This window comes from Podarcis pityusensis, assembly GCF_964106645.2.
Source record: "Podarcis pityusensis genome assembly, chromosome: 10".
Taxonomy (NCBI): Eukaryota; Metazoa; Chordata; class Lepidosauria; order Squamata; family Lacertidae; genus Podarcis; species Podarcis pityusensis.
Window position 1 is genome coordinate 20,153,260 of NC_138035.1, and position 270,576 is coordinate 20,423,835.

Below are 270,576 nucleotides of genomic sequence, written 5' to 3' on the forward strand. Positions count from 1 at the left end.
GGGTTAGGTCAGATGAGGGCCAGCTGTTAGGATTCTTCCTCCGTGTTTGCAGTCATGAGATTGTTGTCTATCACGTGACGGTGTATGTTTTCATTCCACAGAGTGGGAAGTGACGGAGACAGGATGTTTTGAACTACTGTGTTCTGGAATGTAGGACTATTGTCCTTTGTTTCTTTCTCTTTGCTGTCTGATGAGAAAGAGGAAGGAGCTAAGGCAGAATGCTCCAAGTGTATTATATGTAAATAAAGATTAGCCAAGATACTGAGCTATTGAGTTTGGTTACGTGAATCGCCAATACTCTGCAGGATCCCTAAGTGCGCTGATGCTTATTGGGATCAGTCGCTGTGATGTTTGGGCTGAAGAAAGCTTTTGAAGCTCCTGAACAATCGACCAGGAGGGAGAGAACATGCCAGTCGGGCATGTGTCTCAGCCAGGGTCCTACACAAGTGTAGGACAATCCTAACCCCGCCGGCTGCTATTGGAGAAGACGGAGAGGGGATTTGATAGCATACTTTAAACACCTGAGGGTCTGTTGCATAGGAAAAGACTTGTTATCTGCTGCCTCAAAGGGCAGGGTTACATTCTAAAGGGGTTAGGAACCAGGGAAGAAATGGTAGATTTTACTTGAACTTTAGGATACTTTTCTCAAGAGCAGTTCAACAACAAAACTGATTTGCCTAAAGGGTTGGTAGGCTCTCTTCTCACTAGAGCAAAGGCTGGGAAGCCACTTGCCAGTGATTCTCTAGTTCTGAATGTCCTGTACAGGCTGTGACCATTTTGCGCACGTACAATTGACACACAACCACTGATGCGTGGGTCCTTTTGGAATTGGAGGGGGGTGGAATGGGGGCAGAACAGGGGCATAACGCTGTGTGACGGACAGGCTTATGCATGCTCCACTGGCATGCATGGCGGCCAAGAATGGAACCCCCATGCAAAATGGTCACTTCCTGTATTGAGCAGTGGGTTGGGCTACAAAGACGCCTTCCACCTCCATTATGCTGGGACAGAAAGGTCTCAGATACATGTAGAGTTGCCAGCTTTTTCACCAGCTGCTGATCCTGTGCAGTGTCATGTCAACACGGACAAGGACTAACAGGCAATGTGATCGCCACATTACCAAATTCTGCAGGTCAAGCTGCACAGACTGGGGGTGTTGCAGATTTTATTTTCTGCATCCCTAGACAGGGAACATCTCTCTAAAACGATGGATGTCTAAGAAAACATCTGCTGAGCTGTTGGTTGCATTCCTTGCCCTTCCCAGAGCCACAATGGAGGCTGGCGCTGATGGAATGTCACTGCAACACTGAATTGAGTAACTGCCAAGAACATTATGACGGCCGCTGCTATGATGACACCTGTCACTGCCAATATGTTATTGCTACACCACCACCAATTCACCGCCAGACTGTTTGCTAGGTCATCGACGCAGAAACACTGTGGTGGCTGTTAATAGCTTCCTTCTCACATTGCAAGGGTGTCTGCTGTACTCTCTCAGATCTTGACAATGCACACAAATATATTGCTGGGAAGAGGCAAAACTGTGATGTCTCTTAAAGCTCTAGGAAGCCCCACCTTTCCGGCTGTTGGCACTGTTGTCTTTAGAAAGCAGTTGAATGTTGAATGTTCACAGTGCAAACACAGAGAAGTAAAGTACCACTGCTAAGCCATCAGGGTAGGAAGAAAGATGGCTTGTTACAAGTCAGCTTGAATGAGCTGCTTTGAGAGTGGAGAGGGATCTTGCATCTTTAAGTGTTTGGAGGAAGAGTTGGTATATGGCAGGCAAAGCTTGTTGTGCAAGAGATAATGATAAAAGAGACAGAAATCCCACCCTCCTTTGCACCTAGTATCAGGGGTGGAGGAGTGCTGAGGGGGCAGTCGTGGGCAGGTGGAGCACCAAATATCCGCCACTGGCGGCTTGCTCCGTCCATGTGGGCAGCTCACTCTGCCCCCTGCTGCAGGGCGTGCGTGCCACCCGTGCACCTGAGCAGCTATCCCGCGCCTGGGAGGGCAACCTCCACACCCCATCCCCTTGGGAGTGCGCCTGCCCTGCGCAGCGCGGGCATATGCTCTGCCGCTGCCTAGTGTACCGTGGTACCTCGGGTTAAGTACTTAATTCGTTCCGGAGGTCTGTTCTTAACCTGAAACTGTTCTTAACCTGAAGCACCACTTTAGCTAATGGGGCCTCCTGCTGCCACCGCGCCCCCGGAGCACGATTTCTGTTCTCATCCTGAAGCAAAGTTCTTAACCCGAGGTACTATTTCTGGGTTGGTGGAGTCTGTAACCTGAAGCGTATGTAACCTGAAGCATATGTAACCCGAGGTACCACTACTGTAAATCCACTCCAATGCATCATTATTGTTTATTACATGTCTATACCACCCTTCATCCAGGATCACAGGGCAGTCTGAAAGATAAAAACACAAAAATACATAACATAGCAACAAACAAAAACAATACCCCACGCCAACAGTATTATTATTATTATGAAGGCTCATAAAGAGGTCAAAGTTCATTAAGTAGAGCTGACATTTTTTGTTTTTGTTTTTCTGAGCCCTGCTCTTGAGCTTGTAAGGGCAGTTCGATCAGCAGACATGAGCAGGGAATAATGTTTCTCCTCCATGCCGCAAAAATCACTTGCTTATTTCCCACAAAGCGAACTTATGTTCCAGGCAGGCTGGTTTCTTTTTTTTCTGATCAGTTGGCAACTTAATGTTCTGGGATTGTTTAATTGTATCACTTTCTAGTAGAGGATGCTTTAAATAGGAAGTAGGGGGAGGAGGTTGGCGGGCTTCTAACAACTCCCCTCTTCCCCCAGTAGTTGTGTGCCCAAAACTGGCTGTGAGAATGACTCAGAAGCAGCGCTTTGCATGGCTATGCAATGTGACTGCTGGATGATCTCTCTCTCTCTCTCTCTCTCTCTCTCATCTCTCTGGCAAGAGCCACGCAGCCTCTTGTGACTTCCTCCTGATGCCGCTGATGCCCTGCTTCGTTCATATTCATAGCACAGAGGTGGGGGACCAGAACAGACCACAGAACTGCAGCTCTTCTCCCTCATCACAGGCATGTTTTGAAGAGGAGCTGAGATGCCACTGGCAGAGGAGGAGGAGGAATTCGATTCAGCACCCATTTAAAGGCGGATTTATCAAACTCACACTTTCTGAAACAATTCGCATGAACGAAACACACACACCCTTCAAGATTTGCACGTATCTGAATCTTGCAATGCAGTTCTCCAACCAACCAATGTCCCCGTCCCCCCCCCCCAAAATATGCATATATTGGGGAAAAGTGTGCATAAGAATGAAGGTAGCTGTGAAAATAACATGCAGGGGTATATGGGGAAATTGCAAAAAAATGTGGGCATTAGTCTATACTGCATATTAAAATTGTGCAGGATGGGTCTATAGGCTGATTCCATATAGACGACTGCTTCTTTTATTTCTTTCACCACTGCACATTTGAACTGCTGCTAATAAGCCCTTGCTTTAAGCAAGCATGCCTTCGAAATCTCACAGTTCCAGGAAACTCTATAGAGGTTGGACGCAGCATCTCCAAAGGGGTCACTACTGTTAACTATATATGCAGTGGGATTTTTGTGTGCCTGCACACACAGTAGAGATGCCTGGAAGCAGCTGAGAACCCTTTTGGCCTGGCCCTTTCCCGCTGTCTTGCACAAGAATCAGAAGATGCAGTTTCCCTCTTTCCATGAGACAATTCAGTTTCTGTGAACTGCAAACGCACCCGAGTTATTTTTAAAGGTGCGTCAGCTTCTACGTCTGCATCAGCAAGAGAGAGGCATCAATGGCAGTTACAGCAGCAGCATTGGCTCCGGGGAGGGCTTGAGCTGGCAAAGATCCCAGGCTGCTTCCAGTGTGGACTAAAATATGGGAGGCAATTGGGGGGGGGGGAGTCACATAAATTTATGTAGGGCTAGGGCTGGAAGGACTATAAAGGTCTCTGATCCAAGCCTAGGCACCGTGGCAAGAAAATGAGGGGGGCGCATCTGACCAGTGGCTTTCACCACTCACTAAGGGGTGCAAATTAAGAGTGGCAAAATCTCAGTTTTGCTTGGTGGAAGAGCAGTAAGGGAGGGGAGGATCCAGTGGCTTGTGCTTTGAGTTGATGTCTGTGATACTGATCAGTATCATAGAATCACAGAATTGTAGAGTTAGAATGGACCCCAAGGGTCATCTAGTCCAAGCCCCCGCAGTGCAGGAATCTCAGCCAAAGCATCCATGACAGATGGCCATCTAATCTCTGCTTAAAAACATCCAATGAAGGAGAGTCCACAACCTCCCAAGGGAGACCGTTCCACTGTTGAACAGCTCTTACTGTCAGAAAGTTTTTCCTGATATTTAGTCATCTCCTTTCTTGTAACTTGAAGTCATTGTTTCAAGTCCTACCCTCCAGACCAGGAGAAAACAAGCTTGTTCCGTCTTCTGTATTTGAAGATGGCTATCCTATCTCCTCCCAGTCTCCTCTTCTCCAGGATAAACATACCTTGCTTATTCAACCTCTCCTCATAAGGCTTGGTTTCCAGACCCTTGATCATCTTGGTTGTCCTCCTCTGCACACGTTCCAACTTGTCAGCATCCTTCTTAAATTGTGGTGCCCAGAAATGGACACAGTACTCCAGGTGTGGTCTGACCAAGGCGGAATAGAGCAGTACTATGGGTTCCCTTGATATGGACACTATACAGTTTAATGCCTATCTCTTTAAGCAAATCTATTTTGTATAGTCATATCATTCCTCAAGGGTTGAGGATTGATACAAAGTGCACGTAAGCAGTTCTTTTGTATTGAGTCACAGAGCTGGTCCACCTACCTCAGTACTGCCTACATTGATTGGCTGTGGCCCTCCAGGGATTCAGGTAGAAGGTATTATAAGCCCTACCTGGAGATGCCAGGAATTGAACCTGGGATCTTTTGCATGCTAAGCACGTGCTCTTTATAGCAGATACAGTAAAAAGGGAAATAGCTTGCTCTTCTCAAAGCACAATAATAATTCAACTATAAAACCCAACTAATAACGCAACCCAGTCATAAATCTTTAAAGCTTATCTAGATGTGATATTCATAACGTTCCCCAAGCTGAAGGTCAATTGAGATGTTAACATGTCAGAGCAGATATAGCAGACGGGGAAACGACTTGCACGTCTGGACACATATTCATAACTCAACCTAGCAGAGGACATGACTTTCTGTGTTATGGTAAAGGGGACAACGGGCATGGGGTGTGGATGTCAGCCTTCCCACAGGTCTCATAGTGCTAGGGGCTTCTTGCGGGGTCTGCCTGTATACATTGTGACAGCTTGACATGAGCAAAGAATAGCCAACAGATAATGCTAAGGGCTTGGGCCATTTTCCTCCCTGTCCAGACTTGACTTTTAAAAGAGGATTGACCCAATTCATGTTGGATAAGGCAATCAATGGGTCCTGGGAATCACCAGTGGGGAGAGTGCTGTTGCACTCAGGTCCTGCTCATGGGCTTCACCCAGGCATCTGGTTGGCCTGCTCCAGCAGAGCTGCTGTTTGCGCAACTTTTTCCATGGCGATGAATGGTTTGCATATGTTCTGTTTCCTTCTGTTTCATTGCTTTGTGCATCTAATGTACCTTCCCACTTGCACTTATGCATAGTCAGGCTCACAGCCTGAAATGAACTCCAGAGCATATGGATCTGACTGTGAACGAGAATGGCGAGCTGCTGACTCAGATGAGCACAGTGTGTCTCTTCCCTACTGTCACCTCTGAATGGTGCAACATTCAGGTCAGCCCTCTAGTTACTTCCTGGTGACTCCTCTCCCCATTTATTTATTTTTAATCTACGTGAAGTGGCTCACGTTCCTCCATATGCTGGCTGCCAAGAGCCCAACCTTCACAATCATCATTGTAGCTCAGACCTGGAGCTGCTGCTGCAGTTATCAGTGTCATGCAGACCCATGGGAACATGGCTCAGGCTGTGGGAGTCATAGTCTGCAGGCAATGTTAAGTCATGGGAGACCTCATGTGACCTCTTCACCATCAGCGCTATTGTAGAAAGAGCTGAAAATAAGATGCAGATGACAGGCCAGTTGGAAAGTGTTTTCTGGCAGGGTGAGCTTAGTGCCAATAAGAATCTGTGGGTGAACTCCAACGTGGCACTAAGTCTCTCATTCCACCAGTGCCATGGAATGTTCTTTTTACACAATGGAATGTTCTCCCCCATCTCCCCTCTCCCATGTGCCCCCTAAATCTGTTTGAGGGGTTCCTCTGACCCTCTGGAGAAGATTTGTGTAGCTTCTTAAGTTCCCCATGCTGCAGTGTGTGAGAGCCATGGAGAGCCAGTGTGGTGTAATGGTTAAGAGTGGTAGACTCGTAATCTGGGGAACCGGGTTCGCGTCTCCGCTCCTCCACATGCAGCTGCTGGGTGACCTTGGGCCAGTCACACTTCTCTGAAGTCTCTCAGCCCCACTCACCTCACAGAGTGTTTGTTGTGGGGGAAGAAGGGAAAGGAGAATGTTAGCCGCTTTGAGACTCCTTCAGGTAGTGATAAAGTGGGATATCAAATCCAAACTCTTCTTCTTCTGCAGTATAGTATCAGAAGACAATGGGAGATACAATCCCATTTTTCACTCAGCGTCGCCTTGCTGGAAGTAGCCTAAGAAGCCAGAGAGTGAAAGTTGAGGTGAAATAAAGAACAGGCATAGTGGGTGGAGGAATATTTTAAAATCATCCCCTGTGGGGATGAAAACTGAAACTGAATCTTACATTGTCATCCATGAGAGATATATGATTGTACTAAATTCACACAGGCATTTGTGGAAATCCCTGCGTTGTGAGCAGACAGGTGCGTAGGTTGCAGTGGTGAAGCCACATGCAGAAGATTTGCTATCCTTTGTTGAAAGGTTACTTGTGTTCTCGTAGACTTATCTGACTGGCTCGTTTTCAAAAAAATATATATATATATATATCATCAACGTTATGATTCCTAATCTCCTAATCTTCATGGGAAGCAATTGCATTATTAGGGGGCAACCATAATACACACCTCACCCCATCTTGTCAAGGTTGTAAGTTCTTGTTCCTGCAACATAAGCAATTTCTTGGCTCTCCTCAGCTCCAGCTTGGTTAGGGTTTTGTTGTGCCTAGACTAGAACACAATAATCAGGGCAGCCACTTACAAAGTGTTGTAATGTGCTCCCAGTTCTCAATTCCCAGCTGGGGCTAGGCAATAGCCACATTTGACACCTGCTGAAGCTTCTAGGTCGCAGTTGACTGCAAGCACATATATGTAAAACAAAACGTAGTTGGCTAGTTTCTAGGATATGAAGACTGAACCTGACAAAATACTTGTAGCTAAGTGGAGCTGTTGGCAATTATTCCTGGCCATGCTCACAGATTCAAATTAGCACAACCTACCCACTGGCATGGGACGTGGGTGGCGCTGTGGGTTGAACCACAGAGCCTAGGACTTGCTGATCAGAAGGTTGGCAGTTCGAATCCCCGCGACGGGGTGAGCTCCCGTTGTTCGGTCCCAGCTCCTGCCAACCTAGCAGTCTGAAAGCATGTCAAAGTGCAAGTAGATAAATAGGTACCGCTCCGACGGGAAGGTAAACGGCGTTTCTGTGCACTGCTCTGGTTTGCCAGAAGTGGCTTAGTCATGCTGGCCACATGACCCGGAAGCTGTACGCTGGCTCCCTTGGCCAATAAAGCAAGTTGAGCGCCGCAACCCCAGAGTTGGTCACGACTGGACCTAATGGTCAGGGGTCCCTTTACCTTTTACCCACTGGCATGTAAGTCCCACTGAAAATAGTAGAAATTTGCCTAGTCCAAGAGCCATGTGTCAAGAGCCATGTGTGAACTGCACTGCAGTCCACACAGTTCTTAACCCTGGCCTTTGACACCCAATATATACGTGATCCCTTTGGACTGTTTTTAAAACAGTTGTATCCTGCCCTTGAAACCTCATGGTGAAGGGCAGGTGAGAAATTGAATTAATAATAATTAAATAATGAAAATGGCAACAATGAATCAGAGAGCCAGATTAGCTGCAGGTAACTTAAGGGTTACTGAAATGAATGGTGAAAACTACTTGTAACTACCTTGTCCCATTGATTTCAATGGAACTTAAGTGCATCTGTCCCTGTTCTGAATTGGGACCATGACATTTCACCTACATGAGTGTACATTGGTGTGGTGGGGGGGACTGTGTCCACCATCACTGGAAGGTAGTTAAGGCTGCAGCCCTTATACACACTTACTTGGAAGTTTAATACAGCGTGGTTTTCTTCTGAGTGGACATATATAGGATCGCACTGTAAACTGTCTATAGATGCTCTGCAATGCTTGTGACTAATTGGCAGATAGATTTCAGGTTGTGCAACACATTACGTTAATCAAGTGCATTATGGAGCTTCAGGGAATGATAATAACGAAGCTGCCCATAGAATTATTTGTAAAGAGCTCCTTCATGTTTACCCTCACAATTTCCCTGAAACTGAGGGACTCCCATTGACTGGATTCATCCGCTGGTGACTTGAAAGGGAGGCGCAGCTGGTACATAAATGTTTGGCAATGTGTTAACATTAAGAGAAGAACTGCATTCAAAGGAAAGCAAAGGCAAACAAATGCAAACAAAGCTCGCTGTGAAAGGATACCTGGACCGTCTTTCTAAAGAAACCAATGCACATGCCATGTGGATTTTCATATTCAGACCACAGGGCACAAGCCACTAGGTAGCTGTCAAACACAATTCAGCTGAATGGAAACTGTGTAAGAGCACAAGCCCTCCTATGATCTTCCCCTCCAGTACAGGGGAATGAGCAGCTGAGGTGCATAAATAAGAGGAGGGCTCCGTCACATCCTCTGCCTCTGCAGAGTTTAATGAATCCTTTGATTTTTCTCTTCGCTCTCACTGAAGAGATTGGGTGGGTGGGCTTTGGGGGAGACGACTCCATCCAGAGTTCTAGATTTTATTTTAAGGGCATTTTCACAGGTGTATCCACAATCCGATGGATCATGTCCATGTGTTAAAAGACTCCTTTTAGAGGGTTTGGTAAATGCCAAGCCTACGGCTGAAAAAAGGTATTATTCTGGACGGGAATCCAATCTGTTCAGTGTGCTGAGAGATCACTTGCAAATAATGATGCACTTTTCACAACTGGAGCTGGTCTACGGTCCTGGTAATCATTTTAATTGTATGGCTGTGTCCGTCATGATAACTCATGGGGCGGGGGCGGGGAGTGAGAGGACATTTTTCAAGAACACCCTTCCACACGCTGCTTCCAGCAGGGTGATCAGCATTGTCCAAACTGAGAGAGAGAGACCACCACCTTTTGGGCACAGAAATCCTGGTGCCACCGAAGATTTGTTACTCAAAGTAAGCCCCCCAGCCCATGTGCATTCAATAGTATTGGGGAAGGAGGGGGGACAGGACACGGCGGAGGCAAAGAAGACAGATTTGCACAAGTGACATATCTCAATATAATTTCTAAAACTCTATTAATTGAACAGATAAAATACATCTTGTCTATTTCTGTTACAAAATATTAGCCATTTGGAGTCTTTGCTAGATGTGAGCACACCGCTGTTCCCAAAGGAAGCTTCTCTTGTACAGCAGGAAACAGGTACAGACAGACGGACAGACAGGTGCTCTCGAATAGCCTACACACACAGGTAAGTAACATTTGTTTTCTTGCTCGGAGAACAGAAAGAAAGATTCGGTGGGATGTGCCAAGTGACAACTGAGTGGAGAGGAAAGGAACAAAAACAGAGAGATCTTTAAAGCTTCTGAACCATGGAGCAGTGAAGAGACAATGGGCTTAGCAGCCACTAGAGTGTAACAGACATCACTCAAAAACTACTACCAACAGTTCTAGGCTCTAGTCTGGCCTCGTTGGTGGGTTCACAGGAGATGGAATATACTATGTAGGCATGGCAGAGCAACATGTTGAAAATCCTCTCCTACCCCACAAACTGCTACTTCTATTTTTATTTTAAAGGCAGAATCTTCCTGGCAGGCATCAAATCCAGAGATCGAAGGGACACTGATTGTTTCAAATATCCCCTAAATTCCCAAGAAGTGCTGCTTCAAAGCCAACCGTATTATGTGATGGTTATAAGAAGGTTAGGCTACAAAAGAACACACCTGTCCCTATAATAACATTGCTGTGGAGTGGAAGCTGTTAGTGCCATTAGTGACTAATACTGCTTTCTTTGAGGAGAAAAAACTATGATGTTTCTGTTCCAGTTTGAAGCCTAAACGCACACACATATATCTTTAGGAGCTGAAAAGAGGTGGTGGTGGTGGGAAACAAGGTGAAAATGCATTTTTAAAATATGTCCTACAAGATACTACAGTGTAATAGACAGAAAGTAATGGCTCAAATCATGATTTATTTTACATTTCAAATAGGGGAGGAAAAAGTAATTGAGCCTTTGCCCTACATTGATTCTCCAGACACTATCGGCAGCTTCGCTGATTAAACAATATCACATGGAGAAGCTGGGGAGGAATTGCCTATCCAAGACGCTGGAGGTCCTTCTACATTTGTGACTAATACTGAGCCAGATGGATCACTCACTCACATATCCACTGCAATAATCCTAGAAGCCTATCTACACTGCAGACTTTACCTATCAAGGCCCTTCCCAGAGACCCAGAAATGGTGCCCCTTACACACACACACACACACACACACACACACACACTTTATAGACTAACAGTGCCCAGGAAGAGGAATTTAATGTTAAATCAGGTTAACTCTGTAGTGTAGAACTGACATCCTTTACGTTAAAAGTTATGCAAAAGGCGCTTGTTATTGCAACTCTTCTCCAGCTCTCATTACTTAATAGGCATTCCTTATTTCAGGTGTTGTAGCTCTTCAATGGGGATGGGGAACTTGCAACTCTCCAGTTCTGGCTGGACTCCAACTCCCATGAGCCCCAATGGTGAAGGACGAAGGGAGTTGTAATCTAATAACATCTGGAGGCCTGGAAGTTTTCCATCCCTGCTCTATAGAAGCCTTTGCTAACTTTGTATGTTTTGGACTACAACTCCCATCAGCTCCAGCAAGCATAACTGTACTGACCGATGTAGTAGTACAAAACATCTGAAGTATATTAGGTTGGTTGGTGAAGGCTGTAGAACATCCTTCTTTTGGGCTTTGCTGGCTGGCTGTTGGGAGTTGTAGTCCAGAAAATCTGGAGCGCACCGGGTTCTTGAAGGCTGTTCTAGAGTGTCCTTCATTTTGGAAATGCTTATCAACCTACTGTAGCTGATTCCTAAATTAAGGCTACTTAATTGGGATGGAAGTGTTCAAGAGTGACTTGTACACAAAGATCATAATCCAGAAATATATGAACTTACATCCTGCTGAAATTAGTGTGTGTATAACCTTGTGCTGCGTTATGGCCTAAGAATATGATGAGATGATCTGACAGGTCTTTAATTTATAGAATGCATGACCATCTTCTAGCCTTAGTGGGTGATTATTCCATGCTTACCTCCGTAGTGTTGCATGGATGCAAACCATCCCAGCTTGACTATTTCTCTAGACAACTGCTGTTTGCTTCTCTTTTTAAAATACAGGATAAACCAAAGGCAGCGGCAGCTGTCAGCAATGTGGCATGGCTTGCAGACTTTCTTCAAGCAAAGCTCCCTGCTTAAACTTGTGACCACAAAAGATCCCTGCTGTTCTCACCACTGGAAAAAATGCCATCGCCTAAGTCTGTGAATTGCTTTGGGCAACATCGTCACACATAGCAAGTGGCACATCAGGTTCCGAAATCCACCACTCATTTAATATGTTTTAAACTCCCATCTCCCTAACTGCACACAACACTAGAGATTAGACGGACTGCAGTTGTGTATCTGGGAGGGCATTGGTGTGAACATTTTCTAATAGCTAACCAACCAGGCAATTGTGGCCTTTTAAACACAGACTTTAATTAACATGGACTTCCAATTAAATACTTGTGTGTCGTCCTCAAGAAACTCCCAGTATAAGTATGGGACTACTAGACCTCAATTTTGAAGGTGATGGGATATGCCTGATTCTCTTTTTCAGTACTGTATCTCATGACTTTCCTAAACCACACACTTCCATATGACACAGCCCTGAAACATGAAGGTGTGGCCACAGTAATCTAGAAACTCAGGCAAAGGCAGTCTTTTTGAGCCTGAACCCCTCCAGATATTGCTGGACTCCCACTCCCATCAACATGTCCAATTGCCAGGGATCATGGGAGTTGTGATACACAAAATCTGGAGGGTACCAGGTTATGGAAGGCTGACCTGGGGTGTACACTGAGCGTAACTGGAAACAATGTGTCTTTGGTTTCACCCGGGGTAAATTAAGATGGGCTAGCTTCGAGAATTGCTCAGCCAAACCCCAAAACACATACTTGCCTATATTATGGCTGCCATTTTCTCTAATGGCCATGACTAATATCTGCCTAGGCTAGCCTCCCCCAACCTGGTGCCCCCCCCCCCATTTTGGATTGTAATTTTGGATTACCACTTCCATTGGCTGTGGGCATCATGGCCAATGATCAGGAATTATGGGAGATATAGTCAAATATCTAGAGGACATGAGGTTGGGGAAGGCTAAGTTAGGTTGACCCAGATATGCTCAAGATTTAAGAATGGCCTGTAAAATATGCATATACAACTAAACACAGTTGGTTATAACAGAAAGTATCTGGCAACCATTTAGAATAAGTAGAGATAGGCATTCCACATGGTTACTCATTATGGTTCTTTGGTTCACAAGCACTGATATTCTGCCTTCAGTGCTCCAAATTGGAGTGATTTAGTATCCAAGCATTTCACATAGAAAATAACTCCAAACAACTGCACAGAAATCAAGGCCCAACCCTTGTAAACAGAGGCAACATTTTCTGGTTCAATAACTTGAGCTACACATGGTGTTGAGCTCATAGTAGGCTTATACACTCATTCTTCATGGGTTTAACTTGACTCAGGACCCCAAGCCCTAGAACATACTTGAAATTTGTGAAATAATAATACTAGCAATTAGGGACCGAGAATAATTTCAGGAAGGAGGGGAGATTGGATAATAGCATCCTCCCTGCTCAGAAATCCCCTAGCCGTTATGAACTACAATCTCCCGTTTGAATTTTGCTTTGGCTGGTCATCTCTGGTTCCAGCCTGTACTTTCCCCCACACTTATCAAACTTGGGGGTGGGAGAGAAACGGGGGTGGGGAGACATCAGCCAAGACTAAAACCAAAGTCTGTTTCCAACATGCCCTTAGTACAGGGTTACCAGACGTCCCAGGTTCCCGGGGACAGTCCCCAGATTTGCAAATTTGTCCCTGGGAAACATGGCAGTGGCAGCCTCAGCAGCCTGGAGCCAGCCTGGTAGCGCAGTTGGCTCTGGCTGGCTTCAGGAGCTGCTCGCTGCTGCTGCCGCTGCCACTGCTGAAGGGGAACCAATGATGTCCGGCGGTACAGATCTCCTGCCCCCTTCCCCCTTTGTTTTGACAGATCGGGGGAGGCTCAGGAGTCACAGGTGGGTGTTGCCCAGGAGGGGTGCAAGGAACATGGTTTCTCTGCCAGGCAAGGTGCAAAACCCTTCTTTTGCACCGTGTGAAACAGAAATGTGCAGTTTATTTTAAAAAAACTGGGCAACAGCCGTCCGCCCGTGACTCCTGAGCCTGCCCCAATCAGTCAAAACAAAGGAGGAAAGGGGCAGGAGATTGGGGGAGGCTCAGGAGTCATGGGCTTGTGGAATGCTCTTGCCCAGTTTTTAAAAAACTGCACGTTTACGTTTCACAGTGTGCAAAAGAAGGTTTTTGCACCTTTATACAATATGCATGTGTGCTTGGGCCCAGGGTCTTTTGCCTCACCATCCCCACTACTGACTCCCTGTTGCTACTCAGCTTAAAAAAAAAAAAAAAAAAAAGGGGGCCCCGGATTCATTGAAAAAAATCTGGTAACCATGCCTTTGTACTTAATTGCAGTTAGCCAGAAACTTTCTTTTTATAAATAATATTGGCTGCTCTTTTCCTTCCTCCTCCCTGCTCCCAGCAAGTTGTATGTTTAGGGAACTGTGTGGGTGTGTGGAATAAGAATAAAATGCCAGAGAGGGCTGCTGGTGAATGGATTTGTTTCTGACCTTTAGAGAATTCATACTCTGGACCCTGCCCCCCAAGGGCCACTGGGAGGCTGCACACACACCTTACCTCCCAGGAAGAACGACATGGCAAAGGAGAGACCAAACTGGTCCCATCCATCATCCCTGGAAGGAGCAGCTGCTCCCAATGCTTACTTCCCCCTCCCCTCCCCATGTGTTTTGCCTTTTCCATCTTGTATTGGGGACTGCCATCTTTTAATAAATGGACAGTGCTTAGGAAATCTTAGATACCTTAAACCTGTTAAATCACCACCACCCCCAAAGGCTCAGGAATACCCACTATTTGCTCACAGGGCCAATCAAGCAATCAAAGCGCAGCAAGCTGGGATTGGGGAGAATGAGGCAGGATAGCTCAGTCGATAGAGCACAAGACTCTTAATCTCAGGGTTGTGGGTTCAAGTCCCACATTGGGTGAAAGATTCCTGGGTTTGACTGGATAACCACCATGGCTCCTTCCAATTCTACAATTCAATTATTCTATCTCTATCTCTATTTGGCAATAGAAGAAAGAAAGAAAGAAAGAAAGAAAGAAAGAAAGAAAGAAAGAGTTGATTCCAGTCAGTGCAGTCAGCACTGAGCTAGGTGTGACAAGAGTCTGATTCAGTATAAGGTAGTTTCTTATGTTCCTATGATCTGATACTTTAATACAGTCATTCTCAATCTCCAGGACTTTTCAAGTTAGAAATTAAACAGAATAGAGGAAGGGGAGAGATTGACATCTGAGGCAGTACGTCCTATGAAGCATATCTTCACATCATCCCAAATCTATTATTAATTACCCTGATCTCTCTCTCTTCTCGGAACTTCATAGACTGCCATAAATATTTCATCCAAAAAACAATTATTTCATCAAATACTTCAAGGTATCTGTAGTCAATTTGTGTTAAATGTCAAGTGAAATTTAATTTATTTATCTAAACACACCGATCCACCATGCTTTAACTAAGGAACTGTGCAGAAACGTACATGCCTTCCAAGGCTGCAACAAATGCCAAAAGAGAAACTGACAGTGACTCCTAGATGCTCTGAACAGAGAGCCAGGTTAAAGGTTTGGGCCCAAACATTTCAATCATTGCCCCTCTTGGCAAAAAGCTTTCCATTAAGGGGGAAGAGGTTGAATTGCACATTACACTGTATATTGCCTCCATTTCTTTTCCCTCTCCCCTTAAAGGTTACCAGTACTGTGGGAGGGGAGCTTCTTAGGTGTGTATTAGCTCAGCTTTAATTCTTAATTTTGCAACTTCATGTCTCCTGTCTCAGAGGCCACACCTGGGCTACACAAATTTTCCGTGCTGTAGTAACAGGACACGGGTGACAACAGGGCCAAAGCAGTCATACTAAACAGGGACAGCTCTCCCATTAGGCAACCTGAGAGTGGCAGTCTGATTTTGGGTTCCATAAAAATAGGAATGGATCCCTCTGTCAGTTGATTCTTGCAGTTTCTCATTTTCCCAATCCTAAAATCAATTCTCTGCATTTCTGGAGCAATTTGCAATGTATGCATTCTTTATGCATACAGTATATGCAATTTCGTACCCATGACTTGGCTAGAGAACCGCATTACAAAATTCAGATATGTGTGAAGTTTGAAGGATGGCTGTGTTCCTGTTCCTGGATTGCTTCAGAAAGTTTGAATTTGGTAGGCTTGCCTTTAGATGCAAGCTGAATCGAATTTCTCCCACACCTCTAGCAGAAAATCTTTAGTTACTTAATTTATTACTGCTGAATTCTCATTGCCAGAGAAGGAGAGGGGTGCTGGTGGGATTTTCTGCCTCAGATACCAAAATAACTTGACTTGACTTTGGCATTAGGCACCTCAGGCAGCAACTGATCTTGGGCTGGTCTGACTTGAAAACGAAAACTTAACAAAGCACAACCAAGAAAGATGCCTTGGTTCAGAGAAAGTGGGCAGGAAGGAAAATCCTTCTCTCCCTCTCATAATACTACAACCTTGGCTCATCCAATGAAGCTGAAAGGTGCGAGATTCAGGACAGACTAAAGGAAAAACTCCTTCACACAGTACATAACTGAACAATGGAACTGCTACCACAAGAAGTTGTGATGTCCACCAACTTGGACAGCTTTAGAGGATTAGACAAATCCACAGAGGATAAGGCTACTAATCATGGTGACTATACACTAGCTCCAGTATCAGAGGCAGTAGGCCTCTAAACACCAGTTGCTTGAGAACATGACCAAAAGAGTGCTGTGGTAGCCATGTTCTGGAAGTTTCCATGGGCATTTGTTTGGCCACTGAGGAAACAGAATGCTGGTCTAGGTGGACCTTTGGTCTGAGCCAGCAGGGATCTTACGTAGGGATTTTAAAGACACACGCACACACAGAAAGAATATGAATGCAGTTGAAACTAAATTTAGCATCATTCAGCGATAGCATTTGATCTAAGTCAGTGGTGGGGAACCTTTTCCATCCTGAGGGATGCATTCCCTTCTGGCCAACCTCCTAGATGCCAGTGGTAGTTGGGGCCCGAGGCAAAAGCTGATGCAGCAACCCATGTAAATCTAACTTTTCTATGATAGGCCTGTTTCTATCCGCATCTATACCATATATCTGGGCAAGCAAGAGGCATTGTTAAAAGTTCAGGGACAGATTCCAGCAAGGTAGACACACATAAGGAGGCTGTGAAAAAGGGCCAAGGCTGAGGTGGGGGTGTAGCCTGGAAGAGGCCTGAAAGCCTGTGTCCATCCCACACACCATGTGCTGGATGTGTTAAAGAACCACCACTGGGCCATAAAACCGAGTATAGAAGGCATTGCCTTATTTCTCGGGCCCTCCTCATGTGAATAAGCCCCATAATGCCCAAAGCAGCAAGTGTGCTGTAAGCAACCACTTGACGTAACATCACACTGTAGCTCTAACTTGATGGTGCTACATGGGTGCCTCTCCGCTGCCACAGGGCTCCGGCCTTGCCATCAAAACTGCTGACTCTTGTGTTTCTGCCGCACATAAGAAGTGAAAACCCAAAGCTCTCTTTCTTTCTCTCTCTCACACACATACACACAGTCTTTAAAAATAAATAAATAAGAGACTTAGAACTTGTTCTGCCCTATTTCCAAATCCTAAAGTTGATCTTCTTAAGCCTCACAGGGAAATACGAGTGAGCAAGAGCAAAGCCCTTAAGCTAATTAATACTACTTCCCCCCTCCCCATCTTTGCGCGCGGGGAGATATTTTTTCTAAAAATACAGCCATAGCCCATTTTAATACCATCTTTCTGCACGTCAGCATCTCTGGAAACAGCGAGGAGCTGAGCTCTGCTTTCATCTCCCCCCTCTGGGACTCCCCACCCACCTTGCCATATTTTGGGGCGGAGGGAGAGAGATGAGGACAGAACGAAGAAGGGACCGACCTGGTGTTAATGAGTTTGTGCTTACATGGCTGGCTACAGTGAGACAGTATCAGAGCCTGCTCTGAAAGGTGGGATACAAATAATTAGCAATAAACAAACCCTTAATTCACTACAATATGACTTGTTTACATGTTCATAAAAGCAAAACAAAAGAGGCTTTGGATAATGAGTTGCTCCTTGCCTCTCCTCCGTACCATTTCGGCAAACAGGATTTCCTTTCATCTTCTTGGAAACACTAAGGCAGGTTAAGGTCAGAAGTTCGATGCGAGCACACAGAAATGTCCAAAGCATGACTCAACATGTATGATGTGTTTCCCTGCCTGCGTGAACATCTATTGCTGATTCAGGATAACGTATGAGATAGAGGGAGGCCAAAGGAAACATGAAAGCGGAGAGGAGAACCTGGAATCTGCTCTAAAACAGGGACACTCATGGCATGGCAGGGGGATGGATGCAGCTGCTACCCTGCTTCTCCCGTGCCTTCTTTGCCCTCCTTTCCTGGGGGTGTCATACGAAGCCCAACGTCACTTGAGGTTCTGTAAATTGTTTGTGCACCAAAGATAGATTCTGTGTGAAGGAAGCACAAACGTTAGTGGACAGCCTATAAAGGGGGGCTGTGGTGGGGATTTCTGAGGGGTGGGGATAGCCTTCCTTTTGCCAAATTAACCCTGTTCTGTTTCATGAGATACCTCGCTGACCTCCTACAGGCTGCGAAGCGGGACATAAATACAATAAATAACTAAACACACACGCAGTTTTTAAAAAATGTGCAGAAGGCTCAGCCTATCAAGATGATCAATCTGAGAAAGTGGCCATTTCAGGAAGATTTCGAGATCTATTCTCTGCCTTCACCCAAAACCTCTCCAGAGCTGCCCAGGTCTTCCTTTAGTGAGCAGGGTCCATACGCATCAAACCATAAAGGTGTGTATTTACAAGTGGTGCATTTCTGATGGCGTCCAGCAAAGTTTTCTGAGTACGATGCAGAAGGGTGTTTTTTTTTAATCTCCAAAGTGAGGCCATCTTTGTGTTCAGCTGTAGCCTGAGGTGGGTGGGGAACAACAGTCTCCAAATTCCACTTTCCCTTCCCCTCTCTCTCTCTCTCTCTCTCTGGCTTTCCTCTTCAAACCAGCTTGCTGTGAGAGAACAAGACAGCCCCAAAAGGCAATGAGAAGAAAGTGTGATGAGTGGCACAAGTTTTCAGCTCCAGTTTAGCAAGCTGCAGTGGTGGCGGCGGCAGCAGCCGCAGCGGTTCCTCGGCCCCAACAAGGTGGACTATCAAAGTCAGTGCTCTCCCCATAAGGGAACACAAGTCAATTTTGGTCAGAAACCTGGGAATGATCTGGGAATGGTGAGAAAACAAAGAAGCTGAAGAGGTAAGGAAAGAGAGACAGGAAATGGAATGGAAAACAAAGAGCAAAGAAAGCCAAGTAACGCCTGTCAGAAACAGTGGCAGAACAGCGCCATGTTTGTTGGAAGGGAGGTAAATGTACATGGCTGAATGGATGGAAGGCTGGTCAGGAAACATCTTCAGAAACTCTCAGGCAGTTTCCACAGGTTGGCCCTTCACAAACAGAATCAATCATTCCAGGAGATACGATAACCAACTTTAGTCCCATAACGGCGTGTTTGTTGCACAACCTGTCGTTTACTTATCCTTCATTATTATCATTTGCTTTTCTCGCATGCCTTTCCCCGACCCCCTCTCTGGTTTTTTTTTTTCAGTTTTACTAAAAAATAAATCACAAACTAGATTTTTCTTTGAAGACCGAAAAAGGGTCCCATGGTTAAGTCTGTGCTGTTTGGCTAGTGCTGGTGGAGCTGCTACACTAGACTGCGTGAGCCGCTGGAATACCGGCGCCTCTGAAGCAAGGAGCTGGGGGGACAGGTCTGGTGCGGGTGGTTGTAGGGCGGCGGCGGCGGCGGAAGCGGGGGCTGATGGATGATTTTCACTGGGGTCCCTTGGAGCCCGCTGCCTAGACCGCGCAAGGGGGTGGAGCTGCAGGAATCAGAGGACACGTAGCGTGTCAGAGTCTGGTTGAGGGCCGGCTCCATGCGAGCGAGGCACGGCTTGTCCAAGACTATAACTTTGACAATCTGCTGGCACTGTACAAGTGTCCCTGCCGAGGCAGGGTAAGAGGGCACCAATGCTGTCTCCAGCCTCTCCCGTGGCATGTTAGGATGCGTGCTGGGCTGCATTCCACTCTCGAGCCCCGGGATAGAGTTGTGCTGGTACGTTTGAAGCCTGTTGTGAATTGACACCTAGTTTAGAAACAGTCAAAGAAGCATTAAATGTTACAAGACTTCTTCCCATCTCCTGCTAATGGGCTGCCCTTTACCCGACCACCCTCCATCAATGGACCTTCCTCCCCCATAAACCACAGCCCTGAATCTCCTCCTCCCCCAACGTGGTCCTCCTTCCACCCCTCTTTCCCACCTCCCCACAAGCACAGCCCCTGAAAAGTTCCTTCTAGAAAATAAAGATCCCCATTACAGCAAAGGCGGTGATGCTGTTTCCACATACAGCACAACCTCAACTATCCAGATTGAGCAAATGCAATCAAATTGTGGCACTTTGAGCAGGTCAGGGAGAGATTTTAACTTTACAAAATGAAGGCTGCTAATGGCCTGGCCCCAACTGCCTCTTATTCCAGGAAGAACAGCCTTATTGCTTAGGTTATTCTTTTTGTCAATTACACCCCCTTTTCCCTTTTTTCCTGTTGTTATGGTACTTAAGAGAAAGAAAGCAATTGGAGGTAAGGACTCTCTTATTTTTGCTTTGTAGTTATAAAGTTCCCTCTTTGACTGAGCTCTGTTCCGCAAGCAGAGTTCCTGCGAAACCCTGAATCATCATGCAATCCATGGGCCAACGAGGCAGAAAGAGGGGAGGATAATTGAGGTTGCACATCTTTGCAAGGAGGAAAAAAAATGAGATTTGCTGATGCTCAGAGAAAGACTTGAGCTCTTCCCAGCTCCTGTCTTTCCAAGCAGGAAGGTGCACACATGACTCACTAATCTGTTTACAAAAGGAGAAAATTAAAAAAAGGAACAGGGACGAGAGAGAAAAAAAGCAGAAATCTGACATATTTCAGCAAATTTGCAGCTCGCTCTGATCCACTCGATGGTTTGCAAGTGAAAGGAAATGGTTTTACACACGCCAAAAAGGAAAAGGAAAAAAGTACCCATCTAGCTTGTACAATGGTTAAAAAAAGAAAAGAAAAGAAATCTGATGGAATGGCAGCAGATCAGGTAGTCTCAGAGAAAATGGAGATGCTCACTTCTGCAGAGGAGGAAGAACAGGGAGAGGGGAGGAAGAAGGGCTTGAAGTGTCTTTGAAGAGAAAGCCCACAGGGTTTCCCAACATTAGATTGAAAGCAGGAACTAGGCTGGAATTGGGCTCCCTATGGAAAGGGCTATTTATGGTACAAGGGGGAGAACTCCTGGAATAAAGAGTTTCAGAAGGACACAGCTCCCCAGGAGAGGAGGAGGAAACTAGGAATGGGAAGAGAAGGGTCTCTTCCATGATGGACAGATCTGGGGCCCTGTCTGCCTGATTCTGGAATCACCTGAAGGAACATATATTTGTAAACTGTCTCCTTGGAATTTTGCATCCCTGAACTGAAAACCCTTCATGGAGAAATGTTTGCAGGCCCAACAGCTGTATATGAGGCCGTGGAGATGCCCGTCCCTCCTCCCCAGCAGCAGGAATGTCATCAGGGTAATGAAATAGGGTTTATGAAACCAGCATGAACTGGGTCTAAGGAATTGTGCCTGTGGCAGCTGGGTTTTTCCCAGGTGGTGGAACAGAAAGCTGGGGCATGGGTGTAAAATGGCCTCTGTGGAAAGAGGCCTAATCCGCAAGAAAGAGGAATTGGAGCTGGAAATGGAGGCTGATTGAGGAAATGCTTGTAACACTTGCAGGGAGATGGAGCTATCTGCCTGGTGAAAGAGGCTTGGGAAAGGACAAAGCTGGGGCAAACGAAATATTCTGGATATCTCTCCCAGATGACAGCTTTCTTGGTGAGCTGAGATCCACAGGAAGACTCCTACAACAGAGTTCTTGCTCCCAAATAAGGACAGGCAAGAAAGTTCCTCCAACAACCCTCCCCAAATTTGGAAATGATTGGCCTAAGCTTTCAACCTAAGAAGAGTCCCAGTGAATATGGGAAATGTTTGGTCTATGCTTTCAATATATGAAGCCTGTGACGAGGGCCCAGTGTCTAGGGCAGAAGAAGCTATGAGGGAAAGGTCATAGCAGTGAGTTTTAGCGGGGGGGGGGGGTCCTGCGATGGCGGTGGCCTGCCAGCAGAGTTCACCTCAGCTGTGTCTCTGATTTCTCTTGAAAGTGTGTTGGGTGGGGATGAGGAAGGAGCAGGTTAGTCTCCAGAGTTCGGGCGCTCGCTCCATGAAGGATGTGTTAACAGTTACTGAAACGGCTTGAAAAAAAATGCTTTGAAGTTTAATCTGGATTTGAAAGTTGTATTACCCGTCCTAGCAGTAACTTTTTATTGTATCTCTGGAAATTGGTAAAATTGTCAGTCTGGCAGGGGAGGCATTGATTAAAACCTGAGAAAAGAAACAACAGAGAATGTAAGAAGAGCTGAACTGAGGGAGAATTACTTACCTCAGCTGCTGTGTGTTCTACTTACCTCCACTGTGCTGTCCGGAACCTTCTCTCCCAAATCTCTTTTGGCTTTGAAAATAAAAGAGACCCCCTTCCTCAGTGATGAAATGCAATATTTATTTACTTATTTATTAACAATGTTTGCATGTTGCCCAATAACATAAAGTTCTCTGGGTGGTTTACCATTAATAAGCATAAAAACAATTTAAAATTAATGAAACAAATCAAAAGTAGCATAAATACAGCAAGGAAATAAAAACTCTAACCCCACAATTAAAGTACAGATTTTAGAACTGAGAGGTCCAGACTGCACAAGTTTTTTAGAAGGTCTGGATGAACAAAAGGCTCTTCTCCTGACACCAAAAAGAGCACAAAGATGGCATCAGGCGAATGAGTTGCTTAGGTCAGCAGTTTCTAAACCCAAAACATTCTTGAACACTGTTCAATATCCTATACATTCTGCATCTGTCTGTCCTTCCTCTCCCAGCTAGCTACTGAGTGGAAGGATGGGTACCAAAACTGAAATCTCATTCTGGAAAAATACTCCCACACTGTTGAAATGTCTTCACATTTTTTGCCCCACGCTGATCTGCTTAGTTTCATCCAAGCTTGTGGCACCACAAGAAGGACCAGAAGAGGCATTTATCCCTATAGCTCTCATACAACAAACATTTTCACTTCTTTGCTCCTTCCTGAACAAGAGTCACATAACTCACTTTGGCCATTTCAGCATAATGAAACCAGAAGTTAGACTTGTGTGACTAGCCTGTCCCTGCCATTAGGCACAAAGAGATAGCCACCTCAGGCAGCAAGTTTGGTGTGTCATGAAAATTGTTTAGTTGTTTAATGTCTTATTATTTTAATTTTAGTCATAGGGGAAGACACACGTTGGATTTTCTTATTTGCTATTCCAGCTCAGGTAGAAAAACATATTGGGCCACCCAGTTGAGTATCTCAGAGACTGTGCTTATACAATCTATTGCTGGGCCAACTCCAGTTCAATGTATACAGTTCTTTCCAATCAACATATATCAGCATGAAGTCTATAGCTGCAGAGTTTCCAGACTAACAGGCAGCTAAAAGATCTTCCAGGTCAGATTTCGGATTTGGAGAACTACTGACTAGGGAGAAACGTATAGCAAGAGAAATAATGAGAGTGTGACCTCATGGAATGTATTATTTGGAAAATACCATAACTTTTTTTTTTAAAGCAAACAACTTTAGCATGCTTCAAGGATCCATTCTGGAGGTTCAAAGAGACTTGAAGACATTTTGTCCTTCCTATTCCTGTATGCCAAGTCTCAGAGGATTAGCTAAGCTTCAGGGTAGGAAGTGAAGAAGAACCCAGAAAAGCAGACTAACCTGTTGGAGATCCTTGCTTGGACTGTATTTCCATCTGAGCTCCATTGGACTTTAAGGAAAGGTTCTTTGTCCCATGTTGCTTCTCCAGCTCCCCTGAGATACACGGAAAGAACATTTTTTTAAAGAGAGAATGGAGACAGAACTAAAAAGTAGAGCAGAAAGAGAGAAAGACAGGAAGATATGGAAGTGGAAGCAACAGGAGACAAGCAGAGAAATAATGGTTAGAGAAAGTGTATTCATGCATGCAAACGCACACACAACGGATGTGTCTATTCTGTGCTTTAAAAATATTAAACATTTTAGCCCTGGAATCTACATCCTGTGCCAAGGAAACAGAAATTCTAGAACCAGTAAAAATTATGCACAATGAACATATTCAAAAACATTTATTTGGCCTGAATGGAATGGCAAGGCAATGAATCTCTGCATCCTGGAGTTCTCAGCTATTCATTTGTGTAGCACTATCCATTTATTCATTCCTACAGCTTGTAATCAGCTCCTCTGTGAATAGCTGAAGCCAGATTTGGGCATTCCTTAACTATCTGTTTGGGATAGGGGGAAACACTATAGGAAGCTGGCTATGGAGCAGTTCTTTGGGAGAGAAGAATCTGGTAGGAAGTATCAATCAGTGCTAGTACACAGGGGAACATTGCAGGATTTTGTGCATCCAGGCAAGACAGATAGTTGATTATCAGGCAAATTTGGAATGCACTTTATAGAGCTGTGGTTCTACTCCCACACCCACCCTACAGACTTCTTGAAAATTACTTCAGGACTCAGTGGACCACTTAATGTTGTTGTTGTCGTTGTTGTTGTTCCACAAATCAAAGCACATGAACAGCTCATGTTTAAAAACCCTTAGTATCTCTTTAGTGTGGTAGATGTGTCTGTTTTATGGATAAAGTTATGCTGGAGTTGTCAGTTTTATCAAGGCCAAGTGCATATATTCTCAACTGTTCTGCACCCTTCTCATGGCTCATCCTAAGGATGAGTGAATCTTTTCCCCAGACTTAGGTTCCATTTTCCACATTTCCACACCAGTTTTGGGGGCGGGGGAGAGAATTACATCCTCATGAAAAGTCATCAGCAGTTTAGCATGAATGTATGCATTTTGTATGCAATTTTGCCCAATAAACCATTTTTGCAAAGCAATCTTTCCTTATATAATGTGTTTTGTATGGCATTTTCACTAATATATGCATTTTAGAAACCCTTTACCCTAATGTGTGCATTTATGTCCACATTATGTGGCTTATTGTACTCACATATCAGCATCACTCACTTTCTAATAAAATCCTCCCACCCCAAGAAGATACAGCCAGCCCTCCACCCTCATCCAGCTCCACAACCAAGGGTGCCATTTTGAGTAAGGGGCCATGATAGTTTACACCATCTCTGGTTATTCATGAGGAACATTTTATCTCTGGCAAACTTGCCACTTCTAATGCTGAGAAATTAGTGCTGCAAAAAATTAAGTGTGGCTTGCCCTAGATGCACATGCCAAAGGCATGAATCTCATTACTTGCAAAGAATGATGTCTGATGATCCAGTATTGATAACATTTTTATAATTGTTTTGTAGCATAAATATTTTAAAATCACAGAAATATTCTGAAATACACCAGCTTTTGCATTTCCATTTAATATTGAATAGCTTCATTTTTATTTAATATTGACTAAATTCGTTTTTATTTAAATTTGCACATATTCAAGAGAGGACCATTAAACCTTGTTGGGACTCCTGCCCCCTCCCCCCTCCTGAAATGTGAAATGGCACCCCTGCTAACAAGAGACACAAAAATACACAAGACACGGACATATGTACATACAGACAGAATGACTGCATGGAGTCTGGGCCACGCTGGGAGCCTTACATTCAATTCGAATCTGTTCTAGCTCCATCACCTCTGCTATTGACTCTTTTAGGTCTTCCACAAATTTCTGCATTTCCTCGGCTCCCAGAGCACAGAAATGAAGTACCTGTTTCTTCTCTGAGCCTGAAAGGGGAGTCACCAAGGTGATGCCGTGTGGGTAATCTACAAAAAAAGGAGAAGAGGGGACATAAAACTAGTGTTGTGGGTTCTATACATTAAAAAGGCTGAAGCAATCTGAGAAGAGACCATAGCTCAGTGGGAAAGCAGATGAGAAAGCCCCCATTCCTGGCATCTCCAGTGAAGAGGATCATGTGACAGGAGCCGGGGAAGGCCTCTCTGACGAAGATCCTTGCCAAGTCAGAGTAGACAGTCCTGTGTCAGAGTAGACAGTCCTTAGTTAGACGGACAAGCAGCCTGACCTACTTATTAAGGCAGCTTTCTACATAATCCTACTAATGAGACCAATTAGTATAATAATAAACACAGCTAAACGCTGCCAGGTTTGTTCCTGCTAAACAAGAGGATTGGTTGGTCTGGAATAAAAATCTGGACCCAGCTGGTTTATGGATGAGGGCGTTGGGGTTCTAAGGCTGCAATCCTATACCATCCCTCTCAAGTCAACCAGGTTTACTTCAGAGTAGACTGCACTATAAGTCTGCAATAGGCCACCTCTTGAAACTGCACTTCTTTGTTTTGAATGCATATGAAATATTGCCTCAGTTTGTTCATGTTGATTTTTCCAAGTAACTCACACAAATAAGCAGCTGTGCAAATTGAAATAGCACACTTTTGGAGGGGGGGGGGTTCTGCAGTGGTGCATATGAACAAGTGCTCACATCAATGGTAGCAAGGGCCCAGGATGGAAAGAGGATATGCATTTCCATGTGTACCAAAAAGGAGCATCCATCTGAGCACCATAATGCAGGTGGTGATATGGATTTCTGCATGGAACAACCTGCCCAAGTATTTCCAAGTATGAACAAACACCTAGTCAAAAATGATTGTGTACAAGATTTCAGTGCATACTTTCACTAATGCGTATGACTCAAACAAGAGAAGGCATGGGAGCTTAGTTTGATGCTGGGTCTACACTGAGAAAACCAATTGACTGACATGACTTAGTGTTTGTCAAATTGCAGAAATCCAGTTCAAAATGATCACAGATCATTTTTGCATTGGTGGGTGCCATTTGATGACAAAACCCAGGTAATTTGGAAACCACAAAAGTCTGGGAGAAATTGAGAGGCAGAGAGAATGTTGTGAGTAACCTGCAACAAGAGACATTTATCAGTTTGGTATGACATAGCACAGTGTGTTTCTATAGATTAAGTTAAATGTTAGGAGGATACATTCTCAAAGGCAGCATACATGAGTCTCTTTTTGCCAGCTATATATTTAAAACAAAGAAGTGCAGTTACATTTGCATCACTCAAGGGGCTTACAACAGTTAAAAACATTAAGGCACTATGCTCCAATACTTGCTTAAGAGCACAACTAGGCTTGCTATGTCAACTGATAATATATCATTTCTATGTGGGGTTCCTAAAAGGTGTTTGCACCCTGTTCAAGCTTTATACAAAAAACACTGTATTGGATTAAATTATCCTGGATAGCCTTGGAGTGGCTTGATGATGTGTTACCTTGTTAACATACAAATATTGTATGTTCCAACTATTAAACTTTCATTGGTGTCCAAGGTACCAGCTTATTGATTTTGGTAGAGTTTTCCTTAAAATAAACCTCAGCAAGATTACGTTGGTAATATTTGGTGGGAAGCCTATGAAACATAAATGTCACATAGATGGAAACATTCCAGAGCAATTTAAAGTTTTGAAATACCTAGCAATTTGGTTTTCAGCCAACGAAACTAGCCATATAGATATAAGAAACACCAGGACTTTTGTGTGTGACAGTACTCACTTGTACACAGTATCGGCACTGCTTACTTTCCTGCCAATGCCAGCCATTTTGTGCTGGCACCCATAATACTTTTATAGGAGTACTGGTACCTCATTTTAAAAATATAAAATAGCACCAAGGTCAAAGCAGCAGGATCCTTTCAAGCCATACTCTACTCCTCTGCAATGCACAATGGGAAAATCCTTTCCCCAGCTTTAAAAGCTTGTGGGTTTTTTTACATCTAAGGTGCCTGCACAAATACTGCATGGTGCCAAAATATAGAGGTTATGGGTAACAGGTGGAAGCTGAAATTGTTGCTTCAAACCACTCTCTCACTAAGCAGCAGGCTACGCATCTTTCCAGCACAAGGCATCACACTACTACCGCTGTATAAAAATTCACACTATAAATCTTGTCCTCCAGTGTCATCTGGCGAGTGACCAAAACTGTGACAAACTTACATTCATTCTCAAAGAGATGGAACTGCATTCCTAACAGGCCGACTGACTTGCAAAATGTGTACGTTGAAGAGCTTTTCTTCTTGGGGCAAAGCTTGAGAATCTGTTTGAGGACAGAGAAATGAAGAGGGTTTTTCAGATGCAACAGCAAAGGCCTTCTCTGAGTAAAACATAGTTGAATACTACCCCCAAGATTTGTTCCTTCACAGTGACCTCATGGAAGAACACTTGGGAGTTACTCTCAGCTACAACATTTGTCCTCTGTGGTCATAATTCCAGGACACTTACAGAAAACCTGCTTACTGGGCATTCCTTCCGATACATTTGCACAGATGATGGCTGGCTGTTTAATGAGAATCCATTCTAATTTGTTTTTGGAGACGTATTTTTTTCACCACTTTCCTTATCGCATAAATCCTGATCTTTCGGGGAATCGACTGCAATTACACCACCCAAATTATCCAGCATGTGATTGAATCCCACTCGAAACTAGAGTCAGTCTGGAAAGAACCCCGGGTTTAATTTCTTTGCGTGCAGAAAGGTGAACAATGAATTGCCCATGAAAGTGTCTTGTAAGGGGATACATTATTCATTCCCTAATCCTTTGATAAAATCCACACTAGAAGAACATGCGAGAGACTGTTTCAAGCTTTAAGTGGTTGCAGCGACAACACCTATCTTTGAAGGGGCTGGATCAGGACAGAAGGTAGCAAGGGGTTAAAGCCCCCTTATTCCTCCATCATGATCACATTCTGGATCATGCCCCCTGTACCTGCTATTTACTTGTTTGAAGCATGCCTTGCAATTACTAACTGCATCAAGTCCAGTTTGGCTCAAATAAACGGCACCGTTTTAAAAAATCTGATAACTGTCACCAGAATGTACAGCATAGGAAATTTAGTGAGAAATATGCTTTGGTGTTTCTTTTTCTACTCTCCAGGGAGTCCTGTCAAATCAACCGTGTCAGATTCACAGAGATTTTAACTTATTAGTTTCACTGAGCTCCTGTGAAACAAAGTAGAATGGATTAAGATGGAGATGTGTTTTTATTCTGCGGTGACTTTTCCTTTCACTATGCAGGGGAACATGAAACTGGATTCTCTTGAGTGTGCATCCACAAAGTTATTGTTTGCACTTTGCAAAAGTGTACAAATGCAGAGAGTCCATACCTGCCCCTTTATTTCCATGAATAATTGGCAATTGGCTTGGCAGGTAGCTGAAAGTATACTAAGTGCACACATGGAGCATACAACTTCAGCTCCATGCCCACATCACTGGCTCTTAACTCAGTTTTGGGAAAGTTGCTTGTTTTCAGCAGCACAGCTCAGCTGGTTACAGCGTGGTGCTGATAATGCCAAGGTTGCAGGTTCGATCCCCATATGGGAGAACTGCATATTTCCTGTATTGCAGGGGGTTGGACTAGATGATCCTCAAAGTCCCTTCCAACTCTGCAATTCTTTTATTGTATGAGTTCTTTCTCCCATATGAACCTGTCCGCTCAATAAGATCATCTTCAAAGCCTCTGTTCCTGCCCCACTCACTGTCTGATGTGTATTGGGAGGCTGTGGTCTCTCAGTCATGCACCTAGACTATGGGGCTCCTTCCTGAAGAACATTCGCTTAGAGATGGAACTTATATAGCAAGCTAACTCTGCTAATTCATCTTAGAAAGTGTCAAATCCATTGCTGTTTTAAGGCTGTATTTCATTTTGTTGTCTTATCTCTGCTGGTGCTGTAATTGTAATCTTTGAGTCATGGTGGGGCATAGTACAAGGTGGCATTAAAGACTGATTTTTATATCTATCTATCTGCACAAATACATACATACATATACATACATACATACATACATACATACATACAGCAACAACAACAACACATTTGTTGCAGTGTTTGGAAGGCAGGTAAGTGATTTCATGACCGAATGCTTCCTTGAGCAAAAGAACAACCAGCAGAACAAACCTCATACCCACGGAAAACCAGCATATCACAGATAAAAAGGTATCTAAACACCTTCTCCCTGATTGCTACCTTTCTACATAGAAGGGACTTTTATAAGTAAGAGAGAATGCAACACCTCACATCAAATCCAACCTGGACGTCCTAGGGGAGTCGCGTGTCCTGTGCTTTTCCTGAACACTGGCTCTAAGTCCCTTTGCGATGCTGTGATTCTCAAGGCCAAAGGCCACTCACCACCAGCAAATCATTGAAGAGGAAGACCTCCCTCTGGTGAGCAGCTTGCTTCTGTACTTTGTTCACGTCCGTCACTTCGTAAAGTCGGCTGCAGCAAACTAACCGGCGATGTGGCACTGAGAGGACCTGGAAGACAGAGACGGAGTGGAAACAGTCCCCTTCCTTATCCACCAACCCCAAAGCATTGCACGTTAAATGACTTCAAGCAAGCTTTTGCAATGGCTTTGCCCCACCACCACCTGCAGCCTGTTCTCATCAGGACATTTTCTGCTCCATAATGGCACTGAATGTACCAGAGCAGCCTATCACAATTATGGCAGGCAGAGTTCGTTCATTTCAGGACTTTCCCTGATCTGCAATATCTCGCTGCACCTGATGGAATTGGAAGACCTTGGTGCTTACATGAGCACAAAAATATAATAGGGCCTGTGATGCAAAGTCTACTAAGTGTGGTCCTTTTCTTGGAGGGAGAAAGGAAAGCAAGTTTTTAACCCCCCATGACAGCAGAGAAGCAAATAGAAACTGAAATGGCAATGTTGATTGTTATGGATCACAAGTGGAATCAGCAACAAAGTGTTTCAGGGTTCATCTTTCCTCATTAAAGGAGCATTTTCTGTCCTGAGTTCCTCCCAGCCATTTTCTCCCAGCAGGCCATTCGACTCTCCACTGCTAGGTTTCCCATTTTTCTCTTCCGCAAGACTCACAATGTCCTATGATTACTGAGCACACATGGTCCTCTGCGGACTGTTTAGAAGTTTGTTCATTTTAAAATGTATTTTTCTGCTTCTGGAAACCTCAGAGTCCTTCCAAGCATACTGCTACTTTCCTGTTTCTGTTTCTCAGTGGCCCCATTTTGGCTCCAGTCTTATTGGCACTCACCACTTGAGTTCACTATTAGAGGGAGTGATTTATACAGGGCTGTCACTGCAGATGGCACTTTGCAGAATAACATAAGCAAAAAAGGACAGGCCTCTGCTTCAAGGAGTTTATGGTCTAAATTGTGATGAAAGGAAAACAAAAGAGTGAGGACAGGGAGAGGAGAGAGACAGGAAAAGGGGGGGCATAATGTATATGTAAAATGCAGTTACATGTGCTGAAGCTTAATTTCAGTAAGGGCGAGGAGGACTAACTAACTAATTACCGCTCATGGCTTAGAAATCAGAGGGAGAACAGCTGGATCATCACAGGAATATCTACACAGTGATTCTCCCAGGAAGGGGGAGACAAATCTGTCCATTTCAGCTTCTCTCGATTTCTCAATTTTTTTCCAGTTTTAAGCTCGGTTCTCCCTATTTCCTCATTAGCCTGATTTTTTTTTAAGGGGGGGGGAAAGTCCTCACAAACATTTATCAGCATTTTAATGTGTGTTTCTTCTAACTGATAAATTTCTGTATGCATTTGGCCTAGTATGAAACAATCATCCCTAAAACAATGCAACTTCATATGTTATTTTTACTAATATATGCATATTTACATACATTTCCCCCCCCCCCCAAACATTCACATTTCTTTACAAATTATTCAGGTTGGAGAACCACACTGCAAAATTTTGAGAAGTGCAATTAACAAAAGATGTTGGTTTGTGCATTGTTTTGGGAAGTGTGATTTAGGTGGGCTCTTGTTAAAATTAAAAGTGAACTGAATACCCCACACCTACTAAAAGGCCCTTTGCAGAACCCACCACCCTGTACTCCAGGCACATGTGGTCTCTGTACACACAGATGGGCCCTGAGACACCTTCAGCCTTTTGTGCCTTCCTATGGAATTGGCTTCCAGGTTACAAGGCAGGCAGGGTCTGCAAAAACGATTGCTGCCCGGAAAATCAGGCAGACGTACTCAAGACCATTTTCAAGGGCAAACAAAATAAATAACGATGCGAAAAAATAATAATTATAAATGAGATCAGAGAACACTGCAGAGAAAGAAAAGAGGAGATGGGCACATTAAAGGAAAATGTAAGTCAGAATGAGAAGGCTAATCATATACCGTATTTTTCGCTCTATAAGACGCACCAGACCACAAGACGCACCTAGTTTTTGGAGGAGGAAAACAAGAAAAAAAAAATTCTGAATCTCAGAAGCCAGAACAGCAAGAGGGATCTCTGTGCAGTGAAAGCAGCAATCCCTCTTGCTGTTTTAGCTTCTGGGATAGCTGCACAGCCTGCATTCGCTCCATAAGACGCACACACATTTCCCCTTACTTTTTAGGAGGGGAAAAGTGAGTCTTATAGAGCAAAAAATACGGTAATTCAGTGGCAGAATATCACATGCTTCGAATGCAGAAGGGCCCTAGTTCAGCCCCTGACATCTCTAGTTAAAAAGCTCACAAGCAGAATGTGATGGGGAAGACTTCATCCTGAGATTCTGTATGAAGAGGCCTTGCCAGTTCAGTGCGAAGCAGGGGTTTGTATCTCTGGCCCTCCAGACGTGGTTTAGACTCTATCTGCCACCATCCTTGACATGCTGGCTAGGACTGATGGGAGCTGATCGAGTCTAACAGGTTCCCCATTCCCGAGAAGGACAATACTGGGCCAACAGGACTTACCTGGCACAAGGCAGCCTCATAAGGAAAAAGTAACCATGGAGCAAACACGATTGCAAGGGATAACAACAGCAACAACAGTAACGCAGATTGCCTTTGTGATGGGCAAAAGGCTCACCGTTTTCATTCCAACAATGGATTTTTCTACTTTGGTGACATAGGTTACATGGTCCTCATTTGATTTGAGCTCTCTCTGTTGGATCCTCTCGTAAATTCCCACCACTAAGTCCCGGGGAATGTCAGCTCCATCATCCACTCCTGTGAAGCATAAACAATGAGAACAGAGATAAAATATGAACCTGAGTTACAGGGGGGTGTACTTTTTCAGAGGCTTGAGAAAGAGAAGATAGAGTCATGGTTGGCTGTGATAAATGCACATGGTCATATATTTCTGTCCCAGTAAGGGCTCTGGCCAAAGAAGAATCGCCTCTGCAAACCTGCTGGACCAGAGATTATGGGGAGGTGCAATAACTATAAATTTGTAAGATTGCATTTTTTTTTTTCAATTTCATGACCAGCTAGTGAGCAATTTCAAATGTACATATATTTACAAGATCAACAATGCAAATAGGCTCTTCTCCCTCTCACGGAGAGGTGGCAGTGCTACTTTCCTCCCTTCGGGTACATATATTTTAGTTATTTTGGTGTTATGTGCATCTACCTCTGGCTTGAATTCTACTTCACGCTGGGATTATGGCTCATCCAAGCAATGCCCTCACCTCTGAGGTTCCGAATAAAGTCCTCCAGCATCATTTTCCTGTCAGGTTTGATGTTAGGGCTGTACATATCCGTGTTGAGAAGGATGATAGCAAAGGCCAGGATGAAGATGGTGTCTGGGTTATGGAATTGCTGGACTACGTCAGGGTTACACATGCAGTACCGCTGGCTGCAGGTGGGGGAGACAAAGTCAACACACATGAATGGAAATCAAATGCCACTAATACATAAATTTAAATGTCTGGGGATCCTCAGATTACTTACAGTCTGACTATCAATGATGACACCAAAGTTTATTTTATTCCATAAAATCTATACACCACTTGACTGTTTCAAAAAAATGCTTCAAAGTGGTTGGGCCTACAATCCCAGAGCTATAACTCAGAATAAAAGAACAAGCCAATCACTTTAGGTAGATTCAAAAGACCAGGAAGCATGTTAGATTTCACATACACAGCTTGCAGTGCATCAGTTGGTTCTACAAGCACACAAACGGAAAAGTCTGTTTCCCAAGAATAACTGATCCATGACAGAAATGGGAATCTGGGTAAAAAGACTTTGGCAATCCCACCCGCCATTGCACCCAATGTGTTTTGAATATATGTGATTTTGGCTTTAGGCATGATCCCTGGAACATAACCCCTGCGTATGTTGAGGGCTTATTGTATTTGAATATGTGCAGAAACTTCCCTGCAACAAAACTGTGTGCTTGTGGAAATCTTCTCAGACGGGTCTGAGTTCTGCATGCCTCAGTAGCACTGCCGAGAGTACCACATGCCTCAGAAGTGTAGCACTAGAAACAGGGCTGTTAGTGCTGTAGCCCCAGCCCTCTGGAATCAATTACCAAATGAAATTAGACAGGCACCTGCTGAAGATGTTTTTGTTTAAGAAGGTTTTCCCTGACATGTGACCTCCCCATCATTTATGAAATACTAATTGTAAATTTGTAGGAATGGCTTACATCTGGTGAGCCTGTCAATGCTGTCTGACTGATTTGTGGGGCAGCATAACACCAACCATAGCCACAAAACTGGGAAGGAGCAGCACCCTTCATGAGATCTTGGGACCCTACACCTCGCATGGCCCAGCGGAATCTCACTACAGGAACCTTTAAAACCTATTCATAGGTTTACTCTTCCTTGGGTGAGGGGAAACTCCTGGCTACTCCTCAGACAGTTGACCTCCAACATTGGAAGCAGCTGCCTGTCAATCTCTACCACATCAGTGCGGCTCTTACCTGAAGGCTTCAATCAACCTCTCCACCTTCTGGGCCTCTCCCTGCACCCGGATGTGGGCTTGAAATTTCCGCAAAGCTTCATCAAGCTCCATGCCAGAGAAGTCCATCTCATCTACTACACAGCTAAAGGAAGGAGAAAACAAACAGCATTACTACAAGCATCTCTGCATAACAGCCTCCTTGGAGATGTACGATGGAAAAACAGGCCTATCATAACAACATGGAAGATTTCAGCAGGAATCCCATTATTCCTTCCTAAAAAAATCAAGATGTGACTACACCCCATCTTGCTTCTGTATCTTGCTCTCTTTTGGCTGACATCCGAGCTCACTCGGAAAAAGCCTTGGGTCTACTGAAGATACATTTCAGTTATATTTTTATCCCACCCTTCCTCTCTAAGTAGGGCAGGGCAGTATGAATGGCTCATCCCACAAACCCCTCCTCAACACCACTGTGAAGTAGATAGATTGAGAAAGTGGGAGTGGTCCAAGGTCACCCAGTGAGCTTCATGGCTGAGTGGGGATTTGAATCCCAGGGTATTAGGTCCTAGTCCCAACATTCTAACTGAATGCTAGTATTCATCTAGCCTTCTCCAGTCTTGTGTCCTCTGGGAATTTTGGCCTGTGGTTTCCATAACACCTGAACACTGTCCATGCTAGCTGGAGCCGCTGGAAGCTTTAGCCCAACAACATTTGGAAGGCACCAAGTTGGGGAAGGCTGGTCCACAATGGCTGGCAGTGGCTCTGCAGGGTTCTAGACAAGAGATTTCCTCAACCCTACCTGGAGATGGCAGGGATTGAACCCTGGGTTTTTTGCATGCGAAATGTGTGTTCTGCTACTGAGTTATAGCCCTATCCTAAATGGGAGTGGGCAAATGGGGAGAGAGCATTTCAGGTCAGCCTCAAGGTGACGTGCCTTGAACAGTCCGTGAGTGTTGTACAGATACTAAAGTGTTGCCGTATGTGTGGACTCAAATTTGGGTGGAAATAACCCCCTAAACCAGCAGTGGGGAGCCTGAGGTCCATGGGCAGAATACAGCCCTCTCTCCCTGCCCCTCAAGACTCCCCAGGACAAACACAACCCTCCCCCCAAAGCAGACCCCGTCTGTACTCTGTACTCCATGCCCTCCTTGATAATGTCTCTTGTTTGCCTATATGAATGGCAGAGAGGTGTAGGGGTATGCATATCTGCAGATATCTCTAACTTGCAAAGCTGAAATCCATTGCTCCACCTACCCTTGCCTCTGGTCCTGCCCAACACTGGCACACAGCCCCCGAGGTGTCCCATGAGGAAATGCAGCCCCTGGACTGAAAAGGGTCCAAATACTTGGTCTAAACTAAGTCTCTGAAGAAGAAGAAAACTATAATCTGTCTCCAGTTGCAGAGACCTGGGTTTGGTTTTTTCCTGTGCCAGAGGAACTGTTGATACCACACTCAAGTATAAAGGGAAGAAAAATCAATGTGACTATTCCCCCAAGACAGTCTTTATTTTTTCCCTTCAAGGGGCAGATCAGAGGATGCTTGCAGAAGGAGAAAGAGCACTAAAGAGCTATCCCTCTTCCTCTCCCGTCCCTCCTCCTCTCTGTTTGTTATTTTTATTTTACTAACACATACACTTCTTCTTCCCATGGGGTCACATCAAGGCTTCTTGCTGCTAAATGCTTAGCTTTGATAACTGCAGAAAATTTCCTAGTTAATCAATACCAGGTTCACCACTGCAGTCACCCCTGGAGACTTTAAAATTTGGAGGAAATAAAGAAAAAGAAATAAATACTTGAAGTGCATTGCGCTTCCTTGCACGAAGACACCATTAAAGACTGAAGCCTACTCAACAGAATGGGGACTATAGATCCCATCTTCTCCATCAAGGGAACATCTAAGGCTGCATTCTCCATGCCAGGGCATGGTTAACGACTGCAACCTAAAGACTTATGAGTTCTTAGCAGTTCTCTGTAATTTTGCCTGGAATGGCACCAGTGTTACTGTACCGTTATGAGTTTGGGGTGTTAAACTGGGTGCCAAACCCCTCTAATCCCTGGATCCAGCAAGTGTTAGAATTTAATCAAGGCTTCTAATTCTTGGAATAGCTAGGCTAGCCTCCTGGTGAGGTGATAAGACTGGGTGATGGGCTATTAAGGGAAACAAAGGAAAAGGGCTCTGTGTGAGACTGCAAATGGTTGGGGCATCTCCCTCAACTCACAGATAGTTCAAAGGACAAAGCCTTAGTGTAGGGTTGGGGTAGCAGCGATGTCACCCAGAAGGAAAGCAGTAAGAAGTGATCTACTTGCAGATCTCTGGGTAATTTTTGTAGTAGACCAGAAAGACTCCCAATTGTTTAACAATTCCAACAAACAAAAAAGGCGACTCTTATGACAAAACTAGGGCACTGAATTGAAAAAAGAAAGAAATAAGCTTGGGGAGAAAGCAGGAGATGGTTTGTGGGTGGCAAGGACTGTGAGCTCAGGTCTGCTGCTGAAAACAAATTCCTGGTGTTCAAGGATATGTTCCTTAATTCAAAGTCTATGTTTGGCCCCTAGGCCCTTATGGATCTGGGTAATGGGTCTTGGGGGTACAAGCAAAAAACAAAGCAGATCCTGTAACCTTTAAGCCTCTGCACAGCCCTGGTTTAAAATATATATTGGCTAGTTGAGTTTGATGGTGGGGGTGTGCATCAGCGTCTCCTAGCTACTTCTTCTTTTTGCCAGCAATATGATAATTCATAACAAATGCAAGACCAAGAGGGAGGTGGAGAAGACAAGGGGGCTTGTCACATTGGTGTTTACTGTGAATTTGAGGCTGATTTCTGGGCATTGTTTACATGACACTACCCTCAACCAGAACCCATCCCATGTGTGATTTCCTAAAGTAACCAGCACAAAAATGGATACATAAAAATTCAAGGCCTCAATACCTTAAGGACCTCCCCTCGCAATCCTGTGTTTGTCATCCAAGGCCCTTCTCTATGTCCTGCCTTCCCCAGAGATTCGGAAGGTGACAACACAACAACAGGCCTTTTCTGTGGTGGCTCCCTCTGTGGAATTCTCTCCCCAGAGAGGCTCGCCTGCTGCCATCATTACATGTCTATAGGCACCAGGTGAAAACATTCCTTTTTACCTAGCCTATCAGCCATTAAATAATCTATGGCCTGTTAAATTGGTATGTGCTAATGTTGTTGTCATTGTTGTTTCATTATGCTCTGTATTATGTTTTTATTATTATGCTGCGTAAATGATGTTCTTAATGTACACTGCCCTGGGCCCTTTGGATAAAGGGCAGTTAAATAAATAAATAAATAAATAAATAAATAAATAAAACAAGCAAGCAAGAAAGAAAGGTAGCTAGCTGCCAAAATATAGTACAACACGGGGCTTGGCTCTTTTATACATATCATATGTATAATATACATATTATTTCATATCTAATTTTGCTTGTAATTAGTTGGGCTTTAAAAATAATAATAATAATACACAAGTGGTTCAGACATAAACAGCTGCTTGATACAAGAGGTGGTTCAAAAGCAAGCAAAGATTGATTGGGCTGGAACTGCTTAATTACAGGTATAAATCCCCTTAAAACAAGATTCCTCTTCCTTCATTTCTAGCCACACTGTTGAAGCTGCACAATATAGACAGGATTATCCCAAAGGTGCTCTCTTTAATAACCTTTAGGGATGTTTCAAGCATTATTATTCTGAAGGGAGGAAAAAATAGAGCACTGAGTCATAGAGAGAATGCATTTTAACGTGAGTATTGGTTATGTATGTAACAAACAAATAGGTATAGCTATGCAAAATAAAGACGGTGTGTGTGTTTTGCAGCAAGTGATCAGATTTTAGCATGGAGCTTTTATAAATGTATAGACAAAAAGCTACGCACAAGCTTGAAATCCATCAGATGCTACTGTTTGGCTGATTGTTACTAAAGACTCTCCTGGAATAGTCTCTTCTACTTTTCCAAACATCCCTTTAATGCGGAGGCAGGTTTACATGGACGGCACATAATAAACCTAAGTATCACTGAACGCCAGTAGAGCTTTAAAACATGGAGGGGGGGGGGAGACACAATTCTATTGTGCTTGAATCCAGAGCCCCTGAGATCACTTTCATCACAATTTCAACCACTGTAATTTCTTGTTGGTCCTTCTGCCCACAAGTAGCATCGCCAGAAGAAACCTCAGTGTCTTGCCAGTGCATATTCTGCCACAAGGCACCTAGGACAGGACTCATCGCAGCACTGGAGGCTCACAGTGCAAGGGTTTGGGAAAGGCAGGAAGCAGCTGTACCGTTGTGGGCCGGGGATGTGCTCAGCCAAGCGCAGTGACCTATTTTCCAAGCTTTTTCCGCTCAGGTGACAATGCAGCGGGAGCCAGCTTCCCACTAAAAGCGTCTGCAAAATGAACTCGCAGCCCACACTCAAGAAGGGAACAGAGGAGAGGCAGCCAGGTGGAAACTCTTAAAACCACAAGACACAAAGATATTAATAAGTAACAGCCCTCTTCCCTCCCTGAAATAAACAACTTCAGGGCAAGCTAGGGGAAGGGGAACTTGCCTCATGTTGCTCAGGCAACAACCCTGTTCACCAATGGTTCCCACAGTGGGGTCACAAACAACTCAGTGGCTGCCCCCTCTTTACACCAATCTACCTTCCCTAATGCACCTTGCTCCCCTAGGAAGAATGGGTATATGCAATGTGGGGAAATGTGGGTAGGAAGACCGGATGCAAAAGAGCATAGTGTTTGAATTGTTGGGATGTGAATAGATGCTAGGAGAGGAAATATTTATGAGATATTATCTTTCCTTCCTCACGTTTGTGAGTGTAGCTGAGTGACATCCATTTGCAGCTTAAAGGGAAGCTTAGCTAAGCTTGTTTTAGTCTTTTAGTTTAAGTAATCCAAGCAGAATGCGGGTGGTGCTGTGGGTTAAACCACTGAGCCTAGGACTTGCTGATCAGAAGGTCGGCGGTTCGAATCCCCACGACGGGGTGAGCTCCCGTTGCTCGGTCCCTGCTCCTGCTAACCTAGCAGTTCGAAAGCACGTCAAAGTGCAAGTAGATAAATAGGTACCGCTCCGGCGGGAAGGTAAACGGCGTTTCCGTGCGCTGCTCTGGTTCGCCAGAAGCGGCTTAGTCATGCTGGCCACATGACCCGAAGCTGTACGCCGGCTCCCTCGGCCAGTAAAGCGAGATGAGCGCCGCAACCCCAGAGTCGGTCACGACTGGACCTAATGGTCTGGGGTCCCTTTACCTTTACCTTTAATCCAAGCAGAGGTGGAGCTAGCTGTTCCGGCACCCGGAGCGGCGCACATAGTGTGCACTCGGGGGCGGGGCTAGCCAAGCGCGGGGCGAGCATCCCAGGGGGGTGCCACACCCACTGCACCCCCTCCTTCCTTCTCCAGTGAATCCAAGATGCTTTAAGGAAGACTGGATTTTCCTGGTATTTCCCCCTTCTCTCCCCCTTAAAACAGCAATCACACAAAGAGTCCTATAAAAGGTAAAAATAACATTTACTCACTCAGAATACTTGTTGAAGAGTAACAGATGTAGCAACTTTGGTCAGGCAGGCTTAAAATGATAAAACCTGGCCACCAAGCCACTGGCCCAATTACTCATGCCAGGCTCCTCCAAAACGCCGAGACCTCCAGGTCCTTCAACATTTGCCAGATGAAATTGTGTTTTAAGTGAATATAAGGGAACGCTTAGGTGAACACTGAACGTAAGAAGAACCCTGTTGGGTCAGCCTAAATGTCCACCCACTCTAGTGTTCTACCTCTTTCCTGGAGTGGTCAACCAGAAGCCCCCAAAAAGCCCCCATGAAGGGTTTGAAGGCAACAGCCTTCTCCTGCTCTTGTTCCCCATCACCAAACTGAATAGGTGGGCATGGCCAACCCAAAGATATCTCTGCACAAGTGACAAAATCAGTAAAGACCATCAAGTGGTACCTACAGAGGGAAAACAGCTATTGCACACACTTGACAAATAGATCCATTTGGATGAAAGGAATATAGGAAGCTGCCTTATACCGAGTCATGCCAATCGTCCGTCCAGCTTAGTATTGTCTTCAGTAAGGACTCATCCACACTTTTCCTTGTCACTAGTTTTTGCTCTGCTGCTTTCCCCTTGAGAAACCTGCTCTTTAGTGCTAAACTGGAATGAAAAGCAATATGTGGGAAACCCCATAGCCGTTGTTTCCATTTCAACACCAAACCAGGGGGAAGCAGCAGAGCAAGCAGAGGTGTGGATAAGCCTCAAGTGACATTCCCTAGGAATAACAGAGATTGAAACTGGGACCTTCTGCATGCAAAGCAGATGTTCTACCTCTGAACTATGGATCTTCTGTATGTTTAACAGCAGTCCCACATGCAGAAACTGAACAGTCCCCAGCATAGGGAAAAGCCTTGCCTCCTTAATGTCTGCCTGCCAGGCTGATGCTAAAGGCACAGGGGAAGAAACAAAGGCTGGCAACCAGTCATTCAACCACAGAGGCTGCTGGTTTCATAGAGGAGATGAACTGAGAAATGTATTGCTGTTTCATTGTGATGGCGATGACCACGCGAAGCCAAGGGCATTTCCTTCCTACACAGATGTACTGAATTCCCTCCATGCTTTGGGGGAAGTGGGAAGTTGTTCCTTGCACCTGTCAAGATTATTTATGAATTCGTTTCCAAACTGTCTACCCCACATTTGTAACCCGCAGGGCTGCAACAGCAGCTTATGGTTAAATACACACAAAAAGACGAAAACCCATACAAAAGGCAAGACACGCAGAGCCCAATGAAAACAATGAAACCACCAGGACAAGCAAGAGAAATCTAGCGAAGGCACAACAAATGCCTTCCTGAACTGGAAAGGCTCAACCATCTTTCTGGAACAAGTGAGGACATTTTGGATTTAGAAGGTTTCAGCAATGTATTTGGATGGCATGCGTATCTGTGGTATGATAAGGTCAAAGCACATAAAGCATTTAAAAATCACATTGTCAGGAAAGCATTGTTTAATGTCTGGATAAGATACAAGGACTTATTGGAAAATAAAACCCCAAGGTGGCTGTCACCGATGGAAGCAAAAGCTCTGAAAAAGCTCAATATGGAGGCCAAATGGCCGAAATATTGGGAAATTTTGGAACAAGACGGAGATAGATTGAAATTGCAGAGTTTTGAGAAATTAAAAAACAAAGTGCGAGACTGGCTTCATTACTATCAGATAATGGAGGCATATAATTTGGATAAGAAAATTGGCTTCCAGGTGGAAAAATCAAAATTAGAAACAGAACTATTAGAACCCAAAACTAAGATTTTGTCAAAGATGTATAACTTGCTGTTGAAATGGAATACTCAGGATGAAACGGTGAAATCTGCTATGATTAAATGGGCACAAGATGTTGGACATAACATAATGATGGCTGACTGGGAACAGTTATGGACCACAGGTATGAAGTTTACGGCATGTAATGCCTTAAGAGAGAATATTATGAAAATGATATACAGGTGGTACATGACCCCAGTCAAGCTTGCAAAAATTTATCATTTGCCCGATAACAAATGTTGGAAATGTAAAGAAACTGAAGGTACATTCTTTCACCTTTGGTGGACGTGCCCAAGGATTAAGGCTTTCTGGGAAATGATATATAATGAACTGAAAAAGGTATTTAAATATACCTTCCTGAAGAAACCAGAGGCCTTTCTCCTAGGCATAGTCGGCCAATTGGTGCCAAAGAAGGATAGAACTTTTTTTATGTATGCCACAACAGCAGCAAGAATACTCATCGCAAAGTATTGGAAGACACAAGATTTACCCACTCTAGAAGAATGGCAGATGAAGCTGATGGACTATATGGAATTGGCAGAAATGACTGGCAGAATCCGAGACCAGGGAGAAGAGTTGGTGGAAGAAGATTTGAAGAAGTTTAAAGATTATCTACAGAAATATTGTAAAATTAATGAATGTTAGAACGATGTAGGATAGAAATTAAGTGGTTTCCAGCTGTAATGCTTTAAGGGAATATGAAAAATGGGTTGTTAAGAGATAAAAATCTAAAGTTACTATTTTAAGACTAAAGATTAGGATAAATAAAGAGGGTAAGGATTTGCTGAACCAACAAACTGAACTGGAATACAAAAAAGGGAGGTATGAGGAGGTCCGGGAAACAAGCTAAGGAAAAATAAGTAATAGAAAATCTGAGTGTTTTTAATCATTTTTATTTTGTATTTTTTTTTCTTTTTCATTTTTTATTGTAATATTTTAAAAATATCTTATAAAAAAAAAAGAGGAGTTTCGTAGAGAGACTGCTGAGAAAGCCCTGGATTTGCCAGCCAGTCACCAAATTGCCCTTTGTTGAAGGGCTAAAGCTCACCAGCACGTTTTACATGTCAGATTCAGTTCCTGGCATCTCTGGGTAGGTCTGGGGAAACCCCCTATCCCAGAAAGCTGCTGCCAGTCAGTAAAGGGAACACTGAGCTAGATGAGGAAACAGCAAATGAGCTTCTTCTTCATGCTGCACACAGTCAAACTATGGAACTCACTCCTTCAGGAGGAGGTGATGGCTTCTAACCTGGAGGGCTTTAAAAGAAAATTAGACCAATTCATGGAGGAGAGGGCAATTGACGGCTCCTGCCTCTGATGGCTACGCTTTGCCATAACAGTTGGAGGCAGCAATGCTTCTGAATACCACTTGCTAGAAACTGCAGAAGGGGAGAGTGTTCAAGAAGAAGAAGAGGAGGAAGAGGAGGAGTTTGGACTTGATATCCCACTTTTCACTCCCCTTAAGGAGTCTCAAAGCGGCTAACAATCTCCTTCTCCCTTCCTCCTCCACAACAAACACTCTGTGAGGTGAGTGGGGCTGAGAGACTTCAAAGAAGTGTGACTGACCCAAGGTCACCCAGTAGCTGCATGTGGAGGAGCGGAGACGCAAACCTGGTTCACCAGATTACAAGTCCACCGCTCTTAACCACTACACCACACTGGCTCTCAAATCCTGCTTGCTGGCTTCCCATAGGCATTTGGTTGGTCACTGTGAGAACAGGATGCTGGACTGGATGAGCCACTGGCCTGGTCCGGCAGTCTCTTCTGATGTTCCTCTGCTACTTGCTACATTTTGACTATTATATATTTCTGGGAGAACTGAAAGCATTTCCTGTCATTGTGACCTTTGAGAAAGAACATAACACACCTGCTCATTCATCGAACCCCCTTCAAGGCTCGTCCTGAACAAACGACTACGCATTGCACAAAAGAGGCAGGATGGCACGTCCGTTTCCTGAAAGTCTGATCGGCTGCTTTCTGCCAATTTCTCAGTGGAAACAATGGAATTGCAAACTCTGGACAGTAAGGAGACCAGTTCGCCCTCCAGGAAAATAGATCAGAGCATACTGCCCCCAATGTAACAAACAACCTGCTCCCATTCACCAGAATGCCTCTTGCATTCAGAAAAATAACACTCGCTTTGGAAACAAATTGAAGACGACAGTTGTGCCTGACCTTCCCAGAATCCTTCGACTTGCACAACAAACAGCCCACCCCCAGTGATGCTGCCAGCTCCATTCATGGAACGAGCCATCCACTGCTTACCCAGCGGAGCTTATGAATGAACGGGGAGGGTATGACATTCTTGAGACAAAACATAAGGAACAAAAGGTGAACGGAATCAGGGCAAGATAGATGGACAAGAACAAAACAGTGGCATAGAAGGATGCTCAGGAGGGCGGAGGAAAGCAAATGGATAGAGATAATGACAGTGGGACAGGCATAACGGAGCTGATCTCTCAACCACGCTTAAGAAATTGAGAGTGGGCTGTGCAGGTCACTGTCGCTCCCCTCCTTCCTTCCCCTTTGGCCATGTATTCCCCCTCCTTTCTCAGTGTTTCGCCATTACAACTGCACAGATACTAGCCATACTTAATGCTAACCAGGTTCCCCATTGTGACAATAAGGACTGAAGGGTTTGCACACACTGATTAAGAAACATCTTAGCTGCATTCACCATGGCGAGCATCACTGCAGATGTAATGCTTAAGCCATAGTTTAGGCAAATCAGGGAAGGGTGGAGGGAGGAATATACACCAGTGAAGGGAGGAGGGCAGAGGATGTTGTGTGCTTCCTTGTTGTCTGTTGTCCACTTTCTTAGCAATAGGAAGCACTCATAATTTTTGGCAATATGGGGGGAAGAGGATAATAACAGGAAGATGCCTTATATCAGATCCATTTGATTATTAGTCCATCTAGCCCAGTTCAGACTGCTGTCCCTGGTCTCATGCAGAGGGTTTTCCCTCTTTCCAGGGAGGTGCCAGAACTTGGGTCCTTCTGCATGTAAAGCATGTGATTGGCTACTGAGCTATTGCCCCTCCCTTGCAAGTTAGCCAATCGAATCTTATTAGTGCAGTTCCCTGTGCAGGTTTCTAGCAAGCTATTCACACCCAAAAGTCATTTGAAACCTCTTTACTATATTAGAACATCGGAGATAAGCCAGGGGCTTATTATGACCGTTGGGAGGTCAGTCTTCTCAGGGGCACACGATGGAGAGTTTCACAGCTTCTCTAAAAGGGATTCTATCATTCACTCATTTGATTTGATTAATCTAGCAGGGCTGCACTAGCTGGATCAATTCTTCCAGTACACATTTCAGGCGATGTTCATACAAGACTGAAGCTAGACAGGCACAGGAAGATGATGCAATTACAAATAATTTCAAACTGGGGAGTGCAGGGGAAGAACCGTGGTGGATTTGGAACTGTGTGCATTTGCAATGAGAAACCGGCACTATCACATTATCACATGCAGCTGGAGTAACTACAGGCTCAAACAGCCAGTTTCTTTGGGTTTACTGTGCAAAAGAGAAACCAAAGCCTTCCAGCAGTGCTGGTGGATAGCTTGCATGGAAAGCAGTTCTGTTGGATGACTGGAGATAAGCATCTCAACAGACACATATGAAAGGCCTTCTTTTTCTGTGAGTTATGATTAATTTTTGATCATAATAGAGGCTCTTTCTGGGAGTAAGTGCAGCCCTTACTTTGGCTACTGGAGCAGGGGAAATGTGTGTATGTGAAACCATATAGTGTTGCTCTTAAGGAAGCCTGTCCATCGACAGTGAATGCATCGAGAAGAAAGGGCTCATGTTATGACATGCAGGGTAGATGGGATGGGGATGTTTGAAGCATGCCATGTGCTGTGTACTTTCTTCATTGCAGCTCTCTCACAGTTCTTAATGGGGATAAATTCATTCAATCTGGGGGTTTCCCCCTATGTGAACCTACCTACTGTATTTTTCGCCCTATAGGACGCACTTTTTCCCCTCCAAAAATGAAGGGGAAATCTGGGTGCGTCCTATGGGGCGAATGCAGGCTTTCGCTGAAGCTTGGAGAGCGAGAGGGGTCGGTGCGCACCGACCCCTCTCGCTCTCCAGGCTTCAGGAAGACATCCGCAGCCTAGGCAGCCCTGCGGGAGTTCCCACAGGGCTGTCTAGGCTGCGGATAGTAGCCTGCTTCCCGGAGCGCCGGGCGCGCTGAAAGCAGAGCTCCCAGCGCTTCGGGAACACATCCGCAGCCTAGGCAGCCCTGCGGGAGGTCCCGCAGGGATGTCTAGGCTGCGGATAGCAGCCTGCTTCCCGGAGCGTCGGGCGCCCTGAAAGCAGAGCGCCCGGCACTTCGGGAACACATCCGCAGCCTAGGCAGCCCTGTCTGGGCTGCAGATAGCAGCCTGCTTCCCGGAGCGTCGGGCGCCCTGAAAGCAGAGCGCCCGGTGCTTCGGGAACACATCCGCAACCTAGGTAGCCCTGCGGGAGGTCCCGCAGGGATGTCTGGGCTGCAGATAGCAGCCTGCTTCCCGGAGCGTCGGGCGCCCTGAAAGCAGAGCGCCTGGCTCTTCGGGAACACATCCGCAGCCTAGGCAGCCCTGCGGGAGGTCCCGCAGGGATGTCTAGGCTGCGGATAGCAGCCTGCCGCCCGGCAGGCGGGGCGCCCTGAAGCAGAGCACCCCGCGCGCCGGACAGACATCCGCAGCGTGGGGAGCCCTGCAGGAGTTCCCCGCAGGGCTCCCCACGCTGCGGATAGCAGCCTGCCGCCCGGTGGGCGGGGCGCCCTGAAGCAGAGCGCTCCTCGCGCCGGGCAGACATCGGCCAGCCCCACAAGCTCGGGGGACAGCAGGGAGGCGCAGCACCGCCATCCCGCTGTTCCGCGACCTGGTTCGGTTTCCCCGACCTGCTTTTGGGGGGGAAATAAAGGGGGGGGAAATTCCTTTATTTCCCCCCCAAAAAACTAGGTGCATCCTATGGGACGGAGCGTCCTATGGGACGAAAAATACGGTAATTCATACTTCCTGCACCAGTAAGTGCATCAAAACACAGCTAAGCTTTCAAAATTCACACTTTTCTGGATTTTGTGATGCACTTCTCAAACCAAATGAATATATTAATGAAAATAATATACAAAACCTGATTGTATCAGAGGGGAATTGTTCGCAGAAATGCATATATAGGCCAAATTGTATACAAAAATGAATATACCAGAGAAACACACACAATAATGCATATGGATTTTTTTGTGTATTTTTGGAAGGGAAAAAAATTCGCTATCTGATGTAGAAACAGGGTGAACTGAACTTAAGGTTGCAAAGATGAGAAACTGGAAGAAACCAAAATGGACAGATTCACCCATCTCAAGTTATTGCACGCTCTCTAGCCACCTCTCCCCACACAGGACCAAACAAGCAAAAAGAGAGGGGAGAAGTGAAAAAGAAGACAAGAAAGCAGCCGAGAGCTTTGGAATTCCTGGTCCTGGGGAAGCAGTGAGGTCTCCTGATCAGCAAATTGTAAGCTGCTTTGGATCTATTTCCATTCATTTGAAGTCTGCACCCAATCCCAACTCTCAGGCAGGTCTGAGCAGTGGAGGAAGCAAAGCTGAGGCAGGCGGCCTTATTGACTGACTGGTTTCTAGAGTGCCTGTATATTAATGAGGCACTGCACAAAAGCCAAAAAAGGAAAACACAGGAGCAGCCTTTGCGGTTACCATCTAGAAAATCACACACACACACACACACACACACACACACACACACACACATTGGGTGGGGGGAAGGAAGAGGAGGAAGAGCAGTTTGACACTGCCAGGACAAATAGGGTTGTTAAGTGGCATTTACAGCCCACTGGCATAAAAGTGATATTCTCCTTCCTGGCGTTCTCGCTGGGATGCAACAGGAGCAATCATCAGAACGTACTGAGTGCCCATCTGGTCTATCACCCTCTTCTCACTGTGGCAAACCAGATGCCTATGGGAAGCCTGCAAGTACTAGGCCCTGAGTGCAACAGCGCTCTACCCACTTGTCATTCCCAATGACTGGCATTCAGTGACTTTTGCTCCTCTAGCTAGTGGCTAGGCCAAAGTGTCCTTCCTCTCACTTCTGCAGTCACAGGACAACTGACAGTTTAACTGCCATTCCAGCTTTGAGGGGAGAATTAAGATTTACTGCAGATGCTTGTTCTCTGGATGACGGCTGAGGCCAGTAACCAATAACCTCTGTTGGTAGGGGTGCGACCTGCCAGTGGCTCTGGGTCCTCTAGCCTGTGACTGAAGTGACCTTTCCCTTGCTTCCTCAGACACACAGCTATCCCTCTCCCTATTGCTTCTGCCCTAGTTACTTTTAATTGTGGTGCTTGTCACAAGAACATTGGAGGGAGCATGAGCCCTTGATTATGTCCAGATCGAGATGCATGCAGCATATTAAAAAACAAAGGGGGATCAATATTCATTTCACTGGTTGCAAGGAATTAAGCCTGGTGGCTGTTTGACAGGAAGAAGTGGACCTTTAAATTAGGACGCCTGTGCCTGCCTGGGAAACGCATGTATGCTGCCTTGGGGGTCCCATGATGGAAGAAAAGTGGGATATAAATGTATGTACTGTACATAAATGGGAAAAATAGTTCCCAGAGGAGAAGTAATTTAAGTTGGCACTGTAAATACGTTCTAGATAATCCCAAATCAGAGAAGGCCTGACCTGCATACAAAAGACATACTGGGCCGTATTCAATTAAATTTTACTCAGTGTAGACCCACTGAAAGTAATGGTGGTCCATTGCTTTCAGTGGGTCTACAATGAGTAAAACTTAGTCAAGTTCATTTATGTCCATGGGTTTACGCTGAGTAAAACCTAGCTGAATGGCACCCACTGTAATGTCATCACAGAGCAAGGCCTTTAAAACAGAACAGGAAAAGTGTGCACAAAGGGGTCTGGGAAGGGAGCAAGATAACAAGGGTGCTTGAGGAAAATTCACAACGCTCTGAGCCCACCTCCAAACCTGAACTAGCAGACATACCAGCCAATCAAACACTGGCTGAAGCTTCCTGCTTGCCACCACCGCCTCCTCCACTTGCCCGTTCCTCTCCTCTTCTGCACTACTTCTGGCTATGGGATGTGTCCTTGGCTTTCCCCAGGCTAAGTCAATGGAGGACAGGATTGCAGGGTTGGAGCAGGTTGCAGCAGGGAGAGAGCAATGGAGCTAGCAAAGAGTGGCAAGGCTGAATGTCTTCAGCAAGCGTTTGATATGCTGGTATGTCTGACAGCTCATGTTTGAAGACAGGCTCCAAGCTGTCTTTACATCTCACATCTTTAGATATTTTAGCCCCAGTGATGCATGTCCAAGTAGCCTCAATCTGGTGTTTTGAGCTGCAACTGCCCTAGGCTCATTGCTTCAATTCTTTGTGCGACTGCCGTCACTGCGGATGATGTCACTGGCCTTGCTTGGGTCATGCTATTTATTAGTGCTGAGTCAACGTAAAGAAGGTGGGCAATGGGGCAGGAATTTCCCCAAGTCTCTAACTGATTTGGGAGTGTAAGTGTCATTAGATATTTGCAGAAGGATAATCCAGGTCCCTTGATTCCCAGCCTAAGCATTTCTCCCCTCCTCAAGTTGTTCCCATTTGTTAACGTATTATAAACCAGAATACAAACAAATCAGGCAGCCAGATTTTCCCTTCCTTAATGCTGTGGGCTTCTCTGACTGATTTCAGTGGGATTGTTCCCAATGCTCCCCAGATGCAAACAAGAAGCACATGCATATTTATTTCAAATAAAGAATAATAGGAAGAGAGCAGCAATTGGGGGCAGGGACAGGGGGAATAGCTGCCAGTAGAAGGAGTCGTGGATGATGGGTGAGTAAAAGAATGGGGTCTGGAAAGGCCACTTACTCTAGAACATCCCGGTTGAACTGTTTCTTGCTGTTCCCCAGGAACTCCCCGATCATCTGCCGGCTGAGCCCCTTGCGCTGCAACAGGAAATGCGCCACTCCAATCGGTGTGTCTGGTATGAAGCCCCGAGATATAAGGAACTGGATCCCCTTGTCTGGATTTCTGGGAAGTAGAGGGAGTCAAGAGTCAACTTGCTATTCCCTTCAGTACTTAAGAGCACAGCAATCTCAAGCACACTTCTTGTATCATATCAGAGCACAAGAAGAGCCCTGCTGGGTCAGACAAAAAGGCTCATCTAGTTCAGCATCCTCTTCTTGCAGAGACCAACCTGTAGGGAGCCAGCAAGTAGGAACTGAGTGCAACAGGAATCTACTACCCATTTGTGATTCCAAGCAACTGGTATTCAGTAGCGTTGCTGCATCATACAATGGAGGTAGAACATAAGACATCATAGCTAGCAATTCCACAGCACTTATATAGGCTCCCCGTGTAATTCAGAATCCTGATCGCGCAAGTTTCTAAATGCATGCAGGGGGGAGGTAAGGATGGGTAACAGAGAAGGGACAAGAAGCAGAGGCAAAATTAGCGCATCCCCACTCTACCTTCACACAATTCAAATGGCATGAGGGCTTTAATGCCTGAATAGGGCTATTATGTAACTTAGATTGCAGGCTGTGTGTTGTTGTTTTTAAAAAAACTGCAAATCACCTTAAAGTTCCTTAGCAGAAAGGTGGAATATATATGCAGTAAGACACACAAATGGCAGTTACATAAGTTCCTTTCTGTGGTGTCAACTTTTATTTTACTTTTTACTTTGCAGATCTAACAAAAGGGAATTTTAAAAAATACAAATATTGCCAGCTGACCCTAATAATATGATTATTCTATCAATCCTCGTTTAAATGCACAGATTAAGATACATAGTCCATATGTCCAAATAAGTATCTAAACAAGATCAATGATTCCCACATAGAAAGGGCAGTGAAATCTTCAAGCCACTGAGTACTAGCTGGTGGGTGTTTGTCTTTCCGGCCTTGCTCACAGAATCCACTTTTGTTGTCTGTTCTTCTGTTAGGCCACATTTGCACCATACATTTAAAGCACTATGATACCATTTTAAATAGCCATGGCTTCCCCCAAAGAATTCTGGGAGCTGTAGTTTGTTAGGGGAGCAGAAATTTGCTAGGAGGTTCCCTATTCCCTACCCAGAGCTACAAGGCCCTGAGTGGTTTAACAATCAATCCCTCTTCAGGGGGCACTCTGGCAACAGTAGCTCTGGGAGGGAAACAGCACTCCTGGAATTATTTGGGAGAAGCCATGAATGTAGAAATTAGCATCATGGTGCTTTAAATGTATGGTGCAAATGTGGCCTTATTCGTGGGCCCACCCCAGATATATAAAGGTGTCAAACTGACAGCCATTAAAAAAAAAAATAGCAGCCATTTTGGGTGCCACAGTCTCTCTTGCTGCACTGTAGATCTGAAAAATCACTTTTGGGGGGGCTGTGATCTCTCACGGCACCCAAAGTGGGCATTTTGGGATGCTGTGTTGTGCTCTCATCACAAAAAAACTCACCCCTATTTATCAGTGTGAGAGTGAGGCGCAGGTCACGTACCTAGCTTGGAAACGTGTCCCAGAAGATGCACATCCTGGGTCTGAAAAAGTTGGACAGTATGTAAATTTAATCTGTCATCTGACTGATTCTGTTTGAAGTGTTGGGACTCTCTAAAAGGGTTCAAATCTTTCAGTGAGACTCCAGCGCAGAGGCCATCTTTTCCAGAGGATTGAGGGGGCTGATGCGACGTTGCACAACATCCTGACATCACGCATGCGTGTTGTGTGTCAGGACATTGCACATGGGGGCCCTCTGAGCATTGAGTTCATTGTTATTTAAAGCTGAATTTGCTCCTTACGCCATTTACTTAGCATGCAGGTGTAAAATAGCCGCATGGAATAAGTGCTATGTAGGTTACCACATCAGGGACACAGGTGGCGCTGTGGGTTAAACCACAGAGCCTAGGACTTGCTGATCAGAAGGTCAGAGGTTCGAATCCCTGCAACGGGGTGAGCTCCCGTTGCTTGGTCCCTGCTCCTGCCAACCTAGCAGTTCGAAAGCACGTCAGAGTGCAAGTAGATAAATAGGTACCGCTTCAGCGGGAAGGTAAACGGCGTTTCCGTGTGCTGCTCTGGTTCGCCAGAAGCGGCTTAGTCATGCTGGCCACATGACCTGGAAGCTGTACGCCGGCTCCCTCGGCCAATAAAGCGAGATGAGCGCCGCAACCCCAGAGTCGGTCACGACTGGACCTAATGGTCAGGGGTCCCTTTACCTAGGTTACCACACAGTAACATTGCCCTAAAACACTTTCAGTGCTCTACACAATGTGATTTACACCACAGCCTGTGTTGTTTATGGGTTGAGCTGGCAATATTTCCTCCTGTTTTCCTGAGGAGCTAAGCAAGTTTGGCTGGGTGCTGCGGGATTCCTACAGCTCTCCTGGCTTTCCCTTCCACCTACGGAAATGGCCGCCTACACAAACACTGCTATTATAGCAACACTGCATAATGAGGCTTTCTCCATTCCAGGAATTCCACCCACTCGCTCTGGAATGTGTTGCCGCTTGAAGTGCAGAGTCACAAATGCATTCAATCAATTTGCGGGAGGCTGTCACAATTCAGAATATTACTCAATAATTGCTCACGGGGGAGTTGCATGATTGAAGACATGGAGAACAAGGCCATGCAGAAGACCTCTTGGGCCACATAGACCCAATTTTGTATTGGGCAGCAGTTATATAACACTGTAGGTAAGCCACTGGTGTTATTAAATCCTGTCAGGAAGGTTTATGTAACCAAGCATCCCGGCATTTATTAGTGGTAGCAATAACAGTTGTTGTTCTGCGGGGAGCATTTTCTGTAACTGAAGGCTCATATACACAGCCAAATGGTGAAATGGAACAGCATCAAAGCCATTTGGCAACCAGAAATCATTATTTTTTTATCATCACTGAGGGTGTTGCACAAGAGGTAATTAATTCCATTGGGGGAAAGCAGGGCAAAAAGCAGATTGAGAATGTGGTCCAAAATGAGGTACGTGTGCATATGGAGAGGAGGTGTGGAATAGCACCAGCCCTCAGCACTTACCACAAACTGTTATTTGCTTGAGTGTAGGCCATTTGGATTTTAAAGAGGGCCAATTTTTTGTTTATGTTGTTCTTCAGTTTGAGGCGGAAGGGATGCAGTATTCTGGCTGGCTTCATTCTGGTAACATGGGTGCTAGGCAATGAGCAAATATAATAATCTTGCACCAAGCCCCCAATGGATCAGTGCATCTGGCTGCTAACCAGGCTAGTGGTTCGAGCCCAACCAGGAATGTCTGTGGGCAGGATTCCTGCACTGCAGGGGGTTGGACTAAATGACACTCGGGGTCCCTTCCTACTGTACAATTCTATGATTCTAAGTATGTCCATAGGTGCAGCAAGAATAAGGCTAGAACAGATTGCATATCCAGTAGGAACATAGCAAGTTGCTTTATATTGAGTCATGTAGTTCAGTATTATCTGCATGGACTGGCAACAACTCTGCAGTGTTTCTTCTAGTCCTGCCTACAGATGCCAGCAATTAAGGCCTTCTGCACACATAGTAGACGGTATGCCACTGAGCTGAAACCACAGTACAGCGGTACCTCGGGTTACATATGCTTCGGGTTATAGACGCTTCAGGTTACAGACTCCACTAACCCAGAAATAGTACCTCGGGTTAAGAACTTTGTTCAGGATGAGAACAGAAATCATGCAGCAGCAGCACGGCAGCAGTGGGAGGCCCCATTGGCTAAAGTGGTGCTTCAGGTTAAGAACAGTTTCAGGTTAAGAACGGACCTCCGGTACGAATTAAGTACTTAACCCGAGGTACCACTGTACAGGAGATAGGTAGATAGTTGGGTAGGCTATATAGGTCAGCAACATCTCCACTCCTAGGGCATGTCTGTAGCCACACAGACTAGCTTTCTACCCAGGGCTAGCTGCTTCTCTGGTCTTTCTAACGTCTGTTCTTGGGAACCACTTAGGATTCTGCCACCTCCCTCCTTATTCATTCATGGGGAAGAATAACAGCAGCTATCTGCTTGGCCCCAGACTTACCACAGGCTTGGGCTGGACATGGTAAGTCTACAGAAGTCAACTGTGCCCGTGCTCACGCCGGTTCTTCTGCTCTCCTCCACCTCCCTTTCCCTGCCTTAACTCAGCCTCACTTGAAGGAAACAGGAAACAGCAGGTCTGGTTGCAGGTTCCACTGCCCAGGGAGCTGGCATTCCAAGTGGACCAGATGTGGGTGTGTGGCCCAAAGCAGGCAGGGGTTGGGTTCCAGTGGCGGCAAAACCAGAGGCTGGTTAAAGGCAGGCAGAGGTCCAGATCAGGAAAAGAGACAGAACTAGGCAATCCTTATGCTAGAGAAGAACTGTTCAAGTGGAGTAGACAGCTCTGAGGCCAGAACACTATAGTGCCTGGCCAGCTGACTGAATGCTAAAGCAAATTAGTAGCGCAGCTTAGGTGGCGCTCTTGACACCCAAAGCTTGGGCCAGACATATGTGCAGTATGGAGTTCTTAGAGCCAAGCTGTGATTTCTCAGAAAAGGTTTTTTTCTAATAAAATTTCTGAGTATGTGTTTTGGTTCCCCTCTGAAAAAAGAGAGGACCACATTGCAGAATAGTCTCCAAGTATTCTCCGTCTCCCTTGCCCCCACACAGTGCCCAGGATCAATGCAAAGTCTGGAGTATTGTGTGGGATGCAAAATGATGGTGAGGTTGCTGACATCATAGCCGCTAAGAAAGAAGCCATGCCACTGCCACTGCTGAGAGGTTGCTGTATCGGTTGGAGAAAGCCCCACCTTTGCTTTGAATTTTGCTTTCGGTGAAATGTTTGTGACATACCTAATGCAACTGTGTCCATGCCAATTACCTTCCAGAAATGTCATCAACTCAAGTGGCAATACAGCCTTTCTTCTAACAGTCTTCACAGCAAGCCAAAACACAGAACAAATAAAGTAGTCGGAATGTCCCTTTTGATTGGAAAGGAAGGTGCCCTGCGGTCACCCAGGTAAACAGCAAAGCCAAAAACAACACATTTTCTTTCTGCTGTGCATCTCAGAGCTGCTCCCCATGTAATGATTTCAAGTCAAAGGAAATACTCCAGCAATTCTCTCCCATAAATTTAGAATTACGAGTGGAGGTTCAGAGAGCTGTTTTAGGTACACTAAACAACTTGGGCAGAAAACCGACCTACATAGAGGATAGAAAAATCTGAAGGGCAAAACTAGCAAAATGTTTCTCTGAAATCTGCTGTCAGCATAATTCCAACTACGCGTGACTGGTGGCTGGTGTAACCTAAGATATGAATTTGGCCTTTTTGGACACAATCAAAGAAACCAAAGCAATTATAATAAACAACCCGTTATTATCATGGTTAGTGTGTACAAATACTTATAATGGGCACAACCCAGCCAAAGATAAGCACTTTTTTCAGTCAATCTGCTAACCATGAGCTCCATTATCTTTTGTTCTTGAAAAAAGAAGCTTAGGAGCATTAAACTTTGATCTGATTGCATTCAGAGCTTTGCAAATTTTGGCTGACCTTGGCTGCCAGCCAATATATGACCCATTAACTGAAGCAACCATTGAGGTCCTCCTCCAGACATCCTGCCTTCAGGTGTCAAATGGGTAAATACCAGAGACAAAGCCTTGGGGGTGGCTCCCTGAATCTCCCCCTAAGAAATCCATTTGACACTTGCTTCTCAGTTCGTTTCAAGGCAAGTAAAAACTGTTTCACTCGAAAGAGCTATTATTCACATAGCAAATGATTCTGAGAGTATGCTGACAACACTAAGGCAGCCCTCCTGCAATTTGATTTACGGCAGCCACAGGGCAAAGGTTATTATTCATATGAAGCCGCCCGAAGTTTGGTAGAATGTGCTTAGTTTTTTTAAAAAAAATATGAGAGCCAGTATGGGTGCAATTGATAGAACATCAGTCCTGGATCCAATTCTCCACTCAGCCATGAGGCACATGGGTTAGCCCAGGGTGAGTCATGGTTTCTAACCCTAAGTATTGTGAGGCTAAAATGGGGTAAAACCCTGTATATGCTGCCTTGAGCTCCCTGGGAGAAGGGTGGGATAAAAATAAAAAAATGCAAAAAAAATGCATGTATTTCAAGTTCTACATTCATATTCATGTTTGAGTTAATAAAATGAGCAGTCCCAGAGATACGCCATCTGCTATTACCATCCAACAAATGGAATAATAACCAACTGTTAAAGTGCATGACGAAGCTATAGAAGGGCAAATTACAATATTCCCCCAAGGATTACTGAGGTTCAGAGAATCATGCTGAGAGCCAATAGAAGAGGCCCAAAGTGCCTCTTCAAAAACCGAGTCCAACATGTAATGTTTTTGACCTCCCCTGACTCCAGTTTCCCGGCTGCTGTGCCTGGTTCCCTCCCCCCCCCCACCCCCAATACCTACAGCTATTTTTCACAGCACAGTTGCCTTAGCTGAGCGAAAGCAGGAGAGAGGGATAGGGGAGAGAAAGATATTAACTTGCTGCTGCCTGGTATATAATTATACCAAGCCCGCCAAAAGAAAAATGGCAGCCAAAATGCTCACGTCAAAAGGGGCAAATCTCTGTGGAGAGGGCATGAAAACTGAGGTAATTTTTAAATTCTTTTTTAAAATCCACAGATGATAACTGGGATGTTTATGTCTCATTCCCACACAGCCCTATTTAGATAGCAGCCAGAGAACTCTCTCAAGTGCTGTGGACACTAAGCACTTGGGAGTCCTTTCTTCCCCCCTCTGCGACAGAGCTTCAGTGCAACTGCCTGACCCACAATAAAACAGGGTCTGCATTTCTTAGGTGGCCGAACCCTTAAACATGAAAGCAATGTGACTTGAAGAAGACATTTTTCCCCAACAGCCTTTGTTGTCGCAAATTGAGGAAAGCCACGGGAGATTAAAAGATTTATTATTATTAGCCACTTACATGTTAAAGAGGTTTAGCCCAATGCGGTAGAGCCGTTTCCTCATGGTGTCCGTGGAAAGAGTAGGAGATTTGCAGCTGGCCGGGTTTTCACAGTGATACCGCGGGAGACTCAAAATCATGGCCTGCAGGGCTTCCTTTGAAGACAACTCTGAGGCAGACTTGGCCGAGGTGGAGGTGCTGCTGCTGCTCAGCTGCTCTGAATTGTCCACATTTTCTGCCTCCGAGCCCTTGTTCTGCCCAGCTTCGTGGCTGGAGCCGAACTCCAGCTTCTGCACCATCATTTGTTCTTGGTCTGCTTCCCCTCCCGCCAAGCCGTTGGTGTTGACGTTCCCCTCACTTGCCGTATGACTATTCTGAAGGATTCCGGAGTCAGGCTGCCCCTCGGAGACAGCTTGAGGCTCTTGGTTCTCTTTCCCAGCTTCCTCTGGGATTTCTTCTATTTTGGCAGCTTGAGAAACCCCCGCCTGGGTGTTGTTGGCAAGGCAGTTTGCCATAGACACCGAGGTAGATGAGGAGACGGAGAAGTTCTTGTTGTCAATCTGGACGGTGACGTCCCGGAAGGCCATCATGAGGGTGCTGCTGCTCTTTGGCAACGTATCTGGCAGCAGCCCTTCCTCCTTCTCTTGATCCTTCAGTTCGGCTTCCAAGTCTTGGTTTGGCTGCATCGCGCTGAATGTCTCCCTTATCTGGTAGGAGCTGCCATCTTGAAGGGAACACATCGTCTTCAGGCTCCATGTGCTGAGGGCGTCATCTATAGACTTGGCCAAAGACTGGACTTGCTCGGTGAATGAGTCCTCCAGCTCAGTCAGGGCCCCGCTTATGGTAGCTGGCAAAGACGGAGACCTCACCAAGGGGATGCCAACAAAGTTATAGCCTTCCACAAGGGCCTTCTCAGCAGAAAAACTTTCAGAGTTCTGGACTCGGACTTTCCTCAGTGAAATCCGCCGGGGCATGCGACTCTCCAGGAGCGAGTTCCGTATCTTCTCAAAGTTTTTGCTGAGCTGGTACTGGCGGAAGGCAGTCTGGATGGTGCAGGCTGCCCTCCGAGAGACCAGGTGGCCTCCATATTTGTGCTCTAGCATTTCGATCTGAAACAGAAAAGCAGCATTTTTTAAAATTGATTTCTGAACCAGTTTCCACTACTTAAATTTACAAATTGATTGCTCTCTAAGTATGCTCTCGAGAATTCAATACTGCATTTGTGAGTCTCCTTTCCCTGCTGTGTGCACTGAGGGGCTCTGGAAACGATTTACTTGGCTCACAAAGGAATGGTTTCCTTTTCTTGCCGGGCCCATATCCAGTTCTACCTAGGGGGTGGATGAGATGATGCATCTCCCCCAATCTAAGCCATTATGTCAAGGGGGGCCAGGGTCCGTAGCTCCTCCCACACATCTGGGACAGTGGCTTCACCTCTGCTGTCTCAGCATAGGTACGCAGGAGCAGAATGCCCAAATGTTGCTGCATATCAGCGATATTTGGATGTTTCATCCCCAGCTGTACATATGGGGCCAGTAGAAATGGGACTGAAGTCCCTTGTGGGCAGGGCACACTCCCTCCCCCCCCCCCATGTACTAGGCAGAGTATCATCCAATCTAGCCTTATGTATTTGCATACTCTGGGATTCCAGCTGTGCTGCTTAAAAATATTTATTATATGTATTTCTTAGAACAAACAATCCAAGCATATACACGAAGAATTAGAAACCTCTGGTCCACAGAGCAATCTTGGCCCATTTTAATTTTATATAGTTTAATTACCTTTTACCTATTATCATTTCTATATTTTTAACTCTCTGTGTTTTATTTACGTTTGTTTTAATTTTTGTGAGCTGCCTTGAGTCCTGGTTCTGGGTGGAAGGTGGGACATCATCACCATTAAAAATAACTCTTATGCTCCTCAGCAAGATAGGGCCATCTACGGACCAAAAACCTCCCTCCACTTCTAAATATTTTGCTCTTTTACTTATAATAATCAGCAATGTAAGATCCATAAACAAGGAAGAAAAAGATAGTGGTGATGTGTGTCCTGCAATGGCACCCCAAAAAGAACTGAAGATCTGGTTTAAGAGGTTAGAAATATCACCAGGGATAAATATCAAGAGGAGTGAGAATATACAAACACCCTGGATGGGCTAGTTATTGATGAATGCCCAGGAAAAAAACGCTGAATTAGTCAAGGAAACCATGGCCAAACTGGGCATTGTGCTCTGGCACATTCTGAGCCTGAAAGCTCTGCCCGGTTTGTCTGAAGAATTTTTGTACCAATAGTGTCCTTCTTGCTACCTCACTGATAAAAGCTTAACAAGAGGACCACCGGAGTGTGCTTTCAGTCCACACCATATACATCATCCCAGATTCGGTCCCCATGAATGATCATCAGGTGACAATGGCAGCGGTGGTGCTAATGCAGGTGATGGATGGAAGTGGTGAAGAAAGTCGAAAGGATGGACACTAATTATCCCCGTAGAGATTTACTGAGACCGTGGTTGGCTTCGTTCTTCTTTTGCCTGATAAAGTACTTTGTTCTTCTTCAGAGTTCTGGAGGAAACGGGGGTTTGTAAGATTTCAATTAATAAAATGAATGAATTGGAGAGGGAGCGCCAAGTGATGGAAATCACCTTTGCATTGATAAGCAGACTACCATATGGGAACCCAACTGATCATGCTGCCACAGGAACACCAGCCGCTCTCTGACCTTACTAATGATGCCATTACTTAGAATAAGGTTGATGCCATCTGAATAAGGTTGAGCATCACACTGCATGATTCTCAAGAAACGTCCACCCCAGTTATTTCTCTCCTGCACAAGTATGTACACAATTCCCTCTACTTCCAATGCTCAGGTTATGAATGCTGTTGCATATGTAGCCAAATGGCACTACCCTTGCAGGAGAGAGGTATCAACAGGCTTGGAGGAACCCTGAGGTTTTGCAGAAGTGCACATTTTCTTCCATCTTCCCCTGCCTTGTCTATCAGCAATTACTAGAAACAGGGGCAGCAAAGGACGTGTATGTGAAAGCAAGCTTCCACAGGTGCAGCTGATACAAGTATATGTGCACATATTGATGTGCATGTCTGTACATCACAGTGCTTAACTAGGGCCCACTGAACTGGCTGGACTCTTCTGCTGATGCACATGGCCATATGGGAACACAGTTGAGCACAATTAGCTGCACGTGAAGGCAGTCAGAATTAGGGCCAGAATTCTGAGTGGCGTAGAGTTGCGCCACTTCCCCCAAATTATTTTTGGATGTTTTAAGGGATGGATTTTGTCAATAAGTCAGAATCAGTTTGGGCTGAAGGTCTTTCTTTGAATAATTAAAGCATCTCTTTTTCCATTTCCCAAGTTTTAAGAGTGATTAGGAGGACTAAACTCTTTCTGCCCACTGGGCACTACTCTAATGAATAAAACATTATTGCAACCCCATTTTATCCAGCATATGAGATGGACAGTAGAAGCAAATGATTTAGGATGAATTCAGATGGCCTGGTTGACATGTTTACAATGATGTTGGAATGCTGCACAGGTCATATGAACCCTTCAGCACACGTCTGGGTTGCACTCTCTCATGTCCTGATCAAAGTGCAACTTGCTGAGTCACAATGCGGCAACATGTGCTGGAGACTCCACATGGAAGATTCAGCAATAGAATTGGGGGAAATGGTTAAGTGTACTAGCATTGAATTATTTACATTTAAGGCCAAAATCATGACCAATCATTGTCCACTATAACAGACACATGGTATAAACGCAGCAGACAATATCCATAAACTAGATTGTATCTTAGGCTTGTTACGCAGAAACTGAGAGACTCGGAGATATCAAATATCTCCGGGTTGCCTGGAGAGCCATGTTTTAGACATTTAAAAAAGGGGGGGATTGCCCAGGATATTAATTGATCTTATACCTTTTTGTATTTTTATTTTGTCTTTTTGTATTTTTATTTTGCTTTTTTCCTTTTTTTTTTTTTTGGTATGATAATTGCTGTTGTTTCTGATGTTTCTGATCTGTTTTACATTTGTTTTATGGTTCTCTTTTGTAGGCTGTCTTGAAAATCTAGATTATTTGAATAAAAAGAAGAAAACAGCACCCCATATTAAAGCCTTGGCTCACACTAAGCCCTGAGATTCCCATGAGGAAATAAGCACATTTAAATAAAGCATATACATTTAAAAAAGAAAGATATATAAAATAATACTTGTGCAGTGAAGTGTCTCTCCTGTGGTCCTATTTGCTGCAAATAGCACTGTTGGAGACAAACAGCAGCGCCAGGGTGCAATTTTGCTTAGTAAATAATATGGGACAAAGGGTTAGACTCTCACCACGTACTGCAGTGCTGATGTGGATCTGAACCCCAATAGCAGCTTTTGCTAAGGATGAAAGCCTACTTATAAGCACACTTTTAAGTAATGTGTAGCTTGGAACCCTGAATGTATGGCCTAGTTGTTACAAAGCTGAATAAAGTATACCTTGCTATTAATAAAGCTGAAAATGTCATGGTGGCCACAATAGTAGGAACCATCAGCTATGTGGTTGACCACTTGAGGTTTCTGATGAATCAACAGCTTCTCTAGGAGTTTGTGTGTAGGAGTGAATAGATGGGAACCACTCAACCTCTCTCATTTGAAATTTTGAAATTTAATTGCTAGCCTGAAATAAAAGGAAAATTGGTCTCCCTTATACTACCCTGCAAAAATAGGCTGTGTTAACATGGTACAGTGACTGTGTGACTAGATTAAATAGGGCAAGTGACCTGCTTGCATCGTATAGCTTTCCAACATCTTTTCCCAGCAGAACATACAGTATTTTGTGCAGAGTGCCATATCTGCCATCTGGGGCAGGAAGGAACTCACTACATGATGGGCTCAAGAGATGAGAAGCTGGCATCATAGGGGTGACAATCCCCATGGTAGGTGTAACATGTAGACCAGCTGCCATCAGCCCCTTGAGAAGTACTTCTTGGGCATCACCTTGGACAAAGATGTGTCTGAATGCTCTCTTATGTACAAAAAATTCTAATTGGCTAAAAACTAGCACACCATTGTTGTCATGTGGGTTTGCTTGGGCTAGAAAGAAGAGAGGTCCAGACTTCTATCATTCCCTTACTCGCCTTTCTTTCTGAACGAAAAAAACCCCAAATGTTGTAACCTTTCCTCACAGGGGAGTTGTGTGTGCGCTTTAAGTACTTAAATTAAAATACGCTAATCTGTGGCTCGATTAACCAGGCAGCTTTTAGTTAGACTTGTCTAACCAATTAATTGATTAAACGTTGTCACGTTAACATTTGGGGGAAGCTGTTTAGAATTCTGTGCCAAAGATCCCCATCACGGATACATGGTTTTCTGGAACTGGAAACTGTGCCAGGCCAAGAAATCCCTGCTGTCTGGAGTGGAGCTCAAATGACACACACGCAATCACAGCTACGGCCAACACTTTAAAAAAGTATTGCTGCACCAATCCCTGTCTATATCTGTCTTCTTGCTTCTCCCTGCTGCGTGGCAAGGCAAACCTTGACTGGAAGCCTTGATTTGGGGGAAAGGGCCATAGGGAAGTACGTATGTACATACATACATACATAATTTCATTTGTATGCTGCTTTTCCACAATTCAAACTAGTTTACAATGTGAACTAATGCATAACTACAACATAACAAAAGTGGTCATAAACAACAAACAAAACATTAAAAAATACGCAACCCAACTGAACTTCCACATAAATCTAAATTAGGTACTAAAAAACAACAGCAGCAACACCCCTCCCTTCGAAAACAATAGCAACCAAACGCCAAACAGCCCAGTCCATTAACATTTCCATTTAAAACAGAGGAACTGAAACACTCTGAACTTGGGCTGGACTATACAATTCCACCTCCAGCTTCTTGTTCCCTTGATAAGAATTAAATAAATGGCAGGAGCACAAACTTTCCTAAGCAATGCTCCCTTTCCCCAATATTACATGAAGGTGGCATTGAACTGAAGTCACTGAGGCAGGGGGGGACATTGTTTTAATAATGGAGGCAGCCCTAAATGGCTTCACTGAATGCCTAAGCCCTTGCTGCAAAAGTAGCAGGAGATTTCTATCTGCCTTGCATGCAGAAAGTCCCAGGTTCAGTCCCCAGCATCTGCAGGCAGGACTGGGAGAGGCTCTTACCTGCAACCCTGAAGACCTGCTACCAGTGTAGGCAGTGCTGAGCTGGAGGGACCAATGGTCTGACTCAGTGTAAGGCAACTTGGATGTTTTCCTGTGTGAGCCATGAGGGTGAAACAGGTTTGAAAGTGGTTTAAGTGCATGACACAGACATGACAGTGATGGAGAACCTGCTTTATAGGCAGAAGGTCCCAGGTTCAAATTCTCAGCACCTCCAGGTAGGCCTGGGGAAGTTTCCTGTCTGGGAACCCTGGAAATCCACTGCCGGTCCGTGGGGACAATGCTGAGCTTGATGGCCCAAAGGTCTGGCTCATCATCATTGGGGATATGCGGGCAGATATTTCTACTTCTGCACCTCAGTGCAAAAAATAAAGACTTGTGGAAACTTGTGCAAAATGAAGTTATGCATAGGACCTAATGCACAAGAGGTTTGGCACCTAGGTTCAGCAGGTATCTGACCTAACTGGTTGTTAAGACCAGGCGATACAATGAGATACCACCTTCTCAGAAACACTGTTAGCTACCAAAAGAAGTTCAATGTTCTGTTGCTGATATTTATGGCCTTAAACAACTTTGGACCAGCAGACCACCTCCCCGGGTAGGGACCTAACCAAGATCTTCTAAGGGGACCCTGCTGGTTGCTCCACACCCAGCAGATTTTCACCTACAGAAGTGGGCCTTCTTGGTGATGGCACCCAATCTCTGGAATACCCTCCCTTGGGCAATCTGGGAGGCAGGAATGATCTTTTAAGCTCTTAAAAACACATATCCCTACCCAAGCCTTTCTGGACTTTGGCTCTTAATTTTTAACTCTGTTCAGTTTTATCTGTGCTAGTCTCTCCCCCCACCCCAAATAGAGATTTTTATTAAATTAAGTCAGCCTTCACTAACCTGGTAGTGTTGTCCTGATGTTTTGGACTAAAACTCCCATCAACCTCAACCAACACTATGCTTGGTGGGGCTGGTGGAAGTTGTAGTCCAAAACATCTGGAAGGCACCAGGTTGATGAAGGCTGCGTTAATCGGTAAAGTTTTCTAAAACAATAAATAAATAATAGAATAGAATAGAATAGAATAGAATAGAATAGAATAGAATAGATAAAATAAAATAAAATAAAATAAAATAAAATAAAATAGAATGAATGAATAAACTATAGCTGGCTTATTTTTCAATAAGCTAGACTGCAGATGTCATGCACGCTTACCAGAGAGTAAGCTCCACTGAACACAGGGGGACTTATTTCCATGCACATGATTGTGCTGTTAATCTCCATTTTTCAGAGGCTGCCTGCTCACTGGAACAGAGTTCTGCTACTGCTTTAGCTTTCATTCTTGATCGCAGGCTGTAGATTTAATTTGTTCATCTCTAGATTCATTAAATACCAATTGTACTGCATTTCCCAAGATTTTTTTGTGGGTTTGTTTGATTTCACCTATATCCTTTATTTTTAAAAAAAGTTCTCCATGCAATATCTTTCCAATTATACTTGGTTGCTTCATTTTGCCTTTCTCAAGGGAGGTGGTGGGAACATTTGAACTTCTCCAGTTTTCAAACTTTTTCTGGGGGGTTTAACTAGTAAGAAAATAAAAATTTTCAAAGTTTGTTTTGTTGGACCAAGGTTTGCCAACATAGAAAAAGCTGCAGTCTCTTCTTCTCAAGAAATAAATTCGTGGCTGATTCCTGACATCTAGGTTTCAACTTGGGTCAAGGTGACACCTCCACACCTAAAATGTAAGAAGCATTGCCCTACCCTTCTTAAGAAAGCTGCTTCCATTTGAATTCCAAGGGGGAATTTTGGCTTTTTGCGGGTGCTAGATAATTACTGGTGTCATCAGCTTTGGGTCAAATTTTTGGATGTGAAGGTAGTTTTTTTTACTATTGGTGAGCTTTACACTTCCTTAAATGTTGGTGCATGTTAATTGCTGGTTTGTTGTATTGTTCTGTTGTAGCAATAAGTATACTTTTTATTATGCATTGTTATTATTCTAGTACATTTGGACTTCTTTTTTGTATATACATTTGCTGTGAATATAGATGCATTTGTGGAAATTGCAGTTTATAAATAAAATGACTGACTATGAGCAGTTTTATGAAGCAGCTGACGGGCTAGAATGCAAGTTGGTCAGGCGAACAGATGTAGTTGACTGGAAGACTCCTGTACCTTCAATAATTGTGTGGTTTTTGGGGGGGTGGAGCTTATTGCTTTTGTGTCACAGTGTTGCAAGAGTGAGGAAAAAACTTTGCATGCCAAATTCAGCACAGGGCCAGCCTTGGTATAAGGCAAGTGAGGCAGCTGCCTCAGGTGGTGCATGCAAGCTGGTCTGTGCATGGGGTAAGTGGCCGCCCCAGTCATTCTTCCTGATATACCTGTTGGAGGATGAAGCTGCGAGTGGCACACAGCCTGTCCTATGCCTTCGTGGAGGACACTGACCCATGTCCAATATTCAGGTAAGTTTGACTTGCCAGCCCAGCTGGCTTTTGCACAAAGAATGGGAGAGGGTGCCATCTTGTCCTTTGCTTCAGGCAGCACAGTATCTTGAGCTTGCCCTCGTTCTGTCCAGTTAGAATTTTTATCTCTACATCTCTATTTCCATTGCAGTTATCTGCAGAAGGCATAGAAATGCAAATTACAGGGGGTTGGGCTAGATGACCCTCAGGGTCCCTCCCAACTACATGATCCTACAAACCTTTCTGTTCAGCTGAGACTGGCTGGCGGTGAAGGAGATTCCTCTCTTCTCCTCTGAGCCAGTAGGCCAGCCAAGGCTCAAGAAATCATGGAGATGCCATTCCCCACTTAAGCTCAGCCTCCCCTTTGGCTACTCGCCCTTTAGCTACTGTCAGGGGCTCTTACTCACACAGATGGGGCATTATAGCTCCACTCAGCTGGTGACAGGAGGGAATGGGGATGCTAAGATAAGAGGGTGTATCTGATGGCAGCTGTGTAGCCCAGAACAGATAAAATGCAAACAAACCGTCAGTCACTGGAGCAATGCGACCGCATGTGCAGTCCCCTCTTTACCCCCTTTGTTAGGAAATTCAACATCTTTCAGGGGAGTGCTTTTAAAAGAAATCTCCTTTCGCACACTTCTCCCAGAAACACACTGTATGTGGGTAATGCTGCTTTGGCTACAAAAGGTGAATGAATGTCCCCATTTTGCTTCCAAACAAGTTGGCAAAGAGCTACTGGTTTTTCTCTTAGACGTATCAATTAGCCAGTCAGGATTTTCTGGCACAACCAGCAAGCCTTCAGGCAACAGGTACAGTAAACTAGTACTAGCCAGTAAACTTTGGATTCTGCCATGTTCTATCCTATTCCATCAGATTCTGCTAGGTTCGACCCCAACTTGCCTGGCTCCTCAATATGCTGCTCTGACCCATTGGTTCTACTACTGGTCGGACTCTGTAGGATGTGGAACCGCCACCTCCTGACCAGGATTTCTTAAAAGATTAAAAGCTGGAAATCCCAATTCAGTCTTGCATCTTTGGAACTTTGGCATGACACCAATGCATAACTGGAAAATCATTTTCCCAGTATACAGCTGGATTCACATTGTGGATCCCTTTCTCAGCATTAGCCCTCAGCCATCTCCAACCTGGTGCCCTACAGATATTTTGGACTACAACTCCCATCCCATAATGCTGGCTAGGGCTGATGGGTATTGTAGTTCAAAAACACCTGGAGGGCACCAGGTTGCAGAAGGCTGCAGTACAGGTTTCAGTGTAGAAGTTTAGAAATGTAATGAACTTGGACTTTGGATGGAGAAATGGATGCTCAGAAGGAGCCAAAACATTTATCTGGGTGAACAACAACAGTGACAATGAAGAAGTAAACACAACAATCCTCGGTGCATCTATTCAGTCCGTAGGGACTTGCTCCCAGCCAGGTAGATGTGTGATAGATGCAGCCAAAAACATGTATAAACGCACAATGAGATCAGAAGCTAGGCCTGGCACCCAGAAATGCAGTGAAGAACCAGCTCCTGATGCATTTCAGCTGCATCGGTTTCCCTGCATGGAGGTGCAATAACTGGACACGTTTCAGCCCCTTGCATTTTGTCAACCCATCTATGCTGCTGCTAAAGGCACAGGAAGGAGCCTATCCACGTTTTTTTTTTAAAAAGACCAACACGCAAAACATATCTAGGAGCTCATCTGCAGTGCAGTTGTGATATTCTGTTAATTAACTATCAGGTGTCAGGTCTCTGCTAGACCCAGGCACATAACACAGTCATCTAACAAACACCAACCCAGATCTACATGTTTTCTTTTCCCTGGGCTTTGAACCCCCTGTGATAACTGCAGTGTATACAGCAGACCTTGGATGGCTGACTTTAAAAAGTGGGGAGCAGTGATGAATATACATTGCAGTTCTTCTGCTCCAGACACCTTTCACTGTGGGGGACAAAGTAAGGTATGCAAAGCCTCAATCCTTGATCTATCTGTCAGATGAGTAAGAGGACCAGTTTTGAATTGTGGGGTGCAGCTTGTATAGCACTGCTTGGTGAAGGGTCTGTGGGGTGAATGATGTATCCCTGGGTACCGTGAGCCAAAAGTAACAGGCACTGAGAGCTGGTCTATGTGTTGGTTTCGTGACAGAAATCTGCGCCCTTTAGGCAAATTTCTTGTCCTCTGGCTGAACTGTGCAAAATCCTGTATCGGGAACATTGAAGAGCAATGTAGAAAGTCAGCCTATTTTCCAATCTAGCCCTGGACTAGCTCTGGCTAGCAGCAGCTTTCCAGAATCTCAGGCAGAAAGAAAATGGGTGTGGGCATCTTTCACAATGTCTGCTACCTGCTCCTTTTAAATGGAAATGCCAGGGACTGAAGCCAGGGACTCCCTGCATGCAACACGCGTGCTCTGCCTCTGAGTCACGGTCGTTTCCCACATCTGTTATGCCCGTTCCCCCCACAACCCACGTCAATGGCGGTGGTCTGCGGGGCAGTGGTGATGCACATGGAAACTAAGCTAGAGAGTGGATCAATGGCCCCCAGCCCGCCCCGGCCCCGTCTCCCACGGCATGAGGAGAAGCTGGTGTACCTGTTTATTCTTTAAGTCAAGGGAGAGCTCATAATCGGAGGCGGCGGCATGGGAACATGTGGCTGCCCCTTTGCTGCGCTGGCCTCTCACGGGGGAACCCGTATGGTGGAGGCTGGCCTTCTGCACCAAAAGGGAGCACCCCGCAGCCTGATCCGCCTGCTCTTCCTGCAGCTCCGCATGCCGGGCTTTTAACTTCAAGGTGTCGGACCTGCCTTCCTGTCTGCTGGCCTCCTTCGGGTCCTCCGCGTCACACCCGGGTTTCTTGCTGGCTGAACCGCAGGGATCGTCACTGTGAACAAAACGCAACGTTTCTCTTTTGTTTATTTGGTTTTTTTGTTTTTGTTTTGCTTTTTTGCATCCCCTTTTCATGTTCATTCCCTAGCCTTCAGTAGCTAATCGGCTTTGCAAACAACCGCAGAGCATCGTCGCTGTGGTTGGGCAGAAGCACGGAAGCTCCTGGGCTCCGGTTAAAAAGCTGGCGCTGAGTAGGCCCTTGCACTACTACGAGGAGCGTGGCAGGGGCAGGGGAAACCATCGCTCTTTCCTCTCCTCCGCTGTGTTACACACCAAGGCCGTTGAGGCAGTATAAAGTGAGGGGAGGCCTACACCATCTGTGGCTCACCAAGCCAACACACACACAATGTATGGTAACCCACTGGGGTCATGACTTCCCCCAATTGCTGCTTCCCTGAGACTGCAAAAAAATGGGAGCCTTGTTGAGCTCCTGAGAGGCCAAAATGCTTAGCAGGTGGCCTACATTGGGTGTGTTCATGAGGCAGACATAGGCCAATCCTTTTCAACCAAGGCATAAAAACAAAACTTATACGTTACAGGGTATGCCTCAGGTATGTGCAGTGTAACAGCCAAATTGTGAGATGAAAGAGCCCTGACCAAATCCGAGCCATACAACTCTCTGGTGCTGTAAGCACCCTTATATAACATGTGGCCTAAGGGAGAAGGACTTTTATCAGAATGTAATGATAACAGCATGAACGGAATACTTTGTAGGTCTAACTCTCGAAATGTGTGGTGTTGTGTAAGACTTATCTGTGTGTTTTTCGTTTAGGCAGACTATGAGGCAATGTATTCTTTTTGGTGCTTGTTTTATATTTGTACTCATAGCTTTATGTACACGTTTTTTTAAGTGGTAAGGAGGTAGAAGTGTGGTGAAAGCAGTTTGACAGATCAATAGAAAAAGAAAACCACCACTGTTAAAATTACTGCAGAACTTACTGCCAATCGGGGGAAATAGCCGAATTATGATAAGTTGCTGGTTCCCTATTTGTTCTTTTTATTGCCTGAAGCCCTAGCCTGAGAATGTTTACTCAGAAGTAAGACCCATTGTGTTCAGTGAGACTCCAAGGAAAATGTGTGTTTTCTTTCCCTACAGACCTATGGAGATGAGATCCTGAATTCACATCTAGACTCCTCTCATCCTCAGGCACAAAACAAAAACAGAACAGAAATTATATCACTAACAGTAACACATAGTCAATGATCCAACAGACACTTGCACACACAAAAAGAAATTCAGTGTGCCCACCCTATAATTTTCACCAACACACTGACTTCTGAAACACATCAAAACCAAAACCTTCCTTTTAACTTTACACAGTTTAAGAAGTGGTTAGTGGTTTGGCAAGAGAAGAATAGTTGCTACCATGAAAATGAAAGGGGGCAGAAACTGGTACAAGAATGCATTTTGACGGGCACTCTTTGGAATATCAAACTTTAAAACCTCTTTTGCCTCACAATAGCTGTAAGCCCGAACACTTCCTATTAACTTGCTCCCAACTTCCTGCTGATTTGCAGAGCATGCTCCAAACTTCGCCCACATTTTCAGTGAATCCATAATACAAATTTTTGTGACATTACAATAATTTCCATGGCAACACGCTGTGATGTCATGAAGACAAGAATATTAATGCATTGCAGGATTATGCAAGGACAGCTCTCCCAGGGAGAGAAAGAAAAAGAAAGCTTTTACTAATTCTCATTTCCATAGCAGCAAGATGAAGATGGAGCTGAAACAAGCAAAGGAGCTTTAGCACTAGGGGGAAAATACATGCAACAACCCACATTACACTGGCTTTGCTAAGAATCAACATCCCCTCAGAGACACATTGCACCGTTCCCTGGCCCTTACGCAGATAACCAGGAGAAGAGGAAGAAAGGAATATTGTGGGTGCAGAAAGGGATGATCAGAAAGATGATCAAGGCATGGGAACAACTCCCCTACAAGGAAAGGTTACACTGTTTGGGTTGGGGGTTTTTTAATTTAGAAAAACAAGAGAGTAAGGGAAATAAAATAGCAATCATAGTTTATAAAATTATGCATAGACAGAGGGGAGTTTTTCTTCCTCTCTCATGAACACTTGAAGGTCAGGTCATCTAATGAAACTGAATGTTGGAAGGTTCAGGACAGATAAAAGAAAGTACTTCTACAGTGCATAGTTAAATATAGAATTCACCTCCACAGGGCATGGTGATGGCTTTAGAATGAGATTAGACAAATTCATGGACCATATGGCTACTAGTCATTATAGCTATATGCTGCCTCCAGTATCAAAGACAGCTTGCAGCTCACACTAGGGATCAGTTGCTAGGGTTCATGAGTGGGAGAGTTCCACTGTCCCTTTATGGGCTTCCTGTAGGCATCTGGTTGATTAGTGTGCGAGACAGGATCCAGGACTCAACGCTAGCATTTGGTCTGATCCAGCAGAGGCCTTTTTATGTTATTATGTGCCTTTAATAGTTACATGGGAAAGTGAATTTTGGCAGATGAATCTTGTCATTTGGAGACTTAAAAGAAGTTGTGCCTGTTGGAATTCCTTCTTTAATACAGCCAATGGCATATCAGACGGCCCTGTGCCCCTTTGGATCTGGTCACCCTAAGCCAGGCCAGCACAACCTCTGAAGGGATACCAGATCTTTAGGCCTTCACCCTCTGAGGTTCCTCCTGAGGCAGAAGGGGCAGCAGGCCCCTGAACTAGTCCGGTACTCCAGCACGTTGAATTGCTTCTAAAAGTGCAGGTGTGCTAGGCTAGCTGTCTTGCGGCCTGCCTGTGGTAACTATTGCACATGTAACTTGTGAATGAAGAACCAAGCAGTTCTATAAATAAGCAGTGCACAGAAGCAGTGCATTGTTCTGATCACATTGCTGCCAACTTGCTTGATGGAGAAGCTGGTAGAGAATGGGGAAGAACTTTTAAAATGGTCCCTGCGTGTTGCATAATGTCCTTCCTTTTCCCTTCTTTTTCTTTCTGATCTTTTATTTTTAGATTAAGATTGTATTCAAAAATGAATACAGGAGAATTTAAAAAAAAATAAAAACCACCTCACTCGTTATTCAGAACAATGGATGTAAGACAACAATTTCCATTCCAATCTGTGTTCATCCATTTCGCTGCTGTTTATATATGAAGCCACTGGGAGAGATCATCAGGGGGTTTGGGCTGGGTGTTCATCAGTATGCGGATGATACAGATTGAGGCTGAATTCTGACAAGACAGAAGTACTGTTCTGGGGAAACAAGGGGCAGATATGGAGAACTCCCTGGTCCTGAATGGGGTAACTGTGCCCCTGAAGGACCATGTGTGCAACCTGGGAGTCCTTTTGGACTCATAACTGTCCATGGAGGTGCAAGTCAATTCTATGTCCAGGGCAGCTGTCTACCAGCTCCATCTGGTATGCAGGTTGAGACCCTACCTGCTCGCGGACTGTCTCGCCAGAGTGGTGCATGCTCTAGTTATCTCCTGCTTCGACTACTGCAATGCGCTCTACATGGGCCTACCTTTGAAGGTGACCCGAAAACTGCAACTAATCCAGAATGTGGCAGCTAGACTCGTGACTGGGAGTGGCCGCCGAGACCACATAACACCGGTCCTGAAAGACATACATTGGCTCCCAGTACCTTTCTGAGCACAATTCACAAATGATGGTCCTGCAAGGTACCTTCGGATTGAAAAGCAGGTTACAAATATAATAATAATTGATTATAAGTTCAACGATGTGCTTGACAATCTCTCTATTTTTGCAGTTTCAAAAAGCCAGCAGGAACAGAATGTTTATTGTACCACCATACATGGCTGCTTACATGGGTTTGGCTGTCCAAGTTGTACAGAAGCATCAAAACAACTTCAAGCTCCCACTATGTCTTAAGCTTCCTGGCCTAGCCATTACAGAGGGAGCGAGGAGATGGGGGGGGGGGGCAAACCCTGTAACAACACAGAAAGGGAAACCTATTCCACAAGTTGTGGATCCCCAGAAGCCCTTCCCACCCTTCCTGTTCTCTCCCATGAGCTCAAAGCCAAATAGAAATGTTAGTCTGGCCTCTTGCACCTTCAACACTTGGACAACATTCAGAGTTTCAGCAGGTGGTGCTTTTTCCTGACACGGAGGGATGTTGAAGAAGGCAGATTCACTTGTTCAGCTTCTGCTTGTCCTCCAGCTTTGAAAGTCAATGGTACCCTACCAGAAAAACTTGGCAAATGTATCTGAATTGTGTTTTTTAGAGAAGATGCAGGAAGTTCTGCAGAAAACTAAGCTCCTTAAGCAGCCTCTGTCCTGAGAACAGAAGATGGTATCTGAAGGAGGGGGAAAACCTTTCCTGTTAGCTCCCTAGGAGAATCAGAGTTCCAACCCCCCAGTTTCTTTTCTGACAAAGGCAAAGAGAAAGTAGAGAGGTGGCACCATAGGAGTCTAGCTCTCTTTTGAGTAGAGTCTGGAGTGCACTAACAGATTTCAGTAAATTGTAAGTTTAGCTATGACCCAATTCTCCAGTGCATCACCTGTTTAATCTTCAAACCACAGAGATTTCCATTGTACTCCAGTTTTATAAATAAAAAATCCGCCTCCCAACCTGTCACTGCCACTTATACAGCCCTTGTTGTTGTTTAGTCATTTAGTTGTGTCCGACTCTTCATGACCCCATGGACCAGAGCACGCCAGGCACTCCTGTCTTCCACTGCCTCCCGCAGTTTGGTCAAACTCGTGTTGGTAGCTTCGAGAACACTGTCCAACCATCTCATCCTCTGTCGTCCCCTTCTCCTTGTGCCTTCCATCTTTCCCAACATCAGGGTCTTTTCCAAGGAGTCTTCTCTTCTCATGAAATATTGGAGCCCTACTGCTACCTATTTGGGGGCTTCTATTTATTGATATAGTACAGACATGGGGTAGCTTTTTTCAGCCAGAAGGTCACATTTCCTCTTGGCTACCCCTATGACAGGACACTTGCCAGCAGCGGATGTGGTCAGAACAAGACTGAGCAAAGTGGGCATTGGCAACCCACATTCTCTCCCCACCAGCACCACCATACACACATGCATCAGCACACACACATATACTGCTTTTCAGAATTTAATCTAGACCATATTCTAGAGCAGGCTGTTGAGCCTTGCTGCAAATCTTGCTCCTACAGCTAAAAATTCCTTGTTTCACTCCAGGATCTGAAATAAAATGGTGCCCCTTGCAAGCCTCTTCAGCTCTGTTGGGCTATAGTGGCTGTTGGTAGGAAAGAGTTCAAAACAGACAGAAGCAGACTCAAATGTATATGTTCTCTCATTAGGAGGACCTAGGTTCTGTCTTTGAGGCATATGAAAGTGTGCAATTTCCCATGCTAAGCAACCCCAGTTTGCTGTGCCCTTTAACAAACAGCAAGCCTCTCCCATTCCAATTTCCAAACTGTTTGTGCATGTCCGGCAAGGGATTTTACAAGGGTCACAACTCGGTCAGAGCGAAACCAAACAGTGCCGCAACACTGCGAGGCATTTTGCAGTGTGAGTTATTTCCGTGCTAAATTTAAAATTCCTAATCCCCTACTGTTTCAAGCTGCCTGTATGGTCAGAGAATGGTTGCAAAGCGTATTTTTAGAACAGGAATTGTAAGGAGAGTTTCCCTTGCCTTTGTGTGTTGTATAAAGGAAAGGATGTCAGACCCGTTTTTATTCAGAATTTTCTAAAAGCCGCACATGCAAAACAGAAAACCAAAAAAAGAAAAAACCCCAACCCTTTCTTATCCTCAGGCAAGACACAAATTCATGACATGTCAGCTTAGTACATAAAAGGGGCCAGAGCTCGGTAGCTCGGTGTATGCTTTGCATGCAGAAGATCCCAAGCCACAGAGTGAATCTGTTTGGCATTTTCCTTAAGGGCTGTGCACTCATTCGCCCTCAACATGCACACTGTATGTACTGAGAAAGCGCAGCACACCTCCTAGCCCCAACCCTAGCATCCGTGTGCTATCTGGCCCTGCCCTCCAATAGCCGGGAGGGCAGCCTACAGCTCTACATTATTTTTCTATGAAGAAAAATTCTAGAAAAAATGGTGCTGGAACTCACCATGAACTCTTGTTCTCTTATATAATGGCAATGGCACCCACCTGAGAGGTGATGGAGCCAGGGGTGCCAACTTGAATAATATAATATAATATAATATAATATAATATAATATAATACAATACAGTGGTACCTCAGGTTACATACGCTTCAAGATACATACGCTTTAGGTTACAGACTCTGCTAACCCAGAAATAGTGCTTCAGGTTAAGAACTTTGCTTCAGGATAAGAACAGAAATCGTGCTCCAGCGGCTAAAGTGGTGCTTCAGGTTAAGAACAGTTTCAGGTTAAGAACAGACCTCCAGAACGAATTAAGTACTTAACCCGAGGTACCACTGTATAATAATTATAATATAATATAATATGATATGATATAGTATAATATAATAATATTATATTATTATATTATATTTTATTATATTATACTATACTATACTATACTTGAATTAAAAATAAAATAAAACATAATCAATCATATGTTGCAGTGCACACACACCATTTGAATGGCAATTCCCAACAACTAGGGGGAGTCAGCCCCCTCAAATATTTTATTGGGGAGGCCAAAGGGACCTCAGCCCCTAGGAGTTGGCTCCCATGGCCAGAAGTGAGTTTCTGGCAGGGGGGAAAAGCCCTGGTCACATGCATGGGAAACTTCCAGCCCAGCTGCCCCAAAGCAGCCCACTAGGCCTTACATCTGGCCCTCAGTTCCTTCTAGGCCACACCCTGAGTGTTTTCACTGAAACATGTTCTTGAACTCTGATGGGCCTCTTGCTTGTCTGGAGAGAGAAAAGAGAGGGGAGTGTGAGAGTGTGCAGAAACAACTAGCCCATACCACGAAGGTAAAATGTGCATTTATTGCTCTGCCCACTTTTGTCTCTGGCTCCGCCCCTCAGTGGCATGTGACCCTTGGAAAGTTGCCTGAAAGAGAATTTGGCCCTTGAATGGGAAAAAGCCCTTCTCCTTATTGCTCTCTCATATCATCTATGCTTTGGGGAGGAGACTTATCTTTCACTACTAACTTTGCAAGGCAAAGGTTCCCCCCTCCCCCCCGCTTTTGTGAAAATTATTTAATTACACTTTTCCTCCCAGCAGTTCAAGGTGACATAATTGATTCTCTCACGCACCCATTTAATCCTCAAGTCATGAAAGGGGTTCCTTCAGAACAGGCAACAGGTATTTAGATTAGGGCTGTGTCAATTTTTCTCTGGCTTCAAGATTCTCCTTAAAAGTGAATCACTGAAACACCAAATAATTGCTATTATCATGAATGATTACTAATAGCCATAAATAATTGCTGACTGCCTCCAGATTCAGACACAATCGAGGGTAATTTTTCAAGGAAGAAATTATTTTTGCCAGTGTTTATCTGTTAAGAGAGAGAGAGCTATCTCCATTAGATTAAAAATATGGCCTACAGTGAGATGTTGCGGCTGAAATATTTATTTCAAAGAGTTTATTCATCAACAGCTCCGTGGAAAAAGCAAGACAATGAATTGGCTGAAAGCGTTGAATCAATTGGCAGCGCCATTAAAAACCCACAGCACCTATTTAACAAACAGACAACATTTATTCAAATACAAAATTGTTACCTCGTTTAAAATAAATTTAATTAGGCAGCATCATTTACACATTGTCAAAAAAAGTCGTTAGGGTTTATATGAAACAGATGTAGTCAATTTGGTGTTGGGAATGCAATAGTGACTTTTTTATATTATTTTGCTGATAGCATTCCAAATTTATAAGAGGCCTGCCGGATCAGACCAACAGCTCATTGACTCTGCATTCAAATAGTGGGCAAGCCAGATGTTTCTCTGCTGCTTGCTCTTCCCATACCCACCCCATCTGCAGCAGAAACATTCTAGTAAGAGAGGTGCCATTTCAGAGCTAAACTCGTCATGATGTGAAATGCTATTTGCATTTAGTGTGCATGTTTTTTAGAAGCGCAAGTAGCGACTCCTGGGGGCAGGGGGCTGATAATATGGAATCACAGCAGGCAAGGAGAGAGAGGCAATAAACCTCATCACAGTTCTGATTAAAATCACGTCTCCAGAGATGCTGTTTGCATTCAGAGGAAAGTTCCTATTGGCCTGGATCACACATAACATTTATGGTCCAACAGCTGAATTATAGGAAGAACTTCTTATAAACATTAGGAAGAACTTCCTGACAGTAAGAGCTGTTCGACAGTGGAATTTGCTGCCAAGGAGTGTGGTGGAGTCTCCTTCTTTGGAGGTCTTTAAGCAGAGGCTTGACAACCATATGTCAGGAGTGCTCTGATGGTGTTTCCTGCTTGGCAGGGGGTTGGACTCGATGGCCCTTGTGGTCTCTTCCAACTCTATGATTCTATGATTCTAATTTGTTTTACTGCCGACAAACCATTATCTGAAGTCATGGTTTGTTGTTGGCTCCTGAATTTTGGTTTGTTTTAACTGTGGCTTGGAATCACATGTGTACCCAGCACCCTTACTTTACCATGGTTTGTTTCACCACCTCTTCCCAAACTCACCAAACTCCGAAGGAATGAGACCAGCACAAATGCAGCAACGCAAAACAAACTTTGAAGGAATAAGCCATAGTTAGTTAGTTTGTTTGTTTGTTTGTTTGTTTGTTTGTTTGTTTGTTTGTTTTGAAAATGTGTATATTAAATGAAAATACACATTTAACATCACATTGAGGTTGACACTAAGTTATCATGATTAGTAGCCTATGAAAAAAATCTGCCCTCCATTGATTTGTCTAATCCCCCCTTAAACCATCTAAGGAAGTAGCCATCAACACAACTTGTAGCAGCTATAGTTATGTGTTGTGTGAGTTCATTTGTCTCTCCTGAATTTATTGCTCCTCAATTTCATTGTTTGATCCACAGTAGTTCTGGTACAATGGTGAGAGAGGGGGAACAGTTTCTCTCCATCCGCTCTGTCCACACCACTCATAATCTTACAAACATCGTGTTTCCCCTAAGTTATCTTCTGCCCTCATAATAAAAGTGTGCCAGCCACTTTATCATTTCCATTGCCTGTTTCTGCATTTTAGGCACCAATGTTCATTTGCCCCATCTGCTTTGTAGTCTTTAAACAGTTACCAATCCAGAAGAGAGCCTGCCTTCTTGACCTCATGTCTACTACCTGGTCTTACTCTAAAAACTGAAGAGGCAAAAAGCTGCCGTCAGGGTTGCTCATGAGAATCTTTTAATAAAAAAATCTTAAAAACCAAGAGCTCCAGAAAGCTTCAGCCACAGGCCTTTGCTGACTCTCTTGTTGTTCTCTATGGAACCGAGAACTCCAGCCAGAAGCCATCAACTCTGCTATTGTGTACACGATTTCTTAATCTGGGATGCAAAAGGTGGATCACAAGTCCCTGATCTTGTAGCTTTCCCTCCAAATCGCTTCAAATAAAACTTAGTTGAAATGTTGGTAAGTGTGGAGTGACTGTTGCATAAATAAATATTTTAAAACTTCCTGCTTCCATCTGTTGGGTGCATTCCATGCTTTCTCTGCAAATGTCTGCAGCTAATTTTCAGTGAGGGTGCGCTGGAACGTTCCAGTGCCAGCAACTACCTTCCATAGAGGCCAGTGGATATTTAAATGCATAGATGTGCAAATTTATGCAAACATTTTATGCTCAGGCCTGGCTTTAGCACCTGGCAATTGGCAGGGTCCACTGGCACTTACACCTGCTCTGGACTCTTGGCCGCAGGCCTGGCTGGCAGCAGCACACAGCTATTCAATCCCCATCAGCGCTCCATTCTCCATTCCGTGTAGACAGCACTGAGCTAGATGGACCCATGGTCTGAGTCAGTGTAAGACAGCTTTCTATGTCTGTATTTTAAGTTTCCATCATACACACAATGTCGGGTAACTCGAGAGCATTTCTGGAAATTAAAATGGCTGCCTACCTGCCACTGCCACCACCAGGATCCACAAAAAAAGGTGGGATCTATCAGAGTGCACTCTGCTGAGGATCTCCTTAATATCTGGAGCCATCCTGTTTTGGAGTGCACTGTTTAGGCAGATCACAGGATTCATTGTTTATCAGTACAGAACGTGGATGCTCTCAGTGAAGAATTGAATTCTCTTTTCAGAATGGAGTACATACCAGCCTGCCAATTAATAATAATAATAATAATAATAGTTTATTTCTTTTACCCTGCCCTGACTGGGATGCCCCAGTCACTCGGGCAGTTTCCAACAAAAATACAGGGGAAAACAACGACCACAACAACAAACATTAAAAGGTTCCCGAAACAGGGCTGCCTTCAGATGTCTACAAAAAATTCTATAGTCTCTTTGACATCGGCTGGAAGGGCATTCCACAGGGCAGGTGCAACTACCAAAAAGGCCTTCTGCCTGCTTCCCTGTAGTTTCACTTCTCTCAGTGAGGGAACTGAACAATGGGGGTGGAGATGCTCCTTCAGGTATACAGAGCTGAGGCCGTTTAGGGCTTTAAAGGGCAACAACAGTGTTACATAGTCCTGGTGGCCACTCCCAGTCACCAGTCTAGGAGCCGCATTCTGGATTAATCGTAGTTTCCGAGTCAACTTCAAAAGTAGCCCCAAGTAGAGTGCATGGCAGTAGTCCAAGCGGGAGATAACCAGAGCATGCGCCACTCTGGTGAGACAGTGTCCAGGAAGGTAGGGTCTCAGCCGGCGTACCAGATGGAGTGGGCAGGCAGCCGCCCTGGACACAGAGTTGTCCTGCGCCTCAATGGACAGCTGGAATCAGGATGCTTATCTTGCATGGTATCTAGACACACACACACATCAATGAGGTTTGAAAGCACCAGGGGCAACACAGAGGAAGTGGATGGAAAGAAGAGTGTTTCCTTCACTGCAAAGTTTAATTACGTTCCCTTTAACCCTAGACTTCTCTTGCCTTTGCATTATTTGGTAAACATGACCTTTTAGAGATGGAAGAAACAGATGGCAGCCTGAATTAGTGTTAACCGCCTGCTCGGCGCCCTGGGAAAGAAAAACTTGGCCTCTCAGCAGCAGTCTTTCTGCCACTTCGACTCATCTCTCTCAGCTACTTGTCCCCGAGGCAGACCTGAACATCACCAATTTTGCTGACAAAAGCCTGCTGGCGCAGCCAAGCATAAAAAAGAATCCCACAGTTACAATGAGCTGAGCTGAGGGTTGTGAGGCAGCAAGGCCTGAATGAGGAAGGAAATATATTCCATCCGACAAAAGGATATTCTTACATATAAAGCACATCACATGACCACGAAGGTCCCTTTATTTACCGTTTGCAATGCAAACAGACATCAGCTTCATTCTTGTTCTCCTTCACAGAGGCCAATAGGGTTTGTTATTGCTGTTCCCATTTTACAGACGGGAGAACTGAGGCTGAGAAACTACAATTTAAGTTACCTTAAGACTCTCCTCCTACACTGAACACAGCACAATAATAATAAAAGTGAAAATACTATCCCAGGGAGGCTCACTTGGTGTTGACATATTATTGGAGCCAGACAAAGACATTTCTTTCCTCAGAGCCGTTTGAGTGCTGTTTTATTTTTTGCAGCAGTTGGCTATCTATGGTAGTTACACTTGTTTTGTTAGAGCAGGCATAGGCAAACTCGGCCCTCCATATGTTTTGGGACTACAACTCTCATCATCCCTGACCACTGGTCCTGTTAGCTAAGGATGATGGGAGTTGTAGTCCCAAAACATCTGGAGGGCCGAGTTTGCCTATGCCTGTGTTAGAGGATTGGGGGGGGGGCTGTTTCTATGGTTTGATTGTCTTGTATTATGCTTCACTCTTATTTTTGTTTTTCATAGGTTATGTTGTGTATTTTACTATTATTTACAATTTGCTGTGGAACGCAGTGAATAAAGCAACATAGCAATAGTAAGTAGCAGCACCCGCTAGGCCTTAGCTATGATTTTGTATGTTGCCATTCCCCAAATTCCAACGGGGGGGGGGGAGAGAAACCAATTTAAAATACAGGTTAAAATGCAATTTTAAATGCAGCCTCATTTTAAAAGCAGCCCATAGATCAAAACTGTAAGGGGAGGGAAAAACATAAGGGTCAGACTGAGTCCAAACCAAAGGCAAGGCGGAACAGCTCTGTCTTGCAGGCCCTGCAGAAAGATGTCAAGTCCCGCAGAGCCCTAGTCTCTTGTGACAGAGCATTCCACCAAGTCGGGGCCAGTACTGAAAAAGCCCTGGCCCTAGTTGAGACCAATCTAACCACCTTGTGACTTGGGATCTCCAAAACGTTGTCATTTGTGGACCTTAAGGTCCTCTGCGGGGAATACCAGGAAAGTATGTGCATGGGTCCTAGGCCACATAGGGCTTTAAAAGTCAAAACCAGCACCTTAAACCTGACCCTGTACTCCACCGGGAGCCAGTGCAGTTGGTAAAGCACTGGATGAATGTGATCCAGCGGCAAGGACCCTGCACTGAAGAGCAGGTTTCCCTGGGAAAGGAGCAGGGCAAGGAGGTAGCTGCTTGGACCTGTGCTTTCTAGGCAAGGGGCAAGCGGAAGAGTGGATGAGCACAGAGTAGACAACGGCCCTGACCTGGCCCAGTTCCTGCAACTCAGTCTCCACAGAAATCAGCAGCTGCATAGCACATTATTACACTATTCAGGCATGCACTCGAGGGCCATTTTGCACATTATGAAGAGGTCAACTCAGTGCTCACTCAACAAGTAGCTACAGCTACCTGGCAAGTGTAGTCCTGGTATACTATGAGTACTTCCAAACATAACATTTGTTCCATTCACAATTTACATCTTTAGGTCTACACTAAAAAGCAACTTGGATTTCACCTAAAAAAAAAAAAGTACTTGGGAAGAGGTTTTGCATGTATATCTAAAATTATAATAAACTAATGAGACAAGTATGTCCTTGCAAATATAAGTATCACTCTGGTACTCTCAGAAGAGAACCATGATTGGCTGCAGCTCCCTGCTAGGTGCACACTCTGTTTCAAACCCAGGTTTGTCTCTGTGGAATGTGTGAACTGGTCCTGAAGCCGAGGCAGGCTGATGTTTTAAAGTTATGAACACCTCTGTGTCATAGGAGGAAGAAATGCCTCTTTAAGATGCTGCTTGCCATCTGTAGAGCTTTTACTTTTCTCCAAAACCAATTTAGAATCTGCTGACCAATTAATTGGGTGAACTTTTTTTTTTAGTCTATCAAAATGTCTTTAATTGGTTTAACCTAATTGATTAATCTACGGCAGCCCTGCTTTTGATTTCCTCTCTTGCCGTAAAGGTTTGGTGATTTTATATGGTTACCGGTGTTGTGCTATTACATATGTGGCTTATATCAGCAGCAGAGAACCTTTTTCATGCCAAGGTGCCCACATTCCCATGTGGGCAACATGCCAAGGGTGGGTGGGGCCAGAGGCAAAAAGAATGCCAAGCAAAAAAGGAAAAATGTACCTTTGCACAGTGGGCTAGTTTTTCTTAACACTCAAATACCCCTTTGCTATCCTCCATCCACACAACGAAGAGGCATTGACATGAAGCTCTGACAGGCATTATCACAGAATTCCATTCCTGGGAGGCAAGAACGTAAGAACACAATAAGAGCCTGCTGGATCAGGCAAATAGCCCATCTAGTCCAATGGTCTCACAGCGGCCACCCTATGGAAACCCACAAGTGAGACCCAAGAAGAAGGAGGAGGAGGAGGAGAGTTTGGATTTGATATCCTGCTTTATCAATACCCGAAGGAGTCTCAAAGCGGCTAACATTCTCCTTTCCCTTCCTCCCTGTTATGTACTGAGTTGAATAGGATCCAAAATGCAGCAGTCTGATTGGTCCTAGAACAATAGGATCCAAAATGCAGCAGTCTGAGTGGTCCTAGAACAATGCAGCAGTATGACTGGTCCGCAGGAGCCACCCAATCCAGCTCCAGGTGGAAGTGAATCCACAACCTGATTGGCTTACAGGAGAATCCCGGAATTAGCCAATCACATGCAGCCTATTGTGAAAATAATGTATATAAAGCAGATATTGTGGGGGAACTTCCATTCCTCCTCACCACTATGAGCTGAATAAAGAACATGAAATCCATTCTCAACTCTGAGTATATTTCACTCCCCCACAACAAACACTCTGTGAGGTGAGTGGGGCTGAGAGACTTCAAAGAAGTGTGACAAGCCCAAGGACCAGCAGCTGCATGTGGAGGAGCGGAGACGTGAACCCGGTTCACCAGATTACGAGTCAATCGCTCTTAACCACTACACCACACTACACCAAGCACAAGAAAACTCTCATTTCCTGTGGTTTCCAGAAACTGGTATTCAGAAGCATTACTACCACTGACTGTGGAGACAGGGCATAGGCATCACGGCTGGTAGCCTCTGATAGCCCTCTCCTCCATGAGAACACTCAAGGTGAGTATGAAGTAAGCCTGTTGAAAGTGTGGCCTAAGAAGAGTCCAAGGGGCCAGACAGATGAGGCTGGAGGGCTTTGGTTGGGGGCAGGCCTGATGTTCTCCACCCTTGAGTTATATGTCTCAACAGCATTCTTTCCTGGAGAGAAAAGAGTTGTGACCAGCCAGTAACCCATGCAAACAGAAATCAAGGCATTGCAGTAATAACAGTATACCTTTCAATACTGTTGAAACGGTATGGTGTATATATGCTCAAACCTTAAACAAAGGAACAAGGGAAAGGGTGAAGCAGGCTAAACACAAAACCACAAATTTGTTTTCTCTGTGTTTATCAGCCTGAGGCTCTCAACATGAGTTGCCCATAAAACACAAACAATGTATGATCAGAACGAATCTTCCAGGATCCGAAGTGCAATGATCCTTAATGCATTCTGACTTCTTCCTTTGAAACTTGTTTCCTTTCTGCTTCCTTTCTCTTCAGGAGGAAGGAACTCGAGAGAGAGAGAGCTCAACTTCTGAAAATGTATGACATAACTGGAGTCTGCCTGTTTTCCCCTCCTCGAAGCCCGCTTAAGAACGCCTCGCTTTGTTCACAAAACCCTCTCAAGTCACCTGAGGGCAGCCACAGAATCCGTCAGCAGCCAGGATGAAAATAGCTGCAGCTACTACAGGGATGAGTTTGCAAGGAACCAAAGCTTCGGAAGGAGAGAGCCAATAAATCCCAGCTCATGCTGTCCAGGGTACTACCCAACACGCACAAACAGCAGTCTTTACTTGTAAGTAAGAAAAAGATCTTTATTCAGGCAAGAAACAGTACAAGTTCGGTAGCAGACTCAGGAGGCACAATTCAGGAGTTCAAGAAAAGAGCAAGAAATTCCGGACTGGATGGAAGCAACAAAGATGTCCCAACAAGTTTCCCTGTCCCTTCCACCAAGCTTTTAAAGATGAGGCATGGTGAAGGTAGCCGAAGGGTACTTTGGTGAGTTAGCAATTTCCCCTGAATGCGAAGACAGGCTCTGGCTGATTGTGCAGACTAGACCAATAATGGGTCCAACGGTCAAGAAGCCATTCTCTGCATATGCTGGAGATGGAAGTGAGGAGCAAGGAGGGCTCATCCACCTTGGAAGGTAGCTCATCTAGGAGAAGGAAAACTCTGGTCCTAAACCTCCACTGCCTTGCAGGATATCTTCTGGAGAAAAAAAGGCTAAGGAGTAAACCCTACCCAAATCCAGAGTGGAGTCCCTAAGAAGGTTGGACAACGCCTTGTACGCCTTCTTCCAGCAACTCCTGTAGCCAAGCTGGTGCTAAACGCATTGCTCTGGTTTCCTTTGGACCACGTGAGTGAGACCCAGTCTTGTTGTCTGGGCAGCTCAGGACCTCCATACACACTGCCCAGGCTTACACCCCAAGGAGGTCACTTTGGTGCTGCTAATGCAGCAGTTTTATTGCACCCCTGGAAGCAGACTCCATTGTCTCTCGAGCAGACGGATGCCAACAGAAATGGTTGTAAACCACTGCAATATATTTTTATGATACACCAGCATATGAGTATGTTTATAAATCAATAAATAGGCAAACTACAGTTCCCGGGATTCTTCGGGGAAAGCCAAGGCTGTTTAAAGTGGCATAGGAGTAGTTTAAATGAACGATATGGGTGTAGCCATTGTCAAGATAAAGATAACGAACCTGAATGGTTATTTTTAGTCTAAGCTCACTAACACCTGTCTTTTTCAGAATCTTTTTAGAAGCTGCATCTTGTGATCAAATACCCACATCCAACATTTGGATCAAATGGTAACTCAGCAGATGATTTGGCACCTTTTCCCACCCTCAGCCCTCCATCTCCTTTTGTAATAGTAATAGATCACACACTGATCTATTGGATAAAAGAGACGAGAAAAATAAACTGCTCTAAGTGGTATTATAACCATTATTAATAATCTTAGAAGCATCTGGATGTGTCTGGTCTTTGGCTTAAGGGGTGCTCTGACAATACCAGACATCAAGGGGAAAGCCACATTAATTTTTGCAGAACAACTGCTGCTCACATCATAAAAACTGAAGGTACTTCTCTGGGTCATGAACTCCAGTGGAGCCAACTGGCACAGCTATCTGACGCTGACCTCAAGGGCAAACTGATGATTGCCATTTCTCTTCTTTTTTTTAGATCAGTGCCAAAGGAAGAGGGATCCCACCAGAGAAATTCAGTTTCAAAATGAACTGCAAAGAGCCTTTTGCACTAGTATTTCCCTGCCGCCTCCATGGGTTAACAAAGTTGATAGCCGCTGGCAGTACTGTGTACTAATAAAGACAGGTGGACACACCAGGAAAATGCAAGGTATTGGGAAGCTAGTGAACCAATTCTGCATGAGAAAATTTGAAAGCTGGAATTTTCATTCCATCAGTAATTGGAATGAAAAGGGGGGGGGGACCTTATTCAAAGTGGTGGGTGTGGTCTCACTGGCAATTGACCACAGGTTTCCCATAGCAAGCACCACCAGAAGTGTGTGTAAGTCTTATGCTGCATACACAACATATATTTAAGGCACATGGCTTCTCCCAAAGAATCCTGAGAACTGTGGCTTACTCCTCACAGAGCTACAATTCCTAGCACCTTTAACAGACTGCAGTTCCATGGATTCTTGGGAGGAAGCGATGTGCTAATAATGCACCAGGCATAGGCTCATGTACTGCAGGAGTCATGGTATGATAAGGTGTGGCACTTGGCTTTGACTGACAAAGTTACACAAAGCTGTAGAGTGATGCATGGATTGGTATGTATTTATGTTCTTTATACATTCTCCTTTTTTAATATAATTTTTATTAACATGCCAATCATATCACATCAATTCCAAATCACATTAGTTCCAAATTATACAGTCAAATTTTTTAAAATTTTATTGGGGGTACCCATACTTCAAGCTCCGAAAGGGGTCCAAACATCACTCTTGCTGCTGCTTTAATTAAACAGTTCTTTCCAGTTCTGTCCAGATAGTCTCTTTGTTATTTTCTCATCTTCTTGTTATTATCATATATTCCTTTCTTTGTGATCTCTGATAATCTTCACAAGCAGGTTGAAAACAAACATTCGTTCTTTATACATTCTCACCTGGAGAAACCTAGACCCCACTGAACTCATGGAATTTTTTGGCTTCGTTATTCAACTTAACAGGCTGCTATTATTTTAGACCTTATACACGTCATGACTGCATTTTGATTTGTCACTGGCTGCCGATACGTATTATTTGTTGTTTGCATTGTTTCCTATTATTCTTAAGAGGCGTTATATTATGTTGTTGCTTCCTTTTTTCCTGTGGCTCCTTTGTACCGTGTGTCTCATTTCATGTGCAGCCTTGGCTGACTCCATGACTCTACCACGCTCTTGAAATATCAAATCAAACCCTTCACCAGCTCCTCCATCCACAACCTTGTGCTCTTACGTTAGAAGTGTTTACCAATTCAAAGTTACAACGGGGGAGGCAGCAGCCTGACCAGACTGTAGAGAGAACTGGTCCAGGACAAGACCCAAGAAAATCGATTATATTATGTTCTTCACTGCTAATTGGTGCTGAGGCTGCAGGCAGCCTCCTGGTTGCCGTGATGAGTAATCCAGTGGGCACTTTAGGAATGAGTGCACAGCTGTTTGATGCCTAAACTGTATTGAGTTGGAATTTAATTGCTCCATAATCACGAAGTAAACACTTGCCAGTTGCATTGATCATGTTTCAAGTCTGATCTAAGCAGCACTTTATACACGAGAAAATTAAACTTCAAAAGGAAGCTAACGCATGCAAAACCCATGGGCAGGGAGCCCCCCTGCCTCCCTTCTTTTTACAGTAATTAAAAATCCACCTCTGCTGGATTTCAATTTCTGGAACCTTTTCCAGGTGCAGCTTGAAACCATTCACCAAAGCTGTCGTTTCCCATATCCAGAACTGTGTGAGCCCCCAATTCTGCATCAATGCAACATAACCTCCATCATTACATGGGTCTGTGCTATACAAAAGGTGCATCTATTATCCACTCATTTTCTAGAGATGCTGGGGAGAGAGGACCTCAGAGGCTGTGTGGTGCAATGGCTAGAAGATTGAACTTTGACTGGGGAGACCCTGGCTCAAATCTGTGCTCAATCAAATCTCTTGGGTCACTTACCACCTCTCATTTTAGTCTACTTCATGGGGTCGTCGTCAAGAGCAGCAGGAGGAGAACCATGTGCTCAGTGTCTTTAAAGGAAGGGTGGGACAGAATTGTAAGAAATGATCCCTCAAATAGGACAAATTTAGCAATTCAGAGAAAAGTTGGCAAGACATCACCTCAAAGACCAACCTGGGAGATGCTGAATCACAACAGCTCTAGGCCGACGTCTGAACTTAGTAAAGGAAAGCTGAACTATGGAACTCCCTGCCAGAAGGAAATTTAGCAATATTGAAAGAGGGATTAGATACCCACAGAAAATTATGTCAGCAATTGCCTTGTGATTATGCCAAACTCCACCTCCACTTGTCTCCACTTGACTAACTCTGTTCCTCAGAAATTGTCGGCCATCTTTCAGAGTAGAAATCTCTGCTACAGATGATACTTTAAGAAGCAACTGGGGAAAGATTATACAGATAGTGTTTCCCATAGGACAAGGGAACAACAGTATTGGATCTATAATATCTATTGATGTTGCTATTAAGAATAATTTCTATACGAGTTTGCTCTAAGGCAGTACATACCAAAATAATGTGCAGGAATAATAATAATAATAATAATAATAATAATAATAATAATGTATAGTACTGTTTTGGGGCATTGCCTTGAACAGCAGCATTGTGGTTTATTTATCTGGTGGTACTAGTGTAAAATACCACAGAATCGTTGGTTATAAATACTTAATATATGTATATTTTGTATAAGGTAAAAAGGTAAAGGACCCCTGGATGGTTAAGTCCAATCAAAGGTGACTATAGGAGGTGGTGCTCATCTCGTGTCAAGGTGAGGGAGCTGGTGTTTGTTTGCAGATAGCTTTCTGGGTCATGTGGCCAGCATGACTAAACTGCTTCTTGTGTGATGGGACACCATGATGGAAGCCACAGTGTGTGGAAACGTTGTTTACCTTCCTGCCACAGCAGTACCTATTTATCTACTTGCACTGGTATGTTTTCAAACTGCTAGGTTGGCAGGAGCTGGGAGAGACCAACAGGAGTTCACCCCATCGCGTGGATTCGAACTGCCAACCTTCTGATTGGCAAGCCCAAGAGGCTCAGTGGTTTAGACCAAAGCGCCACCCGTGTTCCCTATATGTAGTTTATGTATATTTAGTATATGGTACAGCATGAGACTCTTAATCTCAGGGTTGTGGGTTCGAGCCCCACATTCGACAAAAGATTGCAGGGGCTGGACTAGATGACCCTCATGGTCCCTTCCAACTCTACAATTCCATGATTCTATGATTACTGGAGATCAGAGGTGAGGAATCTTTTTCAGGACTGCAATCTCTTGTGGGCAAATTTCTTGGGACCACATGTCAATAGTCAGCAGCACCAGAGTCAGAAGGGAGCAGAGCAATGGATGTGATTCTTACCTTGTACAGGAGGATATATTCCAGCCACCCAACAGTCAGGGGTTTCCACACACATACACCACACATTCTTCTCTCCACCCGGGCAAACAAGAAACATTGTCATAATTCCGGGACACAGCCTAAGCTGCCCCAAGCATTGATGAAGACTGTCGAGTAGGAGCAGTGAGGGATGTGGCCTGGACAGAGGACCTAGCTTGGAGGAGGACCAGATAGAGATGGCTGGAGGGCCATCTTCAGACTAAGTCTGAGGTTCTCCAACCCTGCGGGGGATAGATTGAACCTCGCAATTTGTCTCCTTTATTGATGCAAGGAGTTATGTCTGAAGAGACATCAGGACTTTGTTATCCATTTGCGAGTGAAGTGCCTTTCAAACCAGAACCGTGTTGATGGTTACTATTATGTGCAAAATGGTAGCACCCATTAAATTTCATTCAGGTAGGCTTAATGCTAAGGGACGCGGGTGGCGCTGTGGGTTAAATCACAGAGCCTTCTGATGAAGGTTGGCTGCTTGAATCCCCGCGACAGGGTGAGCTCCCGTTGCTCGGTCCCTGCTCCTGCCAACCTAGCAGTTCAAAAGCATATCGAAGTGCAAGTAGATAAATAGGTATAGCTCCAGCGGGAAGGTAAACGGCGTTTCCGTGCACTGCTCTGGTTCACCAGAATTGGCTTAGTCATGCTGGCCACATGACCCGGAAGCTGTACGCCGGCTCCCTTGGCCAATAAAGCAAGATGAGTGCCGCAACCCCAGAGTCGGCCATGACTGGACCTAATGGTCAGGGGTCCCTTTACCTAGGCTTAATGCTACATCTCGATTCCTGAAAGACTGGGAAAGGAGTGCCTTTCTGGAATAGTTTCATCTGGCATGTGAATAGTAAACTCATTCTCTGAAAGTGGATCCTTATGTGGCCTAGAAACAGCACCATCTTTTGCACAAGAAGGAGATATTAGCATGCCTAGAAGAACCTCCAAAATTTGTACAAGTACAAAAAAACTTTAGGGAGGGGGTGGAGGAAGAAAACCAGTCCAATGAGGGCTGAGCACCCTCAGTGACCACAGAATGCTGGCTGATGGAGGGGGAAATGGAAAACAAGGAGGGGAGAAGGATGGAGGGCATGGCTGGCTGGGACCCTGAATAGAAGCACGCCACACTGCAATAAGTTGTTCTGTAGATTGTTGTGTAAACCACTTTTGTGGCTGTGTATGGTGAAAAGCAGTCTTTCATATATCAGAGATAAACAAACTGGAAGCAATGTATTCCTCTTGGCCAGGCATCCCCAAACTCAGCCCTCCAGATGTTTTGGGACTACAACTCCTATCATCCCTAGCTAACAGGACCAGTGGTCAGGGATGATAGGAATTGTAGTTCCAAAACAGCTAGAGGGCCGAGTTTGGGGGTGCCTGCTCTTGACTCACCCACACATGGATCTTCAAAAGGACCGTAGAGTTAATTGGCTGCATGAGTCCCCTTCAGCATCTTCTGCTTCACGTACATTGGAATGCTTTCCTCCACTGAAGGCAGAGTGTAGAGTTTCTGCGCTGTCATTCCATTCATCTCCACAGGGGAACCCCGGCCAGCTTCCTGTGATGGACGTTGACCCCCCCCCCCCCCAGAGCATCGCATGTGCCGTTCCATCACATTGTGCTTTCTTGCGCAAAAGCAAATGTGTGGGATGCCGTCGTGTCAGAGGCGGAGGGTTTGCCAGGACCATTTTAAAGGTCATTGTTCTGGAATGCTAAATTCCACTGGAGTGAGACTTGGAGGAATGGTGAGGCAATTACTGGCCTATTCAAATCCCCAGAATGCAGGCCTGTCGCTAGCAGATAAAAGCTGGCAGGGAAACAAGGCGCTTGTTCTTGAAATTGTGGGGTTGTGTCTATATTCAGCAGCGCAAGTAAAGAACGGGGCACGCCAGTGACACAGCCTTTGTCCAGTCTTCCTAACTTGTTAATTGGGATCGGTTTGCCATGGGTCTGTCGAAAATGATGTTTGGCTCAGGGTTGTCATAAACACAGGGTGGCCACGGCTGGTATTCAGCCTATTCTGCTGCCTCAGTTTTTAGATGATGCATGCTATTGTTTTCTAATTATTCTATTCATACAACTGTAATTGTTCATTTTATGTTCTGTAACTCTCCCTGGTATCTATGGGTGGGGTACAAATATTTTCAGTAAATAAATAATTGCAGAATAGAAAATTATTTAAATTGAAGTACTCATTTCTAATTTTGCGTCTATATATATAAATGAGAACATGTTACTTTTATGCAAATCTGTATCCCCTTTCACCATCATTTTAAGTGAACTGCAAGTGGCCAGAATGCTGGAGCTCCCACTGCCTTGTCTCGCCCCCTCTCTGCCAATGCCCAATAGGAAGGTGCAAGTGGCCATGATTCTACAGCAATGTAGCCCTACCCACAGTGCTCCACTGGCTGTTACTTAACGTGACGGCTGCCTCTTATGGAGATTCAGAGACAGACTACCCCTGTCCATGTAGGTTCAAATTCAATGGTGGCTAATAGCTATCCTGCATTCCATCAGTGTTATAAATGATTGCCATTTCAAAAGGAAATGAAAGTAACTTAGTAAGGCTCCTTTCATTCTCCCTCCTTAACCTGGTTTTCCATTTTAATTTGTCTTAATTAGTTATTTTTTTTACCACTTCATAGTGCAACGGGAATCCCCAAGCCATTTGCAAATCCCAACAAACGCCCAAATCTTATTTTTGATCCCCAACCTGCCAGTCAGCATTTTGTACCCACTAAGCATGTTCAGTCATCATCAGACAGGGTTTTCATTTGAGGGTGGTGTTCCTTCCTCAGGTGTTGTTTTTGTTGTTTTCCAAAAAAAACCACCACCACCAACCCATCATATCTAAAATAAGCCTAAAATCTGAGGTTCAGTACAGAAAATTATATGGCGTGGAACATATATAAAATTTTACTAGATATAACCCATTATAATGACATTTTTACTAGTTTTTATTCTGTTTAATGATGCTTTCACTGATTCCCTCCAAAGCACCATAACACATTCACCAATTATCAATTTAATATTATTGTACTTCTGTAAGCCATGGGGTTCCCTCCACACCTGCTGATACCTAGTTCTTATGCAGGGATGGTGCCATTATAGCTGAATAAAGATCAGTACTCAAGAGAATGAATTTGCTATTAGCAAGTAGGACGTGGCCTCTTCCAGCTCTATGATTCTATGTATTCCTTCCTTCCCCAAAGGAGCTAAGGGCAGCATAAATGGTTCCCTGTTTCATCCTCTCAACAATTTGGTGAAGTAAATTAGACTGAAAGACAACAAATGCCCCATGGATACACACTGAGCCTTGTGGCAGAGCAGGAATTGAACCTGTGTCTCCCAGGTCTGAACCTGGCTCTGCAATCTAGCCCAGTGTTTCCAAGGTGTTGGAAGGTCCCTATCATTCTCAGCCAGCTTAGTCTATGATCAGGGATGATGGGAGTTGTAGTCCAACAACATCTGGAGACCCAAGGTGAAAGACACTGGTCTAACCACCACACTAAACTTGGTCACATTTTGTTGTACCAGTAATACCACATGCCAAGTTAGTAGCCCAGAATAAAATGCAGTGCAGTTGGTTGAAAGTGAATCTGAAACTAAGTTTCACATACAAAATGCATAACATTTTCCAGATTTGAAATGTCAAGTTTTGAATTTAAAATATATATCTAATATATATCTAAGCTTCACTTGTTAAATGTCATTTTAGAGAACATTTGAGGTGAAAACATATCTATTCAAGGATTCCATAAAAGTAGAAATCCAACACACAAACACACACACACACACACACACACACACACACACAGTTCACTAAGTTAAACATCCAGAAACTGAATTGTGCATTCTTGAAATTCCATTTTCAGCTTCAGAGACTTGGCTATGAAGATTTAAAGCATGGTGGGATTGAATTTCACCACATCTTTAGGCAGGGAGATGTTTCTGTTCCTTCTTCCTAATCTAGAATTAGGGCTGAGCTGAATTTTCCAACAGTCTTTATTATGACCAATCAAAAGGCAGTGGGGGCAAAGTGAAGACATTTCAGAAAAGGACAGCGTGTGTGTAGATGTTTGCATGAAAAGAAAAAAAGACATTCCAGGAACTGGTGTTTGTCTGTTTGCGTTTACCTTATGAACACAACAAGGCAGCTGAAGGAGATCCCCCACTCCACATTCATGCACACTTAAAAAAACAGGTTTAGAATGCCCTGATTGGACTCGCAATGGGGCAGAGCTCTTTGAAGAAAAGGATTCCAAGCTCAGCAGTCACACGGCCATACTAAGAAGTGTTGCCAAGTCAAAAGTCTGTCTTCAAAGAGAGGGCTACTCAGCTGACACCCTGCTTCTGGTTTCCTATAGGCATCTGGTTGGCCGCACTGAGGACAGGATACGGGACTAAATGGAGCCTTTGGTCTGATCCAGCAGACCAGCTCTTCTTATGATCTCACCAAGCCCCACACTGCTACGAGGGCCACACTACTATGAGCACAAAGGGGGTGCTTTAAACCTGTTTTAAAGGAAGGGGAATCCTATGGCCACTTCATAAGCAGACACACATACTGACCCCTCAAAATTTTCCCCTAAGTTCTCAGTGCCTGCATTCTTTCCAGGAAACACAAGTTTTCTTGGGAAATGAGTGCAAGGTTCAGTACAGTGCTATCCTGAACAGATGGTATATCTACACTACACATATATCTTAGTTTCAAGAGTGTTCAGCCGTCATGGGTTCCTTCAAAGAATCCACTGAAGTGCTGAGCATTCTCTGCTAGACATTCCATTCTACGGAACTGCATTTCCCAGATTTCCTTGAAGAAGAGAAATGTCTAACAAACCTATTAAGTCTGTGGACTATAAGTATGCCCAGAGACAAAGGCTGCATACGCACCATACATTTAAAGCAAATTACACACACACCCCGGAATCCTGGAAACTGCAGTTTACTCCTCCACAGAGCTACAATTCCCAGCAACCTTAACAAACCAAAGGTACCAGGATATTTGGGGGACGGGCGGACACGTACTGCTCTTTAAATGCATGGTGTGTATGCAGCCTTAACAGGGCATTTGACAATCACTTTTGCAGAGGAAAACACCACCCTTCCCCTCCCTGCTGTTCCTTAGTGTTGATAAGCATCTTGCAGCTTCTGCAAGCCATGGTGTCGGGGGGGGGCAGGTTTGCTCCAACCACACTTTCTGCAGTAGAGGAGGAGGCGGAGCCAAGCAGCCCGCCCACTCTGCTGCTGAGGCCCCCAGGTCCCTTGAAGAGACAAGAGTCACTTCTCCGTTTATACTCCTTATTAGTCCCTATTCTATTTAATCGGCTTAGACTGATGAAGCGAGGCAGCGGCAGGGATCAGCCGGGCTGTTTAATTAAAGGATTGCGGCTCAGCCCTGCAGTTTGGGGGTTTGTGTAAATGAGCTGCAAGTACATTATTTAATCCATCGCACGGAGACGAGACGAGGCATTAATGAAGAAAACTCTAATTAAAACTAGACGGCTGGCAGTTATTAGCAGCATCACTTCTGACAGGCTTTCTCATTTACACTAAAAAAATTAAATAAAAAAAATAAAACTGCCTGTTCAGGAAAAGAAAAAGGGAAACAGGGAAGAATTCACTCTGTGTTATGTAATTTAAGATGCAGTAGCAATAGGCGAGCAGAGCAGGGCGGGGCAGAGAGAGCAGGCCTCTAAATCAGGGCTTAGCCTCATCAGGAAAGCCAGTTAGACTCCTCTAGAAATATGGCTGCCTCAGCATGAGTTCTGTTGAGCTAATAACTAAAGATCTGATTGGCCCCAAGTGAGCCGATTTAGCTGACTGCTTATTCAGGATGCCAGGCTAGCTCATTTAAGTCCTGATTGGTCTCGCTTGCTCACCATATTTTCTAAGGTCCCCATAATTTTTAATATATAAAAAAATAAAAAAATGTCCAGTAGCACCTTAGAGACCAACTAAGTTTGTTCTTGGTATAAGCTTTCGTGTGCATGCACACTTCTTCAGATACACTGAAACAGAAGTCACCAGACCCTTATATGTAGCGGGAGGGTAGGGTGTGTTTTTTTCTCAGGAGGGTAGTAGGAGAAGAGATAATTTTTAGTTATTCTAGAAGCAGAGACAGGTCATGGAAAGATGGACCTATTGCAAAAGGATTGCTGTAATCAGGTGATAAAACAAGGACCATTGTGCCTGTTCCACAAGAAGGGCCAGACCTACTGTTGGGTAGATGCTGGGTGGGGTGATGTGGGCAGCCGTGGTGAGGTGTCCATATAGGCTAATGCCACTATACATGAGACTTTGAGTGAAAGAAACAGTTTGCACACTGCAAAAAAAAAAAGCCTCACTGCATTTACCATAAAATTAAAGAGCATTTTGCATCGCAAGAACAGGTTCCATTCTGGTAGGAGAGTTCTGCAGAACTGTGCAAGTTCTAGAGACATAGGCAGACAGAAAAGGAGATTGTGTGCTCCTAGGCAGCACATGTGCGAGATTAAGATAAAAATGCAAGTGTGCAATCCAATTCTCTGTGTTTGCCATAAAATCTCAGCCAGAGAGCTATGTTTCTCCTTATGTTTCTCCGTAATCTGGGGAACCGGGTTCGCGTCTCTGCTCCTCCACATGCAGCTGCTGGGTGACCTTGGGCTAGTCACACTTCTCTGAAGTCTCTCAGCCTCACTCACCTCACAGAGTGTTTGTTGTGGGGGAGGAAGGGAAAGGAGAATGTTAGCCGCTTTGAGACTCCTTAAAGGGAGTGAAAGGCGGGATATCAAATCCAAACTCTTCTTCTTCTTCTTCTTCTTCTTCTTCTTGGACATAGCAGGAATTAGTTACGCACAACTTTTCTCTATTATAGCATCTCAGCTTGTTAGCAGCCATCAAAGTGCTGAGTTGGGAGTTTCTGCAGTTGCCTGGTATAATAACTTCACCACATCCCCAGCGAGAGCGCCTCGATGCAAACTACTTTGGGGAGGACGGGCATGATTACAAGTTACAAGATATATTGTAATTAATTCCCCTACATTCCCTCAATTCCATGGTAAATGCAACTTTGCTATCGCAGCGTTCGCTCTCAAGGGGAAAGTGCATCAGTTACAAGATCACTTGTTGTCAGTGCTTTCTCAAGAGCTCCACCCCTCCCTCCCTGAATATTCATTCCATCCCTGGAGAGATCTGCAAATGGGAGGGCAACTGCATCAGTGCAGCAAATAAGATAAACCCAGTGTCTTGAGAATATTGGCTTGAGAATATTGGTTTTAAACTGCTTCTTTCTGCCTAACCAGGAACCTGTGTGTTGCACTAGCTTGTAGTTTCAAACGCCACTGGTGGGATTGCGATGGAACCGGAGTAAGTGGTAATTCAACTTATTTGAATTACCTAACCTCTGGTGCTTTCAAGACATAACACATTGAATACTACAATTGCTGTTTCAGGGGAGAATTTTTTTTCATGCTTCCACATGGTATCATTATTGTTTCATCGCTATTCCAGAACATTTGGGCCATCAACCCATTTTTCCCCACATCTATCAGAAAAAAATCTAGCGAGTTCTGCAATATTTCTGTAGTGTGGAAGGTGTTTTGCACAATTTTCTGCAAAACAAGGGAGGGCAAATCAGGGCCAGTAAAGGGAGTGACCTGGAGAGAGGCTGTGTAGCTGGAGGAAGAATGTGGCCGGGGGAGAATCCTGAGCGACAAACAGAGAGGGCTGGGGGAATGAGCTCAAGATAATCAAATGCTTGACTAATAGGTAATACTACCAATACAGAGCTAGTTGGCAGGAGCGGGGACAGATTCTCAGTCAAATTCTTTAAAAATGCAGTGCAATTGGAATAACAGTGGTTCTCACTGTTCAAGTCTGTTCAGGTGAACATCTGGAGCTTTTTCACAGTATTCTAAAATTTAAATGGGCATTGATAATAATCCACATCAGGAATCATTATTTTGTTTCCAAACCCGGCTAAGTGCCAGTTCAGTTAAGTGAGCCAACTAGGCATGCAAATAGAAGGTGAATGCACCATAGCAAGTGAATTAATGTGACTGTCTTGTAAATAAATAATTAAATAAGATTATCATATATATATAGACAAGCTTTTCATCTGCATGCTTAAACAGAGGAACCAATGAAGGCAGGAAGCTTGGTCGCAGGAAGCAAACGTGGAGAGGACTGGTCTTAAGCTTTCTTGCCTTGCTTCTAGCACCTTCTCCCCACATCCAGTGAACTACCACCATTTATTTTGCGGCCCCCTCTGGACCTGCAGGCCTCCTAATTTGCTCCCACCCCACCACCAACTGCTACTAGAAGCATCCTTAGCTAAAAGCTCTTTGGAAACCTTTTTTGGCTCAAGGGCAGGGCTGTGTGTGTGTGTGTGAGAGAGAGAGAGAGAGAGAGAGAGCACATGTGTATGTATGTGCTGTATAAAGGTTTCACAAAACCCAGGCTTCCCCACTCCCAACTGTCACCACCTGTTCAGGTTGTTTTGGAAGTGGTGATGCTTCTGTTCTTCACTTGCATTGTCATGAAGCCCATCCGGAGCGAGGCATTCAACAGCAAATTATGCTTCCTGCTCTCACTCTGATTTGACTTCGCATGTGTAAGGAATATTAAGGAAATGGCACTGGGCAGCAGCAAGGAGTATGAACACCACCAATGTCAAATAGGGTGCATACTTCACATATTTGTTGAGGAAGGTGGGGGCCTTTTGGAGCATTTTGCCTCAACACTGAATAACACCCCCCCCACACACACACTTCTCTCTATTGTCATTCCTTCTATTCTGTCCCTTCTGCCTTGAGCCTCCCCCAACCTGCAGAAACTCCCAACAACTCTCAACACCATGGCCAATGCTTAGGGATGATCGGAGTTGTAGTCCAAAACATCTGGAGGGCACCAGGTTGGGGAAGGCTCCTCCAATGTAAGAGAACCTCGCAACTGGGGCTGGGAAGGGAAAGTTTATCCAATTTCATGCTTGTGCAAAAAAGAGAGGACCCCCTGTCGGCCACTTCTCGGTGCAGCTAATCCCAGCGGTTTGGTTGTGAATGAAATGAAGCCTGCATATTTTGTGTGCAGGTGAAAGCAGGAAAGGTAAGGCCGGAGGAAGAACACAGGAGCAAGCAGGGTATGAATCGACAAAGTTTCCCACCTTGGAGATGAGTCTGCCGATGAAGACTTCTGCTCAGCGTCAGCTGCGGGGCAGCAGAACTGGTGTAAAACAGTCTCATTCCTGTAACAGAAGACAAACAGGGGCTGGTAAGAGTTCGGCTCACTCACTGGCAAGCTAAGGGGGTCATGTCCTCTGGTCCACATCCACTCCTGGCCACTGATTCCCACTGCTGGTGTCGGTCCTTTAAGAGATAAAGGAAAACTTGGATTATTAAAAAATGAAACTCCTGCACCATGTCAAGTGATCAGCAGCCTAACCCTGAAAGCCAATCCAGACAGTCCACAGAGGACATGGAACAGTCGTCGCAGGACCACACCATCTCAGATATACACGGGATGTGTGCGTGTGGCATTTCATGCTTGGATTCTCCTCTTTGTTAAGATCCTTCCAGAAAATCAAGGAGAATGCTTAGCCAGAAGGCTCCTTGATGTTCTACCTTCATATTATAGGAGAGGTGGGGGAGATGCATGGCAAAACACGCAAACCGCCCCCCCTCCCAATATAAATATCTAAATTGGAAAAGTCATGGGCAGGACTGTACCAGGTGTCTTGCTGAGCATCTTGTTCAAAACTCACACATAAAATCCATGTGGTTGGAAGCAACACATTAAACAAATTAATCCAGTTCCTTCCTCATACTGGGCTGAAGATGGACAAGTCTGCTGTCCATGAAATATGCCTGTCTTCCCCAACTTACTAGCCTCCAAACATTTTGGACTACAACTCCCATCAGCCCCAGACAGAATAGCCAACGATCATGGAAGATGGGAGCGATCCAAGCATGCCTGGACAACAGCAGTTGGGGAAGGCTGGTACACACATAAAGGTATGTGTATGTTATTTTTAATATCACTCTAAAAATTATTATAAAAAAGAAAGTGAACTACATGGATTTACATTGTTCCCGTATTTGTTATTCCAAAACAAAACCATTATTTTTACATAATCAATTCTGCTGTCTTCCTTCCCTCTGCTGAACAATATTGGTAAACTTTGTTCTAGAAACCACATTCTGAAGCACCAGCTCATTAAAGATGAGGGCACTTTATCCTTCCAGTTGCTAGCAATTGCCATGTTAATGAATCTCACAAAACCTCACAGTCAGAATCATCAAATGACCAATGCAGTTGAGCCGATGAAACAATCTGCTGGAATGCCGCAGCCCATCATCTCACCCACAATTTTATTAATATTTCTAACCAATAGGCCGCAATAATTTGGGGCTCTCCAAAAACAGATCTGCAACAAAAATGCTCCTGCATTAACAAGATTAAATTTCCAACAGCAAGTATTATTACAGTTCAAGATCCCTTTCAGCTTATATATTATGCAGACTTATGCCCCACCTTTCAAATACTTTATAAGAATGGCTTAAAATAAAATATTAAAAATACCATAAAGTCACTTATAAGCTAAAAAGAGCCAGTCTATAACAGCAGCACCCAAATAAAAGATATCAACAAAGTTAAAAACATTCAAAGTTTGGTAAAATAAAAAAGGACTTTGCCTGGATTCAGAAAGGCATCAGAGGCAAGTTTCCCTGAGGAGAACAGTCCTAAGCCAAGGTGCCACCACTGAGAAGACCCTGAGGTGCTGCACCTCAGATGGTCTGGAACCTGGGAGAAGGCACTGGGGAAGGAATGTGCAGTTTCTTGCCAAGGATTATGGGATTTGTAGTCCTAGTTCCAGACAATAAAAAGCTGTTCTGCTGAGGACTAGGAGTGTCCACTTCTCCCACTACCCCACCATTGCCAGAAGCTAGATTTTTGGGGCAAGAGCCAATAGCAAAGGATGGGTGAAGTTAGATGGATCTTGTAGAGTCTGCAAGCAATTAGTGCCTTGATTCCACTTACAAGAATTCAAGCAGGAGTGCTCAGTTATGCCCTGCTCAAATTCTCTGGACATCTCTAGTTCCATGCTCTCTACCACAAGCTACGGAAGTGGACATGACAGCTGTCTTGCGTAACTATGCAGGGTTTAAAATCACACACGGACAGGAGGCTCCTTGCTTCGGCCCTTCGCCTGCCTTCACAGAGTGCTGTAAACAGGGTGAAAGTGAGGTGCTGGGCACGGTGGGGCTTAGCAGCGTGCCCTGATCAAGACTGTGTTTTTGCACAGGGCACAAGGTTAATCTAAACAAGGGTCCAGATGTTTCTTCCATTTCAATATGAAGTCTGAAATAAGCTGCAGGCTAGTCTTAACTTTTTGCTGTCACACAAATTTCCCAACTCCGTTTTAGGTATTTTTTAACATTCCCAACGTAAGGATGAATTTTGTGCAGCAAAAAAGCTCACATATTTCTTTGTTATCAGTGCTAATTTTGATCAAAGTTATTCGCTTTATGACCCTGCGTAGTCCAAAGAGCAATCCTATAAAAGAGGTGGCCGTGTCATACAATGCCATAGAAGAAGCTTTGGCACAAATTCCAGGCACTGTCCAGCCTTCACCAACATGGTATTCTCCAGATGTTTTGGATGACAACTCCCATATTTATGCAGACTGTGCTGTCTGGGGCAGATGGGAACTGTAGTCCAAAACATTTGGAGGACATCAGGTTGGCAGACAGTGTTGTATCCTGTCTGGCTCTGCACAATCCCATGCTTTTGTCCCAGAATTCTCTGCTAAACCATATTAAAAAAACCAACACCCCAGAGGTGCATCCATCAGGTTGTGTGGTCCTGTACCTTGGGATGCCTTTAGCTGCTCCAGCAGTCTGCACAACAGAAGATGGATCTCTGCATGCTAGGCTGGATCTAACTGTTAATCCCTCTTGTTTATTGGAGATATAAAAGCAGCCCCTTGTAAGCAATTTTGCAAGTTCTGCTTGGCTGGCTCATATCTAAACTGTAACTTTCCTTCAGTAACTGCCATTGACTCACTCGCTCTCACCATGCTCGCCCCAGGCTGTATCGGGACCCACAACTGCAAGGGAGAGCAGGTTTTGCCATTTGTCACCACTCCCCTGTGTTAACCAGCTCTCCCCATATTATTATGGCTCAGTTTTAAGAGCTCAGTCACCTGAATGGCCTGTACCTGCCAACAAGCTGGGCCTGTGCGCTTGGAAAGAAAGCAGCACAGCCTCCCCTGACCTCCTGAGAGTGACTCATGCCACAACGATGCTCAGATTTTGCAGCACGACCCTGTGACTCTACTGCTTACTTTTGGACATCAGCATTATGTAATCCCCCAACCACTCCGCCCGCACTGTGAGGGGTAGCCAGAAGTCTCCATGTGTAGGGTTCTCAGCTGCTTTGTCAATCCCCTCTGGTTCTGCACTTTCCCTGGGACTGATGCCACTAAGGCAGATGAAATAATGGGAAAGTGAACACTTGGAAAGAGGATTAAAAGCACACAAGTGGAGGGTGACTGTGTCCTTTCCTTCGCCAGAAGCCAACATAATCATTATTTTGCTAACTGAGTCGGATTGCTTTAAGCACCTGCAGAGATGGCTGAAGAATCACAGAATCTTGGATTCTTGCATTTATGACTCTGGGAGCCAGGTCATTCCATTGTCTCAAGGCTGCTGATCTCCAAGGGTTTGCAACCATTCCAGGGGGGAGAGTTACCTTGGTAGACCATGTGGCCTTCCTCTGAGGCACAATGGTGAGGGTGGAGATATAACTATCCTGCAAGACTGAATGTGCTGGGTTTCCCATACAACCATGAAGGCTTACCAAGAGAACCGCAGTTAACTGCGAAGAGATCCTCAACAGCACAAAGACGAAGAGTAGGAAGGCAATTTATATAATCTTCCTTTTCTTGGCTTTGGAAATGATTAAAAAATGATATAAATATTAAACCCTGAAAGAGTCGCACAAGAAGGCTCTGTATAATTCCTGACACAAACTGCCCTGCAGATTTGCACAGACAGATGGCTAAAGATGGAACTATAAAAAGTCTGAGAAATGGGAGCACAGATTTAGCAGGTGGGAAGAGGGGAGGCAAGATTATAATTTCCCACTTCTCCATGTTTTTTTCCCATTTGCTGGGAGGAGGGTGGAGCAAAACCTCAAGGGAACATTGAGAGCTATGCTATTCCTCTCCCTACACCAAACGCCTGACAGCTGCAATTAGGCTCCAGAGTCCAATCTGTCAGACCCCTTCTTACCCTAAAATGCTACATGTATTAGTTTTCCAAATAATTTTTAATATTTGTCTTTGATTCACAGAACAAACTGATTGTATGAAACTGACTTCCATCTAGCTCAGTAGTGTCTACGTGTTTTTATTTCAGTTTGGTTTTTATACATTTCTACTGCTTTTATCAACTGCCTGCTAATGTTCTAACTGCTTGTGTTCAATTTTAAGGGGGTGTAATGTGGCTTTAATGGGGTGATTATTTTATCATCATTATCATCGCATTTTGTGATGTGTTGCCCACAAACTGGTAGCAGCTTTCCAGGGCTCCAGGAAGGAGATGGCACATTTTGCATTCACAGCATGTCCTCTTTGGCCCCAAGCTGAAAAGCACCATTGCACAGGGACAAGACTTTCTGATAAACAAGGCATGCAAATTAATCACACATTATTATGACATACACACTCACACACGACCAGACACATATTGCAATGGCCTAGATGTGTACATGTTCACACATGAAATACACCATTTTCCTTCCATATGGAAGCTCTCCATCTTGCGTTGGAAATGTCATTTGTGTGCTGGCACACTCATTCATTTATGTTGGATTCCGCCCCTGAAGCAAAACAATACTGGAAACCTATTGCAAAATCAATGAATGAAATAATAGGTTTTAAGGTCCAGCTTTGACCCTGCTTTGTTTGACAACTTATAAAAGAAAACATCACTTCTATTACTGTGGCAGCCAAGGGTGATTTACCCCAAATACTGGAAAGCAGAACCAGAGACTTGTTAACAACCTTGAAGGTCAACTAGTTCAACTCCCAGTTCAGTGCAGATCTGCAGTCAGTGGAGGTTGGTCCATTAAGCCAAATGGAGGACTGCCCAACCAACCTCACTCTGCTCAAAGCCAAACCATCACCTGCTTGCCTTCTGACTTGCATCCAGTCAAGGAAGAAGGGAAATGGGACAAAACTACAATTAGTACGCTCTGTCTTTCTTCTGGTTCCACCTGCTGTTGGCCTCCTTGCCTTCCTCCCTACCAGTCCTAAAGGGCACCAACCATCACTCTCTATCATGCAAGATACAAAAGCAGCATCTCTGATAGACGGGAGGCGTTTAGATATCTGAAGATTGCTGTGATGTCACCCTGCAATCTCCTCTTCTCTAAGCTAAGCATACCCAGGTCTGTTAACTATTCCTCAAAGGACTTGGTTCCCAGGCTCCTCACCTTCCTCGGGACATCTTACAGTTGATCAATGAACTTCTTAAAATCTGACACCCATAACTGGTCAAGGTGTTCCTGAGGTGGCGGGGAAAATGTAGAAAGAGAGTGGAGCTATTTCTATTAGCAGTTAAGCGGCTAAGAAAAGCACAATTGTGTCAAAAATAACAAGCTGTGTTGGTGAAAAAGACAGCAGGCAGTAACAGGAAACTTTTCTTGGAAAAGAAAACTGGATGTAACTTTGATTAAAAGTAATTAGCTGTAGTGTACTATAAATAGTGTGGGGGCAAATAGTGTGGAATCTCAAACTTGTCACTTTTTATAAGTTACAGGCATATAAGAAGCTTGATTTATACCAGGTCAAGCTATTTGTCTGTGTCGGCTAGAACGTCCTGCTTTGGCTGGCAATGTCTTTTCAGATTCTCAAGCAAAGATCTTTCAGAGCATCTGCAACCTCGTCCTTTTAACTGGAGATGCCAGGAATTGAATTGACAACATTCCGCATGCAAAACATGTCTGCCCGGCCTCTGAGCTATGCAGGCAAGCATCAGTAGCAGGGCTAGCCCATCAGGAACTAAGTGGCTCAGGCAGCAGATGGAGAGGGTGGCAAACTGTGCACTCCTCATTCGCCACCAACAGGGCCAGTCAGCCACCCAACCACTGCTGCAAATCCACCAGCTGGAGAACTGTCCAGTCAAGACTGTTGCTGCTGCTGCCTCTCCTCCCTTCTGCTTGCCTGGCCCCTTGCAGTAGTGGTGCAGATGTCCCTGCCTTTGCTCTCAGGAACGGGTCCTTCCTCAGAGTGAAGCGCTGTGGCAGGTGCCACCCAGAGAGTGCCTGAGCTACCAAAATACTCTCGGGCACTTTAAAATACAAGTTGAATTCCTTTGCTTGGATTTTTAAAGTGCTGCAAAGCAGCAGTAGCACAGGCATTCTCTGGGCCCCCCTGCCCACAATGCCTCGCTTCGAGGAAGGAGCCGTTCTGCAGCCTGAAAGCTCCAAGCACCCACTCCTCTGCTGCAGCCAGGAGGGTGGGAGAGAGGAAGAATGCGGAGCAAGTGAGCAGTGCAGGGAGGAAGCCAAAGCAGAGGCAGCAAAGGAGGAAAATGAAGAAGGAGGTGGCGGCAGAAAGGAAGATGTGACAGCCCTAGGGAGCAGGAGGCGGTAATGGAAGGCAGCCCAATGTCAGTGGCCCAAATCAGTAGCAATTCCTTGGGAGCGAGAAGCACACAGGCAAAAATAATTCAGAATCCCACAGGAATTCGTTTCACTTTCTCCATAATTCCTTCAGATGTTTTGCGTGGATCCTTCATTTTCCGCTTTAAATGGAAGTTGGTGAAAACTCTTCCCGTAACCAAGAGAACAGTCCGCTGGATTGAAGCATCACTCAGGAAAGCCTTTTCTCTTGGCATGTTGCATATGAAGAGATCAAAGTTTGGAACCCAGCACCTATTTTAGCACCTGCTTTAATCACCATTAATCCACCTGGCACAAGTACAACTCATGTGAACGCCTTCTTGGTTAAGCAACAGCTATTTTCCATTCACTATCATTAACACTAAATCGGTTTCTTGGGAGCAGTCCCAGCAGAACAGCTGTGCAGAGATACTGTGTCCTAATGAATAATGAGGATGCCCAAATAGGCTTGGGATGAGTCCCAGAGCATCTACACCACAGACCGAGGTTCACAGTCAGGACTGCTCTGAAATCCAGGTTTGCCACTTAGAGGCTCAAACCACTCCAACCAGTTGAGGCAAGTGCCAACTGTGACCTCCTCCTCTTGGCAGAGACAGCCTAGTCACCAGCATCTGTGATCTCCCAGCCTTCATATTAGACTACTGTGACATGCTGTATGTGAGGCTGCCTTTGGAGACTGTTCAAAACACAACTGCTAGGCTGCTGACTTGAATCATCTCTCTCCAGCACACGGGCAGCTCTCTGGTGCTTATACCACACTGGCTCCCTGACACTTTCCAGCACAATTTAAAGTGTCGATGCTTCCTTTAAAGCCCTGAATGGCTTGGGAGCTGTGTACCGTATCCAACACGAGACTGCCTGCACACTGAGGTCATCACTAGCAGCCCTCCTCAGGATGCCTCCACTATGGGAAGCAGGTGGTGGCAAGGGAAAGGGTGGAACCCTGTTACGTACACGATGAAGCAGATTTATTTGTTGTTGTTCCAGATCGAAGGATCTGAACTAAAAGGTCCAAATGACAAGAAGGGGTTGTTGTTGTTTTACTAAACATTACAAAGGATTGCCTGTTAGTATAAGCTGTTCCAACAGTGGAACAGACTGCCTTGGAAGGTGGTGGACTCCCCTTCATTGGAGGTTTTTAAGCTGAGGCTGCATGACCACCTAGAAGGGATGCTGTAACTGTGGATTTCCTGCATCAGCAGCATTTTGGGCCTGATGCCCCTTCGAGGTCCCTTCCTGCTCTGTGATATGATGTGCTTTGAAAACTCCCAAAGCCCACCCCAAAGCTGCAAGTATGATGGCACCTTCAATAATGTCTGGTGCAAGGTGGTCCCAGGAACCGCATGTAGCCTGAGGCCTTTTTTGATGGCCCTCAGCAACATTTGACACAGCTGCGCTTTGGGAAGGAGCCATGATGGCTCTGACAGGGTCCTAGAGTCCTGCTGCTTCCTTTCCAAAACCAAGTTAGCGCTTTCCCAGCTTTGGGAAGGATGTGGGAGGGCTCTAGGACCCTGCCAGAGCCTTGACCTTCTTCCCAAAGCCCAGTGCCTCATTTATCTGGCTCTGGGAAGGCAGTGCAGGGGCTGGAGAGGGTGTCAAATTTTGGCCTCACACACCCCGCCCCCAACTGTGTGACAAGGCTGTGTGCGCCCCATGCGTTCTGAGTCAAAGTGTTCTTGTGTCCCACTTGTTCTGGGAGGGTGGACTGCCCTGGTCTAGTGGGTAACAAGACAGCTGTGTTGCTCAGTTAACATGCATCAATAATTTGAAGTCACAGGGAAGCATTGCAGCTGCCTTCCCAAATATATGCAGGTGTTTGCAAGCAGGCTGTAAATTGGGGCTGGAGATGCACCTGCGTTACCTGCCAGGTGTGGTTGGGACCGCCAGCTCCCATCAGTCAGGGAGGATGGGAAGTTGGAGTCCAGCAGCAGATGGAGAGGGCCACAGTTTCCTCAGCCCTGCTGTAAACACAAGCCTGTGCAGATTCATTGTGAGGCCCTGGGCAAGTCTTAGTCTCAGACCCCAATCCATCAAACGAAAATGAAATAGTGTGACCTATTTCACAAAGCTGCTGTGAGAGCACTCACTATAAAGAGAGTAAGATTGCGGGCGGGTGGGGGTTGGACTGCTTTAGGTTTCTCTCACAGGCAAAACTTATGAATGTAGGGCACCATCATGTAAATTGATGAAAATATAAATTTGCACATGTATGGCTATTAATATTTCATTTTATTGTTGCTGTTAAATTTATTACCCGCCATTCACCAGCAGGTCCCTGGATGGGTTGCAACAATTTAAAATTCAGCATTAACAACAGTTGGAATATATTACAGTCAGAGGAATGGGGTGGGTCCTAAAAACACACATCTTGGGTGTCAAAAGCCTGGATAAAGAGTTACAGCTTCAGTATTCACTACAAGCTGTATAATGAAGGTGCCAGATGCAAATATGTGGAAAGGGAGTTACACAACACAGGAGCCACCACAAATAATGCCATCTCCGGGGGCACACCAAACTACTGAGGATGGTGCAGCTATCAAAGAGCCCCCCTCTGCAGATCTTAACACCTGAGATGGTCTGCAGGGAAGACAGCAGTCTCTCAGCCTAAGGGTTTTAAACATGGCCATGAGCACCTTGATTTGGGACTGGAAATGAACTGGCAAGCTATGCAGCTGTTTTGGAACAGGGGTTATATGAGTTCTTATCTGGCCACCACATTTTGGACCAGTCGAAGTTTCTGAGTCATCTTCAAGGGCAGCCCCAAGTAGAACAAATTGCAATAATCCAATCTGGACATTACCATCCAAAGGGGGTTATAGCTCATGAAGCAGCCATAGCTGGAAACAGATACGGCTAGCCATTGAGATCACCTGGGCCTCAAGGGACAATGTTGAATCCAAGAGTACATCTAAGCGACAAACCTGCTCCTTCAAGGGAAGTGCAACCCCAATCCAGAACAAGCCATCTTCTCACCTCCTGGGCTCAAGAACTGGGAACACATACCACCTCTATCTTTTCAGGACTGAGTTTTAATTTGTTGGCCACATCCAGCCCAAATACCTGTCTAGCACCTCAGCCATCTCTCCTGTTTCCCATGGAACAAAGAAATATAGATGAGTGTTGTTTGCATGTTGGGGATACTTCACTTCAATCTCCTGATGACAGCATCTAGCAGTTTCATATGGATGGGGGACACCATGGTATTGGACAGTAAAGGTAAAAGTAAAGGACCCCTGGATGGTTAAGTCCAGTCAAAGGTGACTATGGAGTTGTGGTGCTCATCTCGCTTTCAGGCTGAGGGAGTTGGCTTTTGTCCACAGACAGCTCTCCAGGTCATGTGGCTAGAATGACTAAACCACTTCTGGTGCAACAGAACACCGTGACAGAAGCCAGAGCGCACGGTAATGCCGTCTACCTTCCCGCCACAGCAGTATCTATTTATCTACTTGCACTGGTATGCCCCCACATAACTACAGGTTCTGTAAGTCTACAAGGTCCCCCCCAACCTGGGTATTATGCTTCTTCTGCATCTAGGGTGGCCAGATTTAGAAAAGGGCCAGGAGGCTCCTGCATTTTTAACAGTTGTGCAAGAGAAAAAATTCCAGCAGGTGTTGCATGCAAATGACACCTGCTGAAATTCCCTTACCTACACAACTATTAAAGGTGAGGGAGCCCTGGCCTATTTTTGCACCCACCTACCCACTCAAATCCCATCTTTCACTGAAAAGCACAGGGCAGCTTAGGTGGAGCTACAAGTGCTCTCCCATCCATGTATCAATCTGTTCAATAATAGCATGGCTATAGCAGTATGTTCGGCTTTCAGACCCTCACTGGGCTCAAATGTAAAACTGAGCTGCTGGTTGTTTTTTAAGGTTGGGAATCAAGCAATCTGGAGGAAGTGCTGCCAGTTGATTTCTTTGTATTAAGCTGTTGTTAAAGGAGTGAGAGAACAGCAGGTTGTGTATTCTGGTCAACTGGCAACCCCTAACAAAATTCAATTACAACACCTGCTTTTGGAGTGATTCACATATCAAGAAAAATCTAGACGCAGGACATTTTGCAAGGTGCAAATTATCCTGCCAATACCTTGTAATCTTTCTGCAGGAAAAATATTACATCAAACTTCTAAAATGCTGAGTCACGCACGCATACCAACCCAGGTCGCATAGAAAGATTTATTATCTTAATCGCAAACTTTGGAATTGTTCCATTTCTGCAAAGCTGGAAAGGAATCGGCCCTTTAAATCTTGTCCTTCCTTTCATATTAAAATGGGCATCAAAATTCATGTGTTATCCAAAAGGGTTTTCTACAGTTTTCATATTCTGTCTTATACCAAGTCACACTACTGGATTATCAAGCAATTTAGTCTACTCTGGCTCGTATCAGCTCTCCTGGATCCTAGGAGGAAGTCTCAGTCTTGCTACCCAAGACTGTCTACACCAGCCTTTCTCAATCTTGGGTCCCTAGATGTGGTTGGGCTACAACTCCCATCATTCCTAGCCAGCATGACCAATGGTCAGGGTCACATAATATTCACAAACTGGTTGGATGCCATGAAATAAGTGGCAAACTACACATTTCATTGAACCTCTGGTTTCATTTTGTATGTTTTATTTGCAAATAGCAGCTGTAGGAGGCTCCAGTCAGGACTGTGGTGAGGTAGGACTCTCCCTAGTCCTCACTCCCTCACCAACCTTTGAGTGCTTTTATATGGCTAGAATGCGTTTACGCCTCTTGCTTGCTTGGAAAGAAATGGCGGTATGTGCCAGTACATACAGACCGCTTTGTTGTAAACTGCTTTGAGGGTTTTTTACCATCAAGCGGTGTCTTACCTTTGTGAAATAAATAAATATTAAAAGTGCAGAAAGGATTGCCATCTTCTGCATCCAGCCACTCTAAGCCATTCCCAAGACTTAATTACCTGCTTCCCTGATGTACAGAGATGGGATGAATACATCTGGAACTGAACCCAGGTTGATTCACAAAGGGCAGAATCTAGTTACAGTCTCTTCTCCTTCTCAGGCCCCACAGAACAAAGCAGCAGATCTTGTGGGAGCAGATCTTAGCAGACTGCATGCTCACCAATGTATGTTCTTCTGCTCAAACAAGCAAAAGCTTTAATTACAAAGGAAATTAGTAACAGCGAAATGCTCATTTTTAATTATGCTGATGAACGTTCTCTAAATCCTCTCCAGTTCTTCTGGTCTTAATTATAGTTTGTCATACTGATACCTTTGAATATGGATTCATCCCAAAGAGATTTTATTTTTTTAAAGTCTCACTCTTTGTGCCCATGTGCTGTGTTAGTGGAGTTTAAAAATGAAAAATAAGCAGCAAAATAAAACATCACTTCCTTTTTGCCCTTCTAACATGCATGATGAACCCTCATGAAAGCTCTAAGATTTTATCTGTGAAATTGGTAGCCCTTTCCTTACTCTTGGGATTGTGAGGTCCCGGTGGAATTTTAAAGATTAAATTACTCAGTCTTGAATAAGAACATCCTTGGATGAGACATAGAAAATGTGCCTCCATTCATTTACACACATTTGTCTGTAATGGTTTCTCATTTTAATTTGCTTCATTTATTTCTCCTGTTACTTCCATGCTCATCACCCACTTTTCTGGGTAACTTTTTAATTCCTTTAACAAAACAAAACAAAAATCCAAAACAGCGAGAGAGGTAAAAGCGGCGGCAGCCAAGGGAAGTGGTGAAAGGAAGAGGACAGACAGACAATCCAAAGATATTCTAAAGATTACCATAATCAAATTTCAGCCTCTGCAATGGCAGACTTGCAAGGTGAAAGGCAAAGCAATATAAATCAGAGCTCTTTTCAGAGATAATCTGGGACTCCATAAACATGCAAATCCCCTGCGTCTTAAGATGGAAAAGGCACAATTTCAACTATACCAAGGGCTCTGATTGCCATCTCATTTGTGTGCCACTTTGGACCTCTGCTGGGCTTGATGGAGTCATTCTCGATACATAATGGGAGTGAGAGGAGAAGTTGCCTTTGATTGGCAGCTGGCATTTCCACAACTGCAAGATAGCATGGCAGCAGGGCAGCATGGGAATTTATGATCAAGTGCCAATCTGGAGGTCACTAGGAAGTCAATGGGGAGGTGCCATCCCTACATAGGAAATTGCAGGGCAATGGCAGCAGTCATGAATCACTCCGTTCTGCTGCATTTCAACTTCCTTTCTCCTGAGGGCAAAGCAGAAGCGGAGTTGGCTGGCGGAGGAGATAAAATACTGGGGCTGCAGGAACTGGGCCTTGTAGGATTCCTCAAGTGCCAACCTGTTTCCCCTGTTTTGCTTTGTGAGGTGGTCAAAACACTATAGGCAAGATGTGTGAAGGCCTGCTGCTAGTGGCATGTTGGAGGAGGACTTGGGAGACCAGGTTTCAATTTGCCATGAAGTCCCTTGGGCCAGTCACTGCCCAATCCTACTTCAGAGGGTTGTTGTGTGAGGATTCTGTGAGGAGTGGTGAACCACGTACACCACCTTGAGCTCCTTGGAGAGAAAAAAAAGTGGGATAGAAATGTAATAATACTAGTCAAAGGCATAATGGGCTGGAAAAAGCTCAAGCATCCAGCCAAAGAAAAAGGATTGCACACCAATGATGTGTCAAATGAAATGGATGAGGTCAAAGAATTGCTTGCTTGCACACACACATCCCAACACACAAGCGCCTGAGAATGGCCAGGTGACACTAAGTGTTGTTACGCTCCAAAAAAGAAAAAGGTAACTTTTGGTCACATCCCAGTTGCACCATGTGTCTAGGGGGGAAGGTCTGTAACAGGCTGTGACAGGTTTTCATTAGTGGCACTGTTTTGTCTCACTGCAGATGAAATGGAGCTTGCTTAATTATGCTTAATGTGCCATGGAGATTAAACACTCCTTCTTCAAGGTAGTGGTGGGTGAATGAATTTCTATCTACCCTGGTCAACCAGGCTTCTGGCTGTTGCCTTATCAGGGAGGTGCAAGCTGCGTGGGAATGTTAAGGTTTTCCATCCATCCTGGGTTTTTGCTCTTTAGGGTGGCTTTGTACCTATCTATCTGAACAGCAAGAGCACTGGGGAATTAAACAACCGGCCATGTGTCCTACATTACAGAGACAGCCATCTATTTGAAGGGATATAAAAGGACAGAGTGAAAGAGTTTCTACTTGAAGGGCTGTGCAGTCCAAATCTGGTTTAAAGGTGATTTAAACCATCAGAAGGGAGAGCAGACAAGAATCTTAATGTAGCCCATCAACAGCTAGAACCTGGACAGCAAAATGAGCAAGTAGACAGGTCACCGTTTCCCCCACTAGAGGAAATGTATTCCTATTTAAATTATAGAAATGATTTCTACATTTGCATCTTTGCATACAAATTAGACTATGCAAATATTGCACAAATCTGCGCCCACTTTTGCCCTCTTTGGAGTGATGTATTTCTGTTTTGGTGATGCGCAAGTGGACATGCTTACTGATATTCAGTTAATTTATTTTTAATCCCCGATGGAATAGGAAAGAGCAGCTCCACTGAAATCTGGGGAGGGTTGTTTTTTTCTTAATTAGACTTGCAGGCAGAAGAAGCTCTAAAAGACTCACAGGTTCGAGGTGAGACGGCAACCTCATTATACAGGTCCAGATAAACATCTCAGAGATGTTCTTATAAAACTGCTTGGCAGTACTTTAAAAACACTGATGCAACAGAAGCCTATTTTGATAATTGGTCAGACCTTAATACCATCAGATTTAATCACCCGAGTCTTTTTTTAAACAATGCGTAGGTTGCAGAAAGAAATGACTTCTACATTGCCATAGAAAAGGGTAGTTTCCAATGGGGTTTCCCTTTCAAATTGATTAAGGGTTTCCCCTCAAGACTGAGACTGCCCAGGAAGAAGAGGGTGCAAAGAAGGGCTGGCAAGGGATGTAGCCTGGAAAGACTTTCAAGGGCCAGACAGGGAGGCTTAGAGGGCCACATTTGTCACCCAGGACTGAGGCTCCCCATCCCTGATCTCCAGGGTCTTGGGTGAAGGTCTTTTCAAGCCATGCCACCAGAGGTCTGATTAATGGAAGATGCCAGAGTCAGAACCTAGAGCCCTTCTGCATCTCCAAGTCTTCTCCTAGACAAAAGGTGTTTCAGTGATGCAAGTACCACACCAAAACTGAGCTCCCGGAGCTTAAGAGTGTCTGGGCATGTCCAGAGTGGCTTTTCTTTCACACCAAATGCCTAGGCTTTAAGAAAGGAATGAGAAAGCCCCAATGCCTCATATTACAAAATTAACCGCTATCTCTCCCCAACATCAGCACAAGGAAACTTAGTTTTCTCCTTCAGTGGAACTGGCTTGATATTTCTGGAATAATTAATAGAAGTAATTTTATGCTTTATTAATAGCCCAACTACACAGCTGGATGAAGCATCCCATTGATGTTACTATGGGCAGTATGTAATGAATTCTGCAGTATTTCTCCAATAAATTACTCCGCGCTTTGGGTATATTATTCACCCACCTCTGTTTAATTGGGGAATGTCATGGCCTGTTTTAGTAATTCAGAGCTGCACTATAAATTTATAAAAGCTGGGTCAGATATTTCTAAAAAGAAAGGATTTCATTAGACTAGAGAACCCATGCAGAGATACTCATGTATAAAAGGGGGTACTGGCAAAACAAACAGAGCATGAGCATAATACCACTGCGGATATACATTCGTGCCTACAGATATATTAAACCCTTCCACTTTCGCTGAGCAGTGGTAAGCTACCTGAGTTTGACTTCTAAGTGGCTGCCCTACGCAGCTGGTAGGTTATGTTGGGTTTGATGGGCTCCAAGCTGTGAAGACTATAAACTGATGCTACAGTCCTGCACTTGCTCATCCCACAAGTCCTGGTGCCCAGGCTCTTTGTAGCAGGAGCCTGGGCCAAAGAGGGCTGCTGGATGAAAAGCAGGCTTCAATGGAATTAGGAAGCATGGTGAGAATTGGAGCGAGGGTACAAGCACCTTCAAATTCTTCCAAGAAGACTCATGGCAAACACCGGCTGCTCACAGCATGCTTGATTTTGCTTGCAGGCAGTCCCCTCTGCTGCCAGGTACCCTACCCTGAAGCAGCAACAAACTCTTGATAGGGAAACAACAGAGGGCTCCTTCCAAGACAGGAGCGGCTTGCAGGGTTTCTCCTCCTTCCCCTGACTGTAAAGTGAAGATGCTGCTGTTGCACTGGCGCTATCACCATCTAGCCTCTTTTTCTACCGAGTATTACGGCATTTAACTACAACCCCAGTGATCCATAGCAAAAAGGTGCTGTCTTCATTTTACACACAGTTTGGAGAAGAAGGCATCATCAGGACCACAGAAACATGACTCAGCAGTCAGGCCATTGGTCCATCTGGCTGGAAGTGGCTCTCCAGGGTTTCAGATGGTGGTATCTCCAAGTCCTACATGGAGATGTGGGGGACTGAATCTGTGACCTTCTGCATGCAAAACAGCTGCTCTAGCGCTGAACTACTGGCCTTCCTCCAAGCTGGCTTCTCCCATCTTCAAGGGAACTGCCTCTAGCTCATCAGGGACCCCAAAGTAAGCTTTTTCACTTGGGCATGGGTAAGCAGACAGCAAAGAGAACCAGACTCTTTGAAAGCTGCTTTTTAAATGCTCAAAACATACCGCTTGGAGGTTTTCGAGCACACTAATGGAATGCTCAAAGGGCCCAAATCATTTTCCGGGCGAACATAAGGTTGCTCACCCATCTCTGAAGCGAATGGCCTGGTGCACTGCAGCGTATCGGGGACAGCAGCCATCCACTTAGCTGGTGACACCAGCAGAGGGGAGGGGAGAGTTATGCCCATGGGGAGCCACTCCACACCTTGTGCTTTGTGCGTAGATGGGGCAGGACTGTAGCCTGAAGCTTTTGAATCTTGCCTTTAAGTGGCAAAGCACACACTCTTGTTTATTCATGAATGCAACTGCATGTGGAGGATTAAGTGAAGCACTTCACAAGCTTTGAATTTGAGCCAAGTTAATTTTCCACATATGGGAGAGCTCGCTGCTGAGATTCCAACAAGTGGGAAAGGGATCATTCTCGTCTGTGCAGTTCATTCCAATACGCTGATCCCTTCACAGTAAACAGAGCTGTGCATTTTCTGATGTTCGATGCAAACATAGAAGGTAGTTATTTAATGGCGGGCGGGCGGGGAAATCAGTTTGCTGAGAATATATTTTTAAAGGAAAGTTTCTAGCCTGTATGTCTCTGAGGATTTAGTTGTTCTTATATATAGGATTTCTATCCCCAGTTAATAAGTCGCATGTAGTAGCTTAGGGGGGAAATCATTTGAAAGAATGCAGAGGAAAGGAAGAACAAACACCATCATTAAAATCATAAAACAGCATAAACATCTAAAACGAACCACGGGAGATTAAAACATTATTCCAGTCACATTTTAAACCCAATCATTTTTTAAAAAATAATATTTATTAATAATTTCAGAATTACAGAAAAAATAAAAAACAAAAAACAACACTACAATACATAAAAAGAAGAAAAAACGCAAAACATAAAAACCAATACAACAATACAACAATAAAAAAGAAATTAAAAAAAAGAAAAAAAGACACAAATCCCATATTGCATATCTTTAACTTCCATTTGCTTGTTTCGTTGACCTCCTCACACCTCCCTTTTTGTATTCTAGTTTAGTTAGTTATTTCAGCAAATTCTTTCCATCTTTCTCAATTTTTATTAAATAATTTATCTTAACAATTTAACCTATTAATTAACTCGACAGATCCTTTCCATCTTTCCCCATATTCTGTTATTCAAATTACCTTAATTTGTTTAACCTTATCTTACCATAAAATACCTTAAAACTTGAAACTTAATACTCAGTTATACATAACCCCTGATATCATTTCTGCTAGAGTCATATAGTTTCATTCCAACATTTTCCCTAATATTCATTAATTTTAGGCTAATTCCCTAAATAAAAAGTTTTCTTTATAAATTTTCTTCCAATCTTCATCCAACGTTTCTTCTTCCTGGTCTCGGGTCGTGTCAGTCCTTACTGTCCATTCCATCTAGTCCATCAACCTGGAAGCCTTATGTCCGAGGCCCTTAAGTCTCTTCCATGTCCCTTCTGCAGATCTTCTTCTTCTTGTTTATACTTGCACTTTTCCTTGCCTTTTGTTGGTCTCTTTCTTAATTTCTTTCCTTTCTCGTTGAGGAGTAGGTCTCTGGGGGGTTCCAACCCAAAGTTATCTCCGTCTCCCTTCATCAAATCAGCCCATTCCCCACAGTCCCACTCCCCACAATCATCAATATAATCCAAAAAATATTTACGAGCATATTTCGAAGTCTCTCCAAAGTTAAAAGCCTCCTCAGCTCCAGACCCCCCCTGGCCCACTCCAACTTCAATCTTCAAAAACAGCGGCTTATGCTCCTGTAGGGCCTTGGGCCTCTCCATTTGTATTATTTGAGGTGCAACCGCAGCCTCCTCCATTATCTTCTGCACTTGCCCAATCAATACAGGTTCCTGAGTTGGACCCTGGATGGTTTCTGTATCACTATTCACTAATTGTCCACAGTTATTGGCCACAACAGTCATCAAATCCATTTTCTCATTCATCAAATCCATCTTCTCATGCATCTGTTCCAACAAAGCACTTGTCTTGCATAAAGCAAGCACCAAAACTTCCTTCCAGCTCATACTTAGTCAAGGTCAAAAGGACTAATCCCACAATCTTAATCTCACAGCTGTGGAGTCCTCAAGTAGACTGCAGCAACAATTTAGCAAGCTCCCTCTAGAGGAGACAATTTCTATTTGTATCCATCTTTTTAAGGCAAGTCCAACAAAGGAAAATTACTTTCATTTTTTCAGATATTTTGTTTCTTTAGAATGCAAAAGGCAACATTGGAATCAGCTTATTTCTCTTCTTTAGCTATCTGTCAAAGTATTCCATTCACAGTCAATGAACCTCTCCAACAATTTCTGTCTCTGACACCCCGTTCCCAGGTTAGAGACGGTGGAAACTTATCTTTCTTCACTCCCTCTCCTGCAGGCGTTACACAAAGTCCCCCCCCCTTTTCTCCTGCTTCCAAGGGGGTTTCAGTAGTTGTAAATGAAGGAAATTTAGGCTTTTTTAACGACTTCCCAGGCTTTAGCTTACAAGGTTTTTGCTTCAGTCTATATACAAAAAGCGGAAGGCGGACTTCCTGTTTTGAACCTTCCCGCTTCGATGTCAAATTAAGATATTTCTTGATCCAATTTTCTGTTTCTACTCACGGGTACTTGTTTTAGATCCAATTGTCCACAGGAAAAAGTCAGCGCTCTCCGGCGATGGCTGTGCGGCTTCACTCCGTGAAAGTAGCAGTCAGTTCGCAGCACCGCGCCGCTCACCCCACTTCACTCTGGAATCCCAACAAGGGATTCCCCGTGAGTAGGGGGGCGCTCCTGGTGCCCTGCCGAACCCCACGTTCCCAGGCTTCCTCTGCCTGGGATTTCTAGCGGGTCCCCACCTTCGCCGCGGCGGGAAGACCCAGTTTCCACGGAGCCAGTTCCTCCGGTCGGAGGAACTCCGCCATTCGCCGATGGTGCTAACCCGGAAGTCCACATTTTAAACCCAATCATACCCATAAGTGCTCAGTTCCCCAGTGATTTGACTCAACTTTCCAGTTGCATTTCAAACCCATCCATATCCATAAGTTCTGAGCCACAGTGTTTTATCAGTCATCCCAACTTCACTAAAATAATGTAATTGTTCTTATTCTGAAAACTTGTTGATCCAGTAGTCAAAAGTGGACACCATGCGATGCAGCTAGAAATGACTCACCAGAGCGTCTTCATTACCACTTTACATCAACCCACTACTGCTATGGAAACCCATGTTTCCAGAGAGGAATCACATTAAATGAACTAAACTACCAGAACTCTTAAAAAAAAAAAAAAATTATTCCCCCACATTCCTGGCAGCAAGACAGCCAACATGTCATGCAATAGAGTGTTTGACTTAGACCAGGGAGAGCCAGATTAAATCCCTCCTCAGCTAAGGCACTAACCTGAATCAGGTTCTCTCTCTTGCTTGTCCATTCCAGTTAAGAAGCTACAATGTCAATTTGGGAAAGTGCCCCATCAACTTTAGCCAGCCTTCAGCCAGACCCCACCTGCTTGCCTCCTGACTCCAGCAGGTGGCCCTGACTCTCAGCTTCCTCCTCCTTAGCCTCAGTTTTGCCCTCGTAAAACTCAGCAAGGACAGAAGTCAAATGAGTTGGCTCTGTCTGACATTGCCTATGGCTCCAGCTACTGCTGAGACTTCCAGCCCAACCAGTTCCAATGGGCATCAGGCAACAAGGCGGGGGGAAATGCCACAAATGCCACCTTGGGTAAAAGGCAGGACACAAGTGGAAATATATATAACAAAAATTTGACTGGTACTAACTGTAAGAGCACACTGCAAGTTTACTCTTAACCCTTGCCAGAATTGTTTTATCTATACACATCTCTTCACTGCTTGCCGCATCCTCTCTGTGTGGCCATCTCAGGTAGGCTTCACTCCTCCTGGCTTTCTCTATTTGCTTACCCAGCTTTCTGACTCTTGCCCTTAATTCCCATTGGATGAGCTTCTCCAGCAACTACATATTGCTTTTACTTCCTATGGCCCAGTTGAAGACTTTTAGAGAATTACTATCTGGACATTTGCCTTAAGGATATAACCCCTTCATTCATCCTGTTCTAAAACTTAAACAGAAGCCAGCAAGTTTTTAAAAAATGAGAAAATAGGGAGGTACTGATAGAGGATTGGACAAATTCATGGAGGATAAGCCTATCAGTGGTTACTAGCCACAATGGCTATGGACTGCTTCCATGGTCAGAGGCAGTAATGCTTCTGAATACCAGTTGCTGGAAACTGCAGGAGGAAAGAATAATAGAACTGTAGAATTGCAGAGTTGAAGTCCTCTTGTGCTCAGGTCCTGCTTGCAGGTTCCCCATAGGCATCTGGTTGGCCACTGTGAGAACAGGATGCTGGACTACATGGGCCTTTGGCCTGATCCAGCAGGCTCTTCTTGTGTTCTTGTGACTCGCTTCTGTTTCATCTCAAGAGAGTGAGATGTAAAGAACCTACGACGAGTGTCCTATATAGGCAATAATTGGTGGAATTCACTATTCACTAAAACAGTTTCCCTCAACCTGGTGCCTTCTACATTTTGGACTGCAGCTCTAATCGGGCCCCACCCAGGCAGGCAGCCTCCCTGCTGGCTGGAGCTGGCTGGGTGCAGTACAAAATAGTTGGAAGTGCACAAGGTTGGGGGAAGGTTGCACTGGAAGCTCGCAAAAGAATAATTACCACTAGTAAATAATATCTTCAATGCGCGCCAAGCCTTTCGGGGATATAGCAGGGTAAAAATTCAAAGAAACTAATAACTCTCCTATTAAAAGAAGAAGTATTTGTTAACCAACTGCTAATATTAGTAGACTGAAAGACCAATCTGAGAATGTTAAAGTGATCCAGAAAAGAGCTGCTTAATGGCGGTGGGGGGACAGGACACTCAAAGTTTAATTAATTGTTAATCCACTATTAATAGTTAATTGGCTGGAAAAGTTAATAAGTTGAGAATCCTATTAGTGACACAGAAAAGAAGACGTTACATGCAAAGGGAACTAAACAACTGGACTTAATTGTTCAATTCTTCTCTTGGAAGAATAAAAAAGGAACATAATCAGCTGGTGAGAAGTTTGCCATAATTTTTGTCCAATTCAGTCCTAAAGACTATCATTCACGCCTTCTTAACTTCGAGGTTAGATAATACACAGTCTAATTGGGTGACTCTAGATGAGTGTCCTCGAATGCACTGGCCTGCCTTCCAATGGATGTAGCCACAGAGAGCTTATTACATCACTGCTCCAGCATCCGCAATGGCTTCTTAGTATCTTACAGGCAAAATTCAATGTTCTGGACTTGACATAGAAAGCCCTTTGTGGCTTCAGTCTTATGCTGTCCTCAACTGTCCAAAACAGGCATGCACTAAAATTATGTACCTATGCAATCTGAAGTAATATGCCATTATATGGCATTTGATCAGAAATACCACTTTCAATCCATTGGCCACAGCTCTGTTGCACAATTACTGCTTTATTGCACTAGTCTGGGCTGCACTTTTAGTCATGAGCATTGCCTTCTGGCCCTAATGCCCTCAGCTGCTGGTGCACCATTTTCGTATTGCATTAGAACGCACTGCAGAAAGGAGGGTGAGAAACTTCATAGTAGCCTGCAGTGTACGTTTCCCTTTGAGGAATACTGTATTTTTCGCTCTATAAGACGCACCCGACCATAAGACGCACCTAGTTTTAGAGGAGGAGAAGAAACAAAAAAAATATTCTCTCCCTCTCTGCTCAGCACCTCTCCAGCAAAGCGGGAGGAGAAACAGAAGGGGCTCCGTTTCTCCTCCCGCTTCGCTGAAGGGGCACTGCGCAGCTTTCCCTCTCTACGCAGCGCCCCTTCAGCGAAGCGGCAGGAGAAACAGAGCCCATTCCATTTCTCCTCCCACTTCACTGAAGGGGTGCTGCGCAGAGAGGGAAAGCTGCGTAGCACCTCTCTAGCGAAGCGAAGCCAGGAGAGCAAGAGGGATCGGTGCGCACCGATCCCTCTTGCTCTCCTGCCTTCAACAAAAGCTGCGCAGCCTGCATTCGCTCCATAAGACGCACACACATTTCCCCTTACTTTTTAGGAGGGAAAAAGTGTGTCTTATAGAGCAAAAAATACAGTACTTGGCTGCAGCAAACCCCTCAAAGTCACAACCAGCTTATACATGCATGGCATTGGATTTTAACCTCAATGCTGTTAACCTCAATGAGCCCTCGGAAAGTGGAGAGGGGCCAGACACCCCAACAAATCGATAAAGGATGGTGATTAAATAGATTCCCACCTGCCTGCATGTAATCTATCTGCAGCAGAGATGGCATGAGTAGAAAGAACAAGGAACAAGAACTGAATATTGGATATGGTAGAAAAGAAAGCCAGGCTTATCACGGCGTACCTCAAACAGGCAACAAAATCATACCTTTAGCCAAGCGATTGCCACGAATAGTACAGCAAATCAGGGTGCTGAGTAGGGGGGGGGGAGAAAAATAACATAGTCCCAAGAAGGGCTCCAGCAGGAACAGGTAATAGTATCACTAGAGCCTCAGACACAGGCAGCAGGAACGCCAGAGAATGCTTTTCACCACACTAAAGAGCACGGAGGAAGAAAACGTTGCCTCACATAATTGATTCCCATCTGTAGTTCTGCAAGGCAGCTCACAGCTAAATGCCAGCAACAGGGTAACCTACGGACTGGAGTCTTTAGTCTAATAGCTGCAACATACAGAAAGGCTCTACATGCTTTTAGAGCAAATGCCTAGTTGCTATGCAAAACGGTTATGCATGTACCAGGTCAACTAACATGTTTCCCTCCTTTTGTGTACAGACTGCACCAGACCTTAGCTTTTGGCACAGGGATAATGTCTCAGCACTCATATGGAATTGCCGGAGTCCCAACAAACAAGGAAATGCTATTTCTGCCTTTGCACTCCGCTTGCAAAGAAAGACACCTCTGCAATAGGACCAAACAGGAACATGACATCATTTCCCTTCCCATGGGGCAGCTAATGCCATCTATCCCATGTGAACAACTGCTTTCACACTAGGGGGGAAAGTGTCGAGAGCCGGGTTGTTGAAGCAACAAAGAAAAAAGGAAGGTTGAAACAAAGCCCTTTACATTTCTCGCCAGTGTGCCGTTTAAGGGTTGTAGCATGGCCAGCACCCACGAAGGCACGCAGGAATGCTTCACAAAAGCATGCAGAGCAACCTTGAATGTGCGCACTAGGCAGGAGGCATAATGACTGGCAACCAAAACACCAATTTCCAGCTAATACCACTCCTTTATTCCTTTAAAATAATGAATATCAAATATGGATCTATATAACTGATCTGATGTACGGAATGTTCTTGAGACCATATGAAACCATAAATCATCCTGCAAGGACCTTTGGCCCTTCAGATCAAGCCATTGGCCAGGCTTACTAGGGCTGCTGGGAATTATAGTTCAGTACATTCGGGGGGGGGCAAAGGTTCCACCACATGCACCTTAATTTCCAAGATCCTAGCAGATTCTAGTGTGAACAACAGCCCACGAAAGAGCTAGGCAGTTATGAGCAAGCTTGATTCTCACTATCTAAGACTTGCAACTCCTGCCAACCTAGCAGTTCGAAAGCATGTCAACGTGCATGTAGATAAATAGGTACCGCTCCGGTGGGAAGGTAAACGGCGTTTCCATGCACTGCTCTGGTTCACCAGAAGCAGGTTAGTCATGCTGGCCACATGACCCGGAAGCTGTACACCAGCTCCCTCGGCCAATAAAGCGAGATGAGCGCCGCAACCCCAGAGTCGGTCACGACTGGACCTAATGGTCAGGGGTCCCTTTACCTTTAAGACTTGCGAAGGGTCTGGGGGAAGGACCCTTTCCCGTCTGAGAGCTGTCCTGCCTTTTGAGAAACCTTCTGAGAGCTACTTCCTAGGTGGTGGACAGGGACAGTGGCAAAAACTCGTGGAGCAATTGGTGTAAATTTTACCTTTGTACAGTATGGGCTAGTAACTACACACACAGAGAGAGAGACCCCTCTCTGCCCTTCAACTAGACAAGCAAGATGCTTTATCAGGATGCAAGGATACATTCCAGCCAAGCAGAAATATTTAGGCCCAGTGAGTGGGTGTTGCCTGGAGGGAGGAGGTGTGGCCTTGGGAGAGTTCCGAGGGTCAGGCAGAGAGACTTTGAGGGCTGCATTTGGCCCCTGGGTCTGAAGTTCCCCACCAGTGAAGTACAGCTTCTGGGCAACAGGGCTTCCCAGAGAGCAACTCTTTTAACTTTCCCCCATGTAGGAAAGAGGTGGGGAACCAGTAGCCCTCCGGGAGTTGTTGACTCTGACTCTCATCAGCCCCAACCAGTATGGCCAATGTTCAGAGTTGAATGGTCCCTGTAATCCAACATTGTATAGAGGGCTGCAGGTCCCCCATCTCTGCTGTGAATGAATGGCTGAGACTCATACCTATGGGAAATAGCGAAGAGTAAAACTTTCCTTCTACAGCCAACAATGGATGGCCCAACTTGCAATGAATTCTACATGCTTTCCTTCTAGACTAGCAGCTGGCCAACCCTAATGGTGATGGACACTTTACACTGGAACGTAAGTAGCTGCCTTATACCAAGCCAGGCCATGGGTCTATTTAGTTCAGCTTCAGCTATACTGGTTGGCAGTGGCTCTCCTCTTAGAGATGCACACAAAAGCCTGAGCTCTGCACTATGGAGTTATGGCTGAACTTCCCATAGCAGAGAAAAAATCAACACAACTGAGTTCCATTCTCACAAATCTTCGTGTAAAATTAAAGCAATCCAAAGACCAGGCTGCATTCTCTTGCTGCTCTTTTATTCCACCAAATCTAGCCCCATAAGCATTCTGCATTCACAAATCTATCTGCACATCTGTTTTCCGACAAAACAATTCTCACCATGGCCTCAAAAATGGCTTGGAAGAAGTTAAAATGGGTGGTAGGTTGCTAATAGGCTTTCTTTTTTCAATAACTTGCACACACAAAAAATGCTTTGGAGAAAGTTTCTCTTTTCCTAAGAATTGCCAATGGAGGAGAAAATGACAAGACTGCCTAGATCTGCAAAGAAGAATGCTTTTCTGATATCCACAACAAGCAGGTCAACTTCATCTCTCCCTTCATACCCAGGAGAAGGGTAAGCATGCTGTGTCCAGGGCAGCTGTTTACCAGCTCCACCTGGTACACAGGCTGAGACCCTACCTGCCCGCAGACTGCCTCGCCAGTGCATGCTCTGGTTATCTCCCGCTTGGACTACTGCAATGCACTCTACATGGGGCTACCTTTGAAGGTGACCTGGAAACTACAACTAATCCAGAATGCGGCAGCTAGACTGGTGACTGGGAGTGGCCGCCGAGACCACATAACACCGGTCTTGAAAGACCTACATTGGCTCCCAGTACGTTTCCGAGCACAATTCAAAGTGTTGGTGCTGACCTTTAAAGCCCTAAACGGCCTTGGTCCAGTATACCTGAAGGAGCGTCTCCACCCCCACCGTTCTACCCGGACACTGAGGTCCAGCTCCGAGGGCCTTCTGGCGGTTCCCTCACTGCAAGAAGGCAAGTTACAAGGAACCAGGCAGAGGGCCTTCTCGGTAGTGGCACCCGCCCTGTGGAACACCCTCCCACCAGATGTCAAAGAGAACAACAACTACCAGACTTTTAGAAGACATCTGAAGGCAGCCCTGTTTAGGGAAGCTTTTAATGTTTGATGTATAATGGTATTTTAATATTTTGTTGGAAGCTGCCCAGAGTGGCTGGGGAAGCCTAGCCAGATGGGCGGGGTATAAATAATAAATTATTATTATTATTATTATTATTATTATTATTATTATTATTATTATTGCAGGATTAGCAATCTGGCAGTACTACCTGTGTGCCCACCCTGCCCCTACCTCGCTGCCACCCTGACCCCACCTTGTCCCAATAAACAACAGTGATCCTGCAGCTTAGAGGCCAGCTTTGTGGCACCACAATGCCACGCCGGTCACTCCTGCTCATACCTATTTACATGTTTATTAACCCTCTGCCACTGACTGAACTAACCCAAACTACTATCTAGCAACCAAGCTACAGTACCTCAGAATGAATTCCTTGCATGCCTATAGATGTCCTACGAAAGGAGTGAGATTGCCTTGTATAGGAGGACTGATGCCATTTCTAGAGGGAAGTTATCACAGAGCAGTTTTTGTTTAGATCAACAGGCCTCCTTTCCCCCTTTGTGAAAGGCTGAATTAAATACACATTAAGATGTATGCACTATTTATTAGTTCTGGATAGCCTGCATTTATTATGCTGCCTCCGTGGTATAATTGTGGCTGGCAGGAAGAAAATATATATGGGCGGCTGGGGAACTGAAAAGCGATTTTATGCACATCTGCGCAGACAGGCCAGCCTTGGTAAGCAGCTGTGGGACCATGGCGCTGGAGGTGGGTGATGGGTATGGGAGAGAGTGATAGCTCTGCACACAAGGCTAGGACTAGAAAGTTATTTGCTGCCTTAAAGTGTGTTAAACTTGGCCCAAATATATCAGTAACGAATTTCCCAATTCACTTTCTTTTGGGCACTCCCTTCCAAACTTTTGGAAGTCTTTGGCACGTGTCAGAAGTTCAGTGGGTGGGTGGGGGGGTCTGTCTCACCTCAACTGAAAAGGAGTTGCATAAAATACCAACACACAGCTCTTAGTGAATATGAGTGGGGGATCAATATCAGTGACTCTCCCAAAGACCTCTGTGATCAGGCAGGGATATGGGGGATCAGGCAGGTATCCTGAGGTATCCTGAGCCCAGGTTGTAAAGGGTTTTGTAAATGAACACAAGAACCACCAAAATGCTGGAGAGGGTGCACCTCCACAGGCACATACCTCCACATGTGGTGGGAGTGTCCCAAAATCCAACTATTCTGGACAACAGCCATACGAGAAATATGTAAAATAACTAAGCAAGTATTAGATATCACCCCAGAATTGGCCCTACTAAACATCTTCCAAGACAACAATGCCCATTTACACCACAAAGAACTCATAACCCACCTACTTTCAGCAGCCAGAAACACCATAACCAGACACTGGAGAGACCTGTGAGGAGTAAGCATGGACCAATGGTACCAAATAGTATGGGAAACAGCCCTACTAGAAAAATTAACTAATAAACTGAAACTGACACAGGGACAAACAGAAGAAGACACCTTCACCCCGGTATGGCTCCCCTTTATCACATACACAGCCCAACAGGACAATGACAATAATCTACCAACAGCATACAAATCAATATGGCTAACCTGATCCAAAACACCCACCCACCTCACTCACACACGAAAACAAAGATCACCACAGCCAATCACACCCTAGGCCAACCCCAACCTCTCTCACCACCAAAGGAACACAAGTAACGCTGACACCAAACTCTACATACATTAAGCATAATAGAAACATCGCCACCCAACCCCAACCCCATCCATCTTCCCTCCCCCCTCCCCCTTTCTTTTTCCTTTCTTTCTTTTTTTTTTCTTCTCCCCCTAATGCCTCAACAAATGAAATGGATTTGTAAAAATGTTACATGGAAAAAAAACACGAGGCATTACACTTACTTCTGTAAAACAAGAAAATCCTTAATAAAAATATTTTTAAAAAAACACCCAAAAAAAAGAACCATGAACCTGACCGAGGAGCCTATGTTGTGAGGCACCTTAAGATGCCTGCATAACAGCAGCATATAAATGTTTCAATAAATAAATAATATAAGAGCAGAGTCAACACAAAAGCTAAAGTGTCTGGGGAGGGATTTCTGCAATCAAGGCGCCACCACAAAGAAGGCCCTGACTGCCCATCTTCCTTCCCAAGGTAGCAGAGCCCAGAGCCCAGCCTCAAATGATGATCTCAGCAGATAGGCAGGTTCACAGATGAAAAGGCAGTACTTCAGATATTGAAAGGCCCGACCAGAATGAAACGTTTTGAGAAAGGCAAGACCTCTGGCAGCCTCATAACCATTAGAATAATCTCATGAGAGGGGAGCGCCGCCACCAGAATGACTTCTATAGAAGAAGGGGTTTTTGTTTTCCTTCAGAGGTCTCCCATCCAACCACTGACCAGGCCTGATTCTCTCAGCTGATGAAATTTGACATGAGCATAGCCCAAGGAGTCATAAGCGGCATTCCATTACACACTGTTAGACACACACTGTTTCATCTGTGTGGCTGTGATAAAGACCTGACACAGCCTGTTTGCTTTAGCACCATCCTGAAAATCATACCCTATCATTTAAGTATCTTCGCTGCTGGAAACAGACAGCTGCAGGCAACAAGGGAACAATCATACTCGATGAGTTATTGTATTAGATGGTCAAGAAATCTTCAGTGAAATGAAGATTTGGGATGACAACTTGCTTTTGTGGGTTTCCCTCCCCAACACACACACACTGAATAAAAACTGAGAAGGAAGCTTAGCCTTTGCAATTATTTACAACTTTTAAATGATAATTGAAGTTCAAATAAATAGCACACAGGGAACAATCAGCCTAATCCTCTCCCAGGTGCACATGTCAAGAATATTTTCAAAATGAGAGCCTCCATCTAGAACAGCACATAGGAAGTTCTAAAGTCACATTCACACCCTACATAGAAAGCACTCTTACGCCATGTTTAACAGTCACTGCTTCCCCCAAAGAATTCTGGGGACTGTGATTTGCTGAAGGGGCTAAGAGTTATTAAAATGCCCCTTAGATAGCTACAATTTCCAGAACCCAGTGTTCTATCCTATGCTATTCATATGAAAGATACTTTAAATTGGACCAGAGTTAGCCACCCAGAATGATATGGAGGTCTATTTAAGACTTGGGTCACATTCGCACAATACATTTGAAACATATTATTTAATGCACCTTTAAAGCAAACGGCTTCACCTAAAGAATCTTGGGAACTGTAGTTTATCAAGGGGGTTGGGAATAATAGCTCTGTTGGGGACAAACTACAGTTCCCAGGATTCTTTGGGGGAAGCCTTGTGTTTCAAAGGCATGGTGTTAATGTGACCTTAGTCTGGGATTGCCTGTTTGAGACTTGCTTCTGTGAGTTTCTAGCTGGAGGTCTTAGTGGAGCTGTCCAGGGTGCTACCTGCATCCCAAATCTCTCCCTTTGTTTTGACTTGCCTTGCTTCACGCTTGGTCTGCCTTGTTTTACCCTGATCTGCCTTGCCGTGCTTGACTTCACCAGACCCTGCTTTGTTGGACCTTGAACTCCTTCACACACACACATACTTGGACCAGAACTCTCAGGGCTGGAAGGGGGGCACTGATGTCAAAGACAGCCCATCAAGGGGCACTTTGCCACTTATGAAACCATGTGTTCCTTTACATCATAAAAGACTGTGGAAGGACAGAGCCACCAGGACACTTAAGGATATTATTGTGCTGTTCTGAGAGCAAAGCAAGACCCGCCTTCAAGTAGTACAGCATGGAAAATATATTCAAATTCCCGCAGAAATTGCTTTCAGATGTTGAGTTGGAATCTCCTTTCGTATAACTTAAAGACATTGGTTCGAATCCTACCTTCTGGAACAGGAGGAAGCAAGCTTGCTCCATCTTCCATGTGACAACTCTTGAAGATGGCTATCATATTTCCTCTCAGTTTCCTCTTTTCCAGGCTAAACACACCCAGTTTCCTCAATTGTTCCTCATAAGGCTTGGTTTCCAGACCCTTAATCATCTTGGTCGCCCTCCTCTACACACGATCCAGCTTGTCAATATCCTCCTTAAATTCAGGTGCCCGGTGCTGGACAGGTGTGACCTGGCAGCCCTTTACACTGGAAAATTGCAGCAGGATAGGCAAGCTCTCCCTGTATGCAGAATGTGGAAGGGAGTTGCTCATAAGTACTTATAGCAACAGGGACAGAGGATGGAGAGAGAATTGTGCCTTTTTACATATTTTCTCATGCAGGGCACATCCAAACCAAAGGAGGAGAAATTCTGCTTTAGGCAAGAAAGCAGCTATAAAATGTACACTTAGCAGCCTGAGGCATCCAAAGAATAGGATAAACCTCCAATACTATTCATTTTTCAGCCATGGCATCACTTATAAAGGAGGACAGGCAGCACTCAGGAACACAGAAATGGGAATGTACAGTGAATTCTATAATGCAAGAATAATCTTCTCCATAGATGTGCACAGGATTGCACTGTAAGTTATAATCAGAATGTGAAGCTTGCCTTTCCGTCAAGTAACCGCAAAGATCCAAAACTTGGCAGGGGGAGACGGAGGCAAGCTATTTGCTGGGGAGAGTTTCCCCACCCCTTACCCTCTTCCAGGGCCACTTATGCTAAGAAGATGGCTATGGAGGAGCAACATAGGAACATAGGAAACTGTCTTCTATTGAGTCAGGCCATTGGTCTATCTAGCTCAGTAAAATCTACACACTGCCTGGCAGCAGCACTTCAGGATTAATACCAATAGCTGTTTCCTTTATAAATACATTTAATCCCTTTTAAAGCCATCTACATTTGTGGGGGGAGGGACACCGGTGGCGCTGTGGGTTAAACCACAGAGCCTAGGACTTGCCGATCAGAAGGTCAGCGGTTTGAATCCCCACTACGGGGTGAGCTCCCGTTGCTCGGTCCCTGCTTCTGCCAACCTAGCAGTTCGAAAGCACATCAAAGTGCAAGTAGATAAATAGTTACTGCCCCAGCGGGAAGGTAAACGGTGTTTCCGTGCGCTGCTCTGGTTTGCCAGAAGCGGCTTTGTCATGCTGGCCACATGACCTAGAAGCTGTACGTCGGCTCCCTCGGCCAATAAAGCGAGATGAGCGCCACAACCCCAGAGTCGGTCATGACTGGACCTAATGGTCAGGGGTCCCTTTACCTTTACCTTTACATTTGTGGGTAGGGCTTAGGCATATCACAAACAGGCAGCACAGATCCACCAACCAAAAATTGGGGGCAGGGGGTAGAAAAGTGGAAAAACAGAAAGAAGGAACCATGAGAGGTGTCAACTATACAAGAGGTCCATGCTGGGAGGAGACATAAAGGGCAAATCCTGAGCTGTGGAGAAGTGAAATGCACCCACCAAGATGATGGAAAGGATGCCTAGTAACTAAGGTAAGGCACCAGGTATGCAGTCCTAGAAGGACCGAACCCCTCCTGAGCAGCCTCACCTGAGCCTGCAAAGAGCCTTACGTGCTGAATCTGGAAGAGCGACTTCATAACCTTGCAGAGTCTTAGCTCTTTTTTGTAAAGTTTCTGTGGCTTTGGGATGCATCTCAATTAGAAGAGAGCTTGCATTCCAAAGCACCAGACCCCTGACTTCCATGAATATGAAAAACAACTAAAATGTAAGAAGCAAACAAACATCACAAGTAGTTTTGCAGCTCCTGACAAGGCACCTATCTGATAACTGGAAAGTGATCCATCTTGATGTTTGTGTCCCAAATATCCTGCAGTGACTCCTGTTTTAATTAACCCAGCCTTCGGAGGGAGAAAACTGAGTACCATCGGCCTTCTATTTAACACCCTTCGTGAATAAAATTGCTAATGGATATTGCCGGCACCAGACTGATTACTGGATCCCACATGAATTCATCAGCATAAATCATTCTGCAAAAACTCATTTGTCTTAACAAGTTCTTGCATCAATGTTCTCTTTATTATCTCATTTCTGGAAGGTCTGCAGGCGGCTTGCAGACCTTCAAGCTTCTAATGCAGAGGGCAGAGTGAAGAGGATTCATTAAGCATTCAAAACAAGGGACTCTAACGATGACCAAGCCTCATATTATAGAGCATTAAAATGAAAGGGGAAGACACTCTTATGGAGACCAGTTTTACAGCCCGTTATCAAAATACGAAAAAGCAGCAAATGACTCAGCTGGAGCAATTTCAGGGCCTAGCAGGGGACCCACTGAAGGTGCTGGAGGAAACTGGACACAGCTTTCAAACAACCTGGTGGAAGAGTTCTCCTGGACTTAAATGGCTGAGAATATGACTCAGCTCAGTTGGCTCAGAATATGGCTCAGAATAACCCAAGCTATTGGGGAATTGCTCCACTTTTCCCCAAGCCAATTCAATTTTGCAGTCCATCCAATTTCAAGTTTACTGCAGTACCTTTTGGGGAAATGAAATTTATTGGGGCACTTTGCATCTGGTGCACTGTGTGGCACCACACCAGGCACCAAAGGCAGGGGCAGAGAAGGAGAGAAGAGACCCTGCCTGCCTGCCTTTCCTCCCTCCCACTTTCTAACTCTGTTGCTGTAGCAGTAGCACCAAGAGAGTGAGTGTGGAGGAGGAAGAGAGATGTGGAATTTCTAACGATCCTGATGAATGGGTTGCGCTTGTACTCTGTTCTGAAGGCCATGTGGAGGGGAAGCATGGGATTCTCCTCTAGCTCAGATTAAAATCCAAACCGGGGAAGAATTTAGGGGTTGTAAATTTAATGAGGCCCTGAGAAAAGTAACATAATGTGGCTAATCTCCTCTGTCTGTTCCAGAGGCATTCTGGGAAAATTAAGATGGCTTTGGCTGCATGGTGCCAGGTGGCCCTACTGCTGCTTGATGTGCAGAGCCCGTCATTCACCCTTCCACACCCTGATAGTGCTTGAGGGGCTGCTAACCCCCAGCCCCACACTGGGCAAGAGTGCAAGTATAATATGTTACCTACAGATAATTGGACTGGGAAGATCAGGATTCAAATCCCTGCTGAGTGTATCACCATAACCTAACCCAAACTACTTCACAGGGTTATTGTGTAGATAAACCCATGTATTCTGGCAAGCAATCCAGACAGGTAATTTGATTATGTCTTTGTGCTTTTTTAATGTTGATTTTTTTCACCACATTTGTTGTTGTTGTTTAGTCGTTTTGTCGTGTCCGACTCTTCGTGACCCCATGGACCAGAGCACGCCAGGCACTTCTGTCTTCCACTGCCTCCCGCAGTTGGGTCAAACTCATGCTGGTAGCTTCGAGAACACTATCCAACCATCTCGTCCTCTGTCGTCCCCTTCTCCTTGTGCCCTCAATCTTTCCCAACATCAGGGTCTTTTCCAAGGAGCCTTCTCTTCTCATGAGGTGGCCAAAGTATTGGAGTCTCAGCTTCAGGATCTGTCCTTCCAGCGAGCACTCAGGGCTGATTTCCTTCAGAATGGATAGGTTTGATCTTCTTGCAGTCCATGGGACTCTCAAGAGTCTCCTTTAGGTAATTTTATTATGTCTACTTGTTGTAAAGTCTGATTTGTTTGTTTGTTTGTTTATTACAAGGCTATCTTCCGAGGATCTCAAGGTGGTGTACATGGTTCTCCTTCTCACCATTTCATCCCCATAACAAACCTGTGAGGTAGGTTAGGTTAAGAGATGTTGCCTGGCCCAAGCTCACCCAGTGAGTTTCATGGCTGAGTGGGGATTCGAACCCTGCTATCCCAGGACCTAGTCCAACATTCCAACCATTACGCCACACTGGCTCTTGTATTTGCACTTTCTTATGAATATTTCATATTATTTCATGTCACCTGCTTGGGGGAAGTGTTGGCGTTTTTATGAAGCTGTATATATACATCTTGTTAAATAAAAGAAAATAAAAATATCCTACCCTGAACTATATCCAGGCAGAAGAAACAGAAATGTGTGCAATGTCACCAGCCCACTTTGCAGTGCTGGAGTGACTGTTCTCCTTCATTGTCGATACAAAAATAAATAAATACATCACACAGTAATGAATTGGGTAATCAGCTTCCCATGAGTGACATTAGAACAAAAGGCTCTCTCTCATCTCTCATTTGCACCTGTTTACACAAAGTCAGGCTCTGGTGGTTTGTGCCACTTTGGTCCTTTTAGCTTCAAGCTTGAAAGGAAAAAAGAAAGTTTATCATGTCGGTTCCGTTCAAAAAGTAAACCTCCATCCCCTAATCCCTCACCACCTTCTGTTTGGTTATGCCTGATTTACGCTTCTGGTGAACTTGATAGATGAATCTGCAGCCAATTAGCCTGGGGGCTTTTGACAAACAACAGAAATGGCAATCCATCGTTGCAATTAACACTCTCGTTTGCTTGCTTAACCAATAGTTGGCCAACCTGGGGCACGGAATACCACAAGTTGCACGGGCAGCAGGAACATGTGTTGTGGCTGGTGGAAGAACAAGACGCACACATCCCATAGGCCTTCCATTTCTAGACTTTGCTGCCTACTTCCTGGCTCAGCAGATTAGATTCATAGCGCAGTACAAGGCAGTAGACCGGATTACTCCATTCCAGGCTGCAGGTAGATTCACTGGCATAGGAACTGGTGCTGCCCACTGTGCCACCTCAGCTTACTGATGTCTTACTGCACACATAGATCAGACCTGAGAAAGGCGACACTTTCGAGAGGTACTAGCAGTGAAGTAGTCATTATGGGCTTACGTCAAGGGTTGGAAACCTATAGCCCTCCAGAGGTTGTTGAGCTACAACTCCCTTTATAATTGGCTATGCAGCCTGGTGCTGATGGGAGTTGGAATCCAATGACATTGAGAAGGCTAAAGGTCCCTTATTCCTGGGCTTGATAAACCAATGGTCTGAGTCTACATCATTTAGCTTGGTGTGTGCATATGATGTTCAGGTGCAAAGCTGCAAACAGGGACAGTCCAAGACACTTTGCTGCTCCGGGCAAAGGACAACATGGCACCCCCTCACCATCCCGCATAGAGAAGTGGACTGGACTGGCAGAGGACTCTCATTTCAAAACTGGCAACAGGATTGTGTCTTCCACTATGCCTGAGGCAGCAGGCTGGTTTGGGGGGGACAGGGACAGGCCATGTGACCTATACAGCTCTGCCTTCCAATAGAGGAACAGCTGGGAGGTTCAGAAGGGACAGACTCTGCCCATCAGAAATTGCCATTTGAAGTGGCCATCTCACTCTGTCTAACACTAGGGCCAGCCCTGGTTGAAAACCCTTTATAGCAAAATCAATATTTCCCTTATTCCTTTCATTCCTGTTTGGTATCAGGTTTCATACTATGCTACTATTTTAGTTACTAGTAATATAATACATATTCTTCAATATGGTGTGTTGATTTAGGCTTGGTTTAAAAACCAGCGTCTTGAATCTCTTCAAGGCACATTGGCTGCTGCGTAATTTGCCTGAGGCCTGAAAAAGCAAAGACCGGCTCTTTAGCTCTTGCTCCTTGAGATTTTGGGAAATGTCCAGAGTACAGCCTGAGAATCTCCTGGCTCAAGTTGGGTGGACAGGCAACATGAGTAGTGGTTCTGAGTAACATCCAAACCCACCAAGGAAGTGCTGACTTGGTCTTGGGTCAGGATTCCGTGGCAGCAGCACCTACCCATTGAGATCATCGTCAGAGGCCCTACTGAGTGTCCCACACTCCCTCAGCCATTGTTGGAACCAGAGAGAGATAGAGAGAGATTTCAGTGGCTGTGCCCAGTCTTTGAAATAATCTCCTGAGGAAAACTCATCTCAGCCCCTCTTTTAGGACCTTCTGTAGTAAATTGCCTAGTTGGTGGACTGGGACCTGGACTGGGACCTGGAAGACCCGGGTTCAAATTCCTACTCAGCCATGAAGTTCATTGGGTCAGTTACTTTCTTTCAAGATAGAGGGTTGTGGTGGGAATTAAATGGAGAAGAAGGGCAGTAACCACGTGCGCCACTTTGAACTTCTTAGGGAAAAGGTAGGATATAAATGTAATAATATTAAGGATATTTTAAAATGTGGAATTTATACATTTTGGCTGATTTTTAATTGTAATATTTCATTTCCCAATGTTTAGGAGATATTTTGCTTAACAGTTTACTATTTTTTACCATGTGGAATTTTCCTTGTATTTTCATACCTTTTTTTTTTTTTTTTTTTATCCATAATGCTTATTTTGAACCCAAAGAGGATGCTCTGTTTAATTGCTACTTTCTGACTGTGGTGTTGAAACTCCAGATATAAAAACCCCTGTATTGATATGGATTTGCTTATTTATTTATTTATTTATTTATGAACTGTTTCCCATGACACATCCCGAAAGCGATTTACAATTCTTCACCAGAGTTTAAAAACTAATTCAATTCTGTGTCGCCAGAACCGTTCTGCAATGACTCTCTCAACATTTCATTCACAGAGCAAGTCAACACAATCCTTTGTAGTGGAGGATCTGGTATATTATTCTCTAGAAATTCCATTAGCAGGTATTGTTAACTTGCATTAACTGAAAACCATCACCAAGCTGAACTGATTGAGAACAGACTGTGCCGCTGAAAGGGAATAACACCACGTAGCTCCCTGGATAAACAGAGCATTAAAGCAGCCAGGTCAGTACCTGGTAATCATCCTACACTCATCATTTTGATGGACAGGACAAAATTGAGATGTCACATTTCTAGATTCATACCAAGTTCCCCTTGATATGAGTTCATAAATATGAAGCTAAACAGCGCCTTCTATGGCATTTGGGAATCTTTTTTTTTTTTACATAATTCATATGAATTTTTAGAAGAGGGAGATGAATAACACTGGGGTGGTGCCAGGTTCTGCATGAACAAAGACCTGCCCTTCTTCCAGCTCTGCCAAATGTACCGCTGCCCTACAACAAATCAAAAAACCGAATCTGCAGGGGTCTTCTGCTAATGCTTCCAAATCATGTTCATGCAGTTCTGTATGGTCATTTTGCCATTTCCTAAGTGCATGGTGTTGACTTAATCTCATAACTCGGCTCTTCCTGTGCCCTGTCCTGTTCCTTTTGCCTTATACAGAGTCAGATCATTGGGTCCATCTAGCTCAGTATTGTCTACACTCTCTGATGGCAGCTTTCCAGAGTTTTCAGGCATCTCCCAGCCCTACATGAAGATGCTGGGGATTGGACGTGGGTTCTTCTGCCCCACCACTAATCTATAGCTCTTCCCCATCAGGGTAACTTTCTTTACAAGGGGAGGAAGAGATGAGCTTGCAGCATTGCACCCATGCACCAATTCAGTGTTTACACACACACACACACACACAACCTCTGTGCCAGTAGTGCTAGAAGGGGATAAGTCTGTGTAAATAGAAGGTGAAGCAAGCCATGAAAATAGAAGTCTATAAAAGTAAAGCTATACCTGAACTGGCAGTGATTAATCAAGAAAGTCATCTTGAGTTTGTGGTAGACATCTAACTGAAACCTCTGCATGCAGCGTCGGAGAGAAACAGAAATGCCATGCTATTATTAGGAAAAGGACTGAAAATAAAACTGCAGCGTTGTAATCCCTTTTATGTAAGTATTTGGTGCAGTTGCATTCGGGATAGTGTGTACGGTTCTGTACACTGCATCTCAAAAAGGATGTTGTAGAACTGGTGGGTCTGTCAATGTCTGCTTCTCTCAGTTTCTCTTTTTAAAACAAAGACTTCATGAAAATTTATCAGCATTTTAGTCCAAAATTTCTCCGAATATGAACATGCTTTTTATGCAATTTTGCATGACATACACATCTCTGCAAAGCTATTTTCCCTGATTTAATGTGTTTTTGTGTGCTATTCTAATTAATATATGCATTTCAATGCACACTAATGGCCTAGTATATGCATATGATGTTTCATAAGCATCATCACCCAACTGAAATGCTTGTTGTTCAGGCAATTCCATCAGTTCACCTCCAGCCATCACTGGTTCTGTTGTTCTACAGAACCCCTCCAGAACACCCGCGTTCCAGTCTCCTTGTCTATTCATCTGTCACCCATTTGCCCTTAAAAAAAGAAAGAAAGAAAATCTATATACACCATCTCTCAGCACCTCTCATTTCAAGCCTGCAGTACAACTTCACTAATGCAGCAATGATACATTCTGGGAAGACAGATGCTGAGCCTTAATGGACTTTGGCATATTTTTGCAATCTACCAAAATATTGGCAAGTTTCTGCAACATACCTTATGTTGTTATGACTTCAGCAAAAACTAATAATAAATTTGACCTGACTTGCAACATACCGTAATTCCCTCCAGGGAACAGACTGAAATCACTTCCGTCAGTTCTGTTCAAGGTCAATCTAGACCTTTACATGAAGCCTGTGAAACTGAAGGCATAGTCTGTGAGTAGATGGGGTATAAACCATAATTCCTCCCACTGATGTCGGGTTATGCAGCTGCGTGAACATATGGAAGCTGCTTTATACTGAGTTCAGACCATTGGGCTACACTGTCTGGCAGCTCTCCCTGCCCTAACTGGAGCTGCCTGGGATTGAATCTGCACACAAAGCAGATGTTCTGCAACTGGGTCTGCAGAGGAGATGGAAAAAATTGTTCATACACAAGGGCACTGCTTACGGAGTACAGGAGACACCCACATTTCAGGCTTACTTAATTTAATCAATTACATTTATATATATGTGGTTCCCCATCTATGGAATGCTCTCCCCAGGAAAACACACCTGGTGCCATCACTGTCAGTTTTTAGAGGTCAAGCTAAGACATTTTTGTTTACTCAAGGTTTTATGGTATTGCCAGACAAGCATTTCAGGAATTCTGAATTGCACTTCGTTTCAATTTTGGCTTTTTGACTTATTTTATCTGTTTGCATTTATTTTGTTGCTAAGTCACTTTGTGACATTTTGTATAACAAGTGCAACAATTAACAACAACAATACGCAAAGCCCACAAAACATGTACATATTAACCCCTGCTTATTTTACACTCACAATAACACATCATCATCAGGCACAGGGCTGGAGGTGGCAGGAGAAGAGGAATACTAAAATGAGGGTTGACTTAAAAGCTGAGAGATCCTCATTTATGTAGACCCTAGTCTGAAGATGAAGAGTGAAGACTGGATTGGTCTCTGCTAGGTGCTTGCAGGTATCAGGTTGCAGCTAGGATTCTGGAATGAAGCAACAGTGGCTTATCTCCATTTTTGGAAACAAAAATACCTAGGTGTAACCCAGTTCTGAGTCACGCCTTAAGGAAAACACACTGGTTCCTGGTTAGGCACAAAGCAAATACAAAGAAAAACATAGCAGTCTTTATATTAGAAAATCCAATGTTTGATTTTCATGGTGAATAGGCAAAATTGTAGCAAAATTGTGTAGTCTTATCCTGGCAGTTAAGGGTGTATGCACCCTTCAAAATACAAAGTTACTTTTCAGGTGGTAGAGGTAGAAAACCATGTGAAACTCTCCAAGGCATATTAAAACAAGGACAGGCGTATTGGTTTGTAAGAGGCAGGAATTGGAAGGGTGGGGCTGTCCGATATTCACAGTTGGACATTACCTTTACATTGCAAAATAGTGCACAAACTCTTAGGTTTTCCAGAGTTCCCACAATTCCTGCTTCTGGCTGGTGAGGAATTCTGGAGAACTTGAAAGCTTGCAAAAAAATTGGCAACATTTTTTTTTGCAAAAAAAGAAAAAATCCTAACAGCTATTGCCCTACTGTGAATTTTGATGTGTGTTTTTCCTCCAATGGCAGAAAGAAAGAAAGAAAGAAAGAAAGAAAGAAAGAAAGAAAGAAAGAAGTCAAGGGTCTATGACACTGACTGCCCATCCCAACACCCACATTTGTTCATACTTCTCAGTAGAGAACTACTACTAGAACATCAGAAAAGTTCAACCAAATCAGATGAAGGGCCTACAGTTCAGCATCTTTTTCCCAAGTGACCAGACACAAGGAAGATGTCTAGCCATCACAGTGACTAGTAGCCTGGAGCGTACAATGTCCCCAATGCAGCTGCATATTCAGACATGTTGATCAGTTAAGGGACTGCCCTGCTGAAAAGAGGTTAGCAATGCAGATATAAAGAGAACTTGAAGGGAACTTTGGCTTCAGTGTGCAAAGAAGTATACTTATCTGAGTTGCAAATGGTTTTTTTCTGCCATCATCTTCTCACGGAGCAAGACTCTCAGCTGGGAGGTAAATGCTGCATATATAACTTAATGAAGCTTACAGGCCGAGTTGGGTTTTTGCCTCATCAAGAATGTGGGAGAAGTAATAGAGTTTTGACCCTACAAATTAGCGTTTATTGCTAATCAGGACAAGGGAACAAAGCATTTTGCAGCATCAGGCTGTATGTCAAACAGGAGAGGTGAAGCAATTGACTTATTACCAGAAATAAAAGCTGCAATCCTGAGTCAATTAAGCCATGCACTTCCACCAAACAAAGCCTTGCCTTGACAGGGGGAACACAAACAAAGCCTGGATTTTAACGTATGCTCATGACCTCACATTTGTATATCCTTTGAACCCCAGTTAACCTGAGCCCAACCTCACCATGGTCAACCCTGAAATCTGTAGCTGAGCCATGCAAAAGGAAGATGGGACAACATCAGGAATGCCTCTGAGCATGTGCAAAGTGTATTTCCCTTGCCATTAAATCAGGTGTGGTGAACCTTTGGCCCTTCAAATGTTGCTGAACTGTAACTCCTATCAGCTCTAGCAAGTACAGTCAATGGCTAGGGATGATGGGCACCGCGGTTACGCAACATCTAAAGAACCAAAGGTTCTCCACAACTGCATTAAATGAGCCACAGTCTACCTGCAAGCAGCCGGCAGTTCGTTCCTCAAACTGCCTCTAAGGAATGCTCTATGATTATATATGTGGAATCCTTCTGATGAAGGTTCTGGAAAATGCAGGTGGCAGCTGTTAGAAGGGGCACAGTTCCAGCTGCATATTCTATTTTCTGCTTCACTGAATACTGCCCGCTATCCCTGTGAAAAGAAACACAGAAATGCCCCTACCTGCTTTCACCATATGGGAATGGGGCAGTGACTACAGGGGTGCATTTTGGCTCAGATGCAAATTTAAACATTTGAATAAAAACTTTACTATTTTAAAAATAATAATAATAAAGGTAAAGGGACCCCTGACCATTAGGTCCAGTCGTGACCAACTCTGAGGTTGCGGTGCTCATCTCACTTTATTCGCCGAGGGAGCCGGCGTACAGCTTCCGGGTCATGTGGCCAGCATGACAAAGCCGCTTCTGGCGAACCAGAGCAGCGCACGGAAACGCTGTTTACCTTCCTGCTGGGGCAGTACCTATTTATCTACTTGCACTTTGACGTGCTTTTGAACTGCTAGGTTGGCAGGAGCAGGGACTGAACAACGGGAGCTCACCCTGTCGCAGGGATTCGAACCGCCAACCTTCTGATCGGCAAGTCCTAGGCTCTGTGGTTTAACCCATGGCGCCACCCACGTCCCTTCAATAATAATAATAAAGCAGGTCTAATTGTTCATCACTCATTATACTGGTGCATTTGCAGTGCAGAAAGTTGCATTATAGTGAGTCAGACCATTGGGTCCATTTGGCTCAGTATTTCCTACGCTGGCTGGTAGTGGCTGTCCAGGGTTTGAGACAAGGGTTTTTCCCAGCCCTACCTGGAGATGCTGGGGACTGAACCTGGGACCTTCTGCATGCCGAGCAAATGCTCTCTCAGTGAGCTACAGAACTCCCCCAGTTGCTGCTCCTGCTCCCTTTCCTCCTCATTGCTGTCACTTGCTTGCCTGCCAGGAAGAGAGTCACTAAGCAAGCAGGGAGCTGATTCTCCTTTGTCTACTGCTCCACCAATGTTTGGGCCAAAATGAGAGGCGGGTGGAGAAGAAGGTTGCAATAGTGAAGAAGAGGAGCAGATCCAGGGGCAGGAGCAGTGAGGGGGCCCCTGACACATGCCCAACCAAGCCGACAAGATGGTTAACCAGCTGTGCTCCGGTTAAAGTACAGGTGAAAAGCCGAACTCAACACATGGGTGCATCACCATGAAGGAAGAAGAAAAGGAAATGTGTTATCACATTTTCCCGGCCTCACGGAGGCAATAACACTTCATTTATACAACACTGCTGAAAGAGAGATAGAGAAAGAGAAGACAAGACATGAAATAAATAACCTGAGATGGGAATCTAAAGAAGGGATTAGCGACCACTTCTGGCAAAATAATATAGGTAAGGCTTGATCTTGAGAGGTCATTAACAGTGGACTTTGTTTCCTGCTCTTGCAGCACTTGTCATGCCCACAGAACCACCTTATCTTTTCTAAATGCAAATAAACCACTTTGCTGGGCTTTAAAGCATCCTATTATGTGAGAAACGCAATGGGTGGATTCGCCATCTTTTGGGGCTAAACACACATTAAGTACAAACGCACGTAAGAGACCCCCAATGCCTTTTTAAAAACTGGGGTTTTGTTAAAGTTGTTCCTTTCTCTCAGCCAGGTTTGCTACCATTTTCAGAATCCAAGCAGCATAGTGGCTAAACTATTGGGACTGTAGAGAGCTGGTTTCAAATTGCCTCTCAGCCATGAAGCATGTTGGATAACATTAGGACAGATTCTTCCCCGCTCTCAGCCTGACATACCCCGTAGGATAGTTGTGGTAATAAAATTTGGGGCAAGATAGGATGTAATTATGTGTCTCATCTAGAGCTTTTAAAAGTGTAAACAAAGAACTGGACACTCCTGCCCCCAATTACATTAGCACTGATGAGGGAAACAGAAATTCCACATAGAGGGATGAATTTCCACAAAAGCGGGAGATTCTTCGCTTTTGGTGAGTGTGGAACTCAGGCTGTGTGGTAACACAGTAAAAAAGAATGAAAAACATTTTGCAGTCATGGCCATTTCATTAAATTTAACTGGTTTTAATTAAAAAGTTAGCTTACATTTGGATCCTCCATATTTTCTTGTCATTTTGCAACATGCAGTTAATGAAGTTCTCAAACACAGCGCCAGTTCCAGCTGCTCAGTTTGAGATGCTTATTCGTTCAGGCCACACCACCACCTTTCAGATGAAAGGCTAAAAAGCCAGAGGGACGAGCCTTCGCCTGGCCCCTAAACATATATCAAGATGAAACCAGGCATGCTGCCCTGGGGAGAGAATTCAGAAAGTGAGGGACCACCACTGAAAAAGGCCCTGTCACAAAGCAGGCGCCCAAAGCATCACATTCAGCAGAACCATAGCTAGCGGTTATACAACATGGCCTCCTCTTTGGGTTCATGTTTGTCTCATCAGCCTTCCTTTGTGCTAGCTCTACCGCCGCTGGTGCCATTTTGCCAGAGTGACAAGAGCCGTCTTTGTCAACCATTTGGCCGAAACTGCAATACGTACTTGAGAAGCACAAGGATTGAATGCCCGCAATCCCAAGCCACCTCTTTCACAGCAAATCCAAAGAAGAAGAAGAAGAAGAAGAGGAGGAGGAGGAGGAGGAGGAGGAGGAGGAGGAGGAGGAGTAGTTTGGATTTGATATCCCGCTTTATCACTACTCTAAGGAGTCTCAAAGTGGCTAACATTCTCCTTTCCCTTCCTCCCCACAACAAACACTCTGTGAGGTGAGTGGGGCTGAGAGAGTTCAAAGAAGTGTGACTGGCCCAAGGTCACCCAGCAGCTGCATGTGGAGGAGCGCGGAAGCGAACCCGGTTCACCAGATTACGAGACTACCGCTCTTAACCACTACACCACACTGGCCACACTACACCACAAAGCATCTGTTGTACAGGCCTGTCACGTTTCTACTGTGTCCCTTACGCACACTGTCTTAGCAGCAGCTCTTGACCTTGTTAGCCTTCTAGCCAGGAAATAAAACTGTGGAGCCCTTGAATACAAGCAGGTCTTATGGACAGATGGACCTCGGGCAACCTTGTTAAAACCCCTGTTAGACATCCACTGGTTGAATTACCACCACCCCTCAATAAAAACAAATGTCAGACAGCATTCTTCAGTGATGACCAAGCATAGGAAAGTTTTGCAGTGCGCAGTGGCAGCACGTACACTGCGGGCGCCTGTGGTGGTTGTGGCTGTGCACCCCCCGGGGATGGTGCATGAACCTGGGGTGGGGTGGGGGGCAGAGGGTGAATGGATTTACCATTTGTGTGGGAAACCTGATACATGACAAACACAGAAATGATACATCCATGTTAAATGGAGGAAATATCTGAGGTGACCTACTGACGAGGACAGTACTGTGAAAAATATGCCAAGAACCCTACTGAGTCCACTAAATTTGCCCTGTTGAAGCAGCCTCTTCCTCATTAGCTGTAAATTACCCCAAAATCCTCCAGTACACCCCGGTCTATCTTTTGCCTACCATGGTTGGAAGGAGAGTGGGACACACTTATGGACCTTTTCTTTCTTTTTTGCCTCAGATGCCATAATAACTAAACAAGCCTTGGGTGCTATGTGCCATTTTCTGCTCCACCTCATGCATCAAAATGTTGTACATTGGCTTTGGTCCAGTTGGTGGACCTTGGGGCACTTGCACGCGCGCACTCTCTCTCTCTCTCCCTCTATATATATATGATTGATCTTGCCATTCAGAGTCAGCCCACTCCAGAGCAGGCCTCTTAGCCAGCTTCCTCCCAACTTTGTTTCTTTTCCTGAAGGTCAGAATTTCGCTATACATTCTTCCTGCTTAGCAGGCAAACCCTCTAGTTCAGGAATGGGGAGCTGCCATCCTACCTGCCTGCCTTGACCCTGCAAAGGGGTCCAAACTGGTCCACAAGTCCATTTTCCCAAAGCCATACCCACCTATCAGCTGACAGCAGTGGATTAAATGCACTGGCAAAGCAGACCCTGCAAAGAGCAGGACCGAACTCTCCACTCATCAGCTGTGTGGGAAAGTTCTCCTCTGTACTGCTTCACCAGAATGTTTCCTGTCTCCCACCCATCAGTCACTTGCTATATTCATGCTGTCGGATGACTGACAGGTGGGTGGCTCTGCTCCTGTCCGTGGGGTGAGAGGAGATAAAGATCTGGCCCACCAAGTCATAGAAGGTTTCCCACCTCTGCAGTAGTTATTTATCAAGCATTAAAGTTGTGCTAGGTGCCGTGTAGTAAAGGCAAGTCCCTGTCTCCAGCTTACTAACCTATCATACATTATTATTTCCTCCTTCTTCCTATTCTTCTCTGGCTGCAGCGCAACTAAAGATAACACAAGAGATGCAATTTTGTAACAAATCAAATAATTCCCCCCCCCCATCTGTTGCATTGAGAACATTTCTTTCTGCTTTCTCTAATGGTCTTTCCTCCCCGAGGGGAAAATAAAAGAAGGATTCTTATCAGAGATAAAGAGGAAGAAATAAACCATAACTGAATGCTGAAAAGACGAGAGAGAAAATAATAAGAAGCAAATTCACAGTGAGAGACAGAGCTAGATGAAATCCCAGGCAAATCCAGGAGAAGGAATAATCTAGCAGACAAAGCAAAGTAAACGAGAAGCAGTGTGGGGAGGGGGCGGATTGGATGGGCAAGGAGACAGTGGGCTGTGTTCTCTCACACCTTGAAAAGCTAAAACCAATGAGGGATCAGGAAACTATTCCAGCCAGCCAAAGTAGCATCTCCAAGTAGCTATTCCAAAGTAATATCTCCAAGATGTATTCTTATTCTCAACCACCAGACAGAAGGCAAGAACTCTGCCTAGCAGTAAAGAAAAAATCTCTTCATGTCACATATCTGTGGCTAAATCTGACCATGAGCACATTTTAATTCTTGACGTGGCGTTCTAGTGAGCATTTGCAATCACTACACTATGACTGCGTGGGCAGTCTGTTTCTATGCTGCATAAACAGAGGATTAACAGTTTACACAGTATAGTATTACAAAGCATTTGTGTTGTTAGAGAACACATGCAACAACAAGCTGATCCCCTTCTCCAAAACACAACTTCAGGCAATTATGGTACCTGATAACTTAGGCAGCTTTGTAAACTTAAACTGCAGTGAACTGAGGTTTGCCACAAAGCGTATACCTAGCAAGGAGCTTGATCCAGTACAACCTCTCTAATGATGCACCTGTGAGAGACACGTGGTTTCAAACATGTGTTTCTCACATTCACAGTTTTCACTTTTCAGCTGTACCCCTCAGATTTTTCCCTGGCAGGACTAGAACCAGGAAACCACAGATCTGTGCACTTATTGTCCTTTGTGTTGAGCCACTCGGGCTACACTGGTTTGAATGTCCATTGGGTCTCCAGTTCTAGTGGTGCCAGTCGTCAAAGCTGGCTTTGGCTGTCCCTGACCTGGAAGGACTAAAAGCACTTCCAGGTCAGGTTATGACTTTGCCTGGGCAACAAGTCTCTACTGTGCCTGACCCCTACCTTCTGACTTCTGGACAATGACTCCTTGTTCCTGACTTTTGGCTCCCTACAGCCCAGCACTGACACAGACAAATAATAAAGTACATGAGAATTGGACCAGCAATGCTAGGAACTGCTTGCCAATAGTATGTTCCTGGATAAATACTTCCGGTTAATCATAAACAGGGTTGTGTCTATCCTGCAATGTCACTAATGCACTAGGCAAGACACAAATATCCAGCACAGAATTCAAGATGCAGGGAATTTCCACTTTTAAAGAGGGATCATGATAGTCTTGGAAGGGTTTGGGTATGCCTAGTGAGGAAGAGTTGGAGGGTAAAATGAATGCTAGAAATGTTTTTTCCAGCTGAAAGGCGAATAGGGGTATCTGTTCCCTGCTTAATGTACTTGTTCAAGTCTAAAAAAAACAGAATAAACAATGTCAATGTATTTAAATAAATGCTAATTTGCATAATTTAAGCTTGATAAATTAGCCAATCTAATTGAATTTAGATTAGGTTTGGAAAGGACTGTAACTCAGAAAGTTGCACAAATCAAACTCTGATGCCCCTAGTTAAAATTATTTCATACAGAAGGTTCAGAGAGGTTCCTGCTCAGATTCTTATGTATTTATTATAGGATTTCAGCAGAAGTGTTCCAGGGTGGATTATAACAATATGGTCATATATTTAAAACAAATAAAATAAGAATTTAAATAAGAAAGCAATACAATCTGTAAGCAGTTGTGTCAGGCTTGTTATCTTCAGTTCTGACTATCTCTAGCCAGTCTTTATAAAGTGAATGGCATATGCAACTTCTGGCTACTATTATATCATCCCATCATCACCAGCTAAGGCGACCGTGCCTCCTTCTCCCTAATGGTTTCAGGAAAAGGAAAAGCAATTTTTCATTAAAGTTTTTGTTCAATTAATAAACCAAAGAAAATTTACAAACCAAAGAAAACTCACGTACAATCAATTAAGAAGCAAAGAATAAATCAGATATCAATTCAAATCAGTATTTTAAAAAACGCTGTGCTTATTAAAAAAAAACCCAAAAGAATAGTGTGGCACCTTAAAGATTAACTACAACAAAAACATAATTAGTTATTTCTATATTGCCCTTCACAAAAAATGGTGACAGTGTGGTTTAGAAATGTAAGATAATATAAAAACATAGCAAACAAAAACATTAAAATAATTATCTTAAGTTACATAATTGACATCATAAAAGTTAACTCATCAGCCACTAAAAGTCTAAGTCTTCCAGAATGCATTTGTGAAATCATGGGTTAAACAACTCGTTGTGTTTCCAAAATGGTGACTTTGCCAATGAATTATCCAATAGGAAACAAAAAGCCTACTGTATCTCAGGATATCTAAACAAACAATTTTCTAATATACTCTAATTTAGCTCATTTTCCCCTGCATAGATCCCACACTTTCTTTTTAAGCTAAGCTGGTGAATTTGGATCCTTCCCCAGTTTATGAGCAGCACTCAGTTTAGCATCTGGACGGAATGAGCTGAATTAGCCATCACAAAACGACACATCTCCCTGCCTTGTCTCACATCGTGATTTCATGTCACATGCTGTTTCTATTTGATGTTAAGAGGAATTTTAAAAAGAGACTGAGAAATAGCAGCAGATGTGGCGCTTACATCACATTTAGCCCTAATAATAGTTTGCATTATCACCACCCATTAATAAGTCAGCCAGAACCACCATTAGACAATACGTGGTCATAATCCTAATTTGTCCTCAATACATTTTTTTCTGACAAACCCAAAGAATCAGATCAGATTTTTGTTTCACAGCATTTAAAGCATTAATTGACTGTCCCTCTGCTTCAAGTGGAAGACTTGCTAGCACAGGATGAATTCTGCTTGTCATAAATCTATTAGGTGAGATAACTGATCAGTACCAAATTTCATGTATGTCAGGGGGTGTTTAGTTCAAATAAACTGAAGGGCCAAAGTCTTCACTCAAAGTATGTCAAGGGGTAAAGCCCATACTTTTTCCTAAAAAGTACCTTTTACCTGAAACTCACCACATTGCCAGGATGCCCCCCCTCCAAGGTAAGATATGTTTGTCCCCTACCTATTTTTTCATATATACCATATTTTTCTGTGTATAAGACAATGCTTTTTGCTTTAAAAAAATTGGCAAAAATTGGGTGTCGTCTTATACACGGATAGTGAATGCAGAGGGGAGACATGTGATTAATGGTAGCAGCAAGCAGGAGATTGGCAGAGGCGATTGGGCGGGTGATTGGTGGCTGCGGTAAGGCCTGCTGGCAATTGGCTGTGGCTGTGACGAGGTGGGCAGGTGATTGGCGGCTGCGGCAAGTGGGCGGGTGGGCTGTTGGTGCGGTGAGTGGGCAGACAATTGGTGGCTGCGGCGAGGTGTGCAATTGGCAGTGGCTGTGGCAAGCAATCAGCAGTGGCGGGCAGATGGGTAAGCGATTGGCGGAAGTGACCTCCCCCACCCCCCCAAAAAAGCTAAGCAACTTAATTTCTTAATTTGGGGTTAAAAAAAATAGGGGTCATCTTATAAATGGGGGTGTCTTATACACGGTAAGATACGGTACACGCACCAACCACTTAATAAAAAGATCTCTAAAGGGTATAAAATATTCATTTAAAAAATAGCAATAAAAACAGACATGAAAAACAGTGGACATAATACAACCAATGGCTTCAAGTTACAAAAAAATGAGATTCCAAGCACACATCAGGAAGAACTTTCTGACAGTAAGAGCTGTTCAACAGTGGAACAGACTCCCACAAGAGGTGGTGGACTCTCCTTCCTGGGAGGTTTTTAAGCAGAGGTTGGATGGTCATCTGTCACGGATGCTTTAGTTGAGATTCCTGCATTACAGGAGGCTAGATGACTTTGGGGGTCCCTTCCAACTCTACAATTCTATGATTCTGTGAATTATCAAAATACAGATAAAATCAGCAGCTTAAAAGGGCGGAGGGGAAGGTAAAGAAATTACAAGGTAGGCTTGTCTAAGCAGCATAAAAGCTTTTAGAAGGTGTCAAAAACCATCCAATGAAGGCTCCTGCGTAATACAAATAGGCAGTAAATTCCAGAGAACAGGTGCTGCCACACTAAAAGATTGATTTCTCACAAGTGCAGAACAAACGTTATGTGTCACTAGTACATGCAGACTAAAGATATATTTGTTCACAAATGTCTCCTGCAATCCCAGCAGCTGGTGTTATTTATATTGGGTTCTTAAGGATATACAGTATTCTTAGTCTTTTACTGTATAGATTGTATTTTTATTGCCGTTCACTCCCATGGAAGGAAGGGTACTGTAAACATGAAATCAGCAACAGCAGCAACAAAGAGTGACCCCTTCAGGTCACTGCCAACAAGATGGGTCAGTAGTGCCTGCACAGTGTAGTAAGGGGAGCCGTGGTCTACAAGAGAGACAACTGAAGGGCTAAATGGCTGTGCTGCTTCAGCCTCTGGATAACCGATCACTTTTTTAAAAAAATGTTCCTTTATGATTTCCTAAAACCTTTCTGATTCTATATGGAGGAGCATTCAGAAGAAATATCCCTCTACCTGCAGCCTGAATTGACAACAGTCCATTCTACCATGTCTGGGTTTTATCAAGTCCAAGCATGACCTCAGCTGGCAGAAATGTGTTTCATATTACTCAAAATAGGGTCCTGGTGTACTTTAATCGATTGGTTCCAAGAGTCAGACTAGCAGATCTAGAGTGCTCTATTGCTCCTAGTGCCCTATAGTGTTGACAGCATCAGTAAAGCCCTTATTTCTGCTGCGATGGAGCAGCATTCTTAAGCAGTGTCGCATCTTGTATGGTTATCAGTTCTCCACACTAGGATCCAGTCTCTTTGGCTGGGTTCCTTTGCCAAAGCCTTCACTTCTCAGCTTGAATTTCACAGGGATCTGTCCTTAGCCAAGGGCTCTTTGTCCCCCTGCCTGGCATGTCTCACTGCATCCATGCCACTGTCCACCCATTTTGCTTTGCCAGGCTCTGATGCATTTTTATGTTGCACAAACCTGATTATTCCGTTCATGCCATGCAATTTTCCTTGCTCTCTAAGCAACGGTAAGTTAAAATGACTGCTGTATATTTATTTATTTATGTATTACATGCACATGACCCTCAAGGAGCCCAAAGCAGCACACGTACCTTATCCTCACAAGTGCCTTGTGACACAGGTGAGCCTGAAGGAATAGGACTGGCTCAAGGTCACCCAGTGAGTTTCTTGGCTGAGTGGGGATTTCAGCCCAGTCCGAGTCTGACACAATAACCCAGATACAATTCCCATCATCCCTGACCATTGGCTATACTGTCTGGGGCTGATGGGAGTTAGAGCCTAACAGCCTCTGGAAGGCCCAGGTTCCCTAGCCCTGCCTTAACCACGGCATAAAATTGCTTGCCCACATGAACAACTGACTCAGATGATTTAATAAATAGGGCAGTTCACAATGATCACAATGCCATCCTGAATTGGAACCAACCCAGTTAACTCAGTCAAGGAGTTCTATAGAATGGGGTTCTATTGTACCCTGGACTTATAAATGGGCAGCATGCATCCATCACCCACATGTAGTACAAGTTCTGCAGACTCCTATTTGCAATAAATGTTTTGAAATAACTATTAATATCTCTTAAATGACAGAATGTCTATTAAAAGGCAGAATTCAAAACAGTTCCTTTGGTGAAGGACTTTAATTTGCTGCTTGAAATTTCCAGCTGCAATTTTTGATCATGAATATACTTGCATATTTGCTTAATATTTCCCAAATATTTGACACACCATGACATTTGACTTGAATATTCAATGAATGAATGACAATTGCTATTTGGCAGTTGATATGTAATGTGTATTTGACACCATTTAATGGCTGACACCCATTTATATTTTTCATGCAATTGTTTTAGCATCTGATGGATGACATGCAATGGTATTAGTCAGGTGACTAATTTGATGCCTGCTAAAGCTATCAAGAGATGGCAATGACTTGAGTTTCACATTTTGAGGTTAGAAGTTTGTATTTAAAATCCAAATTCTGAAGTCTGAATTTCACTTTCAAGAGATGAGTGGCAAAACTGGAAATGTTGGTGAATTCTGAGCATTTGCAAATATTTGTTTCACCTTTTATAGTCTTCTTTACATATTGAAGAATTGATGTGGGATCTGTTTTTCCATGGTTTCATCCGAGGGCCTTCTGATGGTACCCTCATTGCAAGAAGTGAGGTTAAAGGGAACCAGGCAGAGGGCCTTCTCAGTAGTGGTGCCTGCCCTGTGCAATGACCTCCCAAGGAAATAAACATCTGTCTGACTTTTAGAAGACATATGAATGCAGCCCTGTACAGATTTTTTTAATGTTTGAGGTTCTTTGTCTATTAATATTTTGTTGGAAGCCACCCAGAGTAGCTGGGGCAACCCAGTCAGATGGGTGGCATATAAATAATAAAATTATTATTATTATTATTATTATTATTATTATTATTATTATTATTATTATCCCACTGCAGTGCTGTCTTGTTCAAAGGTCCACCACACAGTGTGGATGAAATCTCAAAGGTCCTTGACTCACCTGCCTGAGATCAGGAGTAATAACTGGGCCTGCACCATTAAACCTGTTAGTAGTGGAGTGTCCTTTAATCATTACAGCAAAAGCTGTGGCTATTTGGCTTGTACATCACTGCTGTAACACCTCCATTTCTTGATGCATATACATGTTCAAAACATTTTAAACTACAGATGAGCCAAATATTTTCTTCTTTCTAACCCCTTAGGAAAAGGCAACTTTTGCAGAATTTTTGTGTGGTACCTGCCATTCCCTTCCCTCACAACATCCCATCATAATGCAAGTATTGGAGTACTGCTGGGAATACAAAACAGTGCCTAAGCCGTCAACACATCTGCTCAACTTTCAGTGGCAAAAGTGGGCGGAACTACCATTCGGAGGAGAAGAAGAAACCTGTGATACCACCATCTCCCCCTCAAGAAACAGCCTGCAATTTTTTCTTCTCCCTACAGAAATTCAGTAAAACGGTTCCCACCCCACAATTTCTCTGCCCACAAATAGGGTGAACATTATTCAAGAGGACATTGGGACACAACTCTGTTTCAAACAGGCTGATAGCTTAGTAGCTGTCCATGGTACTGAATCTGTTCTGTGTCAACTCTTCTGTCCTGAACTCTAAATCTCTTTTAACACCGTGTCGCTGGTTGAGCCTGGGCATTCAGCTGGAAGGATACTGTTTCAATTTTTTGGGAGGCATGACAGAATCACAGAGGAGGTGCATCAGCACTGCAAACAAATCCAGAATGCAGATAAATATGTGCACTTCATAACTTGATTTGCTGCCATAATTTTCAGGGTGACATCCTTGGATGATGACAGGAGATAAAGCCTCAAAGCATCATGGCTGAATCTGAGAACAAGACATTGGCATGGAAGACAGTCAGTCCTGCGTTTCTTATTCCAGCTGTGTTCAACCCTTGCCCCTCTTTAAATCCAATCACTCAAGATTCTGAGAATGCAGGATCATTACTCAATTATATTCATTTTACTGGGGCAGTGAACAAATATAGCTAGAATTATTTTAACGCGAGTAATGGCTCATAATATTTACTCTAATTTTAGTGCTAAAGTAAGTAGCTGTTTGGGGTTGTGTAACGACTTTATCGCAGAGAAAATCCATTATATAAAGAACTAATGCATAGCCTGCTTTCCCCTCCAAATGGAGAACAGCACCTCCTGCAAATGCAATTTCTGTTTGAAACTTACATAATTGTGTTTATTGAACTAAAGAAAAAAAAGAACATAATGGCCTCAACTCTTAGCAAAACAAAACCAAAAAAAATCCCCCAAATGGTTCTCATATTTATCTTTTTGTTCACATCTTGTGAACAGACCTACGTAAGACCTATGTAAGATGCAATGTAACCCAGTGCTGGAGGGCAAATTGCATGTTACACACATAATGCGCGTAATGAAAATCCCAACTATTTTAAAAAATAAGAAACAGCCTTGGAAGGCAACGATTATTCCTTGCCCCACTAGGCATTTTCTGCATTCCTTTGCACAAAGACGCACAGGAAGGGAGGGGGAGAGAGAGGGAGGGAGAGGGGGTTCCATATCTGTGTCTATAAAAGTAATTATACACCTAGAGCCCAAGTGAGAAATTGTTGGGGTGGTTTTGAGCAGAAAGATGGGTGACAAAGAAAGGGTGAAGTTCTAATGCTTGGGAAAGTATGGTTGGACACATAGAGTAGCTGAGCTTGGTTTGTTGGCTTCTCCCTTCACAAAGAATACCTACGGGGAACAGAAATGAAGGCAAATACAGCAGAGTTCAAGGGTGGCGCATCCCTAAGAAACTGGGGGGGGGGGGACCGAGCACTAGATTGGGTTTATACCATATGACTAATCACTTCTGTTGCACGAACCCATCTTTGATTCATCAGAATCAGGTTTTGTTCCTGGCAACGCAGAATTTATTCAGATACAAGGAGGATGCAAGTGTTTGAAGAACACAGACCTCTTGATGAGGCAAGAAAAAAGTTCTCAGCTATTTCATGTTTCTTTTCCTTGAGGGCCAACATGGCAACCATGCTTTAAGCCATAGATCTACTGAAATCTAGCGAGAAAGTTAGTTTAGACATCTATGGGCCTTGTAAGTTGAAGTGAATTGCATTAGGATTTATTTCCAAATCAACGTGCAGGGGATTCAACTAAAAGTTAGGGCTGCAAGTTTATGTATCCCTACATGGAAGTAATGCTTACTTAACTTCTGAGTTACTTCTGAGTAAACATGTACAGGATAGCACACATTATCCAATCCCTAAGCTCTCAGGGCATGGTGTTAAGAAGAGGTAGCAACCATGTAGACCTCCAGATTTTGTTGGACTCGAACTCCCATCAACCCCAGGCAGTGTGGTCAGTGGTGATGGAAACTGCAGTCCCACAATGTTTGGAGGACCACAGGTTAGCTACCCCTCATCTTAAGGCAGCTGATGAAGTTACTTTACTTAAGCTAAGCAGGCTTTTCTAACAGAAAGCCAACATGCTCAGTTCTCAAAGGATTGGTTTGTGCCCCCTTAGACATATATATTCTCTGTACTTTCACAAAACATTAGGATTCCCCAAATATGCCAATACCTTGCTCCACACTGACCACAGCTTGACTCCATTTCTGCCAGAATTTGCCACATGAGTTCATTATTGGAAGGCTTCCCTCCCCCCCCCAAAAAAAACCCCCATTCTACTTCAATTTCAGACCACATATTATTATTCAGAAACACCCATAGCTGATTATTATGATGTAACAACAACAAACATTGCACACTGGCACTCTCTATTCGTAATTGCCTTGAATATATTTAAGAGCAAGCCTTTGAACCATGCTGCGATCTTGACTCCCTTTCTCTCCTATGCGCACACACTGAAAACTCTACCCTCTACCCCAAAACCCTGACTTGAAGTTACCAAACCTTAGTTGTGCCACATCCTCACATCTGCATTATAACAATAACACTGACTTTCGCTATAAGGGTGGTATACACACACACTCAACAGCTGTATAAATGCTCTTTATTACTATTGTGTTCTTGTCCTGCCTGTGTATGACTTGACCAGTTGGCCATTGTGGGGCAGAGGATGCTGGACAAGAAAAGCTAACCCAGTAGCCAGGCTCGCCTGACATTCTTATTTACACTGGTCCTTTTGCCTGCAACACTGACCTCTTTGATGCAAGCAAGGTGGCACAATCTGTGTCACTCAAGTGGCCCAGCAGTCAGTATTCTGCATCGTCAATAATTTGGGCTTGATGACAGTTACTTTAAATAATTCAGACTAACAATGTTTATTCGTGTTGAGCATGAAGCCATGAAACACTTTAATGTCTGCTTTTTACAGGTCAGCGACAAAAAAAGCCCCCAAACATTGTAAGTTATTGGATTCTAATTCCTGCCTCCCCCCCCCCCGCCACACACAAATGGTTCAGACTCACAACCAAGTTGTCTGTGTGCCCAGGAATGCCTGTTTTGGGCTTCTGATTATGCAAGTGAGCCCACCGAGAGAATTCTGTCAAGATAGGAAGGCAGCAGGATGTGAGACCATCTAGGTTAAGGTGTGTAATTCTTCCCTTGCTGTAATTCAATCATAAAAAGGGTCTTGAGGGAACAGCAAAATGGGGATGGTTGCCTAGTGTTCTGAAAAATGGTGCGGGGGCAGAAATTATGCTCCATGCATCTGGGAGTAATTTGAAGCTGAGTCTTACAACAGGAAATTGTCTGATCAAGGTAGCTTTCTTGCCTGCTTCTGTCGGATACTAATCTGACATGCTTTTCTGGGGGTAGGAGAGGGGGAGACACCAAACATTCCAGAATAGATTATCTTATTTTTAATTTAATTTAATTTTTTTGCATTTGGGTGAGGGAAATGGTTGGCCTCTAAAGATTTAAGAGCAGCACTCATGCAAGAGGTTCTTAGACAGAAAAGAGGGATGAAATGGAGCAACCAGCCTCATTCCCGCAGTAAAATCAACACACGCACCCCCCCTCCCATCTATTCCTCCACCTCTCGTTCTGCAGGAAAGATCCGCATTAGGCCTCAACCACCTTTTATGCATAGCAGCAATTAACAGTTCTCTGCATAAGTGATCTCTTTCTTGCCAGATAAATAATACTCACTGTTATTAGAACTATAGTGTACAGTTTTGTGAATTTGTATGTGTGTTTTGGTGGCTTTTGCCTACAATTCCTTTTAAGGAACATTTACAAGGGAAAAGCATTATGAACACAGCACCACCAATCCACACAATGCTTCACAGCACAACATAAATGAAACAAATCCTACCACCTACAAGGCATTTAAAATCTGCATCTCTACAAATGGAGGAAGAGATGGCAGAAAGAAGAAAGGGTAAGAGGGGATGAATGCACAGAAAAATGCACTTAGGCTTTCTTTCAGCTAGCGGATGGGGATTCGGGGGTTAAAGGCTTAGTGGAAGAACATAGGAAGCTGTCTTGTACTGAGTCAGGACACTGGTCTGTTCAGCTCAGTCCGGTCTACACTGACACCTTCCAGGATTTCAGACGGGTTTCTCACAGCCCTACCAAGAGATGCCAGGGATTGAACCTACAACATTCTGCATACAAAGCAGATGTTCTAGCAATGAACTATAGTCCTTCCTGGAGGTAAATAGTACCCACTCTAAGTATATATGACTCTACTTTTATCCTGTCTTGTCCGAAGCTCTGGTTCAACCCTGACATCTCCATTGCTCGGATAGCAGGTGATAAGAAAGCCATTTCTCCATCAGAGACCCTAGAGAACCATGCTAATTAGAGGGAAAAGCAAAACTGGGCTAGATGGGCAAGTAGCTAGCTTCCCGAGTTTCCTCTCTCAGCTGTTGCCCTCAGGCTGGGGACACAAAGTACACCTTCTCAAGATTCATGAACACTTTACATTTTACCTTTTGCTTGCTCTATCAAGATGGAACTTTTGTATTTAGAAGCCTGCGGCTCTCCAGATGTTGCTGGACTACAACTCCCATCATTCCTGACCATGGCTCGGGCTGATTGCAGTTGCTGCTCAGCAACGCCTGGAGATCCATAGGTTCCCTATCTCTGATTTAGCTCATGGGTAACTACAAGCGTCTAACTCAAGTGTTTTCCAAACTTGGGTCTCCAGAAGTTTTTGGACCACTACTCCCATCATCCCTAGCTAGCAAGTACAATGGGAAATGTAGTCCAAAAATAGCTGGAGACCCAAGTTTGGGAAACACTGCTCTAAGTGAGCTAAGTGAGACCCTGTTGGGGAGAACTTTAAACCATCTCCAGTATAACAGATGCAAATTTTGCTATTTAGAGTTACTGGAGTAGGGAACACATAGAATTATAGGAAAGAAGATGAGCCGATGTCACAAAACCCAGAATGTGAGTAGGCATCCTGAGCCACAAACATGGATACACAAATGGCGTGGGTTCAACATGAATGAAAGAATCCTTATCCCCATTAGGTAACCTCACTCACAAAGTATCATCAGCAAGGTTGAGAAAAAGACCTAACTGGTAGTTCCAGTTATCTTGAATTACCTCCTTGGGGAACCTCATCAGTTCCAGTCCTTATTTCTCTTTAAAAATTAATCCTACAGAGTAGTGAAGGTGTTCCTGTATTCTTGTTCAAACATGCCTTGCTATTACACCCAAAAGACCGAGATTTTTAGCTGGCTCTTTATTTCTGCTTGTAATGCTCTTTCATTACAGCTCTGATACTGTTTCTATAAAATGATTAACTTATACATATAAGTACAAAAAGTACATTGAGTTCAAGAAAGACAGGGCACTTTTAAAATCAGAATTTAAGCTAGTTTCATTTCACAGAAGCCTCCAGATAGCACCCTGATGCTAAGACTCACCAGTAGTGCATCAAGTGCTTAGGATGAGGAATGCCAAGAGCTACACCAGAGTAAGTTCACAAAACACAGCATTGTACTGGCAATGCAACACACCGGTGCCACAGACCAGCAGACAGAGCTGAGTTTGATAAGCTGTCATCCTCAGAACAGGACTTATTTGAAAGCAAATGCCACTGAAATCAATGGGACTTACTGATAACCAAGTATGAGCAAGACAGAGATGGAGAACTATTCAAAAGGTAACTTTGTTTAAGTGCTTTGTGGAGTATAGTTCTTTGTAGTGAAGTTCTCCTTCACCATTTTACCTGTCTATTTTGTTACTCTGCTATCCAATCTTTCCTCCAATGCATACGTGGTGTTCTTAGATGGTCACCCATCCAAAAACTAGCCACATCAAGATATAACTAGTTTCATCAACGTGGTGGCCTCATGTGCCTTCAGAGCACACCCTGAGACCAGGATGGAAGCCAATAGGCCCTTTACATATCTATCTAGAATGACGGGGGGATGGGGACTGCAGCACAGCTCCTCCTCATACACCTCCAGTACCTGTAAAAGGAAAACCATAGCCTCCAGGTGACTGTAGACCTACCAGGCCAACACTGTTGGCACAGGAAGTTACAGCATCAAACCAGTTTCCTATGTGACTGCTTCACTTCCAAGGTCATAAGAACAGGAGGGGACATGATGAAACTACACAATGCCAGCACCACACCAGGAAGTGTGCAAGGGCATGCAGGAAAACTCCCCAGTGGATCATCCCCTAAGTAAAATCCACCCCAAAGTGCTCTCTTCACAATATGCATTCCCAACCATGATACATGAGAACTTTAAAAAGGTAAAGGACCCCTAACAGTTAAGTCCAGTTGCAAACAACTCTGGGGTTGCGACGCTCATCTTGCTTTACTGGCTAAGGGAGCCAATGTTTGTCCGCAGACAGCTTTTCCGGGTCATGTGGCCAGCATGACTAAGCCGCTTCTGGCGAAACCAGAGCAGCGCACGGAAACGCCATTTACCTTTCCACCAGAGCAGTACCTATTTATCTACTTGCACTTTGATGTGCTTCTGAACTGCTAGGTTGGCAGGAGCAGGGACCGGGCAATGGGAGCTCACCCCGTTGCTGGGATTCGAACCGCTGACCTTCCGAGTGGCAAGCCCTAGGCTCAGTGATTTAGACCACAGCGCCACCCACATCCCTTTTATGACATCTTTAGCTGAAGATAATAGAAGGACTAAGCACGGGAACTTAGTAGCACAGCAAATGTGTTCAATCTGGATTTTATGAAGTCCAGAGCAACCCCCTTTCCATTCTGTGCTTTGCACAGTGAGCTCTTCTAACACATGACTACAGTGTCTTCAAAGCAGACTGGTTCCCAAATGATATCACAGTAATGATATCATAATAAAACAAGGCCTTTGAGTGGTCCTTGAAGATGAGAGGGCATACATATACATGCAGCAGAATGAGCTGTCTGCAGTTTTGTTTCCAAAACATAATGCATTTGCAAGGCACTACAATATCATTATTCAGCCTTTTCAGGTGATGTGGGGAGGGAATCAATTCAAGCCTCTTCTACCCATACATGATAGTTACATATTAAGGAATCTCATGTGAGTACTGCTCAGAGAGTGGCCATTTTCTACCCCGATTATCATTCCAGTCAAGCAACTGGAGTCCCGGATCAGACGAAAGAAGCAGTTCCAAAAGCAGCTACTACAGCATTTAGGGTTCAAATTACAACTGTGAAAATACTAGAATATTATAGACAAAGGGTGGTAGAGATAGCTTTGCTCACGCATGGTTTTGAACATAGGGTACTTTCAATAACCCATATTTCCTGTCACCACCACCTACCCACCCAAAATTTACTGCATAAAAAGACCCTGGTATTGCCTTGTAGGTACTTGGGGAATATTCAACACAGTAGTCAAAAGCAGTAAAAGATATTTCAAGAGGAAGTTCTTGTTATGTATAAGGGGTGTTTAAGACAAATCTCCTAAACATGTTGCACTTTGCATCTTCACTCAAACTTTTTCTCTGGCTAAGCTATAGAATAAAACAGAAGGCTATCTTAATTACAGTGAGTAGAGAGGGCACCAGGGGTTGCTCTGCTGTCTCCTTTCAACAATGAGTGCCAGAGTCCTGAAGACCTTCCTACCTGGGCATTTGGATAAGAACTAACCAGGTATAGTCCCATCCCCCTCTTCCCTGTTTGCAATAAATAAGATTCGTATCCCAGGAAAGAGCTATTCAGAACCATGCATTGAAACCGACTCATCATTCTGCTTAGTGACATATGTGAGAAATTAGGAGGAGATGAAAGGGAAATCTTGCCAATACTACATTTATAACACTGGCTTCACTGCATAAAACCCACTAGGTTTTGGGTTTTTTTAATAGATTTCTGAGATTCCTCTCTAACACAATCATTTTTACACTGATATAGTAGCGCCGTTTGAATTGCATTTCAATACGTGGAATTTGCAGCAGAAGAGACTTTGCAGCTTCATTTGGAGGGAATATGGGCCCGATCCTGCAATTTATTTACCTCCTGGCAAAACACATACCTGCAAAACACATACTACTATTAGTCAATAAACAAGATGTTGACTTTTTGATTACAAGCCGCTCATAGCTATAGTTTGGAGAAATATTCATTTTGCACATTGAGAGAAAGATGACTAGCATTATGTGTTCTTTTCTCTGACCAGCCTCATTCAGAGAGAAATGGGCCACCTCTCCAAACAATGAAAGATTTCACAGTTCTGCTGCTAGTCCCATATTTACAGAAAATATCCTATATACAAATGAAGATCAGAAAAGATTCTCCACTTACGACAAATAGGAGAGGGTAGAAGGAAGCAAGAAACCCACTCCTGAAACTATAAATGAAATGTTGTTCATGGGCCTCAGTGCCATTAAAGTCAAAGGTCAAGGTTTGAATTTAAAAACGCAACTTTACTTCTACATTCTTGAAGTACCTGCAAGTGAATTTTTATTCTTATCTCTCCCCTGTACCATAGCAGCTCTGGCTTCTATCATCCACATGTATGCAAAGAGGTTAATGGAATCTGTCGACTGAAAAGACCTTGGAGAGAAAGGTGAGATATCTCTAAGCTAGATGCATTTGCAAAGGTACTAGGCAATTACAATTCAGTTTATGCATAACCCGGGGAAAAACATAATTCTTCTATACCACTTTAGAACCTTCATTGCAGCAAAATTTGAGCACTCGAATAACACATATGCATATATAAGATTCACACAGTACACAAACACACAACCAGGCTTCCTTTGCTGATAAAGAAAACCCCTTAAAACAATTCTTTGCCACTTCAGAAACCGAGAGTCACCCAAAAACACTATAAAAACCCACAGGTAAAAGAAATCTGAATCACAAATATATGAAAGGTTTGTGTCAATAGGAAAAGGTATCTGCAATGTTTTCCTACTGCATCTTTAATGAAAGGGGAAATCCTAGTTGTGTAATAGGAGCTATTACGGTTTGGAAATTTTTGTTCTGTAAAGCAGCTGCACTGCCCAAACAATTGAGCAAAATCTGACACCAGCCTCTGCCTTCCTAGGAAATCCTTCTTTCCTGCTTTGGCTATCGCAAACATATTTACAACCGGCAGAAAACAACCAAGGCATGCTTTGCAACAAAAAGGGGGGAGGGGGAGAGTGGCTTGTGTTTTCAAAAATGTAAACTTCTTCTGACGATATATCATCACGCATAGCAGAAAGGAAGCTCGGAAGCAGGGAGCCGAACGCCCCTTGCCGAGGCAGCATTTCGTTTCTCTGGCATCCTATGGAAATTGGAAATACACCGGGGAAGGGATTTCCCCACCCGCCCACTCCGTCAGATTGCAGCGGCAGTATGCGGGGCAAGATCCTTGCTCCTAGGACCATCTTGCTGCCGTCTTTTGAACCGGATTGCACACCGATGGAGACGGCAGCGTTAAGCGGGGTGTATGAAGGCTCCAAATAAATGAATTTCTCATCTTTGGGGAGGCGGGGGGGGCTCTTGGCGACCCAAAGCCCCCTCTTTCCTCCTCGCCTCCCTCCCCCTTCCCCTCCCCTTCCTGACTTACTCTGGTCTCCTGCTCAAGACGCCTTTGGCGATGGCCGGGGGTGGTTTGTGCTGGAGCAGGACCGCGCAACAGCTCTTCTCCCTGCCGTCCTTCTCGGGGTGGTGGTGGTGGTGGAGCGGAGGGTGCTGGTGGGCGGCGGGCGTCCGGCTGCCGCTGGGGCTGGCCTGAGCTTGCTTGCTGCTGCTGCCGCCGCCGCTGCTGCTGGGAGGCTGCGGAGGCGCCGGGAGCTGTTGCGGGTGCTGAAGCTGCTCCTGCCGAGGCTGCTCCGGCGGCGGCGGCGGCAGGGGCGGCAGGGGCGGCGAAGGCTGCTGCTGCTGCTGCTGGCCCTGGGGAGGACCCGGTGGGCAAGCCGGCGGCGGAGCGGGGAGCCTGGGCTGCTGCTGCTGCTGCTGCTGCGTGGGCTCGTCGGGCAGCGCGTGCTGCTGGCGGAGGCTGCGGTTCTCGGTGCTGAGCTCGTCCAGGCGCCTCTCCAGCTCGTCGATGCGCTGGCGCTGCGTGTGGATGAGGCTCTGCTGGTTCTGCACGATGGCGGTGAGCTCCTTCAGGTAGAGCACGGCGCGCACCGGGTTCTCCAGCAGGCTCTCCATGCCCCGCGGCGGGCCCCGGCGCCCGCCTCGCCTCGCCTTCCGCCTGACAGGGGACTCCGGCCGAGGGGAGACGAGGAGCAGCAGCAGGAGGAGGAGGAGGAAGAGGAGGAGGATGCCGCCTCCGCGCCCGCGCGCCTTCTCCTCGCTCCCTCGCTCGCGTGGACACACGCGCACACGCAGCCCAGAGCCTACACACGCAGCAAGGGCGGCGGGCGGCAGCCTCGCGGCCTCCGCGTCACGCGCAAGCGGGGCGGGCCCAGGGCGGAGACGCGCCGCCCACCCGCTCGGGCGGGAAGGAGAGCGCGAGGCCGGGGCGCTTCCCCCGGGGAGACGCGGGCGAGGGGGCGAAGTTGGCGGCGGGCGTGAGGCGAGCAGGGCTGGAGAGAGGCTCGTGGGGAGGAGCGCGTGACGAGACTTTCTGGCACAGGCCTGCCCTCCTCGCCCCTCCCGCCCCGCGCAGCCGGGGGAAGGGAGAGAAATTGGGGAGGAGGGGGGCAGCAGGGAGGGGCCGGGCAAGAGGGCGGCGGGAGGAAGGAGCGGGACGGAAGGGGGGAAAGGCGAGCGGAGTCACGAAAGCAAAAGGAGAGGGTCCGGGAGCGGGAGGGAGAAAGGGGGCCCTTTAGAGCGGGAGGAAGGAACGACGTGCGGGGAAGCAAGGAGGTGGGAGCGGGAAGCGAGGTAGGAAAATAAAGGGCTGTGTGGAAAAGGAAGCGGCACAGGGCAAGTGGCTGCGTGCGCACTTCGAAGCCCACTCTTTCCCTCGGGGAATTCTGGCCACTGTAGTTTGCCCCTCAAAAAAGTACCGTTCCCAGCTACCCTTAACCAACCACAGGGACCAGAATTCTTTGAGGAGGGGAAAATGTGCTTCAAAGGTATAGCGTGCCTGCAGCCTACTTGCCCCGCTACTTTTCGCTGTATACTGTGGCAGCCTTTTCCACCCCATTTATCCTCCCCCCCCCCATGCACTCCCATCAACACCAGAAGACCTGTTCAACGTGCCCTTGGTGCGGACAGAAGGAGTTGGCCATTTCTGTTGTGTCCCCCTGGGGAGGCCTGCCTAGACCCATCCTTGAGCAGATTCCATTCCCTGACCAAAACATGGCAATTTGGGGAGCTTTCGACAGAAACGGTTAGCTAGTTGTGGGCTGCTGTGTATTCTTCTTATTCTGCAGCTTTCCGCAACCAATTGCTGCTGTGTTATTTGCTGATCTTTTTTACTTTTTGTTTTGCATGAAGGTTGGGTTGATGTTTCTTGTTTAGATTCTTTTTGGAGAGGAAAGCAGGACACCATATACAGTATATCATATTTCTTAAATATCAGCACTTAGTCAATAGCATGAAAGAGTCTTCATTTTCTTTTCTACCCCTTTCTAGAGAAACTGCTGTGTACCACCTCTGCCCAGATTTACTCTGCTTCCCTCGCTCTCCTGTTTCCCTCACTGCTTTCTTGCAAATGCCATGGAACAGTTCCGACTTCCAGCCCCGCGAGCAAGAGGAGCTGTTACATCATAGAAACCCCACAGCCATCTGATGCGGCAGGCCTGGGCTGCCTTCTTTTTTCCTGATCATAGGAACTAATTTTCTAGATTTTGCCCTTAATATTCCAGGCCAGCATTTTATACAAAATGTGCCGAATAATTCTGGCATGCTTTTGACTGGCATTCTCAATAACGCTCTGGCACCCGCTTCCTCTCCTAATATGGAGCAGCTGGAAGAAAAGAACATAAATCCCTATGAAACAAAGGTATATTTATTGGTAACAGAAATATTACACCCCCCTCCCCTTTCCTTAAAGTTCTGTGTGAAAGTCTCCTTTACTGGTGTATTTTATTCTCCTATTCTTATTGGTATCATTCCCCAGTTTGTCTGTTTCTCCATTTTCTGCTTAATTTTTAAGGATAAATGTTATAGCTCAAACAAGAGTGAAAGTTGCACTTCTCTTTCTTCTGCTTCTACTTCTGGCTTGGAGCCTTTACCTGCAGTCTCAGAAGAGTGTGATATTGTCCTGGTTATTCAGCCAAGCAGGGAAAAGAATTTTGCATATGCTCAGAAGAATGGAACCTTTTGGGGGGCCACTGTATACCATCTTTTGCGACGCGGGTGGCGCTGTGGGTTAAACCACAGAGCGTAGGGCTTGCCGATCAGAAGGTTGGCAGTTCAAATCCCTATGATGGGGTGAACTGTTGCTCAGTCCCTGCTCCTGCCAACCTAGCAGTTTGAAAGCACATCAAAGTGCAAGTAGATAAATAGATAAATAGGTACCGCTCCAGCAGGAAGGTAAATGGCGTTTCTGTGTGCTGCTCTGGTTCACCAGAAGCGGCTTAGTCATGCTGGCCACATGACCCGGAAGCTGTAAGCCGGCTCCCTTGGCCAATAAAGTGAGATGAGCGCCGCAACCCCAGAGTCGGCCATGACTGGACCTAATGGTCAGGGGTCCCTTTACCTTTTTATACCAGCTTTTGGGGAACGATTCATGTCCTGCTTGTGTAGCTTGTTAGAGGCATCTAGTTAGCCACTGTGAGAAGCCAGGGGCTTGACTAGATCAGGGATGGGGAATTTTTTTCAAGGGCCTCATGCCATTATAAGGAACCACATGCCAGTGGTAGGTGAGGCCAGAGACAAAAAATGTGGGGAGTGATTCTTACCTTTGTACAGTAGGCTACATTCCAGCCATGCAAGAGCCAGGGGTTTCTATACCTATACTCACACACTTGCTTGGAATCAGAATTGTAGAGTTAGAAGAGGTCCTGAGGATCATCTAGTCCAACCCCCTGCAATGCAGGAATCTCAATTAAAGCATACATGACAGGTGGGCATCCAGCCTCTGCTTAAAAACCTCCAATGAAGGAGACGAAGTTCTCCACCCACCCACCCTCCATTCAAACAAGCAAGAGGATTATTGTAGTTTTTAGGACACATTCCAGGGAGGCAAAAGCACATGGGGGGGCGGAACAGAACAGAGTTGGTGAAGAGTGTGGCCTGGAGAGACTTTTGAGGGCCAGAAAGGCCTGGAGGGCCACTTTTGGCCCCCAAGCCTAAGATCCTCCAGTTCTGGACTGGATGGATCCTTGAGCTAATCCAGCAGGGCTCTTCCTATGCTTGCCACTCGCTGTTGGGCATTTTGTATGTAGAAGGAGGGCCTGATAAATTTCAGGGCCCCTGTTTTGTAAGCCACTTTGAGTTTCGTTGTTGTTGTTTTTTTTTTAAAAAAAGGAAGGTGACTTATAGATTCAGTAAATAATAGGGGATGCAATGTATCTGCATACTCTGCGAAACAGAAACACATTGCAGGTCGCAGGTCATTTAGAGCCAGAATGAATTGCTAGAGTTGAGCCAGGAACAGAGGCCACTGTCCAAGGAGGCCATTCAACATTAGGATGAAGAACAGAAGAAAGAGAACAAGAGCCAAAGGTAAGAACAAAGTAAGAGACAGTGTAGGTAGTGTAAAAGGGCTGCTTCAGCCATGATTGTCATGAACTATCTGGCTGGCAGACTCCAGTCCTGTTCTCAATGGATTCTCACCTGTTGTCCCAGCTCTTGATGAAACTCCATTCTTCCAGTTGCATGCTGGACGGCAGCCAAGGCTCTTGGAAAAAACCTGAGCTGTAGTGTCCCGGGTGTAAATGCTGTAACTTGAATGTTGACACAGAACATTTCTACTTCATATTTCTATGATATTTCTGTGTTCTATTGTCACAGAGCATGTGAAAGTTTGAATTGGCTCAATTCCCACTGAAAATTGTCAGGAAGATGTGGACTAATCATGTATACTGTATATTGATAAGTGGCATGCCACCATCACAGTGTTTCTCACGGGAATTTAAATTAGTGGGTTGGATTATCTGAGAGTGAGAGATAAGTGGTGAGATTATTCACCCTTGGCAAATATGGGCTCAGGCTGTATAAGTGGGGGAAGGGGAGTGATATTTCATAGTCATGATTGTTTCGTTCGATTTAACAAGTTTTAATTAAAGCTAGTTGTACTTTTCTCTTTCTGTTAATTTTGGACAAATCTGTTAATGCTGCGGATTTATAGCCAGTTGCTTCACGTTCAATTCCACATAGCACTAAGGCAAATCATGGCTATGCATGAACCATGTAGGTACTCAGGAAAAATAACGACTCCTTCTCTCCTCTCCCAGTCCTGCTACTTCTGTGCTAAGCTGTTTGGCTTAGTTCACTCCAAAGCAGACATAGGCAAACTTGGCCCTCCAGATGTTTTGGGACTACAATTCCCATCATCCCTGACCGCTGGTCCTGTTAGCTAGGCATCATGGGAGTTGTAGTTCCAAAACATCTGGAGGGCCGAGTTTGCCTATGCCTGCTCCACAGTGTGAGCCATAGTCCAGGTTTGTTCATGGTTTATCATTTGTGGGTTGCCTGGTGGTAGAGATAACCCACAAGCTCAGGGTGACACATAATGCTAAGTCAAACCATGGATTAGTTCTAGGTAGCATAACAGCAGTAGAACCAAGGGAGGAGTGAAGTGGCCATGATTTTTGCTCCATGCACTCATTAGTGTTTAGGCATGGTTTGGTTTATTATTACATGCCAACCAAGCCATTCATTTGATGAATACTTATTCATTAATTCACATGATCAGAAAGAAGGGGGTGTCTTTAAGAATGCAAAATTCTATACAGTGATTGGGGTGGGGAAAACAGTTGGCTATAAATTGTCTTTCAAAGTAACCAATGATGAGTTAATCCTCACCAGGAAAAATATTCTCTCCTAGAACATGGCAACACTACATCTGACAAGTTGTTGTTGGGGGCAGGAAGTGTACAAATAATTTGGGGAAGGGGGAGTTCCCTACTCCATCATTATGTTGGGTGAAGGATGTTTTGTATACTGCAGCAACGGGAGAGGGGGTGGGTTGCAACTCTGCAACCATAGGGTGCTTTTAGACAGGGGCTTAGTATTGTTAATGGACTTTTCAGGTATTGCAATTTATGGGATCCCCCCCCCCCCGCCCCTGGGAAGGGCCAATCTGGATTAAATGGGGAGGGAAATAACAGACTCATTTTGATGCCAACCATGCCATATGGACGCTGCAAAAATCAAATAAAATGAATGCATGAAGATCACCAATTCCACAATAAATGCCTGTCTGGAAACACCCACAGAGAAACACTGCACCCCCTGCAGGGTTTATGCCAGCGGGCGCCAGCAGACCCAGTTTCAGCATATAGGGCAGACTTTGCTGCAGCAGAGCCCCAACTTTGCTTTTCCCATGGGATTAAATAGTCATTATTCACTTCTATGGGAGAAATAAAAAGAGACCCCAGTGACCTCAACCATTGAGAATCAAGCCTAGTCCTACCTGCACAGCACCCTGTGTTGGTTCCAACCTGTGTTCTGTTTCTTGGCCACACTGCAGCGTGGAGGAATTATTGGAAGCTGGCTTCTATACCTACAGGTTTCTTATGTTTCTTTTGCAATTTCCCAGAAGATTGAGCATTAAGTATGATCAATAAGCCTACAGTGTGTTTCTGTTTGGGGTTTCCCCCCTCCTTTCCTTTAAAGCAAAATGAAAAATGTTGTCTTCCATCGAAACTGGCTATCATCCAATTCATCTCATTAATGTGAGGGAGGCAGCTTATGAATGGCACAGCTCAAGCAGATGTGTAGACAAGACCAAATAGAAAACTCTTACAAGCTACCATTCAGGCAGCTTCAGGAAGGTTGCTCCTTCTCCCTGGAGATGCTCCAAGGCATGACTGGCGTCCCTACGCAAAAGTACCTTGGTGTCAGAATTTGCACAGGCAGAATTCTGTTCATCAACATTCTGTTGCTGACACCATCATCCTGAGCAGGCAGAATATCAGGCAACAGCTGGAGCACAGGGGGAGAGATGACAGACAAGCAACGGCCAGTTTTTACCCTGCATTTGTGCTTGTGTGTGTGCACGCGTGAGTGTGTACATATAGAAAAAAACAGTTTAATAAGAGCACAGCAGCCAGCATTATAGGAAGCAAAGCAGCTTAGCTGGATTGAAGCATCTTAGGTGATAAACCTGCATCTGGGTTGTACCACTTCAGCAAGGCCATTAAATGGCCCTCCGTCCAAAAATACCCCTCCACCCTGAAAACTAGATATCCATGAGAAGGACTCTAGCTTACTTGTTCCCTAATATGTTAGCTTACTACGTGGAGCGAGTTGTTTTGCATACTGAATTTAAGATTCAGTTGCAAGAACTACCCCTACCCAGCCCTGGCTGTCTGAAGTGGTGCAGCCCAGACACAGGTTTAGCACCTTAGTGAGAAATAGGCTTGAGAAGCAGTAAGAATTACCTAAGGCAGGACTTGGAGCAAGGGGTATGAACTGGCTTTGCAGATGGTTTGAGGGAGCTCAGTCCACACATTGAATGGGAGAATGCCTGGAGTAGAGTTGGGGGAGTAGAGTTGGAGGAGTAGAAAGAGGAAAGAGTAGAATGCCTGAGAGAGGAACTGCAGGGCTTTGTTCTGAAGAGCCCTCCTGGATCAGACCAAAATCTAGATCTTGTTGGCCAACCAGATGCCTCCATGAAGCCTCTGAGCAGGACACAAAGACAATAGACCTCTTCCACTCTTGGTCCCCAGCCGCTGGTACGCCGTCACATTTACTGACTTTCAACATGAAGATTGCATGAAGCCATTGTGACTAGTAGCCAGTGATAGTCCTCAATAAATTTGCTGACCCCCTCTTGATGCTGTCACCCCCACCCCAGTCTTGTGGCAGCTTTCATTCCTGTATTTCATCCAGAGTGCACGTTATTAATTTACATGTTTATAAGTCACAGTGTGGGTCCAGGATTTGGGGAGTGTTCAGCAGTTTATTCCCAAGACATAAGCAATCAGAAAGACCTCTGTGGTTATATAAGCCTGACTCCCATCCTGCTGTTGCAATTATTCTATGAAAAACTGCTTGCTGTTTGCTATAGGTCAGCTCCCTTAACCTACACTTCTCACTGCCATCAGTGTGTTTTTTCAGAATTCACACACACACACACACAAACACATACACACACACCAAGAAATATATCCATATATCTATTTGGTTAAGACTGTGTGCCACAGTGCCATCTAGTGATCTATGCCATGGCAACAAATAAAAACGATGGCTTCATTCTTCCTCCATTCCCAAGTACTGTAACCAGCCTAGTGTTCTAGCTGAGAGATCCAGAGTCACATAGGGTGACCAGGTCTAAGGTGGTAGGGCTCCTGAGTCATTAACAGTAATGCAGAAAAGGGAATGTCAACAGATGCAGCTGCTTTTTTTAGCCTTGCACACCAATATTATACAGTGGTACACTAATTACAGTTGTACCTTGGCAGTCCATTCTGGAATCCATTCTGGAAGTCTATTCGACTTCCAAAATGTTCAGAAACCAAAGCGCATCTTCCAATTGGCTGCAGGAAGCTCCTGCACCCATTGGAAGCTGCTGGAGCCCCGTTGGACGTTCAGGTTCCTTTTTTTAAAAAAATCGTCTTTATTGAATCAAAACACAAATATATATACATACACAAAGACAAAAAAGAAAAGATCAGGACAAGAAAAGAAAAAGGACACAAGGATAAAAACATACAAAACAAGAATTTGCATTATTATACAATCATTCATTGAATTTCTAAATAAAAGACTTCCAATTCTTCTCATTGTACTTGTATTATTATTTACGTTTAGCGCACAGCCTTCTATTACCCTAATTTGTTTTCGTGTACTCCAATAAATTAGCATTTGCACATTGTATTTTACAAGGATCAGTTTAATTCTGCAAGGAGATTATTATTTGGACAATATGTTTTTAGGTAATCTTTGAATATTTTCCATTCTTTGTATACTTTCTGGTTTGAGAGCCCTCTTACTTTCCCCGACATTTTTGCCCATTCGAGGTATTCAATCATAAGTATCTGCCGTTCTATTATCGTGGGTGCTGTTTCATTTTTCCTGTTTCTTGCCACTAATATTCTGGCTGCTGTTGTTCCGTACATAAACAATGGTCTTATACCTTTTCTGATTTCCGCTGACATTATTCCTAGGAGGAAGGCTTCTGGTCTTTTTCTGAATGTAAATCTGAATAGCTTTTTGAATTCATTATATAATTTGTCCCCAAATTCCTGGATGACTGTGCAATTCTACCACTTGTGTATGTCCCTGTCTCTTTTTTTTTTTGCACCTCCAGCAGCTTGGTGATTTATATATTTTACCAAGTTTTGCTGGAGTGTGGTGCCATTTATAAAGCATTTTCATTACGTTCATCACGTTATAGCACACCGTGAATTCTATATCCTTCCTCCATAATATTTCCCATTGTTCCATATAGATATTATATCCAAGATCTTGTACCCATATCACCATTACAACTTTAACGTGCTCTTCTTTCACTTCCCATTCTAATAAATAGTTGTATATTCCTGAAATATGTTTTGCTTTATTGTGAGTTAGCTCTTTTTCAAACTTGGATGTTTCTTTTGCCGGACCATCTCTCTTGTCTAAACTCAATCTTTGGTTTATTTGAAAGTATTGGAGCCAGTCTGTCAAGTGGCTTTTAATTTCATCATATTTTTTCAGCATTGGCTTTTCTTCAACAAATTCTAGCAGTACTCGATAGGTGGGACATTCCTCTTTCATATTCCTTTTTTTGACTGCTAGGCTTCTGCAGGAGAGGTCCACAAGGGTTCCAAAGAACACTCACTTCCGGGTTTGTGGCATTTGGGAGCCAAAACGTCCAAGTACCAAGACGTTTGGGATCCAAGGTATGACTGTACTGTATTTTTAAAGAAGTGTTACATGGAGGGGGTGAAATATAAGTTGTTTGGGGACAGGTTCTCTTTAGAATTACTTCCAACCATGTTAATGTGCCTAATCCTTGAAATTAGAACCAGAGGGCCTGTTTTCCAGCCCATAATAAAGCTCCATGGACACAGTTTCATTGGTTGTGGCACCAAAGGGTGTGGAAATCTTTAGGTAAACTATGAAATTCACTCCCAAAAGAGGCAGTGATGTCCACCATCTTGGGTGGCTTTAAAAGAGAATTAGGCAAGTTCATGGAGGATAAGGCTATCCATTGTGACTAACTGATGGCTATGTTCTACCCCCACTGTTGAAGGCAGTGTGCTTCTGAGTACCAATTGCAGCCACCGCTGGAAGTGGGGGTGTTGTTGTGCTCAGGTCCTGCCTATGGGCTTCTCCAGTTTAAGATCTTCTTACATTCTCAATAACAGCAGGGCAATAGACCCAGTGTGGGGAACCTTTGGACCTGCAGATGTTGCTGAACTACAACTTCCATAATCCCTTGCCATTGGTTATGCTTGTTGGGGTTAATGGGAGTTGTTCAGCAACATCTGGTGGGCCAGAGGTTCCCCACACCTTCAGTAGGCAGAGCAAAGTCTTGTCATTATACAAGACTATTAGCCAGGCATAGGCAAATTCGACCCTCCAGATGTTTTGGGACTGCAACTCCCATCATCCCTTACCACTGGTCCTGTTAGCTGGGGATGATGGGAGTTGTAGTCCCAAAACATCTGGAGGGCCAATTTTGCCTATGCCTGCTATTAGCTGTAAATAGGATTTACTTTACCTGTGGAGCAACAGGTGGGCATAAGTCATTTTCAGGCCTAAGACGAAGGGCAAGATGGTGCCCCCCTGCCCATTAAGTGTATAGAACTGGAACGGAAGTTCAGTCAGACAAGTTGCCATTTGTTCAAAGAGGTATTTTCACTTAGGCATACCAAAATGTCTGGTGTCTTTCTGGATGTCTAGCAACTTTGACTTAACATTTGATCTCCTTGAAGATACATTTTGAAGCAGGCCTCCTGTTGGAGTTAAGACAGATAGTCTTGCCATAGTTTGGTGTCATCTCTAGAGAGATTTAGAGTTTTGTTTGAGTAATGAATGTGAGGCCTTCCTTTTATGAGTGTACTACTTTCCTATCAGGATCCTGTAATGTTGTGAATGTTGATGCTGAAACTTCACATATTGTACCAATGGTATTAAATATTTGTTTCACATGTATCATTTTATTTATAAGGGGCCACTTTGTTTCTCTTCTTTACCTTGTTTTGTTATCTTTTTGGATTCAGTCACTCTCCACAGTGTTTTGGATTGCTCAGTGCTAAGAGCATCTGCTTCACGTGCAGATGGACCCAGGTTCAATCCCTGGCATTTATTTATAGGGCTGGGAACACTCCTCCCTGTCTAGAACCCTAGAGAGCTGTTGCTAACCAGTGTACAGAATACAAAGCTCAATGGCCTTTTTCTGTATCAGGCCGCATCCTCTATTCCTTCCCACACCCTTTTATTCCCTGACGCAGCTGTAGCACCTCTTGCCTACTTCTGCTGTCTTCTTCTTTCTTCACCTTTGCCTTCTGGGCAACACAACTGGTGGGGAGGGAAGAGGACCACCAGATGCCAGAAGCTGCAGCTGCTGAATTGTCTCCCACTGTGTTGGGAAATTTAAAGAGACAGTGAAGATATCTAGGGCCCAGCAACTCTAGCTAAGCTCTCTTCACTTAAGATTGGCTCTTGTTCTTTTAATGTCCTCAGGGAAAAGGAAGGCTGGATTTCCTTCTACAGACCACTTCTGGACCAGTCTTCTTATTGTGCTCCACTCTTTATTCCTGCCCCCTTCAATCTGGCTTTGCTTACCAGTTTGATCCCTCTCCTCCTACGTATCTCTGCTTCAAACCTATTGGATGGATTCCTAAACTAGCCTCCAGTTTTGGCTCCTTCTTAATGTGTTTCTGGTTTTACTGTTGCTCAGTACCTGTGCCCTGATCCTGCTTGCAATCTTGGCAATGCTGATCCTGCTATTACACGTTGACCAACTATCTGCCACTCAGTTCCTGTTCAGCCTCTCCCAGCATTGAATGAGCTCCTTTAAACATTCCCACATTTCATGGATACTCATTCTCCCATCCATTCTGAACAAAAGAGAAGTCCAAAGAGTTTTTCTTTCTTGAGGAAGAATGGCAGTGGTTGATGTAGGTGCCTTTCTGCACTTTGGGTGACTGGGGTGGTGGGGCAAGCTTGCACTGTTTTGTTTTCTTCTCATTAGATGTAGCAGCCATTCTGTGTTACGCTACACACCATGGTAGCCATTTTGTGTCATGCCATGCTTCCTGTGGCAGCCATTTTGTAACTGACATCCATAGCGCTTTCTCAAGATTCACAAATGTACCAAGTTGCCCAAAATCGTTGGCAGCTCCTGCTGCACAAAATTGACAAGAAACGAGCTTCTGCTCTTGAGTAAAAGTTCTTGTAGGCATTAAAGGGAGTGGTTTGAAAGTGGAGCACACATTCAAGGAAAGCTCAGTAATTCTAAGCACGGTTTATGAGCAGCAGTGACATAAGTCATTTATGGTAATACTTCCTTGAGAGCTTGGCTCAGCACAGGATGTAACAAACCTTTTAAGTACATCATTCATTTTGGGGCCATTAGTATCAAAAGAGCTACTCACAATCTTGACATTAAACATGTACAAGAGCACCCAGCCAAATCCAGAGGATGCCAATCTCCTTTTCACTTCAGTGGGATTCTAGGGAAGCCTTGATGTGCATTTGTATTAAATTGAAATATCAAAACATTTAGTATTTTTTCTTTCTTTTTTACCACATCTATTTCATCTTGGTTCAATCCCCAGCATCTCCAGGTTGGGACTGAGAGAGAACCCTGTCTAAAGTCCTAGAGACCCATGGCCAATCAGTGTATTCAGTACTGAACTAGGTGGATCAATTGTGTTACTCGATATAAGGCAGCTTCTGATGTTCCTATGACATGCCTTAAATCAGTCCCTCTATTCACAATGTTTAGACGAGGAATGATGTTGCTGGTGCAGCCAAAATGGCATCACATACACAGAGGGGTGGGGTGGGGAGACCTGCAGGCTTAGAGGAAGTACACACAAAAAATGTGGGCAGGGGTGGAAAAACCTTTTAAGCCTGAGGGCCACATTCCCTTCCAGGTATGCTTTCAGGGGCCACTTGTCGGTGGTGGGTGGGGCCAGAGCCAAAAGTGAGCACAGTCAGAGGCAAAAGGGGTGTGTGTATCAGATGCGAAGTTTACTGGCAGCCCATTCAGATGGGCAGAGTACAAATAATAAAATATCATTATTATTACCTTTGTACAGTAGGCTAATTTCCACACACACTCGCACACCATCCAAGCAAGCCAGGGACTGTAAGAGTTTATTGGGGTAAAGGCACTCCAGGAGGGTGCAAAGCAGGGCTGGTGAGGGGTGAGGGGTATGAAGGGCCAAACGGGGGCTTCATTTGGCCTGAAGTTCCCCATCCCTGCTTTAGGAGGGAAATCTAAGCGGATGGGGGGAAACCTGCAAAATAGCCTAATGAGGACTAAAGATGCTCCGTGGGCATGGAATTCTGAGGGATTGTTGAGTGTGGGGGGTGTAATGGAGCATCACGGAGGAGGATGTGGGTGGCTGATTGGAGCAGGGTACCAGAGCACACTGTGTTCCAACGTATTTATGCAGGTCCTACTTTTTACATAACTTATTCATAACTATCAGAATGGTAAGTAGTGAGTGCTCTGCTCTAAAACCCTTCCCACCATGCTAGGTAATATTCCTGCCACTCTGTCCACTGGCATTAATACTCCAGACACCTGGTGGAAGGTGCTTATGTTTATGCATAAAGAAGACTATGCTATACAGATTAAATGGATTTAATGAGAACAAAGAGGTAAAAACAAAAAAAAATTGAAGACAAATAACTTGCAGCACTCTTCACCCAGTGTTAACTTCACCCACTACTCTTTCGGTAGCTACTGTATTCATTCAAAGTGCTAGTTTTGACCTAGAGTGCTCAGGACTCCAATATCTTCTGGAACACCTCTTGCAATATGAACCTACCTGGACCCTTTGATCTTCTGAGGCCCTTCTCCAGGTTCCCCCTCTGAGGAAGGCTTGGAGACCAAAAGGTGTTGAGAATGGAGAGGGTCTTTTCAGTTGTGGCTCCACAACTGCGAAACGCTGTCCCTGGTGAGATACACCTGGTGCCTTCACTAACATCTTGGTACCTGGTTAAGGCTTACCTTTTTCCCTAGCTAGGCATTTGATGGACAGGGATTATTTTGGTCTGCTGTTGTTGGACTACAACTCCTACCAGGCACAACCAGCAGGGCCAATGGGCAAGGCTGGTGGGAGTTGTAGACCAACCATCTTTGGAGGGTGCCATGTTGGCTTTGCCTGCAATAGATTGTATGAAAATTAGCCAGTTTCATGGTGGGCTGTTTGCCTGAGCAGAAGAAGCGAGGGTAAGCTACAAATAACATCACCCAAAGTGCAAAGTACCCATCTCCTGGGATGCTAGAACACTGGATTTGTTCATCAGCTGGTAACGCAGTGTTTAAAATATGCATACATCCATGTACTAGTAGTCAAATAAGCTATTTTAAAAAAGCATTAGAGAAAACAAATCCTTTCTGGTTAACATGCTTCACATTTGTCTAATTTATAAAGCAGTATGTCTCCCCCTTGCTTTAGATATTTTTTCCCCCTCATAACCAAATGAATTAACAATGAAACAGCCCCATTGAGCCTGTATCCAACATACTGTGGAGTTTTGTGACAATATTTTGAGCAACTTTGCAGAGAATGATGGAAATGGCAGGTTAGAGATCAAGCACACAAGCAGATAAAGGAATTTCACATACAAAGATGTTATTAGAATTGGGCTAAACACACATAAGCAGAGCTTGCTTCTCTTGGTTATTTGGTTAAATAAAGAAGAATTAATCTGAACCTTAGATCCAAACGTGGGGCAGAATACTCTCCAGTAACAGAGATCCCTGGCAGAGGTTTTAAAATACAAAACATGCAGCAAAGGAAAGCATGGGACTACAGTGGTACCTCAGGTTAAGTACTTAATTTATTCCGGAGATCCGTACTTAACCTGAAACTGTTCTTAACCTGAAGCACCACTTTAGCTAATGGGGCCTGCTGCTGCTGCCACTGCGCCACCACTGCACTATTTCTGTTCTCATCCTGAAGCAAAGTTCTTAACCTGAGGTACTATTTCTGGGTTAACAGAGTCTGTAACCTGAAGCATATGTAACCCAAGGTACCACTGTATAGGCTGTTAGACCTGTTAAATGTTCCACTTTAAGTCACTTAACAATGCTTCCCCTTTCTACAGAAAAAAACACAGTTTGGTAAGTTAAAATTGTTCTTAATTACAAACTTTTCAAAGGTCAGATTCATGCATTTTTCCATACAGCAGCAAGAAAATACAGACAGAAATATTGTGTTGTAGAATATGGTGAAAAGCTTCTGAACATGTGGTCTGAGATTATAGCAATCAAGCTCACACATCATATCTGCTTGGGTTCACATGGTGGAAAAGAGTGAACAAGAAAACCTGACTTACTTACTTCCCAGGTGAGAGGATGTGACCTAGTTAAGTCTAGGAGAATAGCTTACTCTATGGTCTTAACTCCTTCATGTATTAACTAGAACTAAGCATGTTGGTTAAAATGGTGTTGAATTTCCCACAACTACTCCTTTCAACCTCCACAGAATCCTCCACTTAGGTCCTACCCATTTCCATTGACACAACTAGATGAATGCTCAAGAATGGGCCATGCTGAACAGAATAAACACCTTTCTCCCTCCTTGTTATAATACTACCAGGTATGTGTGGAGCCTGTACTGGGCATAGCGCACAATCCAAGATGGAAGCACACATTAGGACAGAATTAAAGGAACATGTGGCCCTCTAGATGTTGTTGGGCTCCAACTCCTGTCAACCCCAGGCATCATGGCCAAGGGTCAAGGATGATGCAAGTTGTAGTTCAGGAATCATAGAATCATAGAATCATAGAGTTGGAAGAGACCACAAGGGCCATCGAGTCCAACCCCCTGCCAAGCAGGAAACACCATCAGAGCACTCCTGACATATGGTTGTCAAGCCTCTGCTTAAAGACCTCCAAAGAAGGAGACTCCACCACACTCCTTGGCAGCAAATTCCACTGTCGAACAGCTCTTACTGTCAGGAAGTTCTTCCTAATGTTTAGGTGGAATCTTCTTTCTTGTAGTTTGGATCCATTGCTCCGTGTCCGCTTCTCTGGAGCAGCAGAAAACAACCTTTCTCCCTCCTCTATGTGACATCCTTTTATATATTTGAACATGGCTATCATATCACCCCTTAACCTCCTCTTCTCCAGGCTAAACATGCCCAGCTCCCTTAGCCGTTCCTCATAAGGCATCGTTTCCAGGCCTTTGACCATTTTGGTTGCCCTCCTCTGGACACGTTCCAGTTTGTCAGTGTCCTTCTTGAACTGTGGTGCCCAGAACGGGACACAGTACTCCAGGTGAGGTCTGACCAGAGCAGAATACAGTGGCACTATTACTTCCCTTGATCTAGATGCTATACTCCTATTGATGCAGCCCAGAATTGCATTGGCTTTTTTAGCTGCCGCGTCACACTGTTGGCTAATGTCAAGTTTGTGGTCAACCAAGACTCCTAGATCCTTTTCACATGTACTGCTCTCAAGCCAGGTGTCACCCATCTTGTATTTGTGCCTCTCATTTTTTTTGCCCAAGTGCAATAATTTACATTTCTCCCTGTTAAAATTCATCTTGTTTGTTTTTGCCCAGTTCTCTAATCTGTCAAGGTCGTTTTGAAGTGTGATCCTGTCCTCTGGGGTGTTAGCCACCCCTCCCAGTTTGGTGTCATCTGCAAATTTGATCAGGATGCCCTTGAGTCCATCATCCAAGTCGTTGAGAAAGATGTTGAATAAGACCGGGCCCAAGACAGAACCCTGTGGCACCCCACTAGTCACTCTTCTCCAGGATGAAGAGGAACCATTGATGAGCACCCTTTGGGTTCGGTCAGTCAGCCAGTTACAAATCCACTGAGTGGTCGCATAGTCAAGACCGCATTTTACCAGCTTCTTTACAAGAATATCATGGGGCACCTTGTCAAATGCCTTGCTGAAATCAAGGTAGGCTACATCCACTGCGTTCCCTTCATCTACCAGGCTTGCAATTCTGTCAAAAAACGAGATCAGGTTAGTCTGACATGACTTATTTTTCAGAAATCCATGCTGACTATTGGTGATCACAGCATTCCTTTCTAGGTGCTCACAGACTGTTTGCTTAATGATCTGCTCCAGAATCTTCCCTGGTATTGATGTCAGACTGACTGGGCGGTAATTATTTGGGTCCTCTCTTTTCCCCTTTTTGAAAATAGGGACAACATTTGCCCTCCTCCAGTCTGCCGGGACTTCGCCTGTTCTCCAGGAATTCTCAAAGATGACTGCCAGTGGTTCTGAAATTGCATCTGCCAGTTCTTTTTCCAGGGGGCCAGAGGTTACCAAGTCTGCAACAGGACATGTGTGCCATCACCTTAACTTTGGCAATGAATGCACAAGGCAGCTGAATAGGCAGCAATACACAAAGACCTGGCTTTTTTTCGTTGGGACATTTGACAGGATAGCTATAATTACATGTGATTTCCGGCCATCCTCCAAGTAACCAAAGGCAGAATGCATGAGGAATATTCTATTTTATCTTAAGAACTCTGTGAAGTAGATTAAGCTAAGAGAGAATAGGGCCGACTCTACCATTAGGCAACAGAGTTATGTGTCATGCAGTTTACCTTACACCCCTTAGGATACCTTGCTGCCCTCTGGTACAGTGAAGTACTTTGACCCAGGAACAGCATTGAAGTAAAATTCATCTATCACTCTGCTCAGCTTCTGTCCATGTAATGTGGGAGACATAATTTTGTCCTTTGTCTCAGGCAACAAAATTTATTGAGCCAGTCTTGAGAAAGTGGCAAGCACAAGGTACCCCATGAATAAAGATGGAGAATGTTGCACTTGGACCAGGGAGATACAGGTTCAAATCCCAAGTTTGTTATCTTCACTCCCCCACCCCCATTGTTGTTTTCTTCCATTCTTTTGGTTTGTTCCCAAACGGTAGTCTGTGGACTGCCAGTGGTCCATGGCATGCCTGTGGATTTGTGGCAGAAGTTGGGAGAAGGCACATCTATCACATTAAATATTCATATTGAATTTTAATTGCTTCTTTTATTTCTTATGTTGCATTTTATTGTTTTACGCTTGGAATTCCATGGAATATTATAAAACACAGTGTAAGAAATAAAAGAAGCAATAAAAATACAACCAAAAATTATACATCGTCTACCACAGCTCATGATATTTGCCACAATGAGCGAAAAACCCATTAAGTGGTATGCCAAGACCCTCAGCAATTTACTAGTTGTGGGGAAAAGGTTTGGGAATCAATCCACATTTGAAGTACATCCAATGTATATTTAAAACATATGACATTCCCCCAGAGAATCAGTGGGAACCACTGTTTGTTAAGGGTGCTGGCAATTGTAGCTCTGTGAGGGCTACAGATCCCAGAATTCTCTGGGGGAATCCATGTGCTTTAAATGTGGATTGGATGTGCTTTAAAGATCAATGCTGAAATAGACACTTCTTGCCTCACAGCTCAATCTCTACTTTTTTTTCCATTTATTACCTTTTGATAGAAGGTTAGTCATGGACTCCAACACACTTTAGATAATGGCCTTTTGTAACTCTGGAAGCCAGTACTTACAGGGTTTAAAGCTGCCCTTTTCTTGTTTTGTACATGATTAAATCATTGAAGGACAGATCTGACTAGGAAACAACTCTGGGTGCATTTATATTTTGCTTGTGAATTTCCTGTCTGCTATGTTCTCTTGCAGAGATCAGCACATGGATACAATACCCATTAACGGCGGGGGGGGGGGGAGTCATCCAACCATGACAGAAAGAAATATGATAAAGACAAAACACATTTGCAGAAGGGGAAAAAATTGAAGCCCATCCGAAAGAATAGATGCCTCTCTAAATCATGACCAATGAGTGTAATTAGAATAATAAGCGCATCTTATCTGTGGCAGAGCCGTTCATCACAAACCCTTCCATAGATAACAAGTTGCTTATTCTTCCTGCCCTCCCTTCATGCGGAGAATCCCAAAAACAAATTTCAGTTTTCTAGCCAAGTTGACGTGAAAATGGCTGCCAAGGCCGACAGTGTAAATCCAATCCATCTCTCAAAGGGAAAGTCATGTTTATCAAATTAAATGAGAGTGAAGAAAGAGAGAGGGAGAATGAGAAACCAGCTTTTGTGTTCTGCTAATAGGATACATAATGCGTATCATATGCATATAGCCAGGGAGGCCAAGAGTGTAAAGAAAATGTTAGTGGTCCTGGCACACTGAGAGTGTTTTTGCACTTGGCAGTTCGTCCCATCCCTGGGTTACTGCTGGGCGTGCTTCTGCCGCTGGAAGCAGCAGGAATGGGAAGACTTTGGCCCTCAAGATGTTGCTGGACTCCAACTCCCATCAGCCCCAGCCAGCATGACAGATGGTCAGAGACGGTGGGGGTTGTAGTCCAACAACATCTGGAGGTCCCAAAGCTTCCCATCCTTGCTTGGGCTTCGATTGTGTTGTTGTTGTTTAGTTGTTTAGTCCAGTGGCGTAGCGTGGGTTGTCAGCACCCGGGGCAAGGCAAGTAATTTGTGCCCCCTAACCCGTGGATTTGCGCCCCCTAACCCTAACCCCCAGATGTTGCGCCCGGTGCGGCCGGCCCCCCTGCACCCCCCACGCTACGCCACTGGTTTAGTCGTGTCCGACTCTTCGTGACCCCATGGACCAGAGCACGCCAGGCACTCCTGTCTTCCACTGCCTCCCGCAGTTTGGTCAAACTCATGCTGGTAGCTTCAAGGACACTATCCAACCATCTCGTCCTCTGTCGTCCCCTTCTCCTTGTGCCCTCCATCTTTCCCAACATCAGGGTCTTTTCTAGGGAGTCTTCTCTTCTCATGAGGTGGCCAAAGTATTGGAGCCTTAGCTTCAGGATCTGTCCTTCCAGTGAGCACTCAGGGCTGATTTACTTAAAAATGGAGGGCTTCGATTAACTCAGCATTAAATTACTTCTGGGATGTATGCAGTGTGTGAGTCCTCTATTTCTGTCTCCCCTCTGCACTTTGCCGGTGTGGGGGACTCCCTGGTCCTGAATGGGGTCCTCCCCTCCTGCGCAACCCAAAATTGGCTCTGGAGGATTGAGAGAACACCCCCCCCAAAAAAAAAACACGTTGGGGGGAAGCTGCAATGCTTGCACATATGGAACGCTCACCACAGGCCAATGCTGCATGCTACCCATAGAGCACAGTGATGCAGCAAGTACAATAATTCCCTCTACAATTTCCTTCCATGGCAATGAGAATAAATACAGATATAATAACTGTATAAGCTTAGTCTACATCGCAGGGTTGTTGTGGGAATTAAATGAAGATGGGAGCAACTTCTGTACACCACAGTGAGCTCCTTGGAGAAAAAGCCTCAGGCAATTTCACTCTCTGTGAAATATTTGGAAGCAATTCATATTTATGCAGAGGTGGGTGGGGAGGAATCTAGCCTGCTGCTAATTTCCTGTCTGAGTGGTGCAAAGATGTCTTTGTTTGAATGACAGTCGAAATTAAGCTGTAAGCAATTTTTTACAAGCAAGAGCCCACAGGGGAAGAACTACTTTGGTATGCTAAGCCATGCTGGTCTTGATCAATGCCTAGCAAACTGATCAATTGAACTGAAGCAGTCAGCACCCCTTGAATGTCCCAGAAATCTGAGGAAAGCATGGACACCCGCTGCCTAGGGGCAAGCTTATTCCACATGCAAAACTAATCCGCTAATTGCTTTCACCAAAATGGAGGGGAGAATGTTAGCATAGCTTTGTGACAGTAATTGAACCTAACCGCTAGTCATGATATAGGGTGAAAATTCCCCCCCCCCCCCACTTACTATATATATACAGGGGCAGTGGGAACAGCCTTTAGAAAATGTATTGTTCTATAAAATTAATGTGCAACATAATAGATGGCCAAGAAGTTAAACTGGGCAACTGTAAAGGATTACAACGCTAGTCAAATTTAATATCAAAACCAGTAATTAATTTCTTTTCAAGTGACAGTCTCTAGGAAGCATGTAAATTTCTGCACATAGCTCTCCAGGCAGGCTAACATTAGTATGTTAATCACGCTAAGTACTTCATGGATTTTTGTCCCTAAACAAATATTTCAGGTGAACTTCTTTTGGCTATTGGGATTTTTTAATTTATTTTTAAATATTTACTTAGCAACTGAAATTAAAATGGCATTCTTTTACAGATTTGTTTACTAAATAAGTCAAATCTACAGATTCCACTGATTTAAGGCAGTAGAACGTCATCTGATCCCCCCCCCCCAAAAAAATTCCTGTATCACAGACCTCCAGCAGTCTATACCCTTCCAACGCGGCATAATATCTCAAACTGATCAAGCTTATTGTTTTGCAAAAGTTTAGAGGAGGACCTGAGGTGGATTAAAATGAAGTGAGGTGGTGAAGCTAGCAAGAGGTCATCATCTCTGGGTGTCTATTGCATTCACACATCACGGTAAGCCAGCCTTTCCCAACTTGTTGCCCTCCATATGTTTTGGATGACAGCTACTAGTATCTCTGACCATTGACCATGCTCACTCTCACAAGATGTAGCGATGTCCCCTAACCTGGGTGGCTTTAAAGGAGAATTAAGCTAGCCATGATGGGTACGTTCTCCCTCCACAGTCAAAGGCAGTATGCCTCTGAAGACCAGTTGCTGGGAGTCCCACGTAGTGAGAGTGCTGCTGCATTCAGGTCCTGTTTGTGAAATTCTCTTTCTTCAAAATTTTTTATTCATTTTATAACACAAATAAAAAACACAAACAGAAAAGACAAACTAATTCTTGTCCTATCCTTATTTTTCTCAACATTGTTAAGTGGGCTTCCCCAAGTCCCACCTATCTGATTTTCATTTTCATTCATCTTTAGCAGTTTACATATATCATAATTTCTAACCATCTTTTTTTTTTATCACACTTAAAATAACTTCACATTTTATCTCTTACAAATAATACTATTTTAAAATACCCTATCTTCTACTTCTAACCCTACAGCCTATATCCACTTCCAAAGCTATTCTAAGATTTAAATATCAACGTATTTTTTCAAATATTCCTTAATGTGAAATTCTCATAGGCATCTAGTTGACCCCTGTGAGAACAGGATGCTGGACTAGATGGTCTTTTGACCTGATCCAGGAGAGTTATTCTTATGTACTCATAGGACAGCCACAGAGATGGTAGCAGTCAAGGTTTTCAAAAAGATTTGATAATCCAGATGAGTCCAATGCAGATCTGTTCTGGTGTTGCCCAGAGCTCTCTGTATAACCTTGTTTAAACTCTTTGCTTAAAAAAAAATGCAGACTTCTTTATTTGACTATTTTTCTTTTTTTAAAAAAAACATAGTACATTGGCACTTTCTCCACAAGGCTACTTTTGCAGTCGCTTTGTCCTTAATGCTCTTTGACTTTGCTGTCCAAGCCTTATCAACGCCCAGCCCACTTTGCCATTTGCTGAAAAGGTCAAGTTCCAAAGTTCTTTTGCACACACTGCTTCCCATAGAAGGAAGGCAGATGGAAAGAGCTCCAGGGGATTTTGTGCTGGAGAAGAACCACCTTGAATCACTGCTCAGGAAGGGATGCAGCTTGACTCCACGAAATATGGGTGACAGTTGCAAGGAACAATTCTGTAAACCCCACGCTTACCCTGATTGCATGATAAATGATTGGGGACCTTTTAATAATAATAATAATAAATTTTATTTATATCCCGCCCTCCCCAGCCGAAGCCGGGCTCAGGGCGGCTAACAACAATAAAACAGTACAAAAGTACAGCATAAAAAACACTCTAAAATCATTCATTATAAAATTAATTAATTCAAGCCACTGGCACCCATTGGGCCAGAGCTCCGCGAAGATTGCTGAGGGAGGGAGTCAGGCTGTGCCCTGGCCAAAGGCCTGGTGGAACAGCTCTGTCTTACAGGCCCTGCGGAAAGATGTCAAGTCCCGCAGGGCCCTGGTCTCTTGTGACAGAGTGTTTAGTTGGTGAAATGTTTTTAAATGGGTTGATCTAACTGATGGATATTTTAAATGTTGCGTCCCTATCTCAAAAGCTCTTCTTCTTCTTCTTCTTCTTCTTCTTCTTCTTCTTCTTCTTCTTCTTCTCTTCGGCGATCACTTGTAGCCAAGTAAGATTGTCTTCCATAAACACGGTTTTAACAATGAGTCCGTAAGTGACTGTGGAGGCCAATTCTGGATCCACACGTCCTTCCACAGTGGGGACATTGGTTTCTGGGCAGGAGTTGATCACGGTGTGGATTTGCCAAGCGTGCCTTCCTTTTAGCACTTTTCTCCCTTGCGTCCTGAGTTCGAGTGTCTTCAAAGCCCATGACACCTTTGGTAAAGGCTGTTCTCCAACTGGAGCGCTCACAGACCAGTGTTTCCCAGTTGTCAGTGTTTATGCACATGCTATAGCACAGCCGCAGCTCTGAAAGATAAGCAAGAGGATTCTGCTCATTGCCAAACTAATTGCCACCCTTCACCATAAGGTCCCAGGGCAGGTTACAACAATATATATATAAAATACAAATTTGAAATCATGCTAAGCAATTTGACTAAGGGCAGATCCACACCATGCAATTAAAGCACATTTAATGTACACTGAAAGCATATAACTATAGCTTTCCCCACAAAAAACTACAATTCCCAGCACCCTTAGCAAACATATCCTCTGCCACTGAACTTGATGGATTAATGCATTAATTAATTATAACTCAGATAATTAATTGATCAGCATTTTGGGTTGCAGCCCAGATTTCATGTCCGTGCATGTTGACCTTGAGTCTTCTTCTTGTTGTTGTTTTTGCTGTTATCATGCAGAAGTTTATAGGCTGAGCCCAGTCCTAGTTCCTTGAGATTCCTTGATGCAAGGATCAAGGCAGCCAGAATGCTCCAATTCTAAGCTCTAACAAGCTACAGTTCCCAGGATTCCTTGGGAAGAAATCATGTAGCTTTTGATGTATGGCATGCACACAGCCTTAAATATCAGATGTGCTGAGCAAGGCCAACCTTGTTCAGGACTTGTGTGGGACTAGGAGATGGATATCAAGGGGGGAAACTGCCTTTGAAGGAACTTGCTGCTTTCAAGTGTCAGATATGCTAAGATACATGTCCCCGTCCCCAACTCTGATTACCCTTTCTTCCCTTCCATTCTAATAAGATAATTTGTTTCTATATCTTTTTCCTCAAAGCTGAGCTTAAGAAAAGAGTACAACTATAATTCAGCCAAAGTTAAACACCTCTTAAGTAATTTCAGTAAGTGCTTTAAATCCTTCCTGCTGAAATGGATTCATGCCCAGGCTTCATGTATGTCCTTATTTAATATATATATTTTTATTAAAGATTTCTTGGTTTACAAAAGTATGTGCAATGTCTTTTTTTTCCCCAAGTAACATTTTCTGCAGGTCAGTTTAATTTGTTGAAATGTTAGTGTTTTAAGAGGGCTTCCTTTCTTCTTCATGTTTATCAGAACAGAATCAAAGCTTCTGAAATAACAGTCTTAGCTGATGTATTAATACAATACTACTTCCCATTTTGGGACGCGGGTAGCGCTGTGGGTTAAACCACAGAGCCTAGGACTTGCCAATCAGAAGGCTGGCAGGGTGAGCTCCCATTGCTCGGTCCCTGCTCCTGCCAACCTAGCAGTTCGAAAGCACATCAAAGTGCAAGTAGATAAATAGGTACCGTTCTGGCGGGAAGGTAAACGGCGTTTCCATGCACTGCTCTGGTTTGCCAGAAGCAGCTTAGTCATGCTGGCCACATGACCTGGAAGCTGTACGCCGGCTCCCTTGGCCAATAAAGCAGGATGAGCTCCGCAACCCCAGAGTCAGCCACGACTGGACCTAATGGTCAGGGGTCCCTTTACCTTTACCTTACTTCCTATTTTATTACCCCCATGATCTCATTTTCACCTCTGCCTCAGTTCTCCCTCTGATGTAGCTGCAATTGCAGGATACCATCTTCTTCAGAAATTTTCAATGCACGTCTGGTGATGTCGTTAGAAGGCATCCTATTTCAGCAGAATTAGCATCATTGGTTGAATGCTAAAGAGGCTCTTTGCTAAAGGGGAAGGGCAGTACCTCTAGTGGGGGGGGCATGTTGTGCTCCTTCTGGGGTAGTTTGCCCACCTATGTTCCCCATCCTGCACTCAGCTCTCACCTGCGACTCCTAGAAGCTATCCATATGCAGCAGCGGCCACACCCTGGGGTCAGCTTTGACAGGCCAGCTAAACCAGGTGAGGGTAGCCAATGGGTCTCAAACTCTCAGTGAATTAGGGACTTCTTCTGCATGCAAAGACAGACTCTGTGCAATTGAGCAGATGAGACCAATAGTGGGTCCAATGGTCAAGGCAGTTTCTGCACAGGAAGTGAGGGACAGGTGGGACTCATCAACCTGGGAAGGTAACCCATCTAGGAACAGGACATTTCTGATCCTAAACCTCCACTGCCTTGCAGGATATCTTCAGGGAGTGGGGAAAGCTAAGGCGTAAACTACAGAAATCTGGAGTGGAGTCCTAATACAGTTAGATGGCACCTTATATGCCTCCTTTGAAGGGCAGTCTGGTTCAAGTATGGTTTCAACAAGGGCAAACAGGGCCTTTGAAGTTTCCTAACAGCAGTCAGCACCTGAACAGCAAATTGAACAAACCCGCTACAGGCCTGAAATAGCATTTTTTTCCCCACCCCTCTGACCAATTCGATCCATTCTTCTTCCTTAAAGAAGGATGTACATGATTACTGCTCTAATTTCTCCAATCACTTGCAAAGTTCCTTGCATTCTTTCTTGTATTCACTGGTAATGTTTCTTTATAAACATTTATAAATTGCCACTCTGCTATAAATCACTCGAGGCAATGCACAGTATGTGAAAATCACTTACAGTTTACAATTCTTAATTATTTTTTTAAAAAGAAATCCCGGTAATACAACAACCTGCAGTGACTGAAAGAGAAGTTGCAATTAAACAATCTCCGTTAGGTACTGCCAAAGGCCTGTTGGACAGATTTTCATTTTTCTAAAACTCAAGATAAATACAGATGCCCATATAAATCAGGGTCCACTGCATCTCTCCCCAATGGCTTGAGCCTGTCTTCTGTTCCATCTGCCATTGCAATGTGTTTGAAAAGCATAGTGACCAATGCATGGAAAGCAGATTTGTACTTCTGTTGTGCCCCTCCTTTGATACTTCAGGCAAGCTGTCTATTCTTTATATTTTTTAAATTGTCATATGCAAATTTATTAAATTAAATGTAGATCAATCTCTCACCTTTCAATTTTATTTAAAGCAGAATCAATTTCTGAGACATTGGAAGATTGCTCTGGGAAGGAAGGGAAGTGAGTTAGTGGTTTCACCCTTTCCCAGCCCAAACAAGAGGAATGTGTTTCCCCTGAGCTTGATCTACATTAGAAAGTTATACACCTGACCCAAACACAGTGAATGCGCTTCCTCAATAGACTTACTACTAAGATTATATCTGCCTACAGTCCTTGTTTAGCAATGAAGTAGCAAGGTAAGCTTATTGAGGAAGAGTATTCTGTATTTGTGGTTCTAGCATAGAAACACCCCTTCACGAAGATTTGGTTACAGGTGGAATGTGAAGCAGTGCATTTCTCATTTATTGTACCGTTCTCGTTTATTGAATGGGCTGAGGTTTGCATAACAAATATGGGAAGTAAGGGTAGTGATCAGCTAAGTTTTACCCAGAGTAGACACATTGAAATCAATGGACATGAATTAACTTACTTGAATACCAGCCATTGGCTCTATTATTCCCATTAAACAAATGAGAAACTAAGGCAGAACAAGAGCAATATGTCCAGGGCAGAAGTTGAAGAAAAGCCAGGAGTGGCCAGGAAATCTCTTAGGGCGGGGGTAGCCCTCTGGATGTTGTTGGATTACAACTTCCATCATCCCTGACTGTTGTCTGTGCTGGCTTGTAGTCCAACAAAATTTGAAGGTCACCATGTTGTCTAGCCCTGTCAAGGTTTGTATATTTTAAAAAATGAAATCATAGGGCTGGAGGAAAACCCAGTGATCTCCCAATACCTTTTCAAGCGAATGAAATGAGAGATAAATGACATGTTACTCTGTGTTCCAGTTGCAGTTTGGGGTCTGGAAGCCTCCAGTTAACTTTGATCATGGGACAGTTCTGAAGTAACTGGCCTGGATGGGTTAAGCAAACATCAAATCTTTTATGCAAAGACTAATTGAATGCACCTGGCAAAGGACAAAGAAGGAGCAGATTGCTTGTCAGTGAGCATTAAACATCACTGCATGTACCAGCCAAGGGAGGCTTTGCACAACCCTTTAAGCAGTAAGGGCAGATGAGTTTCAGGAATCTCAGTGGCCACCAGCATCACTGGCCATAGGTGTTGCCATGGAATGCATGGTCCTCAAGGACCCATCCTTCAATCTGTCAAGCTCCAGACCCCACAGGCTGTGGAGAAGCTGAATGAGGGCCGAGGTGGACTGGCATCTATCTTGTCCCTGCTTGGGGCTTGTTTGCTCAAGCAAACTGTCAGGGCTGGGACCTGGGCAACCATCTGGAGCAAGTCAAGAGTGGAGAACTGGGAGTTGGGAGGCAAAGAACAATCCGGTGGTCACTATTTTTGGATGGATTCAAATGTGTACTGGCAAATTCCCATCATCCCTGACCACTGGTCCTACTAGCTAGGGATCATGGGAGTTGTAAGCCAAAAAACATCTGGAGGGCTGATGCAACTGCTCTTATGCAACAGACCCACAGTGGAGCTCTCCATGGTCAAAGGTTGTAATACTTCTCAATAACAGTTGGTGGGGAGTGTGCTCTTGTGCTCAGCTCCAGCTTGCGGGTTTCCCACAGACATTTGGTTGGTCACTGTGAGAACAGGTTGCTGAACTAGATATGTTACTGGCCTGATCCAGCAGGCTCTTCTTATGTTCTTATATAACCCACATTCCTCCCCAAATTGCATGTAGTAAACCTTCACCCATGACCCAAGCACAAGAGCATTCTCCAGTGCTTTCCAGAAACTAGCATTCAGGAGTATTGAGGCTTCTGATCATGGAGGTAGAGCATAGTCATCATAGCTAGTATTAATTGATAGCCTTATGTTTCATCAGTTTGTCCAACGCTCTATTAAAGCCATCCCAGTTGGTGACCATCCTGTGAGAGTCAGATCCATTGTTCAGCTATGCAGGCCGTGAAGAAGGACTTTCTTTTATCTGTCCTGAGTCTTTGGACATTCATCTTCATTGAATGTCCATGAGCTTTCGTGCTGCAAGAGAGGGGGGACGACTGTACTCTGTCCACTTCCTCTGCACCGTGCAGAATTTTATGAACTTTTATCATGTCCCTCTCCTTTTCTCTAAACTAAAAAGTCCCAAATGCAGCAGCCTTTCCTCATAGGGGAGCTGCTCTATCCCCTTGACCTCCCGGAAGAACAAGTCAAGAGGAAAGATGGGACAGTGATACCAGGGGGGAAAGGATGTTAGAACTCAAGTAGACCTTGATGCTCAAAGAAAGACCCACTGAGAAACCTGGGCAAGAGTGATATCATTTCTCCTGGCTCAGGCTCCTTGGTTCCCACTTGATGGCCACCTATGGCTTAGCTCTGCCTTTAGCTCAAAGCTTGGAGTCGTTGATGCAACAGGCTGTTCTCTTTTGATGTCCTTCTTCCAAGTCTCCCTACATGTCTTTTGCCATTCTACCAATTGGCATCTCTTAAATGGCAGTCCCTCATGACAGCCTTCTGGAGATCTTTTGGCTCCTCCAAAAGAACCATCACAGTTCATTGATGATAATTGCATTCTGCCTGTTTCCTTCCTTGCTTGCTCTCTATCTGTTCCATCTCCAATGTCTCAAGTTGAATATTCAAAAGTATTGATTTTCTCCAGGCCACTGACATTTTCAGCGCAATCCAGATTGTTTTATCCCTAGCAGGCTGACAACGTGGTTGCCACTGCAGAAAATGATGTCATCTGCGTATTAGGGACACTGTGCACTCAATTCAGCATTTTTACAGTTTCTGCAGTAACTGAGAGGATTATCTAGAGATGTCATGTCAGGGCTAGTTCAAATATAATCAGGAACAGGTCACGCCACACTAGACTTTCAATCATCACAGCATTGTATCATAATGCATTTGGCAACCGGCTTCCTCTTAACAATATCACCTATACCCTATAGCTGAAAAGCCAAGGGACACACACAAAATGGTGGGGACCAGTCCTACCATCAGGCAAAGTGAGCCAGCTTCCTCCCTGCTGAGGGCAGGGAGTAACAGCAAGGTGGCAGAAGAGAAAGGTGTTTGTGGCATGTGGTCAACCCTTTGCACTCTAAACAAGCCTGCTGCTTTGGGAACAATGGAGGGTGTTGTTCCATTACCACTGCAATGGGGCAGAGACTCAACTGCTAGTCTTCTGAGCTTTGTACACAACTGACTCTCTCTGTCTTTTTCAACCTTAGGTCCCCAAATGTTGTTGGACTACAAATATCGTCCCTAGCTAGCAGGACCAGTGGCCAGGGATGATGGGAGTTGTAGTCCAACAATATCTGTGGACCCAAGGTTGAAAAGGGCTGGAGCGGGGAAGAAAGAAGAGAGAGGAAACATTCCACACAGTGCTTCACCTCAGGTGACTGAACCTAGTGGGTGCCTTCAGATATGTATCATAGATTAGTTGGCTCTTAATCTCGGGGCAAAAAGATTCCTGCATTGCAGGGGGTTGGAGTAGATGACCCTCATGGTCCCTTCCAACTCTACAATTCTATGAGTAGGCACCCATAATACTTACCAAGAATTTTCAGATCGTTGAGGCCTGAGGCCACCTAGCAAGTTCACGGCAGAGGTGAGATTTTAATGAAGTACTTTCTGGTTCAGCTTGGCTGCTGTGCTAAATAATTTCTAGGATCTCATCGTACACGTAAACACTACAGCCTCAGTTCATTGACTCTAGTCAATCAGGCAATTAGATATGTTACTGATAGCTTAATACCTTGATGGTACAGTGTTAATTCCCCGTAGCCCAGTTTTTTGGTTTTTTTTAATGAAATATCCCAACCTGCCTCATTCTGGGGTTTCTTTCTATCACACCACCGGCTTCCTTCCCATTCTCAGCAGGGTCCTGTGGTCTTGACAGCTGCCAGTTCCCCCCGTCCTCTTAACACTGGGTTTTCTGAATTGGATTGAATTGGATTTTTATCTGAAGTAATTGTGAAGCACTTGAAGAGCTTTCCATCAGCCACAGAATAAATAAAAATGGATTGGAATAGATTGGATTACTGCTGCTTCATCCGCTCCCTTCTTTCTGGTTCTGACAGGCTCCTACACCCACACATGTGCTCCGTGCTCAGAGTTGCTTACAGCTCGTTGTCTTGCAGGCCTGGTCAACACACGCAGCAGGATGAGGTGGCGGAATGAACTGAATTTTTTCTTTGGCTTATGATTGCATTTTTGAAGGCTCTCCTGGGCTATAGAGCCCTCCAAGAATAGAGGAGGAGGAGGATGGACGAACAGTAAGGGAAGTTCTTATGCCACCACATGATATCCTGAGCTTGCAGGGCTGGTTGTGAGGACGTTCCACCTCATAAGGATCCACCTTAGCCTCATGACACCTGTCCAAGCATGTAGAAGCCTACCCCTTTGGTACTTTGCCTTCCCCTACACCTGACTAAACTACCCTCCTTTTACACCTCACCCATCCCCTCACCTCTCCCCTCCCAGCTTGCCCCCAAGATCCCTGTGAAACGCCTCTCCCCACCTTCCTTAAACAGCTTGCCTGGGCTGCCCGCCACCCTGTCGTCATGCAGACTGCAGCATGATGGCAGACTTACATGTCTGTCTGTCTGTCGCGCTCTCTCTCTCTGTGTATATATATATTGCTTTCAACTACTCTTTGTGCACCACACCAGCCTTTCAAGTTCATGTTCCACTATTATTATTTTTATTATTGTTATTATTATTATTATTATTACTACTACTACTACTATTACTACTACTATTACTATTATTATTATTACTATTAATACACCACTGCTAGGTCGCTCATGGGAGAGCTGAGAATCACTTTTTAAAAAGGATCCCCCTGCCTGCAAATGAATCAGTCAAGGAACTCAGCCAATTGTTCATTTATTTCAAATGTGTTTTAATTGCTCGGAATCACAAAGGAGTTCCGGAGGGAGGAAAGAGCAAGCACGTGAATGTGAGTCACCACTTCCCAGCGACTTCCTTTATTTCTTCTCTCTCTCTTTCTCCACCCTCCCCCCACCATTCAAAGCAGTAGTACACAGAAGTGGGAAGACAAAAGGAAAGGAAAGCAGAGGAGATACTGTGCTGCAAGTTGCAGGCCCCCAGAACAAATAGGAAACAATGCGTTTGAGAAAAGATGGGTTCTGAGAATGCCAGCATACCTACCTGCTCAAACTGCAGCAATTTACACCCACATTGAACATTCCTTTCTTACTGCTGGTATTATCACTTCAACGGGGAACAAAACTATTTCTTTTTCTCTCTGTTTTATCCCAGGCTGCAAAGAAAAGTTTTGTCTTGCTGGTATTTCCCTGCATCGAGTCGGGCCAGGATTACCCACAAAGGCCTTTCTCCCCAGAACAGTAGCCACACACACCTCTGAATTGCTTTGATTTATTTTATGTATGTAAAAACATTCATATACAGCTCTCCTTCCTGTTAGGTTTTCTGGGTGGTGTACAACCAATTAGGTTGCAATACAAAAAAGCAGTAGTAAAAGAGAGACCGCTGTGATGGACCATAAACTAAGTGCTGCTGCCCCTGCTTGTTCCACTTGCCTGGGTGGAATGTGTCACTGAACTGTGATATTACTTGTTTACATTAATTAATTAATGATAGTGTCTCCAGCTTGCCTGGGTGGAGAGAGAGGTGCGTGGAAATCTCTTGACTTTTGCGTAGCTGGAATGCAGCAGACTGTGCATAGGTAAGAATCACATTCATTGCTCTATGCCATGGGTAGGCAAACTAAGGCCCAGGGGCCGGATCCGGCCCAATCGCCTTCTAAATCTGGCCTGCGGATGGTCCGGGAATCAGCATGTTTTTACATGAGTAGAATGTGTCCTTTTATTTAAAATGCATCTCTGGGTTATTTGTTGGGCATAGGAATTCGTTCATTTCCCCCCTCCAAAATATAGTCTCCAAACAAGGTCTGAAGGACAGTGGACCAGCCCCCTGCTGAAAAAGTTTGCTGACCCCTGCTCTATGCCTTGCTGCCTCTGATCCCAACCACCATTGTCACATGGTTTCCAAAAGGTTCCTCATGTGCATTATGGGTTTAATGTTGAGTATAAACATAAAGCTAGCTGTCAGAACACCAAGGCAGGAGAGATCGTATTGATCAACAAGGAAGTGCTGTATATCCACTTCCACCAAAAAGTGATGTCGCCATACTTGTTTTGTGGACACAACTAATCACCTGTTGCATTTTTGCTCGCACTACAGCTGTTAAGAACAACAGTGTCAAATTTCTTGCAACATAAAGAACAAAAGGCAAGCATTTACTGTGTTAAATGTGGCCTAAGTGTTTGTGAATCAGATGCATAAAATGTTATCCTTAGTTGGCATATACAGTGGTACCTCGGGTTAAGTACGTAATTCGTTCCGGAGGTCCGTTCTTAACCTGAAAGTGTTCTTATCCTGAAGCACCACTTTAGCTAATGGGGCCTCCTGCTGCCGCCGCACCGCCGGGGCACAATTTCTGTTCTCATCCTGAAGCAAAGTTCTTAACCCGAGGTACTATTTCTGGGTTAGCGGAGTCTGTAACCTGAAGCGTATTTAACCCGAGGTACCACTGTAATCTACACAAGGAGATACTGATAGGGGTTGGGTTAGGAAATGTATCCCGTGTGTCTTTGGAACCCCTCTACCTACAATTTCTCTCTGTAATGTGTGTGGGGGGGGGGTAGATCTGCCAACGGCGACAATTAAGAGCAGCCTTCTGGATCAGGCCAATAGCCCATCTAGTTCAGAACCCTCTTCTCAGTCATCAAACAGATGCCTGTGGGAAACCAGCAAGCAGGATTCGAGCACAAGAGCACTCTCCCGCTCCTGTGGTTTCCAGCAACTGGTATTCAGAAGTATTGCTGCTTTTCACTGTGGAGGCACAGAATAGCCATTGTGGCAAGGCCTCTCCTCCATTAATTCATCTATTTTATTTTTATTTTTAAAAGATATTTATTAAGGTTTTCAAAGTATTACAAAATAAAAAAAAGAAAAAAGAAAAATACAAAATAAAAATAGTTAAAAACAATTCAGTCTTTCAATCACTTATCTTTCATTTGCTTATTTCCCAGACCTCCTCACGCCTCCCTTTTCTGTATTCCAATTCAGTTTGTTAGTTCAGCAAATCCCTCCCCTCTTTGTTTATCTTAATCTTCAATCTTAAAGTATTGTAACATTAGATTTTTATCTATAAATAGTCCATTTTTTCATATTCCCTTATAACATTACAGCTAGAAACCACTTAGTTTCTATCCAACATCATTCTAACATTCATTAATTTTACAATATTTCTGTAAATAGTCTTTAAACTTTTTCCAATCTTCTTCCACCGACTCTTCTCCCTGGTCTCGGATTCTGCCAGTCATTTCTGCCAGTTCCATATAGTCCATCACATTAATTCATCTATTTTAAAGCCATCCAAGTTGTTGGCCATCACTGCCTACTGTGGGAGCAAGTTCCATTGTTTATGTGTTGGCTTCATTCATTTGATGAAATAAGCTATAGTTCATGAAAGTTCATGCTGGATTAAGGCTGCAATTCTATACAGTACACATTTACTTGGGAGTAGGTCCCGCTGAACTCAGTGCTGGGTTTCCCTCAGAATAGACATGTGTAGGAGTGCACTGTAAATCCGTTATTCTTTGGCACACCACATTAAGGAACATAAAGAGAGCCATGCTGACCTGTAAGCAAAATTCCAAAATTCATATTAGGGAAATACATTGATTCGGCCAACCAAAAACGTCCACAAAATAATAGGCAAGCTTTCCAGCAGGGAGGGGAATTGGCAGGAATGAGGCTCTGGTTGCACCAAGATGTGCCGTAAAGAAGAAAAGTACAGCGGTTGATATTTCTGGCTATAAAAGCCCCCTAACTTCTCTCATAAATTTTATTCGTATGCTAACTTTCCATAGTTCAAGCCATGCCGAAGGCGGCTTGGAATATGAAAAAAGTGCATAATTCAAACATAACAAAAGTAGTCATAAACATCAAAACATAAAAAATACACAGTCTTCACATAAATCTCAAGACCTAAAAAAACACGTAAACAAAATGAATACCGATAATAGCAACAATTCCCTCCCCCGCCGCAACAAAACTCCTTAAATTACTCCTGCCCAAGTGTCTCCCTCCCTGAAAATAGACGGTTGCTTATTATCCTTATAAACTATACCAGCAACTTTGCTCCGCGCTTTATACTGTATTAAGAAGGCAGGCCCCCTTCATGGATCACTGCCTTGCCATGGCGAAGGGGCTTGAATAACTCAGAGAAGCTATGAACTATGCCGAGCAGGGCACCCAAGATAAACAGGTCATAGTGGAGAGTTTTGACCAAACGTGATCCACCTGGAGCAGGAACCGGCAAGCCACTCCAGTATCCCTGCCAAGAAAACTCCATGGACAAAGACAACAGGCATATAAAAGTTATGACGCTGGAAGATGAGCCCCTCAGGTCGGAAGGCGTCCAACATGCTACTGGGGAAGAGCGGAGGACAAGTACAAGTAGATCCAGAGCTGATGAAGCGGCTGGGCCAAAGCCGAAAGGACGCTCAGTTGCGGATATGCCTGGAAGCGAAAGGAAAGTCCAATGCTGTAAAGAAAAATATTGCATAGGAACCTGGAATGTAAGAACCATGAACCTGGGTAAGTTGGATGTGGTCAAAAATGAGATGGCAAGAATAAATATTGACATCCTGGGCATCAGTGAACTAAAATGGACGGGAATGGGTGAATTTAGTTCGGGTGACTATCATATCTACTACTGTGGGCAAGAAACCCGTAAAAGAAATGGAGTGGCCCTCATAGTCAACAAAAGAGTGGCGAAAGCTGTACTGGGATACAATCTCAAAAATTATAGAATGATCTCAATACGAATCCAAGGCAGACCTTTTAACATCACAGTAATCCAAGTTTATGCACCAACTACTGGTGCTGAAGAAACTGAAATTGACCAATTCTATGAAGACTTACAAGACCTTATAGAAGTGACACCAAAGAAGGATGTTCTACTCATTATAGGGGATTGGAATGCTAAAGTAGGGAATCAAGAGATAAAAGGAACAACTGGCAAGTTTGGCCTTGGAGATCAAAACGAAGCAGGGCAAAGGCTAATAGAGTTCTGCCAAGAGAACAAGCTGGTCATCACAAACACGCTTTTCCAACAACACAAGAGACGACTCTACACATGGACATCACCAGATGAGCAGCATCGAAATCAGATTGATTATATTCTCTGCAGCCAAAGATGGAGAAGCTCTATACAGTCAGCAAAAACAAGACCTGGAGCTGACTGTGGCTCAGATCATCAGCTTCTTATAGCAAAATTCAAGCTTAAACTGAAGAAAGTAGGAAAAACCACTGGGCCGGTAAAATACAATCTAAACCAAATCCCTTATGAATACACAGTAGAAGTGAGGAACAGGTTTAAGGATTTAGATTTGCTGGACAGAGTGCCTGAAGAACTATGGGTGGAGGCTCGCAACATTATATAGGAGGCAGCAATGAAAACCATCCCAATGAAAAAGAAATGCAAGAAAGCAAAGTGGCTGTCCAACGAGGCCTTACAAATAGCGGGGGAGAGATGGCAAGCAAAATGTGATGGAGATAGTGAAAGATACAGGAAATTGAATGCAGATTTCCAAAAAATAGCAAGGAGAGACAAAAAGGCCTTCTTAAACAAGCAATGCAAAGAAATAGAGGAAAACAAGAGAATGGGAAGAACCAGAGATCTGTTCAAGAAAATTGGAGATATGAAAGGAACATTTCGTACAAAGATTACCATAATAAAGTACAAAAGTGGAAAGGACCTAACAGAAGCAGAAGACATCAAGAAGAGGTGGCAAGAATACACAGAGGAATTATACCAGAAGGATATGGATGGCTCGTACATCCCAGGTAGTGTGGTTGCTGACCTTGAGCCAGATATCCTGGAGAGTGATGTCAAATGGGCCTTAGAAAGCACTGCAAATAACAAGACCAGTGGAAGTGATGGTATTTCAGCTGAACTATTTAAAATTTTAAAAGATGATGCCGTTAAGGTGGTACACTCAATATGCCAGCAAGTTTGGAAAACTCAGCAGTGGCCAGAGGATTGGAGAAGATCAGTCTACATCCCAATCCCAAAGAAGGGCAGTGCCAAAGAATGCTCCAACTACTGCACAATTGCACTCATTTCACATGCTAGCAAGGTTATGCTTAAAATTCTACAAGGAAGGCTTAAGCAGTACGTGGACCGAGAACTCCCAGAAGTGCAAGCTGGATTTAGAAGAGGCAGAGGAACCAGAGACCAAATTGCAAACATGCGCTGGATTATGGAGAAAGCTAGAGAGTTCCAGAAAGACATCTACTTCTGCTTCATTGACTATGCAAAAGCCTTTGACTGTGTCGACCACAGCAAACTATGTCAAGTTCTTAAAGAAATGGGAGTGCCTGATCACCTCATCTGTCGCCTGAGAAATCTCTATGTGGGACAAGAAGCTACAGTTAGAACTGGATATGGAACAACTGATTGGTTCAAAATTGGGAAAGGAGTACGACAAGGCTGTATATTGTCTCCCTGCTTATTTAACTTATATGCAGAATTCATCATGCGAAAGGCTGGGCTGGATGAATCCCTAGCCGGAATTAAGATCACCGGAAGAAATATCAACAACCTCAGATATGCAGATGACACAACCTTGATGGCAGAAAGTGAGGAGGAATTAAAGAACCTTTTAATGAGGGTGAAAGAGGAGAGCGCAAAATATGGTCTGAAGCTCAACATCAAAAAAACAAAGATCATGGCAACTGGTCCCATCACCTCCTGGCAAATAGAAGGGGAAGAAATGGAGGCAGTGAGAGATTTTACTTTCTTGGGCTCCATGATCACTGCAGATGGTAACAGCAGCCACGAAATTAAAAGACGCCTGCTTCTTGGGAGAAAAGCAATGACAAACTTAGACAGCATCTTAAAAAGTAGAGACATCACCTTGCCAACAAAGGTCCGTATAGTAAAAGCTATGGTTTTCCCAGTAGTGATGTATGGAAGTGAAAGCTGGACCATAAAGAAGGCTGATTGCCGAAGAATTGATGCTTTTGAATTCTGGTGCTGGAGGAGACTCTTGAGAGTGCCATGGACTGCAAGAAGATCAAACCTATCCATTCTTAAGGAAATCAGCCCTGAGTGCTCACTGGAAGGACAGATCGTGAAGCTGAGGCTCCAATACTTTGGCCACCTCATGAGAAGAGAAGACTCCCTGGAAAAGACCCTGATGTTGGGAAAGATGGAGGGCACAAGGAGAAGGGGACGACAGAGGACGAGATGGTTGGATAGTGTTCTCGAGGCTACCAGCATGAGTTTGACCAAACTGCGGGAGGCAGTGGAAGACAGGAGTGCCTGGCGTGCTCTGGTCCATGGGGTCACGAAGAGTCGGACACGACTAAACGACTAAACAACAGCAACAAAGAAGGCAGGCTGCAGAAACATGCAAGGCACCACGCAGATCGCAGCAAGAGGACGTCTAGACCGAGTTCGAGAGATCAGGTCTTTTGGGACCTCCGAGGATCCGTAGGCACGCGGAGCCTCGGCAGCAGCGGCGGGCGGAAGCAAGAGCCGCTGGAGCCGGTGAAGCAGCCGAGAGCCCTTGTTGGGGCGGAAGTGAATTTAAGGTGTGGGCGGAAGTCCCGCGTCGTGCTGCTTCCTCGCTGCGTCCCTCACCTCCTCGGTTGCTAGGAGCGGGGCGGCCTGCCTCGAGTTTCTCCGTGCAGGTGAGAATCCGGGAGGGTCTCTCGCAAGGCTCGCCCACCTGGGCCCGAGCTCAGACGGGGCGGCGGCCTCGCCCGTTCACCTCTCTCTCTCTGGGGCGGCGAGCGAGGGCCTCTCGTGGGGCAGGAGCCGCCGCTTGGGGTCTGCCTCCAGGGCAGGGCGGTCGGCTGCTCGTTTAGGGCAGCTGCCTTTGAGGAAGGTTTGGATGCGAAGGGCCGGAAAGGGGAGCGGGCTATTGGGAAAAGGAATCCGCGTGCCCTTAATTTACCACGTCAAGCCACTTTTAATCCGTGTTTTATGAAGAATAGTTTCCCAGTGTCCGTCGCTCGAAAAGACAGAATTCCAGCCTCCCTCTCCTCACCTGCAATGCATTACAGAGTGATTTTCTCTCTCACACCCACCCTCGGGTGTCTTGAGGAAATGGGGCTGCGCTGCTGTTGTTTTTAACAACAGCGCTTTTCCTATAAACCGGCAGCCTTCTGCAACGTTTATGTCCCATGTTGTTATTATTGTTGTTGTTGTAGTTTATTAGATTTGTATAGAGTCGGACACGACTAAATGACTAAACAATAACAACAACATACCCTCCCTTCATCTGAGGATAATAGGGCGGTTTACAATCTTCTTTGTCACCATATCTCTACACTACAAACTGGTTCAGTAATTTTCTCCCCACCACCACCACCACCTGGGGAACCCTGACAACGGTAATTCTGTGATGGAGCGAGCGCTATGTCTTTTTATTTTACTTTCATGATTCATTTCGCCCATAGCTTGCTTTTTCTTTTGTGTCATGCAGGTGGGGGACCTGTGGCCCTCCAGATGTTTCTCCCATCATCCCTGAACATTGGTTGTGTTGGCTGAGGTCAATGGAAGTCAGGAGTCCAGCAACATCCAGAGGGTCACATATTCCCCATCCGTCTATAGCGTATTTGGGGCTTCCCTACAATATCGCACCTGCTGACTGGCCCCAGTTCAGCTTACGCTGCAATCCTCTTCACACCTATCTGGAATTATGCGCCTTTGAACTCAGTGGGATGTGGTTCTGAGTAGTCAGTAACAAGCTGAATGCAAGTTAGTGCTGTGGTGTCATTGCAAATGAGGTTAATGTGATTTTAGAACCATTGTTTTAAAGTTATGGGAAGCAATAGTTCCACTTTGTTCTGCACTTTGTTCTGACTTCATCTTGAGTACTGTGACCAGGGTTTTTGGCACCACACTGTAAGAAGGAGTTGCACACCAGAACAGGTTCAGAGGAGGGCCTGCAGTGCGCATTAGCATGAAGAAGCATGAGGAGAAATTGAAGGAACTGGATATGTTTAGCAAGAAGATGGTGGAGGGGCTGATAGTATACTTCTAGGGCTTGGAGGGTTATCATGTAGAAGAAGGTAAGGACTTGTGCTTCCTCAGAGGGCAGTGCTAGGTCAAGTTTCAGAGGGTATAGTTTTATTGAAATTCTTGATGTTAAAATCAGTTTGATAATGGAACAATTCAGAGTATTGGGGGCTCTTGCTTACTGGAAGTGGGTCGAGCTGTGTGTTGGGAGCACCCTATTTGGATTTCCCGTATCAAACAGGAGGTGGACTGAATGGTCTATAAACTGGATGGCCGATATCATTCTATAATCTATTTGTAGGATTGTGCTGTTTTCTTCAGCAAGCCTGAGATAAAATATGCCTTTGAGACTGTCCCATGGGACATGGATACCAAACAGAGAATCCTCAGTATCCTTGCCAGTATACATGATTCTTTGGGTGGCACCATGACAATTAATTTAGTACAAAAGCAATGTGATTTGTGCTGTGAATGTGTTGTGTGTTTGTGACTTGACTTGCACGAGGCTGTTTGGGCTGTTGATTGTTTAAAGGGCAACTTGTATGAACAAAACATTGACCTCTCGTAGCTTATAGGGCTTGTGTGTACCCACCCATAGAGTGTTGCCCTAACAAGATGTTTCCATGTGAGAGTTTTTTTATTACTTGTATTATTTGCAATGAGCATGGGAAGCCTACATGGTTACAGTGTACATCTGGCTGCCTTCTGTCCCATGTGGATAACATTTATACACACATGAAATTGCACTGGATAATTTCAAACATGCTTTTTTGGAATTGTTTGGAAAAGCCTCAAACAGATTTGATGCTATAGATGAAAACTAATATAGCTGTTGAGACTTCCACTCTCAAGAACTGTAGTACCTAGGATTTCTGAGTGAGAAAAGTTCCTTTTAACTTGTCTTAGTGCTAGTGTAATAACATGGAATTTGGATGTAATGTTAAACCACAGTGTAGTGCTACGCAAATGAGCCTTAAGTTCATGCTCATGGCTGTGCTCTGGTGCAGAAGCAAGGAAATCAGAAGCATCTGTTTCTGTTTTCAACTAGCCTCAATTTGTCAAAGGGTATTTTCTGATCTTGGATGGTTTTGGAAAAACAGTGGTTAAAATAACTACAGTTTGTCCCAGTTCAGGTGAAATGATAACCTGTGGTTAGAGAACTGGATGCTTCCAATCTTCTTGTTTCTGTGTTGGGGTGGGGGAGGTATGCATGAGTCTCAGGACCATAAACTGTGGTTTAGTGCTGTATCCAAATGCAACTACAGAAGCCGCCACGTGAAATAACAGAGAACACTCTGTTGTGTTTGCCCACTTTGACAGCAGTCTCTGAAGTCTCTACCAACTTTTGTTAACTGAGATCCAGAGAGGTCAGAGACTGAACTTTTAGACTTTCTGCGTGCAAAGCATGTTCTTTGTCAATGAGCAATGGCTCTCCAATATTGCATTGGCATAAATGCTGGGTGGCTGACCTTTCCATGTTGTTTCGGACAGCTTGGATAAGCTTGGACTCGCAGGCACTGGGAGTTGCTTAAATTTATTTTGATTTTGTTTGAGAAATTTTCTTCACTATGATACTTTTAAAGAGGGCTTTTTGTGTATTTGGAAAAGTCCAGATGCTGAGGTGCATCTCATTGAGTGCACGCTCCTACTAAATGTGGCATGAGCACCTTCCCTGGGTCCCTCTCTCATCTTGTTTCTGTGTGGCTTCTTGCTCTCATCTAACATTCATGGTTACGATTGGGCTGCATTTTGTTCCCAGGCCTAAGTGCTCTCACTTCTAGTTTAGAGGAACAGTCGCCTCAGCCACAGAAAGAGGATTTAATGTAATTTGTGCAAAGCCATGTTGCCAGCAGTTGCGCGGAGTCAGAAATCCACATATTAACCATTGAAGTTGTCCATAATTACCGGTATTTTCTTACAAGATAAAGGCAGTCTGTGAAATAAATACCATGTGTACTGTCATTTAATGCGGCAGCAGAATTATTGCATGTGTTGTGAAAGGGGTTTTCTTAGTGGCATAAATGAAGTCCTTTTGAAAAGGAGTCCGGCTGGCTTATTTAGTAGATAATCATGTTATTTGCCCAGAGGTACGTTAACTGAAAACAGATAACCTGCAGAAAGAATGGAAATCATTTATAGTGTATATACAAAATTATTGTAAACAAATTAAGACATTAGCAGGCTTAATATAAAATGTGCAGCTGTGGAAAATAAATGTATGTGGAACATAAGGGATAAATAATAAATTGGTTTAATTTGGAAATGCAGTAAAATATTATAAAAATAAGGAGCCACAGAAAGAGGGGGAGGGGAGTCAAAATAAGATATATATGATAAATTGTTTGCTTTTCAAGTTTTTTTTCTTGATGTTGTAAAACTAATTTTGTAAAAAAATAAAATAAATGAAAACAGATACTCTGCACACAGGGTTTGAGTGCATTTTAAAGCCTATCTCTTACAATTCAGCAAAATGTTTACAGAGCCTGACTCCAGTCTGAAGACTCCAGTCTGAAGATTCTAACTTGTCCATTCATTTCAGTGGGTTTTCTCTATGACTTAGTCACATACCACCCACTGTATAGACACCTACCCACTGAAATTATTATTTCATGCATCTGAAAAATGATTTGCCTTTAAACTTTCACCTTTTAATCTCTACATCTTCCCTCTGCACTGGAAAATGCAATATTATTGCATCTGTTGTTAACATTGAACAAGTTACATTTTATTTTTAAATATTAATGTAGGTTTACATACAGTAAGCAGCAGAGCCTAAGCAGCCTGTAGGGGCTGACGGAGCAAATGAATGAGCCTCTGTCCAAAGCGGGCTGCACATTGGTGACTGTGGGTTGTCTTGGGGGGGAGGGGAAACACCTCTGAAAATGGGAAAAAAGTGCCCCATGTTGGATGAGCCATCTAGAAACATCAGAATATCACCAGTGGATTGTGATCTGCATTTTGAGCAGCACTTTCAGGTTTCGCAAGAATATTTCTCTTCTGCATCATGCTAACATGACTGCCCCTTTGGAATATATTTTTTTCTCATTTGTTTTTGTTGGGCTGACTCGAGGGGTGGATTAGGGGGATAGGTGCAAGCCATTCAGAATGCAGCTTTCAGAAGAAAGCTGTGGGGAATACATTTCTCAGTTTTAATCGATGCATCTTGAATGAGATAGGACCAGCCTCTCCAGAGACTCTCCCTCTCCCCAGTTGCCTCCTACTTGAGGCATTAGAAGAAGCTGCAGGGTATTGGCTGGTTCTCATTACCCAGATCTCCAGCTGGTGGCATGCATTAAAGCTATGAATATTACTTTGTGAAATATTCGTCTGTATACTGAGTGTTTGCAGTTAAAGCAAGTGATGGATTGAGCTGATGACTAAGCTTTGCAAAATGTACCAGTATTTTGTCTCAAGACATTTTCTGTTTTGATGCTGTATTAAACCCCCTTGTGTTCCTTGTAGAAATGATTTCATGAATACAGTTCTGTTGTAAATTTCACTTTGATGCTCCTGAGCCTTGGCTTGTAAATAGTCTCTTACCTGGTCAAATGAAAACTCTCCAGGGAAGCTGCTTTTTTTATAAAATGGAAGCAACCTGGTACTCTCCAATCCCCAGTTCGGACTTTCACTATGCCATATATAGCACAAGGTAGGGACGCGGGTGGCGCTGTGGGTAAAACCTCAGTGCCTAGGACTTGCCGATCGCATGGTCGGCGGTTCGAATCCCCGCGGGAGGGTGAGCTCCCGTCGTTCGGTCCCAGCTCCTGCCCACCTAGCAGTTCGAAAGCACTCTTAAGTGCAAGTAGATAAATAGGTACTGCTTTATAGCGGGAAGGTAAACGGCGTTTCCGTGTGCTGCGCTGGTGCAGGCTTGCCAGAGCAGCTTCGTCACGCTGGCCACGTGACCTGGAAGTGTCTCCGGACAGCGCTGGCCCCCGGCCTCTTAAGCGAGATGGGCGCGCAACCCCAGAGTCGGACACGACTGGCCCGTATGGGCAGGGGTACCTTTACCTTTACCTTTTATGAACAGAATAGGTAATAAAAACATTGCAGCCTGTTAACTTTTGTACGTGTAAAGGCAGCAACCATTTTAGGCATTTCCAATTGATGCACAATCGCTGATGCATGGGTCCCTTTTTGACCCAGAATAGGGCAGAACAGGGGTGTAATGGCAGGGCAGAACAGGGCTGGAGTGCAGCATGCTTATGCGTGCTCCACCAACATGCATGGCGGCTGGGAACAGAAGCCCCACACAAAATAGTTACCACCTGTAATTCCAAAGTTGACAGGTCATGTTAAGAACATTTTAGATATGCAAACTGTTGTGGGGGTCCTTATTCTTAGAGAATCCTGTGGGAGAAACTGTAGCTGTTCTCATTTTAGAGGTACGGAAACTCAAGCTGAAAAACGATGGCTTGCTTCACAGTACCATATCTTGGTCATTCTTTCCACGGCCCTGTAAACCAATTCATATTCTTTTTACCATATTATAGATAATAGGGCTGCTGTGGAGAGATGTTGGCTTACCTCAGGAAACTATGGTTGAGCAAAAATCTGGGACTTTTTATATAAGCAGAGTCTTCCTCCATGGCTCTTTTCTCGAATTATCATCTGGTTTCCTCATCAATATTAATGTTACTGTTCTATTATACCTGCAACATATATCTTACCTTACCCAGGTTTGGGGCATAAGAGTTGTTTTATTACATTTTGTTACGTTCTTGCTTTGGAGGATTGTACTTGTTGTCTCCACAGTAATTCTTTTAAAAAATAATAAAGAAGAAGAACCACCTTCATAGCCTAAAGCCTTATCTATGAATATATTCTGTTTCCCACAGTGACTAACCAGATACTTGTGGGAAGCCCATTGATAGAACATGAGGGCCATACTTCCTCCCTCCTGTTCTTGCTCCCCTGTAGCTGGTACTGAGATGCCTACTGTATTTATGAGACATACAATCTGATTCACAGCTCAGTCTCTTAACCATTAGAGCAGGAATGGGAAATTTCTGGCCCACCAGATGTTGTTGGATTACAGTTCCTGTTATAGCTCATCATTTGCCATGGGATTTTGAGTAGACGAGCATCTGGAGGCCGCAGGTTCCCCATCCTTGGAGAAGACTAAGCCACCTGAAATAACGTTACTAACCACTGATGACACTAACTCTGCATTTTGATCCGCAAACACTGGGGATCTCAATCAACCCTGCCTCTATCCTCTCATTACTAATGTTTATAAAATGAATACAGGCGCTGCTATGATGAATGCCTTTGTTGTGATCGAAATTCTCCACTGCCTAAAGTAAAATAAAAAAAAGAAATGACTCGGTGAACTGTTAATAGCATTTGCAGTGGTGTTAAATTTTAGTTTTGTGCTCAGAGGGAGATAGCTGGAAGGCAGACGTGCTGTGGAAAATGCTGTTACAAAGCCCACATCAGCAGAGGTGGGCACAGCAAACACTTTTGCATGCTGACCCGTAGATCTGTGTTGAGATTTTTGTAATGTATGTGGAACTCTTGAGAGGCTGAACAATACCCTGAAGAGGCGAGTTTAATACTGCATCTTCAGAGTCCTTGAGAGGAGTGGTTCTGTTACTGGTAAAATAAAATAAAAATGTGGTCTCCAGATCTTTTTGGCAACTTGGCTGTGTCTGCTACTTCTTTCTTTATTGAGGTAGATTTCACTATACAATAGCTGTCCTTGCAAAACGAGACAGTCTACACAATGACCACTATCAACAGTGCTGAGATGAACATTTCTACTATATTCTACTAATACTAAACTCTGAGTGTCAATCCTTGAAAAAGAGGAGTTAACATCAGGCTCAGGGGAAACCTGGGGTTTACAGCACTACAAAAATGTTTTGTTAAAGGAAAAGAATACGTAAAATTCCCTCCCAAACCGCTCAGTATCTATGGAATGATGGGTAACTCTGGGGTGGGGTGGGGGCACACAGAAAGCCTGGGAGGAAATGCAGTAGAATATCCTGGCTAGAACCTTGCAGAGGAGCACTCCATGTGGCAACATTTTTTTCCTGCTCTCTGTAGCACAAAGTTTCTCAAGTGTTTCTGCCAGCCCTCCATTCACAGGCCAGACTGACCCTCTGCATCCAACCATGGACGGTGTGACAACTGACCTTTCTGTACAATCTCCTATTGCTGCTGTGGCTTCAACTAAGCTTCAGGCCCTCATAGGTTGGCTATGAGATGTGTGAAAAAGCACATGAAAGGTTTGCTGTGCATTTATTGTAATCCTTAGATGAGCATCCTTGTGAGACGAACTGCAAACTCACCAAGGAGTTGGCAAGCACCGTGGTCCACTCTAGATCCTGCTCACTTGTCTTAGTGGCTTGGCCACTGTCATCAGCCACAACCTGCTAGAATGAGGATCAGAGGTTGACAGGACTTTTCTCCTCATGGCAAACCTTACAGGACAAATCAGAATAACTTATGAGACAAGCACTTTGGGAACCTATTTCCTTGCTTGTCTGCCTGCATTTTTTGGTGTCCATAAAATGCAAACTCCTGTTTCTAAGCTCTATTGCCTGCGTTAATTTGCTCCTGTTGCCTTATTTACATTGATTACTTTGGCTCCTTTGGTTGCTTTATACTTTGTTGGCTGATTTCCCTGGTTCCATCAGATCTGTTCTGCTCTGCTGCTGTTCCATTGCCTTTGGCAAGTTTACAGTTGTGGCTGACTTGTTGCTGCTGAGCGTAACTTTCCCCTTCTGTATGTCCACAGAATACAGTGGTACCTCAGTTTACAAACTTAATTCGTTCTGGAAGTCAATTCTTAAACTAAAGCGTTCTTAAACCAAGGCACACCTTTCCTACTGAGGCCTCCCACTGCCAGTGCCCTTCCACTGTTCGCTAACCAGAACACCTACTTCCAGTTTTGTGGAGTTTGTTCACCAAATTGTTCATTAACAGGGCTGTTCGTAGACCAAGGTACCACTGTATATCGGAAGTGTTTTCTCTCCCACACCCAAGTTTTTGGGTCCCAGTTCTCTCTTTCCCCTCCTATCTTAGAAATACAGCTGCTTTTTCATTTGCAGAAACCCATTGCTTACTTAAATATAACTTTAATAAGCATGTGAGTCATAAACTATGGGACAATAGTACTGTGTTTGAAAAAATCCGGGTGTAATATACATCTATTCTGTTTCTTTTCCCTCCCACCCACAACTTTTGGGGCCCAGATGGGCTTCTCTCTTACATTGGTCCACTAAATGTACAGTTTTGTAAATCTTGTTTGTCCCTTGCATGGGGTCTTAACAAGCGTGATATCTCTGCTGGGTGCGATATCTCTGCTATTCAACTATTTCATTATCCCACCTGGTTCCTTTAAAAACATTTTTACTAGTCTAAATATGAAATATTAGTGGAACTAGACATTTATTTTTTCCCCACACCAATGGTATTGATTGTGTAACCTCATTTTTTTTCTCCTCTAACCATGCCCACTTAGTACCTATTCCTAAAAAAAAAAAAGAAAAAAGATAATTTTAACTTCTAAACATTATAATTGGCACCTATCACTAAACCTTATGACTGCCTGCAAAGAGAATACATATATTCTCAGGAGTGGCCTATTAATAAGTACTAGCAAAAGAGCTGCTGCTGGGATGCTTATATAAAGGACAACTTAATATATAGCGGATAATGTCCTCTTTCCCACTGAGCCCCCAAGTGCATAAACTTTGATCAAAAGGTGTGTTACGGGATATCCCTTCCAGAAAGGCAATGTATATATACCGAGTACAAGGCTATTAAGGATTTCCTTAAAGGTAGCATGGTAAAGGCTATAAAACTTTTGGCCTGGAGATATAATGTCCTTTTCAACTGGGAACAAGCCACAATGGCTAGGTTTGCACATTAACACTAAGCCAGAACTTATTTGATCATGTTGCAAACCAAGTCCAGCCGACTATCTATGGTTTGTTTCAGCTAACAAGCCATGATGTGAAGCTATGATTTGTTGCTGATATATGATCCATGGCTTACTTTTAACTGTTACATCTGTGGTTTGGTGTTACATCTGAATACAGTATTAGCCTTATTTAACCATGGTTTGTTTAGCTACCCCACCCCAAACACTCATCAAGTTACAATGGCCCAGGGCAAGAGCTGCTGGAAAACAGACAAAGCTTTAGTGAAAAAAGATGTGACTTGTCTGTGGGACAACTCATCGTATTATTGCATGCCATCCCAATCTCTGAGGGGTGTGAGATTTCAGGTATTCTAGGAGCTTACCCTAAGGTTGATGTTTCCTTTGGAATGAGGTACAGTGAAGACTGTGGTGTCTTTATGATATATGGTTTATTTACAACCTGAGCCTCCGATGGAGGGGTTCACAGCATTAACACCCCAAGATGATCTGTCTTCTCCTATAGCCATAGCCTTGGATTTCAGCGGAAATCGCGCATGGCTCTATCTCTCGGTCTTTTCAGTCTGCCCCTTTTTCTTCCGGCTTTTAGCTCACATAACTCAAGTCTCCACTCTTGCCTTTTGTCTATTCCAGCAATTGAATCTATGCTGGATCCAGGAATTAGAAGCAGAGCTCAGGCATACAGCTTACTCCTGCTCCAAAAAAGCAAGCAAGCAAGCAAACCCCCAAACCCTCATAGCAGTATGTTGAACAAACCAAGACTAAAATGGGCCATAGCTTAGTATTATGCAAAAGCAGCCAACTGGCAATGTGATATACATTCCATATTTTGAATTAAAGGAGACCCCCCCCCCTTTGAGCAGCTGTTTAACTCTACCTGGCAGATTACCTTCATAATGTTGCAGAACTTTCATTGTCTATGTAGGTCAGCTGTCTCTAGCAGCCAATACTTTGTGTGGGTAAGCGTTCTCTGATTCATCCATCTGATTATATTTCCTCCGTTGGATTTTTCTGGGGAGATTGCCAGCATGGGTCTTGTTGGTCCTGGGGGTTTGTGTTCTCTCGCACCACGTTCTCACACCGTCCAAACAAGAAATGCCACATCTCATTTTGCAGGCTCAAGGAATCCCCACGTTTACGTAAATGTGTGATTTTCTTTTTCCATCTTTCACTTTTCTCCCCAAGGAGGGAATGGGCAGGGAAGGAAGCATGCAAACCCAAGACTTTCTTCCCAGATACAATTTGAGAGTGGCAGAAAACCTAAGTGAGCCTGCACCTTTGCAAGCACACTGCTGTAACTGTCTGCTACTGTAAAATGTATGTTTTCCAAATTGGAGAAGTTAATGAAAACGTCAAAAGCTTTGACACATTTCATCTCATGCATCAATATAATATAAATCATTCAGCTGAAGCAAAATATTTAACACTTGCCAAGTGTGCTTGTTGGAACTTCATTTAACGCCCCATCCTTGGTAGCTGGATTCAAGTCAGTCTAGTTCTTGCTCAAAGGTACAGGCATTAGTTGTGAAGATCCCAGGAGAAGCACTATTAAAGGGATGGACGCTCATGGTTATATGAATGAATTGCTGCTTGCAAGATGAACTAGGGTAAAAGTGGGCAACATCTTCCATACTCTCTTACCACAGTGAATCTTCGGGTATTCACAAAACATTTCGCAGCATGAAATGTTTTTCTTGTAGAATGGGAGAAGGGGAATTGTTTTCCAGGTAGGTAGTCATGTTAGTCTGTTTCCGAAGAGCAGCAAAGAGTCTTGTGGCGCCTGAAAGGCATAACACATTTTATTCTGACAAAAACCTTTGTGGACTAGATATCCATAAAATGTCCTACGTTGGGAGGCATGTATACCCATGGTTTAGGAGGGATGTGTGAGAATCTTAAGCTTTGATACTAGTGGGGTAAAAAACCATTATCTCTATTCAGGCCACAGGTGATAGAACTGAATGGTGGTTTCATGCTGGCTTCTCCCTTTGAAGTTCCTTTGCTCAAGAACGGCCACTTTAAGGTAATTATATAGGTGGAATAGCTCAACACTTTTGCTGAAGTATAGTCAGCGCTGAAATTTTCATAGGAATGGGAGCAGGAATGGAAAAAGATCTGTTTGAATGTAGCAAAGTATTTTTTAAAATGGTTAAATCTCATGTAGGTCTCTAGGGAGCATTTAGGCCTCAAGGGAGCACTTATGCTCACCTTTTGCCTGATGAATGAGAGACAGTGCTTACTTGACTTGTAAAATAAAATGTAGTAAATTGGGGTTGTTTACAGCACTACATGCACATTATCTCTGTAATCCTTACAGCCACAGGGAAAGCTAGGCTAGTATAATTATCCTCTTAATAGTGGCTTTCTTAAGGGCTGCTTGTGAGTTCATATCTGAGCTATTTGAACTGGAGGGTTTCTGACTCACTTAGCTGTAGCTTGTGATTTTTTTTTAAAAAACCCAAAATGCAAATTTGGCATCTGTTTTTTTTACAGTCAGCTTTCTTTAGCTTTGTCACAGCTCAACAGGCAGCTGCCTGGACTGGCAGAATTTTAGGAGCACCAGGGTTATCATCCCATCCCAGAAAAACAGGAATTCCGCAGATTCCAGTTCCTTTTTCTGCTCTATGCAAGTAATGGGGATTTTACTGAATATGGAGCAAAGAAGGCAAATCATACTGTCCTTTGGTTCCCCCCCAATGCTTGAGATATGCCAGATTATGCTTCATAGCTTAAATGTGCCCTTGTATTCAAATGAGGGATGGGACGTGGCTAGTTATTATTTTATTGATTGATTGATTGATTGATTTAATAAAAAGATATACACTGCTTGATTGTAAGAAACCTCACAGCAGTTCACAAAAAGATAAAACAATAAAATTGAGAAAAAATCACAGCCATACTTTAAAACATACAAAATTTAAAATACCAAAACAGATTAAAATTACCCCAGCTTTCTAAGCATCTGGGTAGGCTTGCCTAAACAAGAATGTTTTTATCAGGTGCTTTAAAAAGTACAGTAAAGGCGCCTGCTTGATCTCAATAAGCAGGGAGTTCCAAAGTTGCAGGTGCTGCCACACCAAACAATCGAGTTCTTACAAATGTGGCTTGGGTATTCTGTGGCATCTTTATTATTCTCATTGAGAACCAGCCTGATTAACTTTCAGGTATAAAGCACACACTTGCAGTAGCTTAAAGAGGGTGGACAAGAGTTATAGCCTTCCTCTTCCTTCTCCCGAGAGTAAACTGTTAAGAAAACAGCAAGGTTGTGTTCTTTGGCTGCACAGCAGGAGAGCAAAGCAAATTGTTTTTTAGTGCTGGAAAGCAATTTTGTCTCTTAATAACCTCGGTGCTGACCCCATCCTGAGATAATCTTTGTCCAGAAGCAACCCAACCTGACTTTATTTTCTAGCTTATTGATTTCCAGGGCAAATAAAAAGCTGGGCCCGAAGAAATAGGACACATCCCTTGGCAGCCGTTCCCACTGGGGTGTTTCCTACTGGTGATTGCTAGGTGCTATTAAGACCCACTTCCTTGCAGCTGTGTGTGTGTGTGTGTGTGTGTGTGTGTGTGTGTGAGAGAGAGAGAGAGAGAGAGAGAGAGAATACAGAAGCACTCAGGGCTGCCTCAGTTTGTAAGGAGCACAGATTCTCTCTTTTAGTGCCAAGTGTAAAAGATTGGTCGGAAGAGCATAATGGGTTTGGCCATGGTCAGGCTGCATAGGGTTTCCTGTACAGTGGTACCTCGGGTTAAGTACTTAATTCTTTCCGGAGGTCCGTTCTTAACCTGAAACTGTTCTTAACCTGAAGCACCACTTTAGCTAATGGGGCCTCCTTCTGCTGCCGCTCCGCTGGAGCACGATTTCTGTTCTCATCCTGAAGCAAAGTTCTTAACCCGAGGTAATATTTCTTGGTTAGCGGAGTCTGTAACCTGAAGCGTATGTAACCTGAGGTACCACTGTACTCAATGCAGTGTCTACAGGTTAGTTGGCAGTGACTAGATATAGAGGGAATGTGCTCTGGTTTGTAGGAAATAAGCGTGAATGGGAAAGGAAGGGAGAAAACTATAAAAAAAACCAACCAGGCCTATTTTACAGTAGCGGGGCATACTTCTATATCAGCTTTGGATTAAAGTGGCTTCCCCTCCCAAAACTGAAACACTGAACGAGAGTTCCTGCAACTTCACATGACCGTTAGTTCCTGGATTTCCTGGAGAGAGAAAATAGCTATGAAGCCAAGTTTGGGAAGAAGACATGTTCCTTATCTAGATATGGACTCTACTGTGTCTTCATATGACACTTTTACTTTAATTTTTCTAACGTGTAGCGTGGGTAAGAACTCAGTTTTGATACTTCTCCAACAGCCTCTCCACAGAACCTATTCCTGCTTTGTGCGGCAAGGGTTTTTGCTTTGCTTGACATAGATCACAGAATGTGAAATTGAATATCACTACACTAGCCAGCCACGGGCATTCAGGGCATCGTGGCATGTGTTTGTCTGCATCCCACTATGTGTTACCAACACAGTTTTCCATTTTACAGTTTATAACATGCATTTGCCAGGCATATGCCAGTGCATGTGTGGCAGCACCCGCGTGAATTGGGAGCAGTGGTATTTCTTCAGTAGGGCAAGAGTATGCTTTTATTTACTTTTATCTAGAAGGACTTGAGAAACAGAGCCATCTAATGTGGTGTTGTTTATTCAGACTCCCCAAGCACATCTTCATAAACGCAAGAAGAGCCTGCTGAGTCTGGCCAGTGGCCAACCAGGTGCCTGTGGGAAGCCTGAGGACGTGAGCACTCTCACCTCCTGCAGTTTCCAGCAACTCGTGTTCAGAAGCATCATGACCATGGAGGCAGAGTGTATCTGTTGTGACTAGTGGATAGGCTAGTTCCCTCCACATACAAAGAAATGTAAGCTTAGGTCAGATACAGAAATATAACCACCATGCCTTCCAAATTCCAATGAAAATCGCTGAGAAATGGGTACAATGGTACCTCGGGTTACATACGCTTCAGGCTACATACGCTTCAGGTTACAGACTCCACTAACCCAGAAATAGTACCTCGGGTTAAGAACTTTGCTTCAGGGTGAGAACGGAAATCGTGCTCCAGCGACGCAGTGGCAGCAGGAGACCCCATTAGCTAAAGTGGTGCTTCAGGTTAAGAACAGTTTCAGGTTAAGAATGGACCTCCGGAGCAAATTAAGTACTTAACCTAAGGTACCACTGTATTCTGAATTCACCTCCTAAGAAAAGTCCTAAAAGGGGGATAGCCAATGTGGTGCCCACCACATGTTGGACTACAACTGCCCATTGGCTCTGCTGGCTGGGGCTGATGGGGGTTGGAGTTCAACAACATGGACTGTCTTTTTTTAAAAAGCGCTTTTTAGTGTGGGGTAGGGAGTTTTGCGTCTGACTGTGAGGCCTTGGTGCCTTGCATCCATGGGACCAGATAATGGGGAAGTTAGCTTTGAAGCTGGCCTTTTCCAGTGTCTTGTCAATTACTGAAGAAAATAGGAAATGTCAAAATGGCTAAGGTGTTCCTTACGATCGGCACTTATCTGTCTGGAAGGAAGTATATTGTGATTGAAAGGACAATGAGGGTGAGACAGCTCTTGCTTCACTGCTCTCTTTCTGAAAGGTGATGTGCCAGCTTCTTTTCAATAAAATACCTGGGCAAATTTTTAATTTATATGCAGTTTAGTGGAGTCCAAAAGCCCCGCCCCTTACAAAACGGAGATCCCTGTGTTGAATTTGATCCATTCAAGACTGGTACATACCACACCACACCCTGACAAATCCACTAATACTCATTGGCTCCCCCAATCCTGGCTGGAATTTGCTCAGCAGCAACCCTGGGGAACAGGGATTTTAAAGCTTTACCAATGAAAATCACAGACTCAAGGGTGCACCTGAAACAAATCACTTAGGTTTTTTTGTGTTCAGAGCTTAATGGTAACATGAAAGTTTATAGAATTTATAGGAGATAGGTTACCTAAGATAAATATCTGAAAATAAAGCAAGTTACGTATGATGAAATTCATAGCATCTTAAAACAACTGGATATAACACAGCAATGAATTAGTGGTTTAATAAGGGTACGAACTAATGAATAGTATTGGCAATGCAATCAGTCTCCTAACTCCGTTCAGCTTATCTGGTTGTGAAGCAGTTGTATGTTTCCTAGTATATTAGATTAATAAAATTCATAGTTACCAATCGAAGGTAGTAGGCTAGGCTTTGTGATGTCCAGTTGGGTGAAGCACGCAAAGCAAGGCAAATAACACAGCAAGAAAGAAAGAAACCCTGAATATACCAATTAGTAAGAGAACCAGGAGGGTGGACTTTTCCATCAATTTTGCATTGATTTTGTTATGGGTACATCCATTTAAGATGTAGACTGTGAAGTACAATAATATTTGTTGATGGGGGAAGAAAGTAACTGGGACCCCTTCTTTATCAGTGGGTTTCCACACAGGACACTTTGACGCATCCCAGCCTTGGCTTGACAAAACATTATATGCTTTCACCTTTGTTTTGGCTTTGTGACAGTTTTTCTGCTGCTGTTACCATGATGCCAGCATTTCAATTAGTACAGCAAAAAAAATTGCACAGAGATCCAGGCAGCTTACCCAAACATGTCTCAGACACAACAGTGGCATCCATCTTGATCCATCATGGCTGCTCAACTTGCCGTCATAACTGCTGGTTATGCATGCATAGCTGGGCCCAGGTTAACACCCTGATGGGGTCAAGGAATGGCTGGACTCCCTTGTGGAACTGGGCCTACCATATCTGACAAGGTTATGAAAAATCTGCTTGTAGCAGCCAATGGAAGATGCTGCTGGCACTTGAAGGTCACTAATACTCTTCATGCAAAAGAAGGAGGGATTTGATAAGAGTGGGGAAGCTGTGGCTTTCCAGCTGTCGTTAGACTTCAGCTCCCACCAGGATGAGAGCCATAGTCCAACAGCATCTGGGGGCCAACAGGTTGCCCACCCCTGTCTTAAATGTTGAGCTGTTAAATAGATTGAGAAAAAGCCCAGATGCCCTTCACAGCCCTACAAAGTACTCTGGTGGGAACCAAGAACTGACTTGTCTAAAGCACTCATGGGACACTCTGTGTTAGCATCAGTTATTTAATGGAATGGGAGATAATTTGAGGCTTTCTTCTCTGATAGACACTGACCCACAAACAAAATTAAACAAGCATACATACAAGCTAGCAAGCTGCTTAAGAAAGGAGTTTCCTGGTCGTAGAACAGATAGAGTCGGTCAGCTTTAGTTGACCAAATACTTTAGAAATCCATAAAGTTTCTGCCACGGGGAACACTGAGTGTGTTCAAAATGAGCCCCTGAGCTTAAAACGTCTCTTTTTTTGTTGTGTGTGTGCATGTTGCTACAGGTGGGGAGAGTGATGTTGCACTCGGGTCTTGCTGGTGAATTTCCCATGGGCATCTGGTTGGCCACTGTCAGAAAAGAGTGCTGGACTAGATGGACCTTTGGCCTGATCCAGCAGAAGTCCTTCCTTCTTATGTTCTTTCCTTGTTTCCTATTTGATGTCAGCATAACTATAGCCTTCTAAGGGCTGGGGAAGCTATTATGTAATGCTCTCATGTGACCACTCATTCGAGAAAAGCCGACATGAAGATGGCTGACGGGATCAGGGAGAAGGGTCGATGGAAGAAGATTGGAAAAAATTCAAAATATATCTTCAAAAATATTGTAATATAAAAGACTGTTAGAAAGATGTTGGGGAAAGAAAATTAGGTCGTTTTGGTAGATATGATATAAAGGATTAAGTAAAAATGAGTTGATGAAATTGATGAAACAGAGGATGATTAATTACATTATATTAAATTAAAATACGTAAATAAAAATAAGGTTAGAAGGATTTGCTGGAAACACGATTTGAACTAGAATACAAAACTGGGAGGTGAGAGGAGGTCATGGAAATAAGTAAAGGGAAAAGGTTATGTAAAGGTTTAATCTGTTTTTGTTCTATTTTAACTCAATGCATTTTTATTTTTTTTGTTTCGTCTTTTTTCTTTTTTACTCTATTTTATTGTTCAATTTTTTTCTTGTTATATTTTTGCTTTGTTATGGTTAAATTTTTCTCTGTATTCTGTATTGTTTTTTCTTCTTTTTTTGTAATTTTAAACTTGGAATAAATATCATTTCAAAAAAAAAAAAGAAGAAGAAGAAGATGGCTGACGGGAACCTATTATGTAGCTAAATGGGCCTCAGGAGGATCCTTCTCCCACCATCCTTCACAGACACACTGCAGTCCACCTTGGCGAAATTTGCAGCCACCATTTGGAAACTCATGGTTTAAACCATTTGTATGTGAACATTTTGTCTCTTGTGTGAATCAGGAAGTTAAACCTTCTGCGTTCCAGCTGCCTGCTTGTGGGACACGCTTTGAACTACTGGCTTTCTGTCAAGGGAAAAGATAACCACCATCTCTTTGAAAGCTGCGGAACTGTTTGCCTCTTCTGCCAGCTCCTCTGTGTACTTGGACGGGCTGTGCCTGCCCAGTTTAATTAGCTCATCCTGAGACTTGGGAAGGAGGGCACAGCTGGAGATAACAATTCCCTGTTGGGGCACTTGCCCACTTCAGATCTTGGGAGGCTAGCTCCACCTGGCCTCCCTTGCTGCAGAACAGTGCATTTTGACAGTGAATGTGGCCCAGAGCTGTTTGAATTAAGTTGATGTTGGTTCTTAAGATCTTTATCCAGGCTCGGCTCATCAGCAGAGAAGCTGTATTTAGAGAAGTGCCAGGTAATGAGAACAGCCAAACAGCCTGTGAAGTGCAATCTGCTGGAGGGCCTAATTACACCTATACTTATGCTTTTCCCCCCAGCTTTTCCTTCCACCCATCAGATGATGATTAGACCTATTTATAGGGGCAAGTTTCTTATTATTCAGTGCAGTGAAACTCATGCCAATCAAATCAGTACCATCTGCATCTTTGATTGCTGCTTAATAACACCATGGAACACAGTTTAATTAAAGCAGGGTATAAATAGACTTCAGCTCCCCCCCCCAAAAAAACCCTTCTTCATTTGGTCTTACCTAGGTATCTGCCACCTCCTTGCTTATTCTAAATAAATGCAAATTGAAGGTTGCTTGACTTGGAGATCAACACATCTCCACCCTCAAATAGCTCTGCTGAATCAAGAGTTTATCCTCCACTCTCCAAAGATTTATCTATCTGATTTGTGCTCCTTCAGGACAGAATACATAATGCTTTCCCCCATTGGATGCAAATACAGACAAGAGGACCAATAATCTGCTGGGCAACGCAGATAGGATTTGACAGAATGGCAGTGTAGCTTCGTAAGGATTTGCATTTTCCAAAAACTACACGCAAATATCAAACTGCTAATAGAGCACTAAGGAACAGCATTTTGTGGGTGTGCTTAAGAAAGCTTGGGCAGAATTGCTGGGTGTTTTCTGTGTCCACAAAACTTTCAAATCTGAAGTCTGCTACCGTGAAGGGCTTGTGACAACTATCCCCTCACTCCTTTTTGTCCAGAGCACTTTTATTTATCTGTGGCACAGTGAACATTACAAAACGTGTGAATGGTACAGATACCCACAGTCACAAATTGGTAGCAGATCTAAACTGCTAGGACAAACACTAGGGAAGCAGGGACAATTCATAGTACTAATATGCAACACTAAAAATTATCAGTACAAATTGAGATTAACACCACCAGCAAAATACTACTGTGGATGATCCTCTTTGCAGTTCATAGGGGACATCTTTAGAAAATTGCAGTGAATTTGTTGCCTAAGGGTGGCGACCTGGTTTGTAATGGTTTGATTGTGGTGCGCCAACAGATCACAAAAACTATCAAACAGGGTCCAGCCAGTTCTTGTCCTCAAAAGGTTCTGAGATCTCTCTACGAGGGACTCGTTATACCATGTAGGCTGTGCCTGCACTTTCAAGGATCCTTGAATAACCAGCCAAGCGGACGCAACCTTTACATGGACAGTTTGTATGCACATAAGCCCTCTTGGACACTGTGCTAAAGATTTGTCTCAAGTGGGATCAAAATGGCTGGTTCTGCTTTCTGTGTGTCCATTCAAACAAAAGGTTAAATACACTCCTATATTTCCCACTTGTGTTTGCTACTTCCAGAACCTCAGCACAAGTTGCTGTTGTTTTTCAACCTGAGGAAGCCCACTGCGGTTAGATGTGTTCCAAAAAAGCATTCCAGTTCTTCTACTTGACATCCCTGCTGTCCTACTACTTCTCATCTGGAAGTGAGGTGTAGCCCTCTCAAAAATGGGCCACTGCTTGGCCCACTTCTGTCTGTCACAAGGGGAGATAAAAGCCTCTTTGACAACTTTTCATTTTTTTAAAAAAAACATTGCAACTTCAAGGGTGTTTCTGGCTTCTCCTGCCAGTCTGTCGTTTTGAATTGATACTGCTCAACACTCCTGACTTATTTTGATGATGGAGCTGCCAAATCCTATGACCCACTGTCTGATGCTCTCTTTATCACTTCTTCATGGGGGGAACAATCTCAGTACCAGAAGGTGGTGGAGTAAATTCCGGTTTGTCGGATGAACTCTGTTGGCGTAAGCTTTTTCCTTTTGTCTTACCAGTCTGCCTTCATCTCCTAGTAAGAAATGAATCCCACTTGGACTTCTGGGCATGTGCTTCTAGAGGAGTGGAGCTGGTGCTAGAGGTTTGCTGCGTCGACCAAATGACTGGGCCCCTGAGGTTCACTTTGATCTTCTCAAGCACCCAGTGGAAAATGAAGGGTTGTGTTCCCCTCCCCAAATCCTCTGTAGCCTGACAGTCCCCAAATCCTGGTACAGGCCCCGCAGAGGAGTAAATCGGGGAGCTCTAATTCCATGTAGCAGCACTTAGATTTTTGCAATTACGAATATTGTATACAAATAATGGTTAGAGGCACTAGTTGGTGCATAGGTTGTGTGGATGAGCAGAACCAACTAACTCACTAATGCAGTTGCGTCTGTGAATTTGATCTGCTCTTGCATCTTTGAAATAATTGCCATGGGCTTATGATCCCAGACCTTCTAGAAGTCCAAAGGGATGGACTTGGAGGTAACAATCAACACTGTCGGTTTGCAAGCCCCCCTCCACAGAGGCTGGCCCCTCTCACTGTCCTCGGAGCTTGCATACCGGTAACCTCCTCTGGCTGACATCCAGACAGACCAGGGAGATTTTGATAGGCGACATTTTCCCAAGCGTGGGTAAAATGCACACCCCCTTTTCCTGCTTCTTCCCTAGCAGGGAAAAGGAGACAGACAGAAACGTCTATTTACATTCTTTTATTTCTGTCTACAGCACTAGAGAAAAACACATCCTTTCAGTTCAGTTCTTCTAGCAAGTCTGACAAACTTCCTGAACATGCGCAAACGGAAGGTTTCAAATTACACTCTTCGCAGAGACTTTTCCAGCCTGTGAACTTCCTGGGAAATTCTTCTTTCCCACAGATAGGCGCATCATGTGATGTCAACAATCTGGCTGTCTGCAGCTGTGATGTTTCCATATACTGACAGTTGCGTCTGTGAATTTGATCTGCTCTTGCATCTTTGAAATAATTGCCATGGGCTTATGATCCCAGACCCTCTAGAAGTCCAAAGGGATGGACTTGGAGGTAACAATCAACACTATCAAAAGCCTTCTGCCGTAGAGCTTTGCATGGCATTAGAAAACTCGGGGGTTGGCAAGGCAACCTTTTGGAGCTGGTTGTTGGAGTAGAACTCCATCGTCCCTGGCTATTGGCCATGCTGGCTGGGGCTGATGGAAGTTGTTGTCCATAGCATCTGGGGGGCACTAAGTGTGGGAAGGCTAGAATAGAAGTCTACTCCCAGGAATCAGGATGCTGACATGGGCATGAATAAACTTTTAACAAGCTGTTGGTTGTCTTCTCAGGCAAAAATGGCTACTGTGACCCGGAAGTATTTCCTTGAGGGACAGACGTACTCTGTTCCCCTCATCCAGCCTGACCTCCACAGGGAAGAAACTATTCACCAGATAGCAGATGCACTTCAGTACCTGCAGAAAGTCTCAAGCGATATCTTCAACAGGTATGGTTCAGCCATATTGTGCGGTGGGAAACGGAGAAGTACATTGTGTGTGTGGGGGGGTGCTTAATCACCCACTTAGGTTTTTTTAGCCTCTGGGTGTCTGGCAGTCCAAGAAGTGGAGAAAGCTGGCATCTGAATAGGCCCAGATTGCTGCCTGCCCTCATATCTCTGTGTGATGGATCAGTGTTGTGAAAGCAGCAGCTCTGTGAGTCCAGGCAGCCCTTGCCCCTGCCTTACCCCCCACACAACTGAGGAGGTTGATTAATGCCTAACAAATTAAGGATTGGAAAGTCTCCCCCTGCCCTCCCCAAAAAAACCAGATGATCAAAATTCTGGTAGCTCTCCCAGCAACAATAATATGTTAGGAAAGCCTCCTGTAGGCCTCCAAGTATCTTTTCCACAGGAATGTTGACGGTAACCAAAATTGTGTTCGCTATTTTGCTTGGTACCACCTGTTAAGATAGTCTAAAAGGGCTCTGTTCTGCATTCCTTATTTGTGTGTTGTTGAATATCTATAGCAGGCATGGGCATCCTGGCCACATTCCCCCATGCTCAACCTTCTGGGGCCGTCAAGGTTGGCCAGACATGCTCCACTCTCCATGCTGGCAAACAAGAGGCCTTATCACAGGACACATTCCAGTTACATGAAATCAGTAGAGGAGGGTGCAGAGCAGGGCCAGTTAAGAGGTATAGCAAGGATGTGTGTTGCTTGGGCAGAGTCCCAAAGACCATGCAGAGAGACCTGGGGCCACATTCGGAACTCCAGGCCTAAGGTTCCCCACCCATGACATAGCAAGTATCAGGGCATCACAGCAGTAGCCTCATGTTTATGGAGCAATCTCCATCTGTGTCTCCCCCAGCAGCTTTTAGGAAACATAGCAGAGCCTGCCTACCTTGTAAAATGAGACTGAATTACTATATTGGGCAGTTATTGCATTATGATTTGAATTGTCACTGAGACACAAGTGTTACTCTGACGTTGCTTAGGTTTTTTTAGACTATTAAGTTGCTGCTGTTCTTAAATGGAGTGTTGTGTATCTATTCGTGGGCTGCCTCGAGCATATGGAGACGTGGGATATTTAAATGGTCTAAATTAAACAAATCAACCTTCCAGTTGCAGAGGGGCTGTCAGAATTTGGAATACCGCAAATGGGTGTTGGGGGTGAGGGTGCCACTTTCCAAATATAATTCAGCTTTCAAGAAAGCGGGTGCGATTTAGACTTCAGGCGTTCATTGTTCTTACAGTGTTAATTCTGAGCGCTGTTAGGCTGTGACAAATTAAGTGCTGTTGCATCAACAGCTACACCGACTGCAAGATCTTATTTCTGTACCCTTGTCTACATGCACATCACAAATGTAGCCTTGGATCTGTGTGGTTTTAAAACAGTACAGTGGTACCTTGGGTTACATACGCTTCAGGTTACATACGCTTCAGGTTACAGACTCCGCTAACCCACAAATAGTACCTTGGGTTAAGAACTTTGCTTCAGGATGAGAACAGAAATTGTGTTCCGGCGGCGCGGTAGCAGCAGGAGGCCCCATTAGCTAAAGTGGTGCTTCAGGTTAAGAACAGTTTCAGGTTAAGTACGGACCTCCGGAACGAATTAAGTACTTAACCTGAGGTACCACTGTAATGTGCACTGAAGAGGCTAGTTAAGGTAACTGCTGAGAAGTGTATAGCAAAGCCACTCTTTTCACCCACCCACCACAATACAAGTAAATGTTAAAAATGCAAACATTCCCAGTGGCCAGGAATTGCAAGTGGAGCTTGTGCTGTTACAGTCAGGTCCTGCTTGCCACAGGCCTGTCAAGTCCAGCATTCTGCTGTCATAGTGGCCAACCAGGTGCTTATGAGAAGCTCACAAGCAAGACATGAGCTTAGTAGCTTTCTCATGATCCCCCAGAAACTGCTCTTCAGGGGCATTCTGCCCCAGATGCTTCTCCTTGTACAATAGCAGAAGGCAGAATGTCAGGAAGGGATGTCTACAATATTATGACAAAAGATAGAGGCAGGACTCCAGTTCACAGGTGGCCCTTTTAATTGAAGTGGTCTTACACTTTACGCTGGGGTGACTAACCTGCAACCCTCCAGATGTTGCTGAACTACAACTCCCACCAGTCTCAGCTGGCCCAGTCAGGGCTGATGGGATCTGTAGTCTGGCAACATCTGGAAGGGGGCCCAGGTTAACCACCCTTGCCTTCTAGCCACAGGAACGTATGAGTTATTTCTGTATACCGCAGTGCCCCTCCCATCCTTCCCCGGGAGGAAGGGCTTCCTCTCTTAGCATGCCTGTCACACTCAAATCTCGGAACGCCAGCCGTGGCACTGCTCCCTTACTCTTGAGTGCACTTCTGGCTTGTAATTACTAATTCTTTCCTACAACAGGAGAGACTCCATCAGGCCTTTTGTTTGCTTTGCCTTTCCTTGGAGCTCTCTGATATAATTAATAATGATTCGGTAATTATGCAGGCGTCTGATTAAAAGTTCCATAACCTTGGGTGTTCTGTGCTAATCAGAGGGAAAGCTTTCAAGGTGAGGATCTCACCAGTTAGCAGAGAATGACCTTTTCTTTCTGCTATCTTGAGATAAGGTGTATGGATCTCACATTTGGGGGAGGGGGGGGAGCTCTGGCTTATCAGGGTGAAGTGTTAAGCTTTGAGCCTTCAAAAAGAGAGCTGTGCTGAGGGTATGGATTGGAGTGCCTCTGGTGCAGCATCTGCAGTGAACTGGTTGAAAGGACTCTGGGCCTTATATCACACCATCACAGGACTTCTTGGGGATGAATGTGCACTAAGATTTCCCCCCCCATCCTAAAGGTGTGTTTGTGTGTAATGCAGGACTCTGTGTCTGCTGGTGTTTTACTTCTACCTGAATGCCAAAAACTGCAGAAACTTGACTCCCAAGGCTTTCAGTTTATGTTTTGAAAAGTTTCTAGATGCCGTGTGTAAAGATTTTATTGGAAATGTGTGTTGAAATCTTGGAGGCCAGAGGAGTTGAATAGCATTCCAGTGATCAGAGGGTACGCTGCAGTAGCCTCTAATTAACTTATTGTCTCTCCCCATGACCATCACATACCTGTCGCTGAACCATAAGCTTCTTAATCCATGACCTGCAGAATAAAGGGCACAGATCTGCAAGATGTTGGGGCTGCTATTTAAAAGCCCAGTACATGCACAATCCTCCTCGTGTGTTCCATGATAACCAGTTCAAGAACTCTTTGCATAGGCCAGGGCAGGTATCCAGCAACTAGATACAACCCAGATGCCCCTGAGCTTGCAAAATAGGGAGGCCACGTTTCGTGCTTTACAGAGGAAAGTCCTCTATTTGAAGGGCTGTCTAACTCGAGTGCAGTTTAAAGATAAAGCAGTTCTAAGAAAGGGAGGATGGAAGGGTTCCTGAAACAGCCCATCAATGGCTAGCACTTGGATTTCAGACTGAGCAGGCAAACAGGTCACATGCTTCACAGCCTTCTCTGCTAAATATATTAGCATATGAAAATTTTATGTTTATTTGTGCCCTGTCCTGCCCTTCTTGGTGATCCATAAGTCACCACTCTATTGCAAAACGACTACTGTGTGCTCCAGTAGCACATTAAAAAGGGGGAAAGTGGGAAGCTGGAGACAGAATGGTTGCTGTCTAGGACATCTGCATCAAGAGTTGAACAATTTTCCAGCATTTTGAAGTGAAGCATTGAAAACCATAATCGGTAGTAGTTCGGATGTCTGCTGGTTGGCTATCATTATCCAGGCAGGCCAGAGATCCCACACACAGAGGCATAGGGAGGTCAGGTGGTACCCGGTGCAGAAAATTTCTTGTCACCCCCCCCCCCATTGATTTGATTTGATTTTATTTTATTTTTTGCCTGGAAAAATGGTTTTACATTATTTCATATTTTCTTACAAAGGAATGTGGATTCTGAGCCTCTGATAACAAGTAGGTGACTATGGACAGATACTTAAATCTACAAGATGGATTGTGTTTTGGCTTGTGTTATTTTATTTATATTTATTGTTTGTTTATTTAATAAAATTTATTTTAAAAAACCTGCAAAGTGGCTTACCAAAACAAAACAAAAAAAAACCATAGCAGTAAAATCAAGAAAAATAAGATGTAAGTTTTAAGTTTTAGGGTTTTTTATAGTAAGATAAGGTTAAAATAGACTAAGGTAATGTAATAACAGAATATTATGAAAAATGGAAAGGATTTGCTGTGATAATTAACAACTAAGATACAAAAAAAGGGAGGAGGGAGGAGGTCAATGAAAGAAGGCAATGACAGTTAAGGATTTGAGAATATTGGATTTGTTTTTAAATTTTTGTGGCTTATTTTTGCTTTTTGATTGTGTTCTGTTACGTGTTTTGTTGTTATTTTTTGATTTTGATTTTTATCAATTTGTATTGTTTGATTGTGGTTTGTTTTTCTTTAGTTTTTTCTCTTTCTTTTTCTTTTTTGTTTTTCCCGTAATTTTAAAATTCTTAATAAATATCATTTTTTTAAAAAAAAGTAAAATCAAGAAAAATTAACAATCCTACTTTAAAAAATGTTGTTGTTGTTGTTTAGTCATTTAGTCGTGTCCGACCCCATGGACCAGAGCACGCCAGGCACTTCTGTCTTCCACTGCCTCCCGCATTTTGGTCAAACTCATGCTGGTAGCTTTTATTATTAATAAAAGTAATATTAAAGATTAAAATTACTTCAACTTCCTAAGCATCTAGGTATGCTTGCCTAAAGAAGAATACTTTTAGCAGGTGCCCGAAAAGAGTCTGGCAAAGGCACGTGCTTTGTTGAAATTTCAGCCTTCACGACATAGGAAAACAGCCAAGTAAACAGCTATTTTCGTGGAGGAGGGTCAAGATATTAACTGATATGCATGAAATTTCATATGTAGCTATATAATCCCTAGTGCAGTAAGATAAGACATTTGGAGCAGGCATTTTTTAAAAAAAGTTTTTAATGAACCGCCCTAGTAGGGCAGTAATTGTTCCTTGATAATGTGTCACCCCCCTCCTTGATGGCACCGGGGGGGCGGTCCGCCCCGCTGCACCCCCCCTTTCCTACACCCCTGCCTGCACAATGACCTGATTGCTTGCCTCCCTCAAGAGAAGTTTCCACAGCAGCTTGGGAGACCAATCCTAGCCAGTCCTTATAAATTGCACAGGACTCAGCCCCCTCGTATCCTGGGTTCCAGCACTTCAGTTAAACAAATGTTCCCAAAGACACACTGAGTACATGAGTTGCTCAATGTAGGTAGGTGGCAGACCAGAGTCCGAGCTCTTTTTTTAAAAGCACATAAAAATGGATGAATTAAGTTTTATCATGTCACAAAAGAAGTTCGTGGCACAATGCATTTGTTAGTCTTTAAGGTGCCAGGAGGCTTTTCGTTGTCCTCATAACAGACCGGCATGGCTACCCTTCCAAAATGGAACACTGTCCCTGCTGCCAAGCAATACCTGCTAAAAACTTATTGGGGGAGATTTGTACTTGCTACCCTTGCTAACCGTAATGCTGTGTACACGTCATGCCAAGTGACACTTGATCGAAGCCATGTGCGTTTTGAAGAGTCTGGGATTTTGCAGGCAGGACTCTTTGCTTCCGAAAGAAACTGAAGGAGGTTTTTAGTGGCACTTGAAAAACAAGTGGCCTCTGTCTGTAGCCTGAGACCTTTGGCCTAAGCCGATTATCAGATCAACTTTGGATGCCACCAGGGCAGTGCTGGCATAGTAATTTGGGGAATTCTCCCTAAATAAAGAGGCGGCTATATTCTCACATGGTGGGCGAGGGGAAAAGAGAGGAGCAAGTCATGAGAATCGTGTAGCATATACAGACTTCAGCCTGGATTGGGTTCAGACACATCCACCCAAATATGAATTTCCAGTAGTGGGCATCCTTGGATTTATTTCCGCCTTGGCCCTGCTTACTTTGGGTGTCATATTTTTCCTGACTTCCCATGAGCATCTGGCTGGCTGCCATGCTGAGGTAGGTAGACCTTTGGTCTCACCCAGTGGGGCTCTTCATATGTTTTTTAGGGCAATGGTCTTTAACCTTTTGAGGCCCTAGCTTTAAAATGGGCCTCTATGTTGCAGGTAAAATTGCATTTTTTTACCTGTATATGTGGTTCTCTTTCTCCTCCCAGCAGCCACAGTGCATGGTATTTGTGGTTTCCCTCTTCATGAATCCTAAGTCAGATGGAAACAGGGAAATATTTGGAAACCACACCCTTTGCAGTCAGGGCTGGAGTTAGGTATGATGAGGCCCTAAGCTACTGAAGGTAATGGGGCCCCTTATATGTCCAGCTGTCCTTTGCCAACAACAAATTGTTGCTGTTTTTTGTGTTGAATATTTGCTATATGGTAATTTATGGACCTAAATCTAAAGCCATTTGCACATAACAAATAGGTTTTATTTTATTTGTTTTTTATCTTATATTTTAGAAATGTACATCCAGTTTTTTCTTTCCTTTAAATTTTATTTTGGGGGGCCCAAGAGAGTGGGGCCCTAAGCTATAGCTTGTTTAGCTTATATGTAAATCCGGCACTGTTTGCCATGTTGCAGGGGGTGCGGAAAATGAACGCTGCAGCTGGTGCTAGAAGCAGCCTTGCGGCCAAACCAGTACAGCTTATCAAAACATTAATATCCCTCCTTTCTGTCAAAAGGCCCCACCAAGCCAGCTTTCAGTCCAGATGTTTAAAACGATTGATTTACAAATTGCCAATGTACAACAGGTAGAAGAGAAACTTGAAAGCAGCCAGAAGAATAAGCACAGCAGCAGCAAAGAACAACATAGCTCCTTAGATGAACGGGGTGGACTTTGGTCTTTCAAATTTCTGCAAGGCCAAAATTCAGCACTCCACTGCGTCTCACCTTCCATTCTGCTCAATTCACGGCATCATAATTGCAGTGCCCTGCAGCTCCCTCTAGGCTCTGTTCTCAGTGTGGCAATAGGGGCAGATTTACGGCAGTGTGAGCAGTGTGGTTGTCAAGAAGGGCGCCTTCTCAAAGCCCGTTAAGCGCTTGCCCAGCTTTGGGAAGGAGATAGGGAGGGCTCTAGGACCCTGCCAGAGCTTCATGCTTCCTTCCCAAAGCCTGACTTAAGGGCTTCAAATGGCCTTGTACAGGGCGGCATATTACCAAGGTCCCCAGTGGTGGCGGAACCAGTTGCGCTGCCCTAAATCCGCCTCTGTAGTGAGCCATCCTGCCTGCCATCTCTCCAGAAGCCTGCCATCTTCTCTGTAATCATAGGAGCAATTGACATTAGGAGAATAGAATGGTTGTTTCCTGCTGTGTAGACATACCATTCCGTAATGGCTGGCAACACACAGCAGCACCATTTTATAAGCCTTACTGGCATAGCCGCTTGTGGGACTTACAGGGCATTTTGACTCCTTCCCTGTCCTTTCTATATTGCAGTTAGCAGTACCTCAAAAGCAACCCCAGGGATCTTGGATGGAATTGCAAATGGCATCAGTATATTTCTTACAATGCAGCATAGATTTCAGGACAAGCGTCAAATGTCGTTGAATGAGAGCCATACGCCCACCAATTAGGGACCAGTGCCCTGGGAGAGCAGTGCTTTGTGTCACTTAAGGACAACTTGTTCTAGCATCTCTGCATGGTGACTCTCAACTCCCCAGGAAGGCGTGTTACTCACTGCATGTGTATGCTTGCTGGCCCCTAATGTATGTATACCCTCTAAGCAGCTCAATAGCATAACGTTTCTTAGGCCAGCAAATTGCGTTCTGGGAAATGCCAGGTGCAGAAGGTTGATATAGTTAGCCCCTACATGCTTTGACTCTAAATGCCTGGTGTATTTAGCAAATCTGGCTGCAGTTCTTCCTTTCCCCATATATTATTCGAAGGTCAGGCTTCAGAGGAACGCTCTTCAGCTTGCTAGGATAGTTAGCACTTAAATGGCAGGGAAGGGCCAGAGCGGAATGGTAGAGTGTCTGCTTAGCTTGCATGCAGGAAGTCTCAGCCTCAGTTCCAGGTAAAGCTGGGAAATACAGCTATCCGAAATGCTGGAAAGGTGAGCTAGTTGGACCAGTGCTTTGACTCTGCACAAGGCAGCTTCCTGTGCTCATACATAGCACATCCAGAGAGAGTCCCTTTGGAAGTTGTGTCCTTAATCAGCTTTGGCTGTGGCCAACTTTCTTAAGTGTGGAAGGGTCATGCTTGTCTGGACAGGTTGCTCTAGGGTGGGGTCCCCTGTCATGGCAGCTTGGTCCAGAAGTGTTTGGCTCGTTCAGCTACCCACTCAAGGGCTGAATATGCCTCTCCTGAGAAATTGAGGAGACCCTAGAGGAACCACTCACTTTCCAGGAGGAAAGAGTCGTAGAGATGTGAAGGCTCGGGAAAAAAGTGGGGAGGGGACCCCATTTTCCTTAGTTTTTCTCCTGAAGCCTTTTGTTTACTTTGTTTTGCCCCCAAAATTGGACTGTTACATGTGAAAGGATAGAGAAGCTTGTTTCAGTCCCAGCATACCTTCAGTTTTTAGAGGTCCATGCCTGGATAGCTCAGTTGGTTAGAGCATGGTGCTGATAATGCCAAGGTTGCAGGTTCGATCTCTGTATGGGACAGCTGCATATTCCTGCATTGGAGGGGGTTGGACTAGAATTCAGGGGTCAGCAACCTAAGGCCCATGGGCCAGAAGTGGCCCACGGAGGCTGTTTAATCGGCCCATGAGCTGCCCCCAAAGCGAGCCGCCCATTTGGCGATTTCCCGTGCTAAACCAGCACGGCGTGGGGACTCTCTTCCGCAGCTCCGGAAATCACTCCTGCGCATGCCCAGATGCCGGAAAGCGCTTCTGCACATGCCCTGGTGCCAGAAATTGCATCTGCGCAGGCTGATTTTCAGCATCTGGGCATGTGCAGAAGCGATTTCTGGCACCGTGGACATGCGCAGATGTGATTTCTGGCGTCATGCTACGCCAGCCCGGCCCACAGAGGATCTCTGCAGGAGTGATCCGGCCCATGCCCAGTAAGCCTTGCTGACCCCAAGACTAGATGATCCCTAGGGTCCCTTCCAACTCTCCAATTCTATGAAATTTGGCGACAAATGCAAAGAAGCAGCCACTGATAGTGATAGCTCAGCAAAGGAGACTGATTAAATTGGTTGGTGCCTGACATAACCTTTATTTGGGAACTTGGTGTGAAGGATGTATCTGGTTTGCTCAGGTGAAAGGGAGGGTAGTGGGTTTTTTGTGGCGGGTGGGGCGGGGCAGTGCTTCTTTTCCATTATAAAAAAAACCCTTAGATATTAGCAGATATGAACAAATTTGACAACCATCTCAACATCAATGCCATCTGCACACTCCTTTAAATAATTCAGCAACACTCTCACCAAGGAAGTTTATCTCCGGTTGCATGATATACCGGCCCCCTCCCCACCATTTTTTTCGGGTCTCTTGTGATTTGCAAGAAGGCATCATATGCAGGTTTCCTTTGCCAGTCTTGTTTGTCTTAATAAAAGCGGGAAGGCCTGCCTTTTCCCATCACAGTCAACCCCTAAGCCCTCCCACTGGAGTTCAATTTCATGTTCTTTTCTTATGGGTACGTTTCTTCCATTCATTGGGCCCCCAAGGAGCAGATTCAGAGAAGTCACTTCATTTTACAGGCATGACTTCAGTCAGAGGTTTGGTGGGGAGGGAGCTGTCTGGAAATATAACACTCTGCAGCTTGAAATATCTCTTGCTGCAAACTCCCAGCAACAAAGTGGGGAGGGAAGGGAGAAGAAGTGCAAAAGGTCTGCTCTTCACACTTGGATGGAAGATTACGCTATCTCTCCCTCTCTCTAGTCTTTCCTTTTTGACTAAATGTACTGTCAATGGGCCGTGTCTGAAATTAGAAAGGGCTCGGAGGCTGGGGGGGGGCACGTAAAGTCTTTTGTTAACAGACTCATGAAAAAGGACAAATCTCTCAGTAGTTTGGGGAGAAGAAATTTCTCTGTGACCGGAGAGATATAGGACAGCACCAAGGATGTCAGGAGAACTACACAGGACCCGTAACTGCATGGACAGATTTACTATCGTATTGGCCCAAATATAAGCAGCACCTGAATATAAGCTGCACCTTTAAAATTCAAGGGGAGGGGGGAGAGAGAGAGAGAAAAGACAATACCTGAATATAAGCCGCTCCCTTAAAATTCTGCAGGCACTCACACCTGTTCCATTTTACCGTATGTCTGTTTCAGCAGCGATATCGTAAAAGCCAGTTTTTGTAAGGTCGCGAATTTAAGCTACACTTTAACTTTCTATGGTAAGAATTTGGGAAAAAAGTGAGGCTTATATTCAGGCCAATACAGTATGTGTGAACACAACACAACTTTATTCAGGGAGGTAGCCATTTTAAAAACCAATGTGGGTGCCAGAGGCCTTGTTAGGGGGTGGCCTAGGGACTCCAAGCCCTGGGTCTTTGGGGCAAGATGCCTAATCTCCAATTCTTACCCTAGGGTTGCCACACGTCCGCAACTTCCTGGACATAACTGGTATTTTGCCCTCGTAAACAGTGTCTGGGTGGAAAGTGTAGATTTTGTCGAATTTCATTAAAAATAGCTCAAGAACTCTTTCTTGTTGAAGAAGCTCAACAACTTTGGGCAAAACTCAACAACTGTTGTGTCCATATTTCCACTTTTTTAAATACGACAACCCCATCTTACCCCCTTTTAAACTTAAATTTTGTTTTCTTGCTTTAAAGGGTGGGTGGTTGTGTGGCAAAATGCAGTGCTAGTGATACCCAAGTTGACTATCTTAATTTGCCCAGGGGCACACAATGGATTTTATTCAGTACTCTCATTCCTGTGGATTTTTGGCGGCACGTTGGAGCTTCCCCTCCCTCTCTTTAAAAAGAGAACTTTAAATGAACTAACACCTCCAGCATTATTTTACTTTTTAAAATGCTAGAGCAGTGTGCAAGACCCTTCAGATCAGGGATCTGCCTTGTGCTTATGCTACTTTGTAAAACACCATGTAGACAGATAAACTAAAATCTTAAGAACAAACGAGCAGCTTATACTGACTACAAAAAGGATAAGGGAGTTAGACAGGAAGACCTATAGGAAGGGCAAAGATGAGGATGGAACAGCAGGCAGAAAAATCCAAGTCGAGTGGCAGAACGAAGAATGCAAACAAGAGGTTGGGAGATGAGAAATGGGTAAAATCAACAAAGAGAACATTGCAATAGTGCAGATGTACGATAGCAAGAGACGGCCGGAAGAACAGCAGCGTTGACACAGAAGGAAGACTGGATCTTAGAGATTGTGCAAATGGAAGTGGCAAACTTATGAACTGATTTGAAATTGAAGAGTGAAAAATACAGAGGAAGGAAAAGCTGCAGGAAGTTAGAAGTGTGCAGTCTACAAAGTGTATGTCAGAAGTGCTACTTTTTTATTATTAAAAAAAGGATAGTTTTGCATCTCATCCTGAACATGCAGCTGTAATAATACTCATGTCAGTGTCATTTAATGAAGGCTGACGCCGGAGTCAGCTTCCTTTTATATACTTGCTTGAGTATTGTTTAGCGCAGATTTGACAACCATCTTCCAGTCTCCAGTTTTCCAATAGCACAATAAAGATTCACAGATTTTACATGAAGGTCCCACTACTATAGATCTGTACAAGAAACATACGTTGGCATCTGTTTGTCTCAAGAGATAATAGAAGAGTGTGCCGTTGGGGGTCAAGTCAAGCTGTTGGAGAGTTACAATGCCTGCTGTGGCTGTAGAGACCAATACGGAAGAGACTTGTTTTGTTGCAGCTGGGCAGGCAGAAGAAGGCATCCGTGCTGATGCAAATGTACCATAGCGTTTCTTCTTTCTACACTCCTCCCAGTGGTCATTCCTCCTCTGGTCACTTCTGTGGATTCATGACCTGACTTATTGTCTCCAGGCGCTGTTGGTTGTTGAAATCTGACCTTACCCGCTGAATTAAAGCTCGGTTAAGCAAAACAACTCTTTTCTGTGCATCTGATAAGATCCAATTCAGCGGGTGCGATTGAATTTTCACAGGGCACAGCCGTGGAGCAGTAAGAAAAGCTCTTGGACCCGGGGGAATTAATTGTTACATAATACAATTGAAATATGGGTCAAGTGAAAGTGTGGGTGATCCCTTGGTGTCACCAATCCCAAACTGTGGGATTGGGCAGGCATCTCTACTTTTGACTTCCATGTGTCTCTTGAAGACTTTTTTTAAATGTCAACAGGCCTATGCAATTGTTTAACATCTTCTTCAGCATCCAGTTATTTTAATGATTGTTCTATACAGCCAATAACCATATCACACAAGAGTTCTGTTCCCGCCCCCCACATGTGTCAACAGGGCGCATATAAGCAGTTTTTTGCCCCGCCTCAATTTCACCCCGTTCTGCCTTCTTCTGGGTCCATTGCGTCAATTGGATGTGCCCAAAATGGCCTCCGCCTGTATTACTTTAAGAGTTTTTAAATGTTGCTGTACACCTTTCTGATGTTTTGCAAGAGGGCAATATGTAAGAAAGAAAGAAATAAAATAGTTCTCCACACAAAAAAATAGTTCTATACAGACTGAAAATTCCATTTGGTTGCAGGAGGGGAGGTTAGGGTAGAAGTCGTCTTCTATTGGACACACTGACTGTCTGAATGGGTTCCCTCCCCCCTTGTATGTGGGAGCATTCAGTCACGTGAGCCCCCACTTTGCTCCTTGAAGTGGTCCAGTCCAGGCAGAGGACTGGTTCTCTCTGAGAACCAGGGGCAAGGGGGCTGTAGCACACATTACGCAGCAATAGTGGAGCTGCTGGCTATCCCAGCTTCCTGACAAGTGTGCCAGTATGTAGGCTTATCATCTGTTACTTTTTCAGTGTACATATAAACAACATAATGTGTGAGGAGCCTTGTTTAAAGACAGCTTTTACCCATGACAGATGGCCAAGTTGACTTGCTTTTATACTAAAAACTTCCAGTAACTTAAACCCTTGCCTGTTTTTAAGTGTCATTATGATAACAAAAAATGGGTGAGCATGCAATGGGGCTTTTTAAAATAATAATGCAAGTGAAAAGCTGAGTTAACAATAGATGCCTGCAACCGCAACTTGCAAAATGTAAATAAACTGTTTTTTCCAGAATGATAGATTTTGTGTACTTATGTAACTGTCTGTTCAATATTTCCAAGTCAATTTTACAACGTTTAATTCGTCAAAACAGTCAGATGAGATCTTGCTTTGTTCCATCACTGTTTCTGCATCAATAGAGAAGTTCCCCATCAAGGTTATGAGCAGAATTGGTAAACATACCGAGAATCACCGTAGATTTTCTCTCCCAGACCCATTTAGACTAGTGCTCTGTAGAAACTTGTTCTCTCAAAGGTGTTTCATTGCTGCGAAAAAGGCTTCCATTTTTCTACTGCTTTCTCGGGTATTATTATTAATATTATTAATTGTCTTTTATATCCATCTCAGAAGGGACGCGGGTGGCGCTGTGGGTTAAACCACAGAGCCTAGGGCTTGCTGATCAGAAGGTCGGCGGTTCGAATCCCCACGACGGGGTGAGCTCCCGTTGCTCTGTCCCTGCTCCTGCCAACCTAGCAGTTTGAAAGCATGTCAAAGTCCAAGTAGATAAATAGGTACCGCACCGGCGGGAAGGTAAATGGCATTTCTGTGCGCTGCTCTGGTTCTCCAGAAGTGGCTTAGTCATGCTGGCCACATGACCCAGAAGCTGGACGCCGGCTCCCTCGGCCAATAAAGCGAGATGAGCACCACAACCCCAGAGTCGGTCATGACAGGACCTAATGGTCAGGGGTCCCTTTACCTTTACCTTTATATCCATCTCAAGGCAGTTGACAAACGTACCCTTTAAACAGTTACAATACCAAAAAACAAACAAACCACAATTAAAAATAGGCTTAGAAACAAAAATGAACACCTAAGGCAAAATAAGCACCTTTTAATCTAGCCGGAAAAATGTGTCAAAACAAAATGTATTTAATAGTTTCTGGAAAGTACACACAGTGGATTCTCTAGCCACACTGAAAGCCTTGCTCTCAGTTACTGTGCAGTGAGCTACTGATATTTTGGGGTCTTTAATTAGAAATTCTCCTGTAGAACGCAGGTGGTCTCTCAGGTAACCCAATCCTGATCTGAATAGGGCCCTTATATGTTAGTACCAAAAATCTTCCAATTAACCCTTGTTCAGCTCCATCCTGTGCTCTTAAGGCGATGTCATTAAAGAGCCCTGAACTGCACAGAGGAAACCGTGTCCATCGTTCTCCCTACCCTACTCCTTCAATGGGCATCACCCCTCCCAGAAACTAGGCAGTGCTTTTGGAGGAAGGAGCTGCATAGTGGACTCATTCAGTGTGGCCTAGGACAGGGACGTCCAACTCCCAGGGGAAAAAACTGGCAGTGATCTGGAGTTCAGAGTTGTTGAGCTTTTTTTTTTTAGGGGGGCAGGTCGAGGTTGTTGAACTTTTTTTAGGGGAGGAGCAAAAAGTTGTTGACTTTGGGGAGGGGCTTCTCAAAGTTCTTGCCCTTTTTTAAAACAGTAAGTGTGCGGAATTAAAGTAAATCGCTCACCAACAGCATCCGCTAACAAACGAACACAGTGCGACAGCATACAAGAAAGGAACGAACACTAAACGCAATGCAGGGAAAGACCGAGGGGGGCGGAGGCATTGTTATAAACAATGTGAATGATCCTGTGATCGACCACGGTAATCTGGGGATTGACCTGTTGATCGCGATCGACCAGTTGGACACCCCTGGCCTAGGATGTTTGACATTACCTGAGCATCGTAAGACAGAGAGGGTGTATGGGGTGTTAGGGGAGGAGGAGTACTTCTGGTGGGGGACACCTTGTGCTCTTTCTGGGGTACTTTGACCACCTGTGGTCCCCACCCTGCACTCAGCTCTCACCTGTGGCTACTAGAAGCTGTCAGCATGTGACAGTGGCCGCACCCCAAGAATGGCTTTGACTGGATGGCTAAACCAGGTGAGGGTAGCCGATGGGTCTCAAACCCTCGGTGAATTAGGAACTTCCCCTGCATGCAAAGATAGGCTTTGACCGGTTGAGCAGAATAGACCATCCAGTAGTACGTCCAGTGGTCAAGGAGGCGTGCACTTGCTGTAGAGGGAAGTGAGGGGCAGATGGGGTTCGTCAACCTGAGAAGGTAGCCCATCTAGGAGAAGGAAAGCTCTGGTTGTAAACCTCCGCTGTCTTACTGGTTATCTTTGGGAGAAGAAAAGGCTATGGAGTAAACCCTGCACAAATCTGGAATGGAGTCCCTAAGACAATTGGATGGCGTCTTGTACGCCTCCTTCTGGCAACTGCTACAGCCAAGCTGGTGCCAAATGTATTGCTCTACTTTCCTTTGGACCACATCAGCGAAGCCAAGAGGGGGGTCTTGTCGCATGGGCAGCCCTGGACCTCCAGGCACACCCGCCCAGGCTTCCACCCCGGGAGGTCACTTTGGTGCTGCTAAGGAGCAGTTTGATTTCACCTCTGGAGGCGCACTCCATTGTCGCTCAAGACAGACGGATGCCAGCAACAATAAGATTATGTAGCCCTTCCCTGCTGCAGCAACATGAAGAAGATATTTTAAAAATTGGAGGTCTGAGAACTGATACCTTTTTAACTCTGAGGAGCAACTCTATTTAAATGTAAAGTTTGGAAATCAAAGCAAATAGATAGGGTGAAAACATGCCCTGTTGAATCTGCTGCAGAAAAAAAACACACCCTTTCTCCATGTACTGGTAAGTGTATGGGTGAGATGTCTTTATGTCTGCCTGTGTGCAGCCTGACAGCTCTGATCTTTACAATTCCCCACAAGGCAGTTTAGCACCTCCCTAAGTGGGACTGTCTGCTAGCATTTCAGCACCTGCAAATCAGGCTCAAGGAGTAATCAAAGTGTGATAAACATTAATTAGGATAATCGCCAATAGCTTAATGGGGGTGGAAGAAGAAATCTTGATTACGTTTTTCCCTCATGGGAATTCTACCCGTCAAGTTTTTGATTGCACTTACTCAGACATGAAATAAGACGTGGAGAAGCTGCTTTGAATGTGAAAGGGGGGAAAGAGGCAAACAAGTAGGGCTGGGATGTTTTCCCCCCCTTGTGACCGAACACTTGAACTTATTTGGCTTTCCTGTGGGGAAAACACACACACAATAAGTATCTGAAGAAGTGTGCTTGCACACGAAAGCTCATACCAAGAACTAACTTAGTTGGTCTTAAAGGTGCTACTGGAAGGATTTTTTTATTTTTACACAATAATTTGTTGCCTTTCAAACTTTTGAGGGGAAATTGGCATTTATAATGGTCTTTAAATGCATCCCTGATCACCCATAAATTGGAAGTGTCTGCTGTTTCCCTCTGTGCTTTCACGAGCAAATAATTGACTGTATAGAAGAAGTTTTGTGCGGGGGTTTTATTGAATGTGCAGCGCTCTCCAAGGGCACCGATGTCTCCAACTCTCTCCTGACTCTGAAAAGCCATTGCCGGCCTCCCTCTGCCCCTCCACACAGGAACAGCAGTTGTCTAAGCTGGTACCATGCTTGAAGGAGAGAATCGTAGAATTTTAGAGTTGGGAAGGGACACCCAAAGGTTGTCTAGTCTGACCCCCTGCACTGCAGGAATCACAGCTGAAGCATCCATGGCAGATGCTTAAAAACTTCCAATGAAGGAGAGTCCTGCAACTTCTGAAGAAGTCCATTCCACTGTCAAACAGATTTTACCACCAGAAAGTTCTTCCTGTTGTTTAGTCAGAATCTCCTTTCCAGAGTCCTACCCTCTGGAGCAGGAGAAAGCAAGCTTGCTCCATCCTCCATGTGGTTTTGTATATATTGTGGCATTTTATGCATTGGGACTTGCAGTTATTTTTATTATTCATAGTTTAGTAAGTATTGTAATTATTAAGAGTGAATTTCTAATTACCATTTGCTGATGTTTTGAGAGTTAATTTTATAGCGTACTATTATATTCCAATAGATTATTAAATATTACTTTATTTGATATAAGTCGTTTCATTTTAAAGTTAGGTTTTATTATTACCTTTTGTATTGGATCAGATTATTATAAGCTGTGTGTTCTTTGTGGTATATTTTGATGCTGTAAGTCGCCATGTGCATAGCAATATTGAAGGGCGGCATACAAATTAAAAGTGAAATGAAACGAAATGAAAATTCATTCTTGGCCCTGCACCCCAGTAGTGCTGTGGCTGCCCCACACTCTTGAACTCCTACGCGCGCGCGCACACACACACACACACACACACACACACACACACCTCTCTGCCCACCGCAGTGCTGAGTCTCTACTTCAATTCCCCCTTTTTACTGTTGCCACCCAAACCTGTGAGGTCGGGGGGGGGGGTTGTGTGTACACAATAGTTTCTGTCTGGAATTCAGCCTTGTGCTCACCCTTAATCTGCCATTTTGCATGTACGAAAGATGGGCTTCAGGAGCTCCTATGCTTGGCGTCTGCCAACCTGCAAAACCACAGGGCATTCCTGCTGGCGACTGTTCGGTTTCAGCACCCAAGGCTGGCAGCTGTACAGACCACCTTTCCCTTCGCCTGCCCCCCCCCTCTTTTACTGCTCTATCCTATACATATGCAGTAGGTCTTAGGGGGACAGTCATTTAATACTTGAGCTGTTTTATCCTCTTGTGCTGTTCATTTCTCATTTCGTTCTGTAATGTTCTTTCTCCTTGACTGATCATTTACTTTTCTACTTGAGACATGAAATTGGAGTTGCTTGGTATTCTGGGAAGGTCTACTTCGCAGCTTTCCTTGACGTTTCTGGTGCTCAGCTGTAATTGCCTAACCTCCTCCCATTCTTTCGGGGGCCCTCTCTTTATTGGAGTGAGTTATTGTTAGTCAATTTGTGCCTGCCTAGGACCCAGCTACTGATTACAAATGACCCTTCGATGACTTATCTGCCTCAGGCAGTTAGTGCCGGCTGGTCTCTTGTTTATCGAACAGTTTGGCACATATTAATTGCGAACACTGACCTTCATTTCTGAGCCATCCCTAGCCCTGTATTGCCCTGTGAATCCAAGACCTTATAAACCACACTGGAGTTCACTCTCTTTAACTCCTAATATGGCCTCTCTATCTTATTCAGGCCCCTCTTCCATCACTGCATGCATCAAATCCAGGGGCAACAGCTGCTACCAGAGCATTGGTGCCTTATCCCATCAGACAAAAGGCACTGCATAGTTGTGAAGATCACCGATGAACAAAGTTATGCTCTCACTTATGCATTAAGAGTATGGATTGACAAAGTTGCCGCAAAGCATGGAGATTCTGGAAATGCACTGGTCATCTGTATACAGGTTAGAATAGGGAGCTTATGAAGAGGCCAAACAGACAAATCCAGTGTCCATTTAAGTCCAAGGGTAGCCAATGTTTTGCCCTGCAGATGTTGTAAATTAACTTCTATCAGCTCCAGACAGGATGGTCAATGGATACATCCTGAGAGATGTAGTCCATATCAACCGTAGGCCACCATGTTGACTACCCTGATCAAGCCTTAGCATCCTGATTTCAACAGTGGCTAACTGGGTGATTCTGAAGGACCAGCTAACAAGGGCATGACAGCAACAAGGGCATGCCCTGCTATTTACCTGCTGGTATTCAGCGGTCCATGGAAGCTGAACATGGATAATTTTTCAAAGTCTTAACACCAAGGTTGCTGGTTCGATCCCCATATGGAACAGCTGCATATCCCTGCATTGTAGGGAGTTGGACTAGATGATCCTCAAGCTCCCTTCCAACTTTATGATTGTATAAGGAGCTCAGGGTGGCATACACTTTTGTCTTCCTGTTCCATATTTTGCCTTCATAGCAACTCTTAGGCCGGGACTGGGGAACCTGTTGGGACTCCCAGCTCCCGTCAGCCTCAGCTAACATAGCGGTCAGGGATGATGGGAGCTGTAGTCCAACAACATCTAGAGAACCTCACATTCCCTATCCTTGCATTTGACTGTGAGATGGTGACTGACCTGAAGTCATCCAGTGAGCTTCATGGCTGAGTAGGGATTTGGACCCAGGTCTCCCCAGTCTTAGGTTGATACTCTAATAATCAAACCAGGGACGAGGAATCTTTTCTTGTTAAAGGTTGCATTCCCTCAGGGTTAAATTGAAAGGGGACCAGAGCCGAGCATGGGGGGTGGGGAGCCCTCCTTCCTTCCTTCCTTCCTTCCTTCCTTCCTTCCTTCCTTCCCCACCCAGTGGGCTACCTGGGGAGGGTGAGATCACTCTCTTGCCAAAGATCTGGACAGATTCCTTGCAGAGCAATGGCTTCACAATTGGAGGCAGTAATGCTTCTGAATACCCGTTGCTGGAAACCACAGGAGGGAAATGTGCTCTTGTGCTCGGGTCTTGTTTGTGGGTTTCCCCTGGTTTGCTGCTGCCTGCTGTTTACCATTCTGCTACAGAGTCCTGGCCATCTGAGACCCTTATCGGTGCTCCCCCCATCACCACACTATCTCTGTCCTTCTGCCTTGAACAGATTTATATTCTAGTGCTTTTGCAATTCAGAGAAAAGGGGCAGATGTTGGTTTGTTTGAACTGTAGGTTGGACTCACACCTTTATCTGCCTCTTAAAGAAAGGACCTCTGCCGCTCTCTGTTTCTAAACATGTCCTTAAGACTCACCTGAAAGGAATCCTTGATTTTTCATAGCAGAACTTCAGGCTGTACTTAGAGAGGAGACATAACACGGCATTCCAGCTGGTTAAGTCAAGGAAGCCCTAAATATAGTATAAGGTGAATATAAAATGCATTGCGGATCACAGCCCAACTACAATTGGGGTGCATGCAGATGACTGTTTGCCAAGTAATTTTTGCCATCCTGTTACACTGTGGTTGTGATTCCCTGTAACCACTTGGGAAGTAAGTCATCTTCATCTGCATTGGCTTGCAACTTGGGAAGGAAACCTTGGCAAGCGTCTGTATCTGATTAGAAATTTAAGGAGCAGGAAGAGGATGGCAATACCAGTGACCAGCTTACCAAGTGGTCACATGCATGATGTGGTGACTTCTCAATTATTAAAATGTTCTCTGTCTTCATCCTTAATTCCTGTTTGAACCCCATGGAGCTTCAGTTAGTCACAACTCATTGCCCTGGTGCTCTGAGTGTTGACTTGCTTCCTTTGTGGATTGAGAACCCTTGCAACAATATCAGTATCATGTGGGAAGAGGACAGAAAGGAGGAATAATAGAATCACAGAGTAGTAGAGTTGTAAGGAATCCTGGGGGTCATTTAGTCCAACCCCCTGCAATGAAGAAATCCTGCAATTCAGGAATCTATTGCCCAACACAGGGCTTGAACCTGCAACCCTGAGACTATGAGTCTCATTGCTCTACCAATTGAGCTACCCCAGGAGTTAAAATGTGAAAGGCTTAAAGGCATGTGCTTTGCATATTTAAGATCCCAGGTTTAGTCCTTTGGGTTTTGAGTTTAGGGATCTTAAGATATCAGACCCGAAGGCCACAGAGAGCCTATTCCATTCAGAGTAGATAGAACTTGGGTGGGCGGGCTGCTAGTCTGACTTGGAATTGGAATAAGGCACATATTCATTTGAAAATGAAAAGGTAAAATGATGCTGGCATGCTCAGCTGTGCAGTTTTTTTCCTTTTCATGTGGAAGTTATTGGAGGTGCCATTGTTCTTCTTGTTGTTTCAATATTTTATGAAATATTACAAATACTCAATGACAGTAAATAGCAGGGAAAGTTCCAAACTATGGTTGAAATAAATAAAAAATTCTTGTTCATAGTCACACCTCTAAGTATAGAGCCTACTCTAGGATGCAGTGCAGAAGTAACAGTGTGTATCCCTCAGTTTCTTGGTTTTATTTTTAGGTTCTCTACAGATGTGTTGTGAATTTGCTGCCCTAGCAAGGCTGCAGTAACAATCACTTTGTACACCTCCCTTAGTCAGCAACAATTGGATTATTGACTTGGGGATCTTATATGCAGTTTGAGCACTTGTATGTGCCTCGGGCGGAGATTTTGCTGGCACTGGTGAAAAGCTCGGAAGGATTAAATTTGGGTGGGAGGGGTAGGTTTCTTAATGGGGGGAGGGAGTAAAGGCAGGTGCAAAATGAAGCAATGTTAGTTATTTGGCCTGCCCACTACATTGCCACTCCAGCAGAGCTGGATTCTAATATTTTCCCATCAAAACAAAACCAAGCACTGTCAGACCCTCAACCCTGTCGCTTGCTCAATCCTTCTGTCATCTAACACAAGCAAAGTGTTCGCCTGGTCACTCAGCACTGCCAAATCTTGGAGGTGGTTTATAGAGGACAGTGTAAACAACCACATTGAGATCCAAGAAAGCTAAAATGTTTGGCAGACGCAAACTGACGGTAGCACATGGATGGGGAACCTCAGGCCTAGGACTCCAATACGGCCCTCCAGCCCTCTCTGTGTGACCCTTGGAACTCTCTGCAGGCCACATCCTTCACTAGCCCAATTTCACACTCAAAGGGCCTTTGCCCAGCCAGAATGTGTGCCTGAACTCTGATAACGCCTCTTGTTTTTCCAGACATAGGTTAAAGAGGGGTGTGTGAATGTGTGTATAAAGGTAAAATTTGCATTAGTTGGTCTGCCCACTTTTGTCTCTGACCTCACCCACCACCGGCATGTGGCCCTCCAAAGGCTGCCCAGAAAGGAATGCGGCCCTCAGCCTGTAGAATGTTCCCCGCCCCTGCTGCAGACAAATGCAGAAATTAGCAAGAATAGCTGGTTTCAGAGGCCACAGGAAAAGTCGGAAAAGTGTAGGTGACTGAGCAGTTAAGTGGTTTGTTGGCTTAACAGTTGAGTATTTTGTCTGAACCTTTGATTCTTTCTTAGGATTTCCCAGCAAGTGGAGGCTAGCCGGACACAGCTGCGGGCTATTGATGAGAGAGTCACTCTTGCTCAAGCCAAAATCGAGAAGATAAAGGGCAGCAAGAAAGCTATCAAGGTACCGCATGCTTGCTGTGGCTACTCTTCTGAAATCCCTCACACTGGTTTGACTAAAGGGCCCAACTTATTAAATATGGGAATCTGGTGTTGGTGGATTCTTGCAGTTGCCCAGTCCAGATTTCGCCCCCTGCTCTTGGCCTCTGTACTGGAAGAAATGTTTTCCCTGACCTGATGGTCCAAATACATTCCCCGTGCAAGGAAAGCCAATGTGATGCCCTCCAAATATTGGTGGACCTCAGCTCTCGTCATCCCTGACCATCGCCCTTGCCAGTTGAGGCTGCTGGGAGTTGGGGCCCTATATGTAACACCAGTGTCCCCTTTATGGACTTTAATTATCCTTTGATTTGGGTCGGAGGAAGAGGAAGTCTTCACTGGCAGAAAAATGCAGGGCATTACAACCACAAATTCGAGGTGTTTGGAATTTCTCAGAGCTCTTATGCTAAAGCACTGCACAGCTCTAAGCTCATCTGCAGCAAGCCTCTCTTCTCGTTTTGGAGGAGTGGGGGTGGAATTCTATTGCCTTTAATCTCCCCAATTCAGTTTCTCCTATTCAATCCTAGAGCATTACTGAGCCCAAAGGATGTTCCTCAATAGATCCCCCTGCTTTCCAATATTCCAAAGTCCTCTTCTCTTTTATTATTTCAGCCGCATTTCTCCCCCTCCCCCAGTGCATAAAGTGCCTTGCAGTATTTCTATCTTTCTTTCATTGGCAAATGGCTGAGTTTGAGCGTTAGAAGTCAGAGATGAGGGCTCGCCCACAGTCCCTGGGGAACTGTTAGCTGAGACAGGGCTTAAACTGATTTCCCCCGTCTGGAATCACATTGACCCACAAGGGGTCTCGCTAGTGACATTGCAAGTGCTCCATTCTCATATTATGCCTATGATTTTGAGTCCACTAAGTGCATTGTTGTAAAGGGTTCTCCTGGGAGGGTGCCCTTAGACAACCCCACCTACTCAGGAGTTGGAAGAGGGATGCTGAATGGCCAGGATAAAAACCAACCCTGCCAGGTAGTACCTGCTGCCACTTGTTAGTCCCCCAGCCTGAGCCAGGGGAAACTCAGGCTCTTTCTGGACATCCAGAAAGCATAAAACCCACTGCCAATAAAAGACAACTAAGAAAAGGCTAAGGACACGGGTGGCGCTGTGGTCTAAACCACTGAGCCTCTTGGGCTTGCCAATCAGAAGGTCAGCAGTTTGAATCCCCGCGACGGGGTGAGCTCCCGTTGCTCGGTCCCTGCTCCTGCCAACCTAGCAGTTCGAAAGCACATCCAAGTGCAAGTAGATAAATAGGTACCGCTCTGGCGGGAAGGTAAATGGCGTTTCCGTGCGCTGCTCTGGTTCTCCAAAAGCGGCTTAGTCATGCTGGCCACATGACCCAGAAGCTGTGCGTCAGCTAATAAAGTGAGATGAGCGCCGCAACCCCAGAGTCGTTCGCGACTGGACCTAATGGTCAGGGGTCCCTTTACCCTTTATCTTTAAGAAAAGGCTAACGGTTCAAAAATGCATTCAGGAATTCGAGTGCAGAGGAGGAAATAACAAAGCCAGCTTCTCTCACCCTAATACCAACCATTAAAGTCATGGGCCCCATTGAGGCAGCAGGCTACACCCAGGCCTGCATAGAGGTTGCAATTCACAACCCTTCTTTGAGCCAGGGCCATCAGACCAAAGTTGGAGACCATTTTAATAGAGAAGGGTAGATTTTGCTTAGCCAATCAGGGTCTTGGGGCATCTCATCTTGAGGCTGTACGTTCAGGTTGACCATGCAGCTGCTCAGTTGATTCCTGCGCATAGTGACCTTGGCCCACAGGTGGCAAGATGAACTAATTAATGGAGCTTTTCCCCCTCAGTGGAGACTGTACTCTAATTCTCAGTAAAAAGCCATTTTAAAATGAGTCAAAAAGGGGGAGTGATTTCTTTGCAAGTATATTTCATATCTCAGAGTGCCTCAGCATGACTTGTAGGTTTATTGCACTGGTAAGGAATTGAAAGCTAGGAATTGAAAGCACCCAAATGCCGTTCATGAGTCCTAACTTTGCATTAACAGACTGATCCCATATGTGCTCACTTTCCATCGCCACATTGAATGTGGCCAGGCAACATGCCCTTTTCCTGTTTGGGTTCTATTTCTCCCTTTGCGTTTGTCCTCCCAGGTGTTCTCCAGTTCCAAATACCCTGCTCCCGAGCGGCTGCAAGAGTACTCCTCTATTTTTGCCGGTGCTGAGGACCTGGATGCACAGAAACGACCAAGGCGCAAGATTCAGAGCAAGCACAGAGTATTAGATGAGAAAACTCTGCAGGTAAGGCAGACAGCTTGGCAGCATCCTGTATCTGCAGGGATGGGACTCCTCTTGGGTTTGGATTTTGAATGGCTGGGATGTGTGGATGAAAGCCTTAATTGGGGCGGCAGGAATAGCATTAGGAGAACCCTAGGGAATCAGAAGTATGGCAGAGAACCGGGGGGTTCTCTACCCCTGTTGCTGTATCAGGGTACCAAATCAGGGTGGCAAGTGTGTGTGCGTGCATGCGCCTGCATGCGTCCGTGTCCCCTACTGATTGTGTCACCCAGAGGTGGGGGACAAACTGCTTTCTGAGTTGTTTGGGGCCCACACGGACAGGCTGAGGAAGAAGAGAGGAAAGAAGCTCTCAGTTCCCTTGGTAATTGTCTACTTCTCCCAGGCTCTGGTCTGGAGGTTTTCAAACTCTTATGCCTAGGAAGTTCTTTGGAAAGTTCTTAAGGTGTTCTCCATAACGTGAGCTTCCTGTTCACAAGGAGCTCCATTTCAGAGTGTTGTGCCCTCGCTAGAACATTGGAGCTACTGAACAAACCTGGAGTATTTTTCCTTTTAGCAAGTAAGTTTTATAATGCAACTGGCAGTTCCTCCGGCTCTTAGGATTCCCTCTGGGATTCCCTTGTTGGCTGCGGAGAATCAGCCAGTTAAGTACCCAAGAGTGGCAAGCAATATAGCTCACCAATCATTTTACAGATCTTATTTTAGCCAGGGAAACGTTCTTATCCTCAAGAGGAGTGCCAGCATGTGATGCTGCCTTCCTCGGACGTGGCTAACATGCAGTTCTGGGACCTGGAACAGATGGGAAAACTCTTCTTCTTTTTTTTCCCAGACCAGAGATCAACTATAAACTGCTTCTGGGCGCACTCTTTCCTTCCTCCTTCCTAGAGAACCCAAAAATAAAGCTGCCTTTGAATTATTCAGCGCCTTAAACTTTCCTGCAGTTTAATGGAAGCAGAGTCTGTCACAGTAAAAAGTGACATGAATATTTCAGACTGGGCTCGGAAGTCATGGGAAGTGTGCGGAGAGCTTGTTAGCCCACCCAAAGGCAGGGCTGCTCCCAGCTGCTCCCCTCTGGCCCTCGCTAGTCAGCTGGAGTCTGCCAGTGACATTTTTCAAAGGGAGGCTGATAAAATATGCTGTGTGCTTCTCTCTAAAGAACACATAGCAGGCGTATCTGGAAGCATGTAGCTAGTCCTCACAAAGATAGCCATTAAACTCTCACATATTTTCATGAAACGAACGAAAACAACACTCCCCACCACTGAGTTAAGAGTATCAGTTAGCAGATGGCGGGGAAAGATCTCTGCCAAGAATTTTAGTGAGCCACTGCTGCTTTGGGCTGGGTGGGCAATCTAGTCTGTTTCGCTTCCCATGTGCAAGGCTCCAGTTTAAAAATCCGGAAAGTACGAGTTGGGAAGACCTCTGTAGAGCTAGCACTGCAGTGGAGTATAATTCTCCATTTGATATTTGAATACCTGCTGAACCCATCACACCTATGCTGTAGCGGGGAGGCAAGAGCGAAGCTACACCGTCATGAGAGATGCGAAGCGAGACCCATCAGACAGAGTGGCAGGCATGCAGTGCTAATTGAAATTTATCAAAGGGAGGCTTTTGCAACCACTCGCTGCTCCAGGACTAAGCGAGGACAGGGAATGCTGCTAGCAAAGGCATCAGCACTCTGTGGTGCTTAAAAATTAAATGTTGATGCATGAATATTAATGCTCAGAGGGAAGGTTTTATTTCTGAAGTTTATTGACCCCTTCCCCAATAACAGTTCGTCCTTTCCTTTTACCTTGGAACATGTTAAGATGTTCATTTCTCAGTGTATTTCAGTTTATCTACAGAGTCTCTCTCTCTCTCTCTTACTCAAAAGTGTGTGTGTATGTGTACCATATATCATAGCTCATAGAGTTAGAAGAGACCCCGAGGGTCATCTAGTCCAACCAAATCCAATTTGAAACCATATGGAGCCCTGCTTAGCTTTTTGCAAATGCACTAGCAGTTTTATTGCTGCACTACTAGGTATATATGTGTACACACACACACACAAAGAGAGAGAGAGAGTTTTATTGAGGAGATATAGCTACATTTCCAATAAAGCAGTACCATAAAACAGAAATACAACATAAAAACAAGTTCAATGGCATTATGAAAACGGATGAAGCAGGAATTCAGTAGTAACAGGGCCCAGTCTTATGGGTCTCACAGAGCCTGGGCAAAAAGGTATGTCTTTACAAGACATCTGAAGCACCTGATTTGTGCTGCTCAACGTACAGCAAAGGGAAGAGCATTCCACAGTGCAGGAGCAATGGTGGGAAAATGAATATTTTGAGGGTCACCACCCTGTGATACTCTGAAGGCTGCAGTGCCATGGGCAAAATTCCCCAAATGTTCTGAGCTGTCTAACAGATTTATGCAGGGGCAAACCGTCTTTTGGGTTTCCAGGTCACAGTCTTCCATGCTGGTCACAAGACCCTGACCTACTCATGCCTTTAACCAACCAAACCCCCTATATCTTTAACCTCCCCCCACCTCCAAATCACCCATTTGGCTTTGGGAAGAGAGCAGGGGAGGCTACTGCAGAGTCAAAGAAGACATGTCAGGCAGCATTTGGAATAGGCGAGGTGGTGAACTCGGATAGGAGGACAGGGAGGCCAGCTTGCGTGTCTTGATTTTTTTACCTGTGAAGTGTTAGAGGAAACGTCTTCTTCCTTTCTTCCATCTAAGTACTTGGCTGTAATCATTCCTATGCATTTGTGGGAGGGGGGAATGCAGTGCTATATTTGGAGGACAGAGTTGCAGTGGGTGGGTGAAAACCTGACCTCCAACCTTGGCAGGGGCTGCACAGGGGGTTCCCTGAGCTGGAGTCTCTTTCAAAGGCAACCCCAGAGTGCACAGGGAAGGAGCAATACTGTTTGACCCACCCACCCCTCTCAACCCAACAGAAAGTGTGGCAAGCAGTGCAATGCGCTTGAGAGACAGAGATGGCACCCCATTTCCTGGGAAATGGGCAAAGAACCCGCCGCCTCGTCTACGTTGTTGACAGCTGCATTGCTTCTGTTTTGCAGGAGAAACTGAAGTACTTCCCAGTTTGTGTCACTGCAAAAGTCCATCAGGAAGACGATGCAGAAGAAGGTCTCGGGAGCCTCCCTGGGAATATTAGTTCTCTGAGTTCTCTGCTGCTCTTCAATACCACAGAGAACCTGTAAGTGTTGCCTGCTAATTGATGCTTTTTGCTAGTCCCAAGTGGACTGAAATACCTGCTGTGAAGGACGGTGACACCCTCCTGCAGCCCCAACCCAATACGGTAGCTCACTACCAACAGATGAACCTCCCCTGCTTTTTTCTTTTCTTGCCACGACTCACTCACGGCAAGGGATGAAGGATTCTCACGGCCTTACAGTGGTCTTCTTGGGAGTCAGGAGACTGCCAGCCAAATTCAAAGTCTCCTGCCTGGTCCCTTTGGCCTGTCACCCCTTCTGATCTCCCACACACGTTAAACCAGTAGCGTACCTTTTTTAGCTGAAATAGTCCAAGCAACATGAGGGACAGTCAACACCTGAGTGTGCCCAGTAAGCAGTACAGCCCAGAAATCCAATTAAGCAGTTTATTTAAGAGGTGCATTTTTAAAAAGTGGAGAGAAGCGGGAGAAACAGAGAGTGTGCACAATCCAAAGGATAATAAAACACTGAACTGGACTAATTCATTCTAAACTAGGCAAACAAACCCAGCACACTGTAATATCTGAAGCTGGCAGCCCCTGCAGCTGGTTGCAGGACTGTTGGCAGCATTTTATTTGTAAGGGCTCTTAGCCTGGATGGGCTCCTGATTGACATGTGACTCCAGGGTAGCCAATCAGAGAGGCTACACAGAGCCAGGAAGGTGCAGATGACACCTTTCTGGAAATTAAGAGATTGGGCAGCTTCAGTGTTGATTCCTGCCCAAGTGGTCCAGCTTTCCTTGTAGACGGCCAGCTTCTCAGGAGGAGCTGTGACTTTTCTAATGGACATAGTGGAGGACTGGAGAGTGTGGCTGTCTTAAAGGAAACAGGCTAGGGCAAGGCAGAGCTGCATCACACCTGCTGAACTTGTTTTATTTCTGAAGCAGCCATACCTGAGAATCCCTCTTAGCCCTGTTTCTCCCTGTGAAACCCACCCATCTGAAGCCTGGTTTTCTTCCCAGCCTTTTCCTATTATGCGGATTCTCCTCCCTCCTTCCCACCCACCATCTACTTGTTCCCTCCCCCCCCCCTTTTTTTTCTTTAGCACCAGCTGTGTGTGCATTCGAAAGAGGTGTTGTTCTTGGGGCAGTGGATTTGCCCTGGACAACAGTATAAAAAGTAAGAAATGAAGGGGGAGGGGGGAGGTTTGAGCAGGAGAGAAGAAATGTCAACAGGTTGATAGATGTGTCCCTGCTCTTTCAAGTTCCCCTTTATGGTACCCTCACATCTCAGTTCCTGCTCTATGCCTGTGGAAGAATACTTCCCTTTGACTTGGGCCCTAGCTGGTGCAATTTTATGCAGTTTTGTGGCCCAGTGAATTAAATGTGAGCAGGATTTTAGATGTTTGTCTCTGCTGCGGCTTCCTTGGGCAAGGCAGAATCTTTTAACCTTGGTTTTTCATCAGCAAAATGGGAACAATGATGATCTGACTAGAGAGCATGAACAAAATTAAGGTTGTTAAGGAAGTGAAGATACAGATATATTTCAAATTTTCCTCTGACTTGGGAGTTGCTGTTGTCTGCCTCTTCAAGGTTACTGTTCTTAAATTTCTTTTTTCAATTTTTCAAATAATTTTCCTACAGTAAATCGGAGGTAGAACTGCTGCTGTCTGTTGTGTTGCTTTGAGGGTGATCTGTGCAGGTTCAGGCTTGTGGCACCATTTCTTGGCTCTCTGTGGAGTCTGCAAGAAGGTGAAATCCTGATAATTGGAGCAGGAACTAATTTTCATTTTAGTCTGGTCCCACATTCCTGGCTGTGTGAGTCTGCTGTGCTCTGGTTGAGATGGACTAATGTGATTCCCCCCCCCCTTCCTTCTTTGTGGCCAGTTACAAGAAGTATGTTTTCCTTGATCCTCTGGCTGGAGCGGTAACCAAGACCCATGTGGCTCTGGCGACAGAGACAGAAGAGAAGCTCTTCGATGCCCCGCTCTCCATCACCAAGAGAGGACAGCTGGATCAGCAGGTGAGACATTCTGGGGTGTGAGGTTGAGGAGCCAGGGAAGGTTTAGGTTTCTTAAATGTGTGTGTTGCTTCCCACTCTGAATGTCCCAAAGCAATTTATAACCACAGTAGAATAATACTGAAGTGATTAAATCACACAAACATTATTAAAAACAGATTTAACAGTACTGTTGTTATCACTGATGCTGCCCAGGAATGCAAAAATGCATTTGCCTGATGCTGAAATGACCAGGTTGGTGCCAGGCAGAGCTTTCTGGGGAAAGCATGCCATAAGTTGCAGGAGGCTGCTGGAGAGACATCCCATTCTGTCATGACTCTCCACACCTCCCTCAGATGTGGCATGAAGAGAAGGACCTCAGAGGACTTATCTCGGGGTCTGGGGAGGTTCACAGAGGGGAAGGTGGTATTTTTTGGTGCAGGTAAAGAGATTCCAAATTGCCCTTCTTCCCAGGGCTGGGATCTAAGTGTTGGGGATGAGGGTGCCCTCTGAAAGAGATCTGTTGCCTCCCCACACCTTTCTGAGAGGCCTGTTGTTAGCTCTTAACTACCTCACATTTGATTTCAGAGAAAGAAGGGTCACCATGAGCTTGCCAAGAAACTGGCAAGGGCCAGTAGCATGTACATTAAAAAAAGAAACACCAGTTTATCATACCATGACATATTTTTCCAGGTTCTGAGAAGAGGGAGGCTCTGGTTGCAGTTTCTCCCCATGTTCCTCCTGGTTGTCCTGCTTGGGTGTGTGTGTGTGTCTTGCTGTTAACCACAACTAATAGTCTCACTTTTTGTGTATATTCCAGGTGGCTGAAAATTACTTCTACGTGCCCGATCTAGGGCAGGTGCCCGAGATAGATGTGCCTTCCTATCTGCCTGACCTGCCTGGCATCGCTGCTGACCTCATGTACAGTGCTGACCTTGGGCCTGGCATTGCGCCTTCTGCTCCTGGTCCCGTTGTACTGGATCTCCCCACCTTCAGCACCGAGACTGCAGAGCCCTTCCAGCAAGGTATTCCGCCTCCTTTTTTGCCATTAACCAGCCAAGATGGCTATACTCTGCCTCCAGTCACGGGCAGCAATGCTTCTGAATGCTGCTGGAAACCGCAAGAGGGGGAAATTCTCTAGTGCTGGGGTCCTGCTTGCAGGTTTCCCACAGGTATCTAGCTGGGAATGGCCATTGGCTGATCCAGTAGGCTCTTCTTGCCTTAAGTAGAATCCTATGCAAGTTCTGCTAACTTTCTACATTATTCGTTGTCTGTTGCTGAAGGGTAGGTGGAAGGAAAGGGAGAGCATACCGATGTTAGCTCTTTTACACACAAGCGGCGTGTCCGAAAGGACTGTCTCCGTGTGCTTTCTTACTATGTCATCTGAACGCAGGGGACTGAATAGGGCTGCCGGGTTTGCAGACTGCCAACTCATTTTAAGTAGAAAGTGATGACCCTTGATCTCTGCTCCTGATGTAAAGAATTAGACCCAGAACACCCTTGATTTAGTTTTAATGGTTCTGGTGAACATTGGGCAATAGTGATTTGGGGCTGACTTGTATGGTGGTCCTGTTTCTTAGGAGGTTTGGGGTTGTGACAGTGTCTGATTTGGTTGCAGAAGGGTCAGACCATTTCCTTCTGTGAGTTATTACTATTGCATTCCACCCAGCCCATCTGTGTGATAATTGTGTTTTTTCTTGAAACATGGGGGTACAACTAATTGCTGTCCTAAAGGCCCGCAGAACTGAAAACTTGGGAGCATCCAGGACAGGGTTGGGAAACTTGTGGTGCTCCAGATGTTGACTCCCTTCTATTGACTCCAGCTAGCATGGCCAATGGTCAGGAGCAATAGGAGCTGTAGTTCAGTAAGAGCTAAAGGGCCACAGCTTCAGCACCCTCCGTCTAGGGGGCAGGACTAGTGTTGCGGGAAGAGGGATCGCGTTTGCACTCCCCTTTCATTTTGTTAATCTTTCTTCCGTTGTCCCTCTTTCAGATCTTCAGGAGGGTGCACTGCCACCACCGCCTCCTCCCCCACCTCCACCCCCACCCCCAGCGAGTGCCCCACCTCCCCCACCCCCTCCTCAGGCCCCACCTCTGTCCAAGTCTGAAGTGAGCAAAGAGAGCAGTGCCGCATCGTCAGGTAAGGCTGGCACTCTTCTGGGTTATTTGGAAGATTTAATTGTAATGCAACTGTATAGCCCTTTCCCGTGTTCATGAATCTGCACAATCTAATTGTAATTCTTACAACAGGGGTGGCTAACCTGCAGCCCTGCAGGTGGAAGGGTGGGGAGCCTGCAGCCCACAGGATATTGCTAGAGCTCGACTCCCATCATCTCTGACCATTGAGCCATGCTGGCTGTGGTTGATGGGAGTTGGAGCCTAGCAACATCTGGTGGGCCACAGGTTTCACACTCCTGCTCATTGCTATCCCCCATATGACACGTTTGGGGTGCAGAGGGAGTGGGGAGGAGCTGAGGCTGACAGTGACCTGCCTAAGTCCGCTCAGCAAGTTCAGGGCTGGGGTGAGAGTTCGACCGAGGACTTACTGGTTTGCAGCTCAGTCTCTCTAGCCACTACACCCAGCATTTGCTAATTTTGTAATTAGCTTGACCTCTCTTTTGAAGGAGATTTTCTCAAACTTGGTCCCTCCCCTGGGATTTGCACCTAGAGAGCAGGGGGACCTTGAGGGAGGGAGTGGAGTGGTTTAACATACGATGCTCAGAAAGCCACAACACAAGAACTCCAAGCTCCCAGGGCAAAAACAGGAGAGCTCTTTAGCAAGGCATCTTGTCGCATCCTTTTGGACTGGCCCCAAAGCCAATTCAGGCATGCAGTCCCTGCTGGGGACCACATTGCAGGTATTTTGAAGAGCCCATTTCTCTCCCTCTCTGCAGCTGCTGTTCAGGGGGCGCCAAAGGAGGTTGTGAACCCGTCGAGCGGCCGGGCCACTCTGCTGGAGTCCATCCGCCAGGCTGGCGGCATTGGGAAGGCCAACCTCCGCAGCGTCAAAGAGCGGAAGCTGGAAAAGAAGAAGCAGAAGGAGCAAGAACAAGGTGCTGGCTGCTCTCCCCGTTCTGTTTCCCCCACCAGTCAGAACCAATGGGTTGTGTCAAATGGGATCAAACATGGCAGAGCCTAAGGTGCCCCCTCCAGCAGACTCGGCCCTGTATTTACTGACCACATTTAACCTCCAACTGCAAGACTACACTACTGCATTTCCTCAGGAATGACTTGGCTGCTGGTTAGAAAGTTTATTATGGGAAGCATTCTCATACTGAGAACCAAGGAGGCAGGTTAGAGGAAGTGGCCTCTTAAAAACGTGGCTTAGCCTTTTTCGAAGCCCTCTTCACTCTCTGCTTGGCTACATCACAGCCTTGCATTTTCTTAGGCTTGGTTCAAATAAGCTGTGTGGCACTAATAGGGCCCATTTGGTCTGGTAGGGCAGGTGGCAGGGAGACAAGCACAAGGGAGTTTGAGTCAACTAATGCTAGGTTTTGTCCCCTTCTGCCCAGCCATGAGAGCTAGAACCTTGTTGCTTTTTAAAAGGAAAGCGCTGGACTCGGTTTCTGTGCTCCTTTGGCACTGCAACACACTCATAGCCCTGCCCATGTATTGTATACCAATATTGCTATCGACTTTCAGAGTGGTGCAGGTAGAGCAATCCCACCAGGTTTCCCATTGTCTTTTTAAAAATGAAGTCTGTCAAGTACTATATATATATATATATATATATTTGCCAACAGACTTCCGCTACTTTCTGCATTCCTTTATCGTCTGTCTGATTTTGTATTTGTGGTTTTGTTTCCCCCCCCAGTGAGAGCCACAGGGCAGGGTGGAGACCTCATGTCAGATCTCTTCAACAAACTGGTCCTCCGGCGCAAAGGTATGTTAAGATGCATCAAGCTGTTCCCTCTCCAGGTTTCTAGCAAGGCAAAAGTTAGGGAGCCTCCTGACAGCAGGAAGTATGGCTTTTTTCTTGCAGTTGATCAAGAGGTTCAGAGCCAAGTTACACATTATGCAGATTTAGATTCCCCCAGCACTTTTTTCAAACCTTCAGAATCAGTTCTGTGTGAGAGATTCCCCATGGGGGGGGGGGAGTCAGGTGCACTCCACGTCCCAGGCCATTGTGGGAAATGCTGGACTAGTTGGGACTTTTGCACCCTCCTGCCAGCAGGGAGGGTCTCATGCTGACTAGCAGAATTACCTGCTGCTCTGCAAGTTCTGTCAACTGGGTGGCTTGCTGTTAAGAGGTATTTTTTGCCCCCGTCAAAATGAATTTGGATTCTCCAAGTGTTCCAAACTAATCAGTCACTCAGATAATGTCAAGAGGTTTCTCGAGTGTTGGATATGAACACTCAGATATCCCAGCTAAGCTGCTCTTCTTGCCCTCTGCTGCTTGTTAACTCTTCCTCCTTCCCCAGGGTTTTTAGGCCCTTTTGGGTGGGGGAAAGGGGCAGGGAGGGCATAGCAGCAGGGGTGGCAAGGGGCAAGCCCATCTTGAGTGGAGCAGTGCTCAATGGATGGCTCCCTTTCGCTTAAATTGGGGCTGACCTGTTCAAACCAGATGCACCCAGCCCTACTATGAATATTCACACCGTCTCTAGGTTTCATCTGTACTAGAAAAGTATTAATGTCACTCCCAAAAGATTGGCAGGGTTTGCCAAATCAAGCACAGCTAGAAGACTTCTGTAGTGGGTGCACTGCAGCAGCAGGACTCTTCTCTCGCCCCTCCACCACGGCGATTCAGTTTGCTCCCAGATCTGTTACATCTGGAGCAAAATCTGGAGCCCCCTACCAAGTGAAACAGGCTCCAACTGTGTTTCTTAATGTGAAACTCACTGCAACAGTCTGAAAATCCATGTGCAGCAAAATAGCACGGAAGATGCAACTCCGGATTGCTTTTTGCTGACTTGGCTGTGAGGGCTGTAGATAAGAAGAGCCTGCTGGATCAGGCCAATGGCCCATCTAGTCCAGCATCCTGCTCTCAGTGGCCAACCAGATGCCTCTAGGAAAGCAACAAACAGAACACGAGTGCAAGAGCTCCAGAGAGCTCTTCCCATGGTTTCCAGCGACTGGTATGCGGACAAATTACTGCCTCCACAGTGACAGCCCTCCTCCTCCTCCATGAATTTGTCCAAAATCCTCTTTTAAAGCTTTTACCTGTCCTAAGTTATTCCAACATGCAGCCTTGTTGGATGTCCACAAGTTCTAGTGTTAGATAAAGAGAGAGAGAAAATCTTCTGTATCTACTTTCTCCATGCCCTGTATAATACTTTTCTCTAAAGTCCCAGTATGCTGCAGGCTGGAGTTCTTGAGTTCCTGAGAAGGAAACATGAGCAGTGGCAAGACAAAACACTTGCTACAGAATTAGGTCCAGGCCTGACCATGGTGTTCTCTGAGGACTATGAGGCATTCTCCTCCCATTAAGCCCGCAATGAGGAATTTCTCTCTCCCATCACCCCTGAGAACTGGCTATGCTGGCTGGGACAGGGGGCAGCTATAGTGCAAAAGCAGCTTGGGGGGCCAAAGGTTCTCTGTCCCTGCCTTAAGCCTTCCTTTCCTGGGACTGGCACTGGATTCGACAGAAAGCTTTCCGGTTCACCCTGCTTCTGTTTGCTGAGCCTAGCTTGCTTCCCTTGCCCTCTAGCTCACCGGCTGCCACTGGCTTCATGCAGCGTGTGCTTTCCTTTCCTCCCAATGCAGGCATCTCCGGCAAAGGGCCTGCAGCTGGAGGAGACAGCAACACCCCCAACGTGCCAGCAGGCGCCTTTGGCCGCATCTCTGATACAATCCCCCCTCTGCCGCCACCCCAGCAGCCAGCTGGTGAAGAGGATGAAGATGACTGGGAGTCCTAGATCTGCTCTCGGGGCTTTGTCGTGAGTTCACTTCCATGCTGTTACCTGGGATGGCTGCTGGGCTGCAGAAAGCACTTCAGTAAGAGAGAGGCAACCTCTGGTCAGGGACACACTGGTCTCATCGAGAGATCTGATGCTTGTCTTTCCCCTTTCCCCGTTCTGGCTTGTTTCTAACTCTTGCCAAGTATGCTTATTGATGGACAGCTGCCATCTCAAGTTGCCCTCTCTGCAGGACCTGCTGCTCATGCTCAGAAGACCAAAGTCAGGTTAGTTTCTCTACTTCTGAGAAGAGCTGCCCCTGCAATGGGATGGGATGCATGAAAGAGCATCATCAAGGCCGTTCTGGTCAGCAAAAAAACATTTCCCTCCTTGGTCTGAGGCCTGCAGGGGGGAGTGATATGGGCTTTGAAGGGTGCCTAAGGACTGGGAGAGGTTTTTTATTTTCTCTCTCAGCCCACTTTTCTATGTAGCTGGCTGTGCAAGGAAGCAGCACCCTGACCTGTCAATGTAATAGAGTACTGATTTTTTAAAAGTCAAATGCAAGTTAACTGCTGATTTGTTTTCTGCTATGTATCTTCAGTGCAGAATGTAAAAGACAGAATTAAAATTAAATTACCCAGGAAGACAGGGTAATGCCACTTTTTTCACAGCCGGTGCCACTAAGCTTTTTGGGAATACTACACATACACCTTGCCCCATTTGAATGGCCACAGGAGAAGCTTAATTACACTAGTATTAAAAAACTCATTCTCCAGTTCTCTCTTCTCTGCCCCCAAACAATAGATCATCATATACAGGAGGTAAATCTACCTCTCCCCTTTCTCCTTACCCTCTATTATCTGTGGACGAAAGATTACATTTGCTTATGGTCACATTAGGTTAAGGCAGTGGAAGCTCTTTCTAGTTGCTCTGGGGAGCACTTAACGGCTGGATGCATCTTTAACAGGGACGTATAATTGGCCGGGAGTTCTTAGCTATCAAATGGCTATGTATATTATGGTCTCCCATTTATATAATACTTGGGGAACTGTAAAAGGTGGGTCCCACTTTTAATGCATGGAGGGCTGTAAGGAGCAAGTGGTTTAATGAAGCCTTCCGTTCTTTAGTTCTTGCATGCATGCAAGATCTGTGCCTTCTTTCCTGAGGCTTTAAAAGGGATCACACTCTCTTCCTTCTCTCCCCCTAAACACAGCTTGTCTTCTTCCCTGGATGGACCAGTAACTACTTCACCAGTCCTGTGGCTGTTGCTCTGACAACAGGAACTTTTTTGCTTAAAGTTCAGATAAGCAAGCTGAAAGCTTAGCACTCCCTTTGCTGAAAGGATTTATTCAGTTTAAACTTCTCATCAGCCTGGCTTACAGCTTCAAAAGCTGAAGTGACCCAGTCAGTGTCCTCCTGACACACGTTTGCTCTCTTTCACTTTGTAGTTGGTCACATTCAAGCAGAGGGGAAGGGGAAAGAAGCTTTGGCTTCTCTCGCTTTAAAGCATATTTAAAACAGACCTCTACAATTCTCCAAAATCTCTGCTTGGGTTTTCTCTCCCTCCCATCTAAGCCAGTTCTAAAAAAACCCCAAAACACGATTTTTCCATGGACTTGTCTGAGATCCAGGCATAGCTGTCAACTTTTCTCTTTCCTTGCGAGGAACCCTATTTGGAATAAGGGAATTTCCCTTAAAAAAAGGAAAATGTTGACAGCTATGGATCCAGGACAAAGTGCATCAGTTCCACTAATGAAAATCCCTGCAATGTCCGGGAAAATACAGACTTTTGGCAGCCCTTATCTATAGAGATGACAAGAGAGAGAGGGGCCCAGAACCACCACTGGTACAAATATGCAAGGGGGGGGGGGACTAATGAACAAGGGATACATCACAAGGGATACAGCTGCTCACTTACCCTCAGGAACAGAGCAACTCTTGTCTAGCACAAATAGAAGAGGACCCCTCTCCTCCCACAGGGTTTCTGTAACCTGAACTCATAGTGCAACATGCCTAAAGGCTTGGCAACACAAAACTCCTTGAGCATGAGGTTTGAAAGAATGCTTTAGCTATTGAGAAATTCAAAAACAATATTGACATAAACAAACACTGAAGGCACTTCACACAGAGGGGATGAGGCAGCTGCAAGCATTTCCGTTATCTGAAGGGTAAAGACTCACAACTTGATCTCTTCTCCACATGAAACTGCAGAACAGAAAATGGAAATTACATCAGGCGTGGAACCACCAGAAGCACAATCCCAACAGCCGAGCCATGAGCAGGCGTTAAGCACCTGCTGGAACTGGGGAGGGGGGAGGCAGAACTAACTAGTTCCAAGTTGTGCCCCCACCATTTCTCCCGCAGAGTTCTACAATGCCAACATTGAGGCGATTACAGGAGGAAGCTGCTAGGCAGGGCCACCCCCATGGACTGGATGCAGAGAGGTGACAGCCTAGGGGGAATGGAAAAACTCGGGGGGGGGGGGCTTTTCCCAAGCCTTTTTTTGGTTTTTCCCCTCAAAAAAATTGAAGGGAAAAAAGGATTATGAAATACACCAGGTGTTAATATATTTAGTCTCCTAAAATGATTTCTGAAACTCTTAACAGGAAGACTTCTTCGTAAAACTATGTACAGTATCATTACAAAACCCGTACACCGAGGACAAGCAAGCACCAAGTTGTATACTCTCAAATGTAAGTGCAAGATGTATTTTCTGCCTCTTGGAGGGCACTGCCATTGTCACAAGAGAAGGCTTCAGTGCCTTCTTTGTGGCCCTCTCATTGGCACAGCCAGTACATATTTCTGCCCTCTTAACTAGGCCTCAAAGAACTTGGAGTGGGAGAAAGAACTGAGCAACGTTAATATTGTTGCCATCCAATTCATGCTGCTGCAAATCCGCTGGACCAAAAATTCAAAAGACAAAAACGTAAGCGATGGTAACATCACTTCTGCATTTGACTGGACAACAAGGCCAAGGAATGCAGCCTGGAATTCTGCCAAGTGCATCCCTCCTGCAACATGGTGGGCAAGAGCTTTGCTCAATACAGCCTCCAACTCCTCTTGCTTTCTTACACACTTCTTCCATTTTCTGCAGCATGTGGGGAGGGAGAACCTGGCCTATGCTTGGAAATACCCCAAATCAAGAAATAAGATGACATGAAAAAAACTGGAGGAAAAAGTATTTCCCCCCTTTCAATAGCTTCGAAATTTCCATAAATTTTATGTCTAACTAGATTTAAGAAAGAAGGCAGGCATGTGATGATGTTGGTGAGCTGGTGTTCCACACATCCTCATAAACCAACCTCCATTGCAGGCCATGGTAAGAACCAATGCCAAGATTCTCATTCCATGGAGTGTGTGTGTGTGTGTGTGTGTGTGTGTGTGTGTGTGTGTTGTGGGAATAAGCAGAGCCTAGTATTGTGACTTACCTTTCTTAGTGCTGCAAAGGCTGGCCCAAAGACAGGTTTGGTCTGAGTCCTGCTCTTGATCCACTGAGGTAGTTTGTTGAAAATAGCTGGGCGGGCATACCTGTGATCTAAGAGCACAATGCTGGCAAAGTCCTTTTGATGGCGAATTGCTCTCCCTGTTAAGAGAAGCCACACACACAAATCACTCAGCTGTCAACTTATTACAGCAGGAGCAGCCAATGTGATGCACGAAGGCAACCTTACACATGTTCACAGAATTACTGTTCCCCCCCCCCCCACCAACGTATGAGATAACCGCTGCATGAGAAAGAAAACTAGTTCCTCTTCTGGCTTACAAAAGCGTCCTTGCCCAGTTACTGCTATGGGGAGATTCTCTCTTACCATGAACAGCTAGGCATGTGGCTATTTACAAGGCTGGGTTAACGTAACGGATGGCAGCTTGAGGACTGCGCAAAATTATTGACAAGTTGGTACTTTTGTTCCTGTTGCTTTCACTGCTTGAGGTTCAGGCTACATGCATCAGAAATAGCTGCTTCTAAATTCTGCCAGCCCACAGGAAGCCACCATCACTGCTCTTTTGGAGAACATCAAAACCCACTTGCGAATTCTGCACTTACCTATTGACTGGTTGACTGCCTTCATGCACAAGTTCTCAATCAGAGTTCTGCCTGGTGCCTGGCCTGCAGTTTTTGGCTGGAGGAGGGAAACCAAGATGACAGAGATAGGTAACAATGAGCAAAGTATCCCCAGAGTCAAGAGCCTTCCTGACTACCCACCCTCAATGCAGCAGTTTCAGAGGGCAGCACCAGAGCAGGTATGAAAGCAGCAAGGACTTGAACTACATTTTGGCCTGCCAGTCAAGTCAGGTTGCATATCCAGTACTAGCTACAGCTGGGCTTGAAGAAAGAGTAAAAGGAGGAGTCAGTTTTCAAAGGTACGCATTATTTATCCTAAATAATGGGGAAACACCTGTCTAGGTGCTTAGCTTTCGAATAAGGTAATGACAAATGAATTTCAAAGCCTGAGATTCCATCTTGATTTGGGCCCTGCATAAGAAGCAAAAATAAGAGGTGTCCCAGGAACTGAGCATGGAAATGTGCTGCTTGAGGTACAAACACACATCCTGCCTGATTTACCAGAGAACAACCCCCCCCCCCAAGAACCCTTACATCATGAAAGCAACAGCACTATCTCATTCCCAAGCCAATAAACAGCCAGTGCTCTCCACGCACAGAGACATTAAGGGCAATTAATACAACATGCATGGCTCATGCACGACAAGCGAATCGTGTCACAGTATCAAGGAGCGATGAATCAGCCACCTAAGAGGAACTGTGCACAGTTTCCCCCTCACCTCAGATGTAATAAAGTTTTCAGCTGAGGCTGTCTTATGAGCTCCCTGTGAAGAAGCCCTAAGCGCTGTTCTGCCTGATGCTATGAGCCTCTGTTACCAGCCACTAATTGGATACTGCAGTAGTTAAATTCCATTACAAGGACCAAGCTGTTAACCTCATGTAAGAATGGGGAATAATTACAAGCCTCTCTCACTTAAGATGAATGAAGCGTGTGTGTCTGTGTTTAAGCACTTCGGGTTTCAAAGGAGCAACATTAACTTTCTAATTTGGGTGGCCAATGGGGGGGGGGGGAGGTGGTGGTGGGGAAATAGCTCTTTCCCAAGAACAGCAAAAAGGTACATGGCTATGAAAAGAGTTATCCATAATGCAAGCGTGTCCCTAAACTGCTCTGCCACATTGCAAAGCGGATCAAGCAAGAGTGGAAAGGGGTGGACAGTTACCATAGTCTTGTCAAGGTATGCCATTTTCTCTTGAAGTTCTGGAGACTTGATGTTGGGGTAAGGCATGCCCACCATGATCACACACCTAGGAATGGGGGGCGGGGGGGAGACAAGAGAGAAAGACAGACATCCACCCACCCACCAACCACAGGTATTTCGTTAGCTTTTGTAATAATACCACAATGCCCCTTTTAGCAGGAAAATGTCAAAGAGGCCATGTTTCATCCTAACACTGCATTAATAGGATTGTGGAGCAAGTACATTAGATGCAAGACAGTTTTCCTCCTCCTGGAATTATGCATAAGAGCTCAGGAAACTTTCAAATAAACTGAAACAGAATTCGGGCAACCATTTTTTGCCGTGGGGGTGTGGAGAAGGAGGTTTAATCTAGCGCAAGTTTGCTCCCTGTGGAAACCTGTGCCTCTAGTAGCACTTCTGGCTCAATTCAATTTCTGAGACCTATTTTAGTCCTCTAAGTAACAGTGGGGTAGGACGAGCCTTAAGAGGAAACGGCCGCATCTTGCTAAAGGCAAATCATCGCTTAAGGAAGTCCTTCCAACATCCAGAGGCTGCAAGTCTCCAGTCTATGCATTTAATGATTTTATTATTTATATGTCACCCATCCGACTAGGCTGCCCCGGCCGGTCTGGGAGGCTTCCAGCAAAAACAAAAAACAAACTACGGTAAAACATTTCCTTTGCCCCTCTACCTCACTGCCAAAATCAAAAACTTGAAACTACAAGAAAGTATTTCAGCTGCAGAACTGCACAGGGGAGAAAGGGTTAATGGGGGTGGGATTTCCACATCTCCTATCACAAGCCAGTCATTTACCTTCCCAGGTCATCAGAAAAATTGATTCCTTCGCTCATTTTCCCACCAACGACAGAGAACAGCAGCGCTCCTGTCATGGGGCCTCCTGACTGGCTGCAACGCTGCATAAAATAAAGCCCCGCCCCCAGGGGGTGGGTGGTTAAAGGCTGGGAAATGAGCCCACCTCTGGGCCAAAGTAGCAGAGTGGCCGTTTGGCTGAGCTGATACAAGAGCACTGCCTTTTCCCACTAAGTACCTTAGCAGCCTGCCAGCCCCATGGCTCTCACCTTGATGCACTTGGCATATTCCGCCAACACCTGCTCCACCTGGTTTGCTCGCTTTGGTTCCTGAAATATCTGTTTAAAAAATGCAGAAAACATCAGTTGATGGAGAGATGCTGAACTTACACAAAGCACATTATCATTATCAGTTTACAGTGGTACCTCAGGTTACATACGCTTCAGGTTACAGACTCCACTAACCCAGAAATAGTACCTCGGGTTAAGAACTTTGCTTCAGGATGAGAACAGAAATTGTGCATTAGCTAAAGTGGTGCTTCAGGTTAAGAACAGTTTCAGGTTAAGAACGGACCTCTGGAACGAATTAAGTACTTAACCCGAGGTACCACTGTAGTTGCATGTTGTCTTTCTGCACACAAAAATCATGCTGAAAGTTGCTTAATACAAGGAGATCAGCAATACATCACAGGATCAACCACTGCAAGAACAATTTCATAATAGCAAACAAACTTAACAGAATACAAAAACAAAAAACCCACCCCAGAATTTCAATTCAGTAAGTGCAGCAACATTACACCTCCAGGCAGTAGCAAAAACAACTCAACCTTGGTCCAAAATATTCCAGCAGCTGTTTCTAAATTCCCTACAGATTAGACAAGAATCAGGTGAATCTGACCAAATATGGAGGCCTCGGCTTCCCCACTGAGAATTAACTGCTCCTTTGGCACAACCAGTTCAGGCAGCATCATAGCAGGAAACATGGAGGAAGAAGACAAGAGACTTGGTACCGGAATAACCCTCTTCAGACCTGTGTAGCATCTGCACCGTCACAGCAAGAGGATCTTCGCTATGCTTTTATTTTATTTTTTTATTAAAAACACCGATTTTGTCAGTAGGAAACTAAGGTTCAAATCCCCAATTGACTGTGATGCTCCTCAATTGGGTCCTGAGCAACCTGGTTATGAGGACACAAATTGAGAATCACACACACACACAACTGAATGGGTTTTTATTATGCAATGCCATATGTCCCGTTTGCTCATGATTTGTTGTGCTCACAATGAACTCTCAGGATTTAGCTCTCCAGGTTACAGAAGCTTAATTTTTGATTTGCAAAATAAATTTCAAATGGCCCTCATCTCTGGGCTCTTGTCTGCCTCCGCTGCAAACGGGCCAAGCTTGCTGTGCTTTGAGAAAGCATGGAGCAGCGCTTAATCTAATTTAGACCCAAGTACACCAATCAGTCGCCCAGCAAGTATTGCTTATTCATTATTGGGGGGGGGCGGGAGGGTGGAGGGGAATTGGACATATAAACAAACATCCTCTCTGCTTCACTGTGCAGGCAGCGGGAACAACTCAAGGAGAGGGAACAAAAAACAGAGCAGAGGGCTGTAATCAGCCAATAATGGTTTGATTCCGGAACGAATGGCTTCCGCCTAAAAGCACCAGCAGCACCCGGCCGAGCAATTACCTTCTTTTTAGAGGCCAGCTGGGTAAGCACCCCGGTCTTCTCCCAATGCGTATAAACCTGCTTCTCGTACTCGTAAGAGGGGAAGAAGCACACCACGCCCCCAGGGACGACGTTGCACAGGTTGCAAAGGATCCGGCCCGCCTCTGCCATCTAAAGAGAGAAAAGAAGCCACCACAATCTTTAGGGCACCGGATTCAAAAGGCACTGCCTGTTGAATAAACATTCACAAACTTCTTATTGATAACATCTAGATAGATAAATTAAGGATCTGCACAGTTTTGTAACATGCAGAAAATAACATATGTTGATAAACCAGAGAGAAGAGCTGAGGAAGTCTTGGGGGGGAGGGGGGCTATATTTTGGGCAGGAGGGAGGGGAAAATAGGGGGGATTTTTAAGGATGATATGTTTTTTGATAAAATGTTATGTTGAAATTACTAATAAAAATATTTTAAAAAACAAAACAAAAGCCACTGCCTGTATTAAATATTAGGCCCGGAGGAAGCAGCCAGCCCCCAAACCCCACCCGCTACCCTCCTCTCCTTCACCCCATTTGTTCTAGCAGCGGCTTATTATTTTGTACAGAGCATATTGCGAGTTCTGAAAAGGCTATCAGAATGGAGTAAGTTTTGCTACATCCCAACAGCTGCTGTGATAACAGAATGCTGGGCTCGATGGGTGCCAAGGCCTATTGCATCTCCCCCCCAGCAAGCTCAAAACATGAAGCGACATATCTTGAACAGTCAAAGCAATGGGACGGATACTGACCATCTGAGGTAGGCCTCGCTTCTCATAAGTGAATTCCAGCTGCTGGTTGGATGGGCCGCTGCAGAGGATGATGGGTAAAATGTTGTCTGGCGGAATCACGTGACCTGACAACATATAAGCAGGTAGAAGGAATGAGAGGCAGTGAAGCTGAACAGCCGTCCTTCGTCATAGCCGCTTGGAAGCAAAGCCGTACCTGAATCCACCTTTGGACCCACAGGCCACCACCAGATTTCAGTGGTCAAGCAAATTGTGTGGTAGAGTCACCTTAAAGCGAGCCAATAAAAACACAAGGTGTAATTTAATCAGAGCAAGGATTCCTTAGTCCCTGACTGAACGCTTGAAAGTCACAACTGAAGGGGTGACATGGGAAGCAAGGTGGGATGTGAGTTTGGCACTGACACCTGTGCATAACACAAATAGCTGTGGATTCTCATAGCAAGCACTGATTCTGTCTGGGGACTGGCATGAGCCACGCTGACTGCTGATTTCGTGACATTTCTTCTCAGCCTGGAGATCTGTAAACAGGCATATTTCCATGGCAACACCCACGCCTTCAAGATTCTCTCCTCCTAAAGAAACAATGCCCTGAATCACTCCTACTTTGGCAAGCGGGAGAGAAAGATCATTTGGCTCTTAACTATCATATGCTAATAGCAAATTCGATTACCCAAGTGTGAATCCTTACACAGCCAAAAGGGCACCACCCACAAACAAAACTGGGGGAGGTAGGAATGCTTAGGGAAACCCCAAGGTTTGAAAAGTAGAAAAAAGAGAGAAAGCCTAAGTGGACACCACACACACACAAACACACACACACACACACACACACACACACACTCACTCAACACTCCAATGCAGACAAGTTCTCAGTGGGCAAGGAATGACAACTGACTTGGGGGGCATGGATTGGAGTCTGCTGGAAGCAGGCATGGCTGGCTGGAACCCTGAATGGGAGCAGTGTTTTGTTGCAGGTCCCACTTGTCCCAAACATGATGTCCCTGTCCTACAGTCATGTTCATATGGCAGGAAGCCCTAGTTAATTCACTGGAACTTGCAGCCATCGTTGCATTTTCCATCTTGGGTGGAGGGAGGAAAACAGCAGTTCTGGCCCTTTTGCTTTCAGCTTATTGCAAGTACAGCTGCATTCGCCAGTATGGATGCTGCCAGGGATTCCCCGTGTGAAGTGGTGCTGGAGGTGGGAGGCCACTGGGCTGCAGCATTTCGGCAGGCAAGGATGGAGCAGGGAACGTTTTGCTACACACAGTGCCATAGCAACAGGCAGGCAGGGTCCATCTGCCCACTGCAATTTGCTGGATGATAATAGTAATTTTAAAAGCACTCCTTTCCCTTCCCTGTCTCCGAGGCTCACCGCAGGAGAACTCCTCGATCCTGTCGGCACCGACACCAGCGCAGACAAGCAGTTGCTCCCGGAAATCGGCCACCTGCAAGTCACAAGGCTTTCATAAAAAACTAGGAAGGCTCAAGCAGCAGGCAGGGCTAGATGGGCTCGTGTGCTCTGCCCTTGATTTTGGCCAAGGTCACCCAAGTCCTCCTACCCAGAAACCAAATCCTGCTACCTATGTAGGAAGCTACTGTATATATACCAGTTCTTGCTACTTGTCCGTAGAGCCCAGTATTGTCTACTCTGTCTGGCAGCAGCTCTAAAGAGATCTGCTAGCTGAGATCTTTTTAAGTGTAAATTGCAAGAACTGGACCTGGGTGTCCTGCATGCAAGGAATGAGCTCCCTTAGCAAACTATGGTCCAGTCAGACACACTGACCCATTGCACCACGGGAAGAAGCCATTCAAGAGACTGAACCAACCCTCTCAGCATATCGCCTCCCTGTTTCTGAGATGCCTACAGAACCTCCCAGAATCCCTTTCACCCACAAGGCAAATATTTCAGTGGTGCACTGTAGTAATATTCAGCTCTGGTTGCCAGCCTGCCCTATGACTTTAGCTGCTGTCAGGCTAGCTTTTATGATTTATAGCTGTTTTTCTGCAATTTTATTGAATCTGTATCTTGTCATCTGCCCTGGGAATCTGCTAAAATGAAAGGTGGGTTATAAATGCACCTAATAAAATAAATAAGCAAAACAAAGAGCAGGCCCAACTCTTTCCATTGCATCTCCAGAGCACACAAGTAAGAGAGCAACTTTCTAATAAATTTATCACTCTGGTGTGTGGTCTTTTCTTAATTTTTTTTTCTGGGCTCCACTATGTTTTAAACTCTTGTTGCTTACTTTGAATTTTTTTGGAACTTTTAAAAAAGTTTTAAAGTATTAATGTTGTATTATCTTGATTTTATGCTCTATAAATGCCTCGAGCAGACTTTGTTCAGAAAGGCAGCCTAAAATAAGTAACGTTCAAAAATAATATTCAGAAACCCTCAGTGAAAAGTCTTTCAGATAATGCCTGCGTTGCAAGACAAACCCAGATTTGCAAACTACAGTGGTACCTCGGGTTACATACGCTTCAGGTTACATACGCTTCAGGTTACAGACTCCACTAACCCAGAAATAGTACCTCGGGTTAAGAACTTTGCTTCAGGATGAGAACAGAAATCATGTTCCAGCGGCGCGGCGGCAGCAGGAGGCCCCATTAGCTAAAGTGGTGCTTCAGGTTAAGAACAGTTTCAGGTTAAGTACGGACCTCCGGAACGAATTAAGTACTTAACCCGAGGTACCACTGTATCCTTAAGGCTGGCTGTACACCAGCATGTTCTCAACATCACAACTGAACTGTGACACCAACCAGTTGTATGCCACATCTGGAAGACCAAAGTGGCATTTGCACCACAAGGTTGGTGTGTAATTATTAGGCTGCATCCAGAAGACTAAATGGCCACAAGATCATTTGCAAAGCTTGTGCCTTCCCACATTTCAGGAATACAGTGCATACCCTGACCATTTCTCTGATTTCTGTCCCATCTGACTTGCTTTTCCAGATGGTGCAACTCGCATCTCCCTCAATCCCACTGGCCATGCTAGGAAATGAAGTACGGTACTGCCACCAAGTGGCTCCTTCATCACATCATCAGATTTTGTTTATTTTATTCCTTTCTATATTGCAAACACAGAACCATTAGAGTTGGAAGGGACCCCTGGGGTCATCTAGTCCAACCCCCTGCAATGCAGGAAACTGCAGAACCCCATCCAGTTTGAAACCATACCAAACCCAGCTTAGCTTTGCAAATGTGCTAACTGTTTTATTGCTGCACTGCTAGGAGAACACTATCAGATCTCAGTTAAAAGCGAAACACCCTAAAAAATAAAAAACTGAAGCAAGATGTATTCAAGAGAACAGCAAGGACAAAATGGGCCATCTAACAAGGTTTTTTTAAAAACAAAAAACAAATGCATCTTTTTTTTCTTAAGAAGGTTTGCTGAAGTAACTAAGCCTTTTATAGTTGGCACCTAAAGCTCACAGCAGATGGTGCCAGCTTGATTTCATGAGGCAGAGAGTTCCACAGTCCCCATGACGCCACACTCAATGCACAACTTCTCGTCATGGACAGCTCACATGCCTCAGTGGCCGAATACGAAGACTGTGCAGTGGTCAAGGGAATAAGGTGGCCTTTTTAAGTACATAGGAAGCTGCCTTATACCGAGTCAAGCAATTGGTCCATCTAGCTTAGTACTGTCTACACTGACCGGCAGCAGCTCTCCAGGGTTTCAGGTAGAGGTCTTCTACCAGCCCTACTTAGAGATGCTGGGGACTGAACCTGGAGCCTTCCACATGCAGAGATGCTCTACCACTGAGCTGCAGTCCTCCCTCACAGTACACAGAACCCAGGTTGCTTTGGGCTTTATAAACCAATGTTAAGGCCTTGGAGACAGATCACTGGCAGCCAGTGCAGCTCCATAATCATGAACCAGTGAAGTTGCATTGTTTTTATCCTAGCTGCAGAATTTGGAGCAGGAAGTATTGTAACCTTGCACAACAAGGGGCTCGAACCCACGATGTCTCATGCTCTACCAACTGAGCTATGCATTGTCAAAGCCCATTCTCCTCCCTCTTCCCCAGTTATGAAGGGGCTTGTACTGGCCTCGTATGGTACAGCTTAGAGCTATGGGGCTGTAAAGAAATCCATACCAACAATTTTCATACCTAGTTATACGAACATATGAAGCTGACTTAGACCAGATGAGACCACTGGCTTCATCTACCTCGGCATTGTGCCCACTGACTGACGGCAGCTCTACAGGGTTTCAGACCGTGAACATTCCCAGCCCTACGTGGAGATGCCAGGGATTGAATTTGGGATCTCGTGTGTGTGTGTGTGTGTGTGTGTGTGTACGCACACACCTTAAGCAGGAAAGCATAAGTAACAAAAACATTCCTCCCTGACTTTTGAAACATGCAAGACAGCAGAGCCCCCTTCCAACTGGGATTGCTGATTAGCTATACACCCAAGGTTTACTCCTTTCCCCACCCCCTATATTCTGCAGCTCCACTTATACGCTGCCAGCAGCTGGGGCTCAGATGCAAAAAGCCTGGCAGAGACTGGTCCTGCCACCATGGTGTTACTGAAATCTTGATTTTTCTGAAACGACCCCTCCTGGCAAGATCACCGCTTGAAGGTCAAGCACAAGAGGCTAAGGATCCAGGAGTTATCAAAAGCAGCAGGCAGCCTGAAGAAATAGGGCAAAGAAGCACAGGCTTGAATGTCAAGCTTCTAATAAATAATAATAATAATAATAATAATAATAATAATAATAATAATGTGAGCCAAAGACTCAAGGAGGCACCTTATAAACCTAGCAGACTCTGTTCTTTTGCCAGGAAGGGCCTGCTCCATAAAGGTTGTGCAGTATTTGTTTAGGTTGTGTACACCACCAGTTTAAAGTGGATTTGGGGCCTCCAGTTGTGCAAGTGTTTGACACCATCCACATACTGTTGTCATCCAAAGGGAAGCCTACACTCCCCCTCCAACGCTTATTTAATTCAGATTTTCCTGATCCTTCGATAACATGATAGGAGAGGAAAAACCTGACATAAAATTGTTACCCAAAGGAGGGCATTCTGAAGTGAATTATGTGAGCTTTCCCCCGCCCCCTCTTTATGTGCATGGTGATTGATGGGTCCCATCTATCACCAAGGTTACAATACTTCCTGCTCCAAATTCTGCAACTAGGATAAAAGCAGTGCAACTTCGTTGGTTAACCTTCAGTGTGAGTTCATAGCTTCCTAAAGACAGCATGTAGCCCCTTCTACCACTGCCTGCTTGTAAGCAACCGCTCCTCAGATCAAACAAAAGTCTAGAGGTGTAAAGAAATGTCTCTCACCGGCTGCATGGTGCCTCCAGCAATGACCACGGCCCGACACTCCTTCAGCACCTGGGCAAAGTGCACCGCCGGATTCAGAAGAAGAAACTTGAGGCTGCTCTGAGCTAAAGTGCCTGGAAAAGGAAAACAGAATCATAGAATTGGAAGGGACCCCAAGAGCCATCTAGTCCAATCCCCAGCATTGCAGGAATCTCAGCTAAAGCATCCCTGACAGTGGCCATCCATCTACCCAACACTGTAATTTCGCCTAAAGATACATTTTGAGAACATTGGGGGGGGGGCGGTTGACATCACCATCGCTGCCTGTACCAGAAGAGCACTGTTGGTTTTCCTGTCCAACTTCTGGCTCCAAGCAAACAGATCCTTGAGGATTTTCAGGCTGCTTTGAACTAAACTGGGGGGGGGGGGCTCTTGCAAGGAGAGTGGCTTTACAATCCTTAGCCCAGGCCTCGATCTATACTAGCAACTGCAATTTTAGTTAGTTAAATAATGTACTTAAAACATACACCCATCAACTTGCCCCGTACCTTGCCGGGTGAGGATGACTCTTCCATCTTGGTTTGCATTTGTGAGCGCAGCCAGGAACCCCTCAATGTGCATTAGAGGAGATGCCATTTTTGGCTGCTCATCCTCAGCCTCTCCAGGGGAGCTGTGTTGAGTCCCTGCAGACCAAAAGAGCAACCTCAGCTGGTGAATTTAGTGCCACAAAGCCAGGGGATGCTCAGCTGCTAGGAGGGTAACAAGCTCAGAAGACCATTTTCGTTCATACCACATCTGAAAATTGTTAATGAGATCAAGCAGAGAAACTGATGAAACTCTTGCCAATGCAAGTTTTCTGCTCGTGGTCTAAGTGCCCTGTGTAAAAATGCCCACAGCCCCATCAAAACTTAATTTATTTTGGAAAGAAGGAAAAAATTCAAGCTGTTTCCCCCTAACTGAAGAAACGGCATTCAGAAAACAGCTTCGGTAAATTAACTTGCTCCCCAGGGTGGAGTGAATGGACACACCCTGGTCCACATGGACCTGAAGCTCTTGCATGCTTGAAAAGGCCCCATTCATTTCCACCAAGTGAGCAAACCCATACATGTAAAAGAATACATGTGGGTCCTCTGATTCCATTGAGAGGAAGGGCAGCACGCACAGGCAGAGGATACACCAGCATCCCCATGGGGTTACGAAATCACTGCACTGGCAACCATTATAATTGGTTCTGCCTTTTCTAGCCCATTTCACAACTCAACACCTGAGCTCACCTTCCTTCTCTTGCCTCTTGTTCAAGGTTTGCAGGAAATTCTGCAAGCCCGATATCTTCTGGTCTTCTTTCCGAGTTTTCAGAGCTCCAGACGCCCCATACCTTTCGATAAAGCCAAAGAGCTGCCAAAATGTAGACAGATTAGAAGTAGTATTAAGGTATTGCCCATAACAACTGGTTCTACGCTCAGGGACCTTTGCTGCAAAGTCTGCAGAATCTCGCATGGTAAAACTTTAGAACCCACTGCAACTTCTACATTCAGACAATGTACAGGTTTGGCTATAAAGTGATGCCCAATTGGCTGGGAACACTGTAGAAAGGAGATGAAATGTATTTTTTGCTATTCATTCTTTGTTAAGCTTATTGTTGTTGTTGTTGTACTGTATTATTATTATCTTGCATTTTTATTCCTCTTTCTGGCTGTTTTAATTATTTTTTTACTTTGATATTTTGCTTGTTGCATTTGCAAATCTTATAAAAACATTTTTTAAAAAAGAGTAAGGAGACAGAAGCCCTAACCAGGAATAAAATGGTATCAAAGCAGCAGCAGATATGGGAACAGACAAAAAAAAATTAAAACAATATTTTCATTATTAATTTCCACCCCCAGAAAATAGTCCCCTCCCCAGTGCTACCTTTTTGCTCTGAAAATTCAAACTGGCAACCATTCACAGCAACTTTATATAAGTGACCTTTTGTGTGAAATTGCAGAAATCAGTTCCATTAAGTACCTCGGATTTTCTTTACAGGGGAGAAAGGGGGGGAGAGTTTCTAGTCCCCAAGACTGCAGAGAGAAACCTGCAAAAATGTTGCAGCAACAAGCAGCTTTTGTACAGGCATCTGAGCAGAAAGTACCTGCCCCCATTCTAGCAGAATAAAAGGCAGAAAGAACAATACCTTCCTGCTGATGAGGCTTTTCGCACAGTAGTGTTGAACCTGTTGGAAAAGAGAAAGAGAACACACAATGGAACGCTCTTACTCATCTTATTTGCTTAGCTCCATATCCCAGCCACCTCTGTTCAACTGTCACAACTCAACTACTAGTTGCTCCAGCAGAAGACTGAACTACACTTCACTTCACAGGTTTAAGTTAGAGGTGGATTTGTAAGAGGCAGAAGCAAGCAGTCCTCCAAAGGATTCCTACCACGCTCCAAGGATGCTCAAGCTTCGAGAGTTGCCACTCGGCCACTGCCAAGCATGTGGCTGGCTCTTCCAGAAGGAGAAAGTCCTTGATCATTGTTAAGTAACATACACATGCATTTTCTTCTGGAAAGATGGAGTATGTGCCTTGCTAGTAGAAAACCAGCACCATAGAGAGGAAGTGGGGTAAACGTTTCCCCCCCTTCCTGATGTGCTAGATTTGCATGCATGGAGTATATAATTTTTAATGCTTCTCCAAATAAGAGCAGAGCTGACACACAGTCAGAAACAGAGTAGCCCATTTTATATTATCATTCTGGTTAGATCAGGCCAGGTTTCAATAGAGGATAAAAGAGGGAATTGACCAAAATAATAGACTGGGGGGGGGGGCAAATAAATTTGAAATGGGTCCCACACCACTGGTTGGGTGGTCCCTGGGTCTGGTAAAGCCCTAAAGACCTCTGGTGGAAACAAGAGGTCTGTTATAATATCCAATTTTGCATATTTAAAAGATTTAGATCCTAGCCTCAAGTGCAGCCATTTCCAGAATAGGTTACCTTACCTAGCTTCTGCTGTCTGCCTTTGACACCTGACATTCCGTTTGTAAACTGTTTGAATTGGTTTTAATACTGCGTTTTTATATTGTTTTCACCTGCCCAAAGACCTTATGCTGATGGGCAGGAAAGAAATTCAAGAAACCCTATGAATAAGTTTTTAAAAGTGTAATACTACAAACCAGTGTAGATAATATCTATTAAATTAAACTCAGAAGATGCTGCAGATGATTCAAGCAGACCTATCTCACATAAATGCCTGGGAAAACAGGTTATGTTTTAAGCTGGCACCGGAAGGAGAATGTTGTCAACGCCAGGGCAGGGCCAGAGCTCAGTGGTGGGGAATCTGATTTGCATGCAAAAGGTCCCAGGTTCAATGCCTGGCATCTCCAAGGAGGGCTGGGAACATCCTCTGCCTGAAATTCTGGAGAGCCATTGCCAGTTAGTGAAGACGATACAGTGCTAGATGGAACAATTTGGTATAAGGCAGTTTCCTATTGTCCTTACTTCCATGGGGAGGGCATTCCACAGCCAGGAATAGGCCTTCTCGCATGCTACCACTCACTTTCCCATCCCTGAATATCAGGAAGCCCCACCCCCCGCACTGTGGATGACAACTGGAACTTCTTGTTCATGAAAAAAGGGGGAGCTGACTAAAGGGAACACCACCACTTTAAATTTCGTTGCTTAACAAGTCCAGAGGAGAAAATAAAAACACATACTGGAATGCAGTATGTTTTGATTTGGAAACAGAGCATATTATTATTATTATTATTATTATTATTATTATTAATACTATTATTATTATTACTATTATTATTACTATTATTAAGATTTATATACCACCCTTCATCAAAACATCTCAGGGTGGTTCACAAGCTAAAAATACAAATAAGTAGTTGAAACAAAAACAACAAAACACTCTTCAGAGCTTGGATGTGAGTTCTCAGCTTCACACAAATCCTATCAGCACAATTCCAGGACACTGGAACAAACCAA

General features: G+C 44.6%; 3 protein-coding genes and 1 long non-coding RNA gene across 19 annotated transcripts in view; 2 read left to right on the forward strand and 2 right to left on the reverse strand.

The window, feature by feature from the left end:
- Positions 1 to 9,452: 9,452 nt before the first annotated feature.
- Positions 9,453 to 159,601, reverse strand: IQSEC3 (IQ motif and Sec7 domain ArfGEF 3). Of its 9 annotated transcripts, none has more exons than XM_080971571.1 (15): positions 158,808 to 159,601; positions 97,196 to 97,276; positions 67,787 to 68,075; positions 56,601 to 57,688; positions 49,573 to 49,734; positions 34,408 to 34,530; positions 33,173 to 33,339; positions 32,572 to 32,711; positions 29,913 to 30,038; positions 27,724 to 27,823; positions 25,319 to 25,525; positions 23,491 to 23,583; positions 22,154 to 22,197; positions 21,991 to 22,070; positions 19,659 to 19,749 (listed from the first exon to the last, which is right to left on the reverse strand). In XM_080971571.1, the coding sequence occupies exons 1-14, from the start codon at positions 159,392 to 159,394 to the stop codon at positions 21,996 to 21,998; spliced, it is 3,282 nt and encodes a 1,093-aa protein (XP_080827697.1). In that variant the 5' UTR covers positions 159,395 to 159,601; the 3' UTR covers positions 19,659 to 19,749; positions 21,991 to 21,995. The 9 variants fall into 9 exon arrangements, with proteins under 9 accessions (XP_080827694.1, XP_080827699.1, XP_080827701.1 ...); XM_080971570.1 differs by having other exon boundaries at positions 19,659 to 19,766; XM_080971568.1 differs by lacking the exon at positions 21,991 to 22,070 and having other exon boundaries at positions 9,453 to 19,766; positions 25,364 to 25,525; positions 158,808 to 159,600.
- Positions 47,737 to 55,027, forward strand: LOC308457618. 4 transcript variants are annotated; one of them, XR_013977039.1, is made up of 4 exons: positions 47,737 to 47,910; positions 49,614 to 50,005; positions 52,156 to 52,376; positions 54,314 to 55,027. It is a non-coding gene; the product is annotated as an uncharacterized lncRNA (long non-coding RNA). The 4 variants fall into 4 exon arrangements; XR_013977040.1 differs by having other exon boundaries at positions 47,750 to 47,910; positions 49,614 to 49,687; XR_013977041.1 differs by lacking the exon at positions 47,737 to 47,910 and adding an exon at positions 47,918 to 48,278.
- Positions 159,602 to 196,178: 36,577 nt separating the features above from the next.
- On the forward strand, positions 196,179 to 262,821 carry WASHC1 (WASH complex subunit 1). 5 transcript variants are annotated; one of them, XM_080971627.1, is made up of 12 exons: positions 207,496 to 207,577; positions 217,469 to 217,623; positions 239,437 to 239,548; positions 241,701 to 241,847; positions 244,910 to 245,046; positions 246,888 to 247,023; positions 247,820 to 248,024; positions 248,993 to 249,139; positions 249,894 to 250,052; positions 250,814 to 250,882; positions 252,703 to 252,875; positions 262,707 to 262,821. In XM_080971627.1, exons 1-11 carry the CDS (start codon positions 207,527 to 207,529, stop codon positions 252,852 to 252,854), a joined length of 1,470 nt encoding a protein of 489 aa, XP_080827753.1. In that variant the 5' UTR covers positions 207,496 to 207,526; the 3' UTR covers positions 252,855 to 252,875; positions 262,707 to 262,821. The 5 variants fall into 5 exon arrangements, with proteins under 5 accessions (XP_080827755.1, XP_080827753.1, XP_080827752.1 ...); XM_080971626.1 differs by lacking the exon at positions 262,707 to 262,821 and adding an exon at positions 255,440 to 256,225; XM_080971629.1 differs by lacking the exons at positions 207,496 to 207,577; positions 262,707 to 262,821 and adding an exon at positions 196,179 to 196,333 and having other exon boundaries at positions 252,703 to 253,477.
- Positions 254,885 to 270,576, reverse strand: part of DDX11 (DEAD/H-box helicase 11) — a 28,172-nt gene continuing 12,480 nt past the window's right edge. The window contains exons 12-24 of the mRNA XM_080971993.1: positions 268,781 to 268,857; positions 267,885 to 268,005; positions 267,159 to 267,293; positions 266,632 to 266,744; positions 262,713 to 262,785; positions 261,344 to 261,447; positions 260,577 to 260,726; positions 259,154 to 259,222; positions 258,888 to 258,988; positions 258,057 to 258,141; positions 256,879 to 256,954; positions 256,262 to 256,416; positions 254,885 to 255,038 (exon numbers count right to left, since the gene is read on the reverse strand). Of these exons, the coding sequence (XP_080828119.1) occupies positions 254,991 to 255,038; positions 256,262 to 256,416; positions 256,879 to 256,954; positions 258,057 to 258,141; positions 258,888 to 258,988; positions 259,154 to 259,222; positions 260,577 to 260,726; positions 261,344 to 261,447; positions 262,713 to 262,785; positions 266,632 to 266,744; positions 267,159 to 267,293; positions 267,885 to 268,005; positions 268,781 to 268,857 (1,307 nt within the window). The 3' untranslated portion in view covers positions 254,885 to 254,990. The remainder of the gene's footprint in view (positions 255,039 to 256,261; positions 256,417 to 256,878; positions 256,955 to 258,056; positions 258,142 to 258,887; positions 258,989 to 259,153; positions 259,223 to 260,576; positions 260,727 to 261,343; positions 261,448 to 262,712; positions 262,786 to 266,631; positions 266,745 to 267,158; positions 267,294 to 267,884; positions 268,006 to 268,780; positions 268,858 to 270,576) is intronic.

Bases quoted from the DNA above. Each gene is read 5' to 3' on its own strand.
- WASHC1 (XM_080971627.1), top strand. From the start codon at position 207,527: ATGCTGGCTTCTCCCTTTGAAGTTCCTTTGCTCAAGAACGGCCACTTT. The intron at 207,578-217,468 runs GTAATTATATAG...TTGTCTTCTCAG, and splicing joins TCAAGAACGGCCACTTTAAG to GCAAAAATGGCTACTGTGAC. The intron at 250,053-250,813 runs GTGCTGGCTGCT...TTCCCCCCCCAG, and splicing joins GCAGAAGGAGCAAGAACAAG to TGAGAGCCACAGGGCAGGGT.
- IQSEC3 (XM_080971573.1), bottom strand. From the start codon at position 159,394: ATGGAGAGCCTGCTGGAGAACCCGGTGCGCGCCGTGCTCTACCTGAAG. The intron at 34,531-49,572 runs GTAAGTGGCCTT...TCCTTCCTTTAG, and splicing joins TTCAACCGGGATGTTCTAGA to CTGTGTAGTAGATGAGATGG. The intron at 25,526-27,723 runs GTAAGTTTGTCA...CTTTTTTTGTAG, and splicing joins CCATCTCTTTGAGAATGAAT to ATTACCCACACGGCATCACC.